General features: G+C 41.4%; 3 protein-coding genes across 6 annotated transcripts; 1 reads left to right on the top strand and 2 right to left on the bottom strand.

The window, feature by feature from the left end:
* Window positions 1-17,374: 17,374 nt before the first annotated feature.
* Window positions 17,375-27,389, top strand: AQP11 (aquaporin 11; the record flags this gene model as incomplete). The annotated part of the gene is made up of 3 exons (XM_080689253.1): window positions 17,375-17,999; window positions 25,646-25,762; window positions 27,310-27,389. 3 exons carry the CDS (start codon window positions 17,375-17,377, stop codon window positions 27,387-27,389), a joined length of 822 nt encoding a protein of 273 aa, XP_080545379.1.
* Window positions 27,390-34,542: 7,153 nt separating this feature from the next.
* On the bottom strand, window positions 34,543-51,059 carry CLNS1A (chloride nucleotide-sensitive channel 1A; the record flags this gene model as incomplete). Of its 4 annotated transcripts, XM_080711192.1 has the most annotated exons (6): window positions 34,543-34,610; window positions 38,699-38,872; window positions 40,266-40,373; window positions 41,644-41,742; window positions 45,968-46,104; window positions 50,935-51,059. In XM_080711192.1, the coding sequence occupies 6 exons, from the start codon at window positions 51,057-51,059 to the stop codon at window positions 34,543-34,545; spliced, it is 711 nt and encodes a 236-aa protein (XP_080567318.1). The 4 variants fall into 4 exon arrangements, with proteins under 4 accessions (XP_080567318.1, XP_080567320.1, XP_080567319.1 ...); XM_080711194.1 differs by lacking the exon at window positions 38,699-38,872; XM_080711193.1 differs by lacking the exon at window positions 41,644-41,742.
* Window positions 51,060-65,264: 14,205 nt separating this feature from the next.
* Window positions 65,265-203,291, bottom strand: RSF1 (remodeling and spacing factor 1; the record flags this gene model as incomplete). The annotated part of the gene is made up of 16 exons (XM_080707422.1): window positions 65,265-65,830; window positions 66,994-67,182; window positions 72,056-72,276; window positions 74,227-74,434; window positions 75,189-75,256; window positions 76,059-76,168; window positions 77,541-77,595; window positions 88,321-88,400; window positions 90,626-90,730; window positions 100,330-100,536; window positions 103,431-105,187; window positions 129,674-129,828; window positions 144,257-144,462; window positions 148,564-148,656; window positions 159,160-159,251; window positions 203,096-203,291. 16 exons carry the CDS (start codon window positions 203,289-203,291, stop codon window positions 65,265-65,267), a joined length of 4,308 nt encoding a protein of 1,435 aa, XP_080563548.1.
* Between the last annotated feature and the right edge of the window lie 649 nt (window positions 203,292-203,940).

Genomic DNA, 203,940 nt, shown 5'->3' with positions numbered 1-203,940 from the left:
AAAAGGGTCTTGCTGAGTTGCTGAGAGTCTCACTAAGTTGCTGAAGCTGGCTTTGAACCTCTAATCCTCCTGTGTCAGCCTCCCAAGTACTGGGAATTCAGGCATTGCACCACTACACTCAATTCTTTCTTTTTTCTTGTGGCACTGGGGATTGAATCCAAGGGCCTCCTACCTCCCAGCTGTACATCCTAACTCCTTTTTGCTTGTTTTGAAACAGTCTCCCTAACCTGCTGAGAGTCTAATTACATTGCTGAGGCTGTCCTCTTGATACATTTTTTATGAAGAGGTTTTTTTTTTACTGGACAAGGTGGCCTGGGGAGCCACCTAAGGAATGAGAATCAGATGCTGCCATCTAGTGGTATATTTTGTAAGACCAAGTATATTATCTATAGTCTTCGTTGGGCCTGCCACTTTGCAATCCTGCGACCTTCCTACTGGTAACCCCATGTTGTTTCTCCAAGGATCGCAGGTTCCCGGCCAGCCTCAGGTACTTAGTGAGGCCCTCTGCAACTTAGTGAGATCCTGTTTCAAAATGAAGAATAAAAATAGGGCTGGAAACCCAGGTATGGTGGCACACGTTTGTAACCCCAGTACTTAGGAGGCTGAGACAGGAGGATCATGACGCAGGTTTGAAGCCAGCCTCAGCAGCTTAGTGAGGTTCTTAGCAACTTAGTGAGACCCTGTTTCCAAATAAAATATAAAATAGGTCTGGGAGTGTAACCTGGCGGTAGAATGCCCCTGCATCCATCCCCAGTGTCACAGAAAAAAAAAGAAAAAAGAAAAAAAAAAAGAAAGGAATTGCAGAGCTGGGCATGGTGGAGCACACTTCTAATCCCTGTACTTGAGAGGCTTAAAAAGGATCGCATGTTTGAGGACAGACTTCGCAAGTAGTGAGACTCTCATCAACCTAGCCGGACTCTGTTTCAAAATAAAAATAAATAGGGCTGGGAACGTAGCTTGGAGGTAGAACCCTTGGCTCAATAATCCCCAGTACCAAAATATTAATAATAATAACAATTAGAATTTTTAAAGAAAATAGATAAGAACTGAAGACAAATGGTAAAGCTGCCCTCTCCTTAAATTTACTTGAAGTATGTAACTTTTGTCAAGTTACTTAATTTCTGGATCTGAAATTTTATTTTACTAAAACGGTAGCCAGGCATGGTAGCACACACTCGTAATCCTAGCGCTTGGGAGGCTGAGACAGGATTGCTCAGGTTCGAAGCCAGCCTCAGCTACTCAGTGAGGCTCTCAGCAACTTAGTGAGACCCTGTTTCCAAAAAGTATAAAGTAGGTCTAGGAGTATAGCCCAGAGTTAGAAAAGCCACTGGGTTCCACCCCCAGTACCACAAAAGAAAAAAGGAAAAACCTAAAACAGTAACACTCATCTCGTAGCATTGTCCCGCGTCCCTACCCGGTAGTGCTGGGGGTCACCCCAGGGCCTTGCACCTGCCAGGAAAATGCTCTACCCCTGAGCCGCACTGCAGCCTCCTCCGTGTCCGTGTAAGATCAAAACAGACGCTGTAAAGTCTGGGTGAACCAAAGACGTTTGACAAACATGACCCACCCTTCCTCCACTCCGCCTGTGCTGCCCCGAGGATTGCTAAACACCTCCCAGGGGGTTCACCGGGCAGTTTTCCAGGACTGACAGCATTCTGTGACCCTGTCAGTGTCCGTGGCCTCCGATTCTGCCTGTCCCTCGCCCTGACCCTTCACCCTGCCCTGAGTGGTCTGAGCCGCACACCACTGGCTGCCTGTCCTCCCCTCCCGTGACCGCTCTGGCCTCCCGCGGCTCCCTTGGCCACGCCGTGTGCTCCCTCACTTCAGCCAGTTCCTGCCCACATACTACTTGATCAGCACAGCCTTCCCCTTTGCTCCACACTATCAAATAGCACACACACGGGCCTGGCACGGCGGCGCAGGCTCGTAATCATAGTACTTGGGAGGATTCTGAGATAGGTTCACAGCCAGCCTCAGCTACTTAGGTCCTCTTCGATTTAGTGAAGACTCTGTTGACAAATCGTTAGCTGGGCATGGTGGCGCGTGCTTGTAATCCTACTACGTGGGAGGCTGAGACAGGAGGATCAGAGGTTTCTGACTGGCCTCAGCTACTTAGAGAGGCCCTCCACAACTCAGTGAGACCCCGTTTAAAAATAAAGAATCAAGCCGGGCGTGGCAGCACACGCTCGCTCGTAATCCCCGCGCTTGGGAGGCTGAGACAGGAGGATTGCGCAGGTTCGAAGCCAGCCTCAGCTACTTAGTGAGGCTCTCAGCAACTTAGTGAGACCCTGTTTCCAGATAAAATATAAAAAAGGGTCTGGAAGTATAGCCCGGAGGTAGAAAGCCCCTGGGTTCCACCCTCAGTACCACCAAAGGAAAAAAAAAAAAAGAATTAAATAATGGGGCTGGGGATGTAGCTCAGAGGTAGAATGCCCCTGGATTCAATCTCCAGTGCCACACACAGACACATAATTAATTAATTAATTATGATAATAATAATAAAACAAGAGTCAGGTGTGGTGGTACAGGCCTATAATCCTAGTACTTGGGAGGCTCAGACAAGAGGAGCACAGGTTTGAAGCCAGCCTCAGCAACTCTGTGAGACCCTGTTTCCAAATAAAAACTAAAATGAACTGGGAATGTAGCTTGGAGGTGGAATGGCCCTGGAGTCGATCCCCAGCATCATAATAAATTAATTAATTAATTAATTATGGGGGATGTGGGAATATGGCTCCTTGGTAGAGTGCTTGCTCAGCATGCACAAGGCCCTAAGTTTAATTCCTATCAGCAAAACACACAATCAACAACAACAAAATAACATTGTTCCGAGGTGCTCTGAGAAAGGGATTGTCCTAGGAGTGAATTTACCAGAGCCAGGCTGCGCAGGGTAGGTGAGGTTTCTCAAGGTCACACCAACAGCATCTGGGGCTTACAGCTCTGTTGGGGGATGTTCTATGCTGTAGGATGTTTGGCAAGCCCCCGGCCTCTGCCTACAAGGTGCTAGTAGTCCTTCCTACCCCCAACCCAGCTGTCACAATAAAAAAACGTCTCTAGATAGTACTGTATGTCGCATGACAAAACTATGATCACCAATCCAGATAGAAAAATATTTCCCAGCCGGGCATAGTGGCGCAGGCTTGTAATCCCCGCGCTTGGGAGACTGAGATAGGAGGATCGTGCAGGTTCGAAGCCAGCCTCAGCTATTTAGTGAGGCTCTCAGCAACTTAGTGAGACCCTGTTTCCAAATAAAAATATAAAATAGGTCTGGGAGTATAGCCCGGAGGTAGAAAAGCCCCTGGGTTCCATCCCCAGTACCACCAGAAAAAAAAAAAAAAAAAAAAAGAAAGAAAAATATTTCCCTGAAAGCTGGGCTGTGGCCAATGGTAGAGTAACTTCCCCAGTATAAATAGGCCCCAGGTTCAATCCCCACACTGCAAAATTAATTAACTAATTTGTTTTATTTTGTGGGGGTACTGGGGTTCCTAGAAACCCTTCTACCTCCAGGCTACCCTCCCAGACCTGTTTTATATTTTTATTTGGAAACTGGGTCTCTTAAACCAGTGAGGTTGGCTTCGAATCAGCGCAATCCTCCTGTCTCCGCCTCCCAAGCAGGGGGATTACAAGCGTGCGCCACCACGCCCAGCTAACTAATTTTAATTAATGAGCTTCAAGCCAGGCATGGTCGCAGATGCCTGCAAATCCCAGTAGTTGGGAGACTGAGACAGGAAGATGACAGATTCAAGGACAGCCTTAGCAATTTAGTGAGACTCTTAGTAAACTAGCGAGACTCTTTCAAAATAAAAAAAGAGCCAAGCGTGGTGGCACATGCTTGTAGTCTCAGTACCTGGGAGGCTGAGACAGGAGGATCTGATTTTGTGGCCAGCCTCAGCTACTTAGTGAGGCCCTCTGCATCTTAGTGAGACCCTGTTTCAAAAATAAAGAATAAAAAATTGGGCTGGGGGGTATAGTTCAGAGGTAGAATTCCCCTGGGTTCAATCCCCAGCACCACAAAAATAAATAAATAAATAAATAAATAAATAAATAAATAAATAAATAAATAATAAACTGGACTGGTGGTGCATGCTTGTAACCTCCGTACTTGGGAGGATGAGATAGGAGGATCACAGGTTCATTGCCAGTGCCAGCTATTTAGTGAGGTCTTCTGAAACCTAGTGAAACCCTGTTTCAAAATAAAGAATAAAGCTGGGCATGGTGGCGCGCACTTGTAATCCCAGCATTTGGGAGGCGGAGACCAGAGGATTGTCATTAGCAGACAGCCTCAGCTACTTAGGCCCTTCACAACGCAATGAGACCCTGTTTCAAAAAAAAAAATTTAGCCGGGCGTGGTGGCGCACGCTTGTAATCTCTGCGCTTGGGAGGCAGAGACAGGAGGATCACGCAGGTTCGAAGCCAGCCGCACGCGCTGGCTTAGGAGACCCTGTTTCCAAATATAAAATGTAAAAAGAGGTCTGGGAGTGTAGCCCGGAGGTAGAAGGGCTTCCAGGAACCCCAGTACCACCAAAAAAAAAAAAAAAAAAAAAAAAAAATTTAAAAAACAGGGCTTGGGGTGTAGCTCGAAGGTACAATGCCCCTGGATCCCAGTAAAACACACACACACACACACACACACACACACACACACACACACACGAATAAAAATAGATAGGGTTAGGGGTATAGCTTGGAGGTAAAATGCCCCAGGATTCAATCCCCAGTTCTGAAAATAATAAATAAATAAATAAATAAATAAATAAATAAATAAGCTGGGCGTGGTGGGGCACTCTTGTAATCACAGCATTCGGGAGGCTGAGACTCAAGGATCACGGTTTGCGGACAGCCTCAGCTACTTAGTGAGGCCCTCTGCAACTTAGTGAGACCCAGTTTCAAAATAAAGACTAAAAAAACTAGGGCAGGGGGTGTAGCTCGGAGGTCAAATGCTCTCGGGTTCCATCCCCAAACCCGCAATAAATAAATAAATTAATTAATTAATTAATTAAATAACATTGGGGTTGTAGCTCAGAGTTAGAATGCCCCCTAGGGTTCAATTCCCAATACCACAAAAAGCTATAGCTCAGGAATAGAATGTTCCTGTGGTACGTGTGAGGCCTTGGGTTTGATCCCTAGTACCGCAGAAAGAAAAAAAATTGTAAACTCTGGTGATTTATTGGTAGAGATATAGAATTGTAGATAGATAAGAGGTACTTAGGTATAGTATTTGTTTACTGTACAAACAGTGCCAGTGAATTTTTGTTTTGTTTTGGTAGTACTGGGGATTGAGCCTAGGGGCTGGGCGTGGTGGCACAAGTTTAGAATCCCAGTGCTCAGAGGCAGACATGAGAGGAACATCTCAGGTTTGAGGCCAACTTCAGCAATTTAGCAATGCCCTCTGCAATGTAGTGAGACGTTATTTCAAAATAAAAAAATAAAACAGGGCTGGGGGTATAGATCAGTGTCAAAATGACTTTGGGTTCAATCTCTAATAAAACACACACGTGCACACACACATACACACACACACACACACACACACACACACACTTTATGAAGGTGGGGTGTGGGAAGGTGTGTAAGAATGCCTTCAGTCCCTGATCTCAAGACAGTTTACCGAGGTCTGGTCATTTCTGGATGCTTAGGCTGATCATGACCTCCATTGTCTGATTCATAGATAAACTGGAAAGTCCCCTAAATTACAAGTGGCTCAAGATACTGTATCTTTTGTTTTAAAACTATTCATCTGGAGGGTTAGTGAACAGTACACAGGTAATTATCATAAGTGATTGAATTTCCAGTAACTCTAAGACTTTGAGTGAAGGTTTGTAGGTCTCCCAGAAACCTGAGCCTGCCGGGAGGGGAGAGCTGGTTTGGTGAGAGACAGTGTGCAGAGCAGCAGCACAGGCTCTCGGATTAAAGTTACAAGCCGGGTGTGGAGGTGCACGCCGTAATCCCAGTACTCTAGGGACTGAGAAGACAGGAAGATCCCAGTGGGAGACCAGCCTCAGAAATCTAGTATCTTCACAAGACCCTGTTTAAAAAAAAAAAAAAAAAAACAAGTCAGGGCTGGTGGTGCATGCTTGTAATCTCAGTACTTGGGAGGCTGAGATAGGAGGCCAGCCTCAGCAACTTTGTGAGGCTCTTAGCAATCTAGCAAGACCCTGTTTCAAAACAAAAAATAAAATAAGGCTGGGGGTGTAGCTCAGAGATAGAATGCCCCTAGGGTCAGTCCTCAGCATCACACAACACACACAAAATAAAAAATAAAAAATAAAAAAATTAGGGCTGGGGATATAGCTTGGAAGTAGAATGAAAAAAAGAAAGTTACATCCTCCTCCTCCTCCTCCTCCACCACCTCCTCCTCCTCCTCCTCCTCCTCCTCCTCCTCCTCCTCCTCCTCCTCCTCCTCCTCCGCTTCCGCTTCCTCCTTCTCCTCCTTGGGGGTATGATGGGGGGGGGGTGTTGAACCTGAGGGCATTCTACCTCTGAGCCATGCTCTCAGCCCTATTTTATTTTTTATTTGGAAACAGGGTCTTGCTAAGTTACTACTTGCTAGCCCCGAACTTGTGACCCTCCCAAGTACTGGAATACGTGAGCACCACTGGGCCAGCACGAGCGCTTGCTTTGTGTCTTCTATTCTACCTGAGGACGACAGGCATGTGCCACGGCGCCTGTGCAGATTCCCCCCAGGCTCCAGCGTCATCGCCTCCTGTGCAGGTCCACCACCTATCTCTTTGTGTTCTTTATTTTCCAAAGCAGTATTCCTGGCTCATTTTATGTCTTCCACTCCTGAAAAAGGTATCAGTGTTATTCCAGTGCTTCCAATGACTCTTCGGAACTTGGTGGTGAAATAATAAAGGCCTTGTCTGCGGGTCTCGTATCACAGGCTCCATGCACCACCCTGACCGTGGCTCCCGCTGACTCCGTCATGAAGTCTGTCACTCTGCGTCACTGATGGTAAGTACAGCTGTAGGTCTTGTGTGTGTGTGTGTGGTACTGGGGGTGGAACCCAGGGGCTTTTCTACCTCCAGGCTATACTCCCAGACCTATTTTGTATTTTTATTTGGAAACAGGGTCTCGCTAAGTTGCTGAGAGCCTCACTCAGTAGCTGAGGCTGGCTTAGAACCTGCGCGATCCTCCTGTCTCAGCCTTCCAAGCGCAGGGATTACAAACGTGTGCCACCACGCCCGGCCAGCTGTAGCTCTTAACCAGAATCTGCATGGTAAGTGGTAATTTAATCTTCTGGTAAATTTTTGATATTATAGCACATAATATATTTTTCATTTTATTTAGTACTGGGATTGAACCCAAGGGTATTCCATCTCTGAGCTAAACCTCCAGCCTCATTTTTTATTCTATTATTTGAAACAGGGAAGCCGGGCGTGGTGGCGCACGCTTGTAATCCCAGGATTTGGGAGGCTGAGACCGGAGGATCGCGGTTCACTGATGATAAGTAAAATAAAAAATTAATGCGAGTAAAATAAAAATAATGTGAGTACGGCGGAGTGTGAAAAACATGAGAGAGGTCCCGTACACATGGCATGTAAAGTTTTAATGGCACGGCTCTCCCGGGGATCAGGGCGAGGCACGGTGGGGCCCGCGCGCCTGTCCGAAGCTTGAGGATGCGGGCTCTCCTTTTCAAGGTATGCATCTCGCGAGATGAGGGTTTACTCGCGGGAATGCCCAATTCTCGCGGGGGTTTCAGCCCCTCCCTTGCCCTGCAGAGGTCATGTGACACAAAGTCACATGAGTGCAGGACCCAACTTATCATCCCGGCCTTTTGATGGTAGGGATAATGGATGACTATTGGACCCTCTAGCTTCTTCCTGCTGTTAAGGGGCGTCGTCAGGGGCCCCAGGCCCGGAGGAGTCGGGAGTCCAGTCCCCCAGAAGGGGGTGCAGGTGGGTGCATAGCTGCAGTGCAAATTGGAGGTTACCCTGGACAGCTTAGTGATGTGCGCTTGAGGAGGCTTGAACAGGCAAGGGCTATTAAAGAAAAAAACAAATCATGAGATTGAACAGGTGACCAAAAAGGAGACTGGCTTACTCAGTACCTGGAGAGCTACCCCGAGCTGGCAAAGAGGATGGAGGTTGAGGGATCCAGGAGCCGTCAGTCTTCAGCCAGGCTGAGTAGGGCCAGCGGCGGGGCCTGGTCTGGAAAGGTGCTCCCCCTGTGTTGAGGCACCTGGGGCTCATCCTTTTCCAAGGGCACTGTTCCAGTGGCCCTCCTGGCCACACGCCGGGCACAGTCTGATTGGTGGGCGTGGCTTTGCCCCACTTCAGGCAGGCTCCTGGAGGTAGTTGTCGTTGTAGTCCTCCACACCTAGGTGGCACTCCAGAGGGCTGAGCCGCCACCGCCAGCCGAAGGGCAGCTACCAGGGATCTGCTTTTTGGCAAAGTCGGAGTGTATGCTCCATCTCCGCCTGTTTCTCTCTGGAATTAAAACTTTAGATGCCATGTTAAGGTTCTGTCAGCTGCGACAGACCTACACTCACACACAAAGAGTGCGTCCCGGGGCTGGTGTCCAGCGAAAATGGCAACGCAGACTCCCCACGGGCAGAGGGTGTCGCCCCAGCCCCGGCCTGGCGTTTCCCGCAGCACCTAGGGCACACCCGAGTGGGCCGCCCAGCAAAATTGAGTCTGGTGCGGGCCAAGATGGCAACTGTGACATCACCAGGCAGCGACTGCGCGCCATCACAAAATGGCAGCTGGTGGGAAAATAAATGGAAGCTGATGGGGGAGAGCATTTGGAGGGATACTAGACCGCTTATAAAAGTTCCTAACTATTCCTGGGCCACCGCAACCCATTTCCCAACTCGTATCAAGGCAGACAGGCGCTCAGGGCATCTGCTAGTATAAAGGTTCGACTCCCCATAATTGGTTCACGGGCGGAAACGAAGAACAGGAAATGGGCGTCCCCGATTTCCCTGCTCAATCGTTTGGAAACGGAGGTTAAGAGATAGAGAAGAACGTCTTCATTCCTTCTCAAAACCGGAGGATGACCTGGTTATCCGGAGGGTGGTCCCAGTGGACCAGGGGACAATGGGTCACCAAGCGCTTGGATTTTGGGGTCCCAGTGGACCGGAAGACCCAAGTCCGGAACCTGCTAACCAAGGGAAGGAGGCAGTTTACCTGAGTGAAGTGTTGCCAGCCAGCGCTGGCTGCGACAGAAGCGCTGATAAGCTGCTGGGAGCGTGGTGGAGCTGGGGCGCGCAGATGCTGGTGGCTGGTGTGGATGGCACTGGCGGCTGGTGCAGTTGGGATCAAACGGTGGCATGCAGGCGGCATGGCTTGCCGGGTTTGCGGCGTGGAGAGAAAATGGCTTCCAGGCACGCGGCAGACGCTGAGGCTGGGCCCCGAGGAGCACCGCCAGTGAGCCTGGCTTGGGCGGGTGGAACAGAGCAGCAGCAGCGAGTAGAGCTACGCCTGGCGCGGGTGACTGCGGCGGATGCTGAGGCCGGCTGTGCGCCGCCCAGTGAGCCTGCCTCGGGGCAGGCGGGGCAAACTGGCCAGAGGTCCCGGTGGTGACCGGAGCGCCGAGCTGGCGCAGGCGGGATCAAACAGTGGCACGCAGGCGGCATATCTTGCCGGGTTTGCGGCATGGAGACAAAATGGCTTCCAGGCATGCGGCAGTCGCTGAGGCTGGGCCCTGAGGAGCACTGCCAGTGAGCCTGGCTTGGGCGGGCGGAACGGAGCAGCAGTAATGAGTAGAGCTATGCCTGGCGCAGGTGACTGTGGCGGACGCCAAGGCCAGCTGTGCGCTGCCCAGTGAGCCTGGCTTGGGGCGGGCAGGGCAAATCAGCCAGAGGTACTGGCGGTGACTGGAGCGCCGAGCTGGAACGGCGGTTTTAGGAGGTCCAAGCAGCAGGCAGAGGTCCTGGCCTGTGCAGGAGGTCGGCAGGCAGAGCAGGTGCCAGCATCACCCAAGGAGCCTGGCTCTGGGCGGGTGAAACTGGCAGCCTGGCGGCCGGTGGAGCCTGCACGCCCCGGCGGTGGTGGCTGCAGCCGCAGTGGCAGTGGAAGATGGCCATCGGCGCTCCAGAAGAGAGCACGTGGGCAGGAAAAGATGGCCACCGGCTCTTAGCAGAGCCGGAATGATGGCCGCAGACTCTCAGCAGAGCGCGGGATCAGAAAGATGGCCAATGGCTCTCAGCAGAGCTCGGGGCTGGAAAGATGGCCGCGGACTCTCAGCAGAGCCCGGGGCGGGAAGAAGGCTGCCGGCTCTCCCGCAGAGTGCGGGGCTGGGGAAGAAGCTTACAGTCTGGGCAGGCACGGGGCGGCAGTGGCGGGAGCAACGCCTGCAAGCAGAGCGCTGGTGTGGGACTCGCAGTCGAGCTGCTGGCAGGTCGGAGAGTCCGGGGCTCAAAAAGAGAGTAAAAATAAAAAGAGAAAAAAAAGAGAAAAAAAAAAGAAAAAAAATGGGGAGGGACCCAAGAGTTCTCCCAGTTCGGCACCAAATGATAAGTAAAATAAAAAATTAATGCGAGTAAAATAAAAATAATGTGAGTACGGCGGAGTGTGAAAAACACGAGAGAGGTCCCGTACACATGGCATGTAAAGTTTTAATGGCACGGCTCTCCCGGGGATCAGGGCGAGGCACGGTGGGGCCCGCGCGCCTGTCCGAAGCTTGAGGATGCGGGCTCTCCTTTTCAAGGTATGCATCTCGCGAGATGGGGGTTTACTCGCGGGAACGCCAATTCTCGCGGGGGTTTCAGCCCCTCCCTTGCCCTGCAGAGGTCATGTGACACAAAGTCACATGAGTGCAGGACCCAACTCATCAGCTGACAGCCTCAGCTACTTAGTGAGGCCCTTCGCAACTCAGTGAGACCTTGTTTCAAAATAAAGAATAATAATTAAAAAAAAAAAAAAAGGGCAGAGGGTGTAGCTTGGAGGTTGAATGCCCCTGGGTTCCGCCCCCAGGCCCTCAAAAAAAAAAAAAAAAATAGGGGCTCACTTAATTGTGGAGGGCCTCACTAAGTAGCTGAGGCTGGCTATGAACCTGCGATCCTCCAGTCTCAGCCACCCAAGTACTGGGATTACAAGCATGAGACACAATGCCCAGCTAGAATGCAAGTTTTTCTAATGTTGATGGCACCCCCTCTTCCATCAGGGGTAGAATAGACAAATGGCTCATTGGTCTGAAGGGTCTATTGGTGTCACAGGACAGTAGTTTTATTTATAGATCTTATTATTGGGTACTGGGGATTGAAATCAGAAGCATTCTACCTCCAAGTTATACCCGCCAGCACGATTTTTTATTTCTTATTTGGAAACAGGGTCTCAGTTGCAAAGGGCCTTGATAAGTTGCAAAGGCTGGCTTTGAACCTGTGATCCTCCTATCTCAGCTTCCCAAATCCTGGGATTACAGGCATGTACCACCACACCCAGCTTTATTTATTTATTTTTTATTTATTTTTTATTTTTGGTGGTACTGGGGGTGGAACCCAGGGGCTTTCTACCTCCGGGCTATACTCCCAGACCTATTTTATATTTTATTTGGAAACAGGGTCTCACTAAGTTGCTGAGAGCCCCACTACGTAGCTGAGGCTGGCTTCAAACCTGTGCAATCCTCCTATCTCAGCCTCCTAAGCGCCGAGATTATAAGCGTGCACCACCACACCCGGCACACTCACCTTTATTTTTTATTTTTTATTTTTGGTGGTACTGGGGGTGGAACCCAAAGGCTTTTCTACCTCCAGGCTACACTCCCAGACCTATTTTATATTTTATTTGGAAACAGGGTCTCAGTAAGTTGATGAAAGCCTCACTAAGTAGCTGAGGCTGGCTTCGAGCCTATGCGATCCTCCTGTCTCAGCCTCCCAAGCGCAGGGATTACAAGCGTGTGCCACCACGCCCGGCTTTATCTTTATTTTTTATTTTTTAAAGAAGGATTTCACTAAGTTGCTTTTTTTTTTTTTAAACAAGGTCTTTGCTAGTTTGATGAGAGTCTCACTACTTGCTGAGGCTGGCCTCCAACTTGCCATTCTCCTGCCTCAGCCTCCCAAGTACTAGGACTACAGGCATGAGCCGCCATGGTAGTTTGGAAGCCCTAAGAGGCCGGGCGTGGTGGCACATGCTTGTAATACCAGCATTTTGGAGGCTGAGACCGGAGAATCGCAGTTCCTTGACAGCCTCTGCTACTTAGTGAGACCCTCTGAAACTCAGTGAGACCTGGTTTCAAAATAAAGAATAAAAAAAATAGGGCAGGGGGTGTAGCTTGGAGGTCAAATGCCCCTGGGTTCCATCCACAAGCCCGCAAAAGTAAATAAATAAATAAATAAATAAATAAATAAATAAATAAATAAAAGCCCTAAGAGGAGAAAGGCCCATCAGTGTCCTGAAGGTTGCCTGGCGTGTGCTGTGAACCCTGCCGTGCGGGCGAGGTGACATCCAGGGTAACCGATGCCTGCCACTGCCCCACTGCTCTTGCATGCTAAGCTAGGAGGTGAGACTGGTTCGAGCACAGATGGGCAGGGGTCAGCGCACAGGCCCCTGCCCTGCACTCGGCCCAAGTCCTGGTGTTGGCGGTAGAGAAAGGCAGAAGCTGTATGTGAAGGGGAAGACTGGCTAAGAGCTGAAGAGCTCAGGGTCAGGCTGGGAGTGAAGGTCACTCCACATCTGAGGCGGCCCCATTCTGACAGACCAACCTCACAGCGTCCTGTAAAAGAAATGCGGTGCTAGTCAGCCCGAGTGATCTGCTGTCCCACAGGTTGTCTTCTACTGCGGCCTAGTTACTGAGCGTGGAGACCAAGCCACAGGGGCTCCTGGGGCTCCTCCGGACATCTGGCTGACCCCATGTGCCGGGACGAGGATTTAACAGCAGCAGAGGGGAGAAAGAGGGTTTGGAGCACTCCACCAGGAGAACACTGCCAGCGCTGGCCTGTTCCAGCCAAAACAGAGAGGCTTTCATGGCAGGATGGGTTTAGGTGCTTGCAATTGAAATACTTGGGAAGCTGAGACGGGAAGATTGCAGATGGAGCTGGGGGTCTAGCTCAGAGGTAGGCTGCTCCTGGGTTCAATCCCTGGTAAAAACCGAAAACCAAAAACCAACTTGTGGCAGGTAGTCCATGACAGGAAGAAGGGGTGGCGGGGCCCTGTCTGCCCAGCGCCTCAGCAGCAGGGCGCTAGGGCAAAGGGGGACAAAGGTGAGCGTGCTCGTAGCCTCTGGAAGTGTTCTTTCTGGTGGGCAGGGTTCACTTCTTAGAGCATTATTCTTGGAAACATTATCATGTACATTAACACAGAAGATAAAGCTGTAGAAACCTTTTTCATTCTTGAGACTGCTAGGCCTCCAGCTTAGTCTACCTTCCCTCTCATGTTATCTTAGAATTTCTGCTGCCTCTGTTTATAGCCTACCTAGGTGTTTATCACTAGGGCAGGAATTCTAAACTCAGAGGCCTTGGAAGGGCTTTGAAGGCTCCACGAGCAACTTGAAGTTACTCACAAACTTTTGGGGGTATGTTTATTTGCTAGTACTATGATACCTTGTGCTGATCAAATTCAAAAGGGTGTATGACTCCGTCCCCCCCAAAAAAAGTTTAAAAACAATCATTTTGGGGATAGTAGCCCCCAATTTCCCCATCCTAATGTGCATCACACTTAACCCTTGTTTAGTATTAACCTTTTTTTTTTTTTTTTTGCGGTACCGGGGATGTACCTCTGAGCTACACCCCCAGTCCTATTTTTTAGAAATTTTTTATTTTATTTATTTTTATTTTTTTATTTATTTATTTTTGCAGGTCTGGGGTGGAACCCAGGGGCATTCTATACACCCCCTGCCCTATTTTTTAGTCTTTATTTTGAAACTAGGTCTCACTGAGTTGCAAAGAGCCTCACTAGGTAGCTGAGGCTGTCCGCGAACCGCGGTCCTCCCGTCTCAGCCTCCCAAATGCTGGGATTACAAGCGTGTGCCACCACGCCCGGTTAATTTTTTATTTTTTGAAATAGGGTCTCACTAAGTTGTGAAGGGTCTCACTAGTAGTTGAGGCTGTTCACAAACCGCGATCCTCTGGTCTCTGCCTCCCGAATGCTGGGATTATAGGCCTGTGCCACCATGCCCAGCAATCTATGTTTTTTTTTTCCTTTGGAGTAATAGGGATTGAACCCAGGGGCATTTTACTTCTGAGCTACACCTCCAGTCCTATTTTTTTTTCTCTTTTTCTTTTTTGGTACTTGGGGTGAAACCAGAAGCCTTCTAGAAATCTCCAGGCTATGCCCCAACCCTATTTTTATTTGGAGACAGGATCTCACTAAGTTAGGAGGCTTGCGGCCTGTGGCCTTCTAATGCTGGGTGTGCCTTCCAGCCTGGCAGACAGGGCTGGGGAGTTTTTGGTTGCTGTGCCCCTGCTGTGTACCAGCCAGGCCCCTGTGTAGGAGGGCATCCTGTCTCCAGCCAGGACTGGCCTGAAGGGCCTACCCCAGGGCCCCAGAGTCAGCACTAGCTGCTGGAAATCTCATGAGGTCTGGGGTGGGGGGAGAATCTGCAAGGAGGCACAGGCCTGGTGGGTGCGGGCCTGAGCTGGGGACCCTGCACCTGAGACCTCACAGGCTGCAGGCGTGGTTTCCCTGGAGGGGCAGTTTCTACTGTGCGCCAGGTACCAGCTAGGCCTCCTTGATGGAAAGGAGCCACAGACACACAGTGGGTCCTCCGCATGCAGGTGTTTATTCCCAGCAGCCAGCCCTGCCCTCCCTCCTTCCATCTCAAGGACCCTGGGCCTCTGGCCCAGGGAGGCCCAGGTGGAGGCAGCCCAGCAGGTGGCTGGTGTTCCTGGAGAGAGCACATGGGCCTGGTGGCTGCAGAACTACTTCAGTCTTGGGGACCCTGGGACAGGCCCTGGGCAGGGGCCAGCTCCTGAGGACTGGCCTTGCCGGGTCTTGGCGTTCTCACCTGTCCAATGCGGGAGCCAGGATACCTAGGGCCTTCCCTGGCCAGTGATCCTCCTGTCTTAACCTCCCAAGTACTGGGATTATGTGTGTGCCACCACATTTGGTGCCCTTTTTATTTTTTTGTGGTACTGGGGATGGAACCCAGGGGTTTTCTACCTCTGAGCTACACTCCCAGACCTATTTTATATTTTATTTGGAAACAAGGTCTCACTAAGTTGCTGAGAGCCTAAGTAGCTGAGGCTGGGTTTGAACCGTGTGATCCTCCTGTCTCGGCTTCCCAAGTACAGGGATTATAACATGGGCTTTTAGTTTATTTTCGAAACAGGGTCTCACTAAGTTGCTGATGCTGGCCTCAAACCTAAAATCTTCCTGTTTCAGCCTCCCAAATACTGGGATTACAGGTGTGTGCTACTATGCTCAGCAAAATATTTTAAAAATGTAAAGGCAAATTTCTTCCTATGTTTCTGCCCAAGATATCGTAAAAACCAAAGGACAGCCGGTGGCGCACGCTTGTAATCCCCGCGCTTGGGAGGCAGAGACAGGAGGATCGCGCAGGTTCGAAGCCAGCTGCGCATGCGCGCTGGCTTAGGAGACCCTGTTTCCAAATAAAAATGTAAAAATAGGTCTGGGAGTGTAGCCCAGAGGTAGAAGGGCTTCCAGGAACCCCAGTACCACCAAAACAAAACAAAACAAAACAAAACCAAAGGACATCCCTTCAGAAGTCTTTAAATATCTCATCTCACACATGCCACTAGCATGCGATTCTTAAATTCTAATTTTTTTCCTTCCATTTCTTTGTCTTGTCAGAAGTTTCACTGAAAATCCATTATTACTTATTTAGGTAACAGTTCACCTTCAGGTTCATCCACAGGGCTTATGAAGCACCAGATGCTGTACCGTGTACTGCGTGCTTCTCAGCCATCATCTTGTTTAAGCAGCTCTCTTGCTACTTCCCCTCGTACTCCAGCACAGAGGGTGCTGGCTGCCCAGGCCTTCTCCAGGCCTCTGTGTACAAGGCTTCTTCTCACTACCCCTGTCTCCTCTCCTCCTAACGCCCGCATATCCTGCAGCTTTCCACTAGGATGATGCTCATCCAGCGGCCTTCCCAGGACCCTTCCCTGCACATCTACCCAGCTTCTTTTATTTATTATTTTTAATTTTTTTGTGGTACTGGGGATTGAATCCAGGGGCATTCTACCTCTGAGCTACATCCCTAGCTCAATTTTTATTTTTATTTTTTATTTTGAAACAGGGTCTTGCTCGGTTGTTGAAAGTCTCACTACTTGCTCAGGCCTCCTCTCACTACTTTTGGAGGCTGTCCTCAAACCTGTGATCTTCCTGTGTCAGCCTTCCAAGTACTGGGGTTACAGGTGTGTGCTACTACGCCTGCCTTCTAAAATTCTTTTAATGACCGTGCATATTATGACATCAAAATTTCTAACCAAAGTCCAAAGTTGAGTTTTCAACAGAGCTCTTGATAGTAAAAACGAATTCTCAGCTGGCCACTGTGTTGCATGGCTGTAAGCCCAGTACTCAAAAGGCTGAGAAAGGAAGACTGAAGGTTCAAGACCAGCCTCAGCAATTTAGCAATGCCACTGGCAATTTAGGGAGCCTTGCTTCAAAATAAAATAATAAACTGGGCATGGTGGCGCATGCTTGTAATTCCAGTACTTGGGAAGCTGAAGACAGAAGGATCGCAGGTTCAAAGCCAGCCTTGACAATTTAGCGAGGCCCTCAACAACTTAGTGAGACCCTGTTTCCAAATAAGAAAGAAAATCGGGCTGGGGTTTAGAAAAGAGGTAGAATGCCTCTGGGTTCAATCCTCAGTGTCACCAAAATTTAAAAAAAAATTAGAATTAATAAATAAAATAGGGCAAGGGGTGTAATTCAGAGGTAGAATGCTCCTGGGTTTGATGCCTGGCTGGCTCTTTCTCACACACACACACTGAATTACTGGAAGTAGCGGTGATGGGCTGTAAAAGCGTCTCTGTAGCTGAATGGTACACTTAAATGCATGTATATAGTGCACGCCGTCCTGGCACAGTTCAAACCTCGGATGGCAGGCTTCCCACCCTGTGCTACATCTCCCGGATTCTCAACCTCAGTTGCCCCATTAATAAAAGCGAGATGGCTGCCAAGATGACATCGAGGTATCTTTCCAGCTAGACGTATGACAGTCTTCTGAGTGCAGAAAGAAAAAGCTCGGGGTCTGCTTTCCAGGCACCAGCCGGGTGGGGGGTGGTGGAGGGAAGGGCTGGAGGTGGGGGCAGCGCTTGCGCAGTGGCCTCCTCCGTGGCTGGCGGGGAGGGGGAGGGCTTGGGCCTGCAGGGCCGACCGTTGCCCTCCCCGCCAGTCCCTCAGGCCAGCCCCAGGCCGGGGTGGGGCGGGGGTGGGGCGGAGCCGGAGGGGCGTGTGGAGGCGGGGCCGCGGACTTCGTCCTCCAGTCCACCAGTCCTCCCGAGCGCCGAGCTGGAGCGGGTCGGGTCAGGCGCGGAGCCATGTCGGCGCCAGCGGGGCTCTGGCCCGAGGCGCTGGCCACCGGCACCGGCACCTCGCTGGGGCTGATGCTGGCCGTCGTGCTGCTGGTGGGGCTGGGCCGCGTGATCGCCCGGCGGCAGCTGCACCGGCCCCTGGCCCACGCCTTCGCCTTGGAGTTTCTAGCCACCTTCCAGCTTTGCTGCTGCACCCACGAGCTGCAGCTGCTGAGCCAGCAGGACACCGCGCACCCCACCTGGACGCTGATGCTCATCTACTTCTTCTCGCTGGTGCATGGCCTGACTCTGGTGGGCACCTCCAGCAACCCGTGCGGCGTGATGATGCAGCTGCTGCTGGGGGGAATGTCTCCCGAGATGGGTGCGATGAGGCTGTTGGCTCAGCTGGTTAGTGCCCTGTGCAGCAGGTACTTCGTGAGCGCGCTGTGGAGCCTGAGTCTGACCAAGTATCACTTCAGTGAGAGGAGCTTGGCTTGCAAGAATCCCATCCATGTCGACTTGTCTAAAGGGTTCGTCACAGAGGCCATCTGCGCCTTTATCTTCCACAGCGCTCTGCTGCACTTCCAGGAAGTCCGAACCAAGCTCCGAATCCACCTGCTGGCTGCACTCATCACCTTTTTGGCCTATGCAGGTTTGTCATTCCCACAAAAACACTTGGCGGGTCTGGTGCCTCTCTGACCTGAGGCTCCAAGCCCTTTACCAAAATACATTTGAAACACCCGCGCCGCTATGATGTAAATATGGGTATCCCTCAGACCTCTCTTTTCTAACCATTTTGCAGCCCATTCTTATCCAACGGGGCCGGTATGTAGATACCATTCAGTGCTTTTTAGAACACTCAGAGAAAGCTGCCGCTTCTGTTCAGATACTGAGATCCTGTTAGATGGCAAAGGCTCAAATATCCTATAAAGGGATTGTTTTAATGTTAGAGAGGAAAGACAGCTTCTCAGTTACCTCTTTTTTTCATGCCAAGATGGTAAAGATCGTTTCTGACACTCTCACTGAAAAATGATCCCTGGTCCAAAAACTTTTTTCCATTTAAAGCACAAAGTACATGATTGGTAGTTAAGAATAGGGAGTAGAAATTCTGTAGTTCTATTTCCTAGTCTTTTTTTCTTCAATTACTTAATCCGTTCTTTCTTTTCTTTCTTTCTATTTCTTTCCTTCCTTCCTTTTCTCCTTTCTTTCTTTCTTTCTTTCTTTCTTTCTTTCTTTCTTTCTTTCTTTCTTTCTTGTACTGAGGATGGAACCCAGGGACATGGCACACCTCCGAGCTACACCTCCAACTGTATATTTTAGTCTTTTAGTTTTGAAACGGTCTGAGTTGCAAAGGGTCTTGCTAAGTAGCTGAGGCTGTCCATGAATCATAATCCCCCACCCCTCCTGAATGCTGGGATTATAAGCATAAGCTACCATGCCCACCCTCTTATTTCTTTAATGACTGATCATGAGTTATAAGTGAACTCATAGTCTATTGAGAAAGATGTGTGTTTTCTTCTTTCCCTCTTTTTTTTTCTTTGCAGTGTCAGGGGCATTCTACATCTATTATACTTTTTTATTTGGAAACAGGGTCTCCCTAAATTGCTGAGGCTGGCTTTGAACCTGTGATCTTCCTGTCTTAGCCTCTCAAATACTAGGATTAAAGGCATGTGCCACCATGCCCAGCAGAATTTTTTTGTGTGGTTTTGTGGGTGGATTGAATCCAAGGGCGGTCTGTCTCTGAGATACATCCCCAGCCCTATTTTATTTTTATTTTGAAACAGGATCTCGCTAGGTTCCCCCCAAACCCCTTTGGCACTAGGGATGGAAGCCAGAGTCATTTTACCTCCAAGCTATAACCCCAGCTTGATTTTCTTATTTGAAAATAAGGTCTCCCTAACTTGCTGAGAGCCTTGCTGAGTTGCAGAGGATGGCCACAAACCTGTGATCCTCCTTTCTCAGCTCCCAAGTACTGGGATTACAAGTGCAAGTTACCATGCCTGGCTAAAATATCAATTTAAGGGATCCAAAACACTGCTTTTTTGTTGAATTGTGGGTACTAATTAATGGAGGAGGAGGAGGAGGAGGAGGAGGAGGAGGAGGAGGATCTCCTCTAGTAGACAGATCACTAGAGCAGTGGTTCTCAGCATTCTCTCTGCATTGGAATCATCTGGGGAGCTTCTAAAATATACCCATTCTGGGCACAGGGATTAAAATTTAACTGCCCTGGAAAGAAGCCTAGGCAGCAGTGTATTTTAAGGCTCCCAGGTGATTCCATTACAAAACCAAGGATGAGAACTACAGCTCTAGGAGTCTAAAACTGCACTAACTCAGTAGCCATTAGCCTCCATGTACTTACTTAGATTTAAAAGTGAATATTGTTCATTAGTTGCCACATTTCAAATGTTCAGTAGTCTCCAGGCTACACTCCCAGACTTATTTTATTTTTGGAAACAGGGTCTCTTAAGCCAGCGTGGCTGGCTTCGAGAACCTGCGCGATCCTCCTGTCTCCGCCTCCCAAGTGCGGGGATTACAAGTGTGCGCCACCACGCCCGGCGTCAGTAGTCATATTAATGTACTTAATTTCTTTTGTGTGTGTGGTACTGGGGATTAAACCCAGAGGCATTCTACCTATGAGCTGTACCCCTAGCCCCATTTCATTTTTTATTTTGAAGCAGGGTCTCCACTGAGTTGCAGAGGACCTCGATAAATCGCTGAGGCTGTCTGCGAACCTGCAATCCTATTGTCTCTGCCTCCCATCTACTGGGATTATAGGTGTGCACCACCATGCCTGGCTCAGAACATACTTTAGCTAGGGGTGACAGTCAGTCTTGAATAATGCTGGAGACTTCAGTAGTAATTGCTGAAATTCACAACCTAAGATGGTTTTCCTTTCATTTCCTTTTCTGCCAGTATAAGAGAGATAAGCATATTCACTGGGTTCCTGTAATAGGCCAAAGGATCTTGCTGAGAAATAGATTAGTTATCTTACTTAATCCTTACAGTAGCTCATGGATGAATACATTAACCCCATTTTAAGTAAAGTAAAGGAAGCCCAGGAGGGAGATGACTTGTCTCAGGTTGCAGTGAGGGAATCAAGGTTCAAAATCAAATTAAAGGCTGGGTGTGGTGGCTTGGTGCTTGGGAGGCTGAGACAGAAGATCACAAGTTCAAGGACAGCCTCAGCACGTAGTGAGACTCTCAGCAACTTAGGAGACCATGTTCCAAAATAAAAATAAAGCCGGGCGTGGTGGCGCAGTCTTGTAATCCCCGCGCTTGGGAGGCGGAGACAGGAGGATCACGCAGGTTCGAAGCCAGCCGCGCGCGCTGGCTTAGGAGACCCTGTTTCCAAATAAAAATGTAAAAATAGGTCTGGGAGTGTAGCCCAGAGGTAGAAGGGCTTCCAGGAACCCCAGTACCACCAAAAAAAAAAAATAAAAAAAAAATAAATAAAAATAAAATAGGGCTGGGGGTGTAGTTCAGAAGTATAATGCCCCTGGGTTCAATCTTCAGTAACACACACACACACACACACACACACACACACACACACACCCCCTACATGTAGGGGCTGGGGTGTAGCTCAGAGGCAGAGGTAGAATGTCCCTGAGTTCAATCCCTAGCATAAAACACACACACAGACCAACATAACAGGAACAGTAATGTTCACAACAGCAGTGGCAAGTGCAGTGCTTGGGAGTGCACACTTTGAGAGTATTTGCCCAGCACTGTCCAAGGGGTAGAGACAGAATCTGGGGCATGGGGCAAAGAGTCTTGTCATTACTGAGGCATTTTCAATGCTAGGCAGTGCTGTTAGTGGTGTTTTATGAGACTGATGATGGTGTTTGTTTTCACTACATGCTTACCAAGTAGCTTCTAATGACAGATTTGGCTTTCCAGGAAATGGGTGCCCTGGAGAGGGAAGACAAATATTCTGGTTACTGTGAAGGGCTGGTTAGTACACTATAAATTAGTAAAATGACTTTCTGGCTTATATATGAGTCTTAAGTGATTTTAACTAGTATCCTGTCATAGAGAATTTGATTCCTCTTAGGAATACTGAGAAACACTAATCCTTGGTTATGGTGATTTTGTTAAGTCACACTGTCCTCTAAGACTCCTGGTGGCAGGCCAGCTAGCTCTCCCCAGGGATTCCTCTCCTTTAGCATATGGTTATGTCATCTCCCCTTCAAATGCTAGTAAGTAGTAACTTGTTTGCCAAAGCCACATTCTAATAGTTCTGTGCTTAATGATTCATTGTATGTATGTATGTATGTATGTATGTATGTATATGTACATACGTATTTATTTTTATTTTTGCGGTACTGGGGATGGAATCCAGGGGAGTTCTACCTCCAAGCTACACTCCCAGTCCTATTTTTTATTCTTTATTATGAAACAGGGTCTCACTGAGTTGCAAAGAGCCTCACTAAGTAGCTGAGGCTCCCTGCAACTTAGTGAGACCCTGTTTCAAAATAAAGAATAAAAAACAGGGCAGGGGGTGTAGCTCGGAGATCAAATGCCCCTGGGTTAAATCCCCAGACCCTCAAAAAAAAACCCCAAAACTGAAAACATGCAAGTGCCTTTGACTATCATCCTTCATGTCTGTCCCCATCCCCTTTCTCTCTCTCTTTTTTTCTTGTGGTTCTGGGGATGGAACCCAGGGGCATTTTACTCCAAGCTACACTCCCAGCCCATTTTTTATTCTTTACTTCGACACAGGGTCTCACTGAGTTGCAGAGGGCCTCACTGAGTACCTGAGGCTGTCTGCAAACCAAGATCCTCCTGTCTCAGCCTCCCAAATGCTGGGATTACAAGCGTGCGCCACCACGCCCGGCATTCCCTATCCCCTTTCTGCCTACTCTTTTCCCACCAGGTAATCCACCTGTGTGATATGTGTGTGTTGTCCTTCCAAAGTCTTTAAAGTGCATTAGTATAGATATTACCCTATGAAACTACATATTATTACATGTTCGTGTTCATGTTAGCATAAAAATATGGCATTTTCTGCAGTCTGCTTTTTGGGGTGGTATTCATTGATTTATCTTGGAGGTCTGTTAGTGAAGGATTCTTCTCATTTCAAAATACTGCATGATATTCCAAAGTAATAACAAACCCAGCCATTTTTCTGAATGTTGATTTAGGTCTTTCAAGGTCTTTGCCACTATAAATAACCTTGTATACATGTTCTTATAAGTATGTGCTTCTAGGTACGTAATTCTAAACTAAGGAGGATTTTGCCCTCGGGGAACATCTGGCAGTATCTGGAGACATTTTTGGTTGTTAAAATGTTGAGAGAAGGGTGTGCTACTGGCATCTAAAGGGAAGGAGCTAGGGCTGCCACTAAACATCCTATAGCACACAGGATAGACCCTCAAAGCAACTAGTTACCCAGTAAAACAGCAAAGCTACTGCCACCCTTGGGGCTTTTGTTAACACAAACCCCACACATGATGTGTATTTCTGTCACTTATAACTACCGCTATGTAATAAACCACCCAAACTTAAAATAGCAATTTCTCAAGTTGTATGGGCTAGATGGGCAAGCCCCTAGACCATCCATGGAGCTGCGTTCACTGGACAGGGCTGGCAGAGCCGAGCACCCTCACTCATGGAACTCACCTGGGTGCCCACTTCTCCTTAATGCCTCTCGCCCTCCAGCAGCCTGATTACTTCTTTCTTACTTCTATGGTCAGGGCATCGTTCCAAGTCAACAAAGTGGAAGCTGATGGATTTATTGACACCTGAACCTAGAATTTACACAGTGTCACTCCTGCTGCATTCAGAACTCAGTGCCACTTCTGCAACACTCTGTTGACCTAGGTTGCAAAACCAACCCATATTCAGGAGAGGGGAAATAGACTTACCTTCTAGTGGGAATAGCAAGTCCCACTGAACAGACCCGGCAATGTTTAGATTACAGATCAAAGGGAAGTGAAGCAGTTTATGTTTTAAGATGGTGGAACACTGACATAACTTTTTTTTTGGCGGTACTAGGGATTGAACCCAGAGGCATTTTACCTCCAAGCTATACCCCTAGCTCTACTTTTTATTCTTTTTTTTGAAACAGGGTCTCACTAAGTAGCAGAGGGCCTCACTAAGTAGCTGAGGTTGGCTGAGAACCTGTGATCCTCCTGTCCCAGCCTCCCAGGTACCGGGATTACAAGCATTAGCCACCATGCCCGGCTGACCTAACTTTTGTCTTAGCCCTAAGGGAAAGTCTTCAGTATACCATGGTCAACAGAACCAAAGTAATTACTAGGGCATAGATTCAGTCCACTTCATCTGACAAATGCCTTACGAAGTCACAGGTCACATATTATCACAACTCACATTCTGAGGTATGATTTGAATCTTCCTGTGAGTTTCGTACATTAGGAAAAGTCTTAGCCATCTAGTTCCTCAATAGCTTCATCTGAACAGTGTCATTATTCTCAGCCTGTCAAGTGTGAAATATCACTGGTGAAATCTTAAGAAAGGGCCACTTCCCAAATTTACTTACTGGATTTTAAGAAGACAATTAACAAGCAATAGTGGTGCATGTTAGTCTAAAGTTTTTTTAATTTTTTAAATTTTGCGGGTCTAGGGATGGAACCCAGTGGCATTTGACCTCTGCCCAGTATAAAGTTTATCTCTGTGGCTGAGGGACCCAGAGAGGCACTGTGTGCCTAAGCTTCCATCTGGAGGAGCTACCAGCAAAGTCACTGTCCTACAGATGCTCTTGGGGTGTACTCTGAAAAACACAGCACTGCTCCAGTGAGTAGTGGACAGTCATCAGTCCTCTGCCTTCCTTACTTGCTATGTGGCCCAAACTAGGCCCCACGCAAGTTACAATGGATCTACGTAGAGCTGGAACATGAATCCTGAAAAACAGCGAACAGTTAAGATTTGTGCTTATCTTTCATGAATGACAGTCACTTCCTTTTCTTTGATTTTTTTTTTTTTAAAACCCACTTTACCGAAGCCGGGCGTGATGGCGCACGCTTGTAATCCCCGCGCTTGGGAGGCAGAGACAGGAGGATCGCGCAGGTTCGAAGCCAGCCCCGCCCGCTGGCTTAGGAGACCCTGTTTCCAAATAAAAAAAGTATAAAAAATAGGTCTGGGAGTGTAGCCCGGAGGTAGAAGGGCTTCCAGGAACCCCAGTACCATCAAAAAAAAAAAAAAATAAAAAAAAAAATAAATAAATAAATAAAACCCACTTTACCGAGCTGTACCATTCAGAGTCACTTCTTAAGGACTCTGCTGATGAGTAAAAATGGAACCAATGATAATGCTCTGGTCTATTTTACTTTTTTTTTCTTTTGTAGTACTGGGGATTAAGCCCAGGGGGATTCTAACTCTCAGCTACATAACCAGTCCTATTTTATTTTCTAGTTTGAAGCTAAGTTGCAGAGTGCTTCGCTAAGTTGATGAGGCTGGCCTCCCATGTACTGGGATTACAAACCGGTACCACCATACCGGGCCCATTTTACTTTTTGTTTTCAATCCAAAGGTATGCTTATGTCCAGGGACAGATTTTGGGGTTTTATATCCATTTTGGCTATTATTTCAGCTTAATTATTCATTCATTCAAATTGATGAATGTTAATGGAAGTCTAATCCCCTACTTCATAAAATTATAGGAATTTATAATAATAGAGCACATTAACTTTTTTTTTGGTGTGTAGTAATGGGGATTGAGATCCAGGGCATTCAACCTCCGAGCTACACCCCCTGCCCTATTTTTTATTCTTTATTTTGAAACAGGGTCTCACTAAGTTGGAAATAGTTGTGATGAGAGCATGTGAACCGCGATCCTCCCGTCTCAGCCTCCCAAATGCTGGGATTAGAAGCGTGTGCCACCACACCCGGCTTTCATCTTTCTTTTTGTTCCTGGAATATTATGATCTGTAATATGCCAGGTGATTTTGCAGAGGAAGGTCAATATTTAAATATCTAAAAGTTAAGCCGGGCGTTGTGGCGCACGCTTGTAATCCCACCATTTGGGAGGTTGAGACAGGAGGATCGTGGTTTGCAGACAGCCTCAGCTACTTAGGCCCTCCGCAATTCAGTGAAATCCTACTTCAAAATTAAAGAATAAAAAATAGGGCTGGGGGGTTAGCTTGTAGGTAGAATGCCCCTGGGTTCCAACCACAGTGCTGCAAAAAAAGGGGGGGCTGGGAGTGTAACTTGGAGGTAGAATGTCCCTGGGTTCTATCCCCGGTACCGCAAAATGAAATAAAAGTTATACTTAATAACCAATTCATTTTAGATGTAAACTATATTGTTTGGAATCACTCTGTTTAAAATGTCTTACAGGAGGAAGTCTAACAGGAGCACTGTTTAATCCAGCTCTGGCACTTTCACTTCATTTCATGTGTTTTGAGGGAGCCTTTTCTCAATTTTTTACAGTATATTGGCTGGCTCCTTTGTTAGGTAAGCGTATTTTTACTTACTATGTCTAAGTGATAAGGATATTTTAAAATATGTTATGGGCTGGGCATGGTGGTGCACACTTGTAATCCCAGCATTTGGGAGGCTGAGACGGGAGAATCGCGGTTCATGGACAGCCTCAGCTACTTAGTGAGGCCCTCCGCAATTAAGCGAGACCCTGTTTCAAAGTAAAGGATAAAAAATAGGGCAGGGAGCTGGGCGTGGTGGCGCATGCTTGTAATCCTCGTGCTTGGGAGGCTGAGACTGGAGGATCGCGCAGGTTCAAAGCCAGCCTCAGCTGGCTTAAGAGATCCTGTTTCCAAATAAAATATAAAATAGGTCTGGGAGTGTAGCCCAGAGGTAGAAGGCCCCTGGGTTCTATCCCCAGTGCCACACACACACACACACACACACACACACACACACACACACACGGCAGGGGTGTAGCCCGGAGGTCGAATGCTCTTGGGTTTCATCCCCAGATCCACAAAACAAATTAATAATAAATAAAATATGTTATGGGAAGTTACTGTAACATGTCAATTTCCCAAACCAGAGTTGGCACAAAAAAGGAAAATGAACAAAGTACTTAACATGCCTGAAATAGCATTTGTTTTGTGTGGTATCCTTCATTTCTATCAGGGTGCCACCAGGCCTGACCCGTGGACAGCTCTGTGCCCCTGGGTGTTGAGGAAGCGCTGCCCTTACAGGGGAGCAAACGGTACCCAGTGCCCTGGCTTTCTCAGCACGGCAGGAAGGGAGCCAGGACGAGAGCAGCTTTTGGACAAATAAAAACAAAAGGACACAGTGTTTTTAAGGAGGCCTGGATTGGAGCCTGCCAAAGGGTTAGGCCGATGCTGGGGCATCGGAGCCTGCCGTGAGGCAAGGCCGGTGCTGGGGCCTCCGAGGCTGGGATTGGAGCCAGCTGAGGGGTTAGGCCAGTGTTGGGGCCAGCGAGGCCAGAATCGGGGCCTCCCATGAGGCAAGGCTGCTGCTTGAGCCAGCTAGATCTGATCAGTCCACCGGGTAACCAGGCCACAACTGGGACTGTCAAGAGTGGGATTGGTATTTGCAACGCGACATGCACAGAGAAATATCGCAGAAAACAAAACCAGATGCTTCCCCTAATCAGCAATAACTAGGAGGAAACGGGCAACAGGAAGTGGTCGAGCTATAGAAAGGGCCCTATAGTGAAGCAATTAAGGTGACCAATCAGAGGGTATGGAATAGGGGAGGATGGAGCCTCTTTAAAAAGCAGGAGGTACATAAACGTATGTATCAAAGTTAATCACTAAACAAGCATGGGATCGAGGGAGGGGGAGGGAATAGGATGGGGGCTGGATGAGGGCTAATTGGATGATGTGTGCTTGTATATCCTCAAGTCTTATATTCCAATGTGATGTATGATTACAATGCACCAATAAAAATAAATTTAAAAAAAATAAAAAAAGTAAAAAAATAAAAAGAAAAATATGACAATATTAGATTAACCTTAACTTACCACCAATTATAATTATTTTGTTTTTATTTTTCCCTATTTTGTCTTTTAGGTACACTGTTGATGATTTTGATGTTCAGCTTTTTCCTTCCATGGCTGCATAACAATAATTCAATTAATAAAAAGGAATAATTATTTCAAAAGACTCAAACTAAGTCACAGGACAGTCAAGCTGGGTGTGATAAGGATTTTATCACTCCATATCCAGAACCCTAGCGACATTGGATTCGTTACTGTTTTAACTTCTTTTGAGGAAGCCTTAAAGTTTTATCACTGGGACTTAAACAAATTACTGTGAAAATGAGGTATCTTGTATTTCTCAGTTAAGACTTGCTATTTTGAGTGATGTATTAAATGCTGCTAGAAAAGACTCATTCATTAAACCTCACAACAACCTCGAGTCATAATTGTTAACTGTGATGAAAAATCAAATGAGACAAGGTTGAGAAGGGCAGGGCAGGTGATGGCAGGAGCGAGGACACCGTATCAGGTGTCACCTGAAGGAACAGGACTCCCCAGCCAAGTACAAGCAGCCTATCTTACACAACTGGAGAGAGAATACTTGTCAGGTACTACCTCACATAGTGATACCATCAGTGGTGCCATCTTTCAATAGGAAAGTTGCTTTTGGAAGTAGATTGTATGACCACTCAAGTTCAAGAGGCTTCCTAAAATTGAAATGTATTCAAATATCTAAATATAGTTTCTCTAGCCGGGTGTGGTGGTGCACACCTATGATTCCAGTACTTGGGAGGCTGAGATAGGATTGCAAGTTTGAGGCCAGAATCAGCAATTTAGGAAGAAACTGTTTCAAAATAAAATAGGGCCTGAGGGTTTAGCTCAGAGGTAGAACGAACCTGGGTTCAATCCCCAAAACTCCTTCCCCATCACACAAACAGTAAAGGACTATACATTATGATAACTTGTATATAATCCTTCACCTTTATTAATACTGAGGAAGATCCTAACAGAATCTCAAAATACATAATTCTAAAATTTACACAAGCTTACTGAAAAATATAAATATCAAACAAACTGATCTGAGACAGAAATCCAGAAGCATGCATATATTTGTGTGTGGGGGGGTACTGGGGACTGAACCCCAGAGGCATTCTACCTCTGAGCTATATCTCCCTACCCTATTTATTATTATTATTGTACCTCCGAGCTATATTCCCCAGCCCTATTTTATCCATTATTATTAGTGTTGTTGTTTTTGTGGTGCTGGGAATTGAACCCAGGGGCTACCTTAGGATTCTAACTTGCAGCTACACCCCCATCCCTATTTTTTATTCCTTATTGTGAAGGGCTTCACTTAAGTAACTCAAGCTGGCCTCAAACCTGCAATCCCATCTCAGTCTCCCAAGTACTGGAATTTTAAGTGTGTACCACCAGGCCCAGCTCCTCAGCCCAATTTTAGTTTTTATTCGAAAACAGGGTCTCAGAAGGTTGCTGAGAGCCTTGCTAAGTTGCTGAGGCTGGTTTTGAACATGTGATCTTCCTGTCTCAGCCTCCCAAGTACTGGGATTACAAGTGTGCGCCACCACACCCAGACAGAGGATCATATTTTAATATTTTAATCAATTGTGCCCACACGCCTGTGTGTTACTGGGGAATGAACAGGAAGTCTACCTCCAAGGTACTCCCCCAGCCTTTAAAAAACTTTTTTTTTTGTACTGAGGATTGAACTCAGAGATTCTACCCCTGAGGTATATCCCCAGCCCTTTTTTTTTGAAACAAGGTTTCACTAAGTTGTGGAGTTTGGCCATGAACCTGCAATCCTCCCACCTCAGCCTCCCAAGTACTGAAATGGTGCCAACACCATGCCCAGCTATACAAAAAAAAATTATATATATATATTTTTTTTGTAATGGGGATTGAAACTAGGGGCATTCTATCTGAGTTATAGTCCCATTCCTTTTTATTAATTTTCTGTGGGGCTGGGGATTGGATCCAGGAGTGTTCTACCTCTGAACTACACTCCCAGTCCTATTTTTATTTTGAAATATAGTCTCACTAAGTTGCTAACAACCTCACTATGTTGCCGAGACTGTCCTTGAACCTGCAATCCTCCTTTCGCAAGCTCCCAAGTACTGAGATTATTGGCATGTGCCACCAGACTCATTCCTTGTTTTGAAACACAGTCCCGTTAGGTTACTGAAAGTCTCGCTATGCTACTGAGGCTTTTCTTGAATCTGTGATACTTGTGTGTGCCATCACACCTGGTATGCCGCCATACTTAGCTATGAATTTTATTTTTCAATAGTCTGATTTGATCTTTTTTCTCAATGCTTTACACATAACTTTATCCCTCTCTATAACTCAATTTCCTCATCTTTAGAGTGGAATAGTAAACATATCTACATTTCCACAAGGTAGTCATATTATAATGTATAATATATGTAAAAGACTTAAGGATGGTGACTGGTACAGAAGTCTCAGAATATTTTGGTTTCCATTTCCAAGTTGCTCTTTCACTCGTTTATAAGATTTAGAATTTCTGAGAATCTGGTTAAAAAAGGAAAATTAAGTGGGGATGGTGGCATTCACCTGTAATCCCAGTACATGAGAGGCAAAGACAGGAGGACTGCAGGTTTGAAACCAGCCTTAGCAACTTAGGTTCTCAGCAACCTAGCAAGACCCTGTGTCAAAACCTAAAATAAGCCAGGCATGGTGGCACACACTTGTAATCCCAACATTAGGGAGGCTGAGACAGGAGGATCACGGTTCACAGCCAGCCTCAGCTATTTAGTGAGACACTTTGCAACTCAGTGAGACCCTGTTTCAAAATACAGAAAAAAAATAGGGCTCAGGGTATAGCTCGAAGGTAGAATGTCCCTGGGCTCCAACCCCAGTACCACAAAAGGAAAACAAAACAAAACAAAACCCTAAAATAAAAGGGCTGGGGGTGTAGCTTGGAGGTAGAATGCCCCAGAGTTCAATCTCCAGTACAAAAAAAAAAAAAAAAAAAGGGAAAAATTAGGGGTTTTGTATTCTTTAGTACTAGGGATTGAACCTAGGAGCATTCTTCCACTAGCTATATCCTTCAACCCTTTTTATTTATTCATTTTTTTTTTGGTGGTACTAGAGTTCTTGGAAGCCCTTCTACCTCCAGGCTACACTCCCAGACCTATTTTTACATTTTTATTTGGAAACAGGGTCTCCTAAGCCAGCGCGCGTGGCTGGCTTCGAACCTGCGCTATCCTCCTGTCTCTGCCTCCCACGCACGGGGATTACAAGCGTGCGCCACCACGCCCGGCCAGCCCTTTTTATTTTGAAATATGGTCTCCTTAACTTACTGTGCACTGGTCTCAAACCTGTGATCCTCCTGTCTTAGCTTTCGAAGTACCAGGATTATTGGCATGTGCTACCACACCAGACTAGAAAATTAGTTTTCTTTGGTTTGCCTTGAAAATGAGGAAAATCAAATGAAAGTAATGAAAAGAACATTAGGCTGAGGGGTAAAAAAAACTAACATTTAGTCACTAACTAGCAAAGTGACTGGCTCTGAATAGCTTGTTTAACCTTATTTTTAAGGCTATATGTTAAAAATGGTATCTAAAGTATAGGCAAAAATATGGCTGATTAAATGATATTTGTAAAAAACTTTGAACTGATAAATATAAGAAATTACTCCCAACCCAAGGAGAAGCAGCAGACCTTGAATAAAATGTTTTAAATTGTCTTATTAAATGCTTGTTAGGAGTTTTAACTATCCATTTTCTTACTAATCTTGTGTTCATGTCAACGTTTTTTAAAATTTAATATTAAATTTCTTTCCCCTCCCCTCCCCTCCCTCCTTCCTTCCCTCCCTCCCTCCCTTCCTTCCTTCCTTTTTTGGTGGTACTGGGGGTGGAACCCAGAGGCTTTCTACCTCCGGGCTATACTCCCAGGTCTATTTTATATTTTATTTGGAAACAGGGTCTCAATACGTTGCTGAGAGCCTCACTAAGTAGTGGAGGCTGGCTTTGATCCTCCTGTCTCAGTCTCCCAAGCGCAGGGATTACAAGCGTGCGCCACCACACCTGGCTCTCTCTTTCTCTTCTCTCTCTTTCTTTTGTGGTGCTGGAATCAAACCCAGGGCCTCATGCATGCTAGGTAGGCAAGCACTCTACTACTGAGCTACATCCCTATACCAGGATCACAATTTGTTGGCAATATTTACTTTTTTTAAAAATTTCTCACTTAATGGTTTTAGTCAAGAACAAGAGCACGATAATATAGAAAACCTAGATTTATTTGTTAAGCAATTACAAAGACAAAACAATTATGATCCAAAGTACTTTGAGGACTTAATTTCGGTTCACTTGTTCTAAGAGGATGAAGGGAAAGGATGTAACCTAGGAGCCTTGACAGAGCAGACTGGTGAGCTGGGGCGGGAGGAGCAGGAGCCAGCCAGGAGCACTGTGTCAGTGGGAGACCTGTGCTGGTATGTCTTCTAAGAGGTACCTAGAGAGGCCGAATTAATTAATCTGGGTCCCAAATTAGTACAAGACTCTTGTCCCTGTGGAAAATGAGAGAAGCTGATCCCTCTGAGATCTCTGCCTTTTCTTTCTTTCGCTCAGGGTGTCCTTTCCCTGAAAGAAAGAGGCTCCCAACAGGCATCAAGGCTTCAGCCTTCCCTCTCCACCTGGTCTACCCCACCCCATGCTCCGGTGCACTTTCACCACGCAGGCCTCCTAATGCACAGTTGAGGCACACAGCAAGGGCAGGAGCTACAGGCCTACTCAGAGGATACCTAGACACAGAAACTTTTGGGTAAAAGATAAACTACTATTATCCCCTTGGTTAAGTTAATTCACCTTTGTTAATAAAGGTCATAGTTTCTTCTGCTGGTGACAACTCACTGTCTCAGTATTGTCTGTCTTGAGAAAGAACTGGTTCAAGTGAGTTTTGGAGGAGGAAGACTTTCATCAACCCCACTCCAGAGAACAGAGGTACCAGGTTCTCTCCTACAGTTATGAGCAGAATCTGAAAAACAGAAGGTTGACAGCGTTCACAATAACAGCTCTCACTTATCAAATGCCTTGTCAGACGTGCCTAAGGGACATAAAGGTCTCCATCCCTGCAACAATCCTGCCACGTCGTTATTATCACTCCAGTTTACAGATGAGAAAATTGAGGGTTACACAAGTCATATACCCAGTCCAGAAGCACACAGTGAACAGAGTGGACACTCCACCAGTCATGTGCGTCCCTTCACCCCGCCGCATGCACTGAGAGGTCTGAATTCCATGATCAGGAAATCAATGGGTGCATAAACACGCTATTCTTTGTTCATTCTTTAAAGGCTGATACAACCTTAAATGGTTAAAGATCTAGAGACACTGTTTGAAATTCAGGTCAATTACTCAGATGAAGGGGCTGAATAAACTTTATGAATAAAATATCTTTTTGCTTCTGAGCAGAGAACATAAAGTGAACAGAAAACAAACCATTAGAAAAGTTGTGGCTATTTTACAGTTATTTCACCATTATAAAGATTCCTAAGGATTCTTGCCAGGGATTGCAGTTAACACCCCATTTGTGTAACCATTAATGACATATCAAATGTGTTTCTCAGTATTGTTATTAACAGAGTGGCAAACATTCTCTGAAGAGTCTATTTTTTCAAGAAGAAACCCATGAAAGCCAGAAGATTCAAATATCTTTTAGTTTTAATAAAACTACTGCTAAACAACTATTACTAAATTGAAAAAAATCAACATGACGTAACAGTGTGAAATCAGGGAAGATGACTGAAGTTGCTAATAAAAGGTTTGCCATGAAATAGTTGCTAACATCTAGAAGCGACAGATGAGAATCCAAGCTAACAGAGCACTAGCAGTGTGCCCTGCCCACAGGACTCTCAGAGGAGACTGCTGATTTTAGACTGTATGGCTACCTGACAGAAGTAAATGTGGATAGAAGGACAGAGTACTTATAGGAAGAACTCTAAGTCACCAAACTTTACGAGGTTATTTTATGATAGCTGTACTAGCAAGACAGGAGAAAGCAGAGACCCACGATCACACTCATGGTTAGTATGAGAAGCAAGTTTAAATTCACAATGGCGGTAATTTAGGAGGACAGGTTTCTTTATGTTTTTTTGGGGGTACTGTGGGATGGAACCCAGAGGCATTCTACCTCTGAGCTACACCCCCAGCCCTATTTTCTATTCTTTGTTTTGAAACAGTCTCAATGAGTTACAAAGGGCCTCACTAAGTAGTAGTGAAGGCTGTCTGCAAACCACGATCCTCCTGTCTCAGCCTCCCAAATGCTGGGATTACAAGCGTGCATCAACATGCCTGGAGAAGAACAGAAAATTTAAAAGGCTGTTTTCTGAAACAAAATGGAACAAGGTACAAAAATTAAAACTAGAGAAAAAAAGCTGTATGGTGGTGCATGCCTTGGGAGGCAGAGATAGGAGGATCACATATTTGAGGCCAGCCTCAGCAACTTAGTGAGATCCTGTTTCAAAATAAAAAATAAAAAGCCAGGTGTGGTGGTGCACGCTTGTAATCCTCAAATTGGGAGGCTGAGACAGGAGCATCGCACAGGTTCAAAGCCAGCCTCAGCTACTCAGTGAGGCTCTCAGCAACTTAGTGAGACCCTGTTTCCAAATAAAGTATAAAAACAGATCTAGGAGTATAGCCCAGAGGTAGAAAGCCTCTGGGTTCACAGACAGCCTCAGCTATTTAGTGAGGCCCTCTGCAACTCAGTGAGACCCGGTTAAAGAACAAAAAATAGGGAAGGGGGTGTAGCTCGGAGGTTGAATGCCTCTGTGTTCCATCCCCAGACCCACAAAAAAAAAATAATAATAATAAAAAAATAAAAGTAGGGCTGGGTGTGTATCTTGGAGGCAGAATGTCCTGGGTTCAGTCCTCAGTGCCAAAATAAACAAACACACACACACCAAAAAGAAAAAATTTTTTTTCAATAATTTCAGAAATGAACATTTAGCCGGGTGTGGTGGTGCATGCTTGTAATCCCAGCTTAGACTGGAGGATCGTGGTTCGCGGACAGCCTCAGCTACTTAGACCCTTTGCAACTCAGTGAGACCCGGTTTCAAAATAAAGAATAAAAAATAGGGCAGGGGGTGTAGCCTGGAGGTAGAATGCCTCTGGGTTCCATCCCCAGACCTGAAAAAAAAAAAAAGGAAAGAAAAGAAACGAACATTTTATTTTGTCAAACTGATAACTTTATAGAGTTCTCTTTAATTATGAATATAAAAATCATTTCATGATTTTCATGTAGTTACAAGGGAAAAAATAAGCTACTCACTTCAAAGCAGCATCAATAATTCTCAGTGATCGACATCAGCATCCTCAAACTGCCCAGCAACCGTCGGGGCGGTGTCTACTTCCATGCCATCTACACAAGAACAAAGAAAGTGCTGAGCACTTATGACAGGTGAAATTTCAATTGATAACCTCAACCAGAAGACAGTGCCCTCTACTGGTAGGAGTTGCTATTTTTTGGAAAATTCACATATCCAAGAATAAACTAGGAAAGCAAAAATGCCACCTGTGGATTTAGGCCATATTTTGTGAATTCTCAACTGTAACACTAAAGGAACTCTAGGCAGGATCTAGGGATAGAACCAGACCCAGGCCCTCACACATGCTATGTGAGCAGTACCTCACTGAGCTGCATGCTGCCCCTGGACAGGAACTTTCAAGGGTACTAAGTATCCACAGTTCATGTTTTTTTTTTTCTTCCTGGTACCAGGGATGGGACCCAGAGGCATTCTACCTCTCAGCTACACCCCTAGTCCTATTTATTTTTAATGAGAAGTTGATGAGAATCTCATTACTTGGTGAGGCTGTCCTGGGACCCGCGTCCCTGCAGTGTCAGCCTCCCAAGTACTGGGATTACTGGTGTGCACCACCATGCCCAGCTATCCCTGTTTTTCTCATTTCACTAAAATGGAGGGGAGGGGGGGGGAGAAAAAAGCCCTCTGGGAACAGCTGTCTACAGCCACTTTCTCTACCACCCCTCTCTCATTCACCCTCAACTATTCAGACCACCACAAATTTCTACCAAAAACCCCAGCATCCCACCTACCACATGGATATGCAAATGTAACAAGCATTTAAAATCACTCCATCATCTTCCCATATAAAAATACTTCTCCACACAGGCGTGGTGGTACATTCCTGCAATCCCAGTACTTGGGAAGCTGAGACAGGAGGATCGCAGGTTCGAAGCCAGCCTTACCAGCATAGGCGAGGCTCTCATTAACTTAGTGAGACCCAGTTTCAAAATAAAAATAAAACAGGCCTGGGGTAGAATGCCTGTGGATTCAATCCCCAGTATCTCTCTCTTACACACACACACACACACACACACACACACACACACCCCTACCGCTTCCCTTTCCAGGTTTGCTGAAGGCCCCACCATCTGTCCAACCAGAAACTCCTCTACCACATCTGTAACTTCTGTTATTATCTCCTAAATCTGAAAAGTCTCTTGGTGTCCACTGCCTCCACTCAGTTTAGGCTACCAGCTCTAATTTATACGTTACATAACAAGGCTTCTCTCTTCTCTTCTCCAGTATGTTTTCTCTCCAATCAATTTTCCACACAGCAACCACAATCATCATCTCAAACACTAATTAAATTCCTCAGTGGGTTTAAAGGAAATGTTCAAATTCTTCTTCCTTTTTTCCTTTGTGGTACTAGGAAATTGAACATGGTGCCTCTCACATGTTGCACAAGAGCTCTACCACTGAGCTATATCCAAGACCCCTGACCGCCTTTAATTTTTTAAATTTTTATTTTTGTAGTCCTGAGGATGGAACCCAGGGGCATTCTACCTCTGAGCTATACCCCCCAGCCCTATTTTTTATTTTGAAACAGGGTCTCACTAAGTTGCAAAGGACCTTACTAAGTAGCTGAGACCGGCTGTGAACCCTTTTTCTAAAATACAATTTAATTTGAGCCAGGCATGGTGGCGAACGCTTGTAATTCCAGTACTTGGGAGGCTGAGAATGGAAGATCACAGGTTCGAGGACAGCCTCAGCAAGTAGTACTCTCATCAACCTAGCAATACTGTTTCAAAATAAAAATAAAACAGGGATAGGGATGTAGCTCAGAGTAGAATGCCTCTGGGTTGAATCCACAGTACAAAATAAAACAAAATAACCAGTTAATTTTATACGTCAACCTGACTAGGCATGGTGCCTACTTTGTTAAACATTATTCTAGATATTTCTGTGGAGGTATTTATTTATTTATTTATTTATTTATTTATTTATTTGAGGGTTTGGGGATGGAACCCAGGAACATTCAACCTCTGAGCTACACCCTCTGCCCTATTTTTTATTCTTTATTTTGAAAGAGGGCCTAAGTTGCGCAGGGCCTCACTAAGTAGCTGAGGCTGTCTGTGAACTGCGATGCTCAGGTCTCAGCCTCCTGAATGCTGGGATTACAAGCGTGCGTCACCATACCCGGCTGGAGGTGTGTTTTCAATAAGATTCACACTTAATTTGAATGTAGCAGTTACCCTTCATATGTGGTGGACCTCATGCTATCCACTGAAAGCCTAAGAGAAAAAGACTCATCTACCCTATACAAGAACTCTGTCACTAAGCCAACATGAGTTCCAGGTTCCTTGGGTCTTCAGCTTGTCAGCCAACCTTGTTGATTTTGGACTTACTAGCCTTCACAATCATATGAGCCATTTCTAAAATCAATGTCTCCTGTTCTTTCTCAATACATACCTATGTATATATGTATGCATATATATATATTCCTTTCATATATATATATATATATATATATATATATATATATATATATATCCCTTTCCATTTGATACCTATGAGGAAGGACTCTCCCCATTTAGTAGCAGATATTAAGTGGTAACAGAGCACATACAATTGCAGCTAAGTTTAAAATACAGAGCTGCTCCCCAGGTATGCATGTGTGACACATACACATTATTGTTTCTCTGGAGAACGATGACTAATTGAAGAGGAAAATATGGACACAGACATGGACAGAGAGATGATCTGGAGACACTGGGGGAACACAATTACCTAAATGCCAAGGAAAGAAGCCTGGAAGAGATGCTGCCCTCACAGCCCTTAGAGAGTCAACCCCAGACTTCTACTCAAATAGACACAGACTTGGAACATAAAATTAATAGATGTGTCCCAGAACTACACATTTTTTTTCATGTCTTCTTTGCTGTGAACATTTTAAAGATATTTAGAGCTGGGGATGTGGCTCAGTGAAGAATGCTTGCCTAGTACGCATGAAGTTCTGGGTTTGATCCCCAGTAACACATACATACACGAAAGGAAGGAAGGAAGGAAGGGAGAGAGAGAGAGAGAAAGGAAGGAAGAGGGAGAAAAGAGAGAAAGAAATGAGGGAGTGAGGGATGGAGGGAGGAATGGTAGGAGAAAGGAAGGAGCCAGACATGGTGGGGCATGCCAGTAATCTCAACACTTGGGAGGCTTGGAAAAGGAGCATCACAAGTTTGAGCCAAGTCTCAGCAACTTAGCAAGACCCTCAGTAATTCAGCAAGACCCTATTTCAAAATAAAAATGAAAGCCGGGCATGGTGGCGCACGCTTGTAATCCCAGCATTCGGGAGGCTGAATGACCCTGGGTTCCATCCCCAGACTCGCCAAAAAAATAAAAAAATAAAAAAATAAAATAAAATAAAATAAAAAATTTAAAGGCTGGGGGTTTAGCTAGGAAGTAAAATGCCCTGTGTTCAATATCCAGGACAAATATAAATGAATAAATAAAGGGATGGGGGTGTATCTTGGAAGTAGAATGCCCCCTGGGTTTAATCCCAAGTTAAAAAAAAAAAAAAAAGCCAGGTGTGGTGGCAAACACTTGTAATTCCAGCATTCGGGAGGCTGAGACAGGAAGATCCAGGTTCGCAACCAGCCTCAGGTACTTAGTGAGGCCCTCTGCAACTCAGTGAGACTCTGTTTCAAAATAAAAAATGCATATATATATATTTTTTTAAATAGGGCTGGGGGCATAGCTCAGCAGTAGAATGACCCTGGGCTCCATCCTCAGTACCAAAAAAAGGGGGAAAAAAAAAAAAAGGAAGAAAATCTTACCATGAACATGGTTGATTTTTACACACTAATCCCATCCCAGCACTTGAGAGGCTGAGATTCTCATCAACCTGGCGAGACTCTGTTTCCTTGAGGGAGAATGTTTTAGGGTTCAACCCCCAGTATAACTAACACACACACACACACACACACACACACACACACACACACACACACACACACACACAGAATAAGTAAATGAAAACCCAAACTAAAAAAACACCCGGAAGAATTCCCCATTCATTTGTTTTTTATACCATAGATGATTCTGTGATTCCTCTGTCTTGCATTTTCCAAAAGAACCTATATGTTTTTTCCTAACTCCCCCGACTGCCCAAGTGGCGAGATGGCCTTTTATCCTGAAGAGAAAGCACACTCACCTTCGTAATCTCGTATTGAATCTTCTGTCCGGACCCCAGCCATATTATACTGGCTGCTCACAGACTGAGAAAGCATCCCTTCTAATCTCTCCAACGTGGCTTGCCCTTCTGCTGTTAAATGGGATAATCCTTCTTCATAGGTATAAAATGTAGGGATATCCCCCTGTCCTTGTTCTAAAGAAACAGAAAACGTTTAAGCTATTACATGACAATTAGAAAAAAATGATATAGTCAATAATGTATTTTCTGAAGATAAGTAACTGTAAAAACAGGCTTTCTGGAGAATACTTCCAACATTCATTGACAAGGCCACTGTTGAAGACATAGATAACAAAGAAAAAATCCCTACTATCTAGGATAAGAAGGGATTCCAAGAAATAATGAAGCAGTAAACAGTTTCCAGAGAGTAACATGTCCTTTTCCAGCAATTTCCAGAGAATGAACGTTCCTTTTTAAAAACCACCAATTCTAGAAAGGTTAAAAAGGTTTAAAAAATTTTAAAACACCAAAAATCTCAGAAAGATGAGGACATATTTAGGTAACATGAAGGAGAAGTTTGTTTCAGGTCAGAGATTGGGTACATATGGAGGAAAGGACTTTGGACACCAAAATCGATGTTTATAGGACCAGTGGGGGGAAAAATGAAAGAGCACGTGACTCAAACTACAAGCTTCTACCAGGACAGTGAATGCATTCTGGTCTGTGAGGGAAATATTCTTAGATAAATAAAGTATGGTTTCAGGGAAAAAACAAATGACCTGATGGTAAGCTGTTTGACGAAATATATTAAATAAAAAAAGAGATATTGGCCATGGTGCTGCACACCTGCAAAATCAGTACTATGGGAGGCTGAGATAGGAGGATCACCAGTTCGAGACCAGCACCAGCAACTTAGCAAGAGACTTTATTTCAAAAAAAAAAAAGGGCTGGGGTACAGCTCAGAGGTAGAATGCCCCTGGGTTCAATTCCCAGTACCAAATAAATAGAGATGAGCCAGCTTCTCAAGAGGTAGAGAAAAAATTCTTCTCTGGAAGCTATCACAGCTTAAATACTTTCCTCAAAACCCACTTTCTATTTAACATTTTCTTTCCTTCCATTTGTCTATTTACCCATTTCTACCTTATTTATTTTTGAGGTACTGGGGATAAAACCCAGGGGCATTCTACCTTTGAGCTACACTCCCAGCCCTATTTTTATTGTTTATTTTGAAACAGTCTCACTGAGTTGCAGAGGGCCTCACTAAGTAGCTGAGGCTGTGCTTGAACCACAATTCTCCTGTCTCAGCCTCCCAAATGCTGGGATTACAAGCGTGCGCCACCATGCCCAGCTATCCACTTCTACTTTAAATATCTTACTTTTACCATCAAGCTGGGAAAGCCCATACATTTCCCAATTTATTTGTTTAAAGGGCTTATACATGAAGTATGCCACGGTCTTGTTTACTTTTATTTATAACCATCTTATATTGAGTACCTTTGGAGATATAAAGAACTATAATAACCCCTACTATAAATAAAATGCGTAAGATGAAAGAGTGGAACAAATACTTAAAAGTCATTTCACTAACCATGTGCTTCCACATCATACTCCTCTCCGTCATAATCATCTGAGTCTTCATCTTCTGGATCTGGGTGCAAGGCCTGGCATTCACACATTGCCGTGAACATAGCCTCTACTGAATAAGGACATTGACGTGTAACGGATATGTTTTTCGGTATACAATAAAATTTCATGATAAAAATAATCTCAATGCAAATAAATTTAAGAAATAGACAAGAGTTTTACTAGGATAATAATATTCATAAAGCCTGTGAAATTTCAAGTAGGACTTATCCTGAAAATGCTAGAAGCAGTGGACAAGTCACAAAATAAGGATTTATTTCAAGATATGACTGAGATCAGTCAGTGAGGCAATCCCAGTACTTGGAAGGCTGAGACAGGATGATTACAAGTCTGAGGACAGCTTCAGCAACTTAGTGAGATCCTGTTTCAAAAAATAAAAAGGGCTGGGGGTGTGTGTATCTCAGAAGTAGAATGTCCCTGGGCTCAATCCCTAGTTCCAAAAAATAAAATAAAATGAAAAGATATTACTGAGATCTCATCATGGCTGGTTGGATTTTCTGAGAAAAAGTGTTAGTCTTTGGTCGGATCAGGATGAAATCCCTTTTAGCTGATATTCTACTTTCCAGTGATCTTGAGATCTTCATCTTTGGAATTGCTGTGACTAGTTTGGTATCCATCAGGTGAGATTTATAGTCAACAGCATCAATCAATAAAATGAACCAGATTCTTGCAGTCACAAAAGAAACCTGGTAACATGGTGTCAATAATGATCTCAATACATCCATAACTTTTGATATTAATAGTGCCCAGTCCTCAATGATGTTATAGATGCTAAAATACAATGAACAGAAAGGTAAAAAGCCAGGCTTGGTGGGTTATACCTTTAATTCCAGTACTTGGGAGGCTAAGACAGGAGTACCAGAGGTTCAAGGCCAGCCTCAGTAACTTAGCAAGGCCCTCAGCAACTTAGGAAGACCTCGTTGCCAAATTAAAAAAAAAAAAAAAAAAAAAAAGAGGGGGGCTGGAAGTATAGCTTGGAGGTAAAACACCCCTGGGTTCAATACCCGGGACTAAAAAGAAAAAAAATTCATATAAAGCCAGGTGCAGTACTGTATGACTGTAATCCTGGTACTTAGGAGGCTAAGACAGGAGTATTGCAAATTCAGGGATAGCATTAGCAATGTAGCGAGAACCTGTTTCAAGAACACAAAAAAGGGATGGGGTGTAGCTTAGAGGAAGAATGATACTGGGTACAATTCCCAGTATCAAAAAAAAAAAAAAAAGAAAAACTAATAGAATGAAGGTAATGATAGCAAAGGTGAGTGTGTGAAAAGGAAGATGCTTGAAACAAAGAGAAAAGATCAACAATATAGAACACTCACATGCTGATTTATCACTAGGCACAAATCTAAATTCAGTAATAGGTTCGACATCATCATCACTGTCTTCCTCTTCATCAGCAAGAGATTCTTTTGATTCTTCTAGAAAAGAAATAAAAATAACCTTTAAATGACAATGACAACACTTATTTAATTTTTTATTATTTTTATTTATTTATTTTTGTGGCACTGAGGACTGAACCCAGGGCATTCTATCTCTGGGTTACAGCCCACTACCCCCCACTTATTAAACTGATTGCTTCAGGTATTTTGTCACAGAAAGGTAACTAACAATTACAATAAAATCATTTACATTTACTTACCCAAACCTTGTGTCTAATAACTCATTATGAAGTCTTAATATGCCCCAAGGTCAATAGCCTTTTACAATTCCTTACTTTTTCAAACTTCATTAATTTTTTTTTTTTTTTTTTGGTGGTACTGGGGTTCCTGGAAACCCTTCTACCTCCAGGCTACGCTCCCAGACCTATTTTATACTTTTAAAAATTTGGAAACAGGGTCTGCGCTGGCTTCGAACCTGCGCGATCCTCCTGTCTCTGCCTCCCAAGCGCGGGGATTACAAGTGTGCGTCACCACGCCCGGCAGGAGCAATAGTTTAAGGGGCAGACTCATGCTGGCCGTGGTGGCGCATGCCTCCTGTAATCTCAGTAGTATGTGGGAGGCTTCCATAGGATTACAGGCTTGGAAAAAAAAAAAAAGGAGTAGACTTATAGAATTTTCTGTTATATACCATTTAAAAGAAATATAACCCGATTATTTTATTTATTTATTTATTTATTTATTTATTTATTTATTTATGCTACTGGGGATTGAATTCATTACAGGTGTGGACCACCATGCCCAGCTTATAAGTCATTATTTTAAAAACAAACAACTACCATATATTTTTTTAACAACAAAAAAAATTTTGGTTGGGTGTGGTGGCGTATGCTTGTAATCCTCGCGCTTGGGAGGTGGAGACAGGAGGATCGCGCAGGTTCGAAGCCAGCCTCACTGGTTTAATAGACCCTGTTTCCAAATAAAAAATATAAAAATAGGTCTGGGAGTGTAGCCTGGAGGTAGAAGGACTTCCAGGAACCCCAGTACCACCAAAAAAAAAAAAATTTTTTTTTTGGCTGGGCATGGTGGCGCACGCTTATAATCCCAGCATTCGGGAGATTGAGATAGGATCACGGTTCGCGGACAGCCTTAGCTACTTAGTGAGGCCTCTGCAATTCAGTGAGACCCTGTTTCAAAATAAAGAATAAAAAAACTGGGCATGGGGTGTAGCTCAGAGGTCAAATGCCTCTGGGTTCCATCCCCAAACCTGAAAAAAAAATTTTTTTTTGGCAGTACTAGGATGAAACCTAGGGGGATTTTACCTTGGATCTATACCCCCAGCCTTATTTTTTATTCTTTATTTTATTTTATTTTATTTCATTCTGCAGTACTGGGGATGGAACCCAGGGGCATTCTACCTCCAAGCTACACCCTCTGCCCTATGTTGTATTCTTTATTTTGAAACAGGGTCTCACTAAATTGCAGAGGGCCTCACTAAGTAGCTGAGGCTGTCTGTGAAACACAATCCTTCAGTCTCAGCCTCCTGACTGCTGAGATTACAAGCGTGTGCCACCACGCCCAGCTATTTTTTATTCTTTATTTTGAAACAGGGTCTCACTGAGTTACAAAGGATCTCACTAAGTAGCTGATCTGTCCATGAACCTTGCATGATCCTTCTGTCTCAGCCTCCCAAATGCTGGGATTACAAGCATGCACTACCATGCCCAGCTTTATTCTTTATTTTGAAACAGGGTCTCACTGAGTTGCAAAGGGCCTCACTAAGTAGTAGCTGAGGCTGTCCTCGAACCGTGATCCTCTTGTTTCAGCCTCCCAAATGCTGGGATTGCAAGTGTGTGCCACCACGCCTAGCTAACTACCATATTTTTATGAATCTTTGCAATGATCTCTAACAATGCTTGTTATTGCTAAATTGGGGGGGAGACAAATTACTGAAGGAAGAGTATGAAAATCTCCCCCCCCAAGGACAGCCACGTTTCTCTTTCTTTCTTTCTTTCTTTCTTTCTTTCTTTCTTTCTTTCTTTCTTTCTTTCTTTCTTTCTTTCTTTCTTCTTTTGTTTTTTTGGTGGTACTGAGGGTAGAACCCAGAGGCTTCTACCTCTGGGCTATATTCTCAGATCAATTTTATATTTTGTTTGGAAACAGGGTCTTACTAAGTTGCCGAGAGCCTCACTAAGTAGCTGAGGTTGGTTTCTAACCTGTGTGATCATCCTGTCTCAGCCTCCGAAGCGTGGGTATTACAAGCGTGCACCACCATGCCCGGCTCACTTTTTTAATGGTACTGGGAATTGAACCTAGGAGACTTATACCTCCGAGCCACACCCCCAGACCTATTCATTCATAGATTCATTCACTTATTTTTGTGGCACTGAGGGTTAAAATCAGGGGCATTCTATCTTTGAACTATGCTCCTTGCTTTAGTTTTTAAATTTTGAAACAGCCTTGCTAAGTTCTTGAGGCTGACTGCAAACCTGTGATCCTCCTGTATGAGCCACCCAAGTACTAGGATTACAAGCAGGTGCCAATAAGCCTGACTACTATTTTATTTTTTAGTTTGAAACAAGTTCTCACTAAGTTGCTGGGGGCCTTGATAATTTGCTGAGGCTGACCTCAAACCTGTGATCCCCACCTCAGCCTCCCAAGTACTGGGATTACAGGTGTGTGCCACCATGCCCAGCTGAGAACCACTACTTAAAAAAAAAGTTTTATTTACACTCCAAGCCCTATTTTTTATTCTTTCCCTTCCCCTCCCTCCCTTCCTCCCTCCTTCCCTCTCTCTCTCTTTTTTTTTTTTTTGGTACTGTGTATGGAACCCAGGGGCCTTCTACCTCCGGATCTATTTTATATTTTATTTGGAAATAGAGTCTCTTAAACCAGTCGAGGCTGGCTTTGAACCTGCGCGATCCTCCTGTCTCAGCCTCCCAAGCGCAGGGATTACAAGCGTGCGCCACCACGCCCGGCTTATTCTTTATTTTGATATAGGGTTTCACTACGTTGCTGAGGACCTCACTAAGTCACTAAGGCTGATCTCAAACCTGGGATCCTCCTGTCTTAGCTTCCCAAATACTGGGATTACAAGTTTATGCCTAGCTTAGAAGCATAAAATTTCTATTACAAAGAGAAAGATAATAAACACTTAAATTCAAGGGGAACAAACATAAATACATATCTGAAGAAATAATAGTTTCTAGGTGTAAATATATAGAAAATAAAAGGCAGATATGTAATGTCCATCATAAGAACCTCAAGTGTCTCAAATATTATTATTATTTTTTTGAGATACTGAGGATGGAACCCAGGGGCAATCTACCTCCGAGCTACACTCCCAGCCCTATTTTTTATTCTTTATTTTGAAACAAGGTCTCAATGAATTGCAAAAAGCCTCGCTAAATTGTCGAGGCTGGCTTCGAACCTGTGATCTTCCTGTTTTAGCCTCCCAAATGCTGGGATTACAAGTGTGTGCCACCACATCCAGCACCCATTATTTTACTGTGCTAAAAGTTTGCTTCATATACCTTTATCCAAAGTTAGTCAATGAGCCTGGCATGGTGGCATAAACTTGTAATCCCAATATTTGGGAGGCGGAGATAGGAGCATTGCAAGGTTCTAGGACAGCTTCAGCAAATAATGAGACATCAATCTAGCAAGACCCTGTTTCAAAATAAAAATAGGTCTGGGGATGTAGCTTGGAGGTAGAATGGCCTACGTTTAATCTCCAGTGCCACCAAAAATTTCGCAAAACCAAAAAAAACACAGTGAGTCAATGCTTGAATATTGCACTTATTATTATTAAATAATTTTTCTTTCTTTCTTTTTTTTGGTGGTACTGGGGTTCCTGGAAGCCCTTCTACCTCCGGGCTACACTCCCAGACCTATTTTTGCATTTTTATTTGGAAACAGGGTCTCCTAAACCAGCGCGCGGGGCTAGCTTTGAACCTGCGCGATCCTCCTGTCTCTGCCTCCCAAGCGCGGGGATTACAAGCGTGCGCCACCACGCCCGGCCAAATAATTTTTCTTACATGGGCATGATGTTATGCATGTATAGTCCCAGCTACTCAGGAGGCTGAGGCCAAAGGATCATATAAGCCCAGGAGTTGAAGGATGCCCTGGGCAATACAGTGAGACTCTGATTCATTCATTCACTCATACATACATATATGCATACACAGATACACATTACATAAAGATTGCTTTTAAAAATAAACTTTACTACCGAAGGAAGCACTAGATTAAATTACATCATACATACCTCCAAATCTGGCATTCACCATTACATACAAATGCTCTCGAGGATAGGCATTCAGGTCCCTGGACACCGCATGTAAGCTTATGGTGGGGTATTCCAGTGAGAATCCTAACCCAGAACCGTCTAACCAAGACAGGCGGCTGAAAAACATGTTTGAAGTAGATTATTTCTAGAAATTAAACTCAAACTTAATATCAAAGTTTCAATTTTTTAGCCTAGATATTGTTCTTTTCTTTTTTTTTTTTGCGGGTCTGAGGATGGAACCCAGAGGCATTCGACCTCTGAGCTACACCCCCTGCCCAATTTTTTTATTCTTTATTTTGAAACAGAGTCTCACTGAGTTACGGAGGGCCTCACTTAGTAGCTGAGGCTGTCTGCGAACTGCGATCTTCCGGTCTCAGCCTCCCAAATGCTGAGATTACAAACGTATGCCACCACGCCCAGCTCTAGCCTAGATATTTTTATGCATGTGAATAAATGTAAGTTCATTGTTTAGAAATATTCCTAATATAATGCAGCAGCAGGAACTATGTTTTCTTTATGACCAATTCTGTTATGCCTTCTTTTCCTCTAGCTATAAACTCAAGTAGATTTGAAATGTGATTTTTTTTTTTTTTTTTTGGTGGTACTGGGGTTCCTGGAAGCCCCCCTACCTCCGGGCTACACTCCCAGACCTATTCTTACATTTTTACTTGGAAACAGGGTCTCCTAAGCCAGCGTGCGCGGCTGGCTTCGAACCTGCGCGATCCTCCTGTCTCTGCCTCCCAAGCGCGGGGATTACAAGCGTGCGCCACCACGCCCGGCGAAATGTGATTTTTCTAAATCATATGTGTTTCTATGCCTTTTATACTCTGTGTGCGCGCGAGAGAGAGCGAGAGCAAGAGAGAGTGAGAGAGAGAGCGAGAGAGAGATACATACTGGGGATTGAACCCAGGGGGAATTCTCTGACCTATACCCCTATCCCTATTTTATCTTTATTTTAAAACAGGGTCTCACTTGTTTGATGAGTCTCACTACTTGTTGAGGCTGTCCTCGAACTTGTGATCCTCCTGTCTCAGTCTCCCAACCCCCAACCCCAAGTACTTTATTTATTAATTTATTTTTTGCAGTACTGTAGATTAAACCCAGGGGCATTCTGCTTCTGAGCTACACCCCCAGCCCAATTTTTCATTCTTTATTTTTGAAACAGGGTCTCACTGAGTTGCAGAGGGCCTCACTAAGTAGCTGAGGCTGTCCACGAACCATGATCCTCCTGTCTCAGCCTCCCAAATGCTTGATTACAAGCGTGTGCCACCACGTCCAGCCTCCCAGCCCTATTTTTTATTCTTTATTTTAAAACAGGATCTCCCTAAGTTGTAGAGGGCCTCACTAAGTAAATGAGGCTGGCTGTGAACCTGCAATCCTCCTGTCTCAGCCTCCCAAATACTGGGATTACAAGTATGCACCACTTTGCCTGGCTTTATTTTTTATTTTGAGACAGGGTTTTGCTGGGTTGCTGAGGCTGCCTTGAACCTGAGATGCTCTAGTCTCAGCCTCCCCAGTTCTAGAATTAGAGGTATATGCCACCACCCTGGCTCCTTTTATGCTTACTCTTGTTTGGAATGTCTTCAGATGCCCTCTTTCCTTTTGCAAATCTTCCTTATCTATTTAAATCCCCAGCAACTCCATGCCTCTTTTAACAACTACAGCCTTTAATGATCTCTTCTGTTTCAAAAGTGCATTCATAATCAGTAATATACAATTAGTACTTAACTTTGTAGAACTGAGTATATAGCTGGGTGTGGTGGTACACCCTTGTAATCCTAGTAGTTGGGAGGCTGAGACAGAAGGATGACAGGTTTATGGCCAACCTCAGCTATTTAGTGAGACCCTGTTTCAAAATAAAGAATAAATATAGGCCAGGCGTGGTGGCGCACGCTTTTAATCCTTGTGTTTGGGAGGTGGAGACAGGAGGATCGCGCAGGTTCGAAGCCAGCCTCGCTGGCTTAAGAGATCCTGTTTCCAAATAAAAAATATAAAAATAGGTCTGGGAGTGTAGCCCGGAGGTAGAAGGGTTTTCAGGAACCCCAGTACCCCCCCCCAAAAAAAGCCAGATACATTAGTTAAGTCCCTCAAAGTGATCAAATGCAAATATTTCATTGGTACACCAAAGGATACATACCACCAAAACAGCACATCAGGTTTTGAATAGGTAATGCCTACATTTTTTATAATACTTCACCCATCTGGAACTGTACCACTTGGCAGACAAGTTAACAAAAAGATCCCAAAGAAACCACAAGAAAAGTAATGTAAAGCAAGTTAATGCAGTATAATAGTTATCTAGGGCTGAAATAAAGAATGACTGCTAATGGGCACTAGTTTCTTTTTTTTGAGGCAATGAAAAAAATTTTAAATTGTGCTGATATTTGTTAACTCCGTAAAAAGAATAAAACCCACTAAATTGTACACTTTTAATAGGTAAACTGAAGCTGTTCCTTATTTTTCTTTCTCAAGTCTTCTTCCATGACCCATCTCTTAATGTGGGTGTATACCCAAGGTTCTATACTTGGCCTTCTCTTCTGGGTTATCTAACCCACAACCATGAGTACTTACTCTAATGATTTCCAAATCTCTAAATACTATTCTCTCTCTCCCACTCCTCTCTTTTGTGGTACTGAGGATTGAAACCAGGGGCATTCTACCTCGGAGCTACACCCCAGCCCTTTCTTTATTTTTAATTTTTGAAACAGAGGCTCACTGAGTTGCAAAGGACTTCACTTTAATAGTTGAGGCTGTCTGCGAACTGTGATCCTCCTGTTTCAACCTCCTAAATGCTGGGATTACTAGCTTGCCACCATGCCTGCTTATTCTTTATTTTTGAAACAGTGTCTCACTAAATTGTGGAGGGCCTCACTAAGTAGCTGAGGATGGCCATGAACCTGCAATTCTTCTGTCTCAACCCAAGTACTGTGATTACAAGCATGTGCAACCACGCCTGGCTTAATACTTATCTTAAGATACATACTCATATGTTCAACTGCTCCACACATATCCAGATCAAATTCATTTCCTGCCCCTAACCCCAAACTTGCTTGTGCTCCCATCCATATTTCCTTTTTCTTTGATTAGATAAAGGCCTAAACTCTGCCCAGTATCTAAATTTCCCTGTTAACCAAGGTTTCTTTACAATTTTTACGTCCTGGACTCCTTAACAGGCAGAATTTTGGCTTCTAACACAATTGTTTCCTGGTGCTATATCTGTGAATATTTTATTAGATAGAAGAGACTGTGAATGTAATTAAATTAATAAATTGACAGTCATTGTGAAATTATCCAAGGTTATTGGATGGGCCCAAATTAATAATATGAGCTCTTATTATGCAGAGAATTTTCAGCCAGGTATAGTGGCCTCTGCTTGTAATCCTAGTATTTGGGAGACTGAGAGAGGAGAATCACAGGTTCGAGGGGAGCCTCAGCAACTTAAGGGAAACCATCAGCAATTTAGTGAGACCCTGTTTCAAAATAAAAATGGCGGGGAGTGTACCTTGGAAGTACAATGCCCCTGGGTTCAATTCTCAATAACGACAGCAAAAAGAAAATTTGGCCTGGAGTGGTGGTGCACGCTTGTAATCCCTGCATTTGGGAGGCTGAGACCAGAGGATCCCGGTTTACACACAGCCTCAGTTACTTAGTGAGACCCTGTTTCAAAATGAATAAAAAATAGGAAAAAATACGGCAGGAGGTGTAGCTCGGAGGTCGAATGCCTCTGGGTTCCATCCCTAGACCACCCCCCACACACACCAAAAAAAAAAAAAAAAAAGAAAGAAAGAAAGAAAGAAAGAAAGAAAGAAAGAAAGAAAAAAGAAAGGAAAAGAAAAGAAAATCTGGCTACATCAAAAAGTAATGTTAGGACGCCGGGCGTGGTGGCGCACGCTTGTAATCCCTGCGCTTGGGAGGCTGAGACAGGAGGATAGCACGGATTTGAAGCCAGCCTCAGTTACTTAGTGAGGCTTTCAGCAGCTTAGACCCTGTTTCCAAATAAAATATAAAAAAGGTCTGGGAGTATAACCCGGAGGTAGAAAGCCTCTGTGTTCCATCCCCAGTACCACCAAAAAAAAAAAAAAAAAAGTAATGTTAGGTTTGGAAGATGAAGGGGACTACATGTCCAGTAAACATGGCCCTTAGTTCTAATACACACACACACAAATATATATGTACACACATAACTGTAGTTATGTACACACATACATACATGCACATTTGTGGTATTGGGGATTGAACCTAAGGCCGCTCTATCATTGAGCTGTATCCTCACTTCTTTTTATTTCTTTTTATTCCGAGAGAAAAAGTCTCCCTATGTTGCTGAGGCTGGCCTCGAATTTGCCATCCCCTTGTTTAGCCTCCCAAATACTAGGATTACAGAGGTGGAACACCGCGCTCAGTTTACAATATTTAAGACATGTCTATCTGACCGTGAAATTACGCGGTGCTCCAGATGGAAAAGAAAAGAATTCCTTCGAGAGAATTCATGACAAAATGGGAGTCAATTCCCTCTGGATTTGACCCCAGCCTCTGTAGGGAGGAGGATGCTCCTCTCTCCCCACCCACACCTAGAGAGGAAAATCTATACTCCTTAACTAAACTTTCGAATCCTTCCAGTCTGTCCTGAACCTATACATCGTGTGCAGGCCACACCTTCATCACAAACTCTTCTAGAGAGACAATCACATTGAAATCTAACTCAGCCACGCAAAACCCAACACGTGACCATGACTGAAACGCAGAGCAGCACGCCGGCCGTGGGGCAGACGGGCGCGGGTCAACACGCACAATCCGGGAGGAGCGACTCGGACCGGAGAAAGACAGGAAGGCGCGGGGCACGCGCTGGCACAACACGCCCGGGGCGAGGGCGCCGCCCGCGCTCCCTCCCCGCGCCCGCCCGGCGCCGGGGAAGGCGGAGCCCGCAGCCAGCCGCGGGACGAGCCTACCTCTCCGCGATGTAAAGGGTGCCGGTGCCGAGGCCCTTCCCGTTCAGCACAGCCTCGGTCTCTGGCTGCTGCTGCCGGAGCCCGTCGGCCGGCCCAGGCGGCGGGAAACTCTTGAGGAAGCTCATTGTAGCTAAGCGGAGAAGCACGGATTCCCAGGAAGCTGAGAACAGCAGAGCCCACTCGCGGAGGCTCGCCCGGAAGTGGTGCCCAGCGCCCCGGAAGAACAACTCCCTCTAGCCCGGAAGGAGGGGCCGCGGACCATATTGAGGAGATGGTCTAGGACAAGCACTCGGAGGCCTAGTCGGCTGGGCGTGGTGGCGCACGCTTGTAATCCCCGCGCTTGGGAGGCTGAGACAGGAGGATCGCACAGGTTCGAAGCCAGCCTCGTTGGTTTAAGAGACCCTGTTTCCAAATAGAAATATAAAAAAATAGGTCTGGGAGTGTAGCCCGGAGGTAGAAGGGTTCCATCCCCAGTACACCGAAACAAACAAACAAACAAACAAAAAAACCCCAAAAACCTAAGGATCCAGGTCCTAGAAAATCATTTAAAAAAAAAAAAATTAAGCCAAGTGTGGTGGCGCACGCTTGCAATCCCAGCGCTTGGGAGGCTGAGACAGGAGGATTGCGCAGGCTCGAAGCCAACCTCAGCTGATTTAAGTTATTTTTCCAAATAAAATATAAAATAGGTCTGGGAGTATAGACCAGAGGTAGAAGACCCCTGGGTTCCATCCCCATGGGCTGAGTCTGTCACGTGACCTCTCCCTCCTTTTTCTTGAGCTTGAGATAATTGAGCTGTCCCAGTATTGGAAAATTGCGTTGGTATTAATTTCCAACATGTACAAAGTAGTCAGGGCCTGGGTGCTGTGCAGGCACTCAGGCAGGGAGGGGTAGCAGCTGTTAAAACGCAGAGTACCCCTCTCTCTTTGCACTTGGTTGTAATGATTAACCTGTAGTAAAAGCCTCAGAGTCAATTGAAGCCTTTAGCCCTAAAACTATATAAAGGCAATCAGTGCCTCTGTTTACCTCCTCTGTGACCTGGCCTGGGGATAGGAAAGGAAAACTTTGTGGGTAGCTTCAAAGCACCCTAGGTTGATGAGCAACCAATGCTGCCCAATTCAATAGAGGCAAAGGCCAGGTAGATTCTTGACCCCTGCGCTTAGTAAGTGCACTGTCTGGAGACAAAGAGGTGACCCACGCCTAGGGAATATGTTACTAGCCCATTGCCTTGGTAATACTGATAGGAAGATACTGATACAAAATCTATTTAAAGATTGGGGTCCTGAAAAGGGGCCAGAGTTCCATTTTCAGGCTCTCCAGCATGCATGCCAGCATGCTGCTTTTTCCTTCTCCATTTCCTACGGATTTTGTAATAAAGACTTGTTAAAGTTGCACCGAGCTGCCTATTAGTTTTAATTTTTCTGTTCAACAAACTTTAGTTGAATAAGAAAAAGAACCAACCCCCACCATTTAAACCATTTAATTCTCTGTGACAGTCAACCTGGAGGTTGTCACAGCAACAGCGTGAGAGGGAGCCCAAGGAGGATTACTGTGCCCTTTTCTACCAAGGTGGAAATGGGAAGTCCCCTGCCAGCCTGAGGTGGCGCCGGACATGGAGACCTTAACTAGAGACTTGAGTCGCTCCCTGGCTTCCCAATTCTTCTCACCTGCTGCCCCACAGCCCGCTCACTGCACATGAGGGAACAGCTGCCTCCAGGCAGCGACATCACGGGCTGGAAGGGGAGGCAGACCCCTGACTATAATGCTGGGTTTGTGTTTTCTTTAGGCCCTAAAGAGTAAGGTAGTAGGAGCAATGAAGACTTAGAAAATGGTCCTAATAGGAGCTGGATGTTGTGTGCCAGAAACTGCTAGGCACCTCCTTGCATTAAAAAAAAAAAAAAAAAAAAAGGCCTGGTATAGTGCTGCACGCCTCTAATTCCAGTAGTTGGTAAGCTGAGACAGGAGGGTTTCAGATTCAAGAACAGCCTGAGCAGTTTAGCAAGACTCTCAACAACCTAGTGAGACCCCGTTTCAGAACAAAAATTTACAGCCCGGCACACCTTTAATTCTAGTACTTGGCAAGCTGAGACAGGCAGATGGTAAGTTCGAGGGCAGCCTCAGCAAGTAGTGAGACTCTCATCAACCTAGTGAAACCCTGTTTCAAAAATAAAAATAGAGCCAGGCGTCTGGGCGCACACTTGTAATCCCAGCATTTGGGAGACTGAGACGGGAGGATCCAGGTTCGTGGCCAGCCTCAGCTACTATTTAAGTGAGGCTGTCTGTAATTCAGTGAGACCCTGTTTCAAAATGAATAAAATATAGGCCTGGAGGTGTAGCTTGGAGGTAGAATACCCCTGGCTTCCATTTCCAATGTAAATAAATAAATAAATACATACATACATACATACATACATACATACATCTGGGGGTGTAGCCTGTAGGTAGTTCAATTCCAGTACCACAAATAAATATAAAAATAAATAAGCTGGTGTGGTGGCTCACGCTTGTGACCTCAATACTTGGGAGGCTTGAAACAGGAAGATTGAAGATTCGTGGACAGCCTCATCTACTTAGTGAGGCCCTCCGCAATGTAAACCCTGTTTCAAAAATAAAGAATTAAAAAAAATAAAGCCGGGCATGGTGGCACACATTTGTAATCCCAGTATTCGGGAGGATAAGAGCAGAGGATTGCAGTTCGCAGACAGCCTCAGCTACTTAGTGAGGCCCTCCACAACTTAGTGAGACCCTTTTTCAAATTAAAGAATAAAAAATAGGGCAGAGGGTGTAGCTCGGAGGTCAAATGCCCTGGGTTCCATCCCCAGACCCTCAAATAATAATAATAATAGTAATAATAATAATAATAATAATAATAATGACTGGGGGTATAGCTTGGAGGTAGAATGCTCCTAGGCTCAATCCTTAGTACTGCAAAATAAATAAATGAAATAAAAAAATTTAAAAATAAATATAATAAAAAGGGCTGGGGTGGAACTGGGCAGTAGAGCACCCTGGGTTCAATTCCCAGTACCAAAAAAAAAAACCAAAAAAACAAAACAAAAAAAAAAAACCAGAGAGCTGGGCATAGTGTCCAAGTTTGTAATCCCAGTACTGGAGGCTGAGACAGGAAGATTGCAGGTTCACACCAGCCTCATCTACTTAGTAAGGCTTCCTTCCACTTAGTGAGACTGTTTCAAAATACATAAAAAATAGGTCTGGGGGTGTAGCTCAAAGATAGAATGCCCTTGGGTTCAATCTGGAGTACTGTAAATGAATGAGTGAATGAATACATAAAAAGGAAATTTTTTTGGGGGGGTGTAACTGGGAATCGATCCCAGGGGCCTTTTACCTCTGAGCTACACCTCAGCCCTTTTTGTTTTTATCTTTAATTTGAAACAGGGTTTCACTAAGGTGCAGAGGGCCTAACTTGCTGAGGCTAGCAGAGAACCTGGGATCCTCCTGTCTCAGCCTCCCAAATACTGGGATTACAAGTATGAGCCACTACACCTGGCTCTAAAAGGATTTGTATATGATAGTTCTTATGTAAATTCCCATGAAAAATAGAAACAGCAGGCACATGATAATTATTCTCACATTTATGTAGTATTTTACTTTTTAGAAGAGTGTGTTTTCTCAGTTGGGTGTGGTGACACCCACCTGTAATCTCAGGACTAGGGAGGCTGAGTAGAGCACCCATGGACTGGATCCCCAGTATCACACACATACGAAAAATACATAAATAAAAGAACGAAGAATGCTTTCTGTGTGTATATGGAAGGGGGTTAGTAGAGATTAAAAACAGGAGTGTTCTACTTCTGAACTAAACTTCCAGCTCTATTTTGTTTTTTATTTTGAAACAGGATCATACTAAGTTCTGAGGCTGGCCTTGAACCTGCGATCGTCCTGTCTTAGCCTCCTAAGTACTGGAATTACAGGCATGTGTCAGGACACGAGGCCTCTTTGAACTTTTTAGTACTTAGGTGGGATAGGCAGCTATAATTATGTATACTTTACTGTGTGAATAATAAACAATATTTAAGATCAGAGAAATTAAATGATTTGCTAAACACTGCTGTTACTCAGAAACTAGATTCCTGCCTTTTAATTTCAATTCCAACATTTTCAGCATAAGCCATCACCTCGTGAACTAGCTAGCTGGCAGAGGGTTATAAATATATGATTATAAGGATTCTTGTCTTTGGAGAAGAATTATGCTTCCAGTAAATCCATTCTTTTTTAATTAATTAATTAATTATATTTATTTTTGTGGTACTGGGGTTCATGGAAGCCCTTCTACCTCCGGGCTACAGTCCCAGACCTATTTTTTATATTTTATTTGGAAACAGGGTCTCTTAAGCCAGCGCGGCCGGCCTCGAACCTGTCTCTGCTTCCAAGCGCAGGGATTACTAGCATGCACCACCACGGGGATTACAAGCATGCGCCACCACGCCAGGCAAATCCATTCTTATTAGACCAGAATTATTGGCTCAAATTCTAATGGATTTTTATCATCATTAATTATGTCCTTCCTCTTTTTGGCTTTAATTGGAAGAGCATAAGCTACTTATTTACATATTTTTTTTTTGTGGTACTGAGGATGGAACCTAGAGGATTTCTACCTCCAGGCTATACCTCCAGACTTATTTTATATTTGGAAATAGGGGCTTACTAAGTTGCTGAGGCTGGCTTTGAACCTATGATCCTCCTATCTCAGCCTCCCAAGTACTGGGATTACAAGTGTGCACCATCATGCCCAGTGGAGTATAAGCTATTTAGTTGTTTAAGGTCATAGTGCAATTACAGGTGTCCCACTAGCTAGCAATAATGCCCAAAGAGCAGCCGAAGTCAACATTCAGCAGAAAAACATGAAATTAATGCAAAGAGAAGGGAAAAATAGCTCCCTCAATGTTAAATTGCAGCCTGCCTACCACCTGTGGTACAGGACTGTTCTACTGGAGCTACACTCCCAGGATGATTTTATTTTTTATTTTGAAACTGAGCCTCACTAAAATGCCATTTTGCTAAGATGCTGAGGCTGGTCTATAACCTGTGATCTTTGTCTTAGCCTTCCAAGTAGTTACGTTATAAGTGTGCACCGCCACTACTTTCTTAACAATTGTTCCTAACGATAGAATTCAGTTCTTGGCTAGAGGCCTGCTAGCTTCTTGGAGTTTCTCTAAGGAATTTATGACATTTTGTTGAGTTTTTCTGAATACAGTTTAATGTTTCTGTAGTTTAGTTTACAGCCTGACTGTAACTCAAACAGGAAATAATTGGGAAAGACTGAACTAGTGAAAGTATCAAATTTTGTTCTTCCTTGATAGGTAAAGCTTTGTATAGAGAGAAGCGAGCATAGAAGAATGGAGATCAGAGACAGAGGATGAATGGCCCAAAGGAGGTGATAGAAAAGCTATGAGGATAGGAGCCCAGGGTCGCTGCAAAAAGAGGTTAAACCTCCTCATTGGAGACAGACTGGGAAGAAAAATAGGTGATTGCTGCATGGATAAAGTGTCTCTAAAATGGGCAAGAGGAGCAATAAAGAAGCTACAATCTGCCTATTACCAACTATTGGGTTCCCAGTTAAAATTTCCTGTGGAGCCAGTGTGGTGGCCCACGCCTGCAGTCTCAGTACTTGGGAGGCTGAGAGAGGATCATCTCAGGTTCCAGGACAGCCTCAGCAAGAAGTGAGATTCTAATTAACCTACTGAAACCCTGTTTCAAAAAAAAAAAAAAAAAAATGAAGTTAGGCATGATGGTGCAGGCTTGTAATCCCAATACTTGGAAGGCTGAGGCAGGAAGATTACCGATTCAAGCCAACCTAAGCTGCTTAGTGAGGCCCTCTGCAACTCAGTGAGACCCTGTTTCAAAATAAAGAATACAAAATATAAAATAAAATATAAAATAGGAGCCGGCGTGGTGGTACACGCTTGTAATCCCAGAAATTGGGAGGTTGAGACTGGAGGATCGCAGTTCGTGTCAGACAGCTTTAGCTACTTAAAGAGGCCCTCTGCAACTTAGTGAGACCCTGTTTCAAAATAAAGAATACAAAATAGGGCAGGGGGTGTAGCTCGGGAGATCAAATTCCCCTGGGTTCTATCCCCAGACCCACTAAAATAAATAAATAAACAAACAAACAAACAAATAAATAAATAAATAATAGGTCTGGGAGTATATAGTCCAGAAGTAGAAGGCCCCTGGGCTCAATCCCCAGTACTGGGAAAAAAAAAAAAAAAAAGGATTGGTAATATAGTTCAGAGGTAGTAGAATGCCCCTGGATTCAATCCTCAACACACATACATACACAATTTCCTTTGGAAAATAACTAAACTAATGTTGCACATACCAACTCACAGCCTAGTAAGACTGTTTTGTTGTTGTTCTGGAGGTTGAACCCAGGGGCAATCTACCTCTGAACTAAACCTCCAGGCCTTTTTAATTTTTTGTGGTACTGGAGATTCAACCCAAGGGCATTCTACCTCTGAGCTACACTCTGGCCCTTTTTATTTTGAAACAGGGTCTCACTAGGTGGTTCAGTCTTGCTATTTGCTAAAGCTGTCCTCAAACTTGCATGCCTTTTGTCTCAGTCTCCCACGTACTGGGATTGAAGCCATGTGCCATCATACCCAGCTAAAGTAGTTTTCTAATCTGCATTTACCTAGTTGGGAAGTAGCCTTAAAATTATTTTGGGGCAGCCAGGCATGGTGGCGCACACTTGTAATCCCCATACTTGGGAGGCTGAGAAAGGAGGATTGCACAGGTTCAAAGCCAGCCTCAGCTACTTAGTGAGGCTCTCAGCAACTTAGTGAGACCCTGTTTCTAAATAAAAATATAAAATAGGTCTTGGAGTAGAAAGCCCCTGGCTTCTAATCCCAGTACCACACACACACAAAATTATTTTGGGTCTTGAAAACCTACTCATCTAATAATTATTTTGGGGCTTGCAAGTGATGCACTGGCAAATTTGCTTTCTAGATAATGAAAGCACAGTCTATTACTGGGTGATAAAAATATTTTAACCTCTGCACCCATTTTAATTACCTTTCCATATATCACAAAACTTAAAGTAAACTAAGTTTACAAACACATCATACTATGTACATCAAATTATTTAACTTTTTTATTATGACAACTGACATATATTAAGTGAAAGAAATGACAGAAGTATAATAAAACATTATGAAAGAAAACGTTACACAATTAGGCCAATAGCTATAAACTGGCTTTAGGCCTGGCTTATAACACTAAGAGTTTTGATCAGACTGTAGTGAGACATTGAACATTTCATTAACAAAAATATTGGCACCAGCCACAACATATTTTGGTTGTCACAGGATTATTGTATTTTAACAACTATGCACTGCAATTCTAAACACTAGGTGTTCATACACTGCAGTTAACTCCTGAAGCCTTAAGCTATCAGGAATTCCCATTCTTTTATGCACAAAATATTCTGTTATCAGAATCATATTTCCAGTTTTCAGATCTCTTCCCCCCTCCCTCACACATGCAGTACAACATTATGTGACAGAGAACACTCCAGCTTCTATTTGACTAACAGCAGGGTCCTGACTACCTCATGAGTTAGTTTTATGCTACTCTCAGAGCTTTTGCTTTAACTCTCACCTAGAAACAAAATATTCTGAGAACCTATTCCAGGAGTAAGTTTTTTTTTTATGCATAGGAAAATAAAGCATTTCATTTAAGCATGTCTGAAATTCCAAGAGGTGATCTGGTCAAATTCTTCCTGAATCCCAGTTACTACTTAAGTGAAATTCTAAAGTAGACAATTTACAAATTCTTAACTGAAATTTGCACTCTTCACATGGAAATTCATGGTCCCCAGGCTTCTGAATGGGTAAGGATAGCAAAACAAAAACAAAAACTAAAACAAAAACCTGACTTCCCACATTAGTTGACAGTAGATGAAGGTAGCTTAGAAATTATGACACATTTAGATGATTTTAATTCTTTGTAAGAATACACTTGTGCTACAAAGGTGAGATATTAGAATGGTAAAGTTATCATATGGCAAAAGTAGTGGCATTTGAAAGACTGCGAGAATCAGCAGGTCTCTAAGATTTCAAAAATTACTTGAAATTTGAATCTGATTTCCCATCCTGCCAGGTTTCTCAGCAAATATTCCTATGGGTTTTAGGTCTATTGAATAAGCAAATTTGACAATTATAGTTTTTCCTTCTTTATACATAGAAACCAGCCCTTGCCCTACTCCTACCCCTTCTCAGCACTGGACACTCTTTCAAAATGTACATAAAACCTCATGGCAGTTTTGGGCAAGCTACGATTCAGATACTATGATCAAGAAGCTACTTTGATAAGAACAAAACATCAAGCCAACACTGAGAATACCCGAGGTTAGGCATCACAAAAATCATGCACTGAAAGAATATACTGCTAACGGCCAAATTTGGGTTATAATAGCTGTTCTGATACTGAAAATCCATTTACACTAATATAAACTAGATCTGTGTGTATACGTATGTGTCTACATATATGTATGGGTATAATTTTCATGCAATGATCTTAAAGCTTTGGAGGCAGGTTTTTGTCTAATTTCCAGGTTTGTCCATATTAGCAGTACTGACATGCACCAACTCTGTTAAAGGGCAGTAGAATGAAAAAGACCATGGCACAAATTTTTAAACAATTTAGGTTTAATAACAATGCACCTGTAGATGTTCTAGCATAAACACAATTGTAAAAATCTACATCCTATTTTAGGGTATTTTCCCACCTCCCATCCCTTAAAAGCTGTACAGTTATAAAAAAAAATGTGACTCTCAAGCAAAATAAACTTTTTTTTCTTTTTGCAACATACAAAATAAATTAAACGATTCAGAAGGTCTTGAGCCATTAAGTTCCCCAATGACTGTGTGTTCTGGCTGCCCAAAAGCATGGCATGCAGGCCTCTGATCTATGACCAGAATTCAATAAATACAGATCAAACAAAACTCCCAAACACTTAAATTAGATTCCTTTAGAAGCTGATGAAAGTCAAGAAAATATATAGCGCAGGTTAACAATTCCATTCTTAACTTACATCATCCAGTGGCAAAAAGAAGGCAGGTTATTCAGTCCTTAGCACTTTTTCAGGCTTGTACTGGTTTGGCAAAAAACACAAATATAGTTCCTTTAATAATCTTTTTTCCTTCAAGATGTTTGAAGAGTTCTACTAATCTAATAATTTGTCGTGCCCTCTCATATAACTTATGTATAGGACAAATTTATATTAAGGTTATTAAAATAAAAATATCTCCATGGATTGAAAGCACTATAATATGCCAGAACTGGATTTACAGCATTTCCCAGAGTAAAGTGGTATAAGTGTAAAATAAAAAGTTGAGCTTACATAACAAAAATGAGGAAAACAATCTACTAAGAGGACCCTATTTTAATCTACTTCTGAAAGTTTATATGAATGAAAAAAGTGTTATGTGTGTACAATCCAAAGTGGTTAGACACCAAGCTTACCATATTTTTGGTTTACAACTGTTTACTTGGGAATGACTCTTTCAGTGTTAGTTACCTAGCAATTCTTGGCACTCAAAAATTTTTAAGTTAAGTTGAAGTGAAATATTTCAAAAACAAATCATTAAGTGAACACAAGACAAAATAAACTAGTATAAATACACAGATAGCAAAAGGCCTTGTTTTTCAGGTCTGGTATAAAAACAATGAAAAAAATCAAGTTAGCTTGCTATTTCCAAAGGTAGGTTTATAAGGTACACACTGGGAATGGTGGATAGAATAGGAATGGATTCAATTCTTTCTTTTCTCTCTCTCTCTCTCTTTTTTTTTTTTTTTTTTTTGTGGTACCAGGGATGGAAACCCAGTGGCATTCTACCTCCGAGCTACATCCCCAGCCCGATTTTTTTTATTCTTTATTTGGAAACAGGGTCTCACTGAGTTGCAAAGGGCCTAAGTAGCTGAGGCTGGCTTCGAACCTCCACGATCCTCTGGTCTCAGCCTCCCGAACGCTGGGATTAATATTGTGTGCCACCATGCCCGGTTAGAAATAGATTTAATTCCAAGAGAGTTTAATAATGAATATTAAACAGATGAGGACTAGGTTGATTTCGGCAGACATATGACCATGACATTCTCTGCTACTTGGAGAACCAGAAATAGATTTTGAGTATAAAACAAAAAAAAATTATTTTTTCTCTAGACCTTGTGTAATTAAATGATGTTCATAATTTTCTATGACTTGCGATTATTTACTTCTTATAAATCAATTGGAATTTTAATACTTAAAGTGTCTGTATGTATATATGGTATAACATATATATATTCTATTTGAATAGAGGGAGAACTAGGTCTTTGTATCTTTGTTCTAAAGCTGTGAGGCGACACCTTGAATTATGGACCTATTACACTGTGTTGGTAAAGAATGAGATTCACAAATTTTTCTGAATATTAAACTTGTACATTAGGTTCTTTACCACTGTATGGCAGAAGTTATATCTACCACAGATGTGAATGGTTAACATCTCTTGTGCCCACAAACAGAAGCTTAACAGGCATTCCTTGTGACAAAGGAAATTTTATCAACAAGCATTTCCCGATCATGTTAACTCTGAATCTAAAACAACTAAATGTCCACATTTTGTTTGACATATATGCTTAAATGTGTATTACAGGATAGGTTCTATCAACCAAAGTGAAAGCTGGTTAGTGTGTAATACTCTTCAAAATTAATGTGTTTAAAAAATCTTTTTTTTCCCCAACAATTTTATTTAGCATTTGGAGTTTTGGGTTTTGTGGAAGATCCCTTAAAAAAAAAAAAATAGACCACCAGCTGATATGAAATTATTCTCAGCAAAACTGTCCTGAATCTGCAACCTTGACCAACTGGGAAAGGGTGTCAAGGAAACCTAACTTCAATATATCATGTATCTTCCTAAAAATCTCTGCCATCATTTTGCAGTAATGTGCCAACAATGGACAGTATTTTATACCAAATACTATTTTATCAGCACAAAAGGACAAAACCAGTCTGAGTCCTTTCCATATATTTCAATTCAAAGCTTCTGCATTGTGAAAATCTGGCCAGTTTCCAAACCTTTATAGAAACTGCTAAGTAAGCATTCTGAGTACTAAACTACATCTCCCCTTAATACATTTGGTACAGACTAGAGTTTGATATTGGGAGCCCAACCTGTATTTCTAAAAAAGGATGCTTAAATTATTAAAGGGTTCTATATAATGGCTATTGTGAATCTAAGTCCATAGTTAGTACTTAAATGAGGACCCAAGATGGTCTACATGTTAATTACTACTTTCTTTTATTGAGTTTCTGGATACAAAACATGTTTTTCTAAACTTTTTTTTTTTTGCAAAGAAACTTCTTTGGAGCATCTTCTGAGTGAATACTTCTGAGGGATAATAGATGCCGAGGGACTGAATCTAAACTCTAAGCAGACCTGGAGACTTAATTCAGTGGTAGAGCACTTGTATAGCATGGATAAGGCCTGGGGTTTAATCCCTAGAACTGAAAACAAAAACCCAAAACCCAATAAAAACAAAAACAGAGAACACACATACAACAACAACAACAAACCCCCCCCCCCAAAACAGCAGAACTATTCAAAATTTAATCAACCACAACCAATCTGCATAGTGATAATTTATATGTATTAGCTGCCTGGATTACATTCTTGGTAGATGAACCATAATTAATTAGTTTAACCAGAATATAAGGTTAGAAAGGAGACACTCAGTATTCAGTTGACACCTGAATATTCAAGTTTGGTATCAGGCAGTATCAGTGGTTTCATAATCCATGCCAGTGGGACATTTGTTAAATGGAAAACTCAGTTTTTATTATAAAAATTACCTTGGGCTTTCTAGAGTGAAAAGGCAAAAAGAAATTTCAGGTTAGGCATCCTATTAAATTATCTACCCACTAATACTACTAATCACCTGCTTAACTGAGGAGAACTAATAGGTAGAAGAAGGAGCTGGTGTGTCCAGAGGTAGAGACACAGGGCACATGGGACAGTTTCTACATCGTAGTGGCTTTACCTGCTGCAGGACTCAAACAGTAGACGGAGACTGGGAGGCAGAGAAGGCCACCTGTATGTTCTAACTTACCTTGCACTAGGAATCCTTTTGCCTGCTTGGTTTAGATAGTTAAGAGGGTTAAAATTCTTAGCTTTCAAATAAATAAAGCAAACCTAGCTAGAAAGGAGGTTTTACAAATGAATGTGACTCCTTTTATCCCTGCTTTATTGTCAATCTAAGCCCTTCCCTCCCTTCCAGTGGAACACTGTCTCAAAATAAAAATCACAACTTACTTGGAATCACATGCTATCGTTGCATCCTACTTTTAGGTTGCTTTCATTATTTTATTTTTTTAGTTACATATACATTGGTAGAATGGAAGCAAAATATTAAATGGCAGGTACTACAGAATTAATGTTAAAAAAAAAACAAAACCCATAAACCCAAAAACTGAAAAGCAACAGTTATAAACTTCCAAGGCCAAAAGATTTAAGGGTAATATCTGTTGAGGGAAGAAAAGTAGGAATATAAAGTTTCTAGAGGTATTTATAATGTGAGTCTAATGCCAGCTTTTTAATAATAAAAAAGAAGTGCTTTACTATGCACTGACTACCACATACAGTGCTTCATTTGGAAAGAAAAATTAAGTTCCTTGGGCCAGCAGCAGATATGGTGTGTCCATTGCCGGCAACAGACACAACACTGGAACAGAAAAACCCACACCCCAGGGCAAAAGTACTCACAGAAGTAATGGTTGAAGGTTTCCGAGTGTGATGGCAGGTTTAATCACAAGTGCTACATTCTGTACAAAGTTAGGGCTCTGCCTCAAATTTTACAGCTGTAACAGAAACTAAGATGAAGTTCATATTTTAGTGTCAATTAAGTTAAGTATTTAGTTATAAACCGCCTTTTCCTTTTAAACAAAGGGCCTATCTTTGTTTAAAGTGTTGAGATGTTTAAAATGGATGTCATGCTTATTAGGTGTGTCAGCGGTTATCATTCAACTCTATGATGGTTGTGTGACTATTAATGAATTTTAATAGAAGTCTAATGGCCAAAGGCCAAAACTACATTCAAACCTGCTAATATATCCAGGCAGATAGGAAATTCCAACACACACACACACACACACACACACACACACACACACACACACACGTGCACACACACACTCTCACGTGCACACACACACTCTCATACACACTAAAACTCAAAAACCTCCCAAAGGAACTGCTTTGTTTGTAGACTTCAATTTGAAGTAGATACTAAGGGCAAGAATAGACCAGTTAAAATTCACCTGAAAATCCCTTCCCAGTCTTCAAATGTGCTAAAATACCATTGTCAGCTTAGCATCTCTTCATTTTTGTTATTTATAGATGTATTTCTTTCAAAATGACATTTCAGATATTTAAACATCAAGTGGCCAGAAGACAAGAGTTACACTATTGGCAAAGTTTACAGTCCACCTGGATCTTAGGAAAGACCACTTACATTTCCCTAACTCTCCATGAGACACAGTATATTACAGGCCACCTTTACCACTGCAGAAAGCTATTTAAAAGAAATCTGTTGCTAGCACAATCTGGTTGTCAAAGCTTCATTATACATTTTTCTGTACAAATGCTTTTCAGATGATTTTTTTTTAAACAAGAAACTCCGCTATAACAGAAACTTAAGTTAAAGTTTTTTATGATGGTACTTTCACCGTCTCTTCTTTATTTAAAGTGTGCTAACTCCAATAGTAAACAAGTTGATTTCACGAAGGCTGTTACTAAATGACTTATGCATGATGTTATCTACAATTCTCAAACTGCACACTATAGACGTAAACTTTTAAAAGGTCTGTTAATCATCATCTATGCCATGAATGTTTAAATATAATATATATTTAATATGAAAAAGCTAAAGCACAAGTGCTTTCTCCCACCCCTAAATTCTGTTTTGGGCCCTTATAGATTTGGAATGCATTCTTATTGACCCTTTTCACAAAGTCAGGAGAGCTCAGGAAATATAAAGGCAAAAATATACAAATCTTTGTTGTTATTATAGTAAGATTTTTTTTTTTCCATGAATGAAATTACCAAGGACCATGAACTTGGAAAAAGAAAAATCAAAAGAAATTTACAACAATTATTCATCTTCAAAGTTCAAATCTGGTCACTTCACAGAAAGACTTCAGGGTTTGTTGAAATTTTTCTTCTAAAAAGTCATTCTGTAGTGGAGTTTTCTAGGAAAAATTAAACAGCTTTTAATAACTGGCCCGCTGGTGTGAGAGCTACCGTGGAATAAATTAGCACAAAAATGGAAAAAAAGTCTTATAACTGTTCACTGTTACAGACATAATCAACAAGGTCAGTCACTCTCAAAAGCTCGTCTTCTTCCTCTTCCTGTGCCCCTGCCTCCTGGCCGCCACTCGTGCCATTGGGGGCTAGGCTCGCGTTGGCTGTGCTGCTGTCCTTGGGCGCCTGAGGCTTCTCAGCTGGCTTGCCAATCAAGTTCTCTATAGCTTTGCCAGGACTCTGTCCATTGGTGGAAGGTAAATCCACTAAGCTGTAGTCCAACGGGCTCCCCACTTTGCCTACATTTTCAAAGTCCTCTTCCTCGTCGCTTTCTATCCGGTACGGCTTCTTGGTGCTCTCTTGCTCTGAGGGCAGGACCCTGGGCTGACTGTCACGAGCACACTGATCTGCATCTTCACGAGCACTGTCACAGCTCTCCTCATCTGTCTCAATCCGGTGCAGCCGTTTTCGGGATGGTTTGCTTTCTTCCTCCTCCTCGTCTGCTTCTGAATACTCATCTGTGCTTCGACCCCGCTTTCGAACCGATCGCTTTGACTCTTTAGCTAGCTCATCATCTTCAGAGTTCTTGGACATATAGCTCTCTAGAATAAACAGCAGAGTTAAGTACTGGCAGTGGAACCACAGATTTACATACTTTTTTCTTCAGCAGTCACCAACGGCCTGCTTTCAGACCTACTCACAAGTAAATACTTCCCTTCACAACTTGGCCCGATTTCTCTCAGTCCCATAATAATGCCCACTATGATTCAGAGCATACTTTACCTATAATTTTGGGATAGGAAAATTTCCTGAGGAAGAAATCTGCTCATTCTTTTCTGTGAATGGCAGGCCCTATGGTCTTTGTCATAAATACTCCACATTTTGTGTGTGTGTGGTACTAGGATAGAACTTTTAGGGGCATACTACACCCACAGACCTATTTTATTTTTTATTTTGAAACAGCCTCAAAAAGTTACAGGGGGCCTCATAAATTGCTGAGGCTGGCCATGAACCTGTGACCCTCAAGCCTAATTTTTATTTCATTTTATTTCTTATTTGAAGATAGGGTCTCACTAGGTTGCTGAGCTAAGGCTGGTTTTGAACCTGCAATTCTCCTGCCTCAGCCTCCCAAGTACTGGGTTTACTACCATGCCCAGCAGTAGTGAGACTCTCACTAACTTAGCAAGACAATGTTTCAAAATAAAACAGGAGCCTGGTGTGGTGGTGCAATCTTGTAATCCCAGCATTCAGAAGGCTGAGACAGGAAGATAGTGGTTCATGGCTTCAGGTACTTAGTGAGGACCTTTGCAACAGTGAGACTCTGTTTCAAATAAAGAATAAAAAAATAGGGCTGGGGGTATAGCTAAGAGGTAGCATGCCCTGGGTTCTATCCCCAGTACCACACACACACTAAAATAAATAAATAAAAAATAAAATGAAATAGGGCCAGGTATGGTGGTGCATACTTGTAATCCCAGTACTTGGGAGGCTGAGACGGGAGAATTGCAGGTTTAGGGTGCCCAGCTACTTAGGTCCTCCACAACTTAGTGAGCCCTTGCTTCAAAATAGAGAATAAAAAATAGGGCTGGGAGGTGTAGCTCAGAGGTAGAATGCCCCTGGGTTCCACCCTCAGGAACACACACACACACACACACACACACACACACACACACACACAGTGCATAATTACAATTCTGAGTTCACCTCTTCACAGTACCTAGTTCTGCTTGCCCATACTTCTGTGCACATGAGATCTACTCCTTACCTTCACTCTCGGAGCTGGAAAGCCTGCGCTTGTGAATTCGCCTTATCTCTTTGCCACGTCGTAAACTCTTCTGGGAACCATCACTTTCTGAATCTTCTTTGTAGTTAATTTGCCTTTTTTGGTTCCTCCTCGATCTCCTTCTCCGAGTTTCTACAAAATCATCACTAAAATCGTCGCTAAAGTCACTTTCTATTAAAAAAAAAAAAGGAAGAAGACATATAAAATATAAGTTCATTAAGAAGAAGTATAACTTGCTTAAACTATAAAAATGTAAAGCCATTAAAATTTTTGGATGGTGCTGGGCATGGTGGCACACACCGGTAATCCCAATACTCAGGAGGCTGAGACAGGAGGATCAGAGGTTGGAAGACAGCCTTAGCAAGTTGTGAGACCCTCACCAACCTAGCAAGACCTTGCTTCAAAATAAAAATAAAATAGGGCTGGGGGTATGGCTCGGAGGTAGAATGCCCCTGGGTACAATTACTAGTACCATAAAAAAAGATGAATAATAACTTTTAAATCTTATTTTCTTTTTTTCTAAAATAGGGTTTCACTAGGTTGCTATGGGTCTCACTAAGTAGCTGAGGCTGCCCTCTAGCCTGCAAGCCTCCTGTCTCATTCTCCCAAGTACTGGGATTACGGGCAAGCACCACCATGCCTGGATTCTTTTCTTTTCTTTTTTTTTTGGTGGTATGGGGGTAGAACTCAGGGGCTTTCTTCCTCTGGGCTATATTCCCAGACCTATTTTATATTTTATTTGGAAACAGGGTCTCACTAAGTTGCTGAGAGCCTTGCTAAGTAGCCAAGGTTGGCTTCGAACCTGTGCGATCCTCCTGTCTCAGCCTTCCAACTGCTGGGATTGCAAGTGTACGTCACCACACGCAGCTGGCTTATTTTTTTTTTAATGATTCCATCTGTGGGGCTTATAGGTGCCAAAAATCAAACAGTACATTATTAGCTGGGCACAATGGCACACCCTATAATCTCAATACTTAGGAGGCTAAGACAAGAGGACAGCAGGCTTGAGTCCATCACATGGTAATGTAGCAACACCTTACTTCAAAATAAAAATTAAAAGGGCTAGGAGGTGCCGAGTGTGGTGGTGCCCCCTTGTAATCCCCACACTTGGGAGGCGGAGACAGGAGGATGACACAGGTTCAAAGCCAGCCATGCTGGCTTAAGAGACCCTGTTTACAAATAGAAAAAAGTATAAAATAGGTCTGGGAGTGTAGCCCGGAGGTAGAAGGGTTTCCAGGAACCCCAGTACCACCAAAAAAAAAAAAAAAAAAAATAATAATAATAATAAGGCTAGGGATGTGGCTCAGTGGTAGAATGCTATGGGATTCCATCCCTAGTACAATAAAAAAATTATTTAAAGGTATACTATTAGCAGTAAATCTTCATGATAAAAAAATGTAAAAAAAAAAAAAGGCTTGGGGTAAAACTGAGTGGTATACTGCTTCTCTAGCATGCATCCTTAATTCAATTCTAAGAAATGCTAAAAAAAGAAAAGGTTTTAATAATTTGTATTTTATTCAGAGTAGAGCTACGTCATCAGGTAGACAGGTAGCACAAATGTTCTTCTTGACAGTCACCAGAATCTTCTTCCTGTTACTCTGCTGTTCCTACCTGTGGTACACTCATAATAATACGACCCTCTCACCAAAGAAAACGCAAAAGCCTGTTACAAGAGTTATAGAGTAAGTATGTGCTCTCGTTTTCTCCATGTGAAATGGTCGAAAACCTGCTAAATAAAGCATAAAGGAGCAATCTCAAAGCACTGCCAAGTAAGCATTGTTCTCATCATCAAAAAGCAGAGTGAGTCTGGCTTTCTGTCAGAAATGTTTATCAGTAGTGCTTACAAATTCCACTTTATTCAAACTTGTTCTCTACTGGACCACAAGCATTTCAAAATGGCTGGCCAATAGTTTGGGCAAATCTGGTACAAACTGAACCTAACAGTGATGGTAAGGAGTATATTTATCGATTAAAATAAAGAGTTCACAGATACATCCTGATATAAACAAGTAAACATATGAAGAAGGAAAAATCCTTTCTCATATAATAATGACTAAAGTATAAAAGGACTGTCAGAATTGGAAAATCCTCAATGGATGCCAAAATTAGTAGGGAAAACATCTGATAAGAAACAGGATATGTATATACCATCAAAATATCTTCCTATAAATTGCTTGTAAGAAAAAATAACATAGCCGGGCGTGGTGGCGCACGCTTGTAATCCCTGCACTTGGGAGGCAGAGACAGGAGGATCACGCAGGTTCGAAGCCAGCCATGAGTGCTGGAGACCCTGTTTCCAAATTAAAAAAATGTAAAAATAGCCGGGCGTGGTGGCGCACGCTTGTAATCCCTGCGCTTGGGAGGCGGAGACAGGAGGATCGCGCGGGTTCGAAGCCAGCCGTGCTGGCGCAAGAGACCCTGTTTCAAAAATATAAAATAGGTCTGGGAGTGTAGCCCGGAGGAAGAAGGGCTCCCAGGAACCCCAGTACCACCACCAAAAAAAAAAAAAAAAAAAAAAAAAGTAAAATTAGGGCTGGGAGTGTAGCCTGGAGGTAGAAGGGCTTCCAGGAACTCCAGTACCACCAAATCAAAAACAAAAACAAAAACACAACAACATAAAGAGGCCAGGGAGACATAATACTACTATGATATTCCTGCCAAAAATGCATGGCCTTAAGCCAGGTGTGGTGGTGCTAGCCTGTAATCCCAGTACTTGGGAGGCTAAAATGGGAGGATTGTTGGTTCGAGGACTGCCTCAGCAACTTAGTGAGACTCACACCAACCTAGCAAGACCCTGTTTAAAAGAAAGAAATAAGAAGGGCTAGAGTGTGGCTTGGAGGTTGAAGAATGCCTCTGGGGTTCAATCCCCAACACACACACACACACACACACACACACACACACACACACACTCCCCAAAACACACAGACACACACACACACAATCCCCAAAACACACACAGACACACACAGACACACACACAGACACACACACACACACACACACACACACACACACACAAAATGATCTGAATCTGATCACATGGAAACAGAAAAACCTATATTACATTGAAGGACATTTTTTTTGTGTGTGTGCGGGTCTGGGAATGGAAATGGAACCCAGGGACATTCGACCTCCAAGCTATACCCCAGCCCTATTTTTTATTTTTCATTTTGAAACAGGGTCTCACTGAGTTGCAGAGGGCCTCACTAAGTAGCTGAGGCTGTCCGTGAACTGCGACCCTCTGGTCTCAGCCTTCTGAATGCTGGAATTATAAGTGGGTGCACCACCATGTCCAGCCACTGTGAGACATTTTACAAAATAGCCAATATGTATTCCTTTAAAATGTCAAGGTTAAACTGGGTGTGATAGAACATTCTTGTAATCCCAGTATCTGGGAGGCTGAGACAGGAATATATTACGTTTGAGGCCACCCTTAGCAATTTAGTGAGGCCCTCCACAAAGTAGTGATACTCTGTTTCAAAAAAATAAATAAATAAAATAAAACAGGGTTGTGCATGTAGTTGAGACTTAGAACAATCCTGGTTCAATCTCCAACAGGGCAAAAAAAAAAAATAAAGTTAAATTAAATTTAAAAAGCCAAAGTCAATCAAAACAAAATTTGCAGCACATTCCAGATTAAAGAAGACTGAAGATACATGTTGGAATACCATATACAATTTAAATAAGTAATGTTAAATTTACTAATTTTTTTTTTTTTTTTTTTTTTTTTTTTTTGGTGGTACTGGGAATGGAACCCAGGGGCCTTCTACCTCCGGGCTATAATCTCAGACCTATTTTATATTTTTATTTGGAGACAGGGTCTCTTAAATCAGCTGAGGCTGGCTTTGAACCTGCACGATCCTCCTGTCTTAGCCTCCCAAGCGCGGGGATTACAAGCGAGCGCCACCACGCCCGGCTCAAATTTACTAATTTTGATAATTGTCCATATGTAAGAAAATAAGCCTGTTATTTGGAAATTATCACTGATGAAGAAGCACAATTCTACAGCTTATTCAAGAGCTTATAGAGAGGGGAAAGGAGGGCTAGAGAGAAAAGAGATAACACTAGCCCACAAGGATGGGCAGAATCAGGGATAAAATACTCATATCTGTACACACCCATCTCCAATGAGATGACAGCCACCTACTTGCCAATTACATAAAGTACTCCTATCTTTTCTTTCAGTGACTGTGGCTCTCACTATTCAGTTAGTAAAGATATGCATAAGATACACCACTGCTAGTTTGGTTGTCAGCTTTTTGAGAATGATTTCCAAGAAGCAATATGGAAATAAAGGCATGGGAACCACTTGACACCAAAAGGATTCACTGTCATCCTACATGATTCTGATATAAAGTTATATCAATTTGTAGATATTTTTCTCTGATGTGCTATAAGTGAGAAATGTAGTTGCTAGTAAGTCCTAAGAAAAGGACACAAATATCAAGCATGGGGGTGCATGCCTGTAATCCCAGTACTTGGGAGGCTGAGACAGGAGGATTTCAAGTTTAACACCAGTCTCAGCAACTTAGCAATTAAGTTTTATAAACTTCATAAAAATAAGAGGCAAAAATGCCCCTGGGTTCAATAATCTCCAGCATGAAAACAAAAACAAACCAAAAAAAAAAAAAAAAAAAAAAAAGAAAAGGAAAAGGACTCAATGTTTTATCAGAAAGCTTATGTTACAAATAAATGAAATTTTATTTTAAGAATTCGTAGCTCAGCCAGGTGTGGTGACGCACACTTGTAATCCCAGCATTTGGGAGGCTGAGACAGGAGGATCGTGGTTCACGGACAGCCTCAGCTACTTACTGATACCCTCTGCAACTCAGTGAGACCTTGTTTCAAAATAAAGGATAAAAAAAATAGGGCTGGAGTATAGCATGGAGGCAGAATGTCCTTGGGGTCCATCCCCAGTACCAAAAAAAAAAAAAAAAAAAAAAAAAAAAAAAAAAGAGAGAGAGAGAGAAAAGAGAACTCTTAGCTCCAGAAGTCATATATATCAGTTTGTATGACATGGATGAACATTCTTTTTTTTTACCAGAGTCTCTACTATTCTCCTCAGATTCCTCCTCTTCATCATCATCAGAGTACTTTTTCTTCGGGGTCTTTCTCCGTAAGCGTCGGCTTTGCCTCATGGGCCGGGAGGGATGTCTTCTGAGTCTTCGACTACAGAAATCAGTGTCGCTGTCATCATTAGATGGTGGATCTTCTTCACTTTCATCTGGGTTTTCATCAGATACAACAAATTCATCTTGTGATCTGTCCAAATAAAAAACAGACTTCGTCTTTTGGAATATCCTCATGTGCCTTTAATTCAGCATGTCAAAAAGTGAATTCATGCCGGGCGTGGTGGCGCACGCTTGTAATCCCCGCGCTTGGGAGGCAGAGACAGGAGGATCGTGCAGGTTCGAAGCCAGCCGCGCGCGCTGGCTTAGGAGACCCTGTTTCCAAATAAAAATGTAAAAATAGGTCTGGGAGTGTAGCCCGGAGGTAGAAGGGCTTCCAGGAACCCCAGTACCACCAAATAATAATAATAATAATAGTAATAATAATAATAATAATAATTAATTAATTAAATGAAAATAAATTTTAAAAAAGTGAATTCATTTTTCCAACCTACTCTTCTTTTGGGCCCTAGATGTGGTATTTGGTATCATCACCATTCAATAACTCAAACCAGAGAGACACCAATTTTAATCCTAATTATTTCCTTTTTATTTCTCACTTCTAAAGCCTTCAGTGGGTTTTTCATGATTTTCAAAACAAATCCCAAACTCTTATGTGTGACAAATAAAACACTCCATAAAATATTTTTCCTGTACATCTGTATGCTAATTTCTATCTTACAAGCAATCATGCAGAATAACGTTTTTGTGCTAGAAAGCCTATCACCACTAACAATCTAAAAGGAGAGACTGCAGAGTGCTGCAATAGCTGCTCTGCACACAAGTCCTCCCTGTTCTTCCATACTGGATTATTTGTGACTACATGTTACCAGACGACATTAACTAATTACTTATTTCTCACACTTAACTGAAATTTGGACTTGGTACCAGAGTGGTACAGACCTAGAGAAAGCGCTCAACAAATCAGAGTTCAACTGCAGCTAATCAAACTTATAGTTTTGAATATTAAACAAACAACTATAAACCTAGTTTTTACTTTAATCTAAAAAGAACCAAATTTGCCAAGCATGGGGATGGATTCTTGTAATCCCAGCATTGGGGAGGCGGAAACCGGAGGATCACCGTTCGGGAAAAGCCTCCATTACTTAGCAAGGCCCTTTGCAACTCTGAGACCCTGTTGCAAAAATAAAGACAGCAGGGCATGGTGGCGCATGCTTGTAATTCCAGCATTTGGGAGACTAAGACTAGGGGATTGTACTTTGTGGACAGTCTCAGGTACTTAGTGAGGCCATTTGCAACTCAATGAAATCCTGTTTCAAAATAAAGAATAAAAAATTGGGCAGGGGGTGTAGCTCGGAGGTCAAATGGCCCTGGGTTCTATCCTCAGACCCCCCCCCACACATATATATATATATATATATATATATATATATATATATATATATATATATATGAATGAAATGAGCTGGGCTTGGTGGCTCACACTTGTAATCCCAATACTTGAAAGGCCGAGACAGGAGAATTGCAGTTTCAATGCCAGGCTCAGCAACTTCTCAAGGCTCTCAGCAACTTAGTGAGACCCTGTGTCAAATAAAAAATAAAAGCCAGGCGTGGTGGCGCACGCTTGTAATCCCAGCATTTGGGAGGCTGAGACTAGGGGATTGCGGTTCGTGGACAGCCTCAGGTACTTAGTGAGGCCCTCCGCAACTTAGTGAGACCCTGTTTCAAAATAAAGAATAAAAATAAAAAATAAAAAATAAAAAAGGCAGGGGGTGTAGCTCGGAGGTCGAATGCCCCTGGGTTCCATACCCAGACCTACCAAAAAAAAAGAAAAAAAAAAAAAGGCTAAAAAATAGGGCTAGGGGTATAACGCTTGGGGGTACAATGCCCCTGGGTTCCATCCAGTCCCACAAAATAAATAAATAAAATTAAAAAAAAAGAACCCAAATCTGCATTTTAAAATCTGCTTTAAATACAATGAAAACAGATTATCTATGTACAAGAAGAACAAAAGCCCCAGCATGCCAAGGCACACCCTCTGAGCTGGAATCGAGAAGATGGGGTCTTGTGGCAGGCAACATACCCGTCGCTGATCTTGAACTCGTCCTCACTCTCTTCCTCATCCAGGTTGCTATCACTGTCTAGATCATTCAGTCTCCGGCGTTTCTTGCGTCGAGCAGCTGCTGCCCTCTGGGGTCGTTTATTTTCCTTTCTTTCTTCTTCTAAAATAGTAGAGATGTCTTTCCCACGATGACCTGTGATGGTGGAGATATCTTTTCCTCGGCCAACTCCTGAAGGGGAGAGAGAACTGTATGTTTATTAAATCTTCCCCTCAATTGCAGATGGTCCTTATTTGTGTGTAGCGGCTCTTCATTTCTTTCTTCCTACAATATGCAGATTTTTTATCACTTCCAGTGCCATGAGTTCTCATCAAGGCATTTAGCATTTCTTTATCTTAATGAACACAGCTCACAATGTAGAAAATGTCTTTTGTTTATTTATTTATTTATTTATTTATTTATTTATTTATTTATTTATTGGTGGTACTGGGGGTGGAACCCAGAGGCTTTCTACCTTCAGGCTATACTCCCAGAACTTTTTTATAATTTATTTGGAAACAGGGTCTCACTAAGTTGCTGAGAGCCTCACTAAGTAGCTGAGGCTGGCTTTGAACCTGCGCGATCCTCCTGTCTCAGCCTCCCAAGCACGGGGATGACAAGCGTGCGCCACCACGCCCGGCGAAAATGTCTTATTTTTTTTCAATATAATTTGAGTATTAGAATATTCACTTTTTCCCCTCTTTTTGTAACTGAGGAATGAACCCAAGGGCATTCTGCTCCTGCAAGCTATACTTCCAGCCTTTTTTTTTTTAAAAAAAATTCTGAAACAAGGTTTCACTAAGTTACTTTGTATTTGAGACAATTAAAATCAATAGACATAGTGATCCCAACTGGAGAGAAAAGTAAAAAATATGTTCAATGACCTAATTTGGCCATTTGAATTAACTTGTTGGCATAGTTATATGAAAAATTGATAAAATCATACCTCCACCATCAGCCTCTTTGATATCATCTTCTATAGCTTCATCAATTGCTTCATCAAACTCATCAAATCTAAAATACATATAATGGTAACATTATAGTCTATCCTGCTTTTTTTAAACTTTTAAATATCAACTACTGTAGGTACCTGCTATAATCTGATGACTAGATCTCTACAAAATTTAAATACTGAAATCCTAACCACCAACATAATGGTCTTAGGAAGTGGGGTCCTCATGAATAGGTAATACCCTCAAAAAAGAGTGCAGAGAGAACCCTCATCCCTTCCATGATGTGAGGTTACAGTGAGAAGATGGTCATATATGAAGAAGCAGGTGATCACCAGACACCAGAACAGCACCACCGTCTCTTGAACACCATGTGAATACAGGGCCAGCAGGCACATCTATAAACCAGAAAGCAGGATCTCACCAGAGTCCAAAACTGCCAGTGCCTCGATCTTGGGCTTTCTGGTTTCCAGAACTATGAGAAATAAATTTCTGTTGTTTATAAGCTATCCAGGTTATGGTACTTTGTTATAGCAGCCCAAACAGACTAAAACAGTAATCAGCAAAAACAAAAACAAATGTTTGTTTTTCCATTGCTGGGGATCAAACTAGGGCCTCATACATGGAGGTAAACCTTTCACTTAGCTTTATCTCTGACTCATCAAAAAATTTTTACAAGTGTCAGGTGCCCTATCACTAAGACATTCTATGGCCCCGGGGTCCTGGGATCAATACCCAGTAGATACCAAGAGACACCTGTATAAACAACAGCTAATCATCACTGTAATAGAAACCATTTTAGGTCATTTCTAATTGTAAAAACATTTTATACTCTTTCACTATAATCATTTCCAAGTATTTTATACCTGTAACTTATACATTTCCGTGTTCTTGTTGACCGCCTTTCAAGCAAGTTAGCTTTGGATTTTTTTGAATCTTTTTTCTTTTCTTCTTGATCTTCAGGAAAATCTGGCTCCTTTAACAATATGAAAAGTATATAAGTATAAAAGAACAAAATTCCTTGGAATTAAGTTTTGTAAACTCCATCTAGGCAGCACAGTGAAAGGTCTGAAAAAGTTTGAGATTTATCCTGCCCAAACTGAATGTACTTGGCAACACTCATTACACAGATTAAAAGAGAAATACTGGTGATTAAAGGATGAAACAATTCTGTACTAAATTACTACTTAGCCGGGCGTGGTGGCGCACGCTTGTAATCCCCGTGCTTGGGAGGCTGCGACAAGAGGATTGCACAGGTTCGAAGCCAGCCTCAGCTACTTAGTGATGCTCTCAGCAACTTAGTGAGACCCTGTTTCCAAATAAAGTATAAAATAGGTCTGGGAGTATAGCCCGGAGGTAGAAAGCCTCTGGGTTCCATCCCCAGTACCACCAAAAAAAACAAAAACAAAAAACAAAAAACACTAACAATCAGAAAAAGGCTTTCTATTGACATAATCTTTTAATCGATGACAAAATTTGACACGAAGAACTTATTCAATAGATATGTATGCTGAATGAATAAAATAGCTGATTTAAATGAACAGGGTATGATGCTGAAGGAAACTAACTTCACAAGCTCTTTAAGTCTGTGACTTCATGACCTCAGCCTGAATGAAATTACTTATCAAATGAAGGATTTCTTCATTTCAAATGGGGAACCATGCTGCATGCAGTTTCAGTCATTAAGAGACACTTTTCTGAACCATACACTAATAAATGCCAAATAATAAACATTCAAAAAAAATCCAAAGTGAACCATTTGGGAGGCTGAGACCGCAGGATTGTGGTTCGCAGACAGCCTCAGCTACTTAGGAAGGCTCTTTGCAACTCAGTGAGACCGTTTCAAAATAAAGAATAAAAAATAGGGATGGAGGTATTGCTTAGAGGTAGAATGCTCCTGGGTTCCACCCCCAGTACTGCAAAAAAGAAACAAAAGAAACAAAAGAGAAAAAAAAAATCCAAAGTTTAAGTACCAATACAAGGCATCAGAAACCCCAAAGCAGGAAATTGAAAACCAAATCATCCTAAACTGTTATTTAGTTATTTTACATAAATAACATATGAAAAGCTAAATACATTATCTGGTTCAGGGTCAAAGCAGCGGAACACATACCCCAAAGCAATTGAGCCATATAGTCTGCGTGTGGTATCACATTTGTGGGTTACCTGAACACATGTGACTTCAACCTCAATCATGAAGGAATATCAGTGGTTTCTCTAAGACCTTTAATTTTCATTTTAATAAAACAGGCATATTACATGTTTAAAAATAGTCATATGACATATAGTGAGTTAAGTTTTACAATAAATATTATCCTCTTTAAAACAACTTCAAGACAGAAACTTACTTGTGGAGGAATGATGTTTTCAATACTGATACCCACATATACCAAGCGTTCTTTCCTTTAAATAAAAAAACAAATATACATACAAAATAAAATTACTAAAAAAAGGTAAGAAAATATCAATAATGTAAAAAAATGGAATTACAATCTCATAGTATGCAGAGGCTGTATCACTGATGTTAGCTATCATTTTATTATTTATAAAATGAATAAACTAGATTTTTAAAATACTAAAATAAAATTTTGAATATCATATGTATTAACACAGTGATAATCTTATGGTAACCAACAGTTTTATGAAAAGGAACTACACATATCACCTTATCAAGGTCCTGGCAAATGACACTAAGACCACTCACTCCTTGCAATAGAGGAGAGGGGAAAAAAGGCTCTGTGTTCTACAATGCCATAATGAAAATCCTTTCGAGCCAGAAATGGGGACACAGAGCACTAGTGACATGCCCAGCTTCATTTCCAAGAAACAAACTTTGGTTGATTTTTTTGGTAATACTGGGAATGAAACCCAGGGGCTTTCTACCTCCGGGCTACCCTCCCATACCTATTTTATATTTTATTTGGAAACAGGGTATCACTAAGTTTCTGAGAGCCCCACTAAGTAGCTGAGACAGACTTTGAACCTGTGCAATCCTCCTGTCTCAGCCTCCCAAATACTGGGATGACAAGTGTGCACCACCACACCTAGCTTTTTTGATTTTAATTTTTAAAAATCTTAGGTATATAAAATAGGTGCTTTGTCAGGTTCTCCCCAAATTAAGTTAATTCTTAAGGACAGCTGAGTTCTAGAGTATGTTATAATGACTTAAAACAGTACCCACACTTCCACTCTTTACTTGCAATGTCTCTTCTGGAGGGAAATTAATGCATCCACTTGTCTGGGTCATTTTTCCTCCCTCCCTCTCTCCCTCCCTTTTGTGGTACTGGGTATTGAACTCAGGGGCATTCTACTCCAGGCTATGCCCCCGGCCCTACTTGTTGTTGTTGCTGTTCTTTATTTGAAACAAGATTTCACTAAGCTGAGGAGGGCCTCACTAAATAGCTGAGGCTGGTTATAAATCTGTGATCCTCCTGTCTCAGTGTCTCAGTCTCCCAAGAACTGGGATTATAAGCATGTGCTACCACACCTGGCTTATTTTCTTATTTTATTTTATGGTTCTGGGGATTGAACTCAGGGGTGTTCTACCTCTGAAATATCCTCCCAGCCCTACTTTGATTTTGAAACAGGGTCTCACTAAGTTGTTGAAGGCCTTGCTAAACTGCTGAGGCTGGCCTTGTACCTGTGATCCTCCTGTCCCAGCTTCTCATGTACTGAGATTACAAGTGTGCGCCAACATACCAGCTTGTCTGGTTCTTTTAAAGTGTGGCCTTTACACTTGTACAATTCTTTGGCCCTGTAAACAAGAATCTCAGAGATATATTATGAAGTTTTTAAGTACAAACTGGCATATATGAAAATGATTTTAATCCAAACTTGATAAAATAATTTACAGTAATAAAGTTGTAACTAGGAAAGGAAACCACAGTATTAACTAGAGTAAACAAACTTTATGGTTTGAACTATCTGTTATTAAATATGTGTGCCACATACCTGTCTTACAATAATATGTTTATTGAGGTATCAGTTTTCTCCTTTATACCTTGAAATCTCTACTTTCACTTTGCCACTATTTCTCTCAACTAAAAAAAAAACAAAAACGTTTTTTCTTTTCTGGTGGCACTGGAGATTAAACCCAGGGCCTCCCATATGTCAGGCAAGCACTCTACCATGAAGCTATAATCCCATTTCCTTTAAAAACTATATTATTATTATTATTATTATTATTATTATTATCATTATTTGCAGTACTGGGGATTGAACCCAGAGACATTTTACCTCCAAGCTACACCCCCAGCCCTATTTTTTATTCTTTATTTTGAAACAAAGTCTCACTAAGTTGCAAAGGGCCTAAGTAGCTGAGGCTGTCCAGGAACCCAGATCATCCTGTCTCAGCCTCCCAAACACTGGGATTATAAGCATGCACACCACATCTGGCTAAAACTATATTATTTTGAGACAAGACTCTAGCTAAGTTGCCCAGGCTGCTTTTGAACTTGGATCCTCCTGCCTATCTCAGCCTCCAGTAGCTGGGATTACATATATTTGTTATCTCTCCTAGTCCAAAAAAACAAAACAAAACAAAAAACATGTCTTCATGTTTACTATATTAGGTCAGGTTTGGTAAATAAGATAGTTCCTGCCCTCACAGTTATTTAACAACTGACTAGAGACCATTACAAACAATAATGGAAACATAGAAAAGGTATAGGTTAATTTTACGTGAAGAAAGGCTTTAAACAGGTGGTAACATTTGAAGATTCTAGGTTCAAGTTTTCATCACATTCTCTTGTAATTTTTGTGCCATAGGTACTAGTGATCGAATCCAGAAATTTCTACCTGTGGGCTAGGCCGGGCATGGTGGTCCACGTTTATAATGCCAGCATTTAGGAGGCAGGGATTGTTGTTCACGGACAGCCTCAGCTATTTAGCAAGGCCCTTCACAACTCAGTGAGACTCTGTTTCAATAAATGAAAAGAATGAAAAAATGGGACTGGGGTGTAGATCGAAGGCAGAATGTGTATGGGTTCCATCCCTAGTATTGAAAAAAAATTTATACTTTTAAGCCGGGTGTGGTGGGGCATGCTTGTAATTCTAATACTTGGGAGACTGAGACAGGAGGTTTGCAGATTCGAGACCAACCTCAGCAACTTATTGAGGCCCTCTGCAACTTTAGACCCTTTTTCAAAATAAAGAATAAACAATAGGGATGGGTGTATAGCTTGAAGGTTGAAGGCCCCTGGGTTCAATCCCTAATACTGAAAAAAAAAAAATTTTTTTTACACTTTTAGTGTGCATTATAGTCTCACATCAAAATGTAATTCATAGTGATAGTGACATTTCCTTCCTTCCTTTCATCCTTCCTTCATTCCTCTTTCTTCCTTCCTTCCTTATTTTTGTGGTACTGCAGTTTGAACCCAGGGGCATTCTACTTCTGAACTACACTCCCACCCCTATTTTGAAACAGGGTCTCACTAAGTTGTGAAGGGCCTAAGTAGCTAAGGCTGGTCGCAAATCTGCAATCTTCCTGTCTCAGCCTCCCAAGTACTAAGATTACCAGTGTGTGCCATCACACCTGGCATTAATTTTATTTTTTAAACAGGCTCTCGCTAAGTTTCTCAGGTTCTCACTAAGTAGCTGAGATTGGCCACAAACTTGTGATCTTGTCTTAGCTCCCTAAGAACTGAAATTACAGGTGTGTGCCATTGCACCCAGGTTATTCAGTGCTCTTATACAAAAATGCACGTATTCCAGCCCGGTGTGGTGGCGCACACTTGTAATCCCAGCATTCGGGAGGCTGAGACAAGAGGATCGCGGTTTGCAGACAGCCTCAGCTACTTAGTGAGGCCCTCTGCAACTTAGTGAGACCCTGTCTCAAAATAAAGAATAAAAAACAGGGCAGGGAGTGTAGCTCGGAGTTGGAATGCCCCTAGGTTCCATCCCCAGACCTTAAAAAAAAAAAAAATTCAACTTACTACATGTTGTACACTGATTCCAACAGCGCTTGACTCTCTTAGTGCCTCCATCTATAGGTCTTACCCTCTTTTAAAGATTGTCCATCATTCCCTTCACGTACTTGTTTTCTCCTTTACCTGGTTTGGATTCTACATCCATGGTTATAAATACTTTTTTGCGAGCCAGGCATGGTGGTGCACGCTTGTAATCCCCGTGCTTGGGAGGCAGAGACAGGAGGATCGTGTAAGTTCGAAGCCAGCCGTGCTGGCTTAGGAGACCCTTTTTCCAAATAAAAAAAAGCATAAAATGGGTCTGAGAGTGTAGCCCCGAGGTAGAAGGGCTTCCAGGAACCCCAGTACCACCACCCCCCAAAAATACTTTTTTGCATATACTTAAAAAAAAATTTTTTTTGTGTGTGGGTCTGGGGATGGAACCCAGGGGCATTCTACCTGCAAGCTACACTCCCTGCCCTATTTCTTATTCTTTATTTTGAAACAGGGTCTCACTAAGTTGCGGAGGGCCTCACTAAATAGCTGAGGCTGTCCGAGAATGGCAATCCTCTGGTCTCAGCCTCCCGAATACTAGGATACAAGCATGTGCCACCACATCTGGCTACACTTTTCAAATTCTCTCTCTCTCCTTCCTTCTTTATATTACCTAAAAAAATTCTGACTCTGATTAAATCCAACTGTACACTAGCAAAGCACTAGTAATAGTACCTTGGAAATACACAGCTACCTGAATTCCCAGATAACCTCTGGTGCCAACCTTTGGAGGTGATGGTTGTAAGTCAGTGAGTATAGTCCTAAAACATCTTATTTCATACAGCACAACTGCTCTGAATCTCTAGAGAGCTGCTGGTTAGTTACTGACTAGTGACTGATACATCCCTCTTTTCTACCAGACTGTAAAGCCCATGAAGGTAGAGATCACATAATATACATCCTCACACTGTACTACAAGGCATAAAGAACATACCTAGTAAGTGTTAAAAAATTCAACAAAGAAAAGCAATGAAAACAAGAAAAAAAGATGTTTTTGTACTATTAACATAAGTAATGCTGTAAACTAAGCTTCTAGGAGGATTAGTAGAAGTTACTTCACAGATTTTTAAAAGAAAAATTTAAAGTGCTCACTTAAAAAATGGATGAAGCCACCTGGATTTACAATGAACATATACTTATTTGATAAACATATAAATTATGTTTAGAGCTCCTAATATTTATATGTATGAATACACACATGGATTCTAGTACTTATAAAAAAGCTTTTTAAACCAACAATTGGGTTATTTAGCTTTGTAACACTAATCTTTCTCTTTCTGGTGCTGAGTATTAAACTCAGGGTAGCGCTGGGTGTGGTGGCGCACGCTTGTAATCCCTGCGCTTGGGAGGTAGAGACAGGAGGATCGCGCAGGTTCGAAGCCAGCTGTGCGTGCTGCCTTAGGAGACCCTGTTTCCAAATAAAAATATAAAATAGGTCTGGGAGTGTAGCCCGGATGTAGAAGGGCTTCTAGAAACCCCAGTACCACCAAAAAACAAAACAAAACAATAAACTCAGGGAAATTTTATCTCTGAGCTAGATGTCCAGCCCTATTTTACTTTATCATGAAACAGGGGCTTGCTAAATTGCTGAGGCTGTCCTTGAACCTGTAATCCTCCCATTGCAGCCTCCCAAGTACTGGGATTACAACTGAGCATCACCACTTGCAGTCTTTGTTCTTTTTCCTATGACTCCATCTTACCTAGGGTTCACTGTGTGCTCTAGCGTCATAATTACAAATGCCTTTTTTTTCCCTTCTTCTTCTTTTTTTGGTGGTACTGGGGTTCCTGGAAGCCCTTCTACCTCTGGACTACACTCCCAGACCTATTTTACACTTTTTTATTTTTGGAAATAGGGTCTCTTAAGCCAGCGGGGCTGGCTTCGAACCTGCGCGATCCTCCTGTCTCTGCCTCCCAAGCGCAGGGATTACAAGCGTGCGCTACCACGCCCGGCTACAAATGCCTTCTTAAAAAACAAATAATATTGAGCCGGGTGTAGTGGCACATGCTTGTAATCCTAGCATTTGGGAGGCTTAGACAGGAGGGTCGTGGTTCGTGGACAGCCTAAGCTACTTAATGAGGCCCTTTGTAACTCAGTGACACCCTGTTACAAAATAAAGAATAAAAAACAGGGCTGGGGGTATAGCTTGAAGGTAGAATGCCCCTGGGTTCCATTCCCAGTACCTCAAAAAACAAAGATAATATTTAAATAAAGAGGATTATAAAGACCTCTAGGTGTCTAATGTCATTACAAATGCCTCCTTAAAAAAGATAATACTTAAAGAGGATTATCAAGACTCTCTAATACAATATCCCAACTCTAAATCCTTTTCTTACTAGAGAAAGCAAAGGAACTAGTAAACAAGAAACCGATAACATAAACAAATGTGGCAAATTTTAACATAAATCTATAAGGTTTAAAATATTGTATAATTGGAGTAGCATATTCTATAGTGTGTGAGGCCACTATTTAAAAATCTTTGTTTTTTGGCCGGGCGTGGTGGCACACGCTTGTAATCCCTGTGCTTGGGAGGCAGAGACAGGAGGATCGTGCAGGTTCGAAGCCAGCCGTGCACGCTGGCTTAGGAGACCCTGTTTCCAAATAAAAATGTAAAAATAGGTCTGGGAGTGTAGCCCGGAGGTAGAAGGGCTTCCGGGAACCCCAGTACCACCAAATAAATAAAAAAAATAAAAATCTTTGTTATTTGTACATATAAATGGACTAAGAATCAAAGGCCTCCAAAGAATGAGCAGATATAATCTAAATATCAAAATCTTCTCAGTGAGCTGGGCTCATTGTGAAAAATAGAGCTGAGAATATATAGCCTGGAAGTAGAAAGGCCCCTGGGTTCCACCCCCAGTACCACAACAAAACAAAACAACAACTTCTCAGTGGTTTGGTTTATATTCTTAGCTTTTAGAAAGAAGCCTTCTAAGCCTTCAATGGGTGAGCTTGAGTACAAGGGAAAGCTGCATGTTTGTGAAGGAGACAGACTTCAGAAAGACTATGTTAAACCAGGAGTGGTGGTGCATGCTTATAATCCAGTACTTGGGAGGCTGAGACAGGAGGGTCACAGGTTCGTGGCCAGCCTCAGCTACTTAATGAGTCCCTCTGCAATTTAGATTGACCCTGTTTCAAAATAAATAAAAAAATATGGCTGGGGGTATAGCTCAGAGGTACAATGCCTCTGGGTTCTATTTAGATTACCACACATACAAAAAAAGAATAAGGCAAAGAAAAATCTAGTTATCTTTAATTTAACTTGAAGCATCTTTAGTTAGATCTTTTCCAGTGTTGAAAATAAAAGTGAGCCAGGTATGGTGGCATGTGCTTGTAATCCCAGTGCTTGGGATGCTGAGACAGGAGGATTGTACAAGTTCGAAACCAGCCTCAGTTACAAAGTGAGGCTCTCAGCAACTTAGTGAGATCCTGTTTCCAAACAGAAAGTATAAAATAGGTCTGGGAGTATAGCCTGGAAGTAGGAAAGCTCCTGGGTTCCACCCTAGTAACACAAAAGAAAGGAAGAAAGAAAGAAAGAAAGAAAGAAAGAAAGAAAGAAAGAAAGAAAGAAAGAAAGGAAGGAAGGAAGGAAGGAGGAAGGAGGGAGGGAGAGAGGGAGGAGAAAAAAAAGAATATAAAAACAATAGCTGGGCAAGGTGGCACATGCTTGTAATCCCAGTGCTTGGCTGACTGAGACAGGAGGATTGCAGAAGTTCAAAGCCAGCCTCAGCTACTGAGGGAGGCTCTCAGCAATTTACTGAGACCTGTTTCCAAATATAAAGTATAAAATAGGTCTGGGAGTATAGCCCAGAAGTAGCAAAGGCCCTGGGTTCCACTCCCAATACCACAAAAAAAAAAAAAAAAAAAAAAAAAGAAAAGAAAAGAAAAGAAAAGAAAAACAATAGCTGGGCATAGCATTTGAGAGGCTGAGCCAGGAGGATCTGGGTTCACAGACAGCCTCAGCTACTTAGTGAGACCCTATTTAAAGAATAAAAAACCAGGGCTGGGGGTACAGCTCGGAGGTAGAATGCCCCTGGGTTCCATCCTCAGTATAAAAAAAAAAAAAAAAAAGAGAAACTTTGCAGAGCAAAATACATCTAATTGGTGGGCATTGGTGGGCACATACCTGAGATGTGCTGAAAAAGAATTACAGGTTTAAGGCCAACCTCAGCAACTTAGCAAGACCCTGTTTCAAAACAAATAAGAAAGCTGAGGCAGTATCTTAGAAGTAGAATGACCCTAGGTTCAATCCCAAGTACAAATAAATAAATAAATAAATAAACCTACCTAATAATTTTATACAGGATTATTTTTATTTAAAAAAATGTCCTAGGAGGCTGGGTGTGGTGGCGCTTGGGAGGCTGAGACAGGAGGATCGCATAGGTTGAAGCCAGCCTTAACTACTTAGTGAGGCGCTCAGCAACTTAGTGAGACCCTGTTTCCAAATAAAATATAAAAATATAAAATAGGTCTGGGAGGATAGCCCAGAGGTAGAAAGCCCCTGGGTTCCACCACCAGTATCACCAAAAAAAAAAAAAAAATCCTTGAAAATTTTATAAATATTTGAAAAATAACTTGTTCATAGAAATAACCCTGAGTTTTTAAATTCAAAGATATCTAGACAGTTGATGTTAAAAAGCTAAGTACTGCTGGAAGCAAACAGTTCAAATAATGTTATGAAACTATCACTACCAATCTTACTAACATGTATGGGGAGGGAGAAAGGGGTAGTAGGGTAGGTTACAAAGGGAAATAAGCAAAGTACTGGTGTGTGTGGTGGAAAACTCCAGTACCTGGGAGGCTGAGACAGCAGGAATGAAGGTTTGAGGCAAGCCTCCACAACGTGGTAAGACCTTCAGCAACACAGTGAGACCCTGCTTCAAACTAAAAATAAAAAGGGTTGGGGTGTATTTGAGAGGCAGACCTCCCATGGGTTCAATCCCAAGTATCAATAAATAATCAAGATAGTAAGTTTACCTCCTAGTCAACCAACCAACCTTCCTTCCTTTTTTCGTACTGGGGTTTGAACTGTACCCTCAGCTCTTTTGTTTTGTTTTTGAAACAGGGTGTATCGCAGTTGCTATGAGCCTTGCAACACTGCTAAGGCGATTCTCGAACCTGCAGGCGAGCACCACCATGCCCAGCTCCCTGGTGAACTAAGTCCCGTCTCCTTTATGAATAGTAAGAAACAAAATAAATCCTGGGTTGTAGAGGCTGAATTTATTGTTAAGGCTTACTTAACAATAAATGGTAAGCAGAACATAAGTCAAATGATAAGAATTAACAAATCAAAACAGTCAGTCTCATTCAGACACTGCTTAGATGGGCACTAAGTACTAAGATGAATCCTCTAAACACAATCTCTAATAAGTCTACCTTCCTATTACCATGATTGCCCTAGTGTAGGCCTCAGAGGCACTCACAGACTATGCAACAGCCGCTGCTACTTTCTTTTTTTGTTACTACACCAGTTTTTCTGAAATAAAGATCACATTCCTTCGTTGATGGCTTCCTGCCGCCTATGGGACTATTCCAAATTCCCTAGCCAGATACGCAAAGCTGCTTGCACCTGGACTCCCTGCATTACCAAGGTCTGTCTCCTACCCCTCTGCTCACTGTTACACTTTGCCTTTACTTGTCACTGCATGTTGCCCGAAATCGTCCTTGCTGCATGCTCATCTGTATTTCCCCAATTTATCTTCCAAGATACTCTCTGATCACCCCAATCCCTAGGAGAAATAAAACCTTCTACAATGTTCTTGTACTTTTCTTTTGTAAAAATTTTTTATTGGTGCATTATAGTCATACATCTTCATTGAGTACAAGATGATGGAGACATACATGCACACATAACCAAATCCCGCCCGTTCTTGTACTTTCCTGAATATATCTTGATTTTCCTACTTTACTGAATCATTGCTTCATACATATGTATTTTCTGATGTAATGTCAGGTCCATGTAAGCAAGAGCTTTGTCTTACTCATCTCTTCAGTTTGGTAAGCAACAGATATGAATGGATGAATGTTTTGAAATAGACCAAAGAAGCTGGGTTTGGAGGCACATGCCTGTAATCCCAGTACTTGGGAGGCTAAAAGAGAAGGATCTCAGGTTGGAGGACAACTTTAGCATGCAGTGCAACTCTCAAAAACCAATAGGGTTAGGAGTGTAGCTCAGAGGTAGAATGCCCCTAGGTTAAATCCCTTGGAACACACACACACACACACACACACACACACACCTTAAAAAAGTACAGATAAATATTGACTATTTTGATCCTCTTTTAAATATTAGGTTCATGTTCAATCTTCCTTCCTCCAAGAAGCCTTCTCTATCTGTTTCAGACCACTTTGCAGTGGCATAAATGAGAATGGAGTCATATCTTAGTCAGAACACAGTCCGGCAATATATTGTTTTTATTCACCAGTGTCAACACTGTCCACCCAAACAGATCACATGAGTAACTAAATTATAAAATTTTATAATTTTCTTATGAAGACTATAATACTTAGGTATATGTTATCTACAATACGTGGGCCAATATTAATTCACAGTACATTCTGATAAGTCCTCTAGATCAGAGGTTGGCAAACTTTTCTGCTCAAAGACAGTACATATTTCAAGCTTGATTCATTAGCTCTCTGCTGCAACTTAACTCTGTTGTAATAAAACAAAAGTGGCTATAAACAGTACACAAACAAATGAACAAAGTGGTGTTCTGATAAAACTTTATTTATGGGCAATGAATCTCATTTAATTAATTAATTATTTTTTGGGTGGTACTGGGGTGGAACCCAGGGTCTTTTCTACCTCCAGGCTATACTCCCAGACCTATTTTATACTTTATTTGGAAACAGGGTCTCACTAAATTGCTGAGAGCCTCACTCAGTAGCTGAGGCTGGCTTTGAACCTGTGCCATCCTCCTGTCTCAGCCTCCCAAGCGCTGTTGAATATCATTTAATTGAAATGTGCCATGAAATATTCTAGTTTTGATCCTCCCCAACTATTTGAAACCATGAAAACACTCTTGGTAGGCAGTGCAAAAACAAGAAGCCGCCAAGATTTGACCCACAGGTCCGTTTGCCAATCTCTGCTTTAGAATGCATTCATCGTTACTGCAAGATAACTATGCTATCACATTCCCAAGTGAAACTTTAAAATACATATTGAAATACCTTCGTTCAGCACGCTCCTTCTTCTTTAAGGCAACATCCAAATCTTGCAACTGTTCCTCTAGTTTCTCACACAGCAATTTCTGAAGGGGCAAAATACATAAGTGTCTCTCTCTTTTTTTTTTTGGCAGTACTAGGGATTCAATTCAGGGCCTCACACATACTACGTAAGCACTCTACCACTGAACTACAACCCCCAGGTTTAACCCTTTCTACAATCTCTTACTATGTGCATATTAAGCTCATGAGTATTTTAAGAGCTGATAAGGGCCACAAGGTAAATAAATACTGAAGCTTTCATTGCATTTAATAAAGGAGGTACTTCAGCAAATACTGAAGAGAAGAAGAACAAAAAAGGTGTGTGTGTGTGTGTGTGTGTGTGTGTGTGTGTGTGTGTGTTACTAGGGACTGAACCTCAGGGGTCTTTTACTTTTTATTTGGAACCACAGCCCTTTTTTAATTTTAATTTTGAAATAGAATCTAAGTTACTGAATACTGGCTTTAAGCCTGAGATTCTCCTGTCTCAGCCTCCTAGATGGGACTACAAGCACGCTCTACTATTCCTGGTTACAGCAAAGTTTTTTGTTGGTGTATGCATGTGTTTTGTGGTGCTGGAATTAAACCCAAGCGCATTCTATCATTGAACTATATCCCCAGCTCTTTTTAAATTTTTTTTGTTGTTGTTGTGAAAGACGGCCTTGTTCAGTTCCCGAGAGCCTCACTACATTGCTAAGACTATCTTCAAATGTATGAGCTTCCTGTCTCAGACTCCCAAGTACTGGGATTACAGGCAATTACCACCATGCCTGCCTTAAAGCATTTTTATTTATTTATTTATTGATTTATTTATTTTTTGTGGTACTAGGGATTGAACCCAGAGGCATTCTATGTTCGAGCTACACCTCAGACCAATTTTATTTCTTACTTGGAAACAGGGTCTTCCTAGGTTGATGAGAGTCACAGCTGAGGCTGTCATCAAACCTGCAAATCTTTCTCAGCCTCCCAAGTACTGGGATTACAAGCATGTGTCATCACACAGGGCTTAGATATATATATGTATTTTTTTGGTGGTACTGGGGTTCCTGGAAGCCCTTCTACCTCCGGGCTATACTCCCAGACCTATTTTTATATTTTTAATTTGGAAACAGGGTCTCCTAAGCCAGTGCACGCGGCTGGCTTCGAACCTGAGCGATCCTCCTGTCTCTGCCTCCTAAGCGCGGGGATTACAAGCGTGTACCACCACGCCTGGCTAGATATTTTTAATATTAAGCATATATGAGAGAAATTTATAGACTTGCCAAAATAAACCACATTCTCTGCCTACCCTGGGTTGGTAATTATTGCTTAAAATGACATTTGGGTTAACAGTACACAAAACACTGGTTTTATTTTATTTTTCTGTGGTACTAGGGACTGTACACAGGGCTATTCTACTTCCAAGTTAGACTCACAGTTCGATTTTATCATTTGAAAATAGGGTCTCACTAAGTTGCTGAGGCTGCCTTTGAACCTATAATCCTCCTGTTTCAGCCTCCCAAGTACTGGGATTATAGGCATATGGCACCATGTCCAGCAAAACAGTGCTTTTAATTAAAAGAAAAAGATCACAAGACACATTTTGCGAGAATATTCAATATACAATAAAATGTTAGTGCCAATAACTATTTCCTACAAAAGAGACTTTAAAAATGTACACTAGGTCAAAACAGAGTTTAAAGAATGTAACTGATAAAGCCATACTAAGGCACAGGCCACTTCACTAAGAAATGCCTAAAGCCCAGCATTTTAAAAGCAAAATAAAACCAGGCTTGTAAAAAATGTTCCAAACTGATTCGGTGGCACAGAAATATCCTGTTTTTCAGTTCCAAAAGAAATTCACCTGTTTGAATAAGATGAAAGAGAAAGAGAATCCATGTTTCTTCTAATTCTGATAATATTTATAAAACTGCTATCCTAAAGAAGGTAGGTAGATATGAAAAAGCACGATGAAACACTGGGATAAACTACGGAAAGAAACTTATTTCTTCCCTTGTGTGTATCTATATTAGGTGTTCTCTGTGCTTATAACAAATTTGAGAAAAAAATGGGTAATAAATTTATAAAAGTTGGAGGGGTTTGGAGAAATGCTTTGGAAAAGAGCAAAGGGAAAACCTAAAAGATATTAATAAAAAGTAGACATTACAATAAGAGGTAAACAATATTTACAAATTCCTCTGTAAATGGGAGATATTCAGTGGCTGTTAAAAAGTATTATTAATTTGAATATAAAAACCAAAAATAGGAGGCACAGAGGTGGGCTGGGTCATACATGTTGGCAAGGGGGGCAGAACCATTCTCCATCAGGGATGATCATCAGAGGAGGGCGGAGGCAGGCGGTGTGGTATCCACTGTCACAAGAATCACACAGAAGAATCTGAAATAGACCACATTAATGTCAACCTAACTCTATGACTAAATTCAGTAACTCATAGTAAGATTCACATTTCAATATTTTTCTTTTTTTCAGTACTGGGGATTGAACCGAGGGGCATTCTACCTCTGAGTTAATCCCACAGCCCCCTTTTAAAAAAATTATTTACTATTTATTTTTGTATGGCATGGGGGATTGAACCTATGGGCATTCTACCTCTGGGCTACACCTCGAACCCTATTTTATTTTGTTTTTTTGCAGGTCTGGGGGTGGAACCCAGGGGCATTCGACCTCCAAGCTACACCCCCTGACCTATTTTTTATTCTTTGTTTTGAAACAGGGTCTGAACTGCATATGGCCTCACTAAGTAACTGAGGCTGTTTGCGAACTGCGATCCTCCAGTCTCAGCCTCCGGAATGCTGGGATTACAAGGGTGTGCCACCACGTCCGGCTTTATTTTTTTATTTGAAAGTAGGGTATCACTAGGTTGACGAAAGTCTAACTACTTGTTAAGACTGTCCTTGAACACATGATCCTCCTGTCCCAGTCTCCAAAGTACTGGGATTGCAAGCGTGCGCTACCATGCCTAGCTTTTTTGTGTGTGGTACTGGGGATAAAACCCAGGGGAATTCTACCTCAGAGCTACACCCCCAGCCCTATTTTTTATTCTTTATTTTGAAACGGGTCTCACTGAGTTGCAAAGGGCCTCACTAAGTAGTAGCTAAGGATGTCTGTGAACCCCGATCCCCTGTCTCAGCCTCCCAAATACTGGGATTATAAACATATGCCACCATGCCCGGGTATTTTTTTTTTTAATTTTTATTTTTTGCAGTACTGGGGATGGAACCCAGGGGCATTCTATTTTTTATTTTTATTTTAGCAGGTCTGGAGAGGGAACCCAGAGGGTATTCTACCTCCAAGCTACACCCAACCCAGGGGCATTCTACCTCCGAGCTATACCCTCAGCCCTATTTTTTATTCTTTATTTTGAAACAGGGTCTCACTGAGTTGCAAAGGACTTCACTAAGTAGCTCAGGTTGTCCACAAACCTCCTGTCTCAGCCTTTCAAATCTTGGGATTACAAATGTAATTCCAGCTATTTTTTTGTAACACCTGGCTATTTTTTATTTTTTAATTTTAATTGTGTGTGTGTGTGTGTGTGTGTGTGTGTGTGTGTATGTGTGTGTTACTTAGGGTGGAATACAGGGGCTTTTCTACATCTGAGCTATATTCCCAGACCTATTTTTTATACTTTATTTGGAAACAGGGTCTCACTAAGTTGCTGTGAGCCTCACTAAGTAGCTGAGGCTGACTTTGAACCTGTGCAATCCTCCTGTCTCAGCCTTCCAATCACTGGTATTACAAGTGTGCGCCACTACGCCCAGCTCTATTTTTCATTTCTGAAACAGGGTTTTGCTAGGTTTGTGAGGTTGGTCTTGAATCTGTGATCCCCATATCTCAGCCTCCCAAGTATTTGAAATTATAGGTGTGCATCAGCATGTCTGTGTATCAATATTTGTTAGTACTCTACTACAAAATTCTATTTTATAGAACTAATGAATAAAAATGCTCTGATAATTAAGAATTTGACATACCTATTTAAAAAAAATTAATAACCCCCCCAAAACCCCGTAAGAAACATTAAGGTACAAAATTTAGTTTAAAAATTCCTCTAATTTTTAGTTAAAAAGTCCTCTATGAACTGGCATTCTTTATACCAATTTTTTTTTTTTTTTTTTTTTTTTTGTGGTACTGGGGGTGGAACCCAGAGGCTTTCTACCTCCAGGCTATACTCCCAGACCTTTTTTTTTTATATTTTATTTGGAAACAGGGTCTCACTAAGTTGCTGAGGCTGGCTTCGAACACGTGCGATCCTCCTGTTTCAGCCTCCCAAGTGTGGGGATTACAAGCGTGCGCCACCACACCTGGCTATACCAATTATTTTAAAAGCCATCCTACCACATAGAGTATTTTAAAAATACAAAAGATTTCGCCGGGTGTGGTGGCGCACGCTTGTAATCCCCGCACTTGGGAGGCAGAGACAGGAGGATCACGCAGGTTTGAAGCCAGCTTCGCTGGCTTTAAGAGACCCTGTTTCCAAATATATAAATATATTTATATATAAATATATAAAAATAGGTCTGGGAGTGTAGCCCGGAGGTAGAAGGGCTTCTAGGAACCCCAGTACCACACACACACACAAAAAAAAAAAAAAAAAAAAAAAAATACAAAAGATTTCAACTTTTCTTTTTTTTTTTTTTTTTTGGTGGTACTGGGGATCGATCCCAGAGGCAATTCTCTCTCTGAGCTGTACCCCCAAGCCTATTTTTTAAATTATTTTGAAACAACTAAATTGCTGAGGCTGGCTTTGAACCTGTGATCTTACTGTCACAGCCTCCCAAGTACTGGGATTACTAAAGTACATCACTATATTCAACTTAAGATTCCAATTTAAATTGCATTTTAATTAACTACAGAAAGAAAAAACCTCATGGTTCCACTTTATCATGCTAATTTAAACAAGGAAGGAACTGAGGTATACAAAAGGACTGAAACTATATTCAGAACCACAATGTTTGCCGGGTGTGGTGGCACATGTTTGTAATCCCAGCATTTGGGAGGCTGAAGACAAGAGGATCAGACTCAGCTACTTAGGGAGGCCCTTAGCAAATAGTGAGACTCTGTTTCAAAATAAAATATAACAAGCAGGGCTGGGGGTGTAGCTTGGAGGTAGAATGCCCCTGGATTCCATCCCTGGTAGCACCAAGACAAAACTAAACAAAACAACCCATTATGTTCAAATGCAAAGATTAAACTCAACAATTAGTCTTAGAGTTCATATTGTATTGCTTTTTGAATTTAAGATGACCAACTCTCTAAACTTAACATTGTACATTCATGAATATTTAACTCAGAAAACACTTTCATTTGTATTTTTGCTGTACTGGGGATGGAACCCAGGGGGGGCATTCTACCTCCAAGCTATACCCCCAGTCCTACTTTTTATTCTTTATTTTGAAACAGAGTCTCATTAAGTAGCCGATGCTGTCCACGAACCACAACCCTTCTGTCTCAGCCTCCTAAATGCTGGGATTACAAACATACGTCACCACGCCTGCCTAGTTTATTATGAAATAAGTTCAAATGTATAGAAGAGTTGCCAAGATGTTATAGTGTACCCTTATGCCTTCACCTAGCTTTTACCAAGGTTAAAATGTACAGAAACATGGAACATCTACCCCAACTATAAAACTAACACTGGTACACACCAGATTCCACAAATTTCCCTCACTCACGCCCTCTTGCTGGTTGTGCATCCAGGATACTGCACTGCACGCAGCCATGTCTCCTTACTCTACTTTGAATGCTCAAACAGTTCCTCAAACTTTCTTTGCTGTCAAATTGACAATTTAAGCAATACTAGTTCAATATTTTGTAGATTCTCCTTGAATTTCAGTTTGTTCGATGTTTGCTCATTATTGACAGGGGTTATCGATTTTGAAGGTATTCTTATATCAGAGAGATGAAGTGCCTGGCTGGTGGTATCTTATCAGAGGGTACCTGACGGTAACCTTAATCACTTGGTTAACAAAGCGTCTGTTGGCTTCCTTTACTGTTAAGTTACTACTTTAAATTTTCCACATGGCACAGGCTTGTAATCTCATTACTTGGGAGGATGAAGATAACATATTAGCAGATTCTCAGCCAGCCTCAGCTACTTGCGCAACTCAGCGAGACCCTTTTTCCAAATAAAGAATAAAAAAAAAAAAAAAAAAATAGGGCTGGGATGTGGCTCAGAGGAAGAACACTCCTGGGTTCCATCCCTGATACCAAGAGGGGGGGGGGGGAAGAAAAATGCTACACTATTCTCAAAACAAATCCAGCCCATACTCAAGAGAAGAGAAATTAGGTTTTTTGGAGCTAGAGGTATCAATGAATCGGTGGGTATGAATTAAAATCACTAAGTAATAAATTAATAAATATATTAGAGGAAAAACCAAGCATGGTGGCACCACTTATAAACCAGCATTCAGCAAGCTGAGACCGGAGGATTGCAGTTCGTGAACAGCCTCAGTTACTTAGTGAGGCCCTCCGCAAATTAGTGAGACCCTGTTTCAAAATAAAGAATAAAACATAGGGCTGGGGTTGTAACTCGGAGGCCAAATGCCCCTGGGTTTCATCCCCAGACACCCCACACAAAATAAATATGTATGTATGTATGTATGTATGTATGTATGTATGTATGTATGTATTAGAGAGGGATATGATAAAGTCTTTCCATAAAGCTGTGCACACTAGTTTTAGCATTCATTAGAAATCTTGCATGGTCTCATCAGTACCACGGTGCTCTCAAAGTGGCGATTTTCTTTTCTTTCTTTCGGCAGTACTGGGGATTGAACCCAAGGGCATTTAACCTCTGCATTGCACCCCTAGTCCTATTTTTTATTTTGAAACAGTCTCACTAAGTTACGGAGGGTCTCATGAAGTAGCTGAGGTTGGCCACAAACCTGTGATCTTCCTGTCTCAGCCTCCCAAGTACTGGAATTACAAAGTGTGCCACCATGCCAGCTTGATGATTTTCTATTTTCCTCATGCTTTCTGTTAAGTTTGAGAAAAAAAAATTTTTTTTGGTACTAGGGATGAACTCAGGGGTATCGTGCCTCCAAGCTACACTCCAGCCCTATTTTTTAGTCTTTTTATTTTTTGAACAGGGTCTGAGTTGTGAAGGGCCTCGCCAAGTAGCTGAGGCTGTCCATGAACCTTAATCCTCCAGTCTCCGCCTCCCCGATGCTAGGATTACAAGTGTGTGCCACCACGCCTGGCTTGTAACTTTTTTTATATGGAAAATGTTTCCTTTCCCACACTCATTTGTTTATTCAGTTATTTATAACAGAATGAACTAATAAATATAATATTTATTATTTTGCTCATTATAAAATGTTAATTTGCTACTGGAGTTAATCCAGCTATGGACAAATTGGAAGCTCTTTCACATTGGCTTTTGTGTCTTTAAGACACAAAATGCCCCCTTTTTTTTTTTTAAAAAGCATTTCCTTATTTTCTGATAATAAACTCCATGTACATCCTGTATTTCCTCTGCCGAAGTCTTAGAATCAGCTCTTTCTCTAAGAAGCTCTGGTTCCTTTACTGGAAATGGTATTTATTTCTGTGGCACTGGGGACTGAACTCAAGGTATCCTACCTCTGAGCTATACCTCCAGTCCTATTTTTCTTCTTCTTCTTTTTATTTTTTTCAGTACTGGGGATGGAATCCAGGGGTATTCTACCTCTGAGCTATATCCCCAGCCCTATTTTTTATTCTTTATTTTGAAACAGGGTCTCACTGAGTTGCAAAGGGCTTCACTAAGTAGCTGAGGCTGGCTGCAAACCACGATCTTCCTGTCTCAGCCTATCATATGATGGGATTGCAATCATGTACCATCAAGCCTAGTGTTATTTTTCTTCTTTTTTTTTTTTTTTTTGCAGTAATAGAGGTGAAACCCAGGAGCCTGAGCTACACTCCAAGCCCTATTTTTAGTCTTTATTTATTTATTTACTTTATTTTATTTATTGTGGTACTGGGATAGAACCCAGGGGGCATTCTACCTCTGTGCTACACCTCCAGCCCTAGTTTTTAGTCTTTATTTGGAAACAGGGTTTTATTGAGTTGCAAAGAGCCTTACTAAGTAGCTGAGGCTGTCCTCGAACTGTAATTCTCCTGTCTCAGCCTCCAAAATGCTGGGATTACAAATATGTGCCACCATGCCCAGCTAGTCTTTTTATTTTTGAAACAGTGTCTCACTGAGCCGGGAAGGGCCTCACTAAGTAGCTGAGGCTGTCCTCGAACTGTGATCCTCCTGTCTCAGCCTCCCAAATGCAGGGATTACAAGCGTGCACCACCATGTCTGCCCTTTTCTTTTTATTTTTGAAATAGGGTCTCATTAAGTTGCAGAGAGCCTCACTAAATAGCACAGGCTGGTGGCAAACCTGCGATCCTCCTGGGATTACAAGCGTGGGCTACCATGCCTGGCTATCTATACTTTATATGCTCAATGCTAGTACTATATTAAGTTAAAATCCAACTAAATAAATACTACCATGTAAAATTACCAAAATCTCAGGCAATGATCTAGTTATTTTAACTGAAGCATCTAGAAAGTTCCATAGAATTCCACATTTACTCGTTAATTTCTTTTCTGCTATAAGCTGAATGAGGATGAGAACCATGTATTCTTAGCTCAGCATCACATCTCTACCACTTAACACAGACCAGTTGCTTGTCATATTGACTTGAGCACTTGATCACTTGGCATAAAAAATCCACCTCGCTTAGGACCTTCATATTTCATATGTGGCCCACATATTTCAAGGTCCCACACTTGAGACATTCAGCTCCTGCAGAGTAAAGAGCAATGGGATTATCTATGTGGTCATGAAAAATAATAAACATAAACCGTGTGTGTTCCAAGGGGGGCACTCTGAGATAGGCAGGGACCCTATGAAAACATCTAAAGGGAAACAAGACAGCCCAGATAGCTCTTGATCTTATGGGGTTAAAGTCTTACCAGAAAATTAGGAGTCCAAAGTGAGCCAGTCTTCAAGGCTATGGGGGGACGGAAGGCTGAGAAGTGCTATCAGCCTGCTGAGACTATGCAGGCAGCAAAAATGCCAAGAAGCTAGAGCCAGACAAAGCAAACTTAAAAAGACAAGGCCACTGGGACAGGACAATCGTCTGCTCTGTTGTGGAAATACTGGAGACTTCTCAGGAGCAAATTACAGGCAGTGAGCATCAAGCATCCTCACTGAGGTGGCCCCCGGTACCTTCACCTTAATAGCACTGTAAAATGCATACTCCCTAGGTGGTGACTGGGAAGCATGCAGAGAGCACTGTTGCAACTAAAACCCACCTCCAGGCGTGACGCCCCAGGAGCCCAGGGCACGGCTTCCCTGGGGAGCTAGAGAGCGGTACACTTCTATCCTCTGATGGAGCTCTTCCCAGCTAAGCCCCAATTAAAGCTTTGCCTGGGTGTTTGCACTCGATTTCTACTGTCACTGGTTTTGGACTCCAGTACATCTCCTCCTCTTCTCCTTTTTCTTTTTTGTAGTCTTGGGGAATGAACCTCAGGGGCATTCTATCTCTGAGATATACACTTAGCCCTGTCTTAATTTTTATTTAGAAACAGGGTCTAAGTTGCGGAGGGCCTAGCACTACATTCCTGAGGCTGACCTTGAACATGCCATCCTCCTGCCTCGGTCTCCCAGGTTACAGATTACAGATGTTTGCCACCGAGCCCAGCTTCGTCTCCTCCTTGATGTCATTTCTCTTTACTCCATTTTAGTTCTTAATTTCCTCACACCCACTTTGTCCCTGACATCCACTGCTGTCTTACATGATGATGTACTTTGTGTGTGTGTGTGTGTGGTACTAGGGATGGAACGCAGGGGCCTCTGTGATATACCCCAGACTTATTCTTTATTTGGAGACAGGGTCTCACGAGGTTGCTGAGAGCCTCACTAAGTTGCTGAAGCTATCCATACACCTGTGATCCTCCTGTCTCAAATTAACAGGAGTGAACCACCACAACCGCCTCAGCTCAAAATGTACTCTTAAAGGCATTTGAGGAAATGAGTAAAGAAAGCACACAAGAATTGCTTATTCCTCGATTCAAAGAGCAGAAGACTACTATCTCAACTCTTCTCTTCGCCTTCCTTCCACGTTTTTTTTTTTTTTGTTGTTGATACTGGGGATTGAACCCAGGGACATTCTACTTCTGAGCTACTCTCAGCCCTGTTTGTTTTTTTATTTTGAAACAGGGTCTTGCTAAGTTGCTGAGGCTGGACACAAACCTAAAATCCTCCTGTGTCGTCCTCCAAGTACCGGGATTACAGGTGTGTACCACCATGCCTAACTGCACAAAAATCTTGATCTAATTTACAATCATAAAATTCTCAGAAGGATCTTCTCTGTATAATCTCAACATCTATTCACAGAGCTAAAGTCTTTCTCTGTTATCAAATCTTTTACTTGAACCCTCAGAAACTACTGGGATATAATAAACTTCAAAGATTTTGTCTTTAGAAATAATTTTAGCAGTAAGGAAGAACTAGAAAACCATAATTAACTTGAACCCAGCACATAATATGTATCAGTAACTTAGCAAAGCAACTTTTCACAAGTTGTTAAAAACACCTCTCAGAAGCACTGGGCAAGGTGGCACACACCTGTAATCTGAGCACTTTGGAGGCTTAAACAGGAGGATCACAGGTTCAAGACCATACTTAGCAACTTGGCGAAACTCTCAGCAACCTAGTGAGACCCTGTTTCAAACAAAAAAAAAATAAAAAATAAAAGGGGTTATAGGGGCAGTTCAGAGGTAGAACATCCAAGATTCAAACCCTACTACTGCATTAAATAGATTGATAGATATATGGGGGGAAAAAAAGATAAAAGAAGCATGATTTAGAGGGATTTGCAGGAAGCAGGAGCCACACCTACACCTGTCATGCCTCATGTTTTACCTATTACATCACACTTCTTTCTAGGAAAAAGAGCCTGAACCAACCGGGCAAGGTGGTACAGGCTTATAATCTCAGCATTTGGGGGGCTGAGACAGGAGGATTGCAAACGTTTGAAGCCAGCCTCAGCTACTTAGTGAGGCCCTTTGTAATTCAGTGAGACCCTGTTTCAAAATAAAAGAATAAGCCGGGTGTATTGGCACACACTTGTAATCCCAGCGACAGGAGGATCGCACAGGTTTGAAGCCAGCCTCAGCTACTGCTAAATCACTACTTGATTTATATGTATATTTTTTGAGGAGACATTGGGGTTCTACCTTGAGTTACACTTCTAGCCTTATTTTATTATTTACTTATTTGCAGTACTGGGGATGAAACCCAGAGCCATTCTACCTCTGAGCTACACCCCCAGCTCTATTTTTTATTCTTTATTTGGAAACAGGGTCTCTTCTCACTGAGCTGCAAAGGGCTCAGTAGCTGAGGCTGTCCTTGAACCGATCCTCCTGTCTCAGCCTCGTAAATGTTGGGACTACAAGCGTGTACCACTATGCCTGGCTTCCTATTTTATTTTTTATATTTGAAACAGGATCTCGGTAAGGTGCCGAGGGTCTCACTAACTTGCTGACGCTGACCTTGAACGCTCACAGGAGAACCTTGACCCTCCCGTCTAAGCCTTTTAAGTACTAGGAATATAGATGGGCACCATTATGCTCAGATGGCTTACACTTTTACAGGAAGAAAATAAGGCCTTCAGACTGAACTTATAGAGGGTACTGTAGCTCACTAAAACTTAAAGAAGAAGAAGAAAACCTAAAAAGGAAAAGAAAAGAAATGTTTGGAAAAACTCATTGATTTCTGAGATGAGATCGGGGTGTATGTATGCTGAGGTAGAATGAAAGAAAGGTTCTGATCCTTAGCTTCCTCAAATTGGCTTATTTGAGAAAGAGAACTAAAGGTTACATTCCAGAACACAAGCTCTGCAGCATTAGAAAATTCAAATTATGATCAAACCTTAAAGTGGTAGGCTGCTCCAGGCAAGCAGTGTATGCCCAATGGGAACACCAGTCACTCTGGTCAGGTACGTACCAGCTCAGGGTGGTTGGGAAGGCCACACTTTTTGCATGGTTCATCATCGTCCGCTACGATGGCTTCTTCGCTTTCTTTTTCTTCTTCCTCTTCTGAAGCTGCAGATGACTTTTCACTGTCAGAACCTTCACTTTCATCGTTACTGGAGTATTTCCACCTGCCTCGTGTTCGAGAACCAGTCCACCGAACTTTGCCTTTGGGTTTTACCTTTATAAGATAAAAAAATTGGGATAATTTTGATATAAAACATTTACAACTTCTCCTAACTGCATGTCCCCTGTGGAATGTTTAGTCAGTATACAAAGAAAAAACAAAAATGATTATAGCTTTATTATCAGATATACCTACCATTAAGTTTAGATATATATATTTCCATTATTTTCTGTATTTGGGGAATTTAAAATGAGATTATAATGACTATTATGTTTTATATATTTGTCTTAATCATAACATTCTCCTAACATCACTATAACTTACTATATAATATATCATTACAAGGCTATATTTATTTAATATTCTATAGACATTTAGGTAGTTGTTTCCCATTTTTTCACTTTCACGAATAATGTACTTTTGGAAATACAGATTTTTTCACACATCTTTTTGGTTAGGATAAATTCCTCGAAGAGGATTCTGGGTCAAAGGCCATGTACATTTTAAAGGTTCTATTAATAACATATTACTATACAAAAATTTAAAGCCTGTATTTGAGATGAACTTGAACATTTTTTAAGTGGGTCAGAGCTGCATGTAAAAATCCTGACAAAAGTGTGGTGATACACACCTGTAATTCCAGCTACTCAGGAGCCTGAGGCAGGAGGGTCACAAGTTCCAGGCCAGCCTAGGCATGTTAAGAAGATCCAGTCTCAAAATAAAATTCAAAGACGGGCATGGTGGCACATGCCTGTAATCCCAGAAACTGGGAGGCTAAGACAGGAGGATGGCAGGTTTGAGGACAGCCTCAATAAGTAGTGAAACTCAAATTAACCTAGTGAGAGCCTATCTCCAAATAAGAAGTAAAATCAAGCCCAGTACTACCAAAAAATAATAAAAAAATATATAAAATAAAAAGGTCTAGAGGTGTAGCTCAGAGGTAGACTGCTCCTGGATCTAATCCCTATTCCCTCTTCTCTCTCTCTCTCTCTCTCTCTCTCTCTCTCTCTCTCTCTCTCTCTCTCTCTCACACACACACACACACACACACACACACACACACACACACACACACATCAAGAAGGGACAGGGACAGAGATGTAGTTTAATGCTAGAACACCCCTGAATTCAATCCTGAGTGCTATAAAAAGAAACAAAAAACTCACCAAAACTATATATACTCTGAGATGAGCAGGTTTCCAGTGTTGCCAACAATGTTTTATTGCTACGTCTGTGATCCTTGAATTTGAATATTGCTTTGTACTACACTGTTGGTCTCTAGCAAAGAGCAAAATAAGTTTTTTTTTTTTTTTTTTTTTTTGGTGGTCTTGGGTTCCTGGAAACCCTTCTACCTACAGGCTACACTCCCAGAACTATTTTTTTATATTTTTATTTGGAAACAGGGTCTCTTAAACCAGCGCGGCTGGCCTCGAACCTGCGCGATCCTCCTGTCTCCGCCTCCCAAGCACAGGGATTACAAGCGTGCGCCACCACGCCCGACAGAGCAAAATAATTTTATTTTTATTTTTTGGTGGTACTGGGGTTCCTGGAAACCCTTCTACCTCTGGGCTACATCCCAGACCTATTTTTTTTTATACTTTTATTTGGAAACAGGATCTCTTAAGCCAGCACTGCTGGCTTCGAACCTGCGTGATCCTCCTGTCTCTGCCTCCCAAGTGCGGGGATTACAAGCGTGGCCACTAATGCCCGGCTAGAGCAAAAATAATTTTAACACACACACACAATATATATATTTTTGCGGGTCTGGGGATGGAACCCAGGGCCATTCGACCTCCAAGCTATACCCCCAGCCCTATTTTTCATTCTTTATTTGAACCAGGGTCCCACTAAGTTGTAGAGGGCCTCACTAAGTAGCTGAGGCTGTCCGCAAACCATGACCTTCCAGTCTCAGCCTCCCAAATGCTGGGATTACAAGTGTGCACCACCACACCTGGCTCACAAAAAATAAATAAATAAATAAAAATAAAAAATAAAAATAAAAATTAAAGTAAAAATTAAAAATTCAGTATTTTGTGGGTACAAAGGATCACTTACAATGAAGAATAAGTTGATTAAAATCAAAAGTAACATTTCTAGTCATAATAAACTCATAATAAACTCAAAGACTAGCCAAAAACTTGTAAAGATTTTGCTTAAAAGAAGAAGGTCATAGGAAAAATAATTCTGGCTTCTAAGACTAAGGATAGGCACTCTGATACTGATAATGAGATGTTATATTACTAGGGCTTCTTTTGAAGGGCAATGTTGAAAGAGGTATAAAATTTTATATACACATGCCCCTTGACCCAGTAATTCCAATTCTAGGAGTCTATTCTAAAGAAATACTCACTCATGTCCAAAAGGATCTTCAAATGCAGCGTTGCCTGAAATAGTGAAAAATTGGAAACAACCTAAATGTCAATGAATAAGAAGTGGGTACATAAACTGAGGAATATCCACCCTATGAAATACTATGTGGCCTTTAATCAAAACAAGGCTGACTGTATCTTCTGATATGAAAAAAATTAGGTATTGTTAGGTGAAAAATCTCACAGAAAAATGCGTAGATTTGATCCAATTAATTTTTAAGTGAATGGGTAAAATTTTAAAAACATATATGAATGCATGGAAAACAGACTGAAGCAGTATGGATCCTAATCTGTCTGCAGCAATTATGGTTAATTTCTATTTTATAATCCTACAGCTTGGTCATTACCTGAAAAATTTACAAAAAGAATGCATTCCTAGTACTGTCTATAATAAAAAAAAAAAACAGTGTAAAAGAAAATTAGATTATATAGTCTAAAATTTAGTAAGTGAAGATAATTACTGAGAAAAGATAGAGCCTTTTTTTCCAGTTTTCTTTGAATATGTTAGCCAAAGCAAAAAATCTATAAACACTTAAATATTTCTAATTAAAATGTAAAACTCAGGAGTAAAGGCTTTACCTTGCTTACTTTAGAATTTGTATCCTTCTCTGATTTTTTCAAGTTTTCTTTTTTGTCTGTTTTTTGCAAAGTTGCTGACTCTTGTCCCACTTCATCTTCTTCCCCTCTTTTCTTATCAGCTTTCTGATCTCTGATCTCGGCCACTTTTGCTGTGGGTCTAGATATTCTCGGAGACCTCCTTAAAGTACGACCCACGTTTGTTTTCTCTTCTTCTTTTTCGGTCTTCTCTTGCTTGCTTTCTGGCTCTGGGTTTTGGGTAGAACAATCTGGCTTCTTCTTCCGACTAGATATCCTAATTGTTAATTTGATGCCTTCCTTCTGCCTCTCAGAGGTGATCTCTGTATTTTCGGAGGCCGTGGTTTCTCCTTCAGGAACCAACTTATACTTGAATTTACTCCTTTGCATAGAGCCCTTCGTCTCAGAAGGTTCCTCCATGCTAGAGGTCTGGGCACTGTCTAGATTATCCACTTCCACCGTCATGGGCTTGGAATCCACTTTTAGAATTTCTGGGTTTGCTTTTTCCAGGGACTGGCCGTCCAAAGCACTTGTATTCTGACATTCTACCCCTTCTTTCTCTAATGCTATTTTCTCACAGTGGCTAGTCATTTCAGATGTTGGAGAAGTTTCAGCTGCCTCCGGAGAGCCTGGCTTTTCTGACTCTAGAGTACTCTTTGGAACTTCTTCTGGTATTGGACTCAATCTTTGTGTGTCCTTATCAAGAAAGGTCTTTTTGGACTTCTCTAACTTTTCAAGACTTTCGAGGATTGCTGGGCGGTTATCCCTCTTGCTTTTGGGGGACTTCTCTTCACCTCTCATGGGACAGGAGTCCGTAGCAGACAGACCAGTTTTTAAGGAGAGATCCTTTGCTACCTCAGAAGACTCATGAGAAATTTCCATTTCTGGAGGTCCCTCTAACTGCCCTTTGGGACTGTGCGTCTCTAGGACAGACACTGGACTTTCTGCCACTTTCCCTTCTTTCTCAAGCTCACTTGTTTTCACACTCATTATGACAGAATTGAAGCTCTCGGTTCCATTCGCCTCCATGATGACAGTTCTGTCCTTAGAGGGGCTGATGGAGATCTCTTCCTTTGTATCATTAAACTTTGTCTCTATTTGCTCTGTCTTACAATTTGGAGTGACTTTGTCATCACTAACTTCACCATTTACCAGTAGTTTCCCTTCATGACTCAGAGAAGTAATGGTAGAAATCCTTCTACAAGTCTCTTCCTCCTGTTTTAGTTCATCTTTTAAAAATTCTTTTGTTGGAGTGACTGATTTACACAAAGGTCCTTTGACTGGACTGTCAAAGTCATCACTCAGTTTAATTTCTCGTTTTTTTAGTGGTATCTTGGCCTGCTGGTCATTTTTAAGTTTCTCGGTTTCTTCAGAAGACTTCTCTGTACTGTCTTGAGAAGACTTGACACTGCCACCAAACTCTAGCCTCTCGGGCTCGGGTGCCCCTAGCTTCTCCATACTACCTTTCATATCTTTGGCATCTGCTCTGCATTCCTTCACTTCGACTTTAATGGGTTTGACATTTTCCTTGAAAGAATCACTTTCTTCTTTAACGGTCTTTTTGTCCTCACTCTCTGGCAAAGGTTTTTCCAGCTTTACTATGACTGGAAGTTTTACATGTTCCTTTCCATCTTCTCTCTCAGCTTTCACAGTGCTCTCTTCTAGGACACTAGCTGTAGAACAATTTAATGCATCTACTGGCTGCTCTTCACCTTTGGTCTTTCCATTTGACTTTTGTTCCTCTAAAAAGCAGAAAAAGTTGAATTAAGTAAATAGAAGCCTTCAAGGCCATAAAATATTAAAGCCTTAATATCTATTTCCACTTGATGTTTCTCTCATAAAGGAATGGCTATTGACATTGAATATTTGGCCAAAAACCTGACATTGAATAAAATGACAAAACTGTGAAGTATAATTTCTAGATATTAAGCTATTATTTATAAAGAATCAAGTTTCTGCTTTTTACTTTTTTTTAATTGATGATTGTAGTCATACATCTTAATGGAGTACAAGATGGTAGAGGCATACATACACACATCAATCAGTTAGCCCTTACCCAATTCCCACCCCATTCCTTCCACTGCCCCTGCTTTTTACTTTTTTTCTGCATGTGGTACTACGGGATGTGTATTCTCCCTCCAAACTACATGCCAAACCCTATTTTATTTTTTATTTGGAAATAAAGTCTCACTAGAGCCGGGCATGATGGCGCATGCTTATAATCCCAGAGGATCACAGTTCAGGGACAGCCTCAGCTACTTAGTGAGGCTCTCTGCAACTCAGTGAGACCCGGTTTCAATATAAAGAATAAAAAATAGGGCAGGGGGTGTAGTGTAGCTCGGAGGTCAAATGCCCCTGGGTTTCATCCCCAGACCTGCAAAAAAAAAAAAAAAAAAAAAAAAAAAAAGTTTCACTAAATTGCTGATGGTGGCCTCAAACCTATGATCCTTCTGTCTCAGCCTCCCAAGTGGTTTTTATTTTTAGAGTCAGTGTTCTCAATGGAATATAAATATTTATGCAGTTCAAATAATCTATTCAATCTAAAGGAATGAAGCTGAAACTGCTACATAAAACACAGCCAGAAAGCCTTTTTGTCTTATAAACTGAGACTGCTCTTTGAAAGCCATGGAGCACTTTATTTCACTGAAGTAACATGAGCACAGCAGCGGGAAAAAGAGAGAAAACCAACCAACCAACCAACCAACCAACCAACCAACCAACCAACCAACCAAAAACAGTAACAAAAAACCCGGTGCCATAATCCTAATCCCCAGAGTGATTCACTAGTAATATTATAGGTTCTTTCTTCCTGTCTTGTCGTGTGTGTGTGTGTGTGTGTGTGTGTGTGTGTGTGTGTGTGTGTGTGTATGGTATGGTTTGTGTGTGTTACTGGGGACTGAAATAGGGTAATCCAGAGCTACACCCCCAGTGCTATTTTTTATTTTTATTTTGAAACAGGGTCTTGATAGGTTGGTAAGAGGCTCATTACTTGCTGAGACTGTCCTTCAACCTGCAATCTTGTCTCAGCCTCCAAATAGTGAAATTACAGGCATGTGCGACCAACTCCCAGCTCTGGCTTGTATATTTTCCATAAAGATAGGGTCATTCTGCCATACTTGTATCACTGAAACATCAGCACTCTTTTTTCTTTTTTGCAGTACTGGAGATTAAACCCAGGGGCATTTTACCTACATGTCACACCCCCAAGTCATATTTTTATTCTTTATTTTATTTTTTTTTTTTTTGAGGGTCTAGGGATGGAACCCAGAGGTATTTGAACTCCGAGCTACATTTCCTGTCCTATTTTATATTATTTTTGAAACAGGGTCTCACTGAGTTGCGGAGGGCCTCACTAAGTAGCTGAGGCTGTCCATGAACCGCAATCCTCTGGTCTCATACTCCCGAATGCTGGGATTACAAGCGTGCGCCACCACGCCTGGCTTTTATTCTTTATTTTTGAAACAGGGTCTCACTGCAGAGGATTTCACTAAGTAGCTGAGGCTGGCCGAGAACCTGCGATCCTCCTGTCTCAGCCTCCCAAATACAGAGATTATAAGTGTGCACCACCACACTCAGCTAGCACTTTCTTACAATATTATATGCTCACTTCAAAAATCATACTTCATCCCAGCATTCGGGAGGCGGAGACCAGAGAATTGCGGTTCACAAACAGCCTCAGCTACTTAGTGAGGCCCTTCGCAACTCAGGGTACATGTTTGTAATTCCTGTACTTGGGAGGCCAAGACAGAAGGATCCAGGTTCGTGGCCAGCCTCAACTACTCATGAAGGCCTTGTGAAACTTAGTGAAACCCTGTTTCAAAAATAAAGAATAGCCGCGCATGGTGGCGCACGCTTGTAATCCCTACGCTTGGGAGGCAGAGGCAGGAGGATCGCGCAGGTTCGAAGCCAGCTGCGCTGGTTTAAGAGACCCTGTTTCCAAATAAAAATATAAAAATAGTCTGCGAGTGTAACCTGGAGGTAGAAGGGTTTCCAGGAACCCCAGTACCACCAAAAGAAAAAAAAATAGGGCTGGGGGTGTAGTGTGCAGGAAGAATGCCCCTGGGTTCAACCCCCAGCATCACAACAAAATAAGTGTTTACTATAAATTTGCGTTTTTATTTTAAATGGGTTTCTTTAATTGCTGGTATATGAACAACATTAAGTGGTATGCTCTTTTTGGGTTTGTTTATAAATAACAACAAAAGAAAATGTTGTGAGACTAAAAAAGCATGTTGTAAGATTTATCCTGATTGTCTGAAATGGGAAACAAGAACCAGGATAGAAAAATCAGAAGGTTAAAGTAAGTTGTAGAAATTAATTCCAAAAGCTTGTTAAGTCCACCAGGCAAGCAATCTAGAGACACATGTCCAGGTGAAGATTGGCAGCTTGGTTTCACTCATGCCAAGGGAAGCTTTTAGATCTTTTCTGACTGGGACATAGTCCTAGATACCAATGTTACCCTATTGTCAGCTACCAGCAAATCTTAAGTAAACTTCAAACAGGGCCAGAGAAAAAGGATAAATTCTGTTTTGTCCAGGTGACCTGGTGCTCATCAAATCATCTAAAATCTTTATTCCAAAGCCTATTTCAGGTTTCCACAACACTAATTTCTGAATTCACGTGATGCAAAATAAACTTAATACATCCCACTTTTGTGTGTTTCAGTCTAAGTCAACAAAACAATTTTAATTTCTCATTTAAATGCTATGTTATTAACCTGTATCATAAATATTATCTCATAGGAGTAAAGCTTTCTGACAGACAGAACCTGGCAGACATCTACCGAGGCCTTTGACTCGTCATAGACACAGATGACATGGACCCATCTGACCTCCCCATGCCAATTACATATGTACCCTAAGCCGGGGCCCCCTTATGTCGCCCCTGTTCAGCTTTGAAGCAGCTCGATGAGTCTTCGCCCTGATTCCTTTGCTAGGGGTACATGTATGTATGTAACAATAATGGGGTAACATTGATGGAAACTTAGCTCATGTTAAATGTTTGTAAAATTATAAATGTCAAACTGTATTTTCTGTACCTACCTTTGGCCTGACAGATGTCAGGGAGTTACTAGACAAAGGGGGGAATGTGCCAGTATGGGGAATGACCTAGGAAGATTTGGGAAAGCTCTGATTATTAATATATTTCAAAAGAAAATAATTGGTATATTTCAAAATAGTTGTGTCAAAATGGGAGACAGACATGGATAAAGAAAGGACTTGGTTTCGGCCTAACAACAGGCAGCTATTCCAGTGTAAATCAACCTAGCTCAAAGTACTTAACAAGTCAATAGAGGAGAGCTAGGGCTTCCTCTTTCTAAAGACAGATCTACATGATCTAGGGGGGATGGGGCAGGGTTTGACCTTGCAGTTTATGAAAGGAGACACCTTACCCCACCTTGCTAGGGGAGGTACCTTACAGGGACATTCACGTCAGAGTCACGCAAACAAGATGGAGGTCATGGGTATAAAAGGCCAAGTCCACGTGTAAGCCCTTTGGTGTACTCATTTGAGTCATCCTCTCATGCCATCTTGGCATGGGGCTGTATTTCTATTTTCGGTATTTCTATCTTTCTAATAAACTTCTTTAAATCTTTTTTTTTCTTTTTATTTATTTATTTTTTTGGTGGTACTGGGGTTCCTGGAAGCCCTTCTACCTCCGGGCTACACTCCCAGACCTATTTTATATTTTTGAAACAGGGTCTCTTACGCCAGCGTGGCTGGCTTCGAACCTGCGCGATCCTCCTGTCTCCGCCTCCCAAGCACGGGGATTACAAGCGTGCGCCATCACGCCCAGCAAACTTCTTTAAATCTTAAAATAAAATAAATTTGCATTTTTATGTGTAAGCATGTTGGAAATCCACTGGAAAATCACTCAGAACCAAGCTTAGAGTATCAGGATTACTCTACCTTCTGTATCCCAATAGTGCTTTGTGTGATGATTAGCCAAGTCTTCTCTGCTGATAAAGAAGCTTAATAAAATCTTATTCAGTGACCTTGGTTAATATGTCAGGAAAACTAAATAGCTGAACATTTTGACAGTAAAAATATAGACTACTATTTTTAACTGAGTTGGGCATGGTGACTCATGCTTGTAATCTTAGTACTTGGGGGGTTGAGACAAGAGGATCGCAGGTTGAAGGCCAGCCTCAGCTACTTAGTGTGGCCTTTGTGACTTAGTGAGATTCTGTCTCAATATAAAGAATAAAAAAAATAGGGCTGGTGGTATAGCTTGGAGGTAGAATATCGCTGGGTTCAACCCCTAGTACTGCAAACAAACAAACAAACAAACAAACAAACAAACTTCAACCTAATACTAAGTATTTATCTTGAACACAATACTGCTTCTATATGTTTATGTTTTAGGAAGAGTCAACATTTCTTGTGACCCTGACCCAAGGTACATAAGACTTTTTATTTGGAGTCAACTGTTTTTAAGCAACAACAAAGCAAAATGAAATAAGGAATTACATTAGGTTCAAGACTCTCAGGTTCATTAATCCTAACTTAGCTAACGGTCTATCTCTGAGTATGCCATAAACTCTTTGATCCTTGTTTCTTCACCTATAAATAAAGCAGTGGAGTCAGGCACGGTGATGCAACGCTTATGATCCCAGTACTTGGGAGGCTGAGCAGGAGGATTGCAGGTATGCAGCCAGCCCCAGCAAACTCATGAAGCTCTCCACAACTTAGTGAGAGTCTGTTTCAAATTAACAAAAAATAGCTCAGAAGTAGAATGCCTCTCAGTCCAATCTCCAGTATTCCCCTCCACAAAGGCAGTGGGACTAAATAACCTCAACTATTATTCTTCACAAGAGTTATATTTCTCGAATCCCCCAAATTTTAAAGCAGTGAAAATTCTGTAACTGGCTTAATTCTTTTAAGAGAAAAATGTAACTATTACGCTAGCTCCCCAATATTACTTGAACATATTGAGAGAAGAGAAGAATTATGACAGAATGTAAATTTATATAAGCACTAAGATAATTTTTTTAAAGGGGTCATTCAGTTATACAGGCATTTCTTCAAGGTTTGCTAAAAGGACATTGTAAAAAGGACATAAATAATAGGCAGAAAATTTGAAGCAACAAAACAGAAACATTCATTGCAAAAATCACAATGCAGAAACTTAAGATGATTCAAGAGAACTGGTATCAAGTGAAGGTTTCCAAGCAGATCCGTTCATTTGCCCAACAAATATTTAGTGGGTGCCTGCTATTTGATTTCTCAACTACCCACAGCAGTAAGAAAACAGTAGAAGATGTTGCTAGTTGCCGGCTCCATATCTAATCTCTTCTTTCTTACTAAGAGAACTCTAATTTTGTTCAGGAAGGCACTTGCACCTCAAGTACTTACAGCAATGGGTCTTAGGATACAGTTATGATTAATGAGATGTAGGAGGAAGCCATGAGTGAGGGGTATTCAGCTCACTGAGCATTTAGCCCTTTTCCCTTTTTGTATCTAGACTCTTACACATGATACCTGCAGAAGGAGCAATCAAAGTCACATAATAATAGTATCAACAGACTAGGAAAAGTTCTTTTTTTTTTTTTTTTTTGGTGGTACTGGGGTTCCTGGAAGCCCTTCTATCTCCGGGCTACACTCCCAGACCTATTTTTACATTTTTATTTGGAAACAGGGTCTCCTAAGCCAGCGCGCGTGGCTAGCTTCGAACCTGCGCGATCCTCCTGTCTCTGCCTCCCAAGCGCGGGGATTACAAGCGTGCGCCACCACGCCCGGCTAGGAAAAGTTCTTAATGACATCAACTACTAAATCAGACCTAGACATACTGTTTGATTGTGTGTGTGTGTGTGTGTGTGTGTGTGGTACCAGTGCATTCTATCTCAAATCTATACTCCTAGCCCCTTCCCTTCTGTTTGATTTCTTTGTGGTACTGGGGATTGAATCCAGAGGTGTTCTATCTCTGAGCCTCAGCTGGCTCACTTGACTCCCAGCTGGATTTTTTAAATTTTGAAACAAGGTCTAAGTTGCAGAGAGCCTCCCTAAGCTGTTGAAGCTGGCTGAAAACTTGTGATCCTCCTATCTCAGCCTTCCAAGTACTGGGATTACAGGTATATGTCATTTTTTTTTTTTTTTTGGTCTTGAAATAGGGTCTTGTTAGGTTGCTGAGAGTCTTGCTACATTGCTGAGGCTGTCTTTGAATGTGGGAAGCTGAGTCCTAGGATTACTGGCATGTGCCACCATGCCTGGTACAATCTGACATAAACTCATAAATGCGTTCATTGACGTTCATTTATTCATGGCATGGGGGATGGAACCCAGGGGCATTCTACCCTTGAGCTATACCCCCAGCCCTATTTTTTGATTCTTTTTTGTGTGGTACAGTAGATAGAACCCAGGGGCATTCTACCTTCAAGTTACACCCCCCCCCAGCCCTATTTTTTATTCTTTATTTTGAAACAGGGTCTCACTGAGTTGCAAAGGGCCTCACTAGTAGCTGAAGCTGTCCACGAACCATGACCCTCCTCTCTCAGCCTCCCAAATGCTGGGATCACAAACATGCACCACCACACATGGCTGGCACTTGACTTTTTTATAAAAAAAATTTAAATGCCAGACGGGCATGGTGGCGCATGCTTGTAATCCCCGCGCTTGGGAGGCGGAGACAGGAGGATCGCGCAGGTTCGAAGCCAGCCGTGCTGGCGTAAGAGACCCTGTTTCAAAAATATAAAGTAGGTCTGGGAGTGTAGCCCAGAAGAAGAGGGGCTTCCAGGAACCTCACTACCCCCGCCCCAAAATTTAAATGCCAAATGCATTCCTTTCTGATATATTTACCTTTCACTTTTGCATTCTATGCATCCTTCTTTCCCAAGTTCAAAAAATTTATCCATCCACTTAGCATATTTTGGACTTGTTATCTTTTAGGTGATATAAGGGTAACTAATTGCTTATAAAGTTTTTATTTATGATCCTCTTTTATGATGAAACATGAGAAATTTTAAAATAAAATGGTGGTTTTAGACTCTGCTAAAATCCTATGTACCTAGAGTGAGAATATACATTAGCACAAAAACTTAAAAGAATAATTTGGAATATCTAAGTTCTAAGACTGAGGAATCATATTCTATCACTTAGCAATTCCATTTCTAGAGAGTACATTTACCTACAACTATATAGAAATACATACATATTTGTTGCAGCACTGCTATAAAAATGAGGAACAAGAAATACCCTAAATATGGCTCTAATAGGGAAAGATTAAATAACCATCACACTATGACAAATGAAAGCAATGAGGCAGCACCAGGCCCCAGAGAGGAGGGGGACTCAGAACGGAGCTCAGAGCCGGAGATACACCGGCCTCATGTACGAGGACGCGGCGGCGGCAGCGCCTTAATGCTGGTGGCAGCAGCGAGTTCATCGGACAGCACCAGACCAATGCACTCAACAGCCCACCAGGCTCCAGAGAGGAGTGGCGGACAGCGAGCCGAGGTGAGCCGCTGCGGATCAGCCGGGCGGGATTTGGCAGATTTTTCAGCGCAGGGAGCGTCTAAAGCTCCCAGTGGCTGGGCTCAGCACACCCTGCAGGGACTCAGAGCGGAGCTCAAAACCAGAGAAGAAATATGCCAGCCTCACGGCCAAGGGCGTAGCAGTGACACCATACTGCCACGGGCGGCAGCAGCAGGGAATTCACCAAGTCCACTACAGTTCCATCTGCGCACTCAACAACAGTGAGTCAAATTGCGGCCCCCTAGAGGAGAAATCCCAGTACTGCACTCCCAGGGACTTGACCCAGTGGGGGAGTGGTGGTGTCAGAGTTATCATACCATAGGAGAATGCCCAACCTGTCAACCCCCATGGTCTAAAGCAGCCTCGATTGACTCCTTGGGTCTGAGACTCTGCCATACAACCAAGTAAAGGAGTAGTGGGGACTGAGATACCATAGACTCGAGATCCAGAGCACCTTAAGTGAAGTCTTAGTGACCCAAGGGAAGAACCCAGAGAAGGCACAAACTCCCAAAATCATGGGAAAGAGGAACAATGGAGAAATGAATGCCCAGAATCCCACAACATCAGAACCCGATAAAACAGAAATTCAGAGATTTCTAGAAGATCAAATCAGGAAAATAACTGTAGAAATAACAGAGGTGTTTCGAAAAGAATTCAGAGAGAGCCAAAAAGAGATAAAGGATGCAATTAATGAAGTAAAGGCCTCAATTCAAAGTACAAACAACCGATTAGACCACATGGAGAATAGAATCTCGCTCTTAGAAGATGAGCAATCCAAAAATGAACGCATAGTTCCTAATTTAGAAAAAAAAAATCCGACAGAAAGAATCTGACATTGAAGAAATATGGGCCCATTTTAAGAGAGCTAACCTAAGAATAATTGGAATAGAGGAGGGAAAAGAAGGAGAAACCAAAGGGATAAACAATCTCTTCAAGGAAGTAATAGCAGAAAATTTTCCAAACATAGAGCAAGAGGTCGATACACAGGTCCAGGAAACTTATAGAACCCCCTTTAGACAGGATCAGAGAAGAGGATCCCCACGCCACATAATTGTCAAAATGACCAATGTGGAAGCCAAGCAGAGAATCTTAAAGGCAACAAAAACAATGGGCCAAGTGACATTCAGAGGCAAACCAATTAGAATCACTCCAGACTTCCCAAACCAAGTCATGAGAGCCAGAAGGGCTTGGAATAACATATTCCAAACTCTGAAAGAAAACAACTTCCAGCCAAAAATTTCCTACCCAGCAAAATTTTCTATCAAATTAGATGGGGAAATAAGAAGCTTCAATGACAAACAGAAACTGAAGGAATTTATGTCTTCAAAACCAGCGCTAGAGAAAATACTCAAAGAGATTAACTACAAAGAAGAATTAGGTAACACACACCAGAACCAGAGAAACAAGATTTTTCATCCAACAGACAACTAAGATTGGTTATCTGTGGAGATTCATTATTTATGTTAGTCTTTTACATATCTTTAAATTGTATTGTTTGCCTTTATTGTTGCTAATTTTTAGGATTTCTACTTGGAATATTAATATACCTTCAGATATAGCATTTGGAAATATTTTATCCCATTCTATCAGTAACTTTTAACTGTTTACATTGTCTTTGGATATACAATATTTTTTTATTTTTTAGGGAGTTTGTTTACCTTTCTGATGCCTGTGCCACTGAAATCATATCCAAGAAATCACTGCCAATTTCAGTGTTGTGAGGTTTAATGACCCAGATTTTCTTCTAAAAGTTTATAGTCTTAAGATTTATATTTAGGTCTTTTATCTATTTTGAGTTAATATTTGTATATGGTGTTAGGTAAGGGTCCAATTTTATTCTTTTGCATGTAATTATTATTTTTCAACAATATTTAGTTAAGAGATTATTATTTCCTCCACCAAATGTTCGTGGAAACCTTGTCAAAAATAACTTGACAATATATCAAAGAATTTATCTCTAGGCTTTTATTTAACTCCAATGGTTTATATATCTGCCTTTATAACAGTACTATACTGTTTTAATTATTGTAGCTTTATATGGTTTGAAATCAGAAAATATACATCTTCTAGCTTTGTTCTTTTTTGAGATCGTTTTGGGTATCTAGAGTCCATATTCCATATTAGAATAGATTTTTTTCTGAAAAATAAATAAATAAATGTATGATAGTTTCATCTAAAAGTAAAAAAGAAAAAAATATTCTCTGGTAAGAAAGAAAGCAAAAAGAAATACTGAAATGTTATCTTTAAGTTATCGAAGCTTGGTATCAGACAAATGAAACTGTGATGTGAGATTATCATTGTTAATTTTGGATAAGTTGCTATAATACTAGATGTCAACCACTAAGCCAAGCATGGGAAGGAGGGATGGGGAGGGAACGGGGTGGGTATCGGGTAGGGGTAACTGGGAGATGTGTGCATGTATGTCTACAAAAGTTTTTTTTTTATCCCATTATGATGTATGAATACAGTGCACCAATAAAAAAAAAAGACATAAAAAAAGAAAGCAATGAGATTACACGTGCAGTATGTAAACAAATCTCAAAAACAAAAAGAGTGGAAAAGCAAGTTGCAAAAGCGTGGTAAGATAACTTTTGAAAAAAAGCTAAAAAACATGCAAATTAATGCTATCTGTTGATGTGGTCATCTACATATATTAATGTATAAGAATAATTTACAGGATTGTCATTGTTCCTGGAAAAGGAGTAAGGAGAAATGGAAAGGAAAATGAAAAGAAAAAGCACCAACAATTACATAACAACTGTATTTAAAGAAAAATTTGGTGAACTACTAGAACTGTTATATCAAATTTGGGGCATTCAAGTGTTTTATGCTATTTTCTGTTTTTCTGAGCTAACTCATTAAAAATTAAAAAGCTCAATTTGGCACAGTGGTATAATGCCTGTAATTCCAGCTACTCAGGAGGCTGAAGCAGGAGGATTGCCAAATTTGAGGCCAGCCTGGGCAACTTAGCAAGACTTTGTCTTAAAACTGGCTGGGATGCAGCAAAGAGGTAAATTGTTCCTCTGGGTTCCATTTCTAGTGGGAAGAAGAAGGAGAAGGAGAAGCAGCAGCAGCAGCTCATGAGTCAGATAAGACAAATGGGATAATGTCAAGCCCACAGGCCAGCTATAAGGCCTTAGAGAAATTTCCTAAAGTTTCTTGTGAACTACAATACATCCCCACTCCTTTTTTTTTTTTTTTTTTTTTTGGTGGTTCTGGGGTTCCTGGAAACCCTTTTACCTCCGGGCTATACTCCCAGACCTATTTTTATAATTTTTTATTTGGAAACAGAGTCTCTTTAAGCCAGCGCGGCTGGCTTCGAACTTGCGCAATCCTCCTGTCTCCGCCTCCCAATCACGGGGATTACAAGTGTGTGTCACCATGCCCAGCCTTTTTTCTCTTTTTTTAAACTGTGTCTTGCTAACTTGTTGAAGCTCGCTTCAAACCTATGTTCCTCCTGTCTTGGGCACCAAAGTAATAGTATTATAGGTATTAGCCATGATATCTGGCTAATATAACTATTATTGGCAATCTTACAGCCTTAAAGCCCAGTTAAATAGTAACTTCACTGTATAGTTTTTTTTTTGGGGGGGGTACTAAGGATTGAACTCAGGAGCTTCTACCTCAGAGGTATATTCCCAGCCCCTTTAAATTTGGTTTTGTTTTGAAATGAGATGCTGCTAAGTTGCTGAAAATTTTGCTAAAGTTGCTCAGGCTGGCTTTAAACTAATCAATCCTCAGGTTTCAACCTGAGGTATTGGTATTATAATGAATTCACGGTTACTAGCTATCCCTGAGACACTGACACTGCCAACTAAACTTACAATTTTCTCTAGAAACAGCTGTTTCAATCTTCTATATCCTTAAGCCTCCAATCTCTGTGTTATGCCCACATTTTCAAATGATTCTGCCTATGATTTCACAGATAAAACAGAAGCCATGAGGTAGCAACTTGTTCTTATAGAAAGACCTCTACAGCTGCCCTGGGGAAACAGATGGCTATTTTAAGCAAAGGCAAATTCTTCCACCCATGTTTTGGGTTTCACCTCCTCCCGCCTACTCATAAAATTTTAAGCACAGTATCATCATCTCACTTGTAATAATGCAACCTCACTGGCTGGAGCATTAAAATAGATTAAAGAAGATGAAGGACAGAAACAAGAATAGTTAGATTATTATTGTGAGAATTAATTATAAAGTCTCTTCAAGGGCATCTTATTTTATTCAGATTAAAACCCAATCTTATTAATAATTTTAAGGAGTCCCAGATAATCTGCATACTCCTTTCCCATCTCCCAGAGCCTCAGCTCTCTGCCCTCATTTCCTATTTTACAATACCCCATACTTACTCTGTTATAGCTATACTGCTCACATCAAATTCATTCCATAAATGACCAGATAGTCAGACTTGGTGGCACATGCCTATAATCAGTATTTAGAATGGTTGAAGACAGGAGGGTTGTTGGTTCAAGAACAACCGCAGCAATCTAGTGACACCATCAGCAACCTAGAAAGACCTTTACTTTGAAACAGGATCTCACTAAGCTGCAGAGGACTCACTAAGTAGCTGAGGCTAGTCCTGAACCTGTGATCCTTCTGACTCAGACCCCTAAGTACTAGGATTATGAGCATGCACCCCAACGTTCGGATCTGTTTCAAGATTAAAAGGGAGTGAGGTGCATACTTCAGATGTAGATGCCCCTGGGTTCAATCCCTAGTAACACCCCCCACCCCAACACACCCCTTTTTCTCAAGTATCTATATGACTTGTTCTCCCAGATATTTTTTGTCTGTTTGTTTGTCTGTAGACTGAACCAAGGGGCATTCTACTCCAGAGTTACAGTCCCATCCCATTTTGTTTTTGTGTTTTGAAAAGAGGGTCTTGCTTGGTTTCTAAAAGGGTCCTTAAACCTTTAATACTCCTGGTCTTAGTCTCCCAAGCACTGAAATTACAGCATGCCCAGCTAGATCTTTGCTTTTACTCAAGTAACCTTTTCAGCAAGCCCTTTACTAGGACCCTAATTTAAAATTGCATTCATTTTCTTTTCCTAAATTATTTGCCCTCTGTAGCTCCTTATCACTACCCATGCTATACATAATGATATCTTTGTTTGTGTATGGTGCTGGGGATTGAACCCAGAGGCATTCTACATATGAGCTACACCCCTAGCCCTATCTTATTTTTAATTTGGAAACAGGGTCTCACTAAGTTGATGCAATGCTCACTGAATTGCTGAGGCTGGCTTTGAACCTATGATTTTCTGGTCTTAGCCTCCCAAGTACTAGGATTATAGGCATACACCAGCTTGCCTGGCACATAATATGTATCATATCAATATTGTGTGTGTGTGTGTGTGTGTGTGTGTGTGTGTGTGTGTGTGTGTGTGTGTAACTGGGGATGGAATTCAGGGGCACTAAACAGCCCAGCCCTATTTCATTTTTATTTTGAAATAAGACCGTACCATGTTGCAGAAACTGAACATGAACATGGGATCCTCCTGTCTCAGCCTCCCAAGTACTGGGATTACACACGTGTGCCACCTCACCCGGCTGGAATGTAAGCTCTCTATCACATACGTTCATAACGATTCAAAGGAGATGATCAGTAGGTTATTTACCTACTATAACTATTATGACATTTTACTTCTGATTCTTCTGAACATTTGTAAAATTCTTTTTTTGTGTGAGATACTGGAGGTGGAACCCAGGATCCTTTTACTTTCAAGCTACACCCCCAGTCCTATTTTCTATTCTTTATTTTGAAACAGGGTTTCACTGAGTTGCAAAGGGCCTTACTAAGTAGCTGAGGCTGACAGTGAATCATGACCCTCCTGTCTCAGCCTGCCAAATGCTGGGATTACAAGCACAGACCACCAAGCCCGGCTTGCAAAATTCTTTACCTACCTTTTCCCCCCCCAACACTTAAAAAGACATAAATATAATACTTTCTCTTTACGTTAATTGTACTATAAAAAGACAATGTAAGAACAGGCTCAACACCTGAAATTAAACCCAGTTTTAGGGAACAAGAAAGGTTTGTGATAAACTAGAGACTATGAACCCCACCTTAGCAGGAGCAATTATGACTTGGAATCAAATGACATTTTTTTTTTCTTTTTTTGGTACTGGGAATGGAACCTAGGGGCATTGTATCTCCCAGATACACCCCAAGCCCTATTTTTGGTTCATTACTTTGAAACAGTCTCACTAAGTTGGGGAAGGACTCACTATGTAGCTGAGGTTAGCTGTGACCCTGTGATCCTCCTGCTTCAGCCTCCTAAGTACTGGGTTAAGCATGTGCCAAAATGTCCGGCTTTATATGTCATTATTGAAATGTGAAAATTATGGTCAATAATCACCAACTCTGATAATTTTAGATGATGACACCAACTTCAAACTTTGAAGAAAGGCACACATATGAGCTTGGGATACAGCTCAGTGGTAAAGCATGTACTCAGCATGTGCGAGGTCCTTGGTTAAGTCCCTAGTATCACTGCTGCCAAAAAAAGGGAAAAAAAGAAGCTTCTATAAAAATCTGTACATAAACATTCACAGATGGATCACTCATACAGTAATAAGGGGTAAGCAACCAAACGACCATTAAGGGATAGGTGGATAAACAAAATGTGGTTTGTGGAGGCAGGCATGAGGGCACATGCTTGTAACCTCAGTACTTGGGTGATAGAGACAGGAGGTTCGCAGACAGCCTCAGCTACTTATGCCCTTTGCAACTCAGTGAGACCGTTTCAAAATAAAGAATAAAAAATAGGAATGGGGGTATAGCTCAGAGGTAGAATGCCCCTGGGTTCAGCCCCCAGTACCACACACACACACACACACACACACACACACACACACACACACACACAACAAAGGAACAATGTACTGACACAACACAGATGAAGCTTGAAAACTTTATAAAGTGAAAGAAGTCACAAAGGGCCAACATGCCAGATTACTCAATTTATATGAAATGTCCAAAAGAAGAAAATCCATAGAGACAGTAGATTGATAGTTTCTAGGGGCTAGGAGAAGAGGAAAAATGGCAAGTGGCTACTAAATGGGGCAAAGAGTTTCTTTGGGTGTTGATGGAACCATTCCAAAATTAGATAATGGTTACAGTTACATAATATAGAAAACATGGCCGGGCGTGGTGGCGCACGCTTGTAATCCCCGCGCTTGGGAGGCAGAAACAGGAGGATAGCGCAGGTTCGAAGCCAGCCGCGTGCGCTGGCTTAGGAGACCCTGTTTCCAAATAAAAATGTAAAAATAGGTCTGGGAGTGTAGCCCGGAGGTAGAAGGGCTTCCAGGAACCCCAGTACCACAAAAATAATAATAATAATAATAATAATAATAATAATAATAATAATAATAAAAATAACTGAATGATGCACCTTAAGAAGGCATATTAAATTGTAGCCTTTTAAAAACAAGCAGCACTGTATAAATTGAAATAAACATATATTTGAGGCAAATTAGACCGCAAATTCTACTCTTTACTAGAGGTTCTCAAATGACACTTATCTGTTTATATGTACGCTAGGCACAAGTATATGACAGTGAAAATTAACAAAAAGACAGTCTTTTTCACAGAAAATAACTAAATTAAAGGTCGGCTGAGTTCCCCTCAAACTTGTTTTTCTCCAGAAAACTTTCTAACTTTTTGGTACCTTCCTTCCTTCCTTCATTTATTTTGCGGTACTGGGGATGGAAGCCAGAGGTGTTCTACCTCCAAGCTACACACCTTGCCCTATTTTTTATTTTGAAACAGGGTCTCACTGAGTTGCAGAGGGCCTCACTAAGTAGCTGAGGCTGTCCGTGAACCACGATACTCCTGTCTCAGCCTCCCAAATGCTGGGATTACAAGCGTGTGCCACCATACCCAGCTCTTTGTGGTACCTTCTAAATTAGCATAAAGGATCTAATATAGATTGAAAATATATGTCAAGTGTCATAGTATTCTATAAGCACAAAAACTTCCAGGTAGTATACCAGCTAAAGTGACCCACTGAATCTTCAACCGCTAAAAGAGGTTTAAATGGCATCTAGCACTCCCTTGAACATTCAATATAAGAGAGTAAAATAATTCAACAAGGATATGAGAGCTTTAAGCCTGGTGCTCTAATTGGTTCTAATATAAGTGATACCAAGTAGTACAAGTAAAGTCCTAAGAAAGCTGAGAAAAGGAATCAAGAAAGTGGAATTTCCGTTGACCCTTGAAGCACACCCCACCTTTCCATGGGAGGTGGCAGCATGTGAGGAAGAGAATATGATAAAGCCATAGAAGGAACTGCCAAGACACAGGGAGAGAATAAGGACGTCCAGATAATCTGGAACCAGCAATCATGTCAGAACACACAAGAAAACACTATAAAGAAATGTAGAGGACAGATTATGAGATTCCAAATGCCCATCTAGGAAATATTTTTAAGTTTCAAAAGCCAATTATTATTATTATTGTCATTATTTTGCAGTACTAGGGTTGGAAACCAGGAGTCCTCTGCCACTGAGCTATATCACCAACACCTTTAATTTTTTTTTAAACATCACTCGGTAGCAAACCCAGAGGCATTCTAACTCTGAGCTACACCACCCAATCCTATTTTTTGTTTTTTTATTTGAAACAGTGTCTCACTAAGTTGTAGAGGGACTCACTAAGTAGCTGAGGTTGGCATCAAACCTGTGATCCTCCTGTCTCAGCCTCCCAGGTACTGGGATTACAAGGGTGGGACACCACTCTAGGCTTTAATTTTTTGAGACAAGGTCTTGCTAAATTGCCAAGGCCAACACCAAATTTGCAACCCTCCTGCCTCAGCTTCCCAAGTTGCTTGAATTACAGGTATTTAAGAGCTAAATTTTAATTATCATTGAAACAAAAGCTAACTTAATTACTTAAGTTTTTTTTTTAATTTTATAGGGAAATTGTTGCCATTTGGGGATTTTTGCCCATACATCTCCCCTTAGCACTCATACAAAAAAAGAAAAAAGAAAGGAAAGAAGAAAGAACAAGAAAAAGTAATCTTCCTGAGGTTAGATATAAAGGTATGGCAACTTTACTATGACTAAAGAAAAGCTACTTAACAGTAACAATGGCTGTATTATTCTCTCTCCAGTGCTGACTTCTTTTTCCTCGTCTTTGCCTAATTTCCAAATATCTAACCACACCTGCCTTTGAATTTTTGTTACAATCTGCCTTACTACTCTACATTAGACCTTCCTTAAGACTTTTTTTCCAGGTTGCAACCTATTCTTCAACCTCATATCATCTCCCAACTCTGATCAAGGGCAATGTTTATTTATATCTGAGAGTAACAAACAACAAATGAGAATCATTGAAGCATTGAACAGACCACCATTATTATACCTGAGAGAACAGAATAAGAGAGAAGGCTCTGGGGGCTAAATAAAATTTCTACTACAAATTACATGTAAGTATAGCATCAAAAGTGCATAGGAGCCAGGCATGGTGGCGCACCCTTGTAATCCCAGCATTCGGGAGGCTGAGACCGGAGGATCGCAGTTCGCGGACAGCCTCAGCTACTTAGTGAAGCCCTCTGCAACTCAGTGAGACCCGGTTTCAAAATAAATAAAAGAAAAAATAGCGCAGGGGGTATAGCTCAGAGGTCGAATACCCCTGGGTTCCATCCCCGGTCCAAAAAAAAAAAAAAAGTGCACAGGATCTGGGCAAGGTGGCACACATCTATAATCAATCTATAATCACAGTACTTGGGAGGCCATGACAGGAGGATCACAGGTCTGAGGACAGCTCCAGCAACCTAGCAAGACCTTGTTTCAAAACAAAAAAATCAAACAGTGCTCGGAGTATATCTTAGAGGTAGAATGGCCCTGGGTTTAAAATCTGTACGACCAAAACACCAGGACCCTGGTGATAGTCTGTTAAGTATGTAACACTGAGTCTACCAGTGTCAGTTTTATACAATCTGTGGAAAGTTACTTAAATGACTCTTCTCTCATTTAGTCCCCCCACTTAGGGATTGAACCCAAGAGAATTCTCCCTTCTAGCAGGGTCCTGCTGGGTTGCGCAGTCTAGCTTTGAGCTTGGCTTTCAATCTTCCTTTGCACCTTCCCAAGTACTGGGATTACAGGCTTGCATCACCATTGCCTGGCTTATTTAACACTTCAAAGAAAGGGAAGGGAAGGGGGGAAAAAAAACCCAAGACTTTACATTATGTGATTTCAGTTACCTACAGTCAAACATAGAGCTAAATGAAGGAAGGTGAGGCAGTAAAGAAATTTTGCAAGACACTATATTCACATAACTCTCAGGCTTATAATCCCAGTCCTTGGGAGGCTGAAATAGGAGGATCACGGGTTCAAGGCCAGCCTCACCAACTTATTGAGGCCCAATTTCAAAATAAAAAATAAAAATAGGTCCAGGAGGATGCTGGACGTGGTGGCGCACGCTTGTAATCCCCATGCTTGGGAGGCAGAGACAGGAGGATCGCACAGGTTCGAAGCCAGCTGTGCTGGCTTAAGAGACCCTGTTTCCAAATAAAAAAAGTATAAAAATAGGTCTGGGAACGTAGCCCGAAGATAGAAGGGCTTCCAGGAACCCCAGTACCACCAAAAAAAAAAAGGTCCAGGAGGTAGTTCAGCAGTACAATGCCCCGGGTTCAACTTCCAGCACCAAAAATAAATAAAAAAATTAAGATTGTATCTGTAAAGAAAAAAACCTAGTATGTATAGGGTTCAGTACTATTCAGTTTCTGACATTATGTGCTCTTGGAATATATGCTCTATGAATAATGGATAACCCATTATATAGGCTTTGTTGTAAAGATTATATGATTTTTAAATATACATAAAGCAACACGAAGGGCATTATTAAAATGGCCAATCAGTAATTCCACTCAAAATCTATTCCATCAGTATACATACATACATGTATGTATGTATGTATGCATGTATGTATATGTATTCATGGTACTGGGGATGGAAACTCAAGGGCCTTCTACCTCCAGGCTACACTCCCAAACCTATTTTTTATATTTTTAAATTTGGAAACAGGGTTTCTTAAGCCAGCTGAGGCTGCCTTCGAACCTGCGTGATCCTCCTGTCTCAGTCTCCCAAGCATGGGGATTATAAGCGTGTGCCACCATGCCCGGCATCCATCAGTTTCTATATTTTTATTGAAAAGGTTCACAGGTGAACAACATGCATATTAAAGCTTGGGAAGTACTATTGTAAAGTCTGACAAATACTATGGTAGATCTCTCTATTTAGAGACAATCAGCTTCAGGGCCTGGGGGTGTGGCTCAGTGGTAGAGCACTTTCATGGAATGTATGAAGTCCCGGATTCTGTCCTCAACACTTGGAAGGGAGTGTCTAAGCTAAGTTTACAAATGCATCAATTTCCTGATCTTTAAAATTGAAAGAATAAAAGTAATAATAGTTACCTCAAAAAGCTGCTATGAGGATTAAATGAAAATCCAAATGCATTTGGTAGACTGCAAAGAAAACAGGATGTGCCCAATAAATGTTAGCTGTTGTTACTGTTGAAATCCCCCTCCTCTAGCATGAGGCCCTCCCATAAAAATGTCTACTTAAATATTAGGAAGAACTTATTTACAGAAAATAATTTGCTGTGTGAGATTTTTTTTTTCTACTTTAATCTACACACTGAGTCTCTCATCAATTGGTGTATCAAATTTAAGGTCACCTTACAGGAATACTTGCCTCTTAAATTTCTATTATCTTGGCTTTTGTTTTCAATCAATATTCTTTCTGGGTTGTATTTTAATTGTGCAGGATAACAAACAAATACAGGAATGAACAATCAAAGCAAAAAATCAAGGGAATACCAACAACAACAACAAAAATGTTTAAGCTCAGAAGTAATTCTAAGGAATGCTACGTGAAGAGTCTGTAAATTCAGTAAGAATCCAGAGTACTTTAAAATTACTACAAATTTGCCGGGCGTGGTGACGCACGCTTGTAATCCCCGCGCTTGGGAGGCAGAGACAGGAGGATCACGAAGGTTCAAAGCCAGCCGCGCTGGCTTAAGAGACCCTGTTTCCACATAAAAAAGTATAAAAATAGGTCTGGGAGTGTAGCCCATGTGAGTGTAGCCGGAGGTAAAAGGGCTTCCAAGAACTCCAGTACCACCAAAAAAAAAAAAAAAAAAAAAACCCTGCAAATTTAATTTGAGTGTATAGAAAAAAATTCTCATTAGAAATATGGTTTATAGCCGGGCGTGGTGGCGCACGCTTGTAATCCCCGCGCTTGGGAGGCTGAGCCAGGAGGATTGCGCGGGTTCGAAGCCAGCCTCAGCTACTTAGTGAGGCTTTCAGCAACTTAGTGAGACCCTGTTTCCAAATAAAATGTAAAAAAGGTCTGGGAGTGTAGCCCGGAGGTAGAAAGCCTCTGCGTTCCACCCCCACTACCACCAAAAAAAAAAAAATTGGTTTATAATGCCGAGCATGGTGGCGCTTGTCGGAAATCCCAGTACTTAGGAAGCTGACACAGGAGGATTACAGGTTCAAGGACAGTCTCTCAGCCAATAGTGAGACTCTCATTAATATAATGAGACCTTGTATCATAATAAAAATGAAATCAGTCTGGGGGCGTAGCTTGTAAGTAGAAAGCCCTTGGGTTCAATCCCCCGCACCACAAAGAGAGAAAAAAATATATAGCTTACAAATAAAATTACTATACATACTTTAAGTCATATAAACAATGAGGGCAATAATGAGGATTTTGGCTAAAAGTAATGCTTAACATGTAGGAGCATTATGTCTTACATGCACAGGCTTAAATATATATATATATATATATATTTTTTTTTTTTTTTTTTTTTTTGGTGGTACTGGGGTGGAACCCAGGGGCTTTTCTACCTCTGGGCTATACTCCCAGACCTATTTTATACTTTATTTGGAAACAGGGTCTCACTAAGTTGCTGAGAGCCTCACTAAGTAGCTGAGGCTGGCTTCGAACCTGCGCGATCTTCCTGTCTCGGCCTCCCAAGCGCGAGGATTACAAGCGTGCGCTAACATGCCTGACTTACTTAAGTGATACCTTTTGTATACAGCAGATACTTTATGAATGAATTCCTCAAAGAATCAAATGAAGAACACAGAGCTGGGAGCAGTGGCACACACCTGTAATCCCTGCTACTTAATAGACTGAGGCAGAAGGATTCCAAGTTTGAGAGGAACCTGGGGAACTCAGTGAGCCCGTCTCAAAAACACAATAAACAATAAAAAGAACTAGAGATGTAGCTAGTGGTAGAGTGCTTGTCTAGCATGTACAAAGAATGGTTATAATCCCCAATATAAAATATACCCCCACACACAGAACAAATAAAAAACCATACATACAATATTTTTCAGTTACAATAAAAACAAGAGGCAAATTAAAAGCCCCCTAGTGGAAGAAAACATGATAGAAGAAGCATATTCCTTTCCCTTCATTAAAAGCTTTATTAGCTGGGCCTGGTGGCGCACACTTGTACTCCCAGTACATGGGAGGCTGAGAAAGGAGGATCACAGGTTCATTTTATTTATTTATTTATTTATTTTGGTGGTACTGGGGTTCCTGGAAGCCCTTCTACCTCTGGGCTACACTCCCAGACCTATTTTATATTTTTATTTGGAAACAGGGTCTCCTAAGCCAGCGTGCGGCTGGCTTTGAACCTGCGCGATCCTCCTGTCTCTGCCTCCCAAGCGCGGGGATTACAAGCGTGCGCCACCATGCCCAGCAGGATCACAGGTTCAAAGCCAGCCTCAGCTACCTGGTGAGGCCCCCTGCAACTTAGTGAGACCCTGTTTCAAAATAAGGAATAAAAAATTAGAGCTGGATGTGGAGCTCAGGGGTAGAATGTCCCTGGTTTCAATTCTCAGTATCCACCTCAAAAAAGCTTTTTTATCAAGAACAAAAATTAAAAATATGCCATCCAAGCCAGGTGTGGTGGCACATGCTTGTAATCCCAGCATTCGGGAGGCTGAGACGGGAGAATCGCGGTTCAGACAGCCTCAGCTACTTAGTGAGACCCTATTTCAAAATAAAGAATAAAAAATAGGGCAGGGGGTGTAGCTTGGAGGTAGAATGCCCCTGGGTTCCATCCCCAGACCCGCAAAAATAAGAAAAATAAAAAGATGCCATCCAAAATTTCAGTTAGTTTCTTTAGTTAGAGAAGTTAGGACTTGGTTATATCCTAGAAAGGTCAGGATTTCATCTGAAAATCAGAAAATGCCACAACAAATCAGGTTCAAAAATTATAACTATTATAGACTTAATTCACAAACCAGGTTAAATAATTATATATATCATAGACTTAAGAGATTGCAAAGAGCCAGGTGTGGTGGCGCACGCTTGTAATTCCAGCATCAAGAGGCTGAAACTGGAGGATCACGGTTCGCGGAAGGCCTCAGCTACTTGGCAAGGCCCTATGCAACTCGGTGAGACCCTGTTTCAAAAATATAAATAATAAAAACTAAGGCTGAGAGTGTCGCTTGGAGGTAGAATGCCCCTGGGGTTCCATCCCTAGTACTGAAAAGAGAGAGAGAGAGAGAGAGAGAGATTGCAAATTGAAAAATTCTCAGTCCAGTTAAAAAATAGACAGGCCAAGACATGGTGGTAAGTGCCGGTAACCCCAGCTACTCATAAGTATGAGGCAGAAAAACCACTTAAGCTGGGGAGTTCAAGATTTTAAGACCAGACTGAGCAAAGCAGCAAGATCCCCTGTCACAAAAACACAGGAAAAAAGACCTGAATAAACATTCTTGCAAGATATACAAATAATCAATAAAAACCTGAAAAGATGGTCAACATTATTAGTCATTCGGAATAATTAAAATAAGGCATCATATCACACCCACTAGGGTAGTTATTATTTAAAAAAAAACAAAATAACAAGTGGTGGTAAAGATGTGAAGAAAAAAAAAAAAAAAGTATCGCGCAGGTTCGAAGCCAGCCGCGCTGGCATAAGAGACCCTGTTTCAAAAATATAAAATAGGTCTGGGAGTGTAGCCCGGAGGAAGAAGGGCTTCCAGGAACCCCAGTACCACCAAAAAAAAAAAAAAAAAAAGAAAGAAATTTTCTCCCTTTCTCTCTCATTCTAAGAAAGAAGTGTTGAATATTGAACCCAGGCCCTTGTACATATTAGGCATATCCTAATACGAGAGAGCTACATCCCCACTCTCATTTGATTTCTGTATAAATATTAAACTCCCAAGTTTGGTTTCAAGGTCCTCTAGCTTCAATCCTTCAGCTCTCTTCTTTTATTATATACCTATAGGCCGGGCGTGGTGGCGCACGCTTATAATCCCGCGCTTGGGAGGCGGAGACAGGAGGATCACACAGGTTCGGAGCCAGCCGCACTGGCATAACAGACTCTGTTTCAAAAATATAAAATAGGTCTGGGAGTGTAGCCCGGAGGAAGAAGGGCTTCCAGGAACCCCAGTACCACCAAAAAAAAAAAAAGATGTGAAGAAATTGGGAATCTTTGTGGATTGATGGTAGAAATGTAAAATGCTGTAGCTGCTGTAGAAAACAGTAAGAAGGTCCTAAAAAATTTTAAATATACCATCATATGACCCAGAAATACCACTTCTAGGTATGTACTGGAAAGGGAAAGGAGGGACTCGAGGAGTTATTTGTACACCAATGTTCATAGCAGGACTATTGACAATAGCCAGAAGGTAAAAGCAACTTAAGTGTCTATGGATGGATGAACTAATAGCAAAATGTGGCATATACAATGAAATATCCTGAAAAAGAAGGAAATTTGACACATGCTAACAATATGGGTGAATATGAAGACATCATGCTAAATGAAATAAGCCAATTTAAAAGGACAAAAACACCCAGGTGTGGTGAGGTATGTTTGTAATCCCAGCACTTGGGAGGCTGAGGAAGGAGGATCGCGGTTCACGGCCAGCCTCAGCTACTTATGGAGGCCCTCTGCAACTTAGTGAGACCCTGTTTCAAAATAAAGAATAAAAAGTAGGGCTGGGGATGTAGCTCAGAGGTAAAATGCACCTGGGTTCAATCCCCAGTAATGCAAAAAAAAAAAAAAAAAAAAAAAAAAAGACAAATACTTGATTCCTTTGATATGAGGTTCTCAGTAATTAAATTCAAAAAGAAAGGCCAGAGGTCTATAAGAAAATGAAGAGTTTGCTTTTAACAGTTACAGAATTTCTATTGGGAATGATGAAAAAAGTTTTGAAGTCAGATCGTAATGATGGTTATACCACAGTGTGAATGTACTTATATGACATAGAACTGTATACTAAAAAAATGGTTAAGCCGGGCGTGGTGGCACATGCTTGTAATCCCCGTGCTTGGGAGGCGGAGACAGAAGGATCACGCTGGTTCGAAGCCTTAAGAGACCCTGTTTCCAAATAAAAAGTATATTTAAAAAAAAAAAAAAAAAGGTCTGGGAGTGTAATCTGGAGGTAGAAGGGTTTCCAGGAACCCCTGTACCACCAAAAAAAAAAAAAAAAAGGTTAAAATGGTAATATTTCAATAAAAATTTTACTAAATGTCTCAACATTCTAATATTATTAAAAGATACTGTGTTTTGATGACATGAACTTATTTTATTTCATTTTGGGTTTTCTACGTAAAAGAAAAAATTTGATGTTTTTACCCACTTTTTAAAATGTTAAGAAAAACCTTTTATAGAAAGGCTCTCCATTTTTCAAATTGGTAGAAATTCAGAATGATATAGTTGATTAGAGGAGTTGAAGAAGATAGAAGAGATTACAAAACAAAGCAAAAGAAAACACACAAAAAAACCTTGTTTAGGTGTTTCTTCCTCTTTTTTAGTCTCCTCATCCTCTAAGGTGGGACTTTCCCGGGAAGAGATGTCCTGTTGGCTAGAGTTTTTCAATAGTACAGGATCAATTTGTGCTTTCAGGAGTGCAAGAGTCTCAGCCAACTCGTTTCGATTTCTAAACAAGGAAAAAAACAAGACAGCATAAAAATCTTTCTCCTAGTCTAAAGAACTTTGTGAGTAATACCTACTGGAAATTATAAACAAAAATGTAAAAGAGAGAAGTAAATACAAAAATAAAATCCAATATACTGATAAAGCTATCCCTACTTTGTGACCCTGAAACTTGAAAAGTATTAACCAAGAGTATACACTAAAACATACTATTCAACAAAGAATCTTATTCTCTCTACTGGTTAAAACGTAATGCAGAAATCTTTGGTTGAAAACAAAAGTAGAAACAACATCAAACAAAAATCAAAGTTTGACTGCCGGGCATGGTGGCACACACTTGTAATCACAGCATTCGGGAGGCTAACATAGGAGGATCTTGGTTTGTAGACAGCCTCAGCTACTTAGTGAGGCCCTTTGCAATTCAGTGAGACCCTGTTTCAAAACAAAGAATAAAAAAAAATGAGGCTGGGGTGTAGCTCAGAGGTAGAATGCCCCTGGGTTCACATCTCCAGTACTAAAAAGAAAAAAGAAAATCAAAGTTTGGTCACTTTTGAAAGTGCTAAGTCATCTCCATGGAGATAAAAATCAATGTAAAACTTGGCTGTAGAAGTTAAACCGAATAATCCATCTTCTTGATTCATTTAGAAAACTCCTTTTCTGTCTTCAGAGATAATAAAATTTGATAGCTATGACTTTGTTTCTCCAATTATAGTTTATAATTACAATACATTTCAGTTTGATTCAACAATACCAGAAAATCCCTCATAAATAAGAAACTAATCTATACATTCATAATCTTTACTGGCAACAGAAAATGGCACGACTAATTCAGAAAAATTTTAGCTTTTTTCACTATCAGTGAATAAATAACTGGAGTCTTAATAATGATGTTACAAATGCTGACATCTACATCCTCCTGCTTATCACCAGACTCTTATTTTCACATATGGAAGGAGGTGAGAAATAAGTTTTTTCTTTCTTGAAATGTAGAATGTTTCACACCAATTCCTTTGTTCATCATCATCACTGAACACAGCTGCAAGAAGAGGGTGTGCAGGCAGGAATGGCCGTCTTTAGTCACTGTGCTCCAAGTTGCATTTTGACACTGGTCAAAGTCAACTTCCCTTTTGAACTTTCCATGCCCACATTTCTGTTTATGAGAGAGAGAGAGAGAGGAGAGAGGAGAGAGGAGAGAGGAAGAAGAAGAAGAAGGAGGAGGAGGAGGAGGAGGAGGAGGAGGAGGAGGAGGAGGAGGAGGAGGAGGAGGAGGAATAGAATGTGTTTAGGTTATTCCTTGATCGAAGGACATCTTCACCTAGCTGAATTAATAGTCACATTTGGGGAAAGTATGGCTTAAGTATTACTTTAGAAGAGAACATCATCTGAAGAATGAGAAACAAGAGAATCTTGTGATTGTCATGTAGCCATTACCCTATAGTGAGCATGAGCTGCTGATTTAAAAAAAAAAAAAAAGTTTGGGAAACTAATCAGAAAAGACGTCCCTGATGATCCATGCCTTTTTCTTAGCATAATAATGGATTGGTAAGACATTCATTCCTATAAAACAGGGAAGCACAGCTTTTGCCTGTCACAAGTTTGCTCTTCCATGAGCCTGTTTCATTAGCACATCCTTGGCATCCTCAATTCCTGTAGGGCTGTCTCATCAGCTGGAGTCGGTGTCTTTCTGAAGCAATAATGCCAAGACTGAGCTGTTTCATCAGCACTGCAGACTTACTCTGATGTCAGGTTTTCGTCAGTGATGACCTTGCCAAACTCTTCAATGAATTTCCCTCATGGTTTCTGATCAGCAGATGCATTATCACCATAAATCATTAAAAATCTAATGCCATGGTCTTTTCTTAAATTTGTGCAACAAGTTTGAGTATTTTAAAAAGTATCTTCAGTGCCAGATGTGATGGTGCATGCCTGTAATCCTAGTACTTGGAAAGCTGAGACAGGAGGATCAAAGATTCAAGGCCAGCCTCAGCAACTCAGGGAGATATTATTTAAAAAAAAAAATAGGGCTGAGGGTCTGGTTCAGAAATAGGACAGCTTGGGTTTAATTCCAAGTACCTCCAAAATAGTTGCCTTCAGCTTTCAGTTCATCATGATCCATCTCTGCTTCATTCATGATCGGCATCGGCTTATCACTGTGTGGCATGTGAGCGTGTGCATAGAGACACTGACATATTCACTGTTTAGATACATGATGGAGATTTTCACTTATCGCTTTATGCTATTTATTTATGTTATTCTATTTTTCATTAACTATTCATCATTTTCAGCAAAAAACACTTTATCATTATGTTTTTCTTTGGGGAGGCATTTTCAAAAGATTGAACACAGGCATTCTACCTGAGCCAAACCCCTAAACCTATTTTATTTTTAAATCACCATCATCATCATCATCATCATCATCATCATCATCATCATCATCTTTGGCAGTACTAGGGATTAAACTCAGGTATTTTACCTCTGAGCTACACTCCTGGCCCTATTTTTTATTCTTTCTTTTGAAACACCGGCTCACTAAGTTGTGGAGGGCCTAAGTAGTTTGAGGCTGGCTACAAACCTGCAATCCTTCTGTCTCAGTCTCACAAGAACTTTAATTACAAGTGTGCACCACCACACCTAGCTCTATTTTTTCTTATTTTCAAACAGGTTTTTGCTAGGTTGCTGAGAGTCTCACTAAATTGCTGAGGCTGTCCTTGAACCTGCATCTCTCCTCTCTCAATTTTCTAAAGACTGGGATTACGGGCATTGCCACTGGATGGGGCTTCCCTTTCGCTTCAAGTCATTTTTATGGTGGTCATTCCCGCACCACACTTGTAAGATGTTAGACTCCCACACCACTGTCTAGTTCCCCAATATCTTTAACTTCTACCACATAAAGCCATAAATGCTTCTTTTTCATATCTCACTTACTCACAGGGGTTTCTGTAGGGTTTTTGATGTTTTCAACAGGCAAAAAAAAGTCAGTAATGCACGTGGTCTGAAGTTCACGCTGCCTATCAAGCATAACCTTCCACTGGTGCATCTGACATGCCACTTTTTGCCTTAAAGAGAACTGGGAGTATCTTTTTTTCTCTTGGGTATGCAGAATAAATTGTGTGTTGCCGGCCTATGTTTTGATGGCAACACATCACATAAAGTTCTGTGTGAGATTTCCTACTTTGGCATCATGTCAATGCTCAAAAAGTTGGAATATTTTCAGCTTCAGATTTTTGGATTAGGAAGGCTGAAATTGAATCTTCATGAAGGTGACTGAGGTTCCTTATATATAAAAAACTGGATTCTCTTGAGTACTATCAAATCGGTCTCCTACAAAAACAAGAATATCACTAATGCTGGAGAGCTTTCAGATAATAAAGTATTTACTGTATATGGGTATTAATATACATATATATACATATATACCCCACATGTGCACAGGTAATAAAATGGACAGTCTAAAATTTTAATTACGAGATGGAAAAGACTAGAAGAGATGCACTCCCAAAGTCCTTTTATTCTTTTCTTTATTCCTCTTTTTTCCCCCTATTTTTGGCATAGGGGTTTGAACCTAGGGGCGTTCTACCTCTGAGCTATACCCCCAGCCCTCTTTTATTTTTTGTTTGCTTGAATCAGGGTCTCTGAAGATTGCTGGGGATCTCACTTGAGTTGTTGAGACTGGTCTTGAATCTGGAATCCTCCTGTCTCAGGCTCCCAAGTACTGGGAATATAAATGTACGGCACCATGCCCAGCCTCAAAGTGCTTTCCAGGAAACACACACACACACACGCACACGCACACACACACGCACGCAGGCACACACACACACACACGCACACACACACACGCACACGCACACAGACACGCACGCAGGCGCGCGCGCACACACACACGCACGCACACGCACACAGACACGCACGCAGGCGCACACACACACACACACACACACACACACACACACACACACGCACTTTCTTGTACTGACTCCATTTTGCAGAAAAAAGAATTTAGATCCAAATGTTTGAAAAATAGGTTCTGCAAAGATTCTGTCTCCTAAATTACCCCCCAAAAAAAAACTATAGGCATTTCACTTTACCACTGAACTATACCCCAGCCCTTTTTATTTTTTATTTTATTTTTTGCGGGTCGGGGGATGGAACACAGGGCCATTTGACCTCCAAGCTACACCCTCTGCCCTATTTTTTATTCTTTATTTTGAAACCGGGTCTCACTGAGTTGCAGAGGGCCTAAGTAGCTGAGGCTGTCTGCGAACCGCGATCCTCCAGGTCTCAGCCTCCCGAATGCTGGGATTACAAGCATGCGCCACCATGCCCTGCTCAGCCCTTTTTATTTTGAAACAGGGTCTTGCTTAGTTACCGAGGATGTCAAATTTGCAATCCTCCTGCCTGAGCTTCCCAGTCTCTGGGAAGATGGGGGGCCTAATTTCATTATACCAACCTTTTTCTAATGTAAGGCTCTATCTTTAATGCTTTCCCTGTCCATATTGTATAATTCTGTTTGTAATAAATGCCATTATCTGTTATTTTTTGAACTTATGTGAGATTATGAGAAGCTTATAGAAGTTATTTACTCTATTTTTAAAAGCTTCAAAACCTCTAAGAGTTGATGTTGCTGGGAAAATCCATTTAAACTACTTTCACTATTCTAATAGGCAAAGGAATTCAGCCTTAAAATTCACCTAAGAAAAACTCCTAGCCAGGCGTGGTGGCACATGCTTGTAGTCTCAACATTTGTGTGACTCTATGCACTTGGAATGTCCAAAAGGAGAAACTTACAGGAACAGGAAGATTAGTGATTGCCAAAGCCTGGGAAAAGGAAAAAGAGGGAGTCTAATGAGTATGGGGTTTAATTTTGGGAGCAAATTTAATCTGGAGTTAGATACTAGTGTTGGCTACACAATGTGTAGATATACTAAAAACCACTGAACTGTATATATTAAGAGTAGGAGGAGCCGGGCGTGGTGGCGCACGCTTGTAATCCCAGCATTCGGGAGGCTGAGACCAGAGGATCACGGTTCGGACAGCCTCAGCTAATAGTGAGGCCTCTGCAACTCAGTGAGACCCGGTTTCAAAATAAAGAATAAAAAATTGGGCAAGGAGTGTAGCTTGGAGGTCGAATGCCCCTGGGTTCCCTCCCCAGACCCGGGGAAAAAAAAAAAAAAAGAGTAGGAGGAGAAGCAGGCGTGGTGGTGCACACTTGAAGCCTCAGTATTTGGAAGGCTAAGACAAGTGGACCACAGGTTCTTGGCTGGCTGCAGCAACTTAGAAAGGTTCTCTACAATTTAGTGAGACCCTGTTTCAAAATAAAAAATAAAATTTATTTTATTTTATTTTATGAGCTTGGGATGTAGCTCAGAGGTAGAATATCCCTGGGTTCAATCCCCAATCCTACAAGAACAAATAAAATAAAATACAGAAGAAAAGGAAGAGAAGAAAGTAGCTTGGGCAAGAATGGAGTTATAAAGAGAATGAAAATGATCAAATTCTAGATGCATTCTCCCCAGAAAGCTGACTGAAATTACTAACAGAATGGATATGGGAAAAGAAAAAGAAACAAAAAAGGAGTCAAGGATATGCCAAGGTTTTTGACCCATGTAAAACAAAAGATGTGGCTGGATCAAGGGAGAAGAGACAAATGTGTTGGCATGGAAAGGAAAGGTCAGAAGCCCAGTTTCTGGCAGACTGACTGATACTTGCCTAGATTCTAAATGTCCATATTTTCCTATACATATCTGATGTTATTTTTGACTCTGGTCAATGGAAGATATTATTCTAACCATCGTTGTGTAAATATGGTTGCCTAGTCTGAGTTATTCAAAGTATAAGGTAGTGGTAAAGGTTGAACCTTTTAGAACAAACTGAATTCAAAGTCTAATTCGCATACACACACAAATAAAAACAAGTTAAAGGCTGGGATCATCTTCTGCCTAGTACTAGTGTGGACTAAGTATTTGGTTCTTCCAAGTACCCTGGGCTGAGTTCCATCAGAGGTCATATGACACCACATTATTTATTTACCTGTATCTTTCCCTCACAACAGGATAAACTCCAGAAAAAATGGGACAGAGCACAGCAGATTGTAAATACAAGACTTCATAATTCCTTCAACATATATAATTTTAGGGTGAGCAACATTATTTATTCCATTTTCTAAATTACAAATTACTAAGCGAACAAAAAAACTGAAAATGACTATATTTTAATGGGCGCCAAGAAAACTGGAGAGGTGTTAGTAATATCAACAGGAGCACTATGATAAGTTAACATTAATAAGCTTTACTCCAAGACCTTTCCATAAATTACTACATACAATTCCAACATAAGCCAATTAAACAGGTACAGAATTACTCCTACTTCATGGAAGAGGAGGGAGGGAATTACTTAAGATTGATACTGGAGGCATTATACCTCTGAGCTAAACCTTTAGCCCTTGCTTTATTACACTTTATCTTCAAATAGGGTCTTGCTAATACTGAGGCTGGCCTTGAACATGTGATTCGCCAGTCTCAGCCTCCAAAGAAATGGGATTATAGGTATGTGTTACCAGGCCAATCTTCATATATTCCTAATTTTGCAAGAAGCAGCATTAAAAATCTAATAGTATAATTTTTTAAAGTGAAGTAATGTTATAACTTTTAGGAGAAGATCAAAACATAAACATTTTTGGTGGATTTTCATTTTTAGGAAAAAAACATTCAACTGATTTTAAGTTGCAATGTTCAGTTATATTTCTAAATTTATTAATCATTTAAAAAGGTTGACTTACCAGCTTTAAAGATTAGATTTCTAAAGACTATGTTATTTTTATGTAATTATCTATTATGGATTAGGCAAAAACAAGTTTCCAAAACCAACTGATGAAAATAATAGTGTTAAAAGAGGCAGGATAGCCTCATGTGGTCGCACATGCTCGTAATCCCAGTACAAGGAGGCTGAGACAGGAGGATCGCAGGTTCAAAGCCAGCCTCAGCAATTTAGTGAGGCTGCCAGCAGCTTCTAGTTTCAAAAATAAAAATAGGGCTAGAATGCCCCTGGGTTCAATCCCCAGCAACACACACAAAGACACACACGCACACGCACGCAATGCAGGGTTTTCATTTTACTAGTTAAGAAAATTGCTTTACTTACTCTTTCCTTATTATCTGAGTTTCTTAGGAGTATCTTGTTAAAAAGATTAATTTCTCTTTAAAAACCCACTTTACATATACCTGTAGGTTTAATTGGAAAATGTGTTTGCCAGTATCTATGAGCCTTGAGATAATTTCTTTGCCATATAAAAAGTAGTGAATGCTCTTGCTTCGGTCAAACTCTAGTATATCTCCTCATAATGTATACCCACTGATCATGTCTCAGCCCTTGAAAGGCCATTTCACAGGTGCTTAGCCAGAAAGAGTAGAGCTTTATTATTCACCACTAAATTCCTAATTGCATACTACAGTGCCTAGTATAAAAGCAGGTAAACAATATAAGTCTAGAAACTTAATGAAATAAAAAAAATACTGGTAAGTGAATCAAGTGTTCAGAAATTGAATTTTATTATCCCAAATCAGAGTCAGTAAACCCAATGGTTCCTGAATGATCTCAAATATTTCTACATTATTTGAATAAAGTTCCCAGGAACATATTCAGACAGAAATGACACACAAAATGTCTAAAATACATGACCTCAAAATGTCTAAAAATAACCTGGTACCATTTCAATAAATACTTGTGATTAGACATGAGATTGTATTTGAAAAAATTGTTATTTGAACATTCTGAACAACTGCACATATATCATACTTATCACAAACATATTTATACATGAAAAGAGGTTTTTCTTGAAATTGGTGCATTGTATTCAGACATGATTTAAGGTTCACGGTGAACCCTTCATATATGCATAAACCATTTTTTGCTCTGTTTCTTCTCCATATTTCCCTTTTCTTCCCCTCCTCCCTCCTATGCACAACAGATTCATACTGACACATTCATACATACCAATAACATTATACAGTTTGTGTCCATTACTGTACTTCCTCTTTCCTTCTCCTCCTCAGTCCACTACTCTACTCTAAGTTTCATGAGATCCTTTCTCTCTCTTTTTTTTTTTAAATTTTTTCCTTCCTGCCTTCCACATATGGGAGAAAACATGTGGCTCTTCGTTTCCTGAATTTGTTTGATCTTACTTAGCATGACATTCTCTAGTTCCACACATTTTCCTGCAAATGAGGTAATTTTGTTCTTCTTTCTGGTTGAATAAAATTCCACTGTGTATACATACTACATTTCCTTTATCCATAACTTAGCTACTGTAAACTGTGCTGCTATAAACATGGGTATTCATGCATCTCTGTAGTATTTTTAATTTTTCTGGAGTCTGTGAAATGGTATAGCTGAGACATATGATGGTTCCATTCATAGTCTTTTGAGAAACCCAAACTGATCTCCATACTAGTCATACTAGTTACACCAACAGTGCATGCATAAGTGCCCCTTGGCCCAGCAGCCTTGCCAGCATTCATTATTATTTGTATTCTTGATGACTACCATTCTAACTGAGACAGGATGAAATCTCAGGGTAGTTTTGATTTGCATTTCCTTGACTGCTAAGGATGCTGAACATTTTTTTCATACATTTAGTCTTTTATCAAAGGAGTATCTGATGAAAATTTCTTCTAATTCTGTAGGTATCTCTTCACCTCTTGTTTCCTTCACCATGCAGCAGAAGCCTTTTAATTTGATGCCATCCCATTTGTTAATTTGTGCCCTTATTTCCCAGGTCTTAAGGGTATTATGGAGAAAGTCTGTGAATATATGTTGAAGACTTTGTCCTACGTTTTCTTACAGTAATTGCGAAGTTTCTGGTCTAATTTCTGGGCTTTTGACCCATTTCAAGTTGATATTTGTACAGGGGAAGAGAGAGGACTACATTCTTCTACATATGCATATCCAGCTTTCCCACACCATTTGTTGAAAAGGCTGTCTTTTCTTCAGCACTTCTTGCTGACATCTTTGTCAAGGATCCAGACGGCTCTAACTCTTTTGCCTCTATATCTTTCATCTGTTCCATTGTTCAACATGTCTCTGTTTATGCCAATACCATGCTCTTTATGTTACTGTAGATCCACAGTATAATTGGACACCAGCTATTGAGATGCCTCCAGCATTGTTCCTATTGTTGAGATATGCTTTGGCTATCCTGGGTCTTTTGTTCTTTTATATGAATTTCTTTCTTTCTTTCTTTCTTTCTTTCTTTCTTTCTTTCTTTCCTTCTTTTTCTTTTTTTTTTTTTTTTTTTTTGGTGGTACTGGGGGTGGAACCCAGAGGCTTTCTACCTCCGGGCTATACTCCCCAGACCTATTTTATATTTTTTATTTGGAAACAGGGTCTCACTAAGTTGCTGAGAGCCTCACTAAGTAGCTGAGGCTGGCTTCGAACCTGTGTGATCCTCCTGTCTCAGCCTCCCAAGCGCGGGGATTACAAGCGTGTGCCACCACGCCCGGCTCTTTTATTTGAATTTCAAGATTGTTTTTTGGTGCTAGGAATGGTGGCGCACGTGTGTAATCCCAGTACTTGGGAGGCTAAGATCAGAGGATCGCAGTTCGCGGACAGCCTCAGCTACTCGGTGAGGCCCTTCGCAACTTAGTGAGACCCTGTTTCAAAATAAAGAATAAAAAATAGGGTAGGGGGTATAGCTATGAGGTCAAATATATAACTATGAGGTATTTTGATAAGGACTGTATTCAATCTATAGCTAGTTTACAGTGTGGCCGTTTTGACAATATGTATCCTTCCTATTCAAGAACAAGGAAATTCTTTTTATCTTCTAATACTTCAATTTTAGTGTTTTATGTAGAAGTCATTATTTATTTATTTAATTATTTAATTTAGTTTATGTATGGTTATATTTTGGTGGTACTGGGGGTTGAAATTAGAGGTATTTTCCTTCTGAGCCACATCCCCAAGCCCTTTTTATTTTCTAGTTTTGAAGCAGGCTCTCACTAGGTTGTTGAGGCTGTCCTAGAACCTGAAACCTCCTGATTCAGAGTCCCAAGTACTGGGATTCCAGGTGTGCATCACCACACCTAGCTTTGTATAAGCTGTTACACTTCCTTGGTTAGAATTATTTCTAGGCTTTATTTACTTAGAGGCTATTATGAATGAAACTGTTTTGTGGATTTTTTCAGGAGGGTTTTTTTTGGGGGGGCGATACTAGGGATTGAACCCATGGGCACTCTTATCTCTGAGCTGCACCCCAGCCCTATGGTTTTATTCTTTATTTTTGAAACAGGGTCTCACTAAGTTGCAGAGGGCCTCACTATGTTGCTGAGTCTGGATGTGAACCTGTGATCCTCCTGATTCAGCCTCCCAACTACTGGGATTACAAGTGTGTGCCACCATGCACAGAAGGAGATTTTATTATTAATATACAGGAAAGCTTTTAGTGTTTGTAGGTTAATTTTGTATCTGGCCAGTTTACAAGATGTCTTCTGGTTGAATTTTTTGGTACTTCCAAGCATCATGTCCTCATAATTTCACTTCTTTTCCTATATGTGTATCTTTAATTCCCTTCTATTTACTAATTGCTTTAACTAAAATTTCAAATACAATACCGAACAGGAATGGTGATAGAATAAGACATCTTTGTCTTATTCTAGATTTTAAAGGAAATGCTGGAATTAAACCAATTTGATAATAATGCACAATCTTCTTGGTGTGACTTTAAATATGAACTGCTGGTATTTTATTATGAATTTCTGCATCTATGTGTGTCAAGGGTATTGGTATAAATTTTTTTTCAAGATTTAAAGAAGTTTATTAGAAAGACAGAAATACAGAAAATAGAAATACAGCCCCATGCCAGAGTGGCATGGAGGGGTGACTCGAATGAATACACCCCGGTATAAAATTTTTGTTCCTTGATGTATCCATATTTAATTTTGGTTATCAGGGCGATACTGGCTTCACAGAATGAGTTTGGGAATATGTCATACCGTTTGGCTTCTTGAATTTATTTGGGAAATACTGGCATTAGTTTCTCTATAAAGATCTGGTAGAATTTAGATGGGAATCTATCTAGTTCTAGGCTTTTCTTTGTTGGGAGGCTTTTTATTATTGTTTTCATCTCCTTGCTTGTTATTAATCAATTTAGGTTTTCTATATCCTCTTGATTTAATTTGGGTATGTCATCTCTGGCTAGAAATTTGTTGGTTTATTCATAGTAATAGTTCCTTTTTCATCTCTAATTTTAATAATTTGAATGATCTTTCCAGGAAAGAATTTGTTTCTTTTTCTTTTCTTTCTTTCTCTCTCTCTTTCTTTCATTTTCTTTTTTTCTTTTTCTTTTTTCCAGTACTGAGGATGGGACCTAGGGGCACTCTACCTCCCAGCTACACCCCCAGCCCTATTTTTTTATTCTTTATTTTGAAACAGGGTCTCACTGAGTTGCAAAGAGCCTCACTAAGTAGCTGAGGCTTGCCTGCAAACCTCGATCCTCCTGTTTCAGCCTTCCAAGTACTGGGATTACAAGCTTGCACCACCACAATGGAGAACAGCTGGGCAGGATGGCACAAGCTTGTAATCCTATACTTTGGAGCCTGAGACAAGAGGATTGTTGGCTCACAACCAGTCTCAGCAACTTAGTGAGAAGAATTTATTTCCAAATAAAAAATAAAATAGGGCTGGGGTATAGCTTAGAGGTAAAATGTTCCTCAGTTCCATTCCTAAAATTAATTTTTAAAAAAAGGGAAAAAAAAAAAAAAGGACAACAGAACAATGTGGAATAAAGCCTAGGAAACGAGTTAAGGGGGAGATGCAGTGAAAGCAACATCAATATAAAATTTAGACCTTTCTGCTGATAAATACTTCTTTAAGAAAGAAAAAAATTGCAATTTTGGGGGTAAGAAATTTAAGGGAAGCCAATAATTTTAAAAAGGTAGGAAGAAGCCGGGCGTGGTGGCGCACGCTTGTAATCCTGGTGCTTGGGAGGCAGAGACAGGAGGATCACACAGGTTCAAAGCCAGTCACGCTGGCTTAAGAGACCCTGTTTCAAAATAAAAATATAAAAAATAGGTCTGGGAGTGTAGCCTGGAGGAAACCCAGAACCCCCCCCAAAAAAAAAAAAAAGTAAGAAGAAAGGATCAAATTTTCACAGAATATATTCTATGATATTTCCCCCCCAGTGCTGGGGATTGAACCCCAGGGGCATTCTACCTCCAAGCTATACCCCCAGTCCTAGATTTTTTCTTTCTTTTTTTTTTTTAAAGGTACTAAGGATGGAACCCAGGGGCATTCTACCTCTGAGCTACATCCTCAGCCCTATTTTTATTCTTTTTTTAAAAACAGAATCTCACTGAGTTTCAAAGGGCCTCAGTAAGTAGCTGAGGCTGTCCTCGAACCATGATCCTCCTGTCTCAGTCTCCCAAATGCTGGGATTATAAGCATGTACCACCATGCCAAGCTAAGATATCATTTTTTATATATTCTTCACAACAACTTTTTAGGGAAATATTATCATCTTTATTTTCTAAAGTACAGGAAAATAACTCTCAGAGAAATTAAGTAAATGTGCCTAAAGATGGTAGGCAGATGAACCCAGATTCAAATACAACTATTAACTAAAAAATCTCACATCATGTATTAGGGCATAATTTCATAATCAACTTAAGAATACTTTGTTTTATCATATTTACTTCATCTTCAAAGTATAAGAGAATAATCATTCATTTGAGGTGTGTGTGTGTGTGTGTGTGTGTGAGAGAGAGAGAGAGAGAGAGAGAGAGAGAGAGAGAGTGTGTGTGTGTGTGTGTGTGTGTGTGTGTGTGTGTGTGTGTGTGTTATTGGAAATTGAGCTCAGGGCATTCTGTATCTGAGTTATAGCACTGGCTCCTTTTTTAAAATTTTTTGTTTTAAAATTGGGTTTCAATAGATTGCTGAGAGTCTCACTACAGTGCTGAGACTGTCCTAAAACCTACAATCCTCTTGTTTCAGCCTCTCACGTACTGGGGTTATAAGCATGTGTCTTCATGTCCTGCTAGAAGAGAATATTTTGAGAACAACTATGTAAAGCTAATATGGAAAGGGCAGACATGGTGGAAAAACATACTGAACAGAAACCCACTAAGTGTCTGCATTCACAGGGAGAGACTGTGAATCAATTTTACTTCATCAATTTTACTTCAGGACTATTTTGTTTACTTTCATTTAGAAAACTAATTACAAAGAAAACCATGTTGCTATATTTGCTAATAAAATAATCCCCAATGAATTAATTCAATTCATGCATATGCTTAGAAAATGAAAACTGATATTTATGATTTATACAAATATTATACATTTATAAAAATATCACCAACAAAAATGTTCAGCATCAAAATGGGGCAAAAATAAGATATTAATTCATGTCAAAAGAACTTTACTAGCTGGGTGTGGTGGCGCATGCTTATAATCCCCCCGCTTGGACAGGAAGATCACAGAGGTTTGAAGCCAGCCTCAGCTACATAGCGAGGCTCTCAGCAACTGAGACCCTGTTTCCAAATAAAACAAAAAAAAAAAAGAGCTTTACTTAAGCCAGAAGACATAAATGGGTTCTCTGTACTTTACAGAACCCATGATTTATTATTTATTTATTTAATTAATTTATGGTGGTGCTGGGGACTGAACCCAGAAGCGTCTTACCTCTGAGCTATACCCCAGCACTATTTTAGTATTTATTTGGAAACAAGGTCTCATTATGTTCATGCAAGCCTCATGAAGTTGTTGAAGCTAGCTTCGAATCTGGGATCCTCCTGTCTCAGCTTCCCAAGTATTGGGATTACAGGCATGCAGCACCACACCCAGCTGTATCCATGATATTTTCAAAACTAAGATGTACTGTGGGAGCTGGATATGGTGGTACATACTTATAATACCAATACTTGGGAGACTGATGAGAAGATCTAGTATTGCAGGCAGGAGGCCAGTCTAAGAAACTCAGGAAGGCCCACTGCAATTTAGTCATACCCAGTTTCAAAATAAAAACTAAGCCGGGCGTGGTGGCGCACACTTGTAATCCCATCCATCGCTTGTTCAAAATAAAAATTGATACAAGGCACAGTGTGCACACCTATAATCCTAGTACTTTGGAGTGAGACAGATGGATCACAGATTTATAGCCAGCCTCAGCAACTTAAAAAAGTCCAGGCTAATTCAGGGAGACCCTGTTTCAAAAAAAAAAAAATTAATAAACAAAAAAAATGGATTGGGGGTATAGCTCAAAAGGAGAATGCCCTGGGGCTGAATCCACAGTATACAAACAAAAAATTAAAAAATGCCCCCCTCTGCTTCAATCTCCGGTAACAACAACAAAAAAAAGTTCCATTCTTGCCTCACAGATCACATCCTAGAAGGTACAAAAGTAAGAAATAAAAACATAAATGTAAGGAGATTCCAATAGATACCTGACAATGCATTTCCATGAAGAACCGTCTTGATCATCTTGTTCTTCTATATACATTCTCACATTATGATCCTGATCCAATTGATACCAGTACATGAGGCCATCTTTGTCTCGACCAATTGGCTGCAGACGCATCGTATCAGCATCCTCCTCATTAATAATATTCTTGAATTTAAGATTGTCATCAAACTGACACTCGCAGAGATACTGAAAAATAGTTATAACGTGGCTTTAAAATCCTAAAGATGTTCCTCATTCATGATAAATATAATACAACCACAGAATTAATTCAGAGGAAAAGCAGACAAAACACACACAGCTCACCCATTTTTTACTATTTCTCCTCACCTTATGTAGACTCTGTTAAAAAAAATTAACTTAAAAACTGAATTACCATGTTAATCTTACATCATTGTATAGGTTTAACAAAACCACTTACACAGAAATCTATTTATTTATTTATTCATTCATTCATTTACTGGTACTGGGGATTGAACCCGAGCTACACTCTCAGCTCTATTTTATTTTTATTTTGAAACAGGGTCTCGCTAGGTTAATGAGACTCTTAACTACTTGCTGAGGCTGTCCTCAAACTTGTGATCCTCCTATCTCAACCTCCCAAGTACTGGGATTATAAGCATAAACCACCACGACCAGCTTTTATCAATTTATATTTCTGCACTAAAAACTCCCAAATTGTCTCGTGGTATAAATTTTTCTTTATACAAATACTCAAGTGAGGTCATAAAATACACTCATTAAACTGATGTGACTATTCTATATTGCTTACATATATCAAAACAACATATTTTGTATATCACAAATAAATACACTTCTCTTTGCTTCATTAATTAGTTAATGACTTAAAAATAAGTGAAGTTTTTTTTTGTGTGTGTGTGTGTGGTTCTGGGGTTCCTGGAAACCCTTCTACCTCCAGGCTACACTTCCAGACCTATTTTTTATATTTTTATTTGGAAACAGGATTTCTTAAGTCAGTGAGGCTGGCTTCGAACCTGCACGATCCTCCTGTCTCCGCCTCCCAAGCATGGGGATTACAAGCGTGTGCCACCATGCCCAGTGTATATATTCCTTCTAAACCTAATCTGTTGATATTTTTATCATGAATGAAAGGCTTAATTTTGTGAAATGCATTTCCTCCATCTATTGATGTAATCGTATGCTTTTTATGTGGTATGTAACCTTTTACATGTGTATGTGATACTGGGGATTGGATTTAGGGGTGCTAAACCTCCGAGCTATACCACCAGCCTTTTTCATTTTTATTTTGAAACAGGGCCTTGCATAGTTGTTGGGGATCTAGCTAAATTACCAAGGCTGAAGCCAGGCATGGTGGCGCACGCTTGTAATCCCAGCATTTGGATCGCGGTTCGAGAACAGCTTCAGCTACTTAGTGAGGCCCTTTGCAACTCAGTGAGACCCTGTTTCAAAATAAAGAATAAAAATCTAGGACTGGGGGTGTAGCTCAAAGGTGGAATGCCCCTGGGTTCCATCCCCAGTACTGCAAAACAAACAAACAAACACACAAAGCTGGCCTCAAACTTGTGATGCTACTGTCTCAGCCTCCCAAGGACTGGGATTACAGGTATGTGCCACACACCTGGCTGGTGTATTATTTTTAGTCTTCTGCACTTGCTGAATGATAATTACATTCCAGGACTGTAGAATAAATTCCACTTGATTGTAGTGAATGATTCTGTTAATATGCTATTGAATTTAATTTGCTGTGTGGTGGTGTGCTAGGGACTGAGCAAAGGGACATCCTACCACTGAGATACAGCTCCAGCCCTATTTTATTTTTTATTTTCAAAGAGCCTCACTAAGTTGTAAGTTGCTAAACTGCTGAGGCTGTCCAACAACCTGCAATCGTACTGTCTCAACCTTCCAAGTGCCAATTACAGGCGTGTACCTCCATATCTAGCTTATTTGCTAATATTTTTTGAAGAATTTTCGTGCCTATGTTCCCTGGCGATAATAATCTTTTATTTTGTTTTCTTGCAGCATCTTTTCCTAATTTTGGTATTAGAGTACTGCTGGTATAATAAAATAGTTTGGGAAGCATTCTCTTCATATTTCTGGATGGTCCTGAGAAGTACTTGTATTAGTTCTATTTTAAATGTTTGGTAGAGAAGCCACCAATTGTAAAGCCATCAAGTCCTAAGCTTTTCTTTGATGAGAGATTTTTGCTTAGTGACTTAATCTCCTTGTTACTGGTCTGTTCAGATTTTCTATTTCTTCATAAATCAATGTTACTACGTCATATGTTTCTAGGAGTTTAGTCATTTCTTCTAGGTTATATTGTTGGCATACAGTTGTGCATAGTAGTCTCTTATGACCCTTTTTATTTTGTACATCAGTTATAATGTCTCTCTTTCTTTTTCTTGGTGGTACTAGGGATTAAACACAGAGGCATTCTACCTCCAAGCTACACCTTAGCCCTATTTTTTTATTTTGAAACATAAAGTCTCACTAAGTTGCTGAGGCTGGTCTCAAACCTGCAATCCTCCCAAGTATGGGGACTATAGGTGTGTACCACTGTACCCACCTTATTTCATTTTTATTTGTATGAGTCTTTTCCTTTTACTTGTATAGCTAAGCAATGGTCAATTTTATCTTTTCTAAAAGCAACCCAGGACTGGGTGTGGTGGTGCAAGTTTGTAATCCCAGTACTTGGGAGGCTGAGACAGGAGGATCACAGGTTTGCACCCAGCACCAGCTACTTATTTAGTGAGACCTTCTGCAATTTTGTGACCTTGTTTTAAAATAAAGAATGAAAACAGCGTGGGGGAGTGTAACTCCAAGGTACAATACCCCTGGGTTGAATCCCCAGTTAAGTGAGTGAGTGAGTGAGTGAGTGAATAAATGTATAAATGAATAAAATAAAAATAACAAAAGCCAACTCTTCTTTTACTGATGTTCTTTTTCTATTTTCTATTTCATTTGTTTCTGGTCTACTCTTTATTTCCTTCTTCCTGCTAACTTTGGGCCTACTGCATTGTTTTTCCTACTTCTTACTCTGGCAGATAATGCATGAAGTTGTGATCAGAGACTCTTTGCCTTTGCTTGTGCCAGGTAGCCCAACAGCTGCTAACCTTTCTTTTTTTTTTTTTTTTGGTCATGTATGTACACACACACACACACACACACACACACACACACACACTCTTTTAAATGCTGGAGAATAAACCCCAGGGATTCTTGCATGCTGGGCAAGTACTCTAAATTCCTTTTGATCAAGCAACTTTACCATCAAAAAATGTATAACACATTCTCACTAACTGTATATATGCCATACATACTACATACATGTATTTATATTTTTAATTGCATATCTATCTCTTTATCAAGAATTATCTACAAAATAGGAATATATGAAGTTATTTCCAAAGCAGCCTAAAACAATTTAACTACCAGTTCTAGGCTTTGTTTTAATCCTCCAACAACAGTATTCCCCAGTCCTTTGGAGCCACAAACTGTTCTGGAGAGAGAAGTCAGCTTATGTGATAATATACTCTGAAATATGAATTTACTATGAGTTTTTATTTTCTTAGGAAAAGTGTATGTACCTTGCAGACTTTCATTTAGGCTGTAAAGGCAATTAACATCTACCAGCAAAAGAAATTACTTTACAGCCATATCCTCTCTCTCTGAAAAAATATACACAATGACATTTTAGAAATCATCATAAAATCCCAAGGTCCCCTGAACAAGGAGCCTCCATCGCAAACCTGTAAATTTTAGAAGTAGTAAAGACTGCATTAAGTTTTTTGCATGGAGTATTCCACCCCCTACTGGGCTACTCTGCTACTAATTAAAAAGTGGTCAGGATGAAAAGAAAGAAAATCAAAACTGAAAATAAGCTTGAGATGACCCATTTTAATCAAATTACATTTTAGTTATGTAAGAGTTTATTAAGTAAAAAATGACATGCCCTTAAACATCTGTAAAACAATACCAAATTACTATTTAAGTAAATTGCTAGAAAATTCACCATCATTTCCAATATATTGTAATTAATCTGAAAGCTGAGAACAGTGAATAAAAGTAATTTAAGGTAATTGTTTGCTCATTTTATTACTGTCCCTACAAGGAGAAATAATTAAACCTCGATATGTTTAGAAGACAATTTTTTAAAACAGTAAAGACAGACATTTTTGTCACTGAAAATAAGAGAAGCAAAAAATCTATTGTCCTCTTCTAACAATAAAATGCCTACTCTTTTATTTTCTAATTTAACCAGAAGCCAAAAGTGAATTTTAATGTAATTGTAACAAATAATGCATTTATTACCTTTAGAAGTGCTAGTTTACACTCAATGCTCATTTCCAGATAGCCCTTCTTCTCCATCTCCCATGCCCAGGTGCTATTAAACTCTTGGCATATCTGTTAGAGAAAAATTAGTATCTTAATATACAAATAAAAGTTTTATTGAGATTGGTAATCTTCCATTATATGCAAAATATTCTTGCTAATACACATTAATAAAGGAAAGAATTTACACCAAACGACAGTCCTATCTAATTCCACCCTAAAATGTATCCCACCTAAATCCTTAAAAAGTTTATTGAGGTTTGAGGACAGTCTCAACAAATAGTGAGGCTCTCATCAACCTAGCAAGACCCTGTTTCCAAATAAAAACTTAAAATATAGCCTCTGAGGATGTAGCTCAGAGGTAGAATGTTCCTGGGTTTAATCCCACATTGAATTTTGTGGCTCAGTGCCACAAAAAAGATTGTAGTTTGATAACTGAATTTAAGGTAAGAAGAAATCTCAAGAGCTGTCTTCTCTGCTGTGAATAACTTCATATACATTTTGTGGGGCACATTTTCCACATTGGAATACTTATTTGATTCTAGCCGGGCATGGTGACGCATGCTTGTAATCCCAGCATTCAGGAGGCTGAGACTGGAGGATCACAGTTCAAGGACAGCTCCAGCTACTTAAGTGAGGCCCTCTGCAACTCAGTGAGACCATGTTTCAAAATAAAATTTAAAAAAAAAAGGGCTGGTGATGTAGCTTGGAGGTAGAATGATTCTATTTCTCCAAATGGCTGGTTACTTAAAGGCAAAGGCAATAGTTTGCTAATGCTTATGCCTGGAACTAAAGCATAGGTTTAAAACACACACCAAACTGTACACATAATTTTTTTTTATTTATTTATTTATTTTTTTTTTTTTTGCGGGTCTGGGGATGGAACCCAGGGGCATTCAACCTCCAAGCTACAACCCTGCCCTGTTTTTTATTCTTAATTTTGAAACAGGGTCTCACTGAGTTGCAGAGGGCCTCACTAAGTAGCTGAGGCTGTCCAAGAACCGCGATCCTCTGGTCTCAGCCTCTCGAATGCTGGGATTATAAGTGTGCGCCACCACGCCCGGCTTTCTGTACACATAATTTTAATCAAGCTTCTCTTCTACTCAATGTCCTACTGTTTGTTGTGTGTTATGGGTAAAGTAAAAATTTCACTAGAGGGCAATTGATAGATTCAAAGTACACTTTAATATACATGCTTCAGGACTCTCCCTACACAAGCATTTCAGGCAAACCAGAGACACTATAGCAGACTGAAGAAAGACAACGCAAATAAACACTCCTCTCCAAAGTCAACACAGCTTGCTCACAGTTTAGCAGCTCCTTCCACACTAGAGGTCAGAGGAAGCTAATAAAGAGAGATTAGTGTGGAGCATGGCCATGAGTTCACGACTTCTCAATGTCAGCTTTTACAGCAATAAAAGGAGAATGGTAATAATACTGATATTAGAGACTACTGAGTGGGCATGAAAAATGATGCAAAATGCCTACCCATTTCATCCTGTTTGCAATTTTCAAGAGCAAAGAGCCAAATGAGGGCAAAGAGAGAAGAACCAATACAAGTCAAGAGATTATTCTGGCACAAAGGTGATTGGTGAGACAGGCGGGCAGGTGAAAAGAAGCAGGCAAGATGGGACGCTTAAGATACCCCCTGGGAACCCAGGAATAAGACCCGGATGGCTCTTCCAGAGGGGTTACGAACCCCTTTCCTATCCTGCACCAGTGTCATCTTTTTATCAACTAGTATCAAAATAATAAACAGGTAAGATAAAATCACAGGTCACTATGAGGATAGAAAAAGAATATAAGGCAAATGGTATTGGCCGAGAACTAAAAGAGGGCCTTCAAAGGCTCACAGGAAGTGCGCCACCACACCTGGCCAGCCTTCCTCCTTTTTTGAAGTGGGTTTTCACTGGATTGTCCTGCCTGGCTTTGAACTCCTAGGCTCAAGTGATCCTCCAGCCTTAGTCTCCAGTGTAGCTGGAGCTACAGACAAGCACCACAGTGCCCTGCTTTCCTAGTATCTCTTCTTCCCAATTGTTTTTCCTTTTTTAATTTTTTCCCTCTTCCTAATTCTTTCTCTCTCTCGCTCCCCCTCCCTCCCTCCCTGTCTTGCGGTACCTGGGATGGAACCCAGGGGCATTCTACCTCCAACCTACACCCCCAGCCCTATTTTTTAGTCTTTTCATTTTAAAACAGGGTCTCACTGAATTGCGAAGAGCCTCGCTAAGTAGTTGAGGCTGTCCTCGAACCGCGATCCTCTGGTCTCCGTCTCCTGAATGCTAGGATTACAAGCATGAGCCACCATGTCAGGCTTACTTTTTATTTCTTATAGTTCTCAGGATAGAACCCAGGGGCCATCTACCTCCAGGGTACATCCAAGACCTATTTTATTTTTTATTTGGAAACAGTTTAGCTAAGTGCTGAGTGCCTCATTGAGTTGTTGAGGCTAGCATTAAACCTGTGATCTCCCTGTCTCAGTCTCCCAAGTACTAGGATTACAAGGGTGTGCTACCATCCTCGGCATTCCTAATTCCGTTGAAGGTCTTCATATGGCTGTCTCTGGGACAGGACAGGAGGAAGAGCGATGGGAAAGCAGAGGTACAGGTGCTGAATTTGTGAAAGCAGATGTCTGTTTATCATTATAGTAGTATTTAGTAGTGGAGATGTCTGAAATTAGTCACAGTATTTAACCAGAGGAGATGGAACCATGAAAGTTCACTGGCAAAGAATTTGTTACTTGCCACGTAAAAGGAATGTCAAGCAAGATAAGGCCAAGACTTACTCAAGCAAGGAGTTAACAGGTCCTAGCAGATTACCTAGTTTAAACTTCAGCTTGCATGGCGTGGTGGCACACGCTTGTAATCCCCACGCTTGGGAGGTGAAACAGGAGGATCACACAGGTTCGAAGCCACCCTCCGCTGGCTTAAGAGACCCTGTTTCCAAATAAAAAATATAAAATAGGTCTGGGAGTGTAGCCTGGATGTACAAGGCCCCTGGGTTCCATCCACATTACCACCAAAAAAAAAAAAAAAAAAAAAAAAAAATCAGCTCATTGGGTTTGTTTATTTATTTATTTGGGGGGCAGTATTGGTGATGGAACCCAGGGGCATTGTACCTCCGAGTTATACCCTTAGCCCTATTTTTTTTTCTTTATTTTGAAATAGGGTCTCACTGAGTTGCAGAAGGTCTCACTAAGTAGTAGCTGAGGCTGTCCACAAACCACGATTCTCCTGTCTCAGCCTTTATTTTGGGAAAGTTAATTCTACCTTGAAAATAAAAAGTCACTAGCCTAGATTCTTAGGTTCTCTTCTATTCTGGAGAATACTGGACAATAATATATGTTAGCAAATGTGAGATATAACACAAGAATAAATGCCCTTAGTTACAATTAGCACCATTCCTTCTTATTTAATTTTTGAAACAGAGTCTCACTAAGTTGCAAAGGGCCTCTATCTTGCTGCAGTGGTCCTCAAACCTGTGACCCTCCTGTCTCAGCCTCCCAAACACTGGGATTACAGGCATGTATCACCACATCCAAATCCAACTGCAGAATATTAATTCATGCCTCCTTACTGCTCAGCTGTATGATCACAGTAACTTCCTGATTAGGAATCCTTACTCCTCTCAATACTTCGTAAATGTGTTACAGGAAGGCTAAGCTGTTGTTAATTTCTAAACAAATTATGCTCATTCTCTAGGTCTCAATTCAGCTGTCTTGGGAAGGCACTAACAGGAGATGATGAATAGCTGCTAATGCTGATGAAACTGATAGTAGTGTTGTCTGTAAGATCTAGGTTTGACAGGAAAGGCCTAGACTGGTAAAGTGCTATGAGCAAACTACCAGATACTTGCTCTGGATTTAAATTTTATTTAAATTATATTCCATTAACTCTAAGGAAAAGAAACAGCTTTCAGGAATATGTATGCACAATGGTAGCACAAGAAAAAGATAAGGATCAAAGAACAAGGAAGATAAAAATTCCATCAGAAATCTGGCTAATGAAGACAAATGAGAAATAAATATAAGTTAAGCGCATGGCAGTCAAAGGAAAAAAAATGACATTGTTTAAGTGATTAACTCATCTAACTTTGATGCATGAAAGATTAAAAGAAGTAGTCAAGCAGAATCTAGCTGGGCATGGAGACAGAGGCCTGTAATCCCAGGGTCTCCAGGGGCTGAGGTAGGAGGATCACAGGTTGCAGACAAGCCTCAGCAATCTAGAAGGGCCCATTTTATCATTTTCTATTTTGAGATAGAATCTTATACTAAGTTACTTACTAAGGCTGGCCTTGAACCTGAGATCCTGCTGTCTCAGTCCTCCAAGTATTGAGATTAAAGGCGTATCTGCAACCAGCTTTTAAAACTAATTTCAAAAAGTCAATTGATTACAAGTATGATAAAATGACAACTCTATCAAAGAGTATATATGATGATCATTAAGGCATAGATGTTTATCTGGTCTATAAAACCTAATTACTTAGTGTAGAAAAATAAATTGATTTTAGGCAACATAGATAAAAGTGCTTTATGAATTAAATTATTATAAACATGTGGTATGCTTTATGAATTAAAACATTACATCACAAGAGCAGTGTGCAAGGCCCTGGGTTTGATCCCCAATACTGGAAAAAAAAGATAAACAAAAAAACTATAAATATATACACTATTATTAAAATATGGAATATATACCAAAACTGATAAGGGAACACTTAAAAAGTCATAAAAAGCACTTCCCAGTTGAAGTTTGAAAAAGATGTGAAAAGAACTAGTGAAATACAAAAGTATTAATTCTGAGTAGTAGGAATATAAACATATTGTTCTTTTTATTTATTTACACCCTTTGCACTTTTTAATGTTAACAACAACCAAAAAGAGGTTGTGGGACTTGGGACGTGGTGGTGCACACCTATAATCCCAGTACTTAGGCGGCTGAGACAGAAGGATCACAGGTTGAAAGCCAGCCTCAGAAATTGAGCAGATTAGCAAGACTTTGTTTCAAAAATAAAAATAAAATAGGGCTGAGGATGTAGCTCAAAGATAGAATTCCCCTGAATTAAATCTCTACTAGCACAAAAATAAGAAAAATAAATAAAAAGGGCTGTGGGAATCCATTCACAACCTCATTCCATTAGTGTTATCACAAGGTCCTCTGAAATGAAGAAATCCGAGAGAGCTAGAGTTGGCTCTCAAATGATGCTGATCCAAGGAGGTGTAAGAGATTCAATTATAAATAGCGCATTGTCTGTCAACTTTATCTTTTCTAACCTCAACCATAGGGACACCTAAATTGAAGGATTGAGATCTTTAAAAAATTTTTGCAGATAACAATAATAACTAAGAGTATCTATGAAATTACTCTTGGAAGACCCCAAGTAGCTATGCATGGTGGCAAACATCATCTATAATCCCAGTACTTGAGAGGCTGAGACAAGAGGATTGCAGCTTCCGGGCCCATGAGCAGTAACTTAGTAAGAACCTGTTTTAAAATTTAAAATAATAAAAATAAATAAAGGACTGGGGGTGTAGCTCAGTAGTAGAGCATCCTTTGGTTCAATCTCCGCTACCATAAAGAAAACTATTTTCAAGCAAGGCATGGTGGCATCCAATAGTAATCCCAACTACTTGGGAGGCTGAGCCTAGAGGACTATAAGTTTGACGCCAGCCTGGGGAACTTAGCAAGACCCTCTCTCAAAATAAAAATAAAAGGGGCTGGAATGTAGCTGAGTGGTATTGTACTCCTGGGTTCAATCCTCAGTAATACAAGAAAGTAAAGACAAAATTTTGTTTTCCATTCAGAAGATAACAGGGTCTCATATATAGAGAACTTAAGGGAGAAAAAAAAAGGGTCATTCTTTCACTTTATTATATATTTTTTGGTGGTACTGGGGGTGGAACCCAGGAGCATTTCACCTCTGAGCTATACTCCTAGCCCTATTTTTTTATTCTTTACTTTTGAAACAAGGTCTCAAGTTGTAGAGGGCCTCATTAAGTAGCTGAGGTTGTCCATAAACCCACAATCCTCCTGTCTCAGCCTCCCAGGTACTGGGATTACAAGCATGCACCACCACACCCAGCTGTTTTTTCACTTTATCACTGTATCTGTGGCAACTAAAGACAAGGAACCAACCTGGAGGCCCCCCACAATAACAAAAGCGCGAGGTGATAGTCTAAAGTAGGACAGAGACAGCAATGATGGAGCACACTGAGCTTAGAGATACTAAGGAGCTAAGTCAATAGGAATGCATAATCGATGAGCTGTGAAGGACAAGAGATGTTTATAATGAGCAGCACGTTCCTTCCTGTGTGTGTGTTTTACTGAGGAATAAACTCAGGGGCATACTACCTCTGTGCTACACCCCCAACTATTTTTTATTTTGAAGCAGGGACTCACTAAGTTGCTGGAGCTGGCTTCCAATTGTGATCCTCCTGTGTCTCAGCCTCCTAAGTACTGGGATTACATGCACGCACCACTACACCCAGCTAGTAGATTCTTATTTTAACGACTGATTGGATGGAAGTACATTTACCAAGCCATGTAAAAATAAACCCTAGTGTATTACAAAACTAACAAACAAACAATTCTAGAAAATTAACAGGTTTATCCCAATTCTGGCTCTCTTTTACTAACTTGGATGCATGGTTAAAAATAAGTATTTCTCTTTGAATCTTAATGCCTTCATCAGTTAAATGAAGAGGGAAGGAAGGTGAGCAAAGTTGGGTGTGGTGGCACATGCCTATAATCCTAGTGCTTGGGAGTCTGAGACAGGAGGATACAGGTTCAAGGACAGCAAGAGCCTGTTTTAAAAAAAAAAAAAGGCTGGGTATATAGCTTAGAGATAGAATTCCCCTGGATTTAATCAGAAGAAAGGAAGGAAGGTTTCTGTGCAGAAATAGATGGATGGATATATTTGGCAAATGAGAATAGATTCAAAGGAATACTTAATTTGGGGTTTGCGTAAGTAGATGAGAATGTTAGTGCTATTTAACCAGGGGGTATCAATCATACTCATCTAAACTATATATCTCAATGGTTTATACCAGTGGTCTGCAAACTATAGTCCAGAGACTGGTTGCTTTGTAAATAAATGGATTGGAACATCACCATATGCAGTTGTATCTCCAGCTATTGTCTGTAACTGCTTTAATAGAAAACTCAAAGTTGAGTGGTTGTGACAGGTTTTAAAGAGCAAAAGCCTAAAATAACTGCTATCTAATGCTTTAGGGGAAAGTCTGCCAACCTCTGGTTTATAGCACCAAACATTTATTTCTAGCCATACTATATAGTGACTATAGGTTGGAACTGTCTGTACTCTATATCATCTTCATCCCAAGATGAGTGGCCTTTACTGACAAAGTACCAGTCCTTGGAGCAAAGAGAAATTTGATCGTGGAAAATATGCAGTGCTCTTAAAGCTTCTGCATCAATGTTCAACACAACAATTTTCCATGCATTTCACTTGCAAACATCAAGTTATACAGTCATGCCTAAATGCACAAGCAGTATGTATCCTCTTCCATATGCAGAGTAACCAAATCTTCCTTAATTCTCCCACACAAATCTATTCTGCCTCTCAATTCCCTTCTTCCTGAGCTTACAGCCACCCAGCTAAAGAGGATATTTTCCAACCTATTTTACAAATAGTGATTGTTCTTCCTAATGGAGGAGTAGAAGAAAGATGTGCAACTTCTAATTTACTTTTTAAAAGTAAATTACTTTAGCCGGGCGTGGTGGCGCACACTTGTAATTCCAGCATTTGGGAGGCTGAGACCAGAGGATCGCGGTTCGCGGACAGCCTCAGCTACTTAGTGAGGCCCTCTGCAACTCAGTGAGACCCTGTTTCAAAATTAAGAATAAAAAATTGGGCGGGGGGTGTAGCTCGGAGGTCAAATGCCTCTGGGTTCCATCCCCAGACCCACAAAAAAAAAAAAAAAAAAAGTAAATTACTTTAAATTTACTTCTTGCTTCCCTCTTGACTTCCTCTTTCCCCAGCCTGCTATTGAAGCACATGCTATCATAAAGAAAAGTAAAATATCCCAAGAGGGAATAATAAAGTGGAAAAAACCTGAGAATTGGAATACCCTCATAGAACAAAGTTGCCTCAAGAATCTAGCCCAATCAGATTACAATAGAAAGTAACAAATTTATTGCTTATTTAAGTGATTATATTTTGGGATCTCTTTGTTATAGTAGTTTAGGCTCTACTCTAGCATAGATTCATCAGCATTTTTTTGAGTAAAAATGTTCAAAATGTAGTTAAGTGTATTGGCCTTAAATTACAAAGATTGAGTATAAAGATATGAATCACTATTATATGGGGTAAAGAGACTGAGCAAACAAAAACTTCCAACGAAGAAAAGCACAATTGCAGATGGCTTCAATGCTGCATTTTAAATTAATAAAGAATTAACATTAGCCATGTGTGGTGGCACATGTCTGTAATGCCAGTTCTTGGGAGGCTAAGACAAAATGGAGACAAGTTTCAGCAAGTTAGTTAGACTCTGTTTCAAAACAAAAAATATAAAGGGATAGGGATGTAGTTCAAAGGTAGAATTCCCCTAAGTTCAATCCCCAGCACTACACACACACACACACACACACACACACACACACACACACACAAACTCAGAAGAAAAAAAATAGCACTAATACTTCACAAAAACTTTTTTTTAAGGTACTATGGATGAAACCCAAGAGCGTTGTACCTCTGAATTACACCCCCAGCCCTATATTTTTTAAGTCTTTTTATTTAGAAACAGGGTCTCACTGAGTTGCAAAGGGTCTCGCTAACTAGCTGAGGCTGTCCACAAACTGCAATCCTGCGGTCTCTGCCTACCGAATGCTGGGATTACAAGTGTGCGCCACCACACCTGGCCCTCACAAACACTTTCTAAGAGAGGGGAAAGCACTCCCCAATTCATTCTATGAGGCCAATAATACCCTAATACCAAAACCAGAGAAGGATATCAGAAGAGACAACTATAAACCAACATATCTTATGACTATTAAAGCAAAAGTTCTAAATGATAAATTAGCAAACCAAATCCAAAAAGACATTCCAAGAATTGTGTACCATGATGAAGTGATGGGAAAATCAAACACCCCTACAAAAACTAGGAATAGAAAGGAACTTCTTCAACTACAAAAACACCACACACAAAAAAACCAGGGGCTTTCTACCTCTGAGTTACACCCCAGCCCTATTTTTTATTCTTTATTTTGAAACAGGGTCTCACTGAGTTGCAAAGGACCTTATTAAGTAGAGGCTGTCCATGAACCATGATCCTCCTGTCTCAACCTCCCAAATGCTAAGATTACAAGTATGCGCCACCACACCTGGCTTCCTAGCCCCATTTTTTAATTCTTTATTTTGAAACAGGGTCTCACTAAGCTGCGGAGGGCCTCACTAAATAGCTGAGACTGTCCTTAAACATGCAATTCTCCTGTCTCAGCCTCCTAAATACTAGGATTACAGGCTTGCAACACCATACCTTGTTTAATGCAATATTTTTGTCTTTTCTTTGTGTGTGTGTGTGTGGGGGGGTACTGGGGATGGAACCCAGGGGCCTCATACCTCTAGGCTACACTCCCAGACCTATTTTGTATTTTATTTGGAAACAGGGTCTCACTAAGTTGCTACGCAATCCTCCTGTCTCAGCCTCCTAAGTACTTCAATGCAATCTTCATACAAGTCCAAACGGGCATTTTTACACAAATTGGCAAACACGTCCTAAAATTCATATGAAAATGCAAGGTACAGAATAAGGAAAAACAATCTTGAAAAGTTGAGCAATTTAAAATTACAAAATTAGCTGGGCATGCGCTAATCCCAATACTTGAGAGGCTGAGGCAGGAGGATTGCAGGTTTGTGGCCAGCCTCAGCAACTTAGTGAGGCCCTCTGCAACGTAGTAAGGTCCTGTTTCAAAATAAAGAATTAAAAATAAGGCTGGGCATGGTGGCACACCCTTGAAATCCCAGAATTCGAGAGGCTGAGGATCACAGGTCACAGACAGTCTCAGCTAGTTAGTGAGGCCCTCCACAACTTAGTGAGACCCTATTTCAAAACTAAAGAATAAAAAAATAGGGCAGGGGGTGTTGCTCAGGTCAAATCCCCTATTTTCCATCCCCAGACCCGCACACACACACACACACACACACACACACACACACACACACACACACACACAGCTGAAGATGTAGCTTGGAGGTAGAATGTCCATGGGTTCCATACCCAGTAACACACACACACACAAAAAAAAAAAAAAAAAAAAAAAGAAAGGAAGGAAGGAAGGAAGGAAGGAAGGAAGGAAGGAAGGAAGGAAAAGGAAAAGAAAAAAAAAAGGACTAGGTGTGTAGCTTGGAGGTAGAATGGTCTTAGGTCCAATCCCCAGTAACCTCCCAGCAAAAAATAAAAAATATGTTAAGTCCTTAGCACCATGTAAGACACAAAAGAGATGTAACAACTCTGACACATGATGTTAGAATGCAAGACTACTGCTTGGTAGCAGTAACAAAGGAGAACCACACATTTATTTATACTGAATAAAGTAACATTTTAGCAACAGAGAAAGTTACCTTGATCAAGTATTTTTCCCATCTGTCTGCTGTAACTGACTTTCCAATCTTCCTCATCAACTTCAAATGAAGCTCCACCAGTTCTTTTGGTACTTAAAAGAAAGAAAGAAATATGCTTTTAGCTAGCAAAATAAAACACTTGTAAAGATTTATTATTTACAAAAGAGAACTTTCTCCAACAACAATACTCTTTCAAAGCAGATGACGTCGATTCATTTTTAGATCTCTGAATCTGAAAAGCCCAAATGAGAATGAGAAGTGACTGAAAGCTCCTTTCTTACAGAGGAGCAGGATATTCATGTTACCTTTCAAACTACCATCAAATAAGAATAAAAGCCAATGTGCCCTACAGACTTCAGTTAAGAGTCATTGCAGGTTCAACCGACTGTACCAAATTCACTGCCACAGTGTATTTGTACATGTGTGGAGAGAGAAGGTATATGTGAGTCTTGTAAATTTTCTGTGCACAAAGAACTGCTCCAAGAAATGAAAGTCCTTTTTTTGTCTGGTACCAGGATTGAACCCAGGTGTATTTCCCCTTTTGAGATATACCACCAACTCTTTTTATTGGAAACAGAGTCTCACTAAGTTGCTGAGGATCTTGGTTAAACTGCTGAGGCTAGTCTACCTGCAATCCTCCTGAAGGAGCCTCCCAAGTACTGAAATTTTAGGTGTATATCCCACCACACCCAGCAGTAAAGTCCATTTAAAAAATAAAAATACCATCAGGCGAGGAATGTAGCTCAGTGTAGAGTGCCTCACATGTATGAGGCCTCGGTTTTACTCCCATTACCATAATTAATTAGTTAATTAATTTAAAAATACTATCAAGTGAAAGCACTTAACTATTTGATTAAAATTTTGAATCTCATTTCTCATACTACAAATTTGAGTTCTTTACTGAGATATTTAGATCAGATATGGATTCAAAGAATTAGAAAGAAATCAAGAATAGAAACTCCAAGTTGGTGAATTAGCTCCTTAGTCTAATGGTTTTCAACATTGTTTTAAGACACTACTCTTACAATGTGTCCCAGATCTCAAGTACTAAACCTCTCTTAACAGCATCACTGTGGATCTTTGCCTGACAACATTTATGAACAGAAATTTTATTTACCAAAGCAGTAGTTCTGTTTTCTACACAATTTTAATTATTAGAAAGTTACCCCTAACTCAAGTAAAAAATCCACCTTCTTACACACTTCCTCCTCTGCTTCCAAAGCTTATTCTCTAATATAAAAGATAACGCTTTTGCCGGGCTGGTGGTGCACGCTTGTAAACCCTGCGCTTGGGAGGCGGAAACAGGAGATCGCGCTGGTTTGGAGCCAGCCTTGCTGGCTTAAGAGACCCTTTTTCCAAATTAAAAAAAAAAAAAAAAATATATATATATATATATATATATATATATATATATATATATATAGGTCTGGGAGTGTAGCCCGGAGGTAGAAGGGCTTCCAGGAACCCCAGTACCACCAAAAAAAAAAAAAAAGATAAAAGATAACGCTTTTATTCCCTCTTCTATAGGAACCTTCAAATATTTGAAGATGGTTATATCTTTTCTTAGAGTGTGTGTGTGTGTGTGTGTGTGTGTGTGTGTGTGTGTGTGACTGATGATGGAACCCAGGGGCACTCTAGCTCAGTTGTGGAATACATGCTAAGCAAGTGAAAAGCCCTGGACTCAATCCCCAGCACCCCCCAAATTTAACACTATAGGTTAATAAATATTAAAATTGCCATACTTTGTATTCCCTTAAGCAGCTATTTACTCAATAGAAATAGTATTCAACTGAAAATGATCTTTATCCGCAATTTCCAGTAAAATAGTCAATTAGCCACATATGGCTACTGAGCACTTAATATGTGGTTAATGAAACTAAAGAACTTTTAATTTTATTATCCTTAATTGATTTAAATTGGAATAGATGCATATGACAAATGGCTATGGTTATAGACAGGGCTGCTATAAAATATCAATCATATTTTAAAATCACATACCATTTTCTAAAACACTTAAGCTCAAAATTTCCTCATTTATCATCTACAACATTTTCTAAATAGTCTCATTTCCAGAACATTAGATAATTATTAACTTCCTTTTAAAGACTTATTTACTAACCAATCTCAAGTCATTTTGGAAAAATATTTTTTGTCCTAGTTGAACTGAGCTCTGTACCTTTTCACATTAGATTTGAAACATAACCTCTTCTTTTATAAGGCCTCAGAAGGCAAAATATTCTAAAGCAGAAAGAAAAGGTGAGGGGTTGTACATGATTTCATGAAGGGTCTACCAAAATGAGGTAGGTATGAAGCAGCAAAAGTGGTAGAATACCAGACCGCACTGCCAATTCAATTACCCAAAACCACTTCATACTTGGCATCTTCTTAGTATCTTCTTAACATGAAGTCCTAAAATACTGCTGCTTCTTACAACTAATTTTAAGTAATCACTTACTTACAATTTTGCTTTTTGTTTTTTGGTGGTACTGGGGTTCCTGGAAACCTTTCTACCTCCGGGCTACACTCCCAGACCTAGTTTATATTTTTTGAAACAGGGTCTCTTAAGCCAGCACGGCTGGCTTCGAACCTGCACGATCCTCCTGTCTCTGCCTCCCAAGTGGGGAGATTACAAGCGTGCGCCACCATGCTTTTTGAATGGAAAAAATTTACAACAGCTTTTAATGGCTAAAGACACTATTCTGGTTGATATGCAATAGTCTTATTTACATTTCCTCTAAACTTATAAGCAGATATACTTGCAGTTATGAAAACAGTTGATTTTATCTGGGCTATTGGCAAAGGAATATTGATTTCAGATACAGTGGCCGAAAGATAAGCTTACAATAAGCTTTTATTACTGCCTAGTTTTTAGAAATTCTGTTGAGGACTAGGCATGATGGGAGAGGTATGTAATCTCAGTACTTGGGAAGCTGAGACACGAGGATTGCAGGTTTGCAGCCAGCCTCAGCTACTTAGTGAGGCCTTGTTTCAAAATAAAGAATAAAAAACAGGGTTGAACCATATAAAGAAAATCATAGGGCGTGGTGGCGCACGCTTGTAATCCCCGCGCTTGGGAGGCAGAGACAGGAGGATCGCGCAAGTTCGAAGCCAGATGCGCACGTTGGCTTAGGAGACCCTGTTTCCAAATCAAAATGTAAAAATAGGTCTGGGAGTGTAGCCCGGAGGTAGAAGGGCTTCCAGAAACCCCAGTACCACTAATAATAATAATAATAATAATAATAATAATAATAATAATAATAAATAAAAACAAAACATTTAAAAAAAAAAAAAAAGAAAAAAGAAAATCATACACCATGACCAGGTAGGGTTAATCCCAGTGATGCAAGGCTGGCTCAACATACGAAAATCAATCCATGTAATTCACCATATAAACAGAACCAAAGACAAAAATCACATGATCATTTCAATAGATGTTGAAAAGCATTTGCTAAAATCCAACATCCATTTATGATAAAAACACTGTAGAGAATTGGAATAGAAGGAACATATCTCAACATCATAAAGGCAATCTACAATAAGCCCACTGCCAACATCATATTAAATGGGGAAAAACTTCAAGAATTCCCTCGAAAAACAGGAACAAGACAAGGATGTCCACTATCACCATTTCTCTTCAATATAGTACTAGAGACTCTAGCCAGAGCAATAAGGCAAAAAAAGGAAATCAAAGGAGTACAAAGAGGAAAGGGTTAACTCAAACTTTCATTATTTGCAAATGATATGATACTATATTTAGAAAACCCAACAAACTCAACCAAAGGCTTATAGAACTGATCAACAAATTCAGCAAAGTGTCTGGATACAAAATCAATCCTAAAAATTCAGAAGCTTTTCTGTACACCAACCATAAATCCACTGAAAAAGAAATTCAGAAAACACTTCCAATCAGGATCTCCGACAAAAAAATAAACTACTTAGGAATAAACTTAACCAAGGAGGTAAAAGATCTCTACAAAGAAAATTATAAAACACTGAAGAAAAAAAATCAAAGAAGATCTTAGACTATGGGAAGATCTTCCATGTTCATGGATAGGCAGAATAAATATCATTAAAATGGCCATCCTTCCAAAAGTGATCTACAGATTCAATACAATGCCCATTAAACTACCAAGATCATTCCTCACAGACATAGAAATATCAGTCCTTATTATTCCAAATAAATAACAAAAAGCCCAGAATAGCCCAAGTAGTTCTCAGCAACAAAAACCATGCAGGAGGAATCACAATACTTGAGTTTCTAACTATACTATGAAACCACTGTAATAAAAGCAGCATTGTACTGCCACAAAAACAGATACACAGACCAACGGAGCAGTATAGAAGACCCAGAAACAAGTTCACACACTTTCAGCCAATTGATTTTTGACAAAGAGGCCAAAAACATACACTAGAATAAAGATAGCCTGTTCAACAAATGGTGTTGGCAAAACTGGTTAACCATATGCAGAAAATTGGAAATTAATCCCACTTTCTCACTCTGTACAAAAGTCAATTCAGGATGGATCAAAGACTTGAAAATTAGACCAGAGACCTTGAAGCTCACTGAAGAGAGCATAGGTCCAACACTGCAACACATAGGCACAGATAAACACTTTCTCAACAAGACCCCAAGGGCACAACAAATTAAAAGGCCAACAAATTAAAAGGCCAACAAGTTAAAAGGCACAACAAATTAAAAGGATTGCATGAAACTGAAGAGCTTCTGTTCAGCAAAGGAAATTGTCAAGAACCTCAATCGAGAACCAACAGAATGGGAGATTTTTGACACCTACACCTCCGATAGAGGACTAATATCTAGAATATACAGAGAACTCAAGAAACTCAACATTAAGAAAATAAACAATCCAATAAAAATGTGGGCAAGCGAACTAAATAGATACTTCACAAAAGAAGAAATTCAAATGGCCATAAATGCATGAAAAAATGCTCAACATCATTGGCAATCAGAGAGATGCAAATCAAAACTACCCTGAGATTTCACCTAACTCCAAACAGAATGGCCATCATTCAAAACACAAACAACAACAGATGCTGGCGAGGATGTGGAGAAGTGGGAACTCTAAGACATTATTGGTGGGATTGCAAATTAGTGCAACCACTTTGGAAAACAGTATGGAGAATCCTCAGAAGAATGGGAACAAATCTACCATTTGATCCAGCAATACCACTTCTGGGTATCTGCCCAAAAGAAAGGAAACCAAACTACCAAACTAATGCATGTGTATCTATGTTCATAGCTGCACAATTCACCATAGCCAAACTATGAAACCAGCCAAGATGTCCATCAACAGATGAATGGATTATAAAACAGGGATATGTACACAATGGAATTTTACTCAGCCATTAGGAAAAACTCAACTACATCATTTTCAGGGAAATGGATGGAACTGGAGGACATTATGCTAAGTGAGATTAGTCAGTCACAAAAAAATAAGAAATCGGATGCTTTCCGTAATATGTGAAAGCTAAGGAGAAATGGGTCATAAGAGGAACTCTAGATGAAAAAGGAGATCCTATAGAGGAGCAAACAAGACAACCTAAATGAGGGGATGGGAGGGAGCCAGAAGGAAATTCTCTAAAATACACAATGTACTTAAACATATCATAGTCAACCACTAAGCCAAGCATGGGAAGGAGGGATGGGGAGATAATGGGGTGGGAAATGGGTAGGGGCTAAATGGGCGATGTGTACATGTATGTCCACACAAGATTTTTACCCCAATATGATGTATGAATATAATGCACCAATAAAAGTTTTTTTTAAAAAAACAGGGTTGGGGGAGGTAGCTCGGAGGTAGAATGCATCTGGGTTCAATCCCCAATACTACAAAGAAAAAAAAAAAAAGAAATTCTGTTGAGAGAGTAGAGTTTTAGAATAATGAGACTGGTTCCATAGACCGCTTGATCCTTGAAATTTAACATGTATTCATGTACCTTATCTTCAAAGAGTTCATTTAATCAATCATCTTAATTTTCTGAAAAGCAAAGAAATAGCTCAAGACTCTAAAGTATAACTTAGACCACCATCTGAAAAAATACAGTACACAGAATACAAGTAATTGTAATATAAATGACAACACTGAGCTCATTACCATTATGGGGGGAAGCCAAGAATACTTATTAGGTAGGCAGACCAACCAAGGGGTGGGAATCTGCTGCTCCACTTTAGGTTTCTGAGTTGCATTTAGAATCATATTGCTGTTCACACACCAAATATGGCTCAGATTTTTTTAGAATCAAAACTAGAAAGTTTTATCTCACTCAAAAAAAGTAATCAGTTAGTACAGTATCAGCATGGCCAGAAGTTGTGCTAATACCAGCAATCAATGAAGGAGAACAGGTGGGACATGGTGGTGCACCCATGCAATCCCAGTACCAGAGAGGCTGAGACAGGAGGACTGCAGGTTCAAGAACAGCCTCAGCAATTTAGTGAGACTGTCAGTAACCTAGCAAGACCCTTTTTCAAGACAAAAACTAAAAGAGGCTGGGTAGTATACCTCAGAGATAGAACACCCCTGAGTTCAATCTCCAGTACCACAAAAAAAAATGAATGAATGAATGAGCATAATACAATCAAGAGAAATGAAAGTTGGGTGTGGTGGCACACACCTGTAATCCCAGTACTTGGGAGGCTGAGAGAGGAGGATCACAGGTTCTAACCAGCCAAGCTACTTAGTGAGGCTCTCCACAGCCTAGTGAGACCTTGTTTTAAAATAAAGAATAAAATAAATAAATAAATAAATAGGGCTGGGGATGTGCCTCAGAGGTAAAATGCCCCTGGGTTCCATCTCCAGTATCACAAATCACAGAGAGAGGGAGAGGGAGAGGGAGAGGGAGAGGGAGAGGGAGAGGGAGAGGGAGAGGGAGAGGGAGAGGGAGGGAGGGGAGAGGGAGGAGAGACAATGAGGAAGAGGGAGGGAGAGGGAGGGAGGGGGAGGGGAGAGAAGAGAAAGGGAGGGGAGAGGAGAAGTGGGGGGGGGGGATGCAAAACTGCAGCACTGTGTGAATCCGCCCTTTCTGAAGAAGGCAAATGTTTATGGGGAAGAAAGGCCTGTGATGAAATGAAGTAAGTCACCATGTTCGTTAGTCTTTCAAAGGCTACTACTTGCTAATACTTATAAACTACATCCTGGCAGAGGGAATGTGAGGCAATGGCTTCCAGTACTAAGATCTGCAGCTTTAATCAGATAATCTTATTTTCCTTCTCTCTTTTCTCTCTACTCAATGTAATTATCACGGGGGGGGGGGGGGTGATTCAAAACATTTTTAAAAAGTATTAAGATAGTATTTAAGGAGAAGGGATTTCTTCCCCCCAACTCCCCTCCCCCGAATAATTTCAAATCTAGTGAAAAGTTTAAAGACTAGTATGCCCTTCACCTAGATATACGAATTGCTAATGCTTTTGCCACTGGAAGGAAACATTTTACATAGGATTAAAACCATCATGGAATATCTCTTTAATAAAGATGACACACACATAAAAAATTAGCAGCCAACCAAGCAGAGGAAGGGAGAATATGCCAAGCAAATGGAAATATAAAGGTCCTGAGGAAATGAAAAGCTTCCAGAGGTACTGGAAAGATGAAAGGGTAAAAGATGCTGCTGGATGCTTGCTCAGCATGTTCAAGGCCCAGGGTGCAACCCCAGGGCCAAGAAAAAAAGATGCTGTTGGAGAGAGTTTAGATTTTATTTTAAATGCAATGAGAACCCACAGGAGGAATGTAAAAAAGCTTTTCATGATTCAAGTTTTTATGTATTTATTTATTTGGTATAGAATGATTCAAGTTTTTAAAAGATCACTCAGTTACAAGGACCTGCCTCAAAATAATCTAGGAAATAGAGGCAGAAATGAACTGAGTTACAGATAAAACAAAATTATACTGAAGGTAAGTGATGTGCACAAGAAAGTTCACTACACAAATTTCTATTTTTCTATGTTTCACGTTTTCTCAATATCTCAAAGGCATATGGAATGATAAGATCACATTGGCTGCCCTCAGGAAGCCACTGCTATCCTTTCAGGAAGAGACAAACAATAATGGCTTAGCTAAAGTTGTAGTGGTAGCACACTCTTGTAATCCCAGCATTTGGGAGGCTGAGACAGGAGGATCCCAGCGAGGACAGCCTGAGCAAATACTTAGTGAGGTCTTTGCAACTCTGTGAAATCCTATTTCAAAATAAAAAATAGGGCTGAGGTGTAGCTTGGAGGTAGAATGCCCCTAGGTTCCATCCCCAGTATGCATAAAAAAAAAAAAAATAAAGTATGCAGACAAGTATCTCAAACAAAAATGTAGTCTAGAGAATTTCTTGTGTGTGTGTGTGTGTGTGTGTGTGTGTGTGTGTGTGTGTTACTAGGGATGGAACCCAGGGGCTTTCTACCCCTGGGTTACACTGCCATTTGGAAACAGGGTCTCACTAAGTCGCTGAGAGTCTCACTAAGTAGCTGAGGCTGGCTTCGAATTTGCACAATCCTCCTGTCTCAACCTCCCAAATGCTGGGATTACAAGCGTGCGTCACCATGCCCGGCTAGAGAATTTCTAACAAGCACTTTTGTCAATTAATTCAAAGAATTGACTACTTTATATGTGTCTAATATCTATGTGATCCCTATTAATTCTTTTTTTTGTTTTTGGTGGTACTGGGGATTGAACTCAGGGGCATTCTACCTCTGAGTTAAACTTCCAGCCCTATTTTATTTTTATTTTGATATAGTGGTTTCACTAACTTGCAGAGGGCCTAAGTTTCTGAGACTGGCCTGGAACCTGCCACCCTCCTGTCCCAGCCTCTCAAGTACTGGAATTACAAGCAAAAGCTACATACCTGGATAGTTAATTCATTTTTAAAAGCAAAACCATGACTTTTAGTTTAATTACACTTATAGTTTAGTTAGGCAATATATAGAGAGACATTTAATAGTAAACCTAAATTTATTTGTTCTACATCTTAATTTTGACATGTTCCACTTCAAAGTTCACAATTCAGTTAAAATTCTACACTTAACATATCAGCTATACGTTCTTAAAAACTATATGTATTATTGCCGGGCGTGGTGGCGCACACTTGTAATCCCGGCGCTTGGGCGGCGGAGACAGGAGGATATCGCAGGTTCGAAGCCAGCCGTGCTGGCTTAAGAGACCCTTTTCAAAAAATATATATAAAATAGGTCTAGGAGTGTAGCCCAGAGGTAGATGGGCTTCCAGGAACCCCAGTACCACCAAAAAAAAAAAAAAACTATATGTATTATAAAAATCAATACGCATACAGAACCAAGAAAGAGGAGGAAACCTTAATTCCCTTATCCACCAATGAAGGAGTTACTCGATGATCTAATGTCCTCCAGTGCCAATATTCAGTGTCTATATCTATGTATTTATTTGCCTTAGCAAAGCAACTGTCAACCACAGGATTGGAGAATTTTATGACCTGGAAGTAATGATCTAAATCACATTCTTTAAGAAGAATAGAAAACTTAGCACTTGTCCAAGATCAAAAATAGCCCAAGTAAAAGCCCAGGCCTCTGGCCTTCCACTCAGGCTCTTTCCAGTGTTTCTTGACATATCCAATGAGTAAGTAGCTCAATGAGACCTAATTTATGACTCAGGCCACTCTCTAGCATAGCTCTGTATTTGGTTTTTTATCTTGGGTTACTCCAGCCCACGGGCCCTGAGGCATTATCTATCTGTGAATGCCATCTAGCAAACAGTCCTCCATGACTCTTTCACCTAGCTTGTTTCAAGACAGCATTATTGATAATGTGATGCCCACACATATTAAGATGTTCAAAGTGCACTACCTATGATTCTGGTATGTTGTAATATCAAGTGTGTGTGTGGGTGGGGGGTACTGGGGATTGAACCCAGAGGTATTCTACCTCTGAGCTACACCCCCAGCTCAATTTTTATTCTTTATTTTGAAACAGGGTCTAATTATGTTGCAGAGGGCCTCACTAAGTAGCTGAGGCTGGCTGCAAAACTGTGATCCTCCTGTTTCAGCCTCCCAAGTACTGAGATTATAAGCATGTATTACCATGCCCAGCTGCAATATTATTTTTGTGTGTGTGGTACTGGGGTGGAACCCAGGGGCTTTTCTACCTCCAGACTATACTCCCAGACCTATTTTATACTTTATTTAAAAACAAGGTCTCACTAAGTTGCTGAGAGCCTCACTAAGTAGCTGAGGCTGGCTTCGAAACTGTGTGATCCTCCTGTCTCAGCCTCCCAAGCGCAGGGATTACAAACGTGCGCCACCACGCTGGGCTAATAATTTTTTTTTTTTTTTGGGTGGTACTGGGGTTCCTGGAAACCCTTCTACCTCCGGGTTACACTCCCAGACCGATTTTTATATATTTTTTATTTGGAAACAGGGTCTCTTGAGCCAGCAAGACTGGCTATGAACGTGCGCAATCCTCCTGTCTCCGTCTCCCAAGTGTGGGGATTACAAGCGTGTGCCACCACGCCCAGCTTAATATTAATTTTTTAATTGTGGGAAAAGACATATACATAAAATTTGCTACCTTAACAATTCCTGAGCATACAATGTTGTAAAACCACCATAACTATTTCCCAGCCCCCATCCGCCCTGCCCATGCTAGAAGCAATCTACCATTAGCCACATCCCCAGCCCTCAATTTGTGTATATGTTTGTGTTACAAGAGATTGAACCCAGGGGCATTCTATCTCCAACCTACACAGTCAGCCCTATTTTATTGTTGCTTTTTTTTTTTTTCAACAGGGTCTCACCAAGTTGTAAAGGGCCTCAGCATGTAACTGAGGCTGGCCACAAACCTGTGATCCTCCTGTTTCAGCCTCCCAAGTGTTAGGATTATAAGCATGCTCCACCATGCTCAGCTCAGCCACTCTACTTCTAAACTTGCTTCCCAGAAAATTTATAAACATAAAAGCAAAGTCTGCTATAGTACATATTTTCAATAGAGGCAATACTGTGGTTAGCTGGGTAGTATCATGAGACCTCAGGTAATACATTTTGGTTTCTAAAATTTAACCCTTCCAAACAAAAACTTACTTCTTAGCATTTCATTTCTCTTGCTAGAAAGAACTTGAATTAAATTTTTCCCATTAGGGGTTAAAAAAAAAAGGCTGAGAAATATTGTGCTACAGAATTCAAAAGGAAAAGCCTGGGATTATAGGTGTGTCCCATCAAGCCCAGCAATCAATATTCATTTGACAGGCAAACATAGCTAGAAGAGTAACCTACTAAGTCATCCTTGAGTTTCCTAAAATCTTGTCAGAAAGTAGAACAAAATGGGCTGGTTGTAACTTCTCGTCATTTCAATAAAAATGAAGAAGCACATATAAAAGTGTTTTATAGACCACCAAGTAATACTGAAAATTATTGTTACTCACCACCAGGTGGTGATCGTGTCTTATTTAAAGCACAATTCTTTTTCTTTTTTTTTCCCCCCATAGTAACTGGGGTAGAACTCAGGGGCTTTCTACCTTCGGGCTACACTCCCAGACCTATTTTATATTTTATTTGGAAACAGGGTCTCACTAAGTTGTTGACAGCCTGAATAAAATGTTGGTGACTTTAATATGATAAAACACATTGGCAAAATACTAGCAATAAAAGAAGAGGTTCTACCTGCAGCTTTCTAAAGGAACTGATCTGTTCATGTAACATTTGAAAAATCTGAAAGTTAGGAAAAAGACAGCAATGTATGTGTTTCTTGCATTACTGTGTTGGTTTTAACATCATTCATTACACTTGTGTGTATGTGTGTGCGTGTATGTGTGCGTGTGTGTGTGTGTGTGTGTGTGTGTGTGTGTGTGAGTACGGCACTGGGGATTAAACTCAGGGGCATTCTACCTCTGAGCTACACCCCCAGCCCATTTTATTTTATTTTTTTTATTTGAAACAGGGTCTCTTTAGGTTGATGAGACCCTCAATACTTGCTGAGGCTGTCCTTGAACATGCAATCCTCCTGTCTCAGCCTCTTCAGTGCTGGGGTTACAGGCATGCAGCACCACATCTGGCTTTTTCATTATACTTTGAACTATAGACAGAAAAACTACTCAGCGAAACAGTAACACTAAACACTTCAAAAGAAAACAAAGCCAGGCATGGTGGTGCACACTTATAATCCTAGTACTTGGGAGGATGGGATCACAGGTTCACAGCCTGCCTCAGCTTAGTGAGGCTCTCTGTAACTTGGTAAGGCTCTGTTTCAAACTACAGAATAAAAACTTGAGCTGGATTTGTAGCTCAAAGGTAGAATGCCCAAATGCACCTAGGTTCAAATTCCAGCACTTCAAAAATAAAAAAGGCATTATTATAAAAATGCTGAAACAAATTAAAAACTACAATAGTATAACACACTATATAAACTTATTACTTCACTTCAACAATTATAAGCAGCTAAAGAGAATTTTTTTCCACTCCAATGAATCATATCTAAGCAAATTCCAGATACCATGTCATCCATAAATACTGCAGTGCATATTTTTCAACAATAAAATAACCATAATACCATGATTACTGCTTTCAAAATAATACCATATGGTATTAACCACAAAAAACTTTTTTATACAACCACAATACTATTATCCCCTAAAAGTTAATAATTCCTTAATATCAAAGAATTTCCAGTCAATTAAACAAATTTTAAAATTTTCAACTAAAAAGAGAAAATTTTTCTTGTTGCCTTTGTAGCAGATGCTGGCAGCACTTCACTTCAACTCCGCCTTTGCCATTCCAAGTCTTTGCGAAAAGAAGCTACCCTTTTCAAAAAGCCTTTCCTAGGAGTACCTCCCAACCAGCAATTGACAGAAGTGCCTTACTCTGTGGTAGTTAAGTAAGACCCAATCCACACTGCCCCCCAGAGCTCAACAGGAGCATCAGCCCCGCGTGCCCAAGTAACTTACTTGGTAACGCCTCCTGATCCACTTTTACCCCTCTCCTAGCTCACTTTTCTCTTCCCCTACCAGCACTTCCTGGCATCATTTCACAAATAAACAACCAGCACTCATATTTTTGTCTCAGATTCTGCTTCTTAGGGAACCCAATATGGGCAGTCCCATAAAAAAGTAAACAAAAAATTCTGCAAAAATGTTAAAGGAGTTTACTGACAAGTAAAACCCAAAAGGCATTCAAAGATACCAGTTTTTAAAACTCGCCGAGTGCCAGGCGTGGTGACGCACGCTTGTAATCCCTGCACTTGGGAGGCTGAGACAGGAGGATTGCACGGGTTCGAAGCCAGCCTCAGCTACTTAGTGAGACCCTGTTTCCAAATAAAATATAAAAAAGGTCTGGGAGTATAGCCCAGAGGTAGAAAGCCTCTGGGTTCCACCCGCAGTACCACCAAAAAATAAAATAAAACTCGCCGAGCTGGGCCTTGGTGGCACACGCTTGTAATCTCCAAGCATTGGGAGGCTGAGACAGGAGGATCACACAGGTTCGAAGCCAGACCTCAGCTACTGTGAGGCTCTCAGCAACTTAGTGAGACCCTGTTTCAAAATGAAAATAAAATAGATCTGGGAGTATAGCTCAGAGGTAGAAAAGCCCCTGGGTTCTACCCCCAGTACCACAAAAAATAAAAATACATACATACATACATACATACATACATACATAAAAACTCTTTCGCCTACCTAGCCAGACACGGTGGGGAATGCCTGTAATCCTAGTACTTGGGAGGCTGAGACAGGAGGATTGCAGGTTCAAGACCAGCCTCAGCAATTTAGTGAGCCCCTCAGCAACTCAGACGCTGTTTCAAAATAAAAAATAGAATAGGAGCCAGGCATAGTGGCTTGTAATTTCACTATTTGGGAGACCGAGACAGGAGGATTGCAGCTTCACAGTCAGCCTCAGCAATTTAGTGAGACCCTATTTCAAAAAAAAAAAAAAAAAAAAAAAAAAAAGCTGGGCGTGGTGGCACACCCTTGTAATCCCAATACTTGGGAGCATAAAAAAGGAGGATTGGCCCGGCGCGGTGGCGTACTTGTAATCCCATGTAATCCCCACGCTTGGGAGGCAGACACAAGAGGATCGCACGGGTTCAAAGCCAGCAGTGCTGGCTTAGGAGACCCTGTTTCCAAATAAAAATATATTTTAAAAAATAGGTCTGGGCGTGTAGCCCGGAGAAGGGTTTCCAGGAACCTCAGTACCACCAAAAAAAAAAAAAAAAAAGAGGATTGAAGGCTCAGGACCAGCCTTTCGCTCACAGCAACTTAGTGAGGCCCTGTTTCCACATAAAATATTAAATAGGTCTAGAGGTGTAACCTGGAGGTAGAAAGCCCCTGGGTTACATTTCCAGTACCACAAGAAGGAAGGAAGGAAGGAAGGAAGGGAGGGAGGAAGAATAGTTGGGTGTGTGGCCCTGGGTTTAATCTCCAGTACCTCAACAAAATAAAATAATATAGGACTGAAGCTCAAAGGTAAAACATCCCTAGTTTCAATCCATTGTCTCTTTGCCTGTCTGTCTGTGTCTCTCTCTCAGACACACAACTTATTTTTTCTCCCCTCCCAAGGAGGAAAGGTACACGCACATACGTGTGTGTGTGTGTGTGTGTGTGTGTGTGTGTGTGTGTGTGACTGAGGATTTAATTCAGGAGTGTTCTACCTCTGAGCTACAGCCTCAGCCCTATTTTTTCTTCTCAGCCCTATTTTTTATTTTCAAACAGTATTTCACTAAATTGCTGAGGGCCTCATTATGAACTGCTGAGGAGTTGGGCATGGTGGCACACAGGTTTGTAATCCCAGTATTTGGGAGGCTGAGACAGGAGGATTCAGGTCACAGCCAATTTCATCTACTTAGTAAGGCCCTCTGCAAATTAGTGAGACCTTGTCTCAAAATAAAGAATAAAGAATAAGCCAGGTGTGGTGGCGCACGCTTGTAATCCCAGCGCTTGGGAGGCTGAGACAGGAGGATCGCACAGGTTCAAAGCCAGCCTCAGATATATATTGAGGCTCTCAACAACTTAGTGAGTGAGACTCTGTTTCCAAATAAAGTATAAAATAGGACTGGGAGTATAGCTTGGAGGTAGAAAAGCTCCTGGGTTCCACCCCCAGTACCATACACAAAATAAATAAATAAATAAATAAATAAATAAATAAATACAGACAGACAGACAGACAGGAAGAAAGGAAGAAAGGAAGGAAGGAAGGAAGAAAGAAAGGAAGAAAGAAAGAAGAAGCTGGGGTGTAGCACGGAGATAAAATGCCCCTTGGTTTTTATCCCCAGTATGGCAAAAGGAAAAACAGTTGCTGAGGCTAGCTTCAAATCTGTAGTTCTCCTCTCTCAACCTCCCACATGCTGGAATTATAGAGTGTGTGTGTGTGTGTGTGTGTGTGTGTGTGTGTGTGTGTGTGTGGCACTAGGGGTGGAACCCAGTGGCTTTTCTACCTCTGGTATACTACCAAACCTATTTTATACTTTATTTGGAAACAGGGTCTCATGAATTTGCTGAGAGCCTAAGTAACTGAGGCTGGCTTAGAACCTGTAGGATCCTCCTGTCTCAGCCTCCCAAGCATGGGGATTACAAGCGTGCACCACCACACCAGGCTACGATATACATACATACGTACATCATATATATATATATGGGTCTCACTACATTACCAAGGATAGTCTTGAACTCATGTGCTCTAAAGATCCTCCTGCCTCGGCCTTCTCTGCAGGTGGGACTATAGGCACACACCACCATATCTGGCTAGCTGAGACCTTAACTGTAAAAGTGTCCCATCAAAATTAGTTATGTTGAAGAGCCAGGCATGGTAGAGCATGCTTGTAATCCCAACATTTGGGAGGCTGAGAAAGGAGGATCACGGTTCGCGGACAGCCTCAGCTACTTGGTTGAGGTCCTTTGCAACTCAGTGAGATCCTGTTTCAAAATAAAGAATAAAAAATAGGGCTGGGGATGTCGCTTGGAGGTCAAATGCCCCTGGGTTCCATCCCCAGTACTGAAAAAAAAAAAAAAAAAAAGAAGTTATTGAAAAATTAACCCCATCTCTTACTCCTCATTGTTGGTCAAGTTTTTTGGTTTTGTTTTATTTTTTTGCGGGTCTGGGAATGAAACGCAGGGTCATTTAACCTCTGAGCTACATCCCCTAACCTATTTTTTTATTCTTTATTTTGAAACAGGGTCTCACTAAGTTACGGAAGGCCTCACTATATAGCTAAGGCTTCCGCGAACCGCAATCTTCCGGTCTCAGCCTCCCAAATGCTGGGGTTACAAGCATGCGCCACCATGCCAGGCATTGAAGTATTTTTACCTAAATACTTTTTACTTGCATAAAACTTAATCTAATTGAAAATAAGACCACTGCTGGCTTACATTTCTATACTTTAGAGGAAGAGAAATTTTCTGGGGTAGTTTACTAAGACTAGGTCCTTTGAAAAAATATCATAAAGCTTGAAGCTTTTAAGTGGTTTTTATTCAAATGATTCTGAATGATTTAACTGCTGTTAGTCTCAAACAACAATGAATACAAAGCTTGTGTAAATTTCTTTTAAAACCCAACTTGGAAAGCAGGGCGTGATTGTGCACACTTGTAATCCCAGCATTCGGGAGGCTGAGACCAGAGGATCACGGTTCACAGATAGCCTCAGTTATGTAGCGAGACCTTCCGTAACTTAGTGAGACCCTGTTTCAAAATAAAGAATAAAAACAGGGCAGGGGGTGTAGCTTAGGGGTCGAATGTCCCTGGGTTCCATCCCCAGACCTAAAAAAAAAAAAAAAAAAAAAAAAACTTGGAGCTGGGCATAGAGGTGAATGCTTGTAATCAGGAGGCAGAGAATGGAGGATCATGGTTCATGGACAGCCTCAGCTACATAGTAAGGCCCTTTGCAACTCAGTGAGACCCTGTTTCAAAAATAAAAAAGACTGAGCCGGGCGTGGTAGCGTACACTTGTAATCCCCGCGCTTGGGAGGCTGAGACAGGAGGATCGCACAGGTTTGAAGTCAGCCTCAGCTACTTAGTGAGGCTCTCAGCAACTTAGTAAAACCTTGTTTCTAAATAAAATATAAAAAAACAGGTCTGTGAGTATAGCCCAGAGGTAGAAAGCCTCTGGGTTCCACCCCCAGTACCACCAAAAAAATAAAAAATAAAAATAAAAAATAAAAAAGACTGAAAAAAATAGGGCTGGGGGTGTAACTCGGAGGTACAATGCCCCTGGGTTCCATCCCCAATAACACACATACACACACACCTTGAAGGTATTATGCTAACAGTTAAAAAAAAACTCCAACTAACACAGGCTCCTCCTCTCCCCTTCTGAAAGACTTCTCTGCACTCTGAGCTTTCATTTTCTCTCCTGTCCCACCTGTTCCTCATCCACCATAATCTGACTTCCATTTAATTTAAATGGACTCTTTAGTCTTTGTCATAACTAAGCACAGCATGCTGTTGGTTATATCTTCTTTCTCTGATTGTTCATCTCATCTCTTTGTCCCATTTGTTTTTTTTTTAATTCCTTTGAAGGTGTTCTACTTTTGCCCTATGCTTGAAAGCTAGTTCTATTTTAGGATTTCATTTCTTTTGTCCTTATGTTATCCAGCCTTTTGCTTCAATTTAAATTATACTACGTCCCATTGTGCTGGTTAAGGGTATGTTCAAGTAATAAACCTTACCAGGGTAGTTTTTCAACTAAGGGTTAGTTTTACTCACATAACAAAAAACTCAGTGTAATGAATGAGCTACTGGTTTTGGTTTAAAGAGCACAACAAATCCATCACAATATACTTCCTGGAATTCCCAAATACATCATGCTATTTCTTACCTCTAGCACTTAACATGTGTAGTTCCCTCTTCGGTCCTCACCCCACCCTTTCTCACCCTCAAGGTTCGGGTGGTTGTTGCTCCTTTAGGAAATTATTTTTTCTCTCAATATATCAGAATATAATGTCCCTGTCGGATCTCCCAAAATTATTGTATTTTGTCCTTATGTGTCACAGTGTATCATAAATGCCTATGTAGCTGGGTACAGTGATGCATCCCTGTAATCCAAGTACTCTTGGGAGACTGAGACAGGAGGACCAAAGGTTTAAAGTCAGCCTCAGCAACCTAGTGAGACTTTGTTTCCAAATAAGAAAAAAAAAAAATGCCACTGGCTTCAATCCCCAGTACCAATAAATAATAGAAAGAAGAGAAGAAAGAAAGAAAGAAAGAAAGAAAGAAAGAAAGAAAGAAAGAAAGAAAGAAAGAAAACAGATGACTATGGATTAGATGTATTCCACAATTCAACAGGTCTGTGCCTTCAGCACCTAGGACAGTGCCCAGCACATATAGCATATTCAATAAAAACTTATTCGGAAATGGATTTAGTCTCTAAACAAATAAAGAAATCCAAATAATGTTTTCATAAATATGAACCTCTCCTAACCAATGTAACTGCTTGATTAGCAAATGAATAAACAATAATACATGTTTCTTGCTCATACTTAAAGATATCAGACAGGAAACAAAAAGGACAAGAAATATCTAAAGATATAAAAGGAAACATGTAAGATAGAATATAACTACTTTGATGATGTATATTTATGACCCCAAATCAACTATGCCCATACTATCAACTTCAGAGTAGTCAATCAGAGCCAGGCATGGTAGTGCACACTTGTAATCCCAGTACTTGAGAGGTTGAGACGGGACAATCACAGATATGTGGCCAGCCTTAGAGCTGCTCTGCAACTTGGTGAGACCCTGTTTCAAAATAAAGAATAAAAAAATTGGGCTGGGGGTGTAGCTCCGAGATAGGTGATATAAAAAAAAAAAAGTGGCCAATCATAAATGGCTTTCATGGAAACTAAGTTTTTAATAAAGTTTTGTTTTATTTTGGTAGTACTGGGAAGTACACCTCTGAGCTACACCCAAACCCCTATTTTATTTTTTATTTTCAGACAGTCTCACTACATTGCTAAGGACCTTGCTAAGCTGCTGAGGCTGTCCTTGAACCCGCAATCCTCCTGGCTTAGCCTTCCAAGTACTGGGATTACAGGCTTGCACCACCACGCCCCTGCCTTTTAGGGAGTTTAGTAAACTCCCTACCCGCCTTCTAGACATCACATACACTTTACTGAGTGTGCATGTTATTGTCCCACAAACCAGAAAGGCACCTGATTTTAATTCACTTTCTCTTCCCATTTCATTTGAGGATAAAGTCTACTATAATGAATGCAGATTCACTTGTTGTTCTACAGTGTCCAATCTTCTGTTAAGTCCCTTTCAGTAAATTTTATATTTAATATAATTTAATTTATTTATTTATTTTGGTGGTACTGGGGGTGGAACCCAGGGGCTTTTCTACCTCTGGGCTATACTCCCAGACCTATTTTATATTTTATTTGGAAACAGGGTCTCACTAAGTTGCTGAGAGCCTCACTAAGTAGCTGAGGCTGGCTTCGAACCTGTGTGATCCTCCTGTCTCAGCCTCCCAAGCGCAGGGATTACAAGCGTGTGCCACCATGTCTGGCTTAAATTTTACATTTTAAATACTGCTGTTTTTCAACACTGGATGTTCCATTTGGTTCCTTTTTACCTTTTTCATTTCTCTCATTATGCTCATATTTTTCTATGAATATTCTTACTAACTATAATACCTATATTAACCTGTTTTCTGCTAGCTCCAGCATCTCTATCTGATAATTTCTAAATCAGGTTCTTTGGACTTTTATTTTTCTCCTTTTTATGGGTTACACTAGAACAGTTTCTCAGTATATCCAGTTATTTCTTCTTAGATGCTGGAAAACATCAACATCATTTATGATGCTTTTATTGAGTGTCTGTATTTTGTAATCATTCTGTAAAGAGAGTTGGGCTTTGTTTTGGCAGGCAGTGATTTGCAGCTCCACTTGAGATTTTGAGGACTATTCTGTCAACTTTACTACAACAAAACCTTTGGAGCCTGTGTGCTCCAAAGAATACTTTGCTGTGTTCAAACACCTCCAGCATAAGCTCTGATCAATGTTCTAAATTTTCCCGAGATATTCAATGCTTGAACTCGTGGAGCTTTTCTCTTTGCCTGTATGCCCCAATACCCAGCGAACTCAATGTGGCCTCTAAGCAGATTGCTGGGGTTCTTTCTTCTATAGAGTTTCTTTTCAAAATTTGGCACTACAATTTCTAACTGCCTGTTTCTCCAAATCAACCACTGCCTCCTCATTTGAATGAGGCTGCCAGAGACTCACTGAGGTCTATCTCCTAGCCTCTGTGGTCCTGAAGCTGCATACAGTCGGAAAGCCATGGAAGACATAGGGCTTACTACCTTTTATTTCCCCTTTCAGGGATCACAGATCTGATCTATACTTTTTCTTTTTTTTTTTTTTTTTTTCTGTACTGGGGATGGAACCCAGGGGCATTCTGCCTCACAGCTACACCCCTAGGCCTATTTTTTTCTTTATTTTGAAACAGGGTCTCACTGAGTTGCACGGGGCCTCACTAAGTAATAGCTGAGGCTGGCCGCGAACTGCGATCCTCCTGTCTCAGCCTCCCAAGTGCTGGGATTATATGCACGCCTGGCTCTGATCAATATCTTTTTTTTTTTGGGGGGGAGTACTGGGGTTTCTGGAAGCCCTTATACCTCCAGGCTACACTCCCAGACCTATTTTATATTTTTTATTTGGAAACAGGGTCTCTTAAACCAGCGAGGCTGGCTTCGAACCAGCACAATCCTCCTGTCCCCGCCTCGCAAATGCAAGGATTACAAGCCTGCACCACCACACCCGGCCTGATCTATATCTTTTTAATTATTGAAAAAGAAATAGTTAGCCAGGCATGGTGGCACACGCTTGTAATCCCCATACTTGGGAGGCGGAGACAGGAGGATCACCCAGGTTCAAAGCCAGCCTCACTGGCTTAAGAGACCCTGTTTCCAAATAAAATATAAAATAGGTCTGGGAGTAAAGCCTGGAGGTAGAAGGGTTCCATCCCCAGAACCACCAAAAAAAAAAAAAAAAAAAAAAAAGTTCATATATTTTGGTCCCATTTATTATTGATTTTTGGTAGGAGGGTGATAACACCTCATTACGCCATCACAGCCAAAGATGGAATTCCTAAATTAAGCAATTATTTGTAGATATTTGCATTTGAGCAGATGATGTGAATTTAAAAGGTAAATTATAAGCAGATCTATTTATTATACATGAGCTACCTAAAAGGAAACAATATGTATATCATATAGTGGTTGTTATGGTTTGTACCCAAAAAAAACCTTAAGCTAGAATTCAATCTCCATCAAATAATATTAGGAGGACTCAAAATCTAAGTACGGTATTTGAAGTGGAGCCTTTGGAGAGATGACTAGGATTAGACAAGGTAATTAGGATAGAGCCCTCATGATTGAATCCTGGTGGCATGTAAGAAGAGACCAGGAGACACATATATACAAATGCACACTCTACTCCCTGTCTCTTGCCATGTGATGACATGCTGCCTTGGATCTCTGCCAGCAAGAAGGCCGTCACAAGACATAGCCCTTCAACCTTGGGCTTTCAAAACTGGGAGCCAAAATTCACGTCTTTTGTTGTCATTCACCAAAATTGTGGTACTATGTTACTGGCAATACAAAATGGACTAATACAGTGGTATAATATGGTGGTAAAGGGAAAAGAAAATCTATACTAAATTTTCAAAAGAAAATTTTTGGGTTGTGGTGCTTAGAATCAAACCAAGAACCTTAGGCACATTAGGCAAACATTTTGCTACTCCCTGAGATCCCCAGCCCACAGACCCTTAAAACTGTGTATGTGGCCACACAAGGTGGTACATTCCAATAATCCCAGTACTTGGGAGGCTAAGGCATGAAAATTGCAGGTTTGAGGCCAACCTCACTAATACGAGACTTAGAGAAACTTAGCAAGATACTCTTTCAAAATAAAAAATTAGAGCCGGGCGTGGTGGCGCACACTTGCAATCCCAGTACTTGGGAGGCTGAGACAGGAGGATCGCACAGGTTCGAAGCCAGCCTCAGCTACTTAGTGAGGCTCTCAGCAACTTAGTGAGACCCTGTTTCCAAATAAAATATAAAATAGGTCTGGGAGTATAGCCCAGAGGTAGAAAGCCCCTGGGTTCCATACCCAGTTAATACACACACATAAAAAAAAAAAAGGTGGGGGGAGGGAGGAAGAATGAACGAACAGTGGGATTCTTCACAGAAACAGAAAACTACTCCTAAAATCTGCAAGGAGCTGGTCGTGGTGGCACACATTTTTCATCTCAGTACTAGGAGGCTGAGTCAGAAAGATCACAGGTTCAAGGAAAGCCTTAGCAAGTAGTGAGACTCTTATCAACCTAGTGAGATCCTGTTTCAAAAGAAAAATAAAAAGGGAGCTGAGGTGTAGCTCAGAGGCAGAATGCCTCTGACTTCAATCGCTAGTACCAAAATAAAAAGTATGAAACCACAAAAGATCCAAATAACCAAAACAATCCTGACCAGAAAGAACCAAGCTGGAGGCATTACGATACCTGAATTCTAAACATACTATGAAGCTATCATAACCAAAGCAGCATGGTACTGGCATAAAAATAAGACTTTTGTGCCAATGGACACAAAAACCAACATATGTACCAATGGAACAGAAAGAGAACTCACCCTGTACTTGTACTTAGGAGGCTGAGACAAGAGGATCACAGGTTCAAAGCCAGCCTCAGCAACTTAGTGAGGCCCTCTGCAACTTAAAAAGATCCTGTTTCAAAATAAAATAGGGCTGGGGGTATAGCTCAGAAATAAAATATCCTTTCATTTAATCTCTAGCATCACACACACACACACACAAAATAAATAAACTCAGAAATAAGCCCATGTATTTATAGCTGATTTTCAACAAAAGCATCAAGAATATACACTGTCGAGCCAGGCAAGGTAGTATACCTGTAATCTACTATTTAGAAAACTGAAGCAGGAGGATCATAAGTTTGAGACCCCTGTCTCATAATAAAAATAAAAATATCTGTGTATATAGCTCAGCGATAGGGCTTACCTAGCATGTGGGGGGTACTGAGGTTCAACCCTCAGTACTGCAAAAGAGAAAACACTATACTGCAGAAGAGTCTGTCAATAGACAGTGCTGAGAAAATTTGATATCCATTGGCAGAAGGAGCTACCTCTCACCATATATTAAGATCTACTCATAATGGAGGTGAGAGATTGACAATTATATTCAATTTTTAAGCTGGGTGTGGTGGCACACACCGGTAATCCTAGTACTTGAGAGGCTGAGACAGGAGGATCACAGGTTTGAAACCAGTGTCAGCAATTTAGTGAGGACCCCAGCAACTTAGAGAAACTGTGTCTCAAAATAAAAAGTAAAATCTGAGTTATATCTCAGAAGTAGAATACATCCCAGCGCTCAGAAGGCTGACACTGGAGGATCACACAGATTCGAAGCCAGCCTTAGCTACTGAGTAAGGCTCTCAAGCAACTTAGTGAGACCTTGTTTCCAAATAAAGTGTAAAATATAGGTTTGGGGGTATAGACCAGAGGTGGAAAAGCCCCTGGGTTCCACCCCCAGTACCACAAAAGGAAGGAAGGCAGGAAGGCAGGAAGGAAGGAAGGAAGGAAGGAAGGAAGGAAGGCAGGAAGGCAGGAAGGAAGGAAATGCCTGGGTTCTATTCCCAGTACCACCAAATAAGTAAGTTTTTAAAGTTTGAATCAATAAGAAATACTAGCCAGACATGGTGGTGAACGCTTGTAATCCCAACATTTGGGAGGCTTGAGACAGGAGGGCAGCGGTTCAAAGACAGCCTCAGCTACCTAGTGAGGCCCTTTGCAACGCAGTGAGACCCTCTTTCTATTTATTTATTTATTTATTTATTTATTTATTTATTTATTTATTTATTTATTTTTGGTGGTACTGGGGTTCCTGGAAGCCCTTCTACCTATGGGCTACACTCCCAGACCTATTTTTACATTTTTTTATTTGGAAACAGGGTCTCCTAAGCCAGCGCGATCCTCCTGTCTCTGCCTCCCAAGTGCGGGGATTACAAGCATGTGCCACCACGCCTGGCCGAGACCCTCTTTTAAAATAAAGAAATAAATAGGGCTGTGGTGTCCCTCAGAGGTAGAATGTCCCTGGGTTCCAACCCCCAGTACTGCCAAAAAAAAAACCAGATGAATAAAAATAAAGAATAAAAAATAAGGCTTGGGGTATAGCTCAGAGGCAGAATGCCCCTGAGTTCCATCCCCAGTACCAGAAAGAAAGAAAGAAAGAAAGAAAGAAAGAAAGAAAGAAAGAAAGAAAGGAAGGAAGGAAGGAAGAGAAAGACAGACAGACAATAAAAAGGCAGTTTACATGCCAGGCGTGGTGGTGCACGCTTGTAATCCCCAAGCGGAGGCAGAGACAGGAGGATCGCAGAAGGTTCAAAGCCAGCCAAGCCGGTTTACGATACCCTGTTTCCAAAAATAAAAAAAAGTATAAAATAGATCTGGGAGTGTAACCCGGAGGTAGAAGGGCTTCCAGGAACCCCAGTACCACCACACACACACACACACACACACACACACACACACACACACACACACACACACACAAGCTCAATCGCATCATAGCTACAAAACAAAAACTTCAAATCCTTACAAAACCAAGTATTTATTATCTGGATAAACAGGACCTCTCATACACTGCTGGTAGTGTATAAACTGATAAAAATTCTTTAAAAAACAATCAAGTTACATCAAGGAAGTATATGCCCTTCAACCTACCAACTCTCATACACTGCTGGATAAACAGGACCTCTCATACACTGCTGGTAGTGTATAAACTGATAAAAATTCTTTAAAAAACATCAAGTTACATCAAGGAAGTATATGCCCTTCAACCTACCAACTCCATTCCTGGGCAAAGCTGCTTAGAATGTTCATTACCAAACTGCTGAGAGAACAAAAACAAACCTAAATATATACCAGTTAAAAACTATACAGTATTCTTCATGTAATAGAATACAACACAGCAATTAAAAAGTAAACAAAACAAGTGATGATACGAATATATTTCAACAACAGTGGTGAGAGGACATCAAAAGAAGTTGCAGAGGAATGTGTACAATATTCTACCATTTACATTTAAAGTTTTAAAGCATATAAATTCATGCCATGTATTGTTTATGGATACACAAATAGATACTCAGTATGAAAGCATTCATGAAATAATAAACTCCAAAATCCAAAACACTGTTTTTATGGGAATGGAGGGAAGACAATCAGAACAGGAACAGTACATGAAGAACTTCAAATAATTCTGGAATTTTAGTCTTTTAAAGAGCAAAGGCAAAAACAAGGAAATTGAGTGAAAAGGCCATATCCTAGAAAACTTCAGAACTCTAGGGATTTTTAAAAAGATCATAAAAATCTTTCAGGAAGGAAAAAAAGCTCACTTACAAAGGAACAAGAATCAGACTGACAGATTTCTCATCAGCAACAGTGGATGCTAGAAGATAAAAAAAGCAATACTGTCAAAGTTCTGGGGGAAATTATTCGAACACTGGAATACTCTATTCAATCTACACCAGCGGTCAGAATAGAGGGCAAAATATGCTTTCAGACATGCAAGAACTCTAAGCTTACTATAGTGACCCCTGTTTGGAAAAGATACATCTCAAGAAAAGAATGAACCTAAGAGGGAAAACATTACCAAGAACAGGGTAAGCAAACCATCAAAATACACATTTTAAATAACTGTTGAAAAGAAACAGTTGGAGAAACAGCTACTCCCCACATGAACTCCAACTCAAATACCTCTCTAGAGCATCAAGACTAATCGAGACTTAGCAGTTGTCAACTCAAACAACATGCTTAAATGCTCACGGACTTTTCATCTATACAATGGACTCAGTCCGGGCTACATATTCAACATGTGTCTACCTAAAGTGGCATTCTGCTGGGCATGGTGGCGCGCGCTTGTAATCCCAGTACTTCGGAGGCTGAGACAGGAGGACTGCGCAGGCTCGAAGCCAGCCTCAGCTACTTAGGCTCTTAGCAACTTAGTGAGACCCTGTTTCCAAATAAAATATATTAAAAAAAAAAAGAGGTCTGGGAGTGTAGACAGGAGATAGAAGGCCCCTGGATTTCATCCCTAGCACCAAAAAAATAAATAAATAAAGTGGCATTTCAACTGATTTGAAGTTCCATTTGCTTTTTTATGAAGATGTCTACTGACTACCAACTCTCTATCCGCAGAATACAAGAGTTTCCAAAATTATAAAAAATGTTTTCCAAATAAAATGACAAACTATTTCTGTCAAAGAAAGTTTTACCTGCAAGAGAATACAACTGAGCACAATGTCGAGATGGTTTATTAAAGCTAATTTTGTTTTTTGTTTCTTTTGGAGACAGGACCTCACCATGTTGCCCATATCGTCCAAGCCTGGCCTCGAACTCAACATTCCCTGCCTCAGCCTCACAAGTGGCCAGGACCACAGGTCTGCTCCCACAACTAACATAAACTAATTTCAATTACTTGAAATGCTTAAATAAAGCACTTTAAAAAAATATTCTTGCCGGGCGTAGTGGCGCACACACGCAATCCCAGCACTTAGGAGGTTGCGACTGGAGGATCACAGTTTGCGGACAGCCTCAGCTACTTAGGCCCTCGGCAACCTAGTGAGACCCAGTCTCAAAATAAAAAATAGAGCAGGGTGTGCACCGGGGGGATATATATATATATATATATATATATATATATATATTCTTAAGGGAATAACAAATGTGTTAAATGTAGATTTAATGTATGTCTAATATATACAGAGAACTTAAATAATTCACCAAATCAAAAAAGTCGTGAAATACTTTACCCTGAGTATGCCATAAAATTAACATGGTTAGTTATTCAAATAGTACTTATATGTAAGCTACTAGAATTCTTATTTATTTGCGGGTCTGGGGATGAAACACAAGGGCATTTGATCTCCGAGCCACACCCCCTGCCTTATTTATTTTATTTTATTTATTTATTTTTGGCGGTACTGGGGTTCCTGGAAACTCTTCTACCTTCGGGTTACGCTCCCAGACCAATTTTTTATATTTTTATTTGGAAACAGGGTCTCTAAAGCCAGTGCGGCTGGCTTTGAACCTGCGCGATCCTCCTGTCTCTGCCTCCCAAGCGCGGGGATTACAAGCATGTGCCACCATGCCTGGCTAGAATTCTGAACTCTACTTAAAAGTAGAGTCACTATTAACTATTACCCTAATAAACCATGGGCTTCTTCAGCTGTTTTCTTCCTCAGTCAATGGAACTATTAACTATTCATTCTACATGCCAGAAACCTGGGGATCATGTTCAACTCCTCACATCATCCATTCACTAAGCACTTACCAATTCTACTTAGAAAACCTGTCTTAGCTCTTGCCATTCTTCTCAATCCCCATACCAACTGCTCCAAAAAAAGGGTACACAAATATTATAACAAACTCCAGCTGGTTTGCCTATCCTCCAGCTAGCTACCCACTGTCTTTCCAACAAGTCCCAAAATGCTAGTTTCAAAAATACAAACTTCAGGTTACCGTTGGTAAAGATCTGATAAACAACTCAAAAAAACTGGGATGGGAATTCTGTTATTTAGACAGGGTCTCGCCAGGCGTGGTGGTGCACGCTTGTAATCCCAGCATTTGGGAGGCTGAGACCGGAGGATCGCGGTTCCTGGACAGCCTCAGCTACCTAGTAAGGCCCTCTGCAACTCAGTGAGACCCGGTTTCAAAATAAAGAATAAAAAAATAGGGCAGGGGGTGTATCTTGGAGGTCGAATGCCCCTGGGTTCCACCCCCAGACCTGCAAAAGTAAGTAAGTAAATAAATAAATAAATAAATAAAAGACAGAATCTCTATATGTTAGCCAGATCTTCCTGACTCAGCCTTCTGAGTAGCTGGAATTATTAGTTGCACACTATCACATCCAGCTCAGGTTAAAACTTTTTTTTTTTTTTTGGCAGGACTGGGGATAGAACCCAGGGGCATTCGACCTCTGAGCTACACCCCCTGCCCAATTTTTATTCTTTATTTTGAAACCGGGTCTCCCTGAGTTGCAAAGGGCCTCACTAAGTAGCTGAAGCTGTCCACGAACCGCGATCCTCCCGGTCTCAGCCTCCCGAATGCTGGGATTACAAGCGTATGCCACCATGCCCGGCTAGGTTAAAACTTTTTAAAATAAAAGGTAAGTAGTAGGAAAGGAATAATGACTTTTTCCCAAGACATTTGGGGAAAGATAAAAGTACTAATTTTAATACTATTTCTTGAGGAGTACTATAAAAATCAGCTTGGAAAACAGGTTAACAACTTATATACTACGGCATGCAGTTAAGACACAGAATCACAACATAACTCAGGAGAGAAGATTTTCTTTCTCAGGCTTCTAAAAGTTTTTATTATAAATCTAAGACGGAAAAACCCAGAAGGACACACAAGTCATTAAAAAAAAAAAACATTTTTTTAATGAGTGAAAAACAAAGAAGTGGGAGGTTTCAGTATCTATCTTTACAAACAATACTGAAAAGGTTTGAAAGGAGAATCACACTATGAAAAATATCTACCAAGCAAGGGATGAATGAGAAACTAAACATACATCAAAATAGCCATTATTACTACTTTGAAATACATGGCACATTCTTTTAACATTTGAACATCTACTATTTGCTAAATACTATGATATAAATAAAACAAAACAAATTCCTTAAGGAATTTACTGTCCTTCACATGTTGCCTTTAAAGTGCTACTTTTTATTTCATTTATTGATATTTTTGTGGAACTGGGGATGGAGCCCCTGGGGAATCTACTCCCAAGCTTCACCCCAGTCCTAGTTCTCACTCATTATTCTGAAACAGGGTCTCATTAAGTTGTGGAGGCCTCACTAGGTAGCTGAGGCTACCCACAAACCCATCATCCTCCTGCCTCAGCTTCCCAAGCACTGGGATAACAAGTATGTGTGTGTGACAACACCCAGTTCTACTTCTTACTTTTTTTTTTTTTTTTGGGTACCAAATAAAGTGGAACCCAGAGGCTTTTCTACCTCCAGGCTCTACTCCCAGACCTTTTTATTTTTTTATTTTTTATTTTTTGGTGGTACTGGGGTTCCTGGAAGCCCTTCTACCTCCGGGCTACACTCCCTGACCTATTTTTACATTTTCATTTTTGGAAACAGGATCTCCTAAGCCAACGCTCCGGCTGGCTTCGAACCTGCGCGATCCTCCTGTCTCCGCCTCCCAAGCGCCGGGATTACAAGCGTGCGCCACCACGCCCGGCTCCCAGACCTTTTTAATATTTTATTTGGAAATAGGGTCTCACTAAGTTGCTGAGAGCCTCACTAAGTAGCTGAGGCTGGCTTCGAACCTGCGCGATCCTCCTGTCTCAGCCTCCCAAGCGCTGGGATTACAAGCATATGCCACCACACCCGGCCTTACTTTTTACTTTAAAGATGTAAAAAAAAATATTCTGAGGCATTTATAATTCAAAAAAATTTTTCTTTTTTTTTTGTGGTACAGGGGTTCCTGGAAACCCTTCTACCTCCGGGCTATACTCCCAGACACCTATTTTTTTATATTTTTATTTGGAAACAGGGTCTCTTAAGCCAGCAAGGCTGGCTTCGAACCAGCCCAATCTTCCTGTCTCTGCCTCTCAAGCAAGGGGATTACAAGCGTGCGCCACCACACCCGGCCCCAAAAAAATTCCTAACGTGGACTTAAGTTCCTCAACCACCATCTTTTTTTAGGGGACAGGGGAGGTATGCGATTGAGCTCAGAGATACTCCATCACTACTGAGCTACATCCCAGCCCTCTTTATTTCTTACTTTGAAATAGGGTCTCACTATAAACTGCACAGGCTGGACTTGAACTTGAAATCCTCTTGTCTCAGTCTCCCTCCCAAGTAGCTGGGCTATGGGGTATAGTACCATGCCCAGCTCCAAAAACAAGTTATTGTCAACCCTCTTCCTCCTCTCAGCAGAACCCATAAAGCCCCCCCTCAAGTGCTAGAGATTGAACCCAAGGTCTCAATCATGTAGGAAAGTGTTCTACATTGAGCCATAGCCCCAGCCTCAACCACAAATCTTATCAGAAACCTACTGCCTATAATTAGATCGAAATTTCCTATATATACCATATTATCTCAAATTTCTGTCCCTTTTTTTGTGCTGTTTCCTGCCTGGAATGTTTTTCCAATCTCTACTGAACCTCTGAAATGTCCATAGTGACCACAGTGATGTCATGACTTCCCCTGGAAAAAGTTAAGTTCTTGTTCCTTCATATTTCCAAAGTACCTTACTATTCCTCTATGTAGCAGTTATATCTCAATATTATTAACTGCTTAACTAGATTCATGCAAACAAAACCAACACATGGCTAATCTAAAGACTTTTGATGACATCCTGAAAAAAAAAAATTTTTTTTTTCGGGTCTGTGGATGGAACCCAAGGGTATTTGACCTCCGAGCTACACCTCCTGCCCTATTTTTTATTCTTTATTTTGAAACAGGGTATCACTAAGTTCCAGAGGGCCTCACTAAGTAGCTGAGGCTGTCCACGAACTGAACCGAGGCTGTCCACGAACTGAACCGCGATCCTCTGGTCTCAGCCTCCCAAATGCTGGGATTACAAGGGTGTGCCACCACACCCAGCTCTGAAAATTTTTTTTTACTATAGGAGATGAAATTTTATTTCAAAAAGATTCAAGAAATGCCGGGTGTGGTGGCACACGCTTGCAATCCCTGTGTTTGGGAGGTTGAGACAGGAGGATCACGCATATTCAAGCCAGCCTCAGCTACTTAGTGAGCTCTCAGCAACTTAGTGAGACCTTGTTTCCAAGAAAAATATAAAATAGGTCTGGGCCAGGCATGGTGGCACACGCTTGTAATCCCAGCATTCGGGAGGCTGAGACCAGGGGATGCGGTTCGCAGACAGCCTCAGCTACTTAGTGAGGCCCTCCACAACTAAGTGAGACCCTGTTTCAAAATAAAGAGTAAAAAAAAAAAAAAAAAATAGGGCAAAGGGTGGAGCTCAGAGGTCAAATGCTCCTGGGTTCCATTCCCAAACCCACAAAAATAAAAATAAATAAATAAATAAATAAATAAATAAATAAATAAATGTCTGGGAGTATGGCCCGGAGGTAGAAAGCTTCTTGGGTTCCACCCCCAGTACCATCACCAAAAAAAAAAGATTCAAGAAACTTTTTTCAAGTGTGAGGAAGACCTTGGTTGTCCTAATCAATGATGAAAAACAAGTGAAGATTCATGCTCAAGGCATCTGACTGTACTTACGAACTTGTATTTCTTTAGTTTCAATATCCCACTCATATATTTTATCTTTTAAGCTGGGCGTTGGTGGCACACGCTTGTAATCCCAGAGTTTGGGAGGCTGAGACAGGAGGATCACACAGGTTCAAAGCCAGCCTCAACTACCTAGTGAGGCTCTCAGCAATTTAGTGAGACCCTGTTTCCAAATAAAGTATGAAATAAGTTTGGGAGTATAGCCCGGAGGTAGAAAAGCCCCTGGGTTCCACTCCCAGTACCACCACCAAAAAAAAAAAAAAAAAAAAAAGGTGTGTGTTTGTGTGTGTGTGTATATAATCTTTAGAAAATAATAGATAGCCAGACAATGGTGGCACTCACTTGAGATGCTGAGACAGGAGGATCGAAGGTTCGCAGCCAGCCTCAACAACTCAGTGAGACTCCATTTTAAAGTAAAAAAAAATAAAATAATAAGGCTGGGGGCTTAGCTCATAGGTAGAATGTCCATGGGTTCAATCCCCAGTACCACAAAAATGATTCATTAAAAAATGGATAATTCTGGGTGTAGTAGCATATGCTTGTAGCTTATAGGTAGAATGCCCCTAGGTTTAATCCCCAGAACAAAAACAAAAATAAAACAACAAGTAATGAGCCAGGCGTGGTGGCACATACTTGTAATCCCAGTACTTGGGGAGGCTGAGACAGGAGGATCCAGGTTCGCAACCAGCCTCAGCTACTTAGTGAGGCTCTCCACACTTAGTGAGACCTTGTTTCAAAATAAAATATAAAGCCAGGTGAGGTAGTGCATGCTTGTAATCCTAGCATTTGGGAGACAGAGACTGGGGGACTGTGGTTTGCAGACAGCCTCAGTTACTTAGACCTTTCACAACTCAGTGAGACCACGTTTCAAAAAATAAAAAGACTAAAAAATACAACTGGGGGTATAGCTTGGAGGTGCAATGCCCCTGGGTTCCATCCCCCTTAACACACACACACACACACACACAAACACACACACACACACACACACACTCAAAATTAATTCCCTGAGATATCCAGCATACCAAATGCCAAAGCCTTATAACCATCTACCAAGAGTTCTACTTTCCCAGTAAACCTCACTCACTAATGATCAAGGCATTTAATCCTGCACACTAGTAGGCTATCTGTTCTCTCCCGACCTTCTGTCCTCTAAGTAACCCAAGTAAATCTGCTCTGTTCTACCTTCAGGAAACACATCCCTTCTCATTTAGAGCAGCATGACTCACCCAAACTAACCCTCCCAAGACCTGGGAACCATGCTTCCAAATCAAATCTTAAACTGGTCCACTTGGATGAGACTTTAAGGCCAGCACAACAGCATGGCTACAGTGTAGCTTGGAGGTGGAATGCCCCTGGGGTTCAATCCCACTACAGAAAGAAAGGAAGGAAGGGAGGGAGGGAGGGAGGGAGGGAGGGAGGGAGGGAGGAAGGGAGGAAGGGAGGGAGAAAAGCGGGTGGACATGCTTGTCATCCCAGTAACTGGGAAGCTGAGACAGTAGGATAACAGGTTAGAGATCAGTCTCAACAATTTAGCAAGGCTGTCCCCAATTTATTGAGACTCTGTTTCAAAATAAAAAATAAAAGCTTGTAATCCCAGCATTTGGGAGGCTGATACAGGAGGATAATGGTTCAGGATAATGGTTTGCTGACAACCTCAGCTACTTAGGCCCTTTGCAACTCAGTGAGACCCTTATTCAAAATAAAGAATAAAAAATAGGGCTGGGGTGTAGCTCGGAGGTAAAATGCCCAGTACCACAAAGAAACAAAGAGAATAAAAATAAAGCTAGGCTTGGTGGCCCGCATCTGTAAGCCCAGTATTTAGGAGACTAATACAGAAAGATTCCCAGTTCACAGTCAGCCTCGGCAACTCAGAGAGGACCTCTGCACCTTAGTGAGACCCTGTTTAAAAGTTAAAAAATAAAAAATAAGGCTGCAGGTATAGCCCAGAGGTAAAGTGTCCCTGGGTTCCTTCTCCAGTTCCACCAAAATAAATAAATAAATTGATTGATTAGGATTAGGGGTATAGCTCAAAGTTTTAAGGCTCTGGGTTCCATTCCTAGTACACAAAAAACAATAATAATAATAGACCAGATATGTGGGTGCATCCCTGTAATCCTAGTATACAGGAGAATCACACATTTGCAGGCAGACTCAGCAATTTGGCGAGGTCCTCAACAATTTAGTAACACCCTGTTTCAAAATGAAAAATAAAACAGGACTAGTGGTATAGCTCAGAGATAGAATGCCCCTGGGTTCAAATTCCCAGAACATATGTGTCACCTCCAAGCTACACACACATCTCCATATATGATGGTTTGGTAATTATGAAAGAAATACATAATTAACATAGAAAATGAAACATAAGGCAGGCATGGTGGTACACACTTATAAGCCCAGTACATGGGAGGCCAAGACAGGAGGATCACAGGTTAGATGACAGCCTCAGCAAATAGTGAGAGTCTCATTAACTTAGCAAGTTTCAAAATAAAAATAAAATAGAGCTGGTGTGTAGTTTGGAGGTATAATGCCCCTGGGTTCAATCCCAAGTGCCACAGGGGGGGGAAAAATGTAAAAAAATATAAGAAAAATCAAAGGAAGAAAAACCTATAATCATACTTTTGATAAAATAATAAATACACAAAAAAGGTCTGGAACCTATAACAAATATAGATTCACTTTTCCCTGAGTTGAATTTTACTTATATGGCCATACATACACTACATTACATACTTAATTTTGCTATTCACAAATTTTGTGCACATACACAAAGTAAAACCTGGTCTGTCTGCTGGAAATAACTGGAAAAATATGTAATTGAATTTCAGCGCCCCCCCACCTCCCTCATATAGTGGTCCAGGCTTTATACAGAACACCCTAGAGCTAGCAGGCACTCCCGTTGTGGCATACAGCAGGTGAAGGAGCTTAAAATAGAATAAGTCACCCTTTCAAATGGCTAATAGTGGAGCAACTTTGGACTTGAGAATCAAGAGAATGGAAGTGGAGGGAATAAAGAAGAGGAAGGAGAGAGCGCCTGCTGGTGGTGGTTCTCATTTAAGTGTCAATTTATGTGAAGCGCTGTTCTTGATTTTACAGAAATGAGCAAAAATGTTTAAAACTTAACTCATATAAATCTAATTTACAGGTATGATAAATATAAAGCCAAAGAAATTATAAATTAAAGTCTGTTGTAGGGCATGGTAGCGCATGCTTGTAATCCAGTACTTGGTAGGCTGAGACAGAAGGATCACATGTTCACGGCCAGCCTCAGCTTAGTGAGGCCCTCTGCAACTTAGACCCTGTTTCAAAATAAAGAGTTAAAGCCAGGCGTGGTGGCGCACGCTTGTAATCCCCGCGCTTGGGAGGCGGAGACAGGAGGATCGCGCAGGTTCGAAGCCAGCCGTGCGTGCTGGCTTAGGAGACCCTGTTTCTAAATAAAAAATATAAAAATAGGTCTGGGAGTGTAGCCCAGAGGTAGAAGGGCTTCCAGGAATCCCAGTACCACCAAAAAAATAAATAAATAAAAAATAAAGAGTTAAAAATAGGGCTGGGAGTGTAACTTAGAGGTAGGATGCGCCTGGGGTTCAATCCCCAGTACCAAAAAAAAAAAAAAAAAAGAATTAGCTAATTAAAGCCTACTAAGGTATATATTATAAAATGCACATTCTGAGCCAGGCCTGGTGGTGCACGCTTTGTAATCCTAGCATTTGGGAGGCTGAGACAGAAGGACAGCAGTTTGAGGCCAGCCTCTGCTACTTAGTGAGGCCCTTTTCAAGTCAGTGAGACCTTGTTTAAAAATAAAGAATAAAAAATAGGCCTGGGGATGTAGCTCGGAGGTAGAATGCCCCTGCATTCCTCTCTAGTACCGCAAAAAAAAAAAAAGCACATTGTTTGCCCATTCAATAAATTCTTTTTTAAATCTTATTGTTTCAGTATCTATCTTCACTGCTAGGCTATCAGCTCCAATAAGACAAGATCTTATCTATTTTGCTTATTAATTTATCACGAGTATACCTGGGACATAGCAAGTCATCAATAACCATTTGTTATCTATATACACTTGACAGACTTTTTTTGTTGGTGGTTTGAGGACCTGGGGCATTCTTCCTCTGAGCTACACCCACAGTCATATATAAATACATGCACATGTATGTGTGTGTGTGTGTGTGTGTGTGTGTGTGTGTATGCATGTATGTCTATTTAATTAAAAAAAAAGTCTTAACTAAGTTGTGCAAAGTCTTACTAAGTTGCTGAGGCTGGCCTTGAACTTGCAATCCTCCTGTATAAGCCCTCGAAGTACTGGGGTTATAGGCATGCACCACCATACCCAGCTATTGATCTATTGATAACTTCCTATTACATATATGTTACTTCTAGGTTAATATCCACATGACTATCTTTTTTTGTTTTGGGTAGTACTGTGGTTCCTGCTAGAAACCCTTCTACCTCCAGGCTACACTCCCAGACCTATTTTATACTTTTTTTATTTGGAGACAGGGTCTCTTAAGCCAGCGCGATCCCCCTGTCTCCGCCTCCCAAATGCGGGGATTACAAGCCTGAGCCACCATGCCCGGCACAAATGACTATTTTTTTTTTTTGGGTGGTATTGGGGTTCCTGGAAGCCCTTCTACCTCTGGGCTACACTCTCAGACCTATTTTCATACTTTTTTATTTGGAAACAGGGTCTCTTAAGCCAGCGTGGCTGGCTGCGCGATCCTCCTGTCTCCGCCTCCCAAGCTCAGGGATTATAAACTGCGCCACCACGCCCGGCACACATGACTATTTTTAAAGAATAAAAAGTGCCGGGCGTGGTGGCGCACGCTTGTAATCCCTGCGCTTGGGAGGCGGAGACAGGAGGATCGCGCAGGTTCGAAGCCAGTCGCGCTGGCTGGCGTAAGAGACCCTGTTTCAATAATATAAAATAGGTCTGGGAGCGTAGCCCGGAGGTAGAAGGGCTTCCAGGAAATCCAGTACCACCAAAAAAAAAAAAAAAAAAAAAAAAGAATAAAAAGTAAGCTGGGCGTGGTGGCGCATGCTTGTAATACCAGCATCCCGGAAGCAGAGACCCGAGGACTGTGGTTCGCAGACAGCCTCAGCTATTTAGTGATGCCCCTTGCAACTCAGTGAGACCCCGTTTCAAAAATAAAGAATAAAAAAATAAGGCTGGAGGTGTCACTCAGAGGTAGAATGCCCCTGGGTTCCATCCCCAATACTGGGAAAAAAAAAAAAAAAGAATAAAAAGTATACGTTTATACAGGCATGGTGATGCATGCCTATAGTACCAATACTTGAGAGGCTGAGACAGGGACTGTCAGTTCGTGGATAGCCTCAACAATTTGGTGAGGCCCTCAGCAATTTTTTTCCCCCCAGTACTGGGGATTGAAGCCAGGGGCATTCTACCTCTGAGCTATACCTCCAGTCCTATGTTTTATTCTTTATTTTGAAACAGGGTCTCACTATCTTGCAGAGGGCCTAGCTGAGTCTGGCCACAAACCCGTCATACTCTTGTCTCAGCCCCCCAAAGTGGGCCACCACAGCCAGCTCCCTCAGCAACTTATAATCTGCAATCTTCCTGTCTCAGCCTCACAAATACTGGGATTACATGTGCCGGATACCACACCCCACTAACTCTGAACTTTTTGCTGATAATTTAGCATATGAGTTGAGTTTTCAAGGAAGTTTGAATAATACCAACATTTAACTGTACACATTTGAAATTATCTCTGCGTCATACTTTTCTTCCCTGCAAAATAAAGCAATAAAAATGACACAACAGTCCTTTCTTCCTTGTTCCAAAACTCAGGGACAATCTCAATGGTAGAACAGATTCCCAAACTCGTGTGTGTGTGTGTTTGTGTGTGTGTGTGTGTGTGTAAATGTATTTTTTAAATTTGGATACAGGACCTCACTAGGTTGCTGAAGGTGGTTTTGAACCAGCAATCCTCCTGTCTCAGCCTCCCAAGTACTGGTATTACAGGTACACACCTCCAAAGCCAGCTCCCCAAACTCTTTAGGTTCAGGCACCCTCGGTGTTTCACCTTTTTCACAGGAACCCCAGGCCAAGAAATAACAGTTGCACTCATTAGGCAGATAGTTAGCCATTTGAAACATAATCTATTTAAATTTTAAAAACTTATGACTTTACTTCCTTTTTAAATAATAGTATCACTCATGGAACACTTATTACTATTGTATACTGCAAATTTTCTCAAACCTTATTATTAAAGTGGACACTGCTGACTTGCTTTCTCTTCCATGCTGATTTTCATGTTTAGAGGATGGGGTATTCTAAACTGAAGCCACAAAGTCAAATTAAAACTTCGAAGCACAGCCGGGACTGGTGGCGCACTAGCATTTGGGAGGCTGAGACAGAAGGATCGAGGTTCAAGGACTGCCTCAGCAACTTAGTGAGACCCTCTGCAACACAGGGAGACCTTGTTTCAAAATTAAGAATAAAAAAATAGAGCTGGGGGTATATAGCTCGGAGGTAGAATGCCCCTGGGTTCCATCTCTAGTACTGCAAAATAAAAATAAAAAAAATAAAACCGAAGCAAATTTATATAGACTACAACTCATTTGATGATAATAGCAGACTTTTTTTTTTACATAAGATATTGAACTTGAACAATTTTTTGTTTTGAAACAGGGTCTCGCTAGGTTGCCAAGTCTCACTAAATTGCTGAGGCTGGCCTCAAACCTGTAGACCGCTTCTCAGTACACAAGTACTGGAATTACAGGCATGCGCTGTCACATCCAGTGTAACAAAGACTTTTCGTCACAAGCATAACTCAATATTATACTTACACTCACCACATGATAAAATTTAACATTTTAACTTCAAATGCACTCCTATATTTTTTATTTGAACAACATCCTTTTTTCAGGGGGGTTCTGGTTTCGAGGACTGAACCCCAGGAGCGTTCTGCCTCTGAGCTCTATCCCCAGCCCCTCCCTTTTTTTTAAACTTTTGTGTGTGTGTGCATGTGAATGATGGGATTTGGGGACTGAACCCAGGGGCATTCTACCTGAGTTACACACACTTCCCCAGGCCTTTGAAACAGGGTCTCACTAGGTTGCTGAGAATCTTGCCAAAATGTTAAGACTGGTTTTGAACATGAAATCTTCCTGTCTCAGCCTTCCAAAAACAGGAATTTACCTGTGTGTACCACCATGCTCAGCTTTTTTTTTTTTTTAATCTTATATTATTGAGACAGGGTCTCACTAGATTGTAATGCTGGCTTCAAACTTTTAAGCCTCCTGCCTCCAGGGGCAAAGAGATTACAATGTGCCACTGTAGCCAGCTGTGAAAAACATCTTTAGTAAAATTTCTAATACAAGAATATTTCTAAAGTGTTTGGTTTATGACAGGATATGTGTAGGTATGTGTTTCTTTGTGGGGAGAGTACTGGAGATGGAACCCAGGAGCATTCTACTTCCCAGCTACAACACAACCCTATTTTTATTTTTTTTGCGGGTCTGGGGATGGAACCCAGGGGCATTCGACCTCCGAGCTACACCCCCTGCTCTATTTTTTATTCTTTATTTTGAAACAGGGTCTTCCTAGGTTGCAGAGGGCCTCACTAAGTAACTGAGGCTGTCTGCAAACTGCAATCCTCCAATCTCAGCCTCCCGAATACTGGGATTATAAGTGTGCGCCATCACGCCCGGCTCCCCAGCCCTATTTTCTGTTCTTTATTTTGAAACAGGGTCTCACTGAGTTACAAAGGGTGTCACTAAGTAGCTGAGGCTGTCCTCAAACCGCAATCCTCCTATCTCAGCCTCCAAAATGCTGGGATTACAAGTGTGCTTTTATTTTTAAAGAAGGCCTCACCAAGTTGGAGAGGGCCTCCCTACATTGCAGAGGCTGAGGCTGGCCCTGAACCTGCACTCCTCCTGTATGACAGAATCTTAAAACATTATTTCATTTGATTCTCAGTTATTCTATTTATTGAAGAAACTGAGGTCCACATATTTTGCTCTTTGACCTATATAATGCAATGTTCAACACTAAAATTTACGCCTTTTAACTCTTTCTAGTACACCAAAGCCCTTTCCCAAAAAGATTCAGCTTAAATTGTGTTAGTCAAGTCGGGCGTGGTGACGCACGCTTGTAATCCCCGCGCTTGGGAGGCTGAGACAGGAGGATCGCACAGGTTCGAAGCCAGCCTCAGCTACTTAGTGAGGCTCTCAGCAACGTAGTGAGACCCTGTTTCTAATAAAATATAAAATAGGTCTGGGTGTATAGCCCAGAGTTAGAAAGCCTCTGGGTTCCACCCCCAGTGCCACCAATAAATAAATAAATAAATAAATAAATTGTGTTAGTCAAACCAGTTTTAATATAACAAAGAGGCAAACCACCATCAAAGTTTTGAAAATCTAGCTGGGTGTGGTGGCACACACTTGTAATCCCCGCGCTTGGGAGGCTGAGACAGGAGGATCGTGCAGGTTCGAAGCCAGCCTCTGCTGGCTTAAGAGATCCTGTTTCCAAATAAAGAAAATATATAAAAAATAGGTCTGGGAGTGTAACCCGGAGGTAGGAGGCCCCTGAGTTCCATCCCCAGCACCACACATACACATACAAAAAAAAAAGTTTTGAAAATCTTTTCCCTACTCAGTGTTGGCATTTCTCCTGTAAAGACTTTTCATTTGCCAAGTGTCATGAACTGTGTAACATTAATTTATAATTACTCTTAAGCCAGGTGCACACATCTGCAATCCCAATACTTGGGAGGCTGAGACAGGAGGATCATAGGTTCAAGATCGGCCTCAGCAGCTTAGAGAGGCCCTCCACAACTTGACACCTCTTTCAAAATAAAAAAAGAAAAATTGGAGTCAAGTGTGGTGGCACATGCTTATAATTATTCCCAATATTCAGAGGCTGAGACAGAAGGATTATAGGTTCAAGAACAACCTCAGTAAGTAAGAAGACTCTTATCTAGCAAGACCCTGTTTTCAGAATAAAAATAAAATAGGGCTGGGGTGTAACTCAGAAGTAGAATGCCCCTGGGTTCAATACCCAGTACCACAAGAAAATAAAAAAAATAGTAAATAAGGCTGGGGGTACAGCTCAGAGGCAGACTTCTAGAGTTCCATCCTGAGTAACACACATACACATACACACACACACACACACACACACACACACACACACACACACACACACACCAGGCATGGTGGCACACACTTGGAATCTTAGTACTTAGGTTCACAACCAGCCTCAGTAATTTAGTGAGGCCCTCAGCAACTTAGTGAGACTTTGTTTCCAAATACAATAATAAAATACAGCTAGAAGCTTAGCTCAAAGGCAGAATGCCTCTGAGCTCCATCCCCAGCACTCCCACAAACATGCCTCTTATATTACTTTATGACAGAATCTATTATTATCAGTACTCTTTGTAATATACCAATTGCAATGCAATAGCTGGGCATGGTGGTACTCACCTGCAATCCCAGTATAAAGGAGGCTAAAATAGGAGGATCACAGGTTCAAGACCAGCCTCAGCAACTTAGTGAAACTCTGCTTCAAAATAAAAATAGCGGGGCGTGGTGGCGCATGCTTGTAATCCCCGCGCTTGGGAGGCGGAGACAGGAGGATCACACAGGTTCGAAGCCAGCCACACTGGCTTAAGAGACCCTGTTTCCAAATAAAAATATTAAAAAATAGGTCTGGGAGTGTATCTCAGAGAAAGAAGAGCTTCCAGGAACCCCAGTACCACTAATAAAAAATAATAATAATAATAAAATAAAATAAAAAATAAAATAGGGCTTAGGGGTGGATGGAGCTCAGAGGTAGAATGCCCCCGAGTTCAATCCCCAGTACAACAAACACACACATACACACACACAATGCAGTGGTTGAACTAAATAATTCCTCTTAGTCTAGATCTATTTTACTTAGCTGGTGGCCCAATGCTCAAAATTATAAGTATCAAACTAATATATATTCCTTTGAAACTAACAAACTAGCAGGCATGGTGGTGTGCACCTGTAATCCCAGTACTTGGGAAGCTGACATAGCAGGATCACAGGTTCAAAGACAACCCCAGCAACTTAGCACAAATTAAATCACCAGCCCGGTGGGGGGGGGGGGTTGGAGAAAAAGCAATCTTTTATACCACCCAAAATACAATGCCATATCAGAAAGCCCATGCATGCCTCTTATTTATTTGTTTATTTAATTAATTAATTAATTAATTTTTGGTGGTACTGCAGATTGAATCCAAGGGCATCCTACCTCTGAGCTACACCCCCAGCTCTATTTTTAATTATTTTGTGTGTTTTTGTTGTTGTTGTTTCATTTTTTGTGGTACTGGGGGTGGAACCCAGAGGCTCTACCTCCGGGCTATACTCCCAGACCTATTTTATATTTTACTTGGAAACAGGGTCTCACTAAGTTGCTGAGAGCCTCACTAAGTAGCTGAGGCTGGCTTCCAACCTGTGCAAATCCTCCTGTCTCAGCCTCCCAAGCACAGGGATTACAAGTGTGTGCCACCACGCCCGGCTTTAAATTCTTTATTTTGAAATAGGGACTCATTAAATTACAGAGGGCCTCAATAAGTAGCTGAGGCTGGCTGCGAACCTGTGATACTCCTGTCTCAATCTGCCAAGTACTGGGATCACAAGCGTGTGCCTGGCTCCATGCCTGCCTCTTAATTTGGTAAGAGTAAATTTCAAAAACAATTTACCAGCAATTCTATCACCAAATTTCCACATTTTTCTCTAACTGATACATTACTATTATTTATCAGGGTATCCTAAAAACAACCTACTAAAGCATTCTCCTTCAGAATGTCTATTTCCTTTAAAAGAATGTAAAGAGAATTGATAATGACATTACTAGCTTGAAGTTTAATTTTTTTTCCTGGTACTGGGGGTCGAACCCAAAGGCGTTCTACGTCCAAGCTACACCCCCACACCCTTTTTATTTTTATTCTGAAACTGGATCTTGCCAAATTGCCGAAGGTCTTGATAATAAATAGCTAACAGTGTCCTCAACCCACAATCCTCCTATCTCAGCCTCCCAAGTACTGGGACTACAGACATGTGCCACCATGCTCAACTACTAGAAGTTTAATTTTTTTAAAAATCTGCAGAAATGTTTATACAAGGTAATTAATCACTGTTTTATGCTATTTTTTAAAATTAGCCTTTTGTAAGCCAGAGCTTAACAGCTGTGCTAATATATATATATATATATATATATATATATATATGGAGAGAGAGAGAGAGAGAGAGAGAGAGAGAGGAGAGAGAGAGAGAGAGAGAGAGAGAGAGAGAGAGAGAGAGAGACTGTTGTATTGTGTGTCTTTGGTGGCCAGAACATCATACATATTCTCTACAGGTAATATTTAAGAACTTCCTACTTAAGCCCTTCCTAGCAATGTAAATACATTAGGTTAACAAGAAATTTCTTCATTTCCATGGAGAATAGAAAAGCAACTCTGCTTTCTTGCAAACAGCGGTCTCATACAATACCCAGTTCACTCTGGTCATCTTAATACAGACCAATTTTAAAAAATTATTTGGAAAACGTTTCTTCTCCAGCCAAGGGCTATACCCAGATAAAGGCAAAGCACGGGCTACAACAAATAAGCCTTCCCTGAGCGAAGAAATGTGCCAGAAAAGGAGACGCATGGATCGGGAATAAATGGGGATGGATGCGTGCTGGCGCTCAGGGTGAGGACTGGAGGCAGCCGGCACAGCGCTGAGATGCTCCAGCAAAAGAACCAGCAGCAGGAAGTTTCAATGGGGCCGAGCAGAGCATGCGCCCTGCACCCGCGCGGTGGCCTTATGTGGAAGGAGCACCACTTGCGAACACCAATAATAGACCAGCGGCACCACAGAGAGAAACATGAGCAACAAGCACCTTCTTCAACTGTTTCCCCCGCCGTCACAGCCCCTCCTCCAGCCTACAGACTAACCACTCCACCCCACCCTGCAAATGGGAGGGCGACTTCTTCCCTTAAGCCCGGCTGCCGAGATGAAGGGGGAAGGGACTGGAAAAGTGGGGAGATGCTTTTCTATTATTTGGGGGGAGGTGGGGAGAGGAAGGAGGAAAACTATGGAGGAGGAGAGATTAACCCTCTCCTCTCCAAAGTGGAGAAGCCGAACCGACCATAACCTCCCTACGTGAGAATGGAGATCCCCCTCCCACTGCAGGAGGAGCAGACCTCCCTACTCGGAGGAAGGAGTTTTGGGGGTTAAACCAACCCTTGAGGGGAAGGGAAGAGGGATGAGCAGACTCTCTCTGGGGAGTTCCCATCAGAGGGAGGGTGAGTCGAGTGTCCACCGGCCCCCGCCAACTCAGGTGGAGGGGAGACAAGGGGGCGCCCCCAAAGATGGGCCCAGCCTCCCCCGAGATGGTGGGAGGAGGGGAGGAGGAGAAAAGCGCAAAGCTGGCCGGAACCTGCGCTCCCCTTCCCCCGCCACCTAGAGGGAGCACGGGTGGGGGTCCGGGGCGCTGCCCCCGGGCGCGGACGAGCACAATGACCCTCCCCGCCGCAGCCCCGCGCAGCCCGCGACGCCCCCACCTCCGCTCCCCGCCGGGCGAGCGGCCCCGGAGGCCTCCGCCCCGCCTCCCCGCCGCCCGGACCCGGGGCTCCGCGCAGAAGCCCGGCCCGGAGCTGCGCCGGGGCGCCGCGCCCCGAGGTCCGTGGGGAGCGGAGCGGAGGAGCGCGCCCCGGCCGCTTCCCGCCGGGCGTTCGGGCCCCTCGCTCACCTTCCCCGGCGCCGACGTCCGGCGGCGGCGCCTGCAGCACCCGCTCCAGCTCGGGGAACGGCAGCTCCGGCAGGTCCAGCAGCGGCCCGTAGCGCTCCAGGAAGGAGCAGACTACGGCGAAGTTGGGGCACGAACCCGGGCAGCCCGGAGGAGCCATCGCCGCCGCCGCCGCCGCCGCCGCCGCCGCCGTCGCCATTTTGAACTGGAGGATGGAGGAGGCGGCGATGGGGGGGCGGGGGAGCCGGGGTTCCGAGGAATGGCAGGGCGGCCCTGCGGACGGCAGGAGGCGCTCTCGAGTGGGCTCCCCGGCGGATCCGAGCGTCTCGGGGCGGGCGCCGCGATCCCACAATACAGCGGCGGCCCGGAGCAGTCGAGAGCCCCGGCCGACGCGGGGCAGAGAGGCGCTCGCAGCCTTTCACTTTCCGCCCTCTTTCCGCCGCGCTCCCTCCCTCCGCGCTCCCCTCCCACGTCGGGTTTGCTGCTGCCTCGTGTGACAGGGGGAATGAAAACAAGGGAAGCGGGTCGGGGAGGCGGGCTGAAGCGCGAGAGGCGGGGCTCCTCGGGGAGCCGGCCAATCCGCGCGAGGGGGCGGGGCCGGGGCCGCGCGCGCTCGGGCCGCTCCGCAGCCGGGCAGTGCGAAGGCGCCCTCGGAGCGCGGCGGAGCTCGGCGCCCGGAGGTAGAGCCCCGGGGAGCGCGACGCGGAGGAGCCTGGCGTGAGTTGGGGCGGAATCCAGGAACTGAGCCGGCCGAGAGGTAGAGGGAGACGTAGAGGAGTAAAAGGAGAACGGGGATGGGGCAGCGGGACTGTGGGACGTGGTGGGGAGAGGAAAGGTAGAGAGGTGCC

This window comes from Muscardinus avellanarius, assembly GCF_963383645.1.
Source record: "Muscardinus avellanarius genome assembly, chromosome: 1".
NCBI classification, from domain to species: domain Eukaryota; kingdom Metazoa; phylum Chordata; class Mammalia; order Rodentia; family Gliridae; genus Muscardinus; species Muscardinus avellanarius.
Note: the sequence above shows the minus strand (reverse complement) of the source record. Positions and strands in the feature narration are given on the sequence as shown.